The 288,358-nt window shown below is 39.7% G+C and overlaps 4 protein-coding genes and 2 long non-coding RNA genes across 12 annotated transcripts in view; 1 reads left to right on the forward strand and 5 right to left on the reverse strand.

Annotated features, from left to right (window-relative positions):
- Nucleotides 1-876, reverse strand: part of PGAP4 (post-GPI attachment to proteins GalNAc transferase 4) — a 25,529-nt gene extending 24,653 nt beyond the window's left edge. The window contains exon 1 of one of the 4 annotated variants that reach the window (XR_010841903.1): nucleotides 607-755. The gene's annotated coding sequence lies outside the window, so the exon portion shown is untranslated. Of the gene's footprint in view, nucleotides 1-197 lie in introns of all 4 variants that reach the window. The other 3 variants (XM_067041095.1, XM_059072849.2, XM_067041096.1) reach the window with 3 other exon arrangements.
- Nucleotides 877-5,819: 4,943 nt separating this feature from the next.
- LOC136794750 (uncharacterized) lies at nucleotides 5,820-18,369 on the reverse strand. The gene is made up of 4 exons (XR_010841905.1): nucleotides 18,328-18,369; nucleotides 17,001-17,045; nucleotides 6,124-6,236; nucleotides 5,820-5,976 (listed from the first exon to the last, which is right to left on the reverse strand). It is a non-coding gene; the product is annotated as an uncharacterized lncRNA (long non-coding RNA).
- A 5,521-nt stretch (nucleotides 18,370-23,890) lies between these two features.
- Nucleotides 23,891-36,803, reverse strand: LOC136794749 (uncharacterized). Its single transcript, XR_010841904.1, has 4 exons — nucleotides 36,417-36,803; nucleotides 35,680-35,881; nucleotides 31,250-31,337; nucleotides 23,891-26,306 (listed from the first exon to the last, which is right to left on the reverse strand). It is a non-coding gene; the product is annotated as an uncharacterized lncRNA (long non-coding RNA).
- A 25-nt stretch (nucleotides 36,804-36,828) lies between these two features.
- Nucleotides 36,829-61,493, forward strand: RNF20 (ring finger protein 20). 2 transcript variants are annotated; one of them, XM_067041097.1, is made up of 20 exons: nucleotides 36,829-36,923; nucleotides 38,089-38,243; nucleotides 43,659-43,826; nucleotides 43,947-44,094; nucleotides 44,247-44,429; nucleotides 48,009-48,127; nucleotides 50,345-50,491; nucleotides 50,666-50,743; nucleotides 50,951-51,070; nucleotides 52,199-52,378; nucleotides 53,334-53,469; nucleotides 53,793-53,914; nucleotides 54,036-54,406; nucleotides 55,645-55,762; nucleotides 56,354-56,503; nucleotides 58,060-58,272; nucleotides 58,823-58,948; nucleotides 59,116-59,256; nucleotides 60,008-60,109; nucleotides 60,363-61,493. In XM_067041097.1, exons 2-20 carry the CDS (start codon nucleotides 38,115-38,117, stop codon nucleotides 60,537-60,539), a joined length of 2,928 nt encoding a protein of 975 aa, XP_066897198.1. In that variant the 5' UTR covers nucleotides 36,829-36,923; nucleotides 38,089-38,114; the 3' UTR covers nucleotides 60,540-61,493. The 2 variants fall into 2 exon arrangements, with proteins under 2 accessions (XP_066897198.1, XP_058928820.1); XM_059072837.2 differs by having other exon boundaries at nucleotides 36,916-37,015.
- A 4,211-nt stretch (nucleotides 61,494-65,704) lies between these two features.
- Nucleotides 65,705-226,780, reverse strand: GRIN3A (glutamate ionotropic receptor NMDA type subunit 3A). Of its 3 annotated transcripts, XM_059072835.2 has the most exons (9): nucleotides 225,379-226,780; nucleotides 172,784-173,388; nucleotides 156,082-157,129; nucleotides 117,517-117,662; nucleotides 113,329-113,444; nucleotides 104,106-104,257; nucleotides 76,231-76,395; nucleotides 74,806-74,882; nucleotides 65,705-70,307 (listed from the first exon to the last, which is right to left on the reverse strand). In XM_059072835.2, the coding sequence occupies exons 1-9, from the start codon at nucleotides 226,075-226,077 to the stop codon at nucleotides 69,968-69,970; spliced, it is 3,348 nt and encodes a 1,115-aa protein (XP_058928818.1). In that variant the 5' UTR covers nucleotides 226,078-226,780; the 3' UTR covers nucleotides 65,705-69,967. The 3 variants fall into 3 exon arrangements, with proteins under 3 accessions (XP_058928818.1, XP_066897200.1, XP_066897199.1); XM_067041099.1 differs by lacking the exons at nucleotides 65,705-70,307; nucleotides 74,806-74,882; nucleotides 76,231-76,395 and adding an exon at nucleotides 77,009-77,268; XM_067041098.1 differs by lacking the exons at nucleotides 65,705-70,307; nucleotides 74,806-74,882; nucleotides 76,231-76,395 and adding an exon at nucleotides 90,009-91,068.
- Nucleotides 86,541-87,056, reverse strand: PPP3R2 (protein phosphatase 3 regulatory subunit B, beta). The gene is given in 4 exon segments (XM_059072871.1): nucleotides 86,541-86,647; nucleotides 86,650-86,751; nucleotides 86,754-87,029; nucleotides 87,032-87,056. Coding segments are annotated over 4 exon segments (510 nt in total).
- Nucleotides 226,781-288,358: the final 61,578 nt, after the last annotated feature.

Consider the following 288,358-nt stretch of genomic DNA (forward strand, 5'->3'; position numbering starts at 1 on the left):
TGCCCGGTTGCCCTTCCTCGGTCTCGGGGCTGTGAGGTCGCCCGCAGAAACCGAACGCCGCAGCAGCGCGTGTGTCGGCGCGCGGGGCTGACCCTAGGGGCCGACGGGCGGCAGAGGCAGCCACGAGCGGGCGGCCATTAGGCGATCCTCCCTTAGGCTGATCGGCCGGACCACGCTGGGCAGGAGCTGGGTCTTACCTGGACTCGCACACGCCCGGCTCCCGCCTTTCTGTCAGCCTCGCGGCGCCACGGAAACGGACGAGGGGTAGGGAAGCAAGCTCGCTGCGACACTCAGTCATCCCTGCGCAGATCCCGGCCCTGGCCGCGCGGGGGACGCCCTTTTGGGGTCCCCGCAGTCCTCCGGCAGAAAGCAGCCACCGCCACGAGCGGGGCCGCAGCGAAGCCCGCCCGCCCAGAGAACACCGCCGGGGTCGCAGGCCCTCCCAGGCTATGCCAGACCCTGCAATTGCTCTCCGCGTACCAGCTGCAACCTAATTCGTACCAGCAACCCTAATTCTTTTTCCCTCGCTCTGGAGACATCTCCGGGGTGGGCGCTCCAGTCATGATGCCAAGGGGGCTGAGCAGATCGTGCGCAGCGGAAACCTACCCGGTGGGGGCGGTCAGCTCCGTCCTCTGAGCACGCTGAAGGCCGCTGCTGGTGTCGCCTCGGCTATCTGGCTCATGCCCATGGAGGAGCCATCGCCGGACCCTGAGGCCTCGGAGGAGCGGGCGCAGCCGGGTGCGCGCGGAAGCCTCACCTCCTGCGGCGCAGCTCCGGCGCGGAGTCCCCTCGCTCTGGCAGGCCATGTGACCTGAGAGCTGGGGAGCGACTGCAGCCCCCAGAAGCCAGCTTTGGGGAAAAAGAACGGCAAAAGGCGCCAACTGATGGTTAGAAAGGGAAAAGCAGGCTCAGGGCAAAGGAAGTTGAAATGCTGGAAGGATTAGGTATCTGCAGTGTTCACAGCCCCAGCTGGCCATTAAGCGTGTTCTCTTAATTGTGGGAGGAGATTTGGGGTTTTCTTTTTTTAAATGTGCATTCTTATTTTTTTATTATTTATTTAACATCTTTATTGGAGTATAATTGCTTTACAATGGTGTGTTAGTTTCTGCTTTGTAACATAGTGAATCAGCTATACATATACATATATCCCCATATCTCCTCCCTCTTGCGTCTCCCTCCCTCCCACCCTCCCTATCCCACCCCTCTAGGTGGTCACAAAGCACCGAGCTGATCTCCCTGTGCTATGCGGCTGCTTCCCACTAGCTTTCTATTTTACACTTGGTAGTGTATATATGTCAGTGCTACTCTCTCACTTCATCCCAGCTTACCCTTCCCCCTCCCCGTGTCCTCAGGTCCATTAGGCGATTTGTTTTTGCCAATAATAAAAATAACAGCGGACACCACTTCCACCCCTAATCCCCACTGTACCCTGTGTTATGCTAGATACTGTATGAAAATTCCTCTCACTTTACTCCTGTACATTAGAGACTGTCATCCCCAATTTGTAAATGAGGAAAAAATATTTGAGAAGGTAATTTGCCAAGTACAATACTCCAAAAGCCAGAATTTATAAACAAACAAACAGAAAGGTTTGCTCTAATCAAATTACCTAGCCAGGCATGGGAATTAGGTCTGTGGCTCTTTCCACTCACCTGTCAGTCTCTCCCAGGAGTGGCTTTGGTGGTTCATTGGAGTCCAAAGCACGCTCAACACTTAATTTTAACAGATAGATAGTCATACTTATCTTACAGATGGAAAAATTGAGGTTTAGCCAAAGGAATTATCTTGTTCAAGTGACAGAGCTGGTCAGCCTAGCTTAATACTTAATAATGGTTATTTGCTGGCACTGTGCAAAACACATAATTCACATTATTTTAGTGCTTACAACACTCTTATAGAAGCTACTATTTTCATTCCAAGTTAAGAAAACAGGCTTAGAGGAATTATGAGTTTGTATAAGGTTACACAGCTAGTAAGTGGCAGAGTTTGGATTTAAATTTAGGTCTTTTTTTTTTTTTTTTTTTTTTTGGTGGTATGCGGGCCTCTCACTGTTGTGGCCTCTCCCATTGCGGAGCACAGGCTTCGGACGCACAGGCTCAGCGGCCATGGCTCACGGGCCCAGCCGCTCCATGGCATGTGGGATCTTCCCAGACCGGGGCATGAACCCGTGTCCCCTGCATCGGCAGGCGGATTCTCAACCACTGCGCCACCAGGGAAGCCCCAAATCTAGGTCTTTTTGTCTACGGATGCTTCAAGTCTCCAAAACCATTCTTCCCCTACACTATGCAGCTTCTTGCTCCTTCCATTACTTTTAGATTTTGCCAGAGAGGAGTGGAGTTCCTAACTTTTATCCAGAGGCTCAGGACATAGTAACAGCATCTAGCCTAGTACTGAGCTCATTTGCCAAGGCATCTTCTGGATGACGTGCACAGCACTTAATAAATTGAAGTATTTGTCAGTCAGTGGCTGGCTTTCTGTGTATAGGGCCCAGGCTGTACTATTATGGATTCTGATGCTTTTCCTGAAGAGCACCAGACATAATTTCTAGAGGCAGATCAGAGTTGGGTATATTTGACTCATAACAAAAGCCAAAGTTCTTACAATGGCCAGCAAGGTCCTGCAGGATGTGGCTGCTGGCTCCTGTCTGGCTTCCTATCCAACCACCCTCCCCTTCTGCCCTCTAACTACACTGGCCCTGCTGTTCCTCTAATGCATCAAACACATTCTCACCTTAGGGCCTTTGTATTTGCTGTTCCCCCTGCTTAAAACATTCTTCCTCTAGATTTCCATGTGGCTTGCTCCCTTGTTGTCCTTGATCATCTTGCATATCCCTATATTCCCACCCCAGCACTCCCATCCCTTGTACTCCTCCCTTTATTCTTCTCCACAATGAATGACAAATGAATGATTATGAACTCCTGGTTCTACCCTTTAATTCTAACATATTGCACAGAACATCTAGGAGAGAAAACTGTGCAAAAGTAGAAGAGAATCATAAAGGACATATCTGAAAAGTGGCTGTAATTACTAATGAAGGGCTTTCATGCATTGAGAGAGATCATTGTTGAGCTTCACCTCTCAAAAATCATTTATTTCCTAGGCCACAGTGGTTTAATAAAAGATCCTATACATAACTAGGTGATAGCTGAGCAAGATAACTTAGTGTTTACTGTGAAGGCATTAAGTATTCACTAAGTATATCATAAATGCTAATTTAAATGGTAGTTGAAGATGTGATCTATCATAATTTGTAACTTTTATTTCATTCACATATCATGAATGAAATGACCAAAAATCTAGGCACTTCTTAAAAGAGCAGTGAGGTCTCAAGCCAACTCCATATCCAAATGAGTACTGCAGAATATCCTCCCCTCCTCCCCAAAGGGGAAGTGCACAGATAGACCTAGGAGAAGATTTAAGAGCCTGACTAAAGTTTTGTTGAGTAAAGAATGTTTGTTAGTGTCATCTGAGAAAAAAGAGGCAGGCTATAAAACAAAGAAACCTGTTTTTCAGGGATCTTAGGATCATAATTTGGGTAGCACAGATTCCAGCAGTAACCAGAACAGTGTCCCATCTGGGGAACAAAAAGCAAGGGTTTTTAAAGGAAAATGGAGAATGTATATATATTTTTTTCTATTACGATTTATTGGCTTGTCAATGATGTCTCATTTGTTATTAGTTAAGGCACATTTTTGGACAATTCTTAGGGATTCCTTTCTGAGCAAATAATTTTTTTTTTTTCCAGCAGGGTAAGCACAATTCACAGTCTAACAAAATGGAGTCCTAAAGTACAAAGTGGAGTTATTACTGACAACTCCTTCCACATTTCTCCCTTTGGCTCATGATTTTTCCTGACAAAATGTCAACAGAGCACCATTAGTCACTCACGGCCAGAGTGGTTTGATTACCTGCTCTGGTTCCATCTAGTCCATCAGTTGGTGGGGGGAGGGTCTTGTGAAGGCATTATCAATAATTTCTTCCAAATCTTCTGATTCATAAAGTCGGTCTCAGTGAAGAACATCTAACATAGCCATCTGTGCAAACATAAACTGGGTAGTTAAGCAAGTTACAACAGAGGTTATAATTTTTAGCACGCATTTGGTTAATATAACAATGCATATTATTAAGATAAACAATAATAATCCAGTTTGTAATACTGTTCTTAACCATGACCCTATTCCTGATGGTAACCAACTAAAGAGATCTAGATAATCCTCAGGTTTGGGTGTGTATCCTATTTCAGCCAGCAGATTGATATTACCTTTAGTTCTTGTGTTACTTTGCCAGACTGACTGATATAAAGCAACATTCTTCCCCTAGTAATGCACAGGTGCCTCCTGTTGAACTGTCAAGATATTAAGTGCCCTTCTATTTCGTAGGACAACTTCTGCCAGGCTATCAATTTGAGTTTCATGATATTCAAATGCTTAGACAGAAGCATTGAAGGGGTTGGTCATAACTTTAGATAACTGTGTATTGCTTTTTCTACCCCAAACCAAGGGAGGAAGCCCCTGGCAAAAGCATGACCAAACCCTTTCTGTCTACAATTGGGTTATTAGTTGGCATATATTTGAAATTATAACCTTCTCAGCTTCTCCGAGATCTTTTTAACTGATATGAGAAAGGCCTTAAGTTTGGTATGTGAGGAGTAGAGGGAAGGGTCTTTCTAACAGTGACGTCAAGGGCAAGAGCAATGATTCTGCAACACGCTTTCCATTTAGTAGGAAAAGTTGAGTAAATACTTGTGCTACACACACAAAATACCCAGAACCTTCTAGGGACAAAAAATAAGTAGGTTCTTGAACTGAAATTATTTTATCAGTTTCAAAAGAAGAAATTTCATGGTCAAAAAAATTCATCTTCACTGAGTACACGATAACCTGGTTGACTGGAATTGTGTAAGTGGCTGTAAGAACACCTTATATTTCTATATGCCTGAAGTAATAAATGAGTTTATTATGGATCAAAATTTTGCCTAAGATTTGGGGAGTCTCCAGAGAAGAGGTAGGTGGAATTAAATTCCCACCATTTTCCAGATTTCTGATAAATTCCCCACTTTGTCCTATTAAGGGGGAGTACCTCAGTGTCCCAATATCCAGTTCTGTTATAGATTTCATTGCCCTACCACAAGGATTCATTGTGAGAAGTTACATTGTAGTCATGTAGACTCCAAGGAGGAGTGAACTCAGGATCATCTGAATCATACGAATGTATAGTCACAGGCATGCAATGGAAGGTAACATGTTTTACCAGTACCATTTATATTTTCAAAACATAGGGAAGTATTATGAGTCAACATCCAGATTCGAGTAAGAAGTATTCCTTTATGAGCAGGGGAAACCCAATGGAAAGTAGTAATATCTGGGACATGTCTCCCAGAGGGAAGGTGATGAGTGCTTGCTTTCAAAGATACCAAAACAGAACCCTACATTTTTGTTTGTTAGAGCCTTCCATTCCCCTGAGGACAGAGGTCAATCCACTAATTCTGGAGCATCATGAGTGTGGTTTGCTCTAGCACAAATCCAACAGTCAATAAGATTTGCAAAATCAGAAAGTTTCTTCAGGGTAGAAACAAAAGAGTGCAGTAAGGCATCATCATCAGCAATGAGGGTCACAGAGAAGATAAAAGGCCAAACCAAGAGTTAAAATTATTCCTAATAACAAAAGTCATTATAAGGAGAATCTAAAGAGGGGTGGTTCAGTATGTTGGCCAGTATATGAGTACCAGGAAAAAACAAACAGTCAACAAGCAACACATTCAAACTGCAGGGCAATATAAAGGCAGCAAGTTCCTCTGATTTCATGGGGTTTTACCAACAACTGAGAATTCCTATTGTGTGTAGTAAGGCAAAAACCATTAGAATACCTATTAAGATAAACAGCAGTCCAAATACTTCAATCCAACAATTCTTCATGTCCAGTTTTCCAAAGAATTTGTGAGATGCTCTTTAAATTAATATCAAGCATAAGCCTTCACTATGTGCAAGGAGGTCCATAAGAAAGAATAGAAGAATACAGGTTATAAATGGTAATGTGTTTATAATATATAGAAAATTATCCTAGTAGAATAATTAGAAAGGCAATAGCAAATCAAAAAATTGTTCTGTGGAAAAAAATACAGACCTGGTCCAGTGTTGGGAAAGATATTCATTCAGATGTCATCTTCTTCAATTCCAGGTCAACTTGAGTTTAAAATTTCCACTTGGTTCCATTGTCCACTGGGGGACAGGAGCCTTCTTTAAATGAGAAACATGGGTCAACACCCTTATGTTTAGCAGCACATAGATACTTGAGATAGATTTCAAATTCATTAAAACAATGGGCAGAGATTGTGCTCTAGAGAGGCTAAAAATTTCTACATATTTAGCATTGTGTTTTAATAATACCATTTGTCCTCTCAACCAACCCAGAACAGAGGGTGATAAGCACAACTGAAATAGACCAAGTATCACAGACTGCACTAAGAATTTGACCAGTGAAATGGGTTCCTCTATCACTAGGTAATTCCAATGGAATTCTTCACGTGGGAATTATTTTTTCCAATAGAATTTTGGCCATGGCAAGAGCACTAGCCCTTTGACAAGAAAAGCTTCCACCCAATGAGAATACATATAAACCATTACCAAAACAGTTACAACCTTGTGAAGGAGGTAATTGAATAAAATCTAATTGCCATAACTTGAAAGAGCCTTTGGGTAAAGGGAAATGGCCCATTGATGTGTGTACAAGCTTGCCTGGATTATGTTTTGGGCAAACAAGACACCTTTGAAATAACCCAGAGGCAACTCTGGGAGAAGGGTTCCAAAAATATTGTCATCCCCAATCTAACATTTTGTCTGTACCTCAATGTATCATTTTGTGTGTCAATTTTAATATTATTTGTTTCTTGTGTGACATTGAATAGGGCCAGACGATGTCTAGCCTATTCCATAACTTAGACTCAGGATTATAGGTGCATTTAGCATCTTTCCATTTTTGCTTTTCTTTAGCAGTAGCATGCTGTTCCCATATCTAATTACCTCCTTCAAATCTCTAGTGTCATTCACAATGGGGGAAATCATAAGTAAACAAGAAGAGTTTGGGAGAGCAGTTCTTTTAGCTGCCTCATAGGTCTGATGGTTTCCCTGACCTTCATCAATATCAAACTTTAAATGACCAGGCACCTTAATAATTGCTAATTGTTTTGGCAGTAAGATGGCATCTAACAAGGCAATAACATAGGAGCTACTTAGGAGAATTAATGATTGAAAGGATGTGAACATGTAGTGACAAAAATAGCAGTTGAGCTAGGAGAATTAGTAAGAATGTAAACAGTTAATCAGCCATATGGCAATCTTTAGTTCCTCCCTGAAGTACCTAGATATCAGTAGCTGATTGCACATTTCCTGAGTTGTTTTACAGATGTTAAAACCTCCACCAAATGGAGGAAGTTAACTACTTGATGACCATGAGCACATAGTCCCCAGACCTACTGGAGCCTGAGGATTGATAATGTTAACCCCTGTGACACTGCCCAGTTACTTCACCATCAATAAATCAGAGAATTTTGCACAAGCTGATCACACACCCTGTGACTTCCCTCCTTCACCTTGCCTTTAAAAATGTTTACCTGAAACCCATCAGGGAGTTCAGGTTTATTTGAGTATTGGCTGCCCTGGACTCCCTGTGTGGTGTCTACAAAAAATGTTGCACTTTCCTTCACCACAACCTGGTGTCAGTAGATTGGCTTTACTTCATGTGAGTGAGCGGATCCAAGTTTGGTTTGGTAACACAGGGACAGTGGGGACCTGTGGATGAGAAGAAACTACCACAGTCTTGGCTGCTGTCTTGCCCGTAGTGCTGTCCTCTTGACCCCTATACTAGGCAGTATTGGCTGCACCAGGGCTTTCTGCCCTCCTCACTGACCTCCTGGGGTCAACAGTAGCATTCTCCATAGTCACTTTCAGTTTGGTAAAGGAAAGTGGTCAGCCCCATGTGCCAAGAGGCAAGACCAGGAAAAGGCCCAGATAATGAGGACCACCTGACAGAACAGAAAGAGGATGCTCAATCCGAATTCAGGAAAGGACACCAGGGATGCCCGAGTGGGAAAAGGTCTTACGGTAGGTACTTGACCAGTGACTTGACCTCTTCTGGTCAGTGCCAGTTTCTCCTGTAAGCTGTTTGCAAGACCAGAAACCCCACTATCAGGATGCCCTGTGAGCTGCTGGCGAGAAAGGAAACACTCACCACCCAACCTCTCTTTCCCCAACTGCTTGTGAAGCGAACCTTGGATTCCTTATCGACCAAGATTCTAGGCCTCTCCTCCCAGTACCAGCACAGAATGCCAGTTGCCCCAGAGATCTGGTAAGTACCCCGTGGGAATCCCTCCTGCTTTAAGCCCTCACTCAGAAGTCCAAAAACTCCTCCTTTTTCAGCTGAAAGGAGGAAAGAGACCCCCGCCTCAGACAGCTGTGCCACTCTCTAACAGACCAAGCTGGTCAGGAACTAAGATGGCTAAGCTGCTCTGGCCCAGAGGCAGTCTTACCACCTGTGAGATAGTCCAACTGAGGAGGGACTTACTGTCTCAAGCATGGATCATTATAAATTCAAGGAGGACCCTCAGTTATATCAGAATCCATGCCAATTTGACACCTCCTGTTTTGGTCTTTTGAGGAATCCATGAACAGTTTGGTACTGGTTCCAAGTTTCCTGAACCATAAACCTTATTTGGGTCAAATATGGTGGTATTTGTCTGCCAACAAATCACTCCAACTGCCCCACCCCCCCGCACCGTGGGTAGTTGAAAACAAATCCAAAACAGGACAGCTAAGGTATAACGAACAAAACATCCACCATACTAAACCATAGCCCATTAGGGTATACCCTACAGAACTGGAAGTCTTTTGTGTATCACTCCCTGACCCCAAAACATTTAATCTTCCTATGTAATACAGCCTGGCCCCAATATTGGCTGAGTGATGGGGAAAGTTGGCCTGTCAATGGGTCTCTATATTACAACACCATTTTACAGTTGCACCTGCTATGCCAGAGACAAAAGAAATGGGATGGACTTCCCCGGTGGTCCATCAGTTAAGCCTCCATGCTTCCACTGCAGGAGGCACGGGTTTGATCCCTGGTCTGGGAAGCTCTGCATGTCACGCAATGTGGCCAAAAAACAGAAGAAAATAAATGGGATGAAATTCCCTATGTCCAGTTTTTAAATAGCCTTATATCAGAACAAAAGCTTTCAAAGGGGATGTGGGCTCTCCTCCACTGAGGTAATACCAGTTCTTGACCCTCCCCCTGAGGGCCTTCTTGATCTCTTCCGTACCCTCCTCCAGTATGTATACAACATTCTCAATGACAGCCCTACTAAGGAGGCCTCTGACAAAAATACTGTAACCACTCTGAACCACCTAGCCAATAAAGGATGTAAAGTGCTCCCCCAAAAAGGCTCATATATCACAAACTAGTATGACCCACCTAGGCTTCTTTCTCACAGAAGGTCAGAGAAGCCTACGCCAGGAAAGGAAAGAAGCCATTTGAAGCCTCACCCCTTCTAAAACTAGAAGACAGCTTAGGGGTTTTCCTGGGGATGGCCAGGTTTTGCTGCATCTGGATCCCTAACTATGCTCTAATAGTTAGGCCTCTCCATGAAAAGTTGAAAGGAAAGAATGATGATCTTTTTGAATGGAATTCAGAACGCAAAGGAGTCTTTCAAGAATTGAAAAAGCAATTACTTCAGGCCCTTACCTGTCCCTTTCAGATTTAGCTAAGTCTTTGACCTCTACATTAATGAGAGAAGGGGAATCGGCCTTGGGGTATTAGTTCAAAAACTGGGACCCCTTATTCGGGTGGTTGCTTATTTCTCTAAACAATTAGATCAAAATGTTAAGGGATGGCCTCCTTGCCTACAGGCAGTAGCAGTTACTAGAGCCTTGTTAAAGGTGGTTGAAAAGTTAACATCTGGTCAGCCAATCACCATATGGACTTCATACCAGTTTCAGGGTTTAGTAAGTTTGAAGGAAACAGAATACCTATCTCCCAGAAGGTCGATTCAAGTTCAGGCTATGTTTTTACACAACCCAGTGGCTACCATAAAAATCTGTTACACACTAAATGCTTCCACCCTGCTATGCACAGAAATGGGGCCCCTGGAGCATGATTGTATAGAAATCATAGAGATGATCTTTTCCATTCATCCTGACCTAGGAAGTGAGCCTCTCCCAAAAGCCGAAAAGGAACGGTTCACAGATGGGAGCAGTTTTATGAGGGAGGGAAAAGGGCTGGTGGGATATGCAGTGACCTCCCACACCTAAGTCATAGAAGCAAGAAGCCTACCCCCAGGGACTTCTGTCCAAAAGGCAGAGCTGATAGCCCTCACCCAAGCCTTAGAGCTCAGGACAGAGAAGACTTTAAATAGTTTACACAGACTCTTGGTATGTGTATGCCATCCTACACACACATGGGGCTATTTGGAAGGAAAGAATTGTGCTTATTGTGGAGAATAAGCAGGTGAAACATGGCTTAAACATATTGAGACTCCTAGGAGCATTGCAGCTTCCAAAAAAAGTGACACTGATTCACTGTAGGGGTCACCAAAAGGGGATGCAGAGGTAATAAAGGGAAAGAGTAGGCAGAGGCAACTGCCAAAAGGATGGCCCTAGAACTACTAACTTGGCAACTACCCCTCCTACGTAAGAGGCCAGATCCATCCAATTACTCCCCAGTCTTTACAAAGGAAGAATTAGACACAGCCCCCAAATGGGGCTTCAGTAGAGATCTAGGAGGCCCTGGGTGGCTAGTTAATGACCATGGGCAATACTTCTTTCCCCAAACTGCAGCTTGTCAAGCCATCAGGGAGACTCATCAAGAAACTCACTATGGAAGGGAATTCCTATATAATTGGTTTGTTGGGGTCATGATAACTCCTGGCATGAAAAATACAATTGGGCAGATAGTTGAGACATGCCTCACTTGCACAATGAACAACCCCCAAACCAGACCTCCCAGAGACCCCTGGATAAGGCCAATTCAGACCAGAGGGACATATCCTGGAGAAGACTGGCAGATTTATTTCACTGTCATGCCAAGAGTACCAGGCAACTTCAGCTATCTTTTGGTGCTAGCAAGACACATTTTCCGGGTGGAAAGAAGCATTCTCTGCTAGGACTGAAACCACAGCTGAGTTGGCTAAGGCATTACTAAAAGAAATAATCCCCAGGTTTGGGCTCCTAGGATCCCTACAAAGTGACAATGGTCCAGCATTTGTGTCTCAAGTGACAAAGGGAATAACAAGTGCCCTGGGCATAAAATGGATCTTGCACTCAGCCTGGAGACCCCAATCACCAGGGAAAGTCGAGAGATCCAATAAGACCTTGAAATGGGCCTTAGCCAAGCTATGTTAGGAAACTTAAGAAAATTCGATTAAGTTGCTTCCGATTGCCCTGCTCGGCATGCAGTCAGCCCCAAGGGATAAGTTAAAGTTAAGTTCATTTGAACTCATGTATGGTAGACCCAAGACTGAGAGAAGGGACCCTTAACCCTCTTGAAATGGAACAACTCAAGCATGCCTCCAGGTAGGAGAAAACATGAAAGCTGTCATGGAACATGGTAACCAAATGCTGCCCACACCCACCGAATTGGCCCTCCACCCGCTGAAGCCAGGAGACTGGGTGCACCTAAAAACCTGAAAAACCAGTAGCTTGCAAGGTCAGTTCACTCCTAAGGGGAATGGACCCCACCTGGTGATCCTAAACACCCACTCTGTCCTGAAGTAGCAGAGGATCACTCTGTGGGGACATGACACTCAAGTGTAGAGGGTCCCTGAGCCCCAACCTCCAGAGAGGCAACCTGGGGCAACAGATCCCCTTGACTATTTGAGAGTGAACCTCTCTGACCTGAAGCTTCTCTTTCAAAAAACTACAAAAGTGTAACCAGAGAGATTCAGGCCATGGCAGTGAGCCTGCACATCAGGGCACACTTTTGCCTACAGGCAAAAGACCTAGATACCTTCATGTTTAGGAAAATATGACATGTGACGATTATCCTCTTGCTAATATTTGGGCCATATATGTTAAATTGTCTGGTGTTCTTTGTCTCCAAAAGGTTAGACAAAAGGGGGTTGCTCAGGGATACGAATGCTTAGGGCTGAGGCCTGGTGACAATCAAATACATCTAAAGGTGGCTGGGGAAAAGTTCTGCTCCTCTCCCCTGGGTTATAACTACATCCCAATCCAACAGGAAGCAGTTACAGAAGACAGACCTGCGCCTCTCAGCGGCCCTCAAGAATGAGGAGAGGAACTAGAGGTGGAGGCAGGATTTGTTATCAGCAAAGCCCATTAACAATTCCCAGGAAGTAAAAATAGAATCTGGGTAATTAAATAAAATCTAACCTTTTTTTTCTTTTCCTTTGTGCTTAGTCTAGTTTCACTTGCTCATAAGGTGCTGCGTGTAGAGGCCTCACACCCAGCACTTCACACCACAGTTCCTAGTGAGAAATGGCTGCCCAACACTTCAGCTCAGGACCATGTGCAGAAGCTGCACACGACACTCAATTCAAGATGGCAGCGGCGGGTCATGTGCAGAGATGCTCCTCGCGCTGTGATGTGGAGCGTGAGCAGAGCAGCTTCACCGGACAGGTGAGGACTCCACTTCCGCCCCACTGTTGGGAACCCGGTAAAGAAGCTCTGTCCATGGCTTGTGGAGATGGGGGAGAGTGCGTGCTCTAGAGCACAAGCTCACACCCTCCATTCTTTGATCAGATTCAAGCTTTCCTTGGTCTTGTTCAACTGCCGGCCGGAGAACACCTGTTGGGACCTGACTCAAAGGGGTCAGTAACAAAATCTCCTAAGATGTGCATCTACCAGCAGAAAGATGTTGAGTGTGTGAAAGTTTAAAAGAGTTTCTACTGACTACTGTACATAAAATAGATAAGTGGCAAGGATTTAATGTGTAGCACAGGGAACTTTATTCATTATCTTGTAATAACCTACAATGGAAAATCATCTGAAAAAAAAAAATATATATATAACTGAATCAATTTGGTGTACACCTTTAACTAATACAATATTGTAACTCAACTATACTTCAATATTTTAAAAAGTGCTTCTACTGAATGTGGCACGTAGATTCTTAAAGGGGAACCCATGGCAATTTCTTTGGTTGCTTTGAGTTGGAGGGCAGTAGCAGAGAAAGCTTGTAAACAAAGAGGGAGTTCTCTAGCAACAGGGTCTAGTTGGCTATAGTACCCAATTGGTCTTCTATTGTCCCCCTATTAATGGACTAGGATGCCCAAGGCATTTCCTTCTCATTCAAGGTATTTCCTTCTCTTCCCTTCCCGAAAAGGGAAGGGGAGAGAATAGTTGAAATATTTTAAGGTGGGGCTGTTATTATTAATTCATGTTTTCCAGCCTGGAAGGCAGATTCAGATATTCCTGGCCAGATGATTGGATGAGGTTCATTTTCCTTTAACAGGGCAGATAAATACTGAGCATAAAAGGAAAACTTTGGAATACAGTTTCTGCAATATCCTGAGAAGACTTCTGGTTTCAGGGAGAAGGACATGAATGATTCCCAGGATCTTGTTAGGTTCCAGCATTAACTAACCCCTGAGGTGTGATTAGATGTCCTAAATATTTAACCTGGGTTTTAACAAATTAAAGGTTTTCCTTAGAGACTTTATGTCCACTTAGGGCTAACTGAGTCAAGAGGAAAAGACTGTCTTGAATGTATTGTTCCTCAGAGGAGGAGCAAAGGAGATTATCAGCATTTTGTAACAGGTAGATCCTTGAGGGAAAACTACATCATCCAAATCCTGCTTAAGTACTTGGGAGAAATAGGATGGACTTTCAGTATAGTCTTGGGGCTTAACAGTCCAGGTATGTTGTCAGCCTTCCCAAGAAAAGGCAAAAAGGTATTGACTTTCTGAGGCAACAGGGATGCTAATAAAGGCATTACATAAATCTATAACAGTAAAGAAGGCTCTATCTGTAGTAATGGAATTAAAGATTGTGTATGGATTACGCACAGTAGGGTGTCATGGAATAACAACGTTGTTGATAGCTCTGTCTCGAACAGACATCCATGCTTGCCCATTTGGCTTACGAACAGGAAGGACTGGAGTGTTACAGGGGTTAGTTAGTACATGGGATAATCAGGCCCTTGGAAATGTATGCCTTTACTATGGGATGAATTCCTTGAAGGGCCTCTACTCTTAGAGGATATTGCTTAATATTAGCTAAGAGTTTGGAGGCATCAACCTGAATTTTAATGCATGGAGTTGAATGAATGAGACCAATATCATTAAAAGATTGTGACCCCAAATTAGGAGGAACAGATTCTAACAATTTACTATTGGTTTTCTTGGCTATTACAGCACTGGAATTCTAAATTCTAGTTGTTGTGTAGATGAATTATGAAAAAGGTTCAGTACCTCAAGACTAATCTGGCCCTTAGGGAAAAGGAGATATCGGTCTTGAATTTTTCTAAAGATCTCACCTTATCAAATGTACTGGGGGACTTCCCTGGTGGTCCAATGGCTAAGACTCTGTGCTCTCAATGGGGGCCTGGGTTCAATCCCTGGCCAGGGAACTAGATCTCACGTGCTGCAACTAAGAGTTTGCATGCTGCAACTAAGAGTTCACATGCTGCAACTAAAGATCCTGCACACCACAACTAAAGATCCCGCACACCACAACTAAAGATCCCGAATGCCACAGTGAAGGTCGAAGATCCCGTGGGCTACAACTAAGCCCTGGTGCAGTCAAAATAAATAAATAAATAAATATTTTTAAAACAATGTACTGGGACAGAAGGTACAAGGAGAAATTGAAGTAAACCTTATAAGAGGGCTATGTCAAAGGATAAAGAGAGACCTGCATACTTCCATAACCTGATTAGAAACGCCCACCATTTTAATTTTTTTAGTACTCTGAGGAAGAAGTACTGGCAGTGTCATTATATAAGTGAGTCCTGTTGTTGCATTTGTCACTAGTCATAGGCAGAAACATTTTCTTTTCATAAGTATAGGAAAATTTAAACCTTTAATTTATTAAAACTGTTACTTTAGCAAAACACTATAAACAGTTCGTTAAAGACATATTGCAGACTGTGTCCCAAGAAGTGCCTACAACTTATCTGAACATGCTTGATTTCCTTCTTTGCCCACATCCGGAAGTATCTCCAATTGCTCATCACCCTCAACGTGGAAATGGTGCCATGGTAACTTCTAACCAGCACTTAATCTTGTGATTCTTCCCATTTCACAAAAGAGATAATACCAAAAAGCAGAGATCCTCTGGGTAAATCTAAAAGTAGACATTCTAATCTATTTTTATTTAAGTAAAACTTTGATTAGCCAGAACTAACATTTTGAATCTATGAATAGTCAGAGCACTTACTCCACTCACCTGACTTTTGGACAGCAGGGCATAGATAGATACTAATAGATATTACTCATTTGGTAATAGTCTCCTATTCTATCTCAGGCTCTTTAGTCTTTGGCTTCTAAACACACCTCCCAAAGGGCTACTGGTGTGTTTTCTAAAAACATAAACCAAATCAGGTTTTTCTCCAGCTTAAAACACTCCATCTAGCCAAAGAGTCATTTGGATTACATTTAAGGCCATTAATAACCTGGCCTCTGCCAATAGCTCCTGCCCAGGCAGGACTGCCTCTCTGGAAAATCAGTTCCACGTGGCCATGGAGCTATCTTCTCACACACCAGTTACTGATAATAGATATTTTTGAAAAGAGTGAGTGAATAAGCAAATGAAGGAATCCTTTATAAGTAGGTCTGGATAATGCCCGTGTGTATTGCCATTTGAGGTAGCTTTGATCAGGTGGGGACTGCAGTTGATTTTTGATATCTGCATGCAGTAGTTGCTTAAAGAAACACAATTTGGTACTATTGCTGCAAGTCTGATTTTAAATTGCGCTTATTTTTACTGCCTAATGTTCTTGTAGGTTCAATCTAATTTATTTTAGACCTAGAGTTCACAAGTGATAATTTTTTCAAGTTTCTAGGGGGATGCCAAATTAAGCCTTTATTTGATTGGCATACTTTTTTACATTTCATATTTAAATATGATATACATATCACCACATTTTTAAAACCTGAGATTGTTTTCTTTTATGGTTGCTGTAAGTATTGTTATGATAATGAGTTATTTAGTTTTAATTTTGGAGGGGATGGGTTTTCTGCTTAGAAAGAATTACCTACAGTTACATGTATTGAAAATTAAGTCAAAATATTAATGTTGGGGCTTCCCTGGTGGCGCAGTGGTTGGGAGTCCGCCTGCCGATGCGGGGGGCACGGGTTCGTGCCCCGGTCCAGGAGGATCCCGCGTGCCGCGGAGCGGCTGGGCCCGTGAGCCATGGCCACTGGGCCTGCGCGTCCGGAGCCTGTGCTCCGCAACGGGAGAGGCCACGACAGTGAGAGGCCCGCGTACCACAAAAAAAAAAAAAAAAAATTAATGTTGAAATTTTTATTTTTTTAACAAACAACTCTTTATTGAAGTATAGTTGATGATTTACAATGTTTTGTTAGTTTTATTAATGTTGAAAAATTTGAAACCTACCTTTTTTAAACCTAACTATAATTTATAAATGTTTTTCTATTTATAAATCTAATAGTTATATATGCAAATAAGCAGGTTCTTAAAAAATAATTTCAATTACACTTGTACATTTAAATATATTTTATTTTGTTAACATGTTTTGAATACCTGACAGTAAACTCAGCACTTTCATAAGCAAAACCTTACTAAGCATTTAAACAACTTTTGAACACTGAATACATTTCTGTAGAGAATACCTCTCAACATCTTGTAAACTTCAATGTATTTTCCACATTGAGTCAAATTCTTCCACATCTTTTAACTTAAAATTATAAGACTAACTAACTAATTATAAGACTAACTCAGATTTTCCTGAATTAAATGAAAGTAGTAATACTATGCACTTAATGTATTTTGTCTATACTTAATTATAAATCTTCCCAGAGCTGAAAAGTCACTTACCTAACTAAGAAGAGTTGTTTTGCCCTCTCAGGGAAGCTGAAGATGCTGGGTCAAAAATTCAGAAATAGAGATCAGAAGCATATCAGAGGTTGAGGACTGAGACATATTACAGTCACTATGCTGCTCTTTTTATTGGGGACTCTTATGTCCATGCCTCTCAGCAATAATTTTAGTTTCTTGATTTGTGTTGGTAACTAACTTCCATCACCCTGATTGTATTAAGCCTCTGCTGCAGCGAATGGAATCTATATTCCTCTCATGTTTTTGTCAAGCTCTTGTCAACAACTTCAGAGTCATTTTAAAAATAGGTTATACCTGATTGCTCTGTTTTTCTGTCTTAAAGTTTAGTCATTTTACAAAGAACTCATGCTCATTGTGAAAAATTACAAATATAATCAAGTAAAAATCAAAATTTCCTAAAAGTAAAAATCAAAACCTAAGTCAGATTAAACAATTATTAATATCTTTATTTCCTTCTCTCCATCTCTCTTATTCTGTGTGTGTTTGTGTGTGTGTGTGTAAGACAGGACACTTTTGGCTCTTTGATGCTGGCAATGACATCACTGCAATTTCCCACTGATGGGTGTTTGCATCCATTGAAATACTGGGGCTTTTATTCTTTAACTAGAGGAGAATAGAGTTCAGTTTTGTTTGGGGCAGGGTGAAAAGAGATAAAGGAAAACTAAAGGGAATAGGATGATGTGTGTCTCATCTTACCCACTGAGCTGGTTTTGGGACACTCTGATTAGAGTCAGAAATGGAACAAACTGTAGTTAGGTCAGGTCTGCACCATCTCCCTCATCATCACTTTGCAGTAATGTGGGCATATATAACATCTCCTGTTGGTAACTTAATTTCCAAAATAGGGGACACTTCGATTGGGACTAAGATTCTGCTTTGGGGAGAGATGGCTCAGAGGTATCATATTTGGTTATATGTATAAATGTGATGCCACTTTAAATTCATTCAATTCTCCAACCAACGCTTTGAGTGCTGTATTAGTTTCCTATTGCTGTTGTAACAAATTACCACAAACTTAAAAGACAAAAATATCATCTTATAATTCTGAAGGTCAGAAGTCTGAACTAAGGCTTATGGACTAAAATCAAGATGTCAGCAGAGTTGGTTCCTTCTGGAGGCTTTAGGGAAGAATCCATTTGTTTATATTTTCCAGATGGATTCTAGAGGCTGCCCACATTCTTGGCTTATGGCCCCACACCACATCAACTTTTCTTCCCCTTCCTCCATCATCCCATCACTATCTTCCTCCTTTAACCTTTCTTCCTCCCTCTTATTAAGGACCCTTGTAATTACTTTTAGGGCTTACCTCGATAATCCAGGATAATCTTTGTGTCTTAGTCCATTTGGGCTGCTGTAACAAAATGTCATAGACTGGATGGCTTATACTAAACATACTAAAAGAGATTAGAGATGTTAATAATATGAAACAAGGACAGGAAAATGTAAAACAAGAATAAAGGAGAAATATTAGGTATGAATAATAGGTGAAATAGCAGAATAAAGTCAAGGAAAAAAATTAGTAATGAGAAGGACCAGATTGAGGAATTTTCCCAGAAAGAAGTGGGAAAGGACAATATAAAAGAAAATCTGAGAGATATGGAGGATAGAAATAGGAGTTCCAGAAAGAGGGAAAAAAACAACAGAGGAGAAAATATTGAAAAAATAAAAGATAAAACTTTGATATCATAAAAAGGTGAAATGTTAAAGAGAGGTAAAAAACCCACAATTAGACACATTTTAGTAATATTTAAAATATGGAAGGTGAAGAAAAATGTTAAAAGTTTACAGAGGAGAACAGATCAAATACAAAGGAACAAATATCAGATTGTGAATAGATTTTACAACAGTAATCATGGATGCAATATGACAATGGAATAGGGCTTCAAATTATTAAAAGTAGAAAATTTAGAATCCAGAAAATTTTATATCCACAAGCTGTTATTCAAATATGGGGGTTTGACAAAAATGTTCTCAAGTATAATCAGTCCTCACTTTGCACAGTAGCGCAGGACTAAAAATGATTGTGTAAGCTGAAACCATACAAAGCCATTTTATTTTTATTTATTTATTTATTTAACATCTTTATTTGAGTATAACTGTTTTACAATAGTGTGTTAGTTTCTCCTTTACAACAAAGTGAATCAGTTATACATATACATATGTTCCCATATCTCTTCCCTTTTGCATCACCCTCCCTCCCACCCTCCCTATCCCACCCCTCTAGGTGGTCACAAAGCACAGAGGTGATCTCCCTGTGCTATGCAGCAGCTTCCCACTAGCTATCTAATTTACATTTGGTAGTGTGTATACCCTGCCACTCTCTCACTTCGTCACAGCTTATCCTTCCCCCTCCCCATATCCTCAAGTCCATGCTCTAGTAGGTCTGTGTTTTATTCCCATCCTACCACTAATCTCTTCATGACATTTTTTCCCTTAGATTCCACATATATGTGTTAGCATACGGTATTTGTTTTTCTCCTTCTGACTTACTTCACTCTGTATGACAGACTCCAGGTCTAGCCACCTCATTACAAATAACTCAGTTTCATTTCTTTTTATGGCTGAGTAATATTCCATTGTATATATGTGCCACATCTTCTTTATCCATTCATCCGATGATGGACACTTAGGTTGCTTCCATGTCCTGGCTATTGTAAATAAAGCTGCAATGAACATTTTGGTACATGACTCTTTTTGAATTATGGTTTTCTCAGGGTATATGCATAGTAGTGGGATTGCAGGGTCGTATGGTAGTTCTATTTGTAGTTTTTTAAGGAACCTCCATAATGTTCTCCATAGTGGCTATACCAATTCACATTCCCACCAGCAGTGCAAGAGTGTTCCCTCTTCTCCACACCCTCTCCAGCATTTATTGTTTCTAGATTTTTTGATGATGGCCATTCTGACCAGTGTGAGATGATATCTCATTGTAGTTTTGATTTGCATTTCTCTAATGATTAATGATGAGCATTCTTTCACGTGTTTGTTGGCAATCTGTATATCTTCTTTGGAGAAATGTCTATTTAGTTCTTCTGCCCATTTTTGGATTGGGTTGTTTGTTTTTTTGTTATTGAGCTGCATGAGTTGCTTATAAATTTTGGATATTAATCCTTTGTCAGTTGCTTCATTTGCAAATATTTTCTCTCATTCTGAGGGTTGTGTTTTGGTCTTGTTTATGGTATCCTTTGCTGTGCAAAAGCTTTTAAGTTTGATTAGATCCCATTTGTTTATTTTTGTTTTTACTTCCATTTCTCTAGGAGATGGGTCAAAAAGGATCTTGCTGTGATTTATGTCATGGAGTGTTCTGCCTATGTTTTCCTCTAAGAGTTTGATACTGTCTGGCCTTACTTTTAGGTCTTTAACCCATTTTGAGTTTATTTTTGTGTGTGGTGTTAGGGATTGTTCTAATTTCATACTTTTACATGTAGCTGTCCAGTTTTCCCAGCACCACTTATTGAAGAGGCTGTCTTTTCTCCACTGTATATCCTTCCCTCCTTTATCAAAGATAAGGTGACCATATGTTTGTGGGTTTAACTCTGGGCTTTCTATCCTGTTCCATTGATCTATTTTTCTGTTTTAGTGCCAGTATCATACTGTCTTGATTACTGTAGCCTTGTAGTATAGTCTGAAGTCAGGGAGCCTGATTCCTCCAGCTCCATTTTTCGTTCTCAAGATTGCTTTGGCTATTTGGGGTCTTTTGTGTTTCCATACAAATTGTGAAATTTTTTGTTCTAGTTCTGTAAAAAATGCCAGTGGTAATTTGATAGGGATTGCCTTGAATCTGTAGATTGCTTTGGGTAGTAGAGTCATTTTCACAATGTTGATTCTTCCAATCCAAGAACATGGTATATTTCTCCACCTATTTGTATCATCTTTAATTTCTTTCATCAGTGTCTTATAGTTTTCTGCATACAAGCCTTTTGTCTCCTTAGGTAGGTTTATTCCTAGATATTTTATTCTTTTTGTTGAAATGGTAAATGGGAGTGTTTACTTAATTTCAGTTTCAGATTTTTCATCATTAGTGTATAAGAATGCCAGAGATTTCTGTGCATTAATTTTGTATCCTGCTACTTTACCAAATTCATTGATTAGCTCTAGCAGTTTTCTGGTAGCATCTTTAGGATTCTCTATGTATAGTATCATATTATCTGCAAACAGTGACAGCTTTACTTCTTCTTTTCCTATTTGGATTCCTTTTATTTCTTTTTTTTTTCTCTGATTGCTATGGCTAGAACTTCCAAAACTAGGTTGAATAAGAGTGGTGAGATTGGGCAACCTTGTCTTGTTCCTGACCTTAGTGGAAATGGTTTCAGTTTTTCACCATTGAGGATGATGTAGGCTGTGGGTTTGTCATATATGGCCTTTATTATGCTGAGGAAAGTTCCCTCTATGCCTACTTTCTGCAGGGTTTTTAATCATAAATGGGTGTTGAATTTTGTGAAAAGCTTTCTCTGCATCTATTGAGATGATCATATGGTTTTTCTCCTTCAGTTTGTTGATATGGTGTATCACGTTGATTGATTTGCGTATATTGAAGAATCCTTGCATTCCTGGAATAAACGCAATTGATCATGGTGTATGATCCTTTTAATGTGCTGTTGGATTCTGTTTGCTAGTATTTTGTTGAGGATTTTTGCATCTACGTTCATCAGTGATATTGGCCTGTAGTTTTCTTTCTTTGTGACGTCTTTGTCTGGTTTTGGTATCAGGGTGATGGTGGCCTCATAGAATGAGTTTGGGAGTGTTCCTCCCTCTGCTATCTTTTGGAAGAGTTTGAGAAGGATAGGTGTTAGCTCGTCTCTAAATGTTTGATAGAATTCACCTGTGAAGCCATCTGGTCCTGGGCTTTTGTTTGTTAGGAGATTTTTAACCACAATTTCAATTTCAGTGCTTGTGATTGGTCAGTTCATATTTTCTATTTCTTCCTGGTTCAGTCTCGGCAGCTTGTGCATTTCTAAGAATTTGTCCATTTCTTTCAGGTTGTCCATTTTATTGCATACAGTTGCTTGTAGTAATCTCTAGTAATCTTTTGTATTTCTGCAGTGTCAGTTGTTACATCTCCTCTTTCATTTCTAATTCTATTGATTTGAGTCTTCTCCCTTTTTTCCTTGATGAGTCTGGCTAATGGTTTATCAATTTTATTTATCTTCTCAAAGAACCAGCTTTTACTTTTATTGATCTTTGCTATCGTTTCCTTCATTTCTTTTTCATTTATTTCTGATCTGATCTTTATGATTTCTTTCCTTCTGCTAAATTTGGGGGTTTTTTTGTTCTTCTTTCTCTAATTGCTTTAGGTGCAAAGTTAGGTTGTTTATTCGAGATGTTTCCTATTTCTTAAGGTATGATTGTATTGCTATAAACCTCCCTCTTAGAACTGCTTTTGCTGTATCCCATAGGTTTTGGGTCATCGTGTCTCCATTGTCATTTGTTTCTAAGTATTTTTTGATTTCCTCTTTGATTTCTTCATTGATCACTTCGTTATTAAGTAGCATAATGTTTAGCCTCCACGTGTTTGTATTTTTTACAGATTTTTTCCTGTAATTGATATCTAGTCTCATAGCGTTGTGGTCCGAAAACATACTTGATACGATTTCAATTTTCTTAAATTTGCCAAGGCTAGATTTGTGACCCAAGATATGATCTCTCCTGGAGAATGTTCCATGAGCACTTGAGAAAAATGTGTCTTCTGTTGTTTTTGGATGGAATGTCCTATAAATATCCATTAGGTCCATCTTGTGTAATGTATCATTTAAAGCTTGTGTTTCCTTATTTATTTTCATTTTGGATGATCTGTCCATTGGTGACAGTGGGGTGTTAAAGTCCCCTACTATGATTGTGTTACTGTCGATTTCCCCTTTTATGGCTGTTAGTATTTGCCTTATGTATTGAGGTGCTCCTATGTTGGGTGCATATATACTTATAATTGTTATATCTTCTTCATGGATCAATCCCTTGATCATTATGTAGTGTCCTTCTTTGTCTCTTGTAATAGTTTTTATTTTAAAGTCTATTTTGTCTGATATGAGAATTGCTACTCCAGCTTTCTTCTGATTTCCATTTGCATGGAATATCTTTTTCCATCCCCTTACTTTCAGTCTGTGTGTCCCTAGGTCTGAAGTGGGTCTCTTGTAGACAGCATATATATGGGTTTTGTTTTTGTATCCATTCAGCCAGTCTGTGTCTTTTGGTGGGAGCATTTAATCCATTTACATTTAAGGTAATTATCGATATCTGTGTTCCTATTACCATTTACTTAATTGTTTCAGGTTGTTCTTGTAGGTCTTTTCCTTCTCTTGTGTTTCTTGCCTAGAGAAGGTCCTTTAGCATTTGTTGTAAAGCTGGTTTGGTGGTGCTGAACTCTCTCAGCTTTTGCTTGTCTGTAAAGGTTTTAATTTCTCCCTCAAATCTGAATGAGATCCTTGCTGGGTAGAGTAATCTTAGTTGTAGGTTTTTTTTCCTTCATCACTTTAAGTATGTCCTGCCACTGCCTTCTGGCTTGTAGAGTTTCTGCTGAAAGATCAGATGTTAACCTTATGGGGATTCCCTTGTGTGTTATTTGTTGTTTTTCCCTTGCTGCTTTTAATATGTTTTCTTTGTATTTAATTTTTGACAGTTTGATTATTATGTGTCTTGGCATGTTTATCCTTGGGTTTATCCTGTATGGGACTCTCTGTGCTTCCTGGACTTGACTATTTCCTTTCCTATATTAGGGAAGTTTTCAACTATAATCTCTTCAAATATTTTCTCAGTCCCTTTCTTTTTCTCTTCTTCTTCTGGGACCCCTATAATTCGAATGTTGGTGTGTTTAATGTTGTCCCAGAGGTCTCTGAGACTGTCCTCAGTTCTTTTCATTCTTTTTTCTTTGTTCTGCTCTGCAGTAGTTATTTCCACTATTTTATCTTCCAGGTCACTTATCCGTCCTTCTGCCTCAGTTATTCTGCTATTGATCTCATCTAGAGTATTTTTCATTTCATTTATTGTGTTGCTCATCGTTGCTTGCTTCCTTTTTATTTCTTCTAGGTCCTTGTTAACTGTTTCTTGCAATTTGTCTGTTCTATTTCCAAGATTTTGAATCATCTTTACTCTCATTACTCTGAATTCTTTTTCAGGTAGACTGCCTGTTACCTCTTCATTTGTTAGGTCTGGTGTGTTTTTATCTTGCTCCTTCATCTGTTGTGTGTTTTTCTGTCTTCTCATTTTGCTTATCTTACTGTGTTTGGGGTCTCCTTTTTGCAGGCTGCAGGTTCGTAGTTCCCGCTGTTTTTGGTGGCTGTCCCCAGTGGCTGAGGTTGGTTCAGTGGGTTGAGTAGGTTTCCTGGTTGGGGGGACTAGTGCCTCTGTTCTGGTGGATGAGGCTGGATCTTGTCTTTCTGGTGGGCAGGTCCATGTCTGGTGGTGTGTTTGGGGATGTTGGTAGCCTTATTATGATTTAGGCAGCCTCTCTGCTAATGGATGGGGCTGTAGACCTGTCTTTCTCTTTGTTGGGCATAGGGTGTCTAGCACTGTTCGTTGCTGGTCCTTGAGTGAAGCTGGGTCTTGGTGTTGAGATGGAGATTTCTGAGAGATTTTCGGCATTTGATATTGCGTGTAGCTGGGAGGTCTCTTGTGGTCTAGTGTCCTGAGGTTGGTTCTCCCGCCTCAGAGACACAGCCTTGACACCTGGCTGCAGTGCCTAGAGACTTTAATCCACACGGCTCAAAATGAAAGGGAGAAAAAATAGAAAGGAGAGAAAGGAAGGAAGGAAGGAAGGAAGGAAGGAAGGAAGGAAGGAGAAGAGGAAGGAAGAGAGGAAGGGAGGAAGAAAGGAAGGAAGGAAGGGAGGAAGGAGGGAAGTAGGGAAGAAAGGAGGGAAGAAAGGAAGAAACAAAGGGAGAAGACAAAATAAAGTAGGATAAAATACAGTTATTAAAATAAAAAATAATTATTAAGAAGAAAAATTTCTATTAAAATAAACCAAAAAATGGGTTGGTCTAACCCTAGGACAAATGGTGAAAACAAAGCTATACAGACAAAATCTCACACAGCAGCACACACATACACACGCACAAAAGAAAAAAAAGGGGAAAATAATAGTATATCTTGCTCCCAAAGTCCACCTCCTCAACTTGGGATATTTCGCTGTCTATTCAGGTTTTCCACAGATGCAGGGCACTTCAAGTTGACTGTGGAGCTTTAATCCCCTGCTTTTGAGGCTGCTGGGAGAGACCTCCCCCTCTCCTCTTTGTTCGCACAGCTCCTGGGGTTCAGCTTTGGACTTGGCCCCGCCTCTGCGTGTAGGTCGTCCGAGGGTGTCTGCCCTTCGCTCAGACAGGACAGGGTTAAAGGAGCAGCTGATTCGGGCGCTCTGGCACAGGCCGGGGGGAGGGAGGGGCACGGTTGCGGGGCGAGCCTGCGGTGGCAGAGGCCCGCATGACGCTGCACCGGCCCGAGGTGCACCGCGTGTTTTCCCGGGGAAGCTGTCCCTGGATCACGGGGCCCTGGCAGTGGCGGGCTGCACGGGCTCCCGGGAGGGGCGGTGTGGAGAGTGGCCTGTGCTCGCACACAGGCCTCTTGGTGGGGGCAGCAGCAACCTTAGCGTCCCACACCCGTCTCTGCTGTCTGCTCCGACAGCTGCGGCTCGCACCCGTTTCTGGAGCTCCTTTACGCGGTGCCCTTAATGCCCTCTCCTCGCGCCCCAGGAAGCAAAGAGGGAAGAAAAGGTCTCTTGCCTCTTCGGCAGCTCCAGACTTCAACCGGACTCCCTCCCGGCTAGCCGTGGTGCACTAACCCCTTCAGGCTGTTTTCACTCTGCGAACTCCAGACCTTTCCCTGGGATCCGACTGAAGCCCGAGGATCAGCTCCCAGCCCTGCCCGCCCCGGCGGGTGAGCAGACAAGCCTCTCGGGCTGGTGAGTGCTGGTCAGCACCGATCCTCTGCGGAATCTCTCCGCTTTGTTCTCTGCACCCTGTTGCTGCGCTCTCCTCCGCAGCTCCGAAGCCTCCCCCCTCCGCCACCCGCAGTCTCTGCCCGCAAAGGGGCTTCTAGTGTGTAGGAACATTTCCTCCTTCTCGGCTCCCTCCCACTGATGCAGGTCCCGTCCCTATTCTTTGTCTCTGTTTATTTTTTTTCTTTTGCCCTACCCAGGTACGTGGGAGTTTCTTGCCTTTTGGGAGGTCTGAGGTCTTCTGCCAGCGTTCGGTGGGTGTTCTATAGGAGATGTTCCACGAGTAGATGTATTTCTGATGTGTCTGTGAGGAGGAAGGTGATCCCCGCGTCTTACTCTTCCGCCATCTTCTCGCCTCCCCCCTACAAAGTCATTTTAATAATTAATCAGAAAATTGTGATTGTTCTATGACCTTAAAATTTTTTGCCAAAATGTTAAAAACTCTCTTAATGTTGGTTATAAATATATGGGGAAAGGAAAAAAATAGTCAAGCTAATATTTATTTAGTACATTATAATTTAAACCTTAGAAACATTGAGAATTAAATGTTGTTTGTTTGTAAAAAAGCATTGAGAGTATTTTGAAGAGTGCTTGCCTTCTTTTTTTCCATATAAATTATGAGGTATAGCTTGCCTCTTAATAAAGGAGTTAATCTATGTTTAACTCTTCATTGACCACTTTGAGAGTCTGTTTTTCTTTGCACAAATTCTTGACGGCTTTGAACTTTGAAAAGGCTTGTCTCATCAACATATAATATTTGGTGATCATCATAACCACCTGTGTGTCCTGATTTCCCCCCAAATACTAACTCTAATCCTAAACAAAACTGAAGGTTCTTCACGGCCTTACAGCACAACCTTACAGCTTCCTGGAAAGTCAGTTACAGACATGTAAACTTAAGCAAATAAGGAATACCATAATTTTCCAGCAACCAACACAGCAGAAAACAATCTACTTATTCATGGTTTATAAACTTAGCTGTAACTACTGAGAGCTGAGCTTCTTTACCACCTTCAGTTTGGGAGAAAAGTCTCCTTTTCTGGAACAGTTTGTTTCTTGTTCAATAAAATATTCACAGCAAGTTAAGCTCTCTGAATTTTCTTTTGACAGAAGCAATAAATAGGATGGGGGACACCATACGGTTAGTGTAAGTTGCTGCTGAGGTCCTAGTTTTGTTTTGGGAGGTTTGGTATCCAGCCCAGCGACTGCCACATGAACAGTGTTTCTCAGGACTTACCTTGGACCCCTTTGGAAGCTCTTAAATTAATAAGCAGGGAGGCCATTAGACTGAGGTGGCTCTAATGTCATGGCGCCTACATCAGCAAATCAAAATATAAGCCTGTAAATGCCTCAAGGTTACAAAATCAAAACACTATAAAAATTTTTTCACAAGCCCATTTTGTTGGAGTGCTCCTAATGTTCTCATTAGGCACTGCCTAATTCCAGTCAATTTTTCCTCGAATAAACTCTTAAAATTTTTAGTAGGCCTCAATTTCTTTTAACAAAGTATAAACCAGACTCTATTCAGCTTCAGAGGGAATGCATTTTAACAATGGCAATAATGCCCTCTCTTTAAATAGCTAGGTTTGTGTTTGCTACTCAGTCTATGTATTAAATCCTTTTTCATATTTATTCATATGTAAATAGTTGGTGAATTGAAATATTTGATTTAGAAAATGGAGTGAATGGGAGATAAGTGGAGATTGAAAGTGGAGACAACTAGTGCTGAGTCCTAATTTCTTATAAAAATGAATGCTACACATATATTCCTGTAACCTGCTTACCCCATTCAATAATACATCGTAAGTTTATTTCATGTTAAGAAATACAGGTCCATATCACAATTTTAATGCCTATCAGAATTCTATATTATGGATATACCATAATGTATTTAGATTGATTCTAAAATTTTTTAAATTATAAATAATGCTATGATAAACATTTTTGTACTCATATTTAAACAATTATTTGATCTTATTTTCTTGAGAATACAGATCTTCTTCCTCAACTTACAGTGGGATTACATCTTCACAAATCCATCGTAAGTTGAAAATATCTTAAGTTGAAAATGTATTAAATACATGTAACTTACCTAATATCATAGCTTAGCCTAGCCTACCTTAAACACACTCAGAACACTTACGTTAGCCTACAGCTGGGAAAAATTATCTAACACAAAATCTATTTTATAATAGACTGTTGAATATCTCATGTAATGTATTGAATACTGTACTGAAAGTGAGAAACAGAACGTTTGAATGGGAACAGAATGATTGTAAATGTATTGGCTGTTTAGCCTTGTGATCACGTGGCTGACTGGAAGCTGTGGCTCTCTCCCACTGCCCAGCAATACAAGAGTACAGATGTATATCACTAGCCCAGGAAAAGATCAAAATCTAAAATTCTAAGTACACTTTCCACTGAATGTGTGTTGCTTTCACATGATCGCAAAGTCAAGAACATGTAAGTTGAAGGACCGTAAGTTGGAGACCATCTGTATACAACTAGAATTACATATTTTAATTGTTGGATCATTGGGTATGACATATTATAAACTTTTAGCACAAACTGACAGATTGGCGCTCATTTTAAAAGTAGCACAGTCTACACACAAATAAAAACAATACAAAACAAGATGTTCAGTACTTCAGGTATTTTAGCATTAACAGCTTGAGACCCCACATGTCTTTGCTATTAGTCTAAATATTAAGGTCATATTTCAAACAAGGTGATCTAATTAGGCTTGATCATCATTCAGCTGTAAGTGTCCACATATGTAAGTATTAGATTAATGAAAATAAGCACAAGCCAAAAAGAGAGATCCTATATAGTCTTAGGGGATATAGTTTTCAAAGTTAACTGAGCATTTAAAATGTCAGTGAAGTGTCAAAATATACTCCATGCTTTGGACATGTTCAAGTAACAGTATCTTTATAAATATACTTTAAAAATGCCTATTATCCTGGCATCCAGTTCCTCTTAAAGCCTTATTCAATTACAAGCTGCAAATGAATCCAGCTTCTAGGCTAGTGCATAAATTATAATTTGAGGTATCAACTGACAGAAAAACACACAACATAAGAGTTGTGAGTTTCAGTTTTATTCAGGGAACTTACTGAGGACTATAGCCTGGGAAACAGACTCTCAGATAGTTCTGAGGTACTGCTCTGAAGGGGTAGGGGAGGACCCAGTATATATATATGAATTTTTTGGCTAAGAAATACATGTAGTTAAGCACATATCTTTGTAAAAGATTACTGCTAATCACAAAGAAAAGATATCTCAAGTTAATGAATTTAGTGCTTTTCTGTGTATGGGAAGATGCAATAATCTGGGATCCTTGAAATTCTTCCTCAGATACGTATCTTAACTATCTAGGGACCCATTCCAAAGCACAAAATGCTTCATCCTGTTTTTCCATCTTGATTCCCTTCAGGGTGCACTGTTGGGCAACTTCAGTGAGTTTTAACTTAACCCTTTGTATAACTGGATGGTAAGTGACACCCTTTGTTCTTTCTTTGTTCACAGAGGTTTTAGTTCAATAAGTAAGGCATAACAACTTAATCCATATGAAGGGGAAAGGTTACCTACCAGACTATGCTTGGGAGGAAGAAGAGGGAAGGGATATCACCTGAACTCTCTCCCACCTGTTCCAAATAAGATCATGTGTCTCCTGCTTTATAAATGTCTCCAACAGGAAATATTATTATCATCATCCCACAGTAAAGATCAAGCAAAATGCAAATGTGAATGAGTCACTTGTGACAGGTAATACATCAGCTTAAATTCACAATAGTCAGTATGTGTATGTGCAAGGTCAGAGTGTTTCCTGAGGTTCTGAGAAGGAGAAGAGAGAAGAGAGTTGGCTGAGGTATCACAGAGGTGATGGGAGTAGGAACACAGCTTTGAGGACTTTACAAGAGCTGGGATGCTGGAGGGAAACTTGGCTGACTTCACAACTCTGTAGTAACTGTAACGGAGTTAGTCATCAGTGCTGTCAGCCTTATTCTTCCTCTGAGGTGGAGAAGGAGTGCCAATAAGTCAAGATTCTAAACATCCATGGGGTCCTGGACATATATTGATACTACTACTATAAGATCTCCTTTCAGCTAAGTTTGGCCACATGACTTCAAGCCCCAGAAATTCGTAACTGAATATATCCAAATGAATGTAACATCTTAATACATGTAGTTTGTTAGAATCAATGAATATTTAAACTGATATACTATGCCAGTTATATTGATATCAATTCTCCTTTATTGATCTCAGAATAATTTAAAAGATAGAGAATGAAAGACTAGAAATAAGTAATAATCATGAACCATACAAGACGTATATATACAATTAAATAATAAATAGGGCTTCCCTGGTGGTGCAGTGGTTGAGAGTCCGCCTGCTGATGCAGGGGACATGGGTTCGTGCCCCAGTCCGGGAAGATCCCACATGCTGCAGAGCGGCTAGGCCCGTGAGCCATGGCCGCTGAGCCTGCGCGTCCGGAGCCTGTGCTCTGCAACAGGAGAGGCCACAACAGTGAGAGGCCCGAGTACCGAAAAAAAAAAAAAATAATAATAATAATAATAATAATAAATAGTATTTTTCAAACTTAAGTAATGTACAGATTCCTGTCTAAAGGAAAATAAACTTCTCATGGACCACCTAATGCTTACGTAAATTATTTTTATTATAATGTTTGGTAAAAATATATCAACATAATCTTGGTATAAATGCCTTATGCTTAAGCTATAAAACCAAAACATGTTTACAAATTCAATATAAATAAAGTCAAATAAGCTTCACTTGAACAACACTTGATGTGACACTTGATATCGTTTTGCTGAAATTAAGATCCTACCCAAAATGTGAATATGGTATGATATAGATTCTTTGGCGTTCAATGATTCATCTCATAACTCTTGACTGTGCATTGGGGAAGATGCCTGACCTCTGTCCATGTGGATTCTCTTGAGACTCCTATAAACTCCAAGGGTGGGGACAGGGAGTTGTGCCTGGAAACCTGACTGCCCCAAATTTGTTCCCAGAGGGGTTGAACTGAACAAGCAAGCACAATTATCCTGGGCTGGCATAATGATTATTGCATTATAAAAAAAATTTTGGGGGGGTGGTGAGAACATTTAAGTTCTACTCCTTTAGTAAATTTTAATTATAAATATGGTTTAATTTTTTTCATGAAAATGAGAGCATACTATTCATATTGTCATGGTGTTTCATATTAGCACTATAAATTTAGATATATTTTCCACTGTGAAGCTGTATCATTATTTAGCCAGCCATTCTTGATACGTACCGTAAAAATAATACATCTAATCCTGCTTGTTTTCATTCACAAAGTAGACTTCTGATTATCTATAAATGTGGCTTCATGCACACACCAGCTACAAGAAGAGAAATTAATAGCCAGAGAATGAAAATTCTTGTCTTGTTGAAATAATTAACAAAAGGGCATTTTTGTTAGAACATTACATAGAAGTTTGGATAATGAGTGTTTTCTTTACTCCCTGATCACCTTTGGGGGTCCTAAAACTCTAATCAGTTTTGTGTTTGCCCCAGAATAGGAAATAAGGTGACTTCACCTACATACCACCTGGAGAGATATCTTTATGTTAACCAGCCAGCCTTCCTTAGGGGATGCCTCCTTCTTGCATTGCATTTCAAGTTTTAACACTACCTTCATTGTCAGATCTGGTGAGTTTCGGCAGCAAGAGTCTGGGACATGATCTGGAAAGTCTTAATCAAAGGAATAGAGATTTGAATTGGGCCTTAAAAGACAGATATGGGGGGCTTCCCTGGTGGCGCAGTGGTTGAGAATCCACCTGCTGATGCAGGGGATTTGGGTTCGTGCCCTCGTCCAGGAAGATCCCACATGCCGCGGAGCGGCTGGGCCCGTGAGCCATGGCCGCTGAGCCTGCGCGTCCGGAGCCTGTGCTCCGCAATGGGAGAGGCCACAACAGTGAGAGGCCCGCGTACCACAAAAAAAGACAGATATGATTTAGATGGGTGACCCAGATGGGGCATAGTGATTAATAAATGAGGGTCACATCACACAAGCAAATTCAGCCGTCAACTTCTGAAAGACAGTATGTAAGGTGATTGGCATGGACTCAAAACAAACATGGTGGGAAAATACATGTGGTGGGGAAAAGAAACATGAGGAAGGGAATCTTCAGTATCATCATTCTCTTCAAAACATAATAAGATAAGAAAAGGGATAAAAGGAGTATACATATTGAAAAGGAAGTAAGACAACTATTATTATTTGCAGATTATATGGTTGTTCTCCACCCAAAAAAAGGAAAAGGAACCCAAGAGAATCAACAAGAGAGTTTTGTAAGATAATAAGTCAAAAGCTATATATGTGTATAAATATGCGTGTATACATATGTATATATATATATGCATACACACACATATACATGTATAATATAGCACTGTCCTATACAGCACTTATAAACAATTGGAAAATATAATTTGAAAAGTCTTATTCTCAATAGTAGCAAAACCTGTGGACTACCTAGATATAAACCTAATAAGTAATGTGAAAGAGTTATAAGAAGAAAACCATGAAATTTTACTGAAACATAAAGGAAGACTTGAGAAAATGGAGAGATATGATATGTTCCTGGTTGAGAAGAATAAATATTAGAAAATTTCATTTCTCCCTAAATTAGTCTGTAAATGTAATGCATTATATCAAAATCTCAATGGAATTTTTTTGGTAAACTTTACAGATGGTTTTGATTCCCTGCTCCTGCCATAGGCCCCATCTCCAAATACCATCACATCGGGGGACACATATGAGTTTGAGGGATGCACAATTCAGTCCATAGCACTGGGTTATTGGAAGTGTTGGGAAATGGGCTCTTCTTCCATTTTTATCTCTGCAGGAATAAAAAGAGCCATACTTTCATAGTAAAATACAATAATCTCCATACAAACCATCATCTGAAGGGATCAAGGAAGTACCTATATGCTAGGAGTTAGACCACTTTTCAGCAAAGACACCAAACTTTCTTTTGCAGAAGTCAAGTGGAAGCCCCCGACTTCTGTGTCTCTTAGCAAGACTAAAGTGACATTCTTTCAACTCTCATAGCTCTAGGACCTCCAGCACTGATTACCCCTATCCTTTGCTCAACCAGTGGATGCCATGGTGTGCTGCCAACATCTTCCCCACCCCCCATTAGAACTGAAGAACTCATTTTCCCCAGGTGCTGGGAATGTTGGACGTTGACAGCAGTAAGTTGAGTTCCCCTCCAGAGTTTGCCCTTGGCTGAAGGAAGCCACCTTGTTCAAGCTCCTGCCCCCAGGCCACCCAATATCCACATCCAATGACTGACTGATGTAGGGGTACAAAAGCCTGGCCTCCTTGCCTCAATTCAGGGCAACTCTGAAAGGCTTTCCCAGCTTTAGAGCTACCCATCCAACCAGTAGAGGCCTTTGTTGTGACAGCAACACAGTCCAACTTCTCCTTCTCCCCAGTCCTGCTTCCTTTACTTCCCTTAGGTATTAAACCTCTTGCACACAAATCTCCATCTCAGAGTCTATTTCCTGAAGACTCAGATAAGGAACAATCTCTTGTTCCTATTTGGCTTTGCCCATGGCCTTTATGTATCTATCCTTCCTTCAACCCTCTGCATTCTTTGAAATTCTTTCTGAGTGCCTTCTGGAATTCCTGATCAATCAGCAAAAATCTTTATACGAAGGTTTGAGACAGACAATTTTCTTTCAGTCCCTTGGATGTTAGAAGAGTTATATCTAGTTTACTCTTTTGGGGAGGGGTAATAGGCACCCAACCTTGAAAGTTCCTGGGCTTTGTCTCCTGCACCACCTTGCCCTTCAAGGTCATGAAAACCTAAGTTCATATTTGCCCAGTGTGACAAACAGTGTGCTGCTGGGAATGAAAATTCCAAAACTCACCTTTGAAATTATGCTCTGTACCCCCACCCTGATGTAAGTACAGTACTCTCTGCAAGCAAAGTTTTACAAGAGGAACTGGGGGTGGAAGCATGTTGCCTGCTGCCACCTGGTGGCAGAACTGTATATTTAACGAAGACAGGCAGCAAGTCTGAAACTTGGGTCCTTTGAGAAATATTCATCAACTAGGAAAAATCACTTGAAATCTTTATGACTCTGTTTGCTCCTTTAAAAAAAGACCATTACCATATTACTTAAATTATAATGTTGTTGATACAAGCAATTAGAACTTTCGAAGACAAGTTGTATAAAATAGCAAGTATTCTTATAGCACAGCAAACATTCTGCCATTTAGTAGTGAGGGCCAAAATTATTTTTCCAGGGTTATTCTTTTTTTCTCTTGATTACGATTGTGAACATGTGGTAGATGATCAGAAATTGGAAACATGGTCAATGAAAGAGGTCTCTGCCATCCTCCATTTCATCTATTCCATATTCCCAAATCTCTAGGGTTAGGCTATCTCTTTGGATCAGGACAGGCTATTGGGAAGGTGTCAGATGACTGTGGCTTTCGGAAAAGATAGATCTCACCAGTAGCTGGAGAATCTGGTTATCTACATGGTGAGAATTGAAAGGTTCTGTAAAGGTTTGCTTTCTTCTCAATACCTTCTCTAGCACTCTGAAGTGTGGGTGGAGTAAGGGTGCCCTAGCTGAGTTGATCTGGTGCCACTTCCCTGTTAAAAAAGAAATGACAGGCCCAAAATGTGCTAAAGGAAGACTTAATACCTGACCTTACTGCAGTTACAACCTTCTCCAAGAATGTAATCCTAAATGGTCAGTGTGGAATTTTCCCGTCAGCACCACTGAGGTAACCCTTTCCATCCTCCAAAAGGAGGATGAGGTAACCTGGCACATAGATCCCCTTCATCCCATATTAATAGATTATCTAAGCCTGAAATAATCTTTATGTTTTGTTTTGTTTTTGACTTCCTTGTCTTACCCTTAAAAACCTCTCCCTTTCTATAGCCTTTCAGAGCTCCCCTCTACTTGCTAAGTGGGATGCTGCCCAATTCATGAATCGTTCAATAAAGCTAATTAGATCTTTAATATTTACTCAGAGTTTTGTTATTTAACATCCCTGAGATTCTCTTTCATCTCTGTGTTGGTTTCATTATCAAGCCAGGTAGCAAGAAGGCTCCAACAGTTTCAGGCCTCACAAGAAATTCAGAAGATAAGTAAACTGCTTCAGTCCTAGTATTCCAAGCAATTCACCCTGATTAAACTATCCACTGTTTAGACTAGGACTTTGGCTTGGGGAATGGGACTTACTATTTAAATTAAGACAATCCTTGGAGATGGAAGTGAAGTCAGCTTCCTTCAAGACATATAGAATGAAGGGGTCTAAATGGATATAAATAATCATATGAATAAAATCCTGGTTGTGTTCTATTAAGAAGGTGAGAGGGGAAATGGATGCTGAGTAGGCAATCAACAACGTTCACTTAGTATCAGGGATTGACTTAGCACGCACAGGTGATAATGTTCAATGAAATTCAACTAGTGTCAGGGAATCGATAATGAATAGTGGTGATCACGGCAAACAGGAATAAAAGAACAACCCAATTCTAGGCAATGTGGCCATGCAAGAATATAAACCCAGTGTTACTAGATCTTCAACATTTTCAAGAGAAGTTGGTAACCTGGATTTTTATGTAAAATATCTTGTTTTAAATGTTGGCAACTAAGTCAGTTTTTGTTTTTAACCATAAAAGGCAGCCGATACCGTCCAAAATAAGCAAAGCATACCTGTTGGCCACATACAGCCTGTGAACCTCAAGTTTACAAACGTTGGGCTAGAATCACTGCTTGCCATTCAGTGGCTCTGTGGATGCAAGGCTTGCCGAGAGCAGAGCAGAGCAGCCAAAGGACGGAAGTCAGAGTGTCATTATTTCATACAACGCTTTTCCGTGGTGGGTCCCCAAACACGGTTCTCAGGCTTCTGCTTCACCTAACAAAACGTGAAGTCCATTTAGAGCCAGTTACTTCTTTCTAGGCTAGGCAAAGTGTGATAATACCAGGAACCGTGAACACTTGTATCCCATTGTTTATGTTCTGACGTTATTAGGTAGTTTTTCATAGCTCTGCGAGGCATACAGCTTTTTATCGAGACATTAGATTGATTACCTTCCTATCATTAAAACACATTTAGTTTAATTGAGCGGGAAATAGTTTGTTATTAACTATAAAAATCAATGCTTAATTAGCTTAAAATAGGCTAGTGTTGAGATCAGAAACTTATTGATTTACGTGTATCTTTTCCCTGGTCAATTTCTGCTTCAAAAGAAGCACAAAAGCAATTGTCAATCCCGTTTGCACATCAGAATCTCATGCGGGTGCGGGGGGGTTGGCGAAATGCTTTTTTAAAAAGTGTGGATGCTCAGGCCCTACCCTAGAGGGAACAGAACTCCCCGAGTGACTCTAATGTGTAGACAGAGCTTTTATACATTTCCCTGTAAGAGAAGTCTACAAGCTCCGAAACCTACCGAATCTCTTGGGTTTTCTCCAGAACCCTTCACTTCAGCAAGAAGGGGCTAGAAGTAATATTTTCCCCAGGTGTCTGAAAACTAGTTCTTTCCCCTGGAGATTGACGGGGCCATCAGCCAATCGGAGGTCTAAGGAGAACCAATTGAGTCTCGGTAGAACCAATAATAGGCAACCAAAAAAAGGCACTTTAAATAAACAGGCACTTCATCTCAGTAGAAAAAGCAGGTCACAGTAGCAATGGCCAACAAGCGGAAAAAAGCAAGGTCACCCCCTCCGGCGTCAGCGAGGCCTCGGGACACGCGGAGACCTGAACTGCAGCCTGGTCTCCAAGTGTTCCTAGAAAGACGGCGCTTACTTCTGTGCCGGGGCGCCCTGGAAGTGCGTCACTTCCGCCCGGTTGGGTCTTGTGGTCCCCTGCGCCAAGTTGAAGCGACTTCCTCTTTTCTTTCCCTTCTTCCTCTCCTTGGCCCCGCCTCCCGGAAGCCTCGCTTGGTCTTCGCTTGCAGGTAAGGGGTGAGAGGTTGGGAGTGCTGCGCGGACCTTGGTGAATAACTGCCCAGAGTTCCGCTCCCGGGTGGCGCAAGTTGGAAGAACTCGGGTTAGATCTCTGACAAGGGTGGGACGGGACTCTGCAGGCAACGGGATCTCCACCCTCTCCCGCTCCCAGGCCTCCCTCTCCGGGGCCTGCAGTTGGCCCATCCGGAGGCTGGGGTCCTTGGCCCCTCTCGAGTAGGATTGAGGCCCTTGTCCTGCTCCTTTCTCTCCAGGCGAGGTCCCACTCGGGTTGCTGCCACCGATACCCTCCTCCTGGAGCTTGAGTTGGAAGCAGAGTAGTGTGTAGTCTCGTTGATGGCAGGGCTATTTCCTAAAGTTGCAAAGTGCTTTAGCATCTATTCCGTCTCCTTTGAGCTCCGAAACCTTGGGAGGCAAGTAGGGCGGACAGAATATCTGTTCGCTTGCATTGTGCATATGGAGAACTCACTCTTCCAAGGCAGCATGGTTCCCTAAAAGTTAGAACTGGGATTCACACCCAGGTCTAGCTTCCACAGGGTTGCACAAATTCGTGGGGAGAGTGTTTGGAAATAGAGAAGAAACTGCAAATATATAAAGGAGAGCTGGCATTTCTGAGTGCATACTTCATGCTAGGCATATGCTGAGTTATTTCTGTACTTACTTATTTCCTATAAGGAGTATAGGAAGCTTATATTGTTGTTGTTTCTGGTTTAGGAACTTGAGGCTCAGAGATGATAAATGACTTGTCCAGTATTAATAATTTAGTAGACATCTCCCAGGTCTCTTTCAGCTCTCTGATTCTCCCAACACTATAGAATTAACTTCTCTTCTAATCAAACTGAACTTTTCAGATGTTCACATTTCAGGAAATGAGATTCTTGAAATTTTTCTTGGTCTCTTCACCCTTTGCCCATTGTCTTATTTCTTAGCAGCATCCTATTTAGAAATTTGTAGTTCCATAAATTCAGCTGTGACTCTTACTCCACAATTTTTCTCTTTCCAAGAGGAACTTAAGGATCCTGTTGCTGAGTGTGGAATTAATGGATCCAGGTTAAAGGATTGGCCAGAAAAACTGCTAGTTTTTACATCATCGATGGACCCTCTTTAGTTCTCTTTGCAAAACTTACCTAAGTTTCTGTCTTTTTTTTTTCTCTCCAGGAAAACAGCTATCATCTTGTGCCAAGATGTCGGGAATTGGAAATAAAAGAGCAGCTGTAGAGCCTGGCACATCTATGCCTCCGGAGAAGAAGACAGCTGTTGAAGACTCAGGGACCACGGTGGAAACAATTAAGCTCGGGGGTGTCTCTTCAACGGTATGTGGAAACAATGCTGTGAGATCTTCTTCTGTCAGTGGCAACCTGAAAGTAATAATTTATGGAAGCCTTCTGGAGTAAGGGAAATTGATTTGAAAAGAAGAGGGAAATAAAACAGCCAGAAGTAGGTGAAATGATGCATTGCTCATTTCTGAAGAAGAAATATAATGACATTTGATCTTTATTTTTAAAGGTATGTTTATATTCTCTGAAGAGTCTGGTCCCTGATACAGCATTGAGGTATTTAGCATTATAGGTATTTAGCAGTGAGGGAGCTATACACTGATTTTTCATTCACTGAAAACTTAGGTGCCAGGTACTAAGAAGCAATGTAGCAAAATCACTGAGAGAGTTTCTTCTTATTTCCTTGTCTGTAAAATGTAATTATAGGACCTAACTCACTGGGTTTTTGAGAGGATGATATGAAAGTGTTCCTGTTAAGGAATATTACCTTTAACATGGTAATGTACTATTAATAGTTTTTATTGGGCTAGATATTGTGGCTATAATGGTGAATAAAATAGATATTGTCCTTGCTGTTATGGAGTTGACAGTTTTATTAGACTGTTATACAGCAACAGCTTATAGTAATGTTATATGTCCATTAGACATCAGAAGCTCACTATAATAGGTCAGGAGTCTGTATTTTGGAACTCAGCCATGGTGGTATGGTGTAAAAATGCTTCACATTTGTATAGCCTACAAAACCACATCTACTCTTCAAAATTGAGGATCAGAGAGAATAATAGGAACATTCAGAGTAAACTATTGATAAGTATCATTTCTGAAGTTGTCTGGGGTTTATCAGCCTCCTGTTGCCAGGAGATGATTTTTGTCTTGGTACTGTCTCACGTCATGTATCCCAAGGACATTTATTCATCAATAATAAATATTTGTTGAGAATCTGTTATTTGCCAGACACTGTGCTTTACCCTAAGGACAGCCCCTGGACTTCAGTTTGTAGGTTGGCACTGAGAAGGGAACAGACTGTCATAATAGAGTGGGAAATGTGCTCTTCACAGTGATAACCACATGTGCTAAGGGAAGCACCGAACACACGTCCCATTTTGGACTTTATTCAGAAGGCCATGAGGAGCTGCTGGAAGGTTTTAAGCAGGGGAGTAACATGCTCTGACTTAGGTTTGGAGAATAGACTGTAGGGGAGCAAGGATTGTAAGCAGGAGTTCAGTTAGCAGAATTGTTCACCCATTCCTTCTCCCTCTCCTCCCTCCCACTGTCCCTCTCTAAGGGTGGGGAGCTGGGGCATGTATCCACTGGTCCCGGCCCCAGTTGGTTGAAGGTTGGCCTTGAAGGCAATAACTCCTCCTTTGCACTTTGAGGTTGCTGTAGTAAACAAACTGAGATTGTGGAGCAAAAAACTGACACTGCAAGGTATGCTTGAAGTGGGACACTGGTAGGGTGACTGGAGCTGTCCACCGGAGGTGTGCTGAAGCCTGGAAGGCTGACAGATCGTGGCATGGGGCGCAAAAGTGTCTGCTACATGTAGGAGGCTGTTGGCGTAATCTTGAGGGATCACGGTGGCTTGGGCCACTGTGGAGGTAGTGTCAACAAGATTTGCTCATGGATTGGGTGAAGTATATGAGAGGAAGGAGGCACGATGACCCCAGGATTTTGGAAGTATGGAGTTTTCACTAACTGAGCTAGGGAGGGTTATGAGAGGAGCAGATTTCTGGGAGCTGTGGGGGATGAATCATGAGTTTGAAACGAGGTATTTATTAGACCTGTGAGTGGATAGGTAGTTGGATGAGGTGATCTGCAGTCTGTGAAGAGATCTGGGCTAAAGCTGTACATTTGATAATTATTATTTTATTTTTTATTTTTTTTGCGGTACGTGGGCCTCTCACTGCTGTGGCATCTCCCGTTGTGGAGCACAGGCTCCGGACACGCAGGCTCAGCGGCCATGGTTCACCGGCCCAGCCGCTCTGCAGCATGTGGGATCTTCCTGGACCGGGGCACGAACCCGTGTCCCCTGCATTGGCAGGCGGACTCTCAACCACTGCGCCACCAGCGAAGCCCAATAATCATTATTTTTTAAATGATATTTAAATCCATGAGACTATAGGCTTTCCCATAAGGAATGAGCATAGATAAAGAAGTCTGAGAACAGGGCCCTGGAGCACTGCAACCCTTCACGTCAAGGAGATGAGAAGAGACTAATTGAAGAGAGACCATTGAAGTAGGAGGAGAATAAGAGAGAGTGGGGTCCCAGAAGTCAAAAGAAGAAAGTGTTTCAAGAAGGAGTTGATCAGGTGCTCCTGATGGGTGGAGCAAGGGGAGAACTGAGACTTTAGATTTAGCCATAGAAATTTCACTGGAGACTTGACAAGAACTGTGTTGGTGGAGTGGCGGCAATGGCAGCCTGACTGCAGTGAACTTAAGAGAATATGAGAGGAGGGGAATTAGGGAAAAGAGGGCAGACATGTTGCTTTGGAGGAGTATTGATGTAAAGTAGAACAAAGAAAATGGGGCCTTAGCCAGAGGGAAATGTGGGGTTGAGGGAAGGTTTTCTTAATTTGTTTTTTAAAGTAGGAGATATTACAGCATTTTTATTTATGGATGAAATGATTTGCTAGAGAGGATAAAGTTGTTGATGTAGCAGGAAAAGAAAACAGTTACTGGTGTGATGTTCTTGAATAGAAGAAAGAATGTAATATGATGCACAAGTGGGAGAATGGGTCTTAACTATGAGAGGGACGGTTTATCGACAAGAAGGAAGGCAAGGGATGTGGGTTCAGATGTAAGCAGGGCAGTAGTGAGCGTTGTGGGAGATGGATGTGGACATGCTCTTCTGATTGCTTCTGTTTTTTTCTCAGTGAAATCAGAAGCAAGACTCATCCTGAGAGTGAGGATGGGGGAGGAAGTTTTGGAGGTGCGAAGAGACAGGAGAAGGTAGGAATTAGTCATCTTGAAGAGAGAATGGACTAAAGAGAGGGAGTAGGGCTGCTGGGCAGCACTGAGGACCTCCCTGAGTCTGTGAGCATGAGTTTAAAGTGAGGCCAGTCAGCGTGGTGCTTTATTTTTTCTAGTCACATTTAGCTTCATGGATGTAGGTGGAGAGTTGGATGTTACCAGGATTGGGGTTTTTAGCAGACAAATATGGAGCAGGGGAGGAGAAGGTTATAAAACAGTGTGACTGGTCATGGAATTTAAGTTTGGTAAGGAAGTCAGGAAGTGAGAGGAGTGAAAGACACAGGTACAGGATGAAGGTATAGGACCAGGGGATTGTATAATAGATCCTGGAGGAGTTGAAGAATTGTTGGAGTTGATAAACTAGAGAGAGTGAGCTGGAAAAGCAGGTGGTAATTGTAGAGAATGGGTTGTTTGAAATTGAGTTTATAGAGAACATCCAGGTACAGCTAAGCAAGAATAGGAATAACTGGGAGTTTGGTGACTGAGGGAGGTAAAGGACAAGATCATTGGAGGAGAGGAGGTCAGGATACAGGATCTGAGATACAGGAACGATCATCTATATGGGAATTGAAATCAGTAAGAAGTACAACATGAGTGGTATTGGAGAGAGTGATGACAAGCCGGGTGCTAAATCTTCAGGAAATGTGGGGAAGTGACCTGGGCATTTGTAGGTGAGTGCAGCAAGGCATGGTGGCAGGTGGTCCAGACCAATGGCATGAGCTGCAAACTTAGGAGGATTTAGGGAGCAAAGTGGATAATGGCTTAGTGGCAGTGGAGAACAAGGAGGACACCCACCTGCCTCCAGGCACAGGGCTTCAAAGTGTGTGGGAGAGAAACAGCCATCACTGGAGAAGCCTGCAGGGAAACTGTTCTTATCCAGGTTTCAGGTGGAGCAAAGAAGGGGAAGGTGATGCTCAGAAAAGAGGTTAAAGATATAGTTTATTAATAGTATTCATAAACTGGTACAGTTGGGAAGCTGTTGACTGGTCTGGTGTATCAAGACTGTTTAACCAAATGGAAGAGAGAAAATAAAAGTGAAACAAGAAATTGGTGCTCTAATAAATGGTTCTTACTTTAAAATATTCATTAATTTCTAAGTAAAGTAAAACTGTAATCCTTTCGACATGCTGTTTCTTTGTCTGAGGTTCTCCCGCCCTCCCTGCCACCCCTCATCCCCCCACCAGCTTTTCTTAGAGAGAGGTTAAAGATACTGAGAGGGGTACACAATTACTGATGGAGTGACGGTTTTGCAGAAACTGAAGAGAATGGGATCCTCAGCACAAGCTGAGGTTTTAAGAATATGGGCATAAGTTGGTAAATTGTGTGGATGGGTTTAGGAGATGGGAAATTGAAGAACTTTCCATCTGATGGTTTCTGTTTTCTCTTTAAAACGGAGGCCAAGTCACCTGCTTGGTGTGATGTGAGAGGAGACAGGGTTTGGTAGTTTGACGTTGCCTCTGTAGAATAGGAGCTAGATCACTTGATCCAGAAATAAACATTTCCGGACAAATGATAAGATCTCCTCAAGTTAGAATTCATTTTATAAAGGCACCAGTCTCCCTGGTTTAATGACCTTATCTAGAAATCTCAGCATACTGGGTATAGGAATGGAATAGTCTAATACATGGATTAATTCAGATTGGGGTTTGTTTGCAGAGGTAGAATAAAAAGATTAAAGGCAGAGAACTTGAGGAGCCTGATAGGCAGGAGTTTGAAGGAATGTATTATAGGGTATAGTCTAGGTATAGAAGATAGTGGAGACAGAGGAGAAAGGAGAAAATTCAAAATTTTGGAGATCCAGATGAAGACTGGTATATTGAGATAAGAGCATGAGCTATCTGGAAAGATGGTTTTATTCAAAGAATGGAAAGTTGGAATTTAAGATTTCAGATGTGACACAGTTCCAGATAATGACAAAAGTCTAGGATGTGGCTTTTGAAATGTCTGGCTGAAGCACAGTGAAGGAAGTAATCATTGGAGTTAAGGAATTCAAAATGCTAACAGTGTAGATCCTAGAGGATTTGATGGTTTGTCCACACAAGTACATGTCCACATGTATATTGAAGTCACCAGATGTGTTGACGGGGACTGGGATACAGAAGGACCTGGTTGTCAAAGTCTTGAATAAATGACGGGCAGTGGTTAGGAGATAGCTGACTGATTGGGGTAGAGAGTGATCTAGCTGGGGGGTGGAGCCTCACAGTAGCAGTATTTTGTGGAGGTACATGTGACTAGGACAGTGAGCTGGGTGAAGTCAAGGTTCTAGTGTATTTGTGTGTGTCATTCTTTCCTCCCATCATCACAGACCTTTACCTTTATTTATTTCTTCTCCTACTTCTTATCCCATTATTTGCTGTAAGATTTTATTAATAAATAGCTTTATTCATAGGAACTAAGTAATGCACATATTAGCCCCTGTTGAGTTTAACCACTGATTTGTCTAATTTCTTTATGGAGATTAATAAGACTGGTTTCCTGGGGCAGGAGGAGTTAGACATTCGAACACTGCAAGCCAAAAATCGCAAACTGGCAGAAATGCTAGATCAACGGCAAGCCATTGAAGATGAACTCCGTGAGCACATTGAAAAACTGGAACGAAGACAGGCCACCGATGATGCCTCACTGTTGATCGTCAACCGGTACTGGAGTCAGGTAGCTAGCTTGTTAATGTACTCAGGTTTTTATCTGAGCATTGTAGTTCTCCTTAGCAGTCTCTTTATTTCCGAAGTTGTTTCCTTTTGTATTTTCGTAACTGTACCTTCCCTCCTCCAGTTTGATGAAAACATCCGTATCATCCTTAAACGTTATGATCTGGAGCAGGGTTTGGGAGACCTACTCACAGAAAGAAAAGCCCTTGTTGTGCCTGAGCCGGAACCAGACTCTGATAGCAATCAGGAACGGAAAGATGACCGAGAGAGAGGTGAGTGTGGGTGGCGGATTTGACACTTCCTGCTTTCTGGGTGTTTGAAGTAGAGCTTTGCTTTGAGGCTCTCCATTTGAGGGGAAAAAATAGATTTTGATATTTCCAGTTTTATAATTTTAGGGGCTTCTTTTTTCCCCCTGTGTCCTCAGGGGAAGGGCAAGAGCCAGCTTTCTCTTTCCTTGCTACTCTGGCCAGCAGTTCCAGTGAAGAGATGGAATCTCAGCTGCAGGAGCGCGTGGAGTCCTCCCGCCGAGCTGTGTCCCAGATTGTGACTGTCTATGATAAACTGCAAGAAAAAGTGGAGCTCTTATCACGGAAGCTGAACAGTGGAGGTGAGGCAAAAACCAGGAGACTGGAAGCAGAGGGGGAGAAATTGGAACTCACCTTTGTATGCTAGTTTGTAGTTTTCAGACTTACATATTTATTTTTAATTAAATTTCTTGGAGTCAGTTTTCATATGTCCTTGTTTTTTTGTTTTTCTGTTATCTCTAATGTTTTCAAAAAGAGTTGACTCAGGCTTTAGAATTGTTAGATTTCAGTGTTTAAAAAGATAAAACAAAATATTATAGGGATGGAAAAGTGTCTATTTGAAATAAAAGTATTATTTTATGTTACTAATTAGATTTAATGCAAAAACATATTTGTTCAGTGTAGTTAAGTATTTGTGTAGTTAGATTGAATCTTTTTTTTTTAAATCAATTTATTTTTGGCTGTGTTGGGTCTTCGTTGCTGCACGCGGGCTTTCTCTAGTTGCGGCGAGCGGGGGCTACTCTTCATTGTGGTACGCGGACTTCTCATTGTGGTGGCTTCTCTTGTTGCAGAGCACAGGCTCTGGATGCCCGGGCTTTAGTAGCTGTGGCACGCAGGCTAAGTAGTTGTGATGCATGGGCTCTAGAGCGCAGGCTCAGTTGTGGTGCATGGGCTTAGTTGCTCTGCGGCATGTGGGATCTTCCCGGACCAGGGCTCGAACCCACATCCCCTGCATTGGCAGGCGGATTCTTAACCACTGCGCCACCAGGGAAGTCCAGGTTGCATCTTCTTAAGTGCCCTGATTTCATGCTTTAAATAATAATCCTGGTCTAGTTGTAATATCTTAATTTCTCTGATTGTCATTAAGATGTTTAACCTTTCATTTCTGAAAGAAATATGTCGAATGTAGTGGAGATTGAACCATTGGCTGGGAAAATAAGAATTTTCTTACTCTGTAATTTTGTTTTTTAAGATACTTGGGCTAAATTATCAATAGAATTAAAAGAAGAGGCATATTAAAGACGTGAATATTTTGTGGGCAGACGTTTCCTTTGCTTTTCCAATAGAGTGTTTCTGTATTTCTGTATTTTATTATTTGGATAACAGATACTTGTTTTAAGATATACAAATCAGAAATCACATAAAGTACAGTACACAAGTCCTTCCATCTTACTTTCCAAAGACAGCCATTGTAAACAATATTATTTGTGTCCTCCCAGACTTTTGTGTTCATATATTACATCTATTTGTGTGTTCCCAGCTAAGCTATGTCTTTTGGTGCAGTGCCTTGCCTCACTCTTCTTTGTTTCTCCATTTTCTAGCACTGTTTCTGGTGTCTAGTGGGTGCTTACATAATGGTGAATGAGTGGCTATAAATCTTCCCTGTCACCTAATGTAAACCGAGCTGTGTTACTTCTTTCTCCCTTGGCTCCACTTGAATAGTTAGAAGGTATTATTAAACGTTAGTAATATGCCACACGGATATACCATATGCATCATGGTTTATACCATATGCATTATGGTTTATACAATTTGCATGGTATACCAGATAATATGCTATATGCAGAGGCTATGTCGTTATGAAACTTGATTTTCTAAATGAATATCAAGTAAAGGAATTGCTGTATTTAAAAAGGAACTGGGCTTCCCTGGTGGCGCAGTGGTTGAGAGTCCGCCTGCCGATGCAGGGGACACGGGTTCGTGTCCCGGTCCGGGAAGATCCCACATGCCGCGGAGCGGCTGGGCCCGTGAGCCATGGCCGCTGAACCTGTGCATCCGGAGCCTGTGCTCCGCAAAGGGAGAGGCCACAATAGTGAGGCCCTCATACCGCAAAAAAAAAAAAGGAACTAAAATGAGTAACGCATTCAACAGTACTTTAAAATTATTCTTTTTGATGGCATGCATTTTAAGGTAGGATTTAAGTTAAAAAATAAAAACATTCATTACAAGTTACAAACTGCTAAGCTATTATTTATAACATAAAAGGCAATTGCCATTGATAAGCTGAACATTCTAAGAGATAAAGGTGTATAAAGTATGAATTGTAGCATCAACTGTAACTTTTGGCAGTTCATTTTTTTCCTCATGTTTATTTGGTCCTTGATTCAAAAGAATTACATTTATCAGCTTGTTTGTTGGTTCACTAAATATTTATTGAGCTCTTATTGTATTCTGGGCCTTATTCTCAATATTTTAAGATATTAAGAGGACTAAAATTCAGCCACTAGTTCTTAGCTTGGGTTATGAATCAGAATCACTTTGAGAGTTTTCGGAGCATACTCTTTTTTGGCCCTGCCCATGTTTATTCTTATTTAGTAGGTATAGGATGGGTCCTAGGTATCTAATTTTAGAGGTTCCACAAGTGATTCTGATGGGTAATCTTGGTTGAGAACCATGAAAGCCACCGCATGACCAACCTGCATTATGTTTCTAAGAGTGGTGGCAATTTTACTTCCTGATAACTGTCTCTAGGGGCAGTATATAACCCGAGAGTATGTGGTTTCATTTACTAACATTCGGATTTCAGCTATAGTATTTGTGACTCTGATTTTAAACATACTAATTTGGTATGGTAAGTTATGTAGATTTACTAACTTCTTTGTAAATAATACTGCACACTTTGGTTTTGTTTGTTTGTTTTGTTTTTTTAACATCTTTATTGGAGTATAATTGCTTTACAATGGTGTGTTAGTTTCTGCTTTATAACAAAGTGAATCAGTTATACATATACATATATCCCCATATCTCTTCCCTCTCGCGTCTCCCTCCCTCCCACCCTCCCTATCCCACCCCTCTAGGTGGTCACAAAGCACCGAGCTGATCTCCCTGTGCTATGCAGCTGCTTCCCACTAGCTATCTATTTTAAGTTTGGTAGTATATATATGTCCATGCCACTCTCTCACTTTGTCCCAGCTTACCCTTCCCCCTCCCCATATCCTCAAGTCCATTCTCTAGTAGGTCTGTGTCTTTATTCCCGTCTTGCCCCTAGGTTCTTCATGCCTTTTTTTTTTTTTTTTTACGCTTTGGGTTTTGAGCCTCAGGAGTGCCTCTGGCATAGTATACCACAATATGATAAGTAATTCTATGCTCTTGTCTTTATTCTTCATGATTTTGTAGGTGCTCATTTGAACAAGGAAATTACTGCTTCCTGCCCTGCACTTCCCTTCTCTCCCAACAGAGAGATGCTTCATGTTGGTGTTAGTCAATAATAGGAATTTGTGATAGCCTTAGAAAATAGAATTTTATTGCTATTAAGTCTGATATTGATTAGAGATACTTCTGTCTTGTCTACAATTCTAAAATGCAGTTGTTTTGGGTGATTGTGCCTTATCTGAATAAAGTTAAAGGACCTCTCCTTTTCTTTTCTCAAGGCATTTTAATTTTATAGAAAGGGATGGGCGTTAAGTGACCTTGCCTCCGTGTCTACCTCTACAGAAGCACAAAGTTGACTTATTTCCTTAAGCAAGTGCTTTAATGAAGGACTAAGTCCTCTAAGCAAGCCTGGGTTCTTAATCTGTCATGTGAAGATGATAAAAACCAGCCTACTTCTTGAAGTTTTCAGGAAAGTAAAGTGAGATAGCACATTAATGCTTTGGTGGGATACACAGTTGTAAAATCTGACACTATAGATGCTAAACTAAAGTGCAGTTCTTCTCCCTCAGATAATCTGATAGTGGAGGAAGCAGTGCAGGAGCTGAATTCCTTCCTTGCACAAGAGGACTTGAGGCTACAAGAATTGACAGACCTCCTTCAGGAGAAGCATTGCACCATGTCTCAGGAGGTACTTGACCAGAAAGGAGATGGCAGTTTCCAGTGGCCTGTGGCAGACATTGACTCAGAATACTAAGTGCTTCAAACATCGTCTTACTCTAGAAAGCCTGGTTTTATACTGAAGAGCATACAGGGCAGGTTAAAGCAACCAGCTCTGAGAAATCAAAATCCGAGTAAAGGTTAAGGAAAGGAAATAATTGAACGTTTTCCCTTGACTCTGCCTCTGTTTAAGTGGACATTTTAGGATCTTAGTTTTTAGGAAGAATTACCATCATGGAGATTTGCAAAACAACACACCAAACCCCCAAATATTAAATTACTCCAAATATAAAAGACCATGTACAATGTTACTGAGGAATAGGTTGGTAGAAATTTATCTGAGAATGGAGCAGTAGGAAATACTGCATTTATGATGACCTACGAACTTGAAGAATGTGGGTTTTCAATCCAAACTTGGACACAAATAGTGCCCTGACCAAACTATGTCAAGATTTGGGTGTTTGTTTATTGTATAAAATGATTGAGACAATGTGGTGATAAGCCTTCTGCTGAAATTTGACCTACCTTAGTTTGACCACCCAACTCTTATGCTTATTGGTAAGTTAATAGTTAACGGTTTACTTAGTGCCTAGCACTTAAGTATTTTACGAACATTATCTCTCATGGTCAAATAACTCTCATCTTACTGCTAAGGAAACAAATTCAAAGAAATTGGTGACTGGTCTGAGGGCACGCAGCCAGAAAGTGATTGAACTGTGATTTGGATGTAGGTCTGTTTAACTTCAAAGCCTATGTTCTTCATTATGCCCTCTTTCCTAAACTCCAGTGCCAAGGTGCATGCTGGGCTGGTTGCCTGGGAATCCTTTTGGAAGGTTTATTAATACTTCTCATCAACCTTCAAAGGGGTTAGAGTATAGTGGTGCTTATAAAGAAATTGGAGTGTAGTAAAAAAATCAGTATAACTTTTTGTCTTGTTTTAAGGCATAAGCTAGGTGCTACCAAGGTGAAAAGGTCTTCCTTTACCAGCCCTTTCCCAAATCTCATTTAGCATTACTAAGCTGGAGAGACATGTTACTCTGCTCAGCTGAGCTGATATCCAAGATGGCTCTCATGGCTGGTTGTTTTGTTTTCTCGGTTTTATTGGCCATGGCACGTGGCTTGTGGGATCTCAGTTCCTTGACCAGGGATTGAACCTGGGCCACGGGAGTGAAAGCACTGAATCCTAACCACTGGGCCACTAGGGAACTCCCAACTCATGGGTGGCTGTTGATGCTGCCTGTCAGCTAAGAGCTCGTCTTAGTTGTCCACTGGAGTGTCGCCTCTCCAGCGTGGAAGTTTCAGGGTAGTTGGACTTCTTAACATGGCAGCTGACTTCTTCCAGAGAATGAGTGTTTCAAGAATATCAGGCAGAACCTGCATGGCCTTTCAGACATAGCCTTGAAGTTATGTAGCATTATTTCCACTGGGTCACCAAAGTTGACCCAGATTTAAGAGGAGGGGACAGTGACCTCACCTTTTGTTGGGAGAACTGTCAAAGAATTTGGGGGCCATATTTAAAAACCAACACAAAAGATATGTGTAGATTAATGTGAACATGTAACAGTTTTATAATTAGAGTATTAAATAGCATTAGCTGTGTATATCTCCTAAATAAGCAGAAAACAACATAGATTTTTGAGTCCTTATAGCATCTGATTCTAGATTGCCCTGGACTCAGCTTGAAAAAGAGAATGGAAGTTTTCCTTCCATTCTCTTTGGATTATCATTTGTTGGAATATGGGAAGGGAAAGTAGAGGGTAAAGATAGCTGTCTTTTCTAAATAAAAATTTGAATTTTTATCTCCTAAAATATTTGTCTGGTAAAATCAAGGATGTTATCTTTTGTCTCTTAAAAAACATATTTTTTAATGGGTTTGTGGTCTATATAGGGAAATGGTGCTTCTCAGAGGTAGAAAAATTATTGAATCTTAAGTAGTCTTTTCTTTGTGAGAGTTCTTATAGACTTGTACAGTTTTCATGATTGTGACTTACCCAGAACTGTTAAACCTGTGATTTCAGTTTTATACTCATGTGTTGGGAAGAGGGTGAAGTAGCTTTTACTTAAATCTTTTCTTTAATGACCCATAAGCAAGGGTTAATTTTGTGGGATTTGGGATATAAGGCATTCCTTTTCTAACTTGGTCTTTTTTTTTGCTGTATTTTTCTGAACACCTTTGTTTGGGATGTAGTTCGCCAAGTTGCAGAGTAAAGTGGAGACAGCCGAGTCACGAGTATCTGTCCTGGAGTCCATGATTGATGACCTGCAGTGGGATATTGACAAAATTCGAAAGAGGGAACAGCGACTCAATCGACACTTAGTAGAAGTCCTAGAACGGGCAAGTGCTGTTTTATTCGTAGGTTGAAGACTAGAATCCTTTTAAGGAGTCTACTCAGAAAGGATGGACTTGGGTAGTAGCACTTGGAGAAAAAATGGACTTCTTTGAAAGTACTTTGGTTATCAGCCTAAAATTTCAGGGTCTCTCACTAAAGAATCTTTGTCTTCTCCATAGGTGAATTCAAAAGGTTATAAAGTATACGGTGCAGGGAGCAGTCTCTATGGCGGCACAATCACTATCAATGCCCGGAAGGTAAAGTCACGACTCCCTGAGGGTGTGTTTTTTTGACCTGGTGTCAGGTATTGTGTTAGGTACTTAGGATTGTGTTCCCAAGTTCACAAGTGACAACGTGGGCTTTTGCTAGAAGAGTGGATCGGTGGAGCTGGAAGCTTAGGAATGGGAATGATTTAGAAATCCCTCTTCTTGACTCGCATTTTGCTATTTCCTCCTTTTCTCCAGTTTGAGGAAATGAACGCAGAGCTTGAGGAGAACAAAGAGTTGGCTCAGAACCGTCACTGTGAGCTGGATAAACTTCAGCAAGACTTTGAGGAGGTCACTACACAAAATGAAAAGCTGAAGGTAGGAGACACAACTCTGAGGGGCAGTAAAATGAAACGTTTTGCTGATCAACTCACGTGTGTTGTGAACCGTCATAATTTATTACGGAAAAGAAAAATGTAAGTTCTGTTGCTATATCCATTTATTTAGTTATATATATATATATATTTAATATTGGTACCCTGCCTTTTCTGAAAAGGATTTAAAGCAACCTACAAAAATACATTGGCTGAGTCGAAGTGCACTAACTTAAGAATTGTTGAGAAAAATTGAGGAGTAGGGTGAACTAGGGTGAGGATCCAAAGTGGGCTTTAAAAATGGGGCTTGTATATAAGATACATGCAAGAAGCATGTAGCTACAGTACGTAGGCCACTCCCATGTCAGTAATTGCCAAATGTGGGCCACAGAATTTGCCTCCGCAGTTTCTAACTGCCAAAACAGAGAAAGAAACATGGTCAGTGATCCTTTTGGTTTTCAAACCTGCCCATTAGAATTTTCTCTCCCTGGTTCCTGGGGGGAAGAACGTAGATTCCGAAAGTCTTCCCACCCCTCTTTCAGTCACAACCACCCATCTTTTATAATTTGATTTGTTTCTAGGTAAATATATGAATAAAGATGTTTGAACAAAAAAAAAAAAAAAAAAAAAAAAGAACAAAAACAACCTGAGTTGAATCAGTTGAAGTGTTTGGGTAATTAAAGTAAACAGTTACTTAGGAGAAACATAAGTATTTTTGATATAATAACAAAAATATTTTTCTCTGTGACTGTCAATAAAGAGAACAAGTTAGTGGCTAGGGTCCTCAACTGTGTTCTTAAAATAAGTATCCTGACAAATTTCATAGTACTCTTCTCTGTCCCTAGATCTGACAGATTTCACAGGGCTCTTCTAGTGTCCTTGGATCTAGGTTGACACATCATGTAAAACATGTATCAATTAGAACAGTCCTTGGGTGGAAGAATACAGGTACCAGGTACCACCTCTTGGAGGGTCTAATTTAAGTTATGATAGATTTTATGTAACTAGAGGAATAGGTAGATAGATTTCATAAAGTTTGTCTCAATTGCACAAGACATCAGAGAGTTTAAGATTTTATTTCCAGGCTAGCCTCCTAGATTCTGCTTCTGACTTTACTTTGGGCCCTCCTAAGGTGGAATTGCGGAGTGCTGTGGAGGAAGTGGTCAAGGAGACTCCAGAATATCGCTGCATGCAGTCACAGTTCTCTGTCCTGTACAATGAGAGCCTGCAGTTGAAAGCCCACTTGGATGAGGCTCGGACCCTGCTTCATGGCACCAGGGGGACCCACCAACGCCAAGTTGAGCTCATTGAGGTAACAGCCTAGCTTTGTCTTCTGTATATAAGCTTTCTCCCTCATAAATTTTATAATTTTACTCTCTTATGCTCAATCTTTTATTCATTCAGCAAACATTTATAGAGTGTCTGTAGGTCTTTACTCCGCTAGATGGTGGGCATCCTGCCATCAGAGATCTTACAGTCTAGTGGGGAGAACAGAATCCAGTAGAATGCAGTGCGCTGCAATAGAGCATATCCAAAAGGTGCAGTGTTAAAGGAGACAGAACATCTGATTTGACTGTGGAGCCGTCCTGATTCCACTTGCCAAAGTGCACTATGACTCTTAAGGATAAATACAAGTTTACTGGTAGATAAAAATAGTAGAAGGGCATTCCCAGCAGTGAGAACAGCAGATGTAAAAAAAAATAGTTTATGGAGTCTTATGTGCATGGGGGAGAATAGTGTATAGAAGCTGTATCACTGCTTACAAGCCATTATATCATATAATGGCATATGTAAATAATTTTTTTAAGGCAGAAACTTTCATTCATGTGTTCACTTCTGTATTTTCCATTGCCTTTAAGGTTATGTTTATAGTAGCTTGTCTTTTACTGTATGTCTGCCAAAAAGTCGAGTATATCATACTTTACTGTTTATATACTGTTTTATTCTTTAGTTCTCCAACCAAATTGTAATACTCTCAGAGTTAGGAGCCATTTCCTATATTTCTTGAGTCTCCTGCTAGTTCTCAGCTCAGTGTTTTGCAGCTGTCTGGTGCTCATCAAGTATTGATTGAACTGGAACTTTTCAGAGTAATCCCTCTTTTCTTGATATTTTTTCTTTTTCTTCTTAGATCCTTATAGATCAAGGATCTATATACATAGATAAGGATCTTGATCCTTATAGATCAAATTTAGGAAACAGTAATAGAATATGATGACGTGTCCACATTTTGATAAGAATTTTTGATTGGTTCCCTTTTCTGTGTGTAGCGAGATGAGGTTAGTCTTCATAAGAAGCTGAGGACCGAAGTGATCCAGCTAGAAGATACACTGGCCCAGGTCCGCAAGGAGTATGAGATGCTGAGGATAGAATTTGAGCAGACCCTTGCTGCCAATGAACAAGCAGGTACAGTTGCTCTGGCTCCACCCTGTAGTTCGTCTGCTGCACATGCCTTCCTTGAAAGACACAGCGCAGTCACCAGGGTTTGTTAGGGAGCTCAGAAGTCCTAAAGAACCTTAATTCAAATCCTGTCATTCATTTTGGTTTACAGCCTGGGCGCTTGTTTTTTAACTCAGATTGGCCAGTTTTGTTTTCATCTTCTGAGAAGGAATCTTCCTTTTGTCAATTCTCCCTGTTTCTCAGAGGTCCCTCATGTGTTCTACACTTTCTCTCCTTGTGCCTTTGCCCCTGTCACAGTTCTTCCTGACATTGCTATTGCTGTATTTAAGGCCCCATAAACCGGGAGATGCGCCACCTCATCAGTAGCCTCCAGAATCACAATCACCAGCTGAAAGGGGAGGTCCTAAGGTATAAGCGGAAACTGAGAGAAGCCCAGTCTGACCTGAACAAGGTAACCAGGAGAAGGAGAATAAGTATTATTTTCTGTGAAGTTTGCAAAGCTGTCTTGGGGTGAGGAGAGTGGTGTGGTCACCATAAGTGTGGGTGCTGCTTTCCTTTCTCCGCCCTCCCAGACACGGCTGCGCAGCGGAAGTGCCCTCCTGCAGTCTCAGTCCAGTACTGAGGACCCTAAGGATGAGCCTGCAGAGCTAAAACAAGATCCTGAGGACTTGTCTGCCCCGTCCACCGCATCGAAGGCATCTCAGGAGGAAGTCAACGAAATTAAGTCCAAACGCGATGAGGAAGAGCGAGAACGAGAAAGGAGGGAGAAAGAGAGGGAGCGAGAAAGAGAGCGGGAGAAGGAAAAGGAGAGAGAACGAGAGAAACAGAAACTAAAAGAGTCAGAAAAAGAGAGAGATTCTGCTAAGGATAAAGAGAAAGGGAAACATGATGATGGAAGGAAAAAGGAAGCAGAAATTATCAAACAATTGAAGATTGAACTCAAGTAAGAGCAATGTTTAGAGTAACTTTTCTGACTCAAAAGCTAAGGTTAGGACATCGTGCGTGAAATGTTTGAATGATGGCGTGGCTTATTCAATAATTGTAATGTATCAGGTGTAACTAAATGTACAATTAATGTGGTCTCAATTCTTGATCAAGTATACAACTTCAGTGGCCTGTGTGGCTATTGTATAGTCTGGTTCAGTGATCAGGTCTCAGTAAACCCCATTGTTGTAGCCTTATTCTTCATGAATCCAAATTAAGGAAAAGGATGTCACGATTGAGGTAACACTCATGAGAGTTATTGGAAATAAATACTGCTGTTTACTAGATTTGGGCAAATTGTTGGCATTAATTATAATTTAAATTATAGTAGGTAGAATATGTATCGCTATAACTTGAACAATATTGATCTCTTTGCCTGACAGTTAAGTAGTCTGTGTATATATCAGATCATTTTAAGAGATTTCTAGGAGGTTTACTCCTACAGGCATTGAAACGGTAAGACAGACCTTTAAGTCAAGAAACACTGCCATAATCTCACATATGGCCACTTCTCATCCTGCTCAGCCGTATCTTTTCTGATAGAACTGGTTCCTTCTTGCTCCCCATTGGTCATGGTTGAGCCTTTATTGATGTTTGGATTTAAGGGACTGCTGTGCTCAAAACATTTGAACTTCTTTGGTATATAAAAAGATAGTTAAGAGATTTGAAAATTTAGTTAAGATAAAGTTTTAGCCTTTAGCTGACGGTTAATCACTCAATTGTCAAACCTAGGATTAGCAGCATATTTTAAACTTGGAATTTTCTCCCGTTTTTTCTCTCTTCCTCTTGCTCTCCTTAAGGCAATTTTTTTTCCCCTCCAAGTGTGGTATCAGAATCATTTGGGTGACTTACTTAAAATACATTCCTGGACTCCATTCCAGACCTACAGAGTCTCAGTTTCTAAGAGTGGTGCCCCAGAACTTTGCCTATTTAACAAGTGCCATACGTGTTTATTTTATAACTATGTTGGAGAAGTTGATCTGACGGGAGAAATGAGTCTTTTATACAACTTTTCTATACTTTCTGAGTGTATCTAGAAATCTCTTGATAGTTTGTGCAAAAGTTTTGTCTTTTAGATGTCTTATATAAAGTGTAAAATAGAACTGTTGTAAAATATTTTGCGTAATTCAAAATTCCCTTGCTCTGATGCCCTTTGTTTTCTCATTTCACCATTCCCCTCTACCACCCTCATCATAGGAAGGCACAGGAGAGCCAAAAGGAGATGAAACTATTGCTAGATATGTACCGCTCTGCCCCAAAGGAACAGAGAGACAAGGTTCAGCTAATGGCAGCTGAGAAGAAGTCTAAGGGAGAGGTAATCTAATCTGCCATTACCTGTCATTCTGGTCAAAATCTTCCATTTGTGGGATTTTCCTTCACACTTCTGAAGGCTGTAGTTTCTTTAAAGTTAGAATTTAAGACTTAGCAACATTGTCTTCCCTTTCAAAGACCATCTAATATAGAGACTTCCAGATTTTCCACTAGGTGGTAAGGTATATCAGAATTACGGGGAATAGGAGTAACCTTTTCAAACTTTTTGTTCCCCTTTGTGCCATGTAAATCATTGTCATACTGATTTTCTTTTTCTGGTTACTTTTGGGAAGAATGCCTTATTCTTTTAAAATTGGGAACCTAGGAAAAAAAAAAGGGTGAGAACTATTCTGAAGAAAAGTACATTTGCACTCCTCAAAAATGCTGCTTGCAGAAGCGTGTGATGTTGGAATGGAGTGAGGTTAAAGCAGGATTGTGCTGTGGTGCACTAGTGTATCAGTTATCTCCTTCCATAATCCTATAAAGGTTCTTTTGGTGTTATGGGCCCTCCATCTGTGCACAGTATTAATTGATTTTTGAAATTGTATTATAGCTGTTTTGTTTTTCTTTTTGTGTGATTTCTTTCCTCCTATAGTTGGAAGATTTAAGGCAAAGACTCAAAGATCTGGAGGATAAGGAGAAAAAAGAGAACAAGAAAATGGCTGATGAAGATGCCCTGAGGAAGATCCGGGCAGTAGAGGAGCAGATAGAATACCTGCAGAAGAAGCTGGCCATGGCCAAGCAGGTGGGTATACTTTCTTTATTTAATGAGCTTTTTAAGTAAATTTTACTTGATAAGTAAGTTATTGACAGTGAAATTTGCCCTGTCATTCCAGTCTTTTTTTTTTTTTGGTTACTATTTTTTTCTCCTATATGTTTGTTTTTACATTGAAGTCTCTCATCCTTCAGTTACTTTGTTTTGTGTATTTGTGAGGAAGGAAATTTACTTCTATTTTCAAATGGATAGCCAGTTATTCAAAAACTGTTTCTTGAGGGATGTATCGTTTCTCTGCTGATCTGCAATCAGGGAATGTAATGAATATAAAATTTTATAAAAAGATATAAAATTTTATACACATTATGATTGTAAATACATGAAACCAAGAAAAACATGTTCCCCAAATAGGTTATAAATAAATAACCAATATGTCGACTGTAGTGGTTTCTGGATCATAGAACTATAGAGACTTGTCCCCTTCTCATAAGGAACATATATTTCTTTATTTTTAAGTCCCAATGAATTTTATTAACTTTTGATAATAAAGATACCAAAAATGGTTGGAAAAACCATATAGGTACGTAAAGAAACCAAAGTACACATGGGTATTTAATATGTGCAAAAGATATAGTTTTAAATCAGCAAGAAAAAGGAAGACAATTAAATGTGGTGGGCAAAAACAAAATAATTTTGGAAAAAAGTTGGAGATATATTTGAACACTCTACACTAAGATAATTTCCAAATGGAACATATGTATAATTTTAAAGAAATCCATAAAAGAACCAGAAGAAAACAGATATATTTCTTTTTAAATTTGAAGTGGAGAAGACCTTTCTAACTATTAATAAAAGTCTAAAAAATATGAAAGATAAGATTGATAATTTTGACTTATGAAAAACACCACACAAAACTTCTACATGGCAGCAAAGCCAAAGGGTAAATGAGAAACCTGGAAAAAATATTTCTAACTCTTATCATGAAAGGGCTTATCTTTCTGATATATATTTAAAAATCCCCCAAAAATGATAGGGAAGAAAACTCAAAAGCCCAGTAGAAGAATAGACAAAAGATGTTAATAATTCATAGAAAGACAAATGTCTCTTAAATGTATGAAAAGATGCTCAGTGTAATTTATAATAAGACAAATGTAAATTAAAACTATTTTGACATTCGCTTTTTCACCTATCAGATTGTTATGAAACAGATGTTTTCAGAGTTGAAAAGTCTGTAGATTCAAGTCAGTATGATAATTGTGGAAAAGTATGAGAAAATGTGAGGTTTTATGATAGAAATTTTCTTAACCAACTCCTACTTGATCAGTTTGCTAGATTATGGTGTGTATAATTTTAGTCTGCTTCAGCTGACCTCAAATATGGATCAGTTAATGAGCATCAGACCAACAATCAATGCCAATGGCTTCAGATTCCTAGGGCTAACCTAGTGACAAAACTAATCTTCTTAAAACTGTCTTCTCTGTCACTAGGTTATTTCCATAACAACAGTAGGAAAGTTTAGTTACTGTGTGCATTTCTTTGGAGTTAGAAGATTCTATTAAAATGAAGGTTCTTCTTTCTTATTTTAGGAAGAAGAAGCTCTCCTCTCTGAGATGGATGTCACAGGCCAGGCCTTTGAAGACATGCAGGAGCAGAATATCCGTTTGATGCAGCAGTTGAGGGAGAAGGATGATGCAAATTTCAAGCTCATGTCAGAACGTATCAAGTCCAATCAGATCCATAAGCTGCTGAAAGAAGAGAAGGAGGAGCTGGCAGACCAGGTTTTGACTCTGAAGACTCAGGTAACTAGAATGAAAAGAGCTTTCCAGAATCCTGTTGAAATAGGGTGCTTTCTACATGAAGATACAAGTAAAAAAATGATTATTGTGGCACTTTTTGTAATAGGAAAAACTCCCCCAAACTAATGTACGTGATTAGGGTGTACTGGTAGATAAATTATACATCCCTACAGAGGAGTACAGTGCAGCTGTTTAAACAAAAGTGGATCTGCTAATAAGGAAAAATGTTTAAATATATCATTAAGGGATTCATCTATTTATCCCGTTTGTGTTAAAAATGTGTATATCTTTGTGTGCACGTGCTGTTTATCTTAAAAATTTCTGGAAGGCTGCATGAGAAGCTGTAAGAGTGGTTACCTGATTACATCTGAACATTGGGATGAGTGAATTATCATAGTCTTGCATGTAATTTGAAGGGTTCATGGATAAAATCAGTAATAGTTCGAGTTTTCTAAAAGATTCTCTTTTGTGGGCCTGTGGATTAACAGAGCCTAGTCAGGTTTTTGGTTTTTTCCTTCCTGTTTGTGTTAAAATGTGATTTCCTTCTTCTAAGGTTGATGCCCAGTTACAGGTAGTGAGGAAACTGGAAGAGAAGGAGCATCTGTTACAAAGCAACATTGGCACAGGGGAGAAGGAGCTGGGTCTTAGGACCCAAGCCTTAGAGATGAATAAACGCAAGGTATGATCAATTACTCTGTGGTCTAAAGTGACAGTTAGTCTTCAGAGGAACAAATAAGTTTAACACTGATGAAATTACGGGTTCACTTTATTCCTTGGGCTTGGTAACATTTTGTCTCACTGGAAATAAGTGGTGATAAGTTAATGTTGTTCATACATCCTTCATAGGCAATGGAGGCAGCCCAGCTTGCAGATGACCTCAAAGCACAGTTGGAGTTGGCTCAGAAGAAGCTACATGATTTTCAGGATGAGATTGTGGAGAACAGTGTCACCAAAGAAAAAGATATGTTCAATTTCAAACGGGCCCAGGTCAGTTGTTTTTTCTTCACTTTTTGCCTTTTAGGTATTTTCTGAGCTCTAAGATGACCTATGTTATAAAAGAGTCATTGATCTATCGTATCAGTATGTCATTTCCTATTTAACTGTAAGTTCCTTGAGTGAAGAGATGGAGTCTGTTTTCTTCACTGAAAACTATCCCCAAAGCCTGTCATGGTGCCTGCCACCTAATGGGCATGAAACAAATACTTATTTATTTAAATGAATGAGTTCGTGAAATCGTAAAGAAGTAGCAGCAAAAAAAAACACTAGAGAATTTTAAAGTTCTTCTTTAAATTCTTCTACAATTTTTCTATTTTTTGCACGCCAACTGTTTCTCATGATGCCTTTCTATACTTATCTATAAATCTGTAAATTTTGATCCAATCTGTCTTCAGCTTAAAAACTAATTGCCTTAAAATAAGAATAAGGTGGCCTGTCAAGTTTTCATCTTTTTTCTTTTTTAAAAATTTAATCCCTTTAAACTTAGACTGGAGTTTCGCAGAACTGAACTGACAGTAGTTAGATGCAACTGAAGTTTGGTGATATGATTATGGTTGCCTGTTCCGAAAAAAAAGAAAATAACTTGTCATTTGCAATTCTCTACATTCCTAAAATATAGTTAGGCATGAAAGGACAGAAAGTCTTTTCTTTCTGCAACAGAAAGTTCAGGTTGGAGCAATTAATTTTTCTCAAAAATGACAGATCTGGGGGAGTATGTAATGGGTATGCTATCCCACCACAGGAGGACATCTCTAGACTTCGAAGGAAGCTGGAGACCACAAAGAAACCAGACAATGTACCCAAATGTGATGAGATCCTGATGGAGGAGATTAAGGATTACAAGGTTTGAAAAACTGCCTCAGTAATTTGTGTGTGTTTTTTTGTTTTGGCCTACAGTGGCCTACTAACAGATTAGGATAATAAATACTGAACCTCTTTACTTGAAGGTAACAGAGAATGGTTTATTATGTGTGTGGGGGGGGGGGGGGCGGTGCTATTACTGTCTTAGTGCTTAGTGGATTTTTTGCTTATATATAAGAGCCATTTGGGTCATAAACCTTTATGGTTGCTCTGACTCTGATCTCTTTTTTTTCTAGGCACGCCTTACCTGTCCTTGTTGCAACATGCGTAAAAAGGATGCTGTACTCACCAAGTGTTTTCATGTTTTCTGCTTTGAGTGTGTGAAGACCCGCTATGACACTCGCCAGCGCAAATGTCCCAAGTGTAATGCTGCTTTTGGTGCCAATGATTTCCATCGCATCTACATTGGTTAATCCAAGCCAAGAGAAGAAGAGGGGCAGGATGGTCAGGGACTTAGTCATTAACCACCAGACCTCTACCTCTTCTCTCCTTGACTGTCACCCACAGGGCAGTTTGTCCATCAACCAATCCCCTTCCCTTCACAGACGTTATGTCCAGGTTCTCCTCACTAATACCTAGGTGACTTCGGGAGGAAAGGACTGGTAATGCAAGTCTTGGGTTTTAGAATGAATTAGAAACAACTTTTATTTGTCTTCCCTACCAGCTTTGTGTATTTCCTGCTTTTAGACTTTTCAACATCTTCAGGCTTACTGTATAATCTTGGATTGTCCGTTCCTCCTGAAGAAGTCAAAATGGTATTTTTGACACAGAGAAAGAAACAAAGAAGAGTAGAGACACATGGCTACTTGCAGTGGGCGGTGATCTTTTAGAAATAAGCTGCCTGCAGGCATAAACAGTACTTGATTTGGGCAGTAAACTTTTTGTAAACTTGGATTATAAAATGGTATCATCATGCTACTTATTCCTGGATAGTTTGAAGCCTTAATGAAATTTATGTCCAGGATGATTCAATCCATTTCCTGTTCACTAGCTAAGTAATTTGTTAAGGTCAGCTGGCCTTCTTGTTACAGTTATTTAAGTTTTGAATGTCGTACTCATTGATGCCTTTAAATTTCTCGAGACCAGAATAATTTCAAATACTATAGCCCCTTTTATCTTATAACGAAATCAAGATTGGAGAGGATGGGGCACAGGGCTGAGATGGTGAAGAGATCTTCTGGGTACTCTGGGATCTCGATACAAGGAGGCCTTGGTGAGCTATGAATTACTCTTATCTGCCTCTCCACAGGGGTTGTCGTGACTCCTGTTTTCCAAAAGATTCTCTGTAATATTTCTCCACAAGCTTCAATTTATATACTCCACAAGCTTATACTCCACAAGCTTCAATTAAAGCAGGATTCAGTTTGCTTTTGTGTTCACGTTTTCCTTTGAAATTTTTCTATTTGTCCGTATTAGTTGATTTTATACCTGCTGTTTTAGAATTGAATTCTCTCTCTCTTTTTTTCTTTTTTTTTTTTTTTTTTTTTTTTTTTGCGGTACGTGGGCCTCTCACTGCTGTGGCCTCTCCCATTGCGGAGCACAGGCTCCGGACGCGCAGGCTCAGTGGCAGTGGCTCACGGGCCCAGCCGCTCCGCGACACATGGGATCTTCCCAGGGGGCACGGACCCGTGTCCCCTGCATCGGCAGGCGGACTCTCAACCACTGCGCCACCAGGGAAGCCCTAGAATTGAATTCTCTTGAACAGAAATAATCAACTTAGATTAAGGGGCTAGCTCTGTTTAAAGTATTTATTTCTCTGATTAATTGAAGCACTTTTCTCCCAGTTGTTTTATTGAATCTGTTCTGGGGAGAGATTATGCCTAAAATATAATGGTTTGTTTGACTATTTAGTTCTCTCTCATAGTTCGCTATGGGGGTAAGAGATTGTGATTTGTTTTCCAAAGGGTATCAGACTGCCTGGCACTTTAGTTTTAGAGTTCTTGAAGTATAAGATTTATAGTAACCAGAAAACCAGAGGTTTTCTATATCTCTGGTAAGGGGTTGTGTAGAATGGATCCCTTCTTGATCAGTACCTGTCCTAGAAGATGGGTAAGGACAAATTGCGTGTCCTTTTGTGGTCACTACCTGTAATTAGAAGGACTTGGAATGGGTTCTACAGAGTCATGTGGAATGGGTTAATGAGTCTAACTGAGAAACCTTACAGTGTCATCAAAGAGGTCATGGGCCTCTCGATCCTCCCACCCCCCTACCCAACACACACACAGAGCCATCCGTAAGGGGGTCTGGCCCTGCTTCAGGATTCACGGTGCCTTTGCATTCATTAATAGGGCACTTTCCCCTTACTGTTCTCTTCTTATAAGGCAAGCATGAGCATAAGTTTGTTGTGAGGGCAAACAGACTATTTGGGCAGCTAGTGGTTTGGGTTTGGATATTAATTGTTTATGACACTTGGCTAGGAAAGCCAGCTGCCCAGCATCAGGGGACCCTGGAGCCTGTGGAATGTTGTGGAAGAAACCAGGAGTCCAATGGGAAGCTGGGTTTAGGGGAAGTTCCTCTAGCTGGAGAGAGCAGGGAGCCCCTAGTCCCAACTAGCTTCAGGTCCAGGCAATACAGGAGGAGCTCTTAAAGTCATTTTTAGATAACGACCAAAAACGGTGGTGACTTGGTGCACTCCGGCTTCTCATTAGAGAAGAGGTCAATGAATGGGCTTTAGGAATACCCACAAATGGTATACGAAATTTTGTTTGTGTGTGCTTACATTAGTCATAGCTTTTGTCAGATCCTTAAAGAATCAAAATTTCTTAAAGGAATTTTGAAACTTAACAAATACCAAAAAAGTTAAGAATCACTGCCCTAGATCCATGAGAGATTTTTTTGAGGATTTCTTTAAAGTAATGCCTATAAATGCCAGTTTCAAAGATTATTGTAGAAGTACTAGAGTCTCTCTTTCTCTCTCTCTTTTTTTAAACATTTCAGGTCTTGTTGAGATGGTCTCTTATTCTTTTTTCTTTAGTTGTTACCTTGGAAATTATCTTGGCAATTTGGACGAAAATCAGGGTTGATGTGCTCTAAGGCATATATCTTAACTGCATGGCTTAGCTTTTACCTTCTTACCTACTCTAGGGATCTTTTTCAAAGGTCTTTGGCTGTTTCTGCTAGCGATTGCATTCTCATATGAATTTACAGTGGGATTTCTTGGTTTGTTCTTTTTTTAAAAATATATATTTATTTATTTATTTGGCTGTGTCGGGTCTTAGTTGTGGCATGAGGGTTCTTGGTTGCAGCATGCATGTGGGATCTAGTTCCCTGACCAGGAATGAAACCCGGGTCCCCTGCATTGGGAGCATGGAGTCTTATCCACTGCACCACAGGGAAGTCCCTAGGACTATGTTTTATTCCCTTGTTTAATGAGAGTTCCCATAACATTTTGTTCTGGCGTAGAATTGAACCAAAAGGATCTTAGATTTCTTCTTGCTCACCCAACCCGTTTATGCATTTGTGGAGTGCTTATTGTGATTCCAGGCACTATGCTAAATGTATTTCTCACGAAGTCAGACTTGGGGGAGTATGGCCCAGCTGCTTAGCAAGTTGCTTCAGCTCTCTTTGTTTCAGATTCTTTATCTATAAAATAATAACTAGTTTGTAGGATTGTTTTGAGGGTGAAATGAGACAATATATACAAAACGTTTAGCCCAGTGCTCGGCACCTAGTAAATGCTCAAGACAGCATTTTGCAAATAAAGAAATTGTGAGGTCAATTTTTCTTTCTTTTACATTTTCTTTCTGTTTCTAGGAAAAACAAGACTGACATTTTCTTTGGAATCTAGGCCGTGTGCGTTTATCTGTGTCTGTCTGTCTCTAAGTCCACCTGTCCCTGTTAAATGATGCCATGGCCAAGTCATTCCAGAACATCAAAAGGTGAACTTCATTTGCTCACTGCCCTACAAACAAATGCATATGAATGACAGCCAGGTCCACCTAGTGGTGAGGATCCCAATCTTTTCACAAATCCGTTTTCAGCTTAAAATCCTTGAATGGTTCCTATAGTCTCTGGGATGCAAATGCAACTTAGCACAGTGATCTTGCCTCTGCTTTTCTCTTTCCGGGCCTGATAGCTTGCTACCCACCTTGTGCTTTATGTTTCTGTCATATTGAACTATTTGATGTTCCTACGTGCCTTGATTGCCATAGTTTCCCAACTCCAGAACTGCACGTGCTGGTTTTTTTTTTAAACTGGGATGCCTATTACCCTCCACTCGATTTCTCCACTGCACATTACACACACACACACACACACACACACACACACACACACACACACACACACACACACAGGAAAAAGTGTCTTCTTTGCTCCCGTAGTACCCGATGTGCATTACTTTATCAGAGTACACGCCACATTGTGTTCCCAGTTTGTGTCTCCCCACTAGACTGAGCTCCAAGGGATCAGAATCTGCTTTATGTCTTTCTATCTCCAGCAGCCAACCCAATGCCTGGCTCAGAGTAAGCATCTAAAAAATGAATGACTGAATGATGCACAACAGACTTGGGTAAGTTGGTGGTTAAACTAGTTATATAGTAGGTCTATATTTTTTTAGAATTTGATTTGGGTATATGCCAAAAGATTGTGTGGGAAGAATGCATCCATCCAGCTAGCAGATTCCTGACAGCAAGTTTGCCAGCAGCTAATCGCAAAATGCCTGAGACTGCAGGACTGCTGAGTGATTTGCAGCTGTGTTTGCACCAGTTCTTGGTTAGACTAGAAAGCAAAGAGATGCCTGAAACAGTATTTCTGTGCTACTCAAGGGCTACAGTGTGGAGTTCAGTGGACCATGGCAGGTGCAGTTACCACGTGAGCTTTCTGTGGAGCTGGGGACCAGGCTGAGGCATGGGCAGGAGGCAGAATGGCAGAAAGACTAGAGAGGGGGAGGGTTAGAGGAAGAAGGGGAAGTTATAAAGAAATAATCAGTATTCTGACAACATAGTATGGTTGTTCTGGAATTGCACTGCTTGCGTATGACTCTCTGCCACTATTCTTATTAGCTGTGGGACTGTGGTCAGCTCACATAATTCCCTGACCCTTAGTCTTTCCATCTATAAACTAGAGGTCCAGTTTATCTACTCTAGACTAGGTCTAGAGTACCATTCTCACGGAATTTTAATGGAGATTAAATGAGATCACAGTTACTAAAATAGATGCTCAATAAATGTCAGCTATTATATATAGTATTATCAGTTTACAGGTTGTGAAAAGGACAGATGAGAAGGTCCCTGAGGTTAAAGACCATGACCATCTTATGATGGTCTCCAGCACTTGGCACATAAATATAAATTCTTTAACAAATGTTTGTTGAATTACTAAATGAGGGTGGTTGGAGCAGAGTTTTTTAGAGATCTCTTAATAGTGTGGCTTTTCCTAGAATGTCTCAGACGAAGCTATTTCAGTTTACCTGCATGATGCCAGGGCTCTGAGTTTGCTCAGCACATTTTGTGTCGCTTTGGACTATACCAAAGAAATAAGCATAAGTCACAGCATCGCTGGGTCTCCTGTTAGGAAGGGGCTGGTATCATGTCAACATTTGAGTCCCCAAAGACAATGCCAGCAGTACATCTGGAAGTGAAGTTTTTATCTCAACATTTATTCCACAGTCATAGAAACTGAAAATGGAAAAGACCTGAGGACATCTAGTCCATCCATGTGGTTGTACAAGAAAAGTGGCTGGAGCAAAACAGCCTGTTCACCTCATGCTCACAAGACAGCATTTCAGTTCTTCCTGGAGCAGAGCGACTGCAAACACATTAAAGTGAAGACACAATGCAAACACTCTTTACAGACCTTAAGAAGATACTTATGTTATTTTCATAAAACGATTAGGAACTAAGCTTAAAGAATGAGGGAATCCTGGATTAGATGGGTGTGGGTGGGTGAAGAAAGGAGTAAGTAAACAGTGCAGAGTGAAGTGGTTTTGATGACTAGAAAGCAGTTCCTTCTGAAGACTGGATGGATTTTCTGGTTTTCCTTTCAAATATATGAGTTGGGAGGAAGAGAGGCTAGTAGTTTCTTTCCCCTTAAGTCTTTATCCATTCCGAGGAAGTGGTCACTAGCTCCAAGGCTCTAACAGACCCAGCACCATCACTGCGAAGTCTGTTGCCCAGATGACACAGCTCTGTCCTGCTCAGCAGCTGCTCCACTTACAGCTTATCTGGTCGGCACAGAAGCAGCAGCTCCCATATAAGGTTTGTGCAACAGCAAGATCTGTGGATAATGGAGAGTCACCTCCAGGCACCTTAAAGACCTCGACTGATTGGGTCCCTGTGGCTGCCTCACTTGTGTGTCCCAGTCATTCTTCCAACTTGTCTTCAATTGTTGGAGGGATCCCCCTGCTCCTCCACCTTGGGCATCCACACCCTGGGGCCCTTATTTTCATTATTTACATGAACCAATAGCCCTATCTGTTCCAACTTGTCCAGTCCTACTTTATTATATGTTTCCTATGCCAGGAATTCCCCCTTGGAAAACAGGGTTGGGGGTGTGATAGTGGACTTGCCGTGCACCTGATTTTCTAGCATCAGAGCTTGGGAAAAAATGGACGTCTTGGGCTTCCCTGGTGGCTCAGTGGTTAAGAATCCGCCTGCCAATGCAGGGGACATGGGTTCGAGCCCTGGTCCGGGAAGATCCCACATGCCGCGGAGCAACTAAGCCCGTGCGCCATAACTACTGAGCCTGCGCTCTAGAGCCCGCGAGACACAAATACTGAGCCCACGAGCCACAACTACTGAAGTCCGTGCGCCTACAGCCCGTGCTCCACAACAAGAGAAGCCACCACAATGACAAACCAGCGCACCGCAATGAAGAGTAGCCCCCGCTCGCCGCAACTAGAGAAAGCCCGCGCACAGCAACGAAGACCCAACACAGCCAAAAAAAAAAAAAAAAAAAATGGAGGTCTTCCTGATCTCATGGAAGAGAAGCCCACAATAGGAGGCAAGGTAGCATCCCTTATCTCTTTCTCCTTTACCAGAAAACCACCCTCCACCTGAAGACTTCTGATCCTTGTGTTTCTTGAGCCTGAGGGGAGTTGAGAGAACAGAGGTGGAGCACAACAGGAAGGAAGGTTTTCAAAGGACCCACCATTTCATGAAATCTTTTTACAAAACACAACACACTGTTTCAAAAATTGCAAAACACTGTTCAATTACCATTCCTACTTAACATGAAGACTGCATCATTTCAGCACAAGCGATTATGCTTTGTTTTTTTTTGTCCAGAACACGGAGGCATTTCAAGTAATGCTGACGGCAGTATGCCTGCTTCAGCTCCTGCTGCTCCTGGCCACATCCTGGCCGCAGTTTTGGCCAAGTAGTTCCTCAGAAGATATTCGAGGAGCCATGCCCTGGTCATCTACTTTTTTGTGGATAGGCAGGGTGGTCTGGCATGTTATCACCACTGCTCAGAATGCCTCAGTAGAGAAGCTTAAGGTAAACCTGATATACAAAAGTCCAAACTTACAAAACAAATACATTAAGGGATAATTAATTGCATTACAAAAGGATTCTTTACAAAAGAATTCACCTCTGACTTCCATTAAATAGCCAACTTCTCAAGTACAGTCAGAATCTGAGCTGCGTTATAAAAAATGTCCAGGTACAACATTAGGAGCATGGCTGTTACGTGAGCTGAGGTACACCTATACATCAGCCTTCCAGGCTGCGCAGAGGTTAGGGGTGCAGAGCATGATGGCAGAGTCTCTAGAGCATCCTTAGCTGTTGCAGATGGGCAGGGATGGCTAAGGGGCATAATCTTCCAAAGGCAGTTGCAAACCTGCTTTTGTGTCTGGGGTGAGAACATGGGAGGATGGGCATTTCAAAGCAGAGCTGTCGTTTCTGTTTCCAGGGATCACTGTTCCCTCATTGTTGAACTGTTTCATCTGTGAGGTTGGTGAAGTCTAACTTTAGAACCCGTCCACCTCCCTCATCAGAATCTCTAAGGCTATATCCACCCCAGGGTTTTCTCAGACAGCTAATTGCTAGAGTGTTATCTAATTGCAGCTTCAAGTGTTATATTTCCTTGGGGGACTGGGCAGCTCTTGGTGGAAATGCAGGGACTGCATCCAAAAGTAGGGGAAGAGATTTTGTAATTGAGGAGGCTTCCCGATTATCTGCAGCTTACAGAGCACAGTGCTTGGCACAGTGCTGAGAACTCTTTGTAGGCCTTCAAACTGATTGGGGTGGAGCAAAGGTGATAAGCAACTGAGAAGATAAAGCAATTAATTGATAGACAAGGAAGTCTAGTCCTACATGGTGTCCTGGGGTGGGCGTGGCTGTGAGGACACCAGATGTGTGCTGAAACCTTTTGAGAAACTCTCACAAAGGCTCTTCTCAATTCTCCCCATGCCTGGAGCAGCCAAATTTCTAGAACAATGTTTCTTGAAGAGTAATTTTTAGACCACATGTCAGCCACCTAGGAGTGTTGGTAACAGGTTTCTCAGCCCACATCCACCCCCTTTCCCATCTCATCCTTTGGGAGAAAAGCCGTAGCAGTCAGCATCCTGATGAGTTCCTAGGTGACTGAGAACTGAAGTTCTATAGTTCACGTATTCCTTTCCCTTTCTGCGTGTCCAAGCCTTTGCACACTGGAACAAGGATGCCTAGGCAGAGGGGAAACAGCTTACTCATATCAGTCTCTTGGGGGCATTAGATGGGGTTTGGGGGAGAGTCAGAGGAGCCAGTGCCTGTTCACAGTTTCTCACAGATGAGGGGATGTGAGGCTGCAAGACCGACTTGCTAGTGATCCATATAGACATGAAAAGCACAGGGCACATTCCTGAATGTTTAAGCTTGTGGCGTTCACAGGCTTGAAGTTCACTTCTGGGATTCCTATAGCTAAGACACAGGTGACTGCTGATCTGAAAATAGCCAAATGTATGGCTTGCAGAACATCTTCCCTTAACTCACAGTGCCAGCTCATATGTCCTGTGTAGGCAATTAGCAGGAATATTCCAGTTTCATCCTAAGGTCGCATCCTTGCCTTGCTTCTCTCTCTTTCCTTCATGAAAGGCACACACTATAGTGGAGATGCTTGATTAGATTAGAAGTATGGGCCTTTTCATTGCTTAGCCAAATTGCTTTTCTGGCCCAGAGCTTTTGTTTGAAAAGCATGGTATACATTTTAATGCCTCTTCTGCCTGTGCTCTCCGCTCACCACACCCCTGTTCCCTTTCATAGTGGCATGTAAACCTGTTCCTACTAAACGTTAGTCAGCATGATGTTGGAAATCCAGGACCCTTTCAGAAACATGGCTCTTGCCTGATCCAATCAATCCTTGGACTGCTGTGATGTGAATGAGTTCAGTTAATTTTTCTAAGTACCCACCTTCCTGTCATAAGTTTCTCTAGCTCTTCCCTGGCTCCCCATTCAAACTGTAGGAACAAATCTACACTGGAGAATTATATCAAAAGTCACAACCCTGAATAATTCTGCTCTATACTAAGATTAAAACCAACAACCCAGTAAGACACAGGTATGAGTAACAATTTTATCTCCTGTTGATAGTGCAGAGAAAGGGCTAAAAACCAGAAATGTTACTGTGGCGCCAGGTGAAAAGATTAACAGGAGCTGGGGTTGTCTGGTTATTCACAGATCCCTCACATGGTGTTTACTTCTGACTAATGTAAGATTCCTGCTCTGAAAAATACTCCTACCCTGGAGACCTAGGAATGAGCTTGCTTGCTGCTTTGCAGGCTAGGGAGAGCAGACTTGACCTCTAAGAAGACCCAGACCTCAGCTTCCCCCCACCTTGGTCAGTAGTTACAAAAGAGCATTACAAAGTGTCTTAAGGTCTCAGAGGAAGGCCAGGAACTGACACAAGAGAGCAGCGTGGCCACTTAGGGCTCACAAGTCCGATTTGTCCTTTGGTACTCTTCCAGCTCTGTTTTCCTGCTCACAGCCAGCTGCAGCTCTTGCTGGATCACCTGAATCTGCTTCTCCAGCTCTGAGAGCTCCTGCATCACTGAGTTCTGAGCCCCATTTAGGGAGTCTGCTTTCCCATTGGTGGTCAGCGAGGCAGGAAGCTCTCTTCTTCTTGGTGGGAGAGGGATGTCTTGGTGGGTCCGGAGGCTCAACTGGTTTTGTCCCCCCTCATCACTGAAGATGTATTTTCGTCGATTGTCATGACTCAGATTGGACGTATTCCACACAGTGAGCTGACAGGGTCCCACATTGGATCTAGGAAACCAAGAGACACTTTAGATTGACTTTCTACTCTGCAGCTCTCCCCATCTTTTAACTACTTCCTTGTGAGTAATATGGAACTGGGTACGCAGGTAGAGATGTAGTCACAAAACCATGGACAGACTGCCTGCTGGAGTGTCAGGGGAATAAAAGGAGCCAACGCAATTCTTTTCAACTGAAGTTCAATGTTTCATCAAGTCTCATGCTGTCCTGAAACTGGAATGGGTGTTTCACCTGGAGGGCTGATGGACCAGGGTATGGCACATTCTTTTATGAAGAACCTTAGATGCTTTTCTATTCTCTTCCTGCCAGTGAGGCTCAGAAAGCCTCACTGACTTGAAACAGCCTATGGCTATGAAGATGATGCTTTGGTAGAAATGAGATTCTGTTTATTCAGCTGTTGGACTCTAAGCATGGTCCTGCTGGTAGATACTCTAATATGACTCATCCTTAAGCCCCGCAGGACAACCCTGATGTTTACTAGTTGAGTTTGAGGAGCATAAAAGCATACAAGCTGCAGGTTTCAGCCCAAAGTGTCCCATTGTAGGGATGACTTTGTGAGTTGAGAATGACAGCTGAGGTCTGAAGCTTAAAAAAAAAAAGACCCAAGAAAGCCCCAAGTTCTTGCTGGAATAATGAAAGTCAAATAGAAATAAATTCATAATCCTCTTTCAGGCTCGTGTCGAGCCACCTACCACTATCCCTGAGATGGCTGTAGACAGCAAAAGAGTTATTGTTGACCAGGCCCAGGAAGAGGGAGTCTGGTTTCTGAAATACGCTTTGACAGATGCATTGAGAAGAGCTTCTTGCTATAAGAACAGATTAGAGCCCTAAGCACATGGCTGCTAATTTCTTCTAGCCTTGTTGAAGGAGAAGGAGGAGGAGGAGGAGGAGGAGGAGGAGGAGGAGGAGGAGGAGGAGGAGGATTATAACTACTTTAGCAATCTACCACAGGGCAAAACAAAATAGAAACACTCTATTAAGTCCCTGTGTCTTTGTTCCCATCCATGTAACTGATTCAAGACTTTATTCCTGGACTCTTACTAACCAGGAGGAGAAGGGAAGGACCTGCAGGGGAGGGGAAAAGGGAGAGATAATTAAGTGTTGATTCAGTTACATGGATAAGAACAAAAACCCAAGGACTTAACTAGGGTGATCCTGTTTCATTTTGCCCTGTGGTAGATTGCAAAAGTGGTCATAATCCTTCGTTCTTCCTTTCATCCATATCCCTCTGCAGTGTGACTTAGCAACTCACCCTTATCAAGGGGGATTCCAGGGGAAAGTCTTCTTTCCCTCCCCCTTGAATTTGGCCAGGTCTCATGACTTGTTCTGGACAATAGAAAGTGGCAGAAGTGGCAGGTGGTGGTTCCAAGTCTTGCACACTTCCACTGCCTCTCTCAGAACCCTGCTGCTACAGTGGAACCAGTCCAGACTAGTCTGTTGGTTGATAACAGACCATTGGAGAGAGTCCCCAGTCTTCCCGGTTGACAGCTGAGGCCATCCTAGACCACCCAGCCCTCTGCTTCTCCCTCCTTTCCCCAAGCTGGCTGTAGACACAGGAGCAAATGTGACCACTATCAGCCAAGTTTGGCCCAAATCAGTAGCCTGCACAGCTGACACATAGATTCATAAGCAACTCACTGTTGTTTAAAACATTATGAGCTGAGATGATTTCTCACACAGCAAAAACTGATTGATACATGCTCCGAGCCATTAAAACACACAAACACATTCCAAACCACTGCGCAGTTCTTTAACATTTCTCATGGTTTAAGTCCCATGTAAATGAGCAGGGAGCACCACAGCCCAGCTTTCCTGTGTCCTGGGCTGGGTAAAAGTTCTATAATGAGCTCACTTACAGCTCCATTGTCTTTACACTGGGTCAAAGGTGTGCTTATAATTTTCCTTCTAGCCTTACAGTTCCCTTTAATTCTTCCTTCAAATCTTTTACTATTGAGTTTGAATAATTTCAAAACAATCTTGTTTGTGGCATGTGTTGTTTGTATATATATGGTTTACAATTTTTGTATATCTTGAGGTGAGAGGAAAGAGAAAAGAGGAGGTGTGTTGGAAACCCAGTGGAGTGAAGGACAGACCAAAATTTACATGAAATCACATGTTGAATAAACTAAGGACTATATATATAGTCTTTTGCAATATCTACTTTTTTCCTCTGCTTTAAATAAAAAAGGAGCAAAATCTTTTCATACCATGGCCCATAATTTCCCCAGGCCTTTCCTCAAACCCGTATGTTAGTAATTCATTCATTGATCTATTATTTTATTCACTCAATAAATATGAAACATTGGGGAGGGATGTCAAGTTGCAGCAGATAAAGGTATTTGCATAGATATTCTTCCAAAGAAAAAAGAGGGAGAGAGTTTTTGAGCCAATGGACCTAACTCTAGGATCATGGAATGATTCATAGTGGGGAAAACCTGGGAGTTAGGCATCAACACATTTTCCTGGAATGTCCAGGCAACCTCAGAAATGAGGCAAATAGAAATAGCCAGTCTGGTTTTCTCCAGAGCTTTGTACATATATCTGGGAATATAATAGAGAAGAATAAGCAAAAGCTGGCTTCCATGACATACTCTAGGTGGTAGCATCACAAGTGCACTGATGATTGACGTGCGGCTCTGAGCCACCTATGAATGCAAGATGATAGGTGCTGAATGCCAGATATGGTGTCTAATTGGAAGAAATGAACGTGTTATATTGTTGGCCTCTACAGTGTTTTGATTGTGGTTTGCAAGCTTTCCTCAGCCTTAGAGTGTAAGGCAACCGGTGAGTTAACTGAATTTAACACTAAAAAGCTTTCACAGGACAATTTTGTAACACTGAGGTTCAATACTCCACTAGACCATTCAGAAGAGATGTGACAGCTGTGAGCCCTCAAACACTCACTGCGTTTGAAAGGTTATAGGTGGGTGTTGGGTTGTAGGGAGGTACCACAGGAAACATGGACCCAATAAGCCATGAGGGTGTGTTGCCTTACTCCTTCTCGAAATAAGGGATTTCAGAAGGGAATCTGCCAACAAAAATGGCGAAGCTGAGTGAAAGACGCATTTGGTTCTGAATTTATGTGAGAGAAATGTGAATAGGAGTCATCTCACAGTTAGAAATGGGATTGCTGGCAGTTCCCTGTTTCTATTATGGCTGGAAAACAAATGCTTTGTTATTATGCGATGGTGTCTTTGCTGCTATGTCTTCTTGTGTTCCTCTCTCGTTAAAAATTTATGTTAATAGTAATTATAGAAAAAAAATATATGTAACACAACATAGAACAGCTGTGACTGATTCGTCTGCAGCTTGTTGCTGATGGGGCCGCAGTGTGATATAGGAACACCACAGACCCTGAGGGAGTGGGGGGGTGTGCTCGCTGCCTGGAAAGAGAGGCTTTAAGAGATAACGGAAATGATTCTGACCAGCTTGATGCAAATTGCAGAGAAGGGGATTGAAGCAGTCCCCGAGGAGGTAAAAACAATGAAAAAGAATCATGTTTTCCACCCCCTTTTCCTTATCCTCTATTGTGAATAAGAAGTGCGTCAGGTTTTAAAATTACCCAGAAAGCCGAGCTTGGAGCTGAGGATATGCCATAGATGACAGAGCTGCTTGGAGGAAATGCTGTAAACCGAGGCCTCTGGACATAAGAAAGAACCAGGAGGCTGCCTGAGGCAGCATGAAACAGAGGCCAGCCAGGTACTAGACCCAAATACTTCTAACATCTTTAGCCACCGTGAATGAGGCAATGGTCTTCCACAGGCTGGATGTGGGGGAGGTGCAGAGTTTCAATTTTCAAATGTCAACTATGCATTTAATGCTTGTTACTTCCTATTCATGAGATGCTCTTTTCTGGGGACTTTGTAGTAACAGTGCTGGGAAATGGGTTAAACAGAACACGTCTGTTGCATATTTCAAATATTCCTAGGGGTGCTGGAAAGGAGTGGGGAGTGGAAACATGCCAAAAGGGCAATATTGCATGAAATTGCCTGGGGTACTTATGAATTAAGTCTAACTTGTATTTTGTACACAATAATAGCTAAAATAGCTTTGTTTTCAGGGCTTTAGATGTGTTATCTCATTGAATTCTTATAGCATCTCTAGAAAGTAGGTACTCTATCTCATTTTCATGAATGAGGAAATTGGGGCATAGAGAGGTTAAATAAAGGACTTGCTCAAGACCACACATATTGTAAGTGTCAGAGTCAGTATTTGGATCCAGATGCTTGACCTTAGAGATCACACCAGCACTTAAACCACAACATATATTGCCTCTACTGCATTTCAGTGTCCATCTGTGTACAGATATGTTTTTATTTTGTCTGTTCTACTTCTATTTGAGACCACGTATTTTTACTGATGGTGTTTATCAACAACTTGGTCCTGATTTGATTCATTATACATAATTTCCCTTTTGAGCATGAAGTCTCAGTTACATCTCTAAACTTTTAACAAACATAAATGACACCTGGAACAGGCCTCTTCTTACCTCTTTTCCACACGCTTAGTCTTGAAACGCTGCCTCTTTTCCTCTGCGAATGATGTATTTAGTGCTCTGTGTAATCTCTGGCAGAAAGAACAGATTCACACACAGAGACTGTTAGAAACACACAACAAGGGGACAAAGTACCCCATGAGATTTTACCTCTTCACTACAAACCTAGGCCTCTTTAAACAACTTAACAATGATGCTGGAAAAAAGATCAATATTCAGTCCCAAATCTCAAGAGTGCAAAAATTCTAATTATAAGTTATTATTCTACCTGGAGGAAAGAAAAGTAATTTGATGGGAAGCTTAGAAATACTCTGAGTTGTAAAAAGGTATGTGATATAAAGAAGAGTTATCATAAGCAACACGTGGCAAAAGGCCTGGTACAATCGCTAAAGGTGAGTCAAAAACTTAAGTGTGACTTCTTAACAGCCAAAACAAAAGAAGGTAAGAACTCCTGATTAATTAAATTAATCATGCTAACATACAATGGAGAGGATCAGTTGTCTGCAGAGTCCTCCTTAGGAGACCAAATAGGTCCTAGGATGAAAGTAGGAACAACAAGGTTCACATGTAACCAAACCAATGATAGTGACCTATCTAGAAAAAAAGTACTGTGTTAACAAAGCAGCGAGTCAGCATAACAATGCAGGGGGCAAAGGTGGCAGAACTGGCAGCCTCACTACTGAGAGGCTGCGATGCACTGGGAAGTAGGAGGGAGTCCGTCGGAGGTCAGGATGGCTCCTCCGGCCTCGCTCCACACCTCACTCAGGGGGGAACTGCTGCCTTTGCTAGAGCTCCTTCATCAGTAAGAAGCCTTCGGAGTACGTTTTGGCTCTCAGTGCCAGTTTCCATCAGGGTGAGATGTGCAAAGGAATATGCTTGAATGGTGGTCTGCCTGACATTTTCAGTTCTCTCTGTAAGTGAGTGTGTAGGTGTCTGGATTACATGAAGGAACTTTGATCCTATGAGCTTGGCCTTGGCACCAGTGGACTTCAAAGCTCTGAACCATTGAAATGCAGTGAGAACAGGAGCTGGTAGTTTCATCTAAAGGGAAATGGACTTCAAGCTCATTTAATGGGTTTCAATTTTGGCAAGAAAAGAGTCTATAGGAAACAAATCTTTCACACCATCGCTTCAGACTGTCACTAAGAGAAGCCAGGTGAAAAGCGATGCTATTGCTTCCACTGTGAACAACAGTGGAGGGTTATATGAAAGGCATGAGCATTATGGGATAGCTTAATTTAAGGGGCAAGTGAATTAATGGGATAGAGGGAACTCCATCTTGTACATTGAGAGTGTCTACACAACCCTGGTTCTCTTGGTAACCTGTCATTTGTCAGTCTGACTTGGGGCCCTGGATTCTCCCATTACTGGGAATTCTGACGTTTAGGAATATTGGAGGAAGATGCCTGTGGCACTCACCTGACTGGTGTGGAGCCAGTATTGCAGCCTAGATTTGTTCTTGATGCGTGGGAGCAGCAGCCTGTACACTATGTGCTCACCAATGGTGGTCAAGATGGAGAGACCAAATCCAATGCACAGCAGCACAAAGAGTCCAGAGAAGTGTTTGATGCCCATTTGCAAAGTCTGTGGCAGAACAGGAAAGGAAAGGCCATGAATGTGATGCTCCATCTGGTCCCACGATTGTTCACTCTTAGATGCAGATTCTTTTTTGCTGGACCCAAGGAAAGCTGGAGACTGTTCCTCTGCGTGCTCCGCAGACATCACTAAACTACACTGTGAAGGGAATCCATCCAGGACTGAGGGCTGCTGCAGGGCACAATTCCTGGGGTGCTACTCACATACAGTCCTACTGTATGAATGGTTTCTGGAGTCGTGCAGAGGCCCTGCGTCTGGACTACCCTATGGTCTCAAGAGAGATACAGAGAGATAGACATCGAGAGAGACTGAAAATTGAAACAATTTAATATATCAAAACATTAAATAGTTTTCAAGGAAAGAACCTCTCTCAGGGACAGAGAATGAGTAGATTTAAGGGGAAAAGATGATGGGTTCAATAATTTTGACATTTAGATCTGCCAGGGAACATGGAGATCATCTAGTTGAATGTCCTCATTTTAAAGATGAGGAACCTGGGCCAGAGAAGTGAAGGAAATTGAGCCAGGTCACAAAATTAGACAGCCACAGAGGAGAAAGAGAAGGGACCTATTTGTTGATTGCTTACTTTTTTTTTTTTTTTGCACCGAGATAGATATGATAACTGCAATTTATAGTTGAGGAAACTGAAGTTCCTGCAGCATTTAAGTGACAAAGCTGGTCTATAAGTCAATGTTTGTTTAGCTCCAAAACCTGGGCTCTTTCTACTCTACAACAAAAGAGCAGCAACAGCCATAAATATAATAACTTTAACACTTGTGACAGGCACTTTGCTAAATGATTTACACGAAGTCCTTATGAAATACGTATCATCCAGTCATTGACATCGATGACCAGTCAGTCCTGCAGAAAGAAAGACATTTGATACCTTGAGTGCCTACTATGTGCCAGGCACACTCCCAAGTACCGGGGGGTGAAGATAGGAGGGTTATGTCCCTGCCTTCAATCAGCTCGAATCTAGGGAGGAAGCAAACATTTATACCCCATGATAAATTGATCCACGCCTCCTGGGTTTTGCAGAGAAGCTGGCTCATGAGATAAGACTTAAAGTAAGGGAGGTAGAATGTGGAGGCTCCAGTGGGAAAGTAGCACTCTAAGCTGAGGGAAGCAGAAACAAAGAATGTAACAAAGACATGAACTTCCAGCACAGTGATCTGGGGGCTTGTGAAATAGAGAGCTGTGTTCAGGGGTAGGGTGCAGAAGGCCTGTGTCCTGAGGGAGAAACAGGCCGGCACTAGGCAAGCCTAGATTAAGCACCTTACCCAAGATCATACAAGCCAATGCTAAGGAGCCTAGGTGTCATTCCTTTGCTGGAGGTTTTTGGTCACCATCATCATTGACAATTATTTAGCACTTAATATGTGGAAGGCACAGTTCTGAGCTCTTTATCAATGTAGGAACTTGCTTAATGTTCCTAAGGACCTATGAGAGAGGTACTGTTACTACCTCCATTTTACAGGTGAGGAAACTTAGGAAGAAAAGAATTAAGTGACTTGTCCAAGGTCACATAAGTAGTAAAGGTCAGAGCTGGAGTTCACACCCAGGTAGTCTGGCTCCAGAGCCTACACTCTTAATCACCTCATTTGACTGACATGAGCGATCCTCTCATCCTCCTGATGGGTCTTCCTTTCTTTCATTCTCCCCACCTCTACCCCCAGTCCTGGAGAAGCAGCCATTCGGGATGGCTCAGACATGGCTAGACCTCCGTTGTACGCCAGGAAGGCTATCTGGGGACCCAGACTCAGAGGCAGAGTTTGGAGATTTCAGTCTTTGGGGGAGCCTGGGTCATGGAATCTCTTTTCCTCCATGACACTACTTCTGGCAGTGGCTCTGGACCAAAGATGGGTGCTAGGATCCCTGAAGAAGTAAAGACTAGAGGTGAGCAGGGGCATAGTGTATGCACCAGGTTTAGGAGACTGAGACACAGGCAGGAAAACTAGCAGACACCTGAGAATGAAGGAGGAAGCCCAGCCTTAGGGAACAAGAAATGCTGGTCTAGGAAATGTGAGAGGTGTATCAGACCCTGAAGGCTACTCGGGTACGAGGGCTTTTCCTGGGACATCTCTGTACAAGTGGTGACCAACCTGACCTCCAGAAAGTACACACAAATGTGTTTGAAAACCTCCATTGGCCTGGGCCTGTTGTAATGTGTACAGGATACGGCTATTACAGAAGGATTCAATTGCTACTGCTGTGGATGAAGAACGAACTGGGGGAATTAATTTTGGACTTTAACACTAACAGCATCTAACACTCAGCAAAACACTAAACAGACTGTTTTTGCTTTCTTATAAGGTGCTGCCAAGATGAAGAAGAAAAATGTAACTTACAGTGAATCATCCTGCTTTTAAAAGCATGGTGTTCCCTCTGTTTCTTTGTGCATAACAGTAATTAGTCTCATTTTCCTCGTATTATCCCAATAACATAGAGGCTGTATTCAGTTTATTTTATACATCTCTTTCTTTAAATTTCTGTTGTTTACATCCACATGCTAATAGACTAATAGAAGTACTTGCTGTGTTTTAGTTGGACAACTGTGTGCCAGACACCATATATGCATATTATGATCTTATAATAATAACATTGTAAGTTAAGTATTATTATCCCTATTTTACATTTGAGGAAACTGAGGCTCATTAACTACCATACGCAAGATCATACAAGCTAATAAATGGGGAAGCCAGGCTATGGATCCAGGATTGTCTGATGCCAAAGCCCGCACTGCCTTCAAGCGAACACCATTCACAGGTACCCCTTGCTGTCTGAACTCTTACTATTCTCTGTTACAACTTGCAAAAAATTTTATTCAGAACTCACCATCTGAATAGAAAATCCACTATAATCTGCCTTTGGGCACCAATGAAAATGTTTATACTGTGTCTGGGTCTCAGTGATAAGATGTACCGCTGTGGTTGTAATTCAGCTGTCCTTCCCCTAGGACCTCACTACTTCAATGTGCTATGCATTACATATGTGCATCGGCCCCACGTTATCAAGTGAAAACTTTTTGTCTGATAGAGTGGAACTTGCTCAACTTGACATTTATCATTGGTCAGAAGAAGAAGAAGAGGAGCAATGAATATTCAATGTCAATCTTTAAAATAAATTTAAGTGATGCAGACAAAATAATGACTGCAGGTGCAAGTGACAGGAGTAGAAACATCACATTCAGAAATGCAATCACAGCCCAGTCTCATGTTGTCAAGAGCTGTATTAATGAAAGCAAAGAAATGCAAACAGACATAAGTTTTTTATCTTCTTCATCCCATTACTTTATCCCATTTGATAGCTAACAGCCACACACTTCTGCAGTCTCAAGAGCCAAGGAGAGAAGACTGTCCCAGGATTTAGCCACAGGCAAATCTCAGGCATTTATGGCTTCACTTAGTCCTTCACAGGCTCACCCTAGCCCATCCAATCTCACTCCATTAACTCTTTAATCAATATGTAACCACTCAAAATATTATCTTGCTTGCTTATTTTATTTTGCTAAATGTTATTTATACTTGTTATATTTCTTTAACATTTTATTGTATTATTCATTTACATTAATATATATCCACTGTACTGTGGTGGGAAAGCATACTCTGTATTATGCACACATGAATAACCACTGATTAAGCATTAAAGAACTGGTGTTTTAAATGCTTCATATTATGCAGAAATCATTGGTGGATTGTCATATATAACAATCCATGCATTGTGCATTAGATTTTAAACACTAATAAATGTCTTAGAATGTTTTAGTGATATTTAGGGAAACTGGTTGGGCTTTTTGGATGAGGTGGGAATGCTTTATTGTTCATCTCTTACAAGATAATGGAAAGGACTCCTACCATCTGGAAATTTACCAGCCAACGTATTTCCAGGAACAGACTAGATTCAGATAAAGGGTGATACCTGTACTATCAAAGGTTCTGATTGATCTCTGCCTAGATCATCAGTGACATGTAGAGGCTAAGACCACCAATTTTGTTGCGCTAAACCCTCCTTTGCATCTTGCTCAGATGTGGACCCTTGAACATCTGACAGCTGGTTAGATAACTGACTAGGTTCTGAAAACTCCAGCAAGAAATGCAGATAAAGTATTTCAGTCATCATTTGCCTCAGATGTTACTGGTTACATCTTATGATCTACGCCTCCCTAGCCCCCACTCCACATCTCCCACTACACAGCAGCTACCCATTTTCTCTGGTCCTCTAAAGAGTGTAATCATTGCTTTCAATTCCTCTCTTAGACACTTGGAAGCAGGATGAGGAGCAAGCAAATGCTCCTCATTGTTTCTAATTTTGAAGACCTGATTTCCTTTTTTTTTTTTGACACCCCACTATTTTGCCCAGAAGAGAAAGTAGCTCAATAAAATTTGGCAGACTTGTTGTGTCTGTACATATAGCCCTTTGTCTGGGAGGGAGGAGGGCCACAGAAGATGGAGACCTCCACCTGCATGAGGTGTGGGCTCCAGAGGTACCAAGGACAGCTACTGTGGGAGAGAGTTTGCCTGGCTGGAGACAATGGGGTAAGATTGTGCAATGTAATCGTGTGGGATTTCTAAAAAATTGTAACAACAATCATGAAAAGGGATAAAGAAGATATTCACTCATAGAATCTAAAACTTTCTCATGAATGAAGACTGAAGGCTAAAGATTACATTTAACCAAAGAAACAAAAAATGATTTGCAAAATCCAGGGAGACACTGCATGAGTGAAGTTAACAGTGCTCACACATTTGGATAAGAAAATAATCTAGATGGACAGTAAAATTAGGGTCTGCAGGAACTTCCCATCGCATCCCTGGTCCTGGGGGCTGTGGCAACTCTGTCTCTTCTAACCTGGAATCTGTTTAACAGCTCCTCAACATGGCACAGCCCAGGTTGCTGAGGAGATGCCCCTTTCTGTTCTTTGAGCTCCCAGAGCCCCCGCCACTTCTAGGTTTGGGGAACCATCTTTTAGCTTTGGACCTGCTGCTCAATGTGCTACATTATCTCCACTGTGCGGTCTTTTGAAAAGTCTTAATTTATTAATATAATAACTCAGAAAAATATTTCTAAAAATTAAATTTGAGGTGATTACCATTATCCTTTTACTATATACTTTCAATTCTTCATTTTCTCCTCTGAACTACAACCATATGCACATATATTTTCCAGAGTTGTAAACTCTTATATGTTAATATAACAATTATGCTTTTTAAAAAACTTAATCTAAAAATTTATGGATTTATACAGTTATTTTATTTATTAATTTTAATAGCTTAATATTATCAGTAACTATTATTTTATCATAATTGACTTTACTCCCAAACTGTCAGGTATTTAATATTACTTATTATATATATATAATAAATATTGCCACAATAAAAAATCTTTTGCATATAGCATTTAAAAATCATTTTTGATCCTTTCTTTGAGATATATATTGCAATGGGTGGGATTACCAGGTAAGATCATATAACCGTTCCGATGCCTTGTGATGTGTGAAATGGTCCTCAAGAGTGTGAAAACCATTCCCAATGATTCCCAAGATGCCCCACTGCACAGGATGCTCACATCCTCTCCAACCCTGTTTTGCAACTAATCATTTTTTCCTGTTTTACGTATTCTGATTTGTATTTATTCACTTTTTCTGGCTACTTTTTCATGTTTGTTTTTCCTGTTGCCCCAGGTATGTATTATATATTTATATGATTTGCCAATTATGCATTTCAGAAAAGGCATGGATTTTTACTGAAAAAAGCTATTAACCCCTTTCCTAACACATTACATATGTGTCTCAATTTTTAAGTTTTCCTGTTAGCTTTGTTTTGTTAGATTTTATTATACAGGTTTATATGGCTCTATTTGTTTTGATTATTGGAAACTCTTCTTGTTGTTCAGTCATTAGAAATAGCAGTCGTTGGGATGTTTTATGACCAATTGCTTTATTTCTGAAAAATAATGAACACTTCAGTCCATCCTGAGCTTTTTTAACAAGAGTGGAACATATTGCTTTCTCTTTATTGAGACTTTTGATTTCAATGCTGCAGAGGTACCTTAGCCAGTAAAGGGCCACTCCCTCCCGGGGTGGTCTGCATTCCTTTATGCTAATTTTGATTTTTACTTAAAATCCTATTTAAAAAAAAAATATTGGCAACATGCACACACACATACACAAAACATTGTGAGAACAAACACCATGTAAAATTAACAACAAAACAATTTATTTGTGTGTCAGATTTAGTCTAAGAGCTGTCAGATTGTATCCTTTATCTACACAGCTTTGATTGCTGCTCATGTCCTTTCAGTGTTATGGTTTTTCACTATGAATCAGCTAGTGCTTTAAAGCTGACACATGGTTTGTTGCTATTTACACAGTCACCAGCCAGTGGAAGAGCTAGGGCAGCCAGTACGAAAGGAGAGAGGTCCAGTTCCGATTCTCAGTCTAGCGAGCTGACTCCTTTATCATGATGCCACCTTGTCTTAAAAAACATCCAAGCCTCTCCCTTTTCAAGGCATGCAAAATAGATAAAACACAGTAGCCAGACTGTGTTTTAAAAATTAAAAATTAAAAAAAATTTTTTTAATTCCTGAAGCTTTTTCCTTGAGAATTCCTCTAAAGCAAGATAGATTTAGAGAATAAACCAACTATGCTAAGGCCATATTTTTTCCTACGTTTCAGAAAAAAAAGAAGTGTCTAGTGGTTTGGGGATTGCAACATATGGTAGAGAGTAGACACAATCCATTAATATACGATTCACAACAACGTAGTGTTACTGATGTCTACAGCCTCAAAACATATTGGTTGCTGTTACCAGCTTAATCTAAATACTGTCACTTATTTCTCAAGATGAGATGGAGGTGGATGATGATGTAAGACTGCCTTGCCTAATACTTTTAATTTAAAATTTTTTGCACTGGATAGAACCAAAGAGGTAGAAGCTGCTTGCTCCTTTACAAGAAATTCACCTTTTTGTAAAAACTGAGGCTTGGTTTGATTATATTAATAAGACTATCAGGAATAATTTGAGGCAGGTAAATACAAAAACCATAAAAATAGGAAGCTGTGGGGTGAGGTGAAAAAAGCTCAACATTTGGGGTCACAGAGCCTGGTTCAAGTCCTCACTTTGCCACTTAGCAGCTGGGATATCTTGGAGAAGATTCTAGATCTCTCCATAGCATCATCTGTAAAACTGAGATGAGAGCACCCACCCCACAGTGTTGTTATGATGATTAAATGATATAACAAATGTAACAGGACCTGGAACAGCTGTTCAATATGCATTAACTACTATTATTACCCCAAGGAACTGTACAGGACTAGATTTGTTGGCAACTGGCAATTAACAAAGAGAAGAATCAAAGCATTCTAATTTGGAAGTAAATGTGATCTCTCTTCGTACATATTCATACAGTCAGATCTTTCTAGTTGCTGACGCTAGAAACAGGCTCACAGTTCAAGGTCACTGCCACAAAGCCTTGGGTAACTATATTAGGTAGACTGATCAAGCAATTAGCTTGTGAATTCCAGCCACTCTAGAAGCTGAAATAGTTTTCCTCCTCTTGTTAAATTTGAACATGTAATCCAACATGTTTCAAACTCTCAATCCTAATTTTAAATTTCCATATCTTAACGTGCACACTGCAGAGTATACAAATAATGTCTCTCTTTCAGAAATCCTCTTCTCTGGCATTACACAAGCTCACTTTTCTCATGCAGGGTTTCCTCCACAAAGTCTAATAGGTTGGGCTAGAATGAGAGTCTCACTCTTTTAAATTTTCTCCAATCAAGACATCTGTTATCCCCTCTGCAAACGCAGGGGTGGGGAGGATCTTGACATTATTTCCATTGTTTCCTTTCTGGATTAGGATCACACAAATGTGCAGCTAATCTGAGAGTGGGTGTGGCTAAGTACTAAGTAAGCGTTCACAAGGAACCAAGAGGCCTCCTTCTCCCTTATATACTGATCTAGTAGAAGAGGACGAAAGGGAGAAGGGAAGGACATGAGTAGCGTGAAAGTGTTGTGCTCTAGCACTTTACATGTTTAATCTTCTTGAATCCTCAAAATAACCTGGGGATGGATCTTCATTTTAATTAGGAGAAATGACACAAAGAGTTTAAGTAACATGCTCGTGCTTGCACAACTAATAAGAAGTGACTGTGATAAAAACCCAGTTCTAACTGCATCCAAACCCAGTCTGAGTCTTTGAACTGTGTTACCCTGAAATGGGGGTAAGACTCATATAACTACAGGATTGGGATCATTTACTGATCATTAATACATTTTTTTTAGGACTGTGCAGGAAGTTAAGGGGCTGGATACCTATTCTTTGTGGTTCATAAGTAATTTCTTAAATAAAAAGTAGGGCAGGGTGCCTTGGTAGATGGGTGCTCTGACAGTAATTCAATTTGTGGATTTACTTGTCCCACTTTTGGGATTTTTTTTTTTGCGGGGGGATGGGGGCAGGGAAGACTAGCTACCAGCCTCTTCGAAATATAAGGATAATAAATCTTGAAACAGATCTCTTTTGGCTGGAGAAAAATCACCTGGGTTTTGTCCCTTGGCCATGTACGTGTAGGGAGAGTACGTCTCATTGTCCTGGTATTTTGAGAGCCTTAAGCACCTTCTACAGGGATTGGACCACTGTGAGAAACAGGCCTGATGTGAAGTGGCAGATGTTGGGAACAGTCCTGTCCCAGCTCTTCTGAGGACAGCTTGTTCTCCGGGATCTGACAGTAGTAAGTGAGACCACAGAGAGCTGGTAACATCTAGGGTGCAGGCAGCAGTGTATTTACTGGTACACTGGCTCTCCAAAACAAGCAGAAGCAAAACAACTAAAACTTTTTGCTTGTTTCTGTGGGGTGCTTACTACTCTCACTATGGCTGATTTCAAGCGATCGACATGACATCACTGAACACGGGGTTGGGGAGGGATGTGCACACTTTGACTCTCACCCAGTATGAATAGGCTCCAGCACACCCCTTGGCTGCAGGTTTATTAGGGTGTGAGGGACTCTGGGCTGACTGTTACATTAGAGAAAAGGCTTCCCACCATGAGAGAGCTCTTGCCTTCCCTGCCAGGCCCAGGTCTGATTTTAAAAATTAAGCTTTGTTAGCATAGACAGCGTCCACCCCTGCTGCAGAGGTGTACCTGCTCATCTCTGCATCTTTTGAGTGCCAGGAGCAACACCGCTTCAGCATCCTGGGGAGAGTCCACTGCAGCTGGAATCTTCACTGCCTCTGCTTGTGGGAAGAATGACTCTGAATGTGGCCTATTCTCTCCAGCTGGAGTGAGGCTGAGTATTGGAGGTGAGAGAGCTTCCTACGAAGTTCTCTGCCCTGTTTGAGTGGAAGCCCCATTAACTGAACTTAATACTGCAGTGGGCAGCCAACCCTGAAAACTCACCTTCACTGAGACTGATAGCTAGACTGGGCATTTAGTCTAGTCTTAGCATTTCTGACAAGAGCCCTGAGTTTCTGCTCTGAACAGAAACTGTTCAGGAGCTGGAGCAATGAGACAGGAGGAGCCCAGCTGGATTCCTAACCCTCAAGACATGCTCCGGGATTTCTGGATGTACCATGGGGACTGGGCTGCGGCTTTCAAAAGGGAAAGATGAGTTTTCGTGGCCCAGAGAGAGGTGATTAAAAGATGCTCAGCCAAGAGGAATATATTCATCCCTGTTGCTACAAGAAGTAGATAACGATCTGTCAAAAGATGCCTGAACACCACAAGTAAATGAAAATAGTTCACCTAACACCTTTTTGGGATTTTCCCCCACATATGAAACCATGAGAAGTAAAGGAAAAGATGTATATTTTCTTATTTTTGAACTTTAAAAGTTCTTCTTCACTCTCTACAGTTTGGCCTCTGAATCAAAACAAAGAAGGAAATGCGTTCAGAAAAGCCATTTCCTTTTCTTCCTCTCCCCCACCACCATGCTACTTCATTATGTTCTCCCTGACTTAGGGTGTTCCCAGGAGAATAAATAACACTGAGGGGGGCAAGAGGTTGGTGTTAGAAGATGTTGCTTCACGAAGAGAAATACTTCCCAGCAGGTCAGAGAGACGGTTGCTGGGCCTCTTGAGCTGATCTTTGAGAAGAAACAAAACGTCGTTGTTGGGTGGTGCTTTTATAAAAGCTCACACAATTGTCAGCAACTTCTTGTGGCTCTCCAGGCTTCCGACCGACCGCAGCACTGAATTCCTGGAAGGATATATTTTCCCATCGCGATCCTTGCCCAGGACATGATGGTTTTGTCCACGAGCTGCTGTAACTGCCAGCCTTTCAGGTTGTCCCCCACCATCATCGTCAGCACCTGGAAGAGCGCCCCGTTGGAAGTGCAGCCGTCTTGTCCATGTCGTAGATGCTGAAAGCAAACCTCAGCTTCTGCTCCTTGTCCCCCTTGACACTGAACAGGGAGGTCCCCAGGATGAATTCCCCGAAGTCCACCTCTCTATTGCCGTCTGTGTCGAAGACGTCTGTCACTCGCGGCACCCATGGGTTCTCCTGCAGCTCCGGCAGGGACATGAACTCCTCCACGCTCAGAGCGCCCGAACTGTCCGAGTCCAGCTCCTGAAACCGCTTGCCCAGCCGTTTAATTTCGTCTTCGTCAAAGTGGGGGCACATTTTGCTGGATAACTGGACTCATTTCCCATTGGGGGGCAAGACTGCTGATAGGGTCGGGGGAGGGAGCAGGGGAGGTGGGCGCACGCAGGGCTGGAGAAGGACTGTTACGCTGCCAGGTGGGGTGGGGGGGCTGGGGGGGCTGGGGGGGCGGGCTCGTGGGACCTCTCCCCCCGCACCGTCTCCTCTCACCCTTCCCTACCCGTTCGCAGGACCAGGCAAGAAAATGCGCAGCTCTGGGAGCCAGGCGGGGGAGAAGAGGGGGTGGGACCGGGGAGTTCGCAGGGGGGAAGATAGGAAGATAAGTAGGAGAGGGGAGCTGGGGGAATGCCCGGGACAGGCTCAGAGCAGGGATACCGGCTTTCTTCCTTCTCTCGGTACTTTAACCCTTATCTCTCTTGCTATTTTTAAAAACCTTCTTGTGCCAGTTTTCCTTCTTTCCTTGGAAATTAAACTCCAAGGGGGCGGGGCCGCAGCTGTATTAATCACCGCGGTATCCCCAGCATAGTGTCTGAAATGCAGTATGTGCTTAATATATGTTGAATGAATGTGTAAACTGCAAGCAGGGGCTCTTGATGCTTATTTGCAGGCCTAGTGTAAGGACTAGATGAGATAATACATCAAAGTGTTGATGTCATGAATACATCAATAGCTGACCGTTGAATAACATGGGTTTCAACCGTGTGCGTCCACTTATATGCAGATACTTTTCAATAGTAAATACTACAGTACTACGAGGTCAGCAGATGGTTGAATCCTCTGAGACAGAACCGGGGATACTGAGAAAGGATACCCAGGGCTGACTATAAATTATACAAGGATTTTCCACTGAGCAGAGGGTTGACACCCCTAACCCCCTGGCATTGTTCAAGGGTCAACAGTTTTTCCTAAATTCTCTGGGAGGGAAAGCCAGGATTGACATCCTTCTGGTACAGTGGCCAATGACATTTTTCAGAACATGGGGTTCAGGGTCTTTGTAAGAGACCACCCAGATATTACACAAAATTTCTCACATGGATCATCTACAGGCAGTAACACATTCTTGAGGAATATACACAATGCTGAATTCAGGGCCCTTTTCAAGAAGACACAGATCCCAAGACCATAGCCTCTGTCACCCCATTACAATACTTCAACTCCATCCTCTCATACCCAGTCCTTATCTTTGTTGGGCTAGTGCCTGGCAGCTGTCCTGCAGACCACTTTGGGGAATGGCTGTAATGTGTCCTGAGCAGCCTCTGCCATATTTTGAGAGTAAAAGTGGTCCCTAGGCTGTCTCACTCTTTCCCTCGTTGCTTCAGGTGGATTTGTCCGTTTTTGTTGAAGATGAATCTCACCCCTGCCTCCCATATTCCTTCTTCCTTTAGGAAGACATCAGTTACTCCAAATGCATACGAAGTACATTTGGTTCAAGAACAATGCAGCTCTGAGGGACTTGGGGGACTCCCATGACACTAAATCAAACTGAAGGGGCCAAACCCTCTCTCATTTAAAAAAAGGCCGCCACCTTTTCTGTGCTTTAGTTCAGCCAAAATATCAGCCTATAGGTAACCATGCTGAAACTGGCACAGCAAAGCCATGGAATACCTTACCATTAGATCTACACAGTTTAAAAGAAAAGGAAAGGTTCAGAGGCTAAAACATTTGATGACTGAATTATTATCCTGACTGAATTAACTAGATCTTAAAGAAGCATGGTAGGGTGGAAAGAATTTAGAATAGTATAATAGGGGCGGGGCGGCGGCTGTTAGCGCGAGACCGAGATGGTTAGCGCGAGACCTCGAGACCTCGAGACCGAGAGACCATTAGTTTTCTGCGGTTAGAGGTCTCTTTCTGGAGACAGTCAGCCGGGCTGTGGTCCCTATGACAGAGAGTGCGGTGAGAGGCGGATCGCGGTCTTCTCTCAGGGGCTCTCCCTTCCAGGCCCTCTGGCCTCGGGCTGGTGGGTGAGCCGGGGGGGCCCGGGGACAGGCTGAGAGCTGTGTCCTGCAGAGCTCCAGAGCCCTCGCCATGGCCCCCTACTGGCCGGGCGCAGGCCTTGAGGCAGCAGCGAACCTCTGCCCCATCCCCACCTCCGCCACGTAGTGACGGCAGCAGTCACCGTGGGTCACCGTGGGTCACCGTCCGTGGGACCCGGCCCTCGTCTGGGGGGTTTGAGAAGCCTGAGGGCTGGCTGGGTCCTGGGCGCCTGGCTACCTCAGTGATGACGGCTGCGCAGGATCTGGGGACCTGGCCCTGAGGGTGCTGCCAGCTGAGCTCTGCCTCTTCAGTGGGGCTGGGCACTGGCGGGAGGACCCAGACTGAGTACTGGACTAACGCTCCCGGGCAGGGTAACCGGCCCCCGCAGGGACCCCTTCCTCTTAGCCAGGGCCTGGGCCTCAGAGGGCGAAAGTCGAGCCTTGGGACCTTGAACAAGTAAAATGAGGGGTAATGATGTCGCTTTGCTTACAGAATTTGTTAAGTGTTAAGAGCCGCAAGGAGGTATGGAGACAGATCTAAATGCCTTCCCTTCCCTTTCTTGTCAGAACAGAGAATGACATTTGTTTTGGTGAGGTTTACAGGAACATCATGACCTCAAGAACAAAGGATCTGACACCAAGAAGTCTGCGTCAACTAACCACGCCGCTCCCTCACCTTTCCTATAAAAGGGCTTTGCTGAAAGCTTTCTGGGAGTTCGGCGTTTTCAAGGTATGAGCCACCCGTCTCCTTGCATGGCCCTGTAATCAACCTTTCTCTGTTCCAAACTCGATGTCTTGGGATTGTTTGGCCTCACTGCCCATGGGGCACACGGACTTGCATTCTGTAACAATAGGGCAATCAAATCTTAACTGTCCACTTAACAGCAGTAAACAACTTGGAGAATTTGCTTAATGTCAGTTTTCCCCATCTGTAAAATGGGGCTAATAATATATTTTAAACAGTTGTATGAGGACTAAAGCTGTTACTAGCCAATATGATAAATCATCATTATTGTTGTTATTATTACTAATTTTATTACTATTTACCCTGCTGGTGGAGATGAAGGCTTAAAGAAAGAATACTTGGCAGCCTGGGCACTTAAGTGTATGTGCATTCATTTAATGAACACTCCTTGTGTACCGTGTACAATATGCCAATCGCTGCTCTAAGCCCTTTGCCAGCATTAACTTCAGCTCCTCCAGGGCACTGTTCTTTGGGGGCTGATGGCAGATTTTCCATCGCAGGCTTGAGGAATGCAGTGACGGACCTCACTTGTACTCTTATGGAGTCCTCATGATTTTCTCCTGAGTAATGCCTTGATAGTTGTCCTTTAGGAAGGAGTCATCAGTGTGGAAACTCTTAAGTGTCTTCCTCTATACGGTGTGTTATTAGGAGGTAGCGAGGGGCAGTGGTGAGAGCATAGGAATTAAATAGACCAGGTTCCAGTCCCTGCTGTGCCCCATGAGCTGTGAGCTCTTAGAGGAGCTGTTACTGTCCCAGCCTCAGTGTCCTCATCTGTAAAGTGGTGATAATAATCACCTGCTTTGTATATTCTAAGAGTGAGGTGAGGGATTGCATATAGAAATATTATGTAGAAGGAGAAATATCGTCCCAAGAGTTAACTAATTTCATGGTGAAACAGACATTACCAGGAATATGGTACCACTTCTTTGAAATAAAATGGTGCATAATCAGAATTGCTTTACTCCTGCCTTGTAGAGTAGGTAATGTGATGCTGGATCTGAAATTTTAGTCAGTGTGAAGTCGAGTTCCCCATTGTTCCACATTTTATAAGCTTTGTAGTTCAGCATTATTATGGGACTCAATGCCATTGTTTGTTTTCTCCAGCCAGTATTCTTAGTCATTTCCATGGAAAACACTATTTGTCACTCTTTCCATTTATCACTGTAGGGGGATTTGGATTGCTGGACATTCACTGCAGGAAGCACATTAAAAGGACTGGCTGATTGTTTTGGAAAAAATCAGGATCCTGACACCACTTCCATTTCAGTAAGCCATTTTTTTTTTTCCTCAGGAGTTTTCAGGAAAAGGACTGTGAGGGGTTACATGCAAATACAACTGACACTGTAAAATAAAATAGAAACAGAAGTAATGAGAACTGAGGCTCATATAAAGCTTCATCTTCCAAGTTACTCAGCAGAACAAATTTCTGAGTAATTCACACAGTCCCTCTGGGAGCTTTACAGTTGGAAGCTCTCACCTTTCTGTGATTTTGCTGGGCACCATCTTTAACATCTGTTTGTATTGAGGTAGCCACTGTGTAGACTGTGGAACCACATCGCCGTGAGTTTAAAAGCATTCATGAGCATCAGAGTTCTCACCTGCAGCTCAGAAATACTATAATGGTGTCATATAATGTTATTATAGGTTTAAGTGGGATAACATCTAAAAATTAAGAAAAAAACCACAACACTAAAAGAGCACACCAGCGCACATTAGGGGCTCAAGAAATTTTATACCTTGTCTCCTTACTTTTCCCTTTCCTACTCCTTTATTTGCTTTCTCCAAAGCAGAAATTTGACTCTGGCTCTATGTGTTTTCCTTGGATGTGACAAACCTTGTTTGAAGTTTAAATCCATTTAACAAATATTTCAACAACATGGATGGACCTAGAAGGTATTATGCTAAGTGAAATAAGTCAGAGCGAGAAAGACAAATACAGTTTTCACTTATATGTGGAATCTAAAAAATAAAACGAATGAATATTATAATACAGAAACTGACTCACAGACACAGAGAACAAACTAGTTGGCTCCCGTTGAGGAGAGGGGTCGGGGGAGGGTCAAGGGAAGATAAGGGGATTTAGAGGTACTACTAGGTATAAAATTAGTAAGATTTAAGGATGTAATGTACAGCGCAGGGAAAATATGGGTAATATTTTATAATATCTTTATATGGAGTATGATCTATAAAAATAGTGAATCCCTATATTGTACACCTGAAACTAATATTGCAAGTCAACTCTACTTCAATAATAAAACAATCCATTTAACACATATATATTGAGCACCTACTATGTGCCAGCCAGGCCCTGTGCCAGGTAATGGAATTTTCTGTGGTGAACAAGACACAGTCCCTTGACAAATCTACAGTTTAGTAAGTGGTATGGCTTTAAGGATGTATCACTATTTGCTCAGTCTTTTATGTTTATCATGTATATTCAAAAGGATCAAGGGTTATATGCTTGATTTTCTTTTGTAATTCTGGGATGGTGTTTAATGTGAGCTTTGGAATATATGGTTTTTCAATCATAGTTTTGATATTTAACAACTGTGATCTTGGGCAGAGTTACTTATCTGAGCCACTGTTTGCTCATGTGTAAAACAAGGATACAATTGCTAACTTATAGCATCATTTTCAGAATTAAATGAGATAAAATGCATAAAGTATTAGACTCAGTGCCTAGCACATAGTAGGTACAAATATGGTAGATATTACAATTATTGCCTACTGGAGACTTGTCTAGAAAATTCTAATTCTAGTAGATTGTTTGTATATATACACATGCAAATATACTCAAGTACTCATTTGTTTTCTACACAAATATCTGTTGAGCATCTGCAATATGAGAGGCATATGGTAGTGACCTAAGGCAGATACTTTCCCAGCTGTCTCTGTCCTCATGGAGCTTACCGTTTGTAGGGAAGATTCACGTGAACCAAATTATCATGCCCATAAATGTACAGGGGCACCTGTGGTGAGTGTCACAGATGAGAAGTAACACAATAGGAATTTAATCTTAAGCTAGTCAGAAAGATTAACAGAACTTTAATTGGGGAAGTGATGATTGAGCTGAAATCTCAGGGAGAAGTTAACTGGTTGTTTAGGCAGGGATGCGTGTTCCAGGAAGAAGGACTTCCATGTGCAGAGGCACCGGAACAGGAAGAGCATATCAAGTAGGACAAACTTAAAGGCCAGTGTGGCCAGAACAGGAAGGTCAAGGGAGAGCATGGTATTAGATCAAGTGAAGAGATGATCTGACTATGCCTTAGACACTGAAGAAAGGGCAACATTTATTCAATCATTCCTTTACAGGGCATCATTTATCCAACTATGTTTTGACATATAAAGCATTGAGGGCATTCAGAGATGGTCCCTACTCAGAAAGCTTACCTACTGCTGAATGAACTGAGGCATTAGGGATTGTGATTAATTACCACACAAGATGGAAAAAGAAAGATGTCATCAGAGAGGTAAGGGCAAAGAGCTATAAGAATTCAGAGAACTGAGAAATTGTTGAGAACTTCCTAGAATTCTTGCTGGGGACAAATGGAGGAAGATTTTTTTTCCCAAGAAGTATTGTTTGATCCTGATGAAGAAAAGGGTGACAAATACCATAATCATAGAAGTGGGAAAGGGAGTAGGCATAGATACCAGCAACTAGTTTAATGCGGCTGAAATACTTGAGCAAAATATGAGAAGGTTAGCTGGAAGGAAACAGATCAAGGGGAGTTTTGAATGTTTGGCTGAAGACACTTGGTTTCCATATGACAGGGAAAGCACAGATGAGTGACCAAATCAGAATTTTATTCTAAAAAGATCAATCTGGCATTGTTAAGGGTGAGCTGAACAGGGGGAGTGCCTGGCAGTTGGGAGAGTGGCCAGCAAACAATGACAACTATGCATGTTTGTCTGGAATATGAGAGCCTGAGCTAGGATGAAAGAGGCACTAGAGGTGAAAGGTGAGGTGTATTCATTTGCTAGGGCTGCCATGACAAGTACCAGAAACTGGATGGTGCTTTCAACAGAAATTTATTGTCTCCTAGTTCTGGAAACTAGAAATTTGAAATCAGGATGTTGGCAGGGCCACATTCCCTCTGAAACCTGTAGAGGAATCCTTCCTTGCTTATTCCTAGTTTCTGATAGTTTGCCAGCAATCTTTGGTGTTCCTTGGCTTGAAGCTGCATAAATCCATACTCTGCCTTCGTGGTCACATGGTGTTCTCCCTGTGTGTCTGTCTTTGCATGCTAGTTGTCTTCCTATAGGGACACCAGTCATGTTAGATTAGGGACTCTCTCTACTACAGTGTGACTATTTAATCTCATCTTTGATGACCCTATTTTCAAACCAGGCCCTATTCTGAGGTACCAAGGCATTAGCTCCTTGGGACTTAAACCTATCTTTTTTTGGGGTACAATTAGACCCATAACACTAAGCCCGGTGTCTTACTGGACAGAAGGACAGAGGGAGGAAACAAAGGTGAGACTCCAAATGTGACTGCACTGGCTTCCCTGGCTGACCAGCCCTGGGCTTGGATGTTGCGGGAAGCCACCTCTACTGTGTGATGAAGGGCTCACACGGTGTGTGTAAGGGCTCCAGGGCTCCCTGCCCCGCACCCCCTGACGATACTGGCTTCTTATCCAACTCCCACAGCCACATGGGAGGAAGTGTCTTCAGAGGAAATGTCGGGGCAATTTCTCACATTCTTAGACTTGGTTAATACCATCTGTGAGATACAAAAAAGATGGTTTTCTGATATTTTGTGACACTTCACATTATAGCCACTAGGTGATGATCTTCACACATTTCCTTTTATTTATTTATTTATTTATTTTTTCAAGCTGGAATCTTTAGAGCCTGGAGAGTTCACTGTTTAGCACTGGGAATAATTAGGGAGGAGTCCCATTTCATGTGATTCTCCCACAGATTTCAGTGTATGGAAATCTAAAAAAGTGGAAGGAAGACTGTCTTTCACAATAGTCCTAATCAGTCTGAGCACTGTTCACACCTTTTAGTTGCATAGTAAATAACATTTCATAAATATTCACGAGTTCATTGAATTCAACCAGGGGAAAAACAAGGACTGTTAACAGTATGCGATCATGGGTATAACGGATGCTCAAGCATCTCTGGTATATAAAAGAGGAGACCCTTATTCCATGTTATCTGTTTAATTGCTCATTAGCATGGTTAAGGCGAGACACTTGCTGGAATTAGTTTTCACTGTATCAGAATTAAAACTTCTGTCATTTATAGTAACCAGAGAGCAACAGAGAAGCAGCCCTAGCTTTGTGATGATATGGGGTGAGGAGAAAACAAGACTAGAGAATTGTAGGTCTCCAGTTTGTGCACCCAGCAACCGGACTTTGAAATACCATTGACCACATTTAAAGAAAGTAGTTACTGTTGTTTCTGTAAAGATCTGTTTTAAGTTCAGGCTAATGGTTTGTATAAGCCACCTTCATGTTTTCCCACGAACCTAGAAGCTGAGTTGGAGAAAAGGAATAACATGATACTGTAAATGCTGGTTAAGCCAGCACATTGCAAAACAGAAAATTCCAGAATCATGTATTTCACAAGTCCTCCCCCCAAAAGTCTTCAGTTCTAGAACATGTAATAATATAAAAGAACATTTATGTTGGAATTATAAGGTGCTTCTGCTTTTTTGGAGATGGGCCCAGGAGTAATCTTTTGCATGTGTTTATTATTTATCAAATATTTTTTCTTCTATGTGCATAGCTCTATACTCAGGGAAGGAGAGAGGAACATTTGCTAAGCTAGGTGTTCTCCATAAACTATCTCATTAAATACATTTTATTACTTACAAGCAGACTCTATTATTATTCCCAGTTTTGGGGTGAGGATGTGAAGTTTGAGAAGTTTCACAGCTTGCACAGACACAGTGATGGAGCCAGGAGTCAAACCCTAGGATGTCCACTTCCAGAACTGAAATTCTTTCCATTATTCCAGACTGCCTTCCATACTAGAAAGGATGTCCCTGCCCTCATGGAGATAATGGTGGGCTCCAAGGCAGAACACAGGAAAAGTCAAAGACCTATAATTTATTCCTGGGTCTAGCTGTGGCTGCATAACAAGTGGGCCAGGGAAGGTGGCCACCTGTAATTTTAGAATCCCTGAGGAGGGCAACACTAAAAGCACGTGGAGTCCTGTGCATCCAGGGTGGTTTGGTGCAGTGTCTCTGGAGGGTGGGGCCAAATTGCATTGCTTTTAATTTCGTGCCTTGATGTCTTGCTCACGCTCTGACCAGAGGGTTCTTCACTCTACAGGGGCTTCCCTCCTCCAGAAAGCATTCTCTGATTCCTTCTTGCTTTTCTGTGAGTGAACCATGGGCTTGCCTGTGTCACTGTTCCACCTTGCATCTTCTTCTACTGCTGCCCCTGTGGGGTGTGGTCTAGGGCAGCGGTCCCCAACCCCCAGGCCACAGACTGGTACTGGTACCGGTCCGTGGCCTGTTAGGAACCGAGGTGCACAGCAGGTGGTGAGCGGCAGGCGAGCCAGCAAAGCTTCATCTGCCGCTCCCCATCGCTCCCCATTGCTCACATTATCACCAGAACCCCCCCCCCGACACCCAGTCTGTGGAAAAACTGTCTTCCACGAAACCAGTCCCTGGTGACAAAAAGGTTGGGGACCGCTTGTCCAGGGGGTTTCTTCACAAGTCTGTCTCTACCTGCCTGTGAGCTCTGTATTCATCTCTGCGTCAGCTGCACCTGGCTTGGAGCTGGCACACAGGGATTCAAGACATGTTTGCTGACAGATGAATGAATGAATGAATGAGTGAATTTGTTCTGGTAGCGGAGTAAGAGAAGGTGAGGCCTTTCTGAGACTGGGCTGCCTTTCTTCATGCACAGTTCCACTCCACATCATAAAAGGACATAGGTACAGCTTTGTGTTTCTTCAGGTTTCCAGAAAGCACTACCTGGATAGGTTCCATCTGACCTTATGCTTGGCTTAAATACTAAACTTAATTACTTAGGCTAGTCCAAGGGAGGCACTCAGCTGTCAAGGTGGTTCTTGAATTACACAGGTTTTCAATTTAAAGCAATCTACAGTCATTAACTCTCCCTGCCTCACCATAACTTTCATCAGGTTGAAGAGCAGACAGTGACATTTTAAATTGAAAAAGGAAGGAGTAGAGATGAGAAAGGTGCAGGAGGCTGTTGAGATGTGACCTAGTTGTCAAGAGCAAAAAAGGACTGCATTAAGACTCCCCCCTCCCCCACTCCCATACCATTCCGTCTGGGTCTTTAAAAATAAACTGCAAAGAAAATTGACAGGCATTGAAGCTTCTTGATGGGACTGTGTGATCTCTTCAGATTTCAGTGTATAGTTGACTAACCCATTACTCTTCCCCACAAAAAATTAACAAAGGGAAGAATGGGTCTGCCGTGAGAAAGCTCCATTTTCTCAGTGAACAGATATTAATAGGTTTCACACTAGATGCACGTTTTGGTGGTCTGGGGGCAGTGGTCAGGGATGGAGAGCCCACACTGGAGGCCAGTCAGTTCATTGTCCTCCGCTGTGTCCCAGGATCCAGATCTTCAGCTAGTTAGGTTGGGATCCCTCTAAACACACCTGCTTGAGACCCACAGCATTCTCTTAAGCTGGACATGCTGCTCGGCTCAATCTTAAGGGCAGGAAACAGGCTTCAGAGAACTTAAGTCATTTGCTGAAGGTCACTCAGTTGGTTCATGGCAGAGTCAGGACAAATATGATAACTACCATTTATTCAGCACCTACCACATGTCAGACACTTTTATGTACATTATCTCTGTTCCTTACACCAAGCCGAATCATCAAATATTCTTCTCTCCATTTTGCATAGGAGGAAACTCAGAGAGGTTAAGTAATTTGTGTTCATGATGTTTTGATGTACCTTTTACATGTGGATATTTTGACACCGTGGTTGTTTTTGCATTTGCACCTCTACTGTGGTCCTAAAGATAGACCATTTACACTTCAGCTTAAAAAAATTACCTAATAACGAGCTTCACAAACATCTTCACTCCACCCCTGTTCCATGGCCTCATCCCTTACTGGATGAAGTTCAGGAATGGGGGATGCCAAGGATGGGTAAGATTAAGAATGAATTAAAGGTCAGGTTGGTGTTGGGTGCCAGGAATGGGGTGAGGTCAAGGACTGATTAAGCTCAGGGATGGGGTGAGGGTCAAGTTGAAGGTGAGGTCATGGGTGGAATGGGGCAGAGTTTCTTAATGTGCACTTTCCTTAATAATAAAAAAACACTGAAATGATTAGTGATTTATTTTAAGACTATTTCAACATTTCCTTTTCCTTTTCCCTGCCCTATGTAATCGAGGTCTCTGGATTCCTGAAATAGAGCTCTCTCCAGTGCAGTGTTCCACTTCTTGCTTAGTAAGTATTTGTTTCCCTAAATACTCAGTGACAACACAAGGAGACCCATGGATTCAGAGGCAGAAAAACCTTGTAAAAACCCAGGAAGATATGGATTCAACTGAGGCTCACAGAGATTCAGTAACTTTCCCGAGGACATAAAACTGCCTCCTCACAGTAATGATGGAGCAAGGGTGACTCCCAAGACTAAGGTCATTCCAGTGGTCTGGTTGCCCTTCTCCCTTCTTCCTGATCAGTGCAAGGCATGATCTCCCTCCCTGCAGGTTGGACCTCTGCAGTTGCAGAAGCTGCACATTCATAGATGGTCAGGCTGCCAGCGCTTTCCTTCAGCTGGCCCCATCCCCACCTTCATCTGCCATGAGGGACTGTTCTGGACATTCTTTTGCCCTTCCAGATCCACTTTCCACCTCTTCCCATCCTGCTTTGTGCCCTGGGGAGGTTCTATATGGACCACATTCACAGGCTTCCTTGGCTTAAGGCAGTGGTGGAAGATTGGAGGGCCAGAGGAGACTAAGGTCAGGTATTTACTTCCTGGCTCTCTCTCAGCCAGGTCACTGTGGCATGGCTATGTCCCTAACCAAAGGCTGAAGATCCTATTAGAATGCCCTCTCCTGTGCCTCCCTGGGTTCTAGGAGTGGCTCTCTCCATTTTTCCCTTTGAGCTAAGGTGTGGTAATGGCTCCTTCACTTTACTTGCCCTGAGAGATTGCACTATTTCTGTTGGTTTCCTTAAACCATACCTCTGCCAAGAGTTTCTTGAAAACTCTCCTTAGACTGAGTATGCTATCCATTCCCTGCCCAAACTGTTTCCTCTTCCTTCTTGACTATTCCCAGTTGGTTAAAAGGCACATTATTCAACCCAATATTTAAAGGAGACTTTCAAAAAGAGGTATCATCATATATCTGAATAATTCCTTGAAGAGTTTTGGGAGTTTCCTAAGCTGTGATCTGCTGCCTTCCTTTTCCTGGTTTGTAAATAACAGATTTCACAAAACTGTTGCCCTGGAACTCTTAAATTCAGTCAGTGACTCAAAAAAAAAAATTACATTTTTTTGCTGAGTCAGAGGGAAATGAAGGCAATGTAAAGCCTGCGATACGTGTTCCCCTGTGGAATCGACCCACGAGTCCAGTGTGGGCAGAGGCACAGCTATACTAGGAGGATCGTGAAGAAACATCTGAGGTCAGTTTAAAATTCCTCTCTGAAAATTGCTGGAGTCTGGCCTACAGAATTGGACCTGCAGTTTCCTAGGTGACTCTGGGAGCAGATAAAGCCCTACAATTTAAAAAAAAATGAGTTTATCCTCCAGAGAGATTGCAGCTAGACAGCTCTGGTGTTGCCAAGAGATGGGAGGTGAATAGATCAAGGTTCTGACAGGGGACCAAGTATTAATGTCCAACTGTGAGAAACAGGTGGAAAAAAGCATCTTTCATGTCATGTTACTAGGTGACCATATATTATTCATTAGGCAAATGAGGATTTTTTTTTCAGGGTGAAATTGTTTAATTACTTTGTGACAACATACATGGACTAGGACTGTACCTGGAAACTGGGAGGTCAGAGGAAAGTCTTTCTCAAGAGCACCTGTTGGGAGAGGTACCCTCCAGAACATACCTGCTTCTGCCGTGCTGTGCTCTGTACCCTTCCCCCTGGGGAGAACAAAGGAGGAGGGATGTGTTCATTAAACTACCATTTTATTAACTCTTCACAAGAAGTTACTGAAAAGATGAAGAAGCTGAGACTGAGGTGGGTTAGTGATTTTTCCCAAGTCAAGTGGATGGTGGAGGCAGGCTTCAAATATGGCTTCTCTGATTTCAAATCCAGTCCTACTTTCTTCACACTAATAGCCCAGCAAAGTATGACATTTGAGGCAAAAGGGATGGCAAGCAAAGTAATGACAAGCATGCTTCCTTCTTCTGACCTTTTCTGGGAGAAAGCTAAACAGCAGGTAGAGACTCATGGATTGAGTGATAGAAAATCCAGCAGGCACAGGGCCTTCACAGAGGAGACTAAGCTCAGCCAATGAGCTGAAGATGGGTTTCATTTAATTACATTGTACCTTTACATTCTGTGAGGGTGACATCCTGAAATTCTGTCTTAGGTTGTTCAAGACAAACATCCCAGTCAGTGCGCAAGGATATGCACTCCGTTTAAATGCACACAGGTGAGCAACATTGCAAAGCAAATTGTTACTGCACAGACCAGAATATGCAGTAGTGCAGGCCACCATCACTGAGAAGTGCTCCATACATGTTCTTAACATTCCCTGAAGCTGGGGGTAGCACCCACATCTCTACACACACATGGATGTTATCATAATCTTTATTTCTGTCTCTGAAGTTCCAATTAAGGGTACACCTCTCTTCCATTCTCCTCATTCCTACCTCTCGTCCCCTTCCAAATTCAGCTGACCTGGAAAATGGGCCCAGGGTTGTCTAAACAACCATAACTTGATCCTGATATCAGCCTCTTATCCAGTTGCTTCCAGCTCACTACATCCAGAATTTTCCAAATACCTCTCCCCTGAATTTGCCCCATTAAAAACCAGGGTTGAAATAAGATATGGTGTGTTTTGCACATATCATCTGAACAGTTTATGGCTTTTGCTGATTATTTGTTTGTTTTTCAAAATCTGCCTCCTTTTTTGTCCACACTTAATTTGGTTTTGTTTGAAATTACTGATAAATCCATACAGCCCTGGAACAGTTGAAGCCTCATCATCCTTAAGGATATAAGTTACTTTGTGGTTATCATATTTGGGTATAGGCTCAGTATTTTATAAGCATTAATTATCTGCCTTAATTTTCACCACAATCCTATAAAGTAGACATTATCACCCCCATTTGCAGAAGCTGAGGCTCAGAATGGACAAGTAACATGTCTTGTATCACACAGGTGGTGGCGTTCAAACCTAGAACTGTTTCCAAAGCCCATACTTTCAACCATTATACTATACTGTAAATATATTAAATATTCTTATCTCAGGATGATGTAAAGGAAAGACCGTAATCACTGTATCAAAGGTGGGAGGACTCTTGCATATGATTAAATCCAAATACCTCATTGTAATGATGACTAGAAGTGGGTAGGATGGGAGAGAGTGTAGAAGAGGTGGTTGGTTGCCTATTTAGCATTCATTCTCCTGTCTCCTTCCTAAGGGAACCCTGCTTTTGTTTCATTTCATTTAGAGAACCCCATTCTCTACGGGGCCATGTATTTCAAGGGAAGCTGCCCCTGGAGCAGCTAATAAGTCCTGGAGGATGAGTCATGACTGGCTAATCTATCATGGTGATCTCATTCCCCTCACCACGGATAGGCTTTAGACATGGACAGATGACATAATTTTGGCCAATGAATATGAGGAAATCTACCAGAGAATTTCTGGGAAGGTTTCCTTACTTCTAAATAAAGCTGCAGAAAGATACCTGAAGATATCTGTGAACCCCAGGAAGTTCTCCTGATGGAAGGAGAGGAAGTATTAATATTTCTATTCATTACTATGTCAGGTTTTTTACTCGGTCTCTCCATAAATGATCTCTTATTCTCAGAACAAAATGACAAGGCAGGTTTTATCATATCCATTCATGGATGAAGAAATTCAGACTTAAGAGCAGTTAAGTCACTCAGTTGTTAATTGGTAGAGCCAGGATGCAAGTCCAGCAATGTATGGCTTCAAATTTATCATGCTTTGTGTTAGATATTTTCACACTAGAATCAATAGATTTATGTTAGTGCTTGTTAGTCTCCAAAAGTATGTTCCCCTGTATGTGCCCAGGTGGAGTTAGGTTCTGAGCCTGAAGAGCCCTGCACCCTCAGAGGCTTGCCCTGGGAGTCAGTCCATCCAGCTGATGTCTTGGTCTGATGGTCCTCTGAAATGGCACAGCCTAGAGGTATGCTTGTGATCAGGGAGGTGCCAGTCATTCTGTATTGCTGGCTTTGGGGGCATGACGGGGAGGCTCCCTTCGTCTTGTCTAATGTCTTGCTGTCAACTTTGAATCACTTGGAGATTTTGGCTTGAGCTATCCATGGTCACAACAAATGGTAGGAAACACGAAATGATTGTTGCTTTCTTGGCACAGTTTAAGCAATTGGTTTGTTAATTTTCTTGGCTGAATTAATTCAGCTGACCAGTGTAAGCCCAATTTTATTTCTTTTAGGAAAAGCCATGAAACTATCTCCAAAAAAATATAAAAATGTTTGCCTTACAGGGTTGTAGTGAGAACCAATGAGTTAATGTCCCTAATACAGTTTTTGTCATGTGGTAAGAAATAGAGCATGCTAGTTCCCTAATTCCTTATTTTCCTCTTTGCTTCCTTTAAATCTTTGCTCAATGACCATCTTCTAAATAAGATATAATATGAGATTATAAAGGGAGATATGATTCAGATTGCATCAGGGACTATGGGCATACTCTGAAGAAGGGAGATTTCAGCTGGGAGTTTATAATGAGAAGGCATTAGCTAGGTAAATGTCAGGGGATGGGGAGAGAAAGAGTATCTGGGAAGGAGGATGCAACAGCATATGCCAAGATCCCAAGGCAGGAAAGCCACTGGTGTATCTCCATCTGGAATGACCATTGTGGTGGGGTGTAATGAGCCAGGAGGAAAGTTGCATGAGATGAGGCTGAAGAAATAGGCAGGGTCAAGTCCCGCAGGGCATTGCAGGCCAGGTTCAGCATTTCACATTGTTCCCTAATTAACATGGGAAGCCATCGCAGGCTTTTAAGTAGGAGAGTGATCTGCCATGTGGAAAACAAATTGGAGAACGGCAGGCATGAAAACAGAGAGACCAGTTAGGAGACTTTTGCAGTGGTCCAGGTGAGGGATGATGGCTTGGACTAGAGTGATGACAGTGGAGATGACAATAAATGGGCATATTTGAGATATTTTATAGAGGAAAAGAAATGGCTTGTTGATGGATGCAGAAGGTGAGATGTGGGAGGCATTAAGGATCCCTGCCAGTTTCTGGAATGAGATACTCGATGGGCAGAGGTGCCATTATCCAAGATGTGACGCTCGGGGAGAAAAGCAGATTTAGGAGAGAAGAGCAGGGTTCGGTTCTGACAAGTAAAATGTCAGATGCCTGTAAGATATTCAAGTGGAAATGTCAAACAGGAAGGTAGATATATGGTTCTGGAGCCCAGAAGAAGAGTTGGTGTTGAAATACAAATGTGAAAGTTGTTGGCGAAGAGAGTCTATTTGGAGTCATTATTGTTGGCTTTAGATTTTTTTTTTTTTTATGTCAGACAGACCTCGTACTGCTTTATTTGGCTTCTCTTTTAAATACTGGAGCCTGTGGCTCTTGTTACACCTTTTAGTCTCCTATCTTAATCATCCAATTTCTGGCTCACTTTGCAGGTTTCTTTCTAATTACATCATAAAGGCAGAGCATTGCAATAAAAAGATGTAGATTCTGACTGTTTGTGTGCCTTGGGCAAATCACTTAGGATCTCTGGATATTAGTTTTCCATCACGAAAAGAAGGGAATTGGTTTAAAAAAAATCTAGGATTTTCAGTTTAAAAAATCTAGGATTGTCTAAGAATTACCAGTTATAAGTTAATATCTATTTCTCTAAGCAGGATTCATCACTGGACCACTGGGAAGTTAGATCTTGAGAATATTTTGAAGTCCACATTGTGACCAGCAATTAACAGTTAAACCAAACACTGTTAATGTCAATCTCAGATACTATTGCTGTAATGCAGAACCGCATTTCTTCTGCACTTGTGGATATAGCGTATAGGCAAAAAATAGAAATTCAGACATTTACTCATCAAAATAGTATCACAGTTAAATCCAAGACAAACTTGTCTTATGGAAAATTCCTATTGAATAGGCATCCTTCAAGTGAAATTAGGAGTAATCTAAATACCATGGTGAGTCTTAGGAGATGTAATAGCCTGGATTATTGGCCACATATGACAGCATTTCCTCATATTTTTCAAGGTGAAGCTGTACAAAAGCATCAACATTATCAGCAGTTTTTCCCTTACCTCAGTGACAGCGAAACTTCTCTTGCCACAGGGAACCACCTTGTACCACTTGTCATGTAGCATATCCATAAACCCATGTGACTTGTATTGACTGATTAGCTCGGATATATTGGAGGTCAAAGGAGAGTTGGGAGGGAGACCAATGCCGTATCCTAGGAGAAAATATAATCTCAGATGAGTGTTTCACCTGAGAGGTTCCTGAGATGTTGCCACCATGCTTGCATGATATTGCTGTCAGGCCTGGTAACGAGGGCATAGTGAGCTTTCACCATCTTTCCTTCAAAGGACTCAAAAATGTCCAAGGTATACGGGGAGGGGGAAGGGTAAGCTGGGACGAAGTGAGAGGGTGGCATGGACATATATACACTACCAAACGTAAAATAGATAGCTAGTGGAAAGCAGCCTCATAGCACAGGGAGATCAGCTCGGTGCTTTGTGACCACCTAGAGGGGTGGGATAGGGAGGGTTGGAGGGAGATGTAAGAGGGAGGAGATATGGGGATATATGTATACCTATAGCTGATTCATTTTGTGATACAGCAGAAACTAATACACCATTGTAAAGCAATTATACTCCAATAAGGATGTTAAAAAAATGTCCAAGGTATGATTTACCTTGGATCTGCTACCTCTCTGAGTAAAAGAGATGAGTCTGGAAAGGAGAGGAATGAGTTGTGTACTGTGTACTGGGGCACATTGTATTCCAAGGCTTTCTGCCTTTCCCTTCAAGATATTCTTTAGAAGCCATCTTTGAAGTCTTTACCAGGGCTAGGATTATATCTACTTCTCCCAGAACCCCTCCCCTGGACCTTAAATACACAAAATTAGATGAATTACAATCCCTGGTTTATGAAATACTCTTATCATTGGTCATGCATGACTCTCTTTTACTTTTATTTTATTTTTTAATAATAGAATGAGAACCATGTGAATGTACAATGTAGCATAAGTACTAAAACATAAACAAAAACTTGTTGTCAAAAAAGGGAGTCTGATAAAACCAAGTGTTGGTACAAATGTAGATCAATAAAATCACTTATTCGTTGCTTGTGGGAATGCAAATTGATGTACCCGCTTTGGAAAACCGTTTGCTATTACTTTGTATAGTTGAAGATTTATAAGCTCTAAGACAAGCAACTTTAAATACATTCCTAAAGAACTCCTCTATAACCACACCAGGAGATAAGTACAAGAATGTTCTTAGAGGCATTGTTCATAATAGCAAAAATTGGAAACAACCCAAATGTTGACAAGAGAATGGGTAAATAAATCGTGGAATGTTGACACAATGGAATATTGTATAGTGTGAAACATAGGAACTAGAATGACATGGAATAATATGGATGACTCTTAGCAACACTGAATGAAAAAGATCAATCCCAGAAGATTATAGCCTGAATCCATTGTGTAAATGTAAAAACATTCAAAACAAAAGTGTATTTTTTTTTTTTTTTTGGTACGCGGGACTCACTGTTGTGGCCTCTCCCATTATGGAGCACAGGCTCCAGACGTGCAGGCTCAGCTGCCATGGCTCACGGGCCTAGCCGCTCCGCGACACGTGGGATCTTCCCAGACCAGGGCACGAACCCATGTCCCCTGCATTGGCAGGCGGACTCTCAACCACTGCGCCACCAGGGAAGCCCAAAACACTGTATTTTTAAGAATTCATATGTATGTGATAAAAGTATATTCAGAAAAAAATCAAGGAATTGATAAACCAAATATCTGTGACAATGGTTATTCAAGGCAAGAAAGGAAGGCAAAAGGATGAAGGATGAGCATAAAGAAGAAGTAATTGTTGTCAGAGTTTTATTAATTAGCTTGGACTCTGTATCCTCACTTAGTATGGGGCTTTACTTGCTTTCCAAACTGTTAATCTCTTTGAAGAGCCATGTGAAAGAGCTAATTACCTACATTTTGTCTGTAACTATTGGATAGCATAGTCGAAAAAAGATGTATTGCCCTCAAGATGATTGAGGAAGACAAACTGAAACTATAGCTAGCTCCTTTTTTCACATATAAAGACCAAAAGGCTGTCAAGAATCCAAAGATACTTCATGGAAACATGATTCCATCTTATAATTTATTTCCAAGGACATTAGTTTTTGTTCTTTTTTAAAAATTGCAGATACACAAATCCTTTTTTAAAAAATATAGGCCTTGAGGTTTGTGTATAACTAATAAAAGAGAGGAAATAAGTAATACAGAAAAAATTTTTGCGTTTTAAAGAGCTATATGTTTTTTTCCCCCTGGTAATTTTGTTCCTTAACAATGGCGAGTCAAGGAAATGATGACAATGTCAAGAGCATTTTTAGAATTTTCCATTCAAAGAGCTATTTTGAGTGCCTATTTTGTGCCTAGTAGTTTTGGTTTGAAAGGCAAGACTGACAATAAAAGACTTTACACAGGCAGTCTGTTCTTCTGCTGATTCTACCATGAAATAACATTTTTTTAAAGTAATGGGTAACTATAAGGAAGTAACAGATTTTCTTTAGAAACTTTTATTATAATGAATGCTATTGACAAATTCAGTTGCACAGATTTTCATTCAGTACCTATATACATGTCAGGCACAATACTAGTCATGTGTATGATAATATTTGCTGACTAATTCACACATTTATTCATTCACTCATTCATCCATTCAATGAATATTTATGAGTGAATAGGCACTGTGTTAAGTGGTTGGGATTTAGCAGTGAGCAAGGTAAATATGGTCCCTGCTGTCATGGAGTGTACACTGTCTTAGGGAGACAGATATTAAACAATGCACTGCATAATGATTATTTCATTACAACTGAGACATCCCAGCTTGTACCAGCTTGAGGGAGAAGAACTGGGACTTATACAAACAAATAGTAGAAGATCTTGGAACTATCTGGTGGGTTTAATATCTGAGACAGATATTAAACAATGCACTGCATAATGATTATTTCATTACAACTGAGACATCCCAGCTTGTACCAGCTTGAGGGAGAAGAACTGGGACTTATACAAACAAATAGTAGAAGATCTTGGAACTATCTGGTGGGTATGGGTTGATGGTCAGGATCATTAGGCCAGGTTTGCTGAATATTTTATATTTTTTCCCCTGGAGGCAATAATTTTCAACAACAACAATTTTTAATATTTATAGAGGGCTTACTACACACCAACTACTACTCTATAATAAACATTTTACATGTCTTACCCCACTTTGTAGATCATGCACTAGTCTAAGATTGCATACTGGAGTGTGGCATACAGGTCAGTTAAATCACTCTGGGATTCTAATAATAAGAACTAGAACATACTGAGCCCTACTGTGTGCCAGATACCATTCCACATGTGTCTAACCCCTATGTGAACCCATGCAGAATAGAGACTTTAAGATTGAATAAATATACAGCCCAAGTTCACACAACTCATAGATGGCAAAGCTAGCATTTGAAATTAGGTCTGTTTGAGTCTAAAACCAATGCTCCCTCCACTGTATCCATTATAGCATGTGACCAAGGCAAAGGAATACTTGACCTATTCCTCCCCTTCAAACAGGCCCTATCACTACAATCATATTGATATATGTTACAGGTAATGCAGTAAAAAACTACAATCATCTAAACTGGTGGTTTGAATCCAACAGACACAAACATATATTATTCATGGGCAGATTTTGTCATAAACTTTTCAATAAGTTTTGTAAATATAGTGTAAGTACAGCCCCAATTGGTATATGATTGTACATAAATGAGGAAATTAACTAGCCAGGACCCTCCCTGACTATATTGTTTCTCCTAAAAATCCCCTTAAAGCCAGTAATTCCAGCACAGGTTACTGTAATCATGGCAGAATTGTTTTCATTTTTCATTTGATAAGCATTTATTACATTCATCTATTCATTAATTCCACAAATAAGGGTTGAATGCTATTCTGTCCCAGACACTCTGCCAAGTGCTATGGAATTTACCAAGTTAAATTAGACACCAAGTCTGTCCATATGAAGCTCATGGTGGCACGGGGGAGATGAGGCATACATAAATAACTACACAGCATGGTAGGATGTTATAGGACTTTTCTTGAGAAAAAAAGAGAGGTCAGTCATAAATTCAATAAACATAAAATATAATGACAAAGATGCAACGAAGAGGATGAAGAAAACTCTGTTGTTAGGAGGAGAGAGATTACTACCAGATGAAAGGATGAGAGAAGGCATCTTGGAGTGATTCTTGATAGTGGTATTTTGGATAGATGAGACCAAAATGCATGATAAGAAAGTTTAAAAATTGGAAATTAATATTTATGATAAATTTACATTTTCTAAGAATAGAATTTTGGCACTACAACAAAAGTATAAAAATTGCCTTAGGGAAAAAGCTATGTTGAAGTTGCAGAGACATTTATTAAAAATTGCTACATAGGAGATAATAAATATTAAATCACTCCATTCCGTCATGTCAAGGTTAATTTGTAATTGACCGCTAAAAATAGATTCCTGTTCTTTAAAATTTTCTATGTTAATGCATATATTAAATATTGATATTTTAATACTTATTGGCATAAATAATAATAATTATTATCTAATTAAAACAAACTATGCATATGGAACAAGGGGAGAAACAGGAAAACAAAGTTATGTGGCAATTAGAAGAGGTACGTGTTAAAAGACATAAAAATCAATTTTATTCAGAAACATAAAATAATAAAACCATTTTTGTCCTCTTTATCAGCTGCTTTTCAAATTTGATTGTGTTCATTGGTCAAAGAATTCTTATTTTTAAATTGCTGACTCAACTTAGAAGCCTGAGTTGCTTTCATTATCATTAGAAACGTGGCTTTGCAGTAAAGACGAGGTTGACTATTTTGTGGTTGATAGATGAAGCAAAATGGAATCCTTCAACCCTAGAGATGACGGCTTCAGGCACCCTTGAAATTGGATACAGCTTAATAGCCCAAGAGAAGAATTTTCAGAATAGAATTCTGATCTTTTCCCCATGGATAAATCAGCTTTACTCAGCTAAGAGTGGTGGAAATATACTTTGGCTAGCAAATGTATAGTTAGAAATTCATAGACTTCAAAAATCTTCCTGAAATGTGGTTGGAAAATAGATATTTTAAAATAAGATCTTAGATAGGGTTAAAAAGACTTCAGGAAGAAAAATTAATTTCATTTTACGGTCTGGCCTTGGAATACCATATATAGCTACTGCAGGGCAGTGGTTGAGAACATATCAGAATTGTCCTAACCTTAAAGGAGACTTTAAAAATGGGTTTCCCTTACCCCCAGCACATCAAAGTGGAGAGAGAAGTATGTGTGAGAAGCTGAGATATATGAACGCTATCTATCCTAGGATAATTTATAATGAATTGGTCTCAATCTATTAATTCAATATAATGAATAATAATAATAATTTATTGGGCACTTACTGTGTGCTTGTACATGCTTAACATATATTATTTTACTTACTCTTCACGACAACTCTGTCATAGATGTACTATTCACAAACCCATAATGCAGATGAGGAAGCTAAAGAACAGATTAAGTGACTTGCCCAATGTAGCATAGTTAGTAACAGAAACTCTATTCTAACCCAAGTACTCAGACTCCAGAGTTAGTGCTCCAAGCACTGTATTAAATAATTAGTGGAAAGCAAGTAACAGAACAAACTCAAAAATGCGCAAAGTCTTCAGCAGAAAGGTCACAAATCAGTACTGTGCAGTTCCATTACTCTTTCTTCTCATTTGACCTTTACTGTCAGCTAACTCCAATGCATAAATTTGGGACATGAATTCATTTATCTCAACACTTTCTTTTTTTCCAGAGCACACAATATGTCTTTTTGTCCCTGGTGTATGGTTTTTAATATGACCAGAGATTTTCCATATGCTCTTGAATTCTTAATAGTTTTGGTTTTGCTGCACTGAAGACTTATGAAAAGGTTTCAAACTCAATGTGGACTATTATCTTTCATTTGTCCCACTTGACCTTTAAGCCTTAAATAAATGCAGAATGGTGAAGTTGGGAGGGGTATTCAGTAGTCACACCAAATTGGTATAATGTCGTTACTACAGAGAGTGAATGTACATTCAGCATGAAGGAGTCAATGGACTCCGTTTTCTTTCCTAAGTTCCCAAAGTCATTTAAGCACTTTGGAAAGTGTATGCAGACCTTCAGGGTGCTTTTGATTACCTACAATAAGTGAATTAGGTACTTATTTCAAATACAACCTAATGAGTTATATAATACGTAATACATCATTTATTACATAGCTGTTATATGCTTTGCATTATACTAGGTCCTATGACAGGATACAGATAGACATGTGAAACATTCCTATAAGCTAAATGGGTAAAAATTGTTCATAAATTGCTTTTATGATATATTTATGCCTATGAAGTCTAATTAATTAATAATAAAGTCCACATTTTCATAAGTTCACAAATCCTAAATGTTGCTAAAGGAAAGCATATATTTCTAAAAAATTTCATGAAGAGAGAAATATTCCATAAAAATCTATGAGATTAACTTTTTTGTTAAAAGCAGCAATCAAGACTTTTACTAGTATCTCTGTCATGTTGTTGTTAACTTATGTGTCCTCCCTTTGTGTTTTACAAAGTCCTGCTTTTAGGTTGTAAACTTGTTCACAGAGGCAGTATTGAATTAAAATTTCTGATTTGCACCTCACCCAGAATAAACCTGCAATGGTTTTTTTAGAATAAGCCAACAATGATGAGACCGTTGTCTGTATTCAAATCTGTAGTCTCTCTGCTCTCTTGCAGAGAGAGCACTTCCTTGCACCATTTTGTATTTATCCCCTTTGAAAACAACATGGTATCTGGAGATGATGGGAACTGAAAGACACCAAGTCTCAGGAGCACAGATGGAAATGTAAACAGGAAACCAGTGGGGAGTTAATTGTGTGGCATCTGGCACTGGGGTCTAGCAGAGGCAAACAAGCCATCTCACCACTGCCTTTTGACAAGATAGAGTTGCCCCCTAAGACAAAGGTGGAAAATAGAGTCCTTCATTCTTTTGCCCACTACAAATAATTCATTGTTAACAGCTGCTAATGGCAAAAGGGACCTCAATTACCCAGTGCATCTAGGACAGAAAAAAAAAGTAACATCTCTTCCATATCCCTAGATGCCACAAAAAATGGGAATTTTCCCATTGTTACATCAAAATGAGGTTATATAATGAATGTTCTTTGGTTTTCTAGTTTTTCTTTGGCTTTTCATTTCTTTTTGTGCCCTGCTACATCAGACTGTCATTTTTTTTTAACATCTTTATTGGCGTAAATTGCTTTACAATGGTGTGTTAGTTTCTGCTTTATAACAAAGTAAATCAGTTTTACATATACATTTGTTCCCATATCTCCTCCCTCTTGCATCTCCCTCCCCCACCCTCCCTATCCCACCCCTCTAGGTGGTCACAAAGCACCGAGCTGATCTCCCTGTGCTATGCGGCTGCTTTCCACTAGCTATCTATTTTATGTTTGGTAGTGTATATATGTCCACTCTCTCACTTTGTCACAGCTTACCCTTCCCCCTCCCCGTGTCCTCAAGTCCATTCTCTAGTAGGTCTGTGTCTTTATTCCCGTCTTACCCCTAGGTTCTTCATGACCTTTTTTTTTCTTCTTAGATTCCATATATATGTGTTAGCATACGGTATTGGTATTTGTTTTTCTCTTTCTGACTTACTTCACTCTGTATGACAAACTCTAGGTCCATCCACCTCACTACCAATAACTCAATTTCATTTCTTTTTATGGCTGAGTAATATTCCATTGTATATATGTGCCACATCTTCTTTATCCATTCATCTGTTGATGGACACTTAGGTTGCTTCCATGTCCTGCCTATTGTAAAGAGAGCTGCAATGAACATTTTGGTACATGACTCTTTTTGAATTATGGTTTTCTCAGGGTATATGCCCAGTAGTGGGATTGCTGGGTTGTATGGTAATTTTTTTAAACATCTTTATTGGAGTATAATTGCTTTACAATGGTGTATTAGTTTCTGCTTTATAACATAGTGAATCAGCTATACATATACATATATCCCCATATCTCCTCTCTCTTGTGTCAGACTGTCATCTTAATAGAAGATGCCTACCACTAAATCTCTCTCTTCCTGAGTTCTATTCCTGGTTCAGGTGGAGGTAGCTTTGCCTGGAGAGGGGATTGATTTCTCTTAGGAGAAACCTCGAAGAAACAGCATCAGCTGTTACATTCTCATTCATCACAAAAACAAAGACTGAAGTAAAAAATTTGCTGATGTGTTTAGGGGAGACAGGGACCAACTGTGGTTGGGGAATTGGAATCTGAATAGTCTCGATAATACTAGTTTACATACAGGAAAGTATAGTTTTCTGGAAATAGGACTTGGGCACCCCCGTGGGATTGTTTCAATCAAAGTGCTTTCTGACAAGTGAGTATGGCTTGTTTTGGGAGCCAGCATGTACTGTCAGAGGAGGGAAGCTGGGAACTGGGAGATGGTTCAAACTACCAGCTCCATATATCAACTGTTGTCCAGAATGCAAGGAGCTACTGACAAAGCAATCTTTCTTTGGTTCTGAAGTTTGATCGATTGGTTGACCAAATTGAAAGCAAAAATTTGCTGCCAGTGGGAAGAAAGACAAACTCAAGGTCCCAAACAAGGTTTTGTTTAGGACTCTTAGAGGTTACTAAACCACAAAAGTTGATTTTTTTCTACTTATTTTTCAACTATTGGAAACATTTATCTAAGGACCATGAGATTTGGATTCTAATTCCAGTATTATCATCTAATTGTGTGATTATGAGAAAGTGATAAAATGTCTCTGGGTTTTCTTGTGGATGAAACTGAGTAGACTGGATTAAATCAACACTGGGGTCCTTCCAGTTAGCAATCATTCTAGTTTTAGCATCAGATTCATTACAGGATTTGGACATTAGAAAATACAGATTAAATTAAAACTGGACTCCCTATTTATTACACTGTCACCACTCCCAGATATCTAAAGCAACATTGTTTGGATAACAATGGCGTTTTGGTTGTTCTTTTTCTAACAATTGGATATGTTTGTGGAGTAGGTAGAAAATAAATACCTAACTTCAGCAGCTTAATAGCTGAGTGCTTAAGAGCTGAAAATGAAAACAAGGGAAGATGAATAGCTGTTTGCCTCTGACACTGGCATTTGTGACTTGCTAGGTTGACAAACTGAGCACATTCCGAGTAAAACTGAATCAAGAATGACTGATTAATACCTTCCATGGCAAATGGCTTCCCCACAGTTAGAAGTTTGCAGTCAGCATCTACTGACACTTCATAATCCAGAAGGGCTTTGTCCATGATGAAGGCATCTAGTTTCTCAGGATCATTCCTATGTTTAAGACAAAGAAAAGAAAAGTGAAAAATGATTCATTAATAGACAGGAAACACTAAGGCTGACAGCTGGCTTTTGTTTAGGGAACAGAAACCTGGACAATAAGGGCAGTACAAGCTGGGCAGCTGCTGACTCTGCCTTGCTGACATCTCACTGACCCGCAGAGAATAGACCAGGGGAAACAGACACTCTTATAGGAGAGCATGACATCTTTCCAGTGGATTCATCTACCAGTTTCTTTCATTACTTCTAAATCCAACAACAAAACCAGAGTGACTGTGAATTGAACGGGAAGGTAAATAGTCAAGGTTCATTTCTCTTACAATAACTGAATGACTTGTTTGTGTAAGTACTGTATTTATTGTTCTCCATACATTTTACTCCTTATAATAACCTTGAGGGGGGTGGTAGTATCCCATTTTAACAGATGGAAAAATTCAGGCTCAAAGAGTCAAAGTAACTTAATCCAGTCTACATAGCCAGTAAGTGTTGGAGCTGGGGGTCTCATTAATCAGTGTGTGAAAATTCTTAATTCTTTCTGTCATGATCACTATCATATTTTTCAGAGATCAGGCATTATTTCATATTTTGGAGTACATATTAAGGAAGTGCAAATAAGAGATCCAGCACTCTTGGGGGGAAAAGGGAGTTCAGGTCTCTTTAAAGTCCATAGGCTGATGTTCAATAAATGGAATGGGAAGCATATGTAATAGATCTTTGTAATCTGATTTATTAACATATCTCCAGAGATTCATGTTTCACTCCCATCCCAGGAGGCAGTTCAGGCAAAAATCATTTAAAGGCAGTTGTTTCTGGACTATATCAGTGAGTCAGCTGTGGGCTGGGCTTAAGGTGCCAACAGACAGCCTTGTGCATCCTTCATGTGTTCTCCCCAGTCTTTGGACGTAGGCACAGAGATGGTCCCAAGGAAGGCTGTCAGCACTGGATGAGCTCCACTTACAAAGGTGGCAAGGGAGGATGAGTTTCAAAGGGAAATGTTTAAGGTGTATGCAATGACTCTTGTTTTCAGCTACCTCAAACTGTTTTTTCAAAGATATAGGACATAAATCCATTTAATAAAGGCTTTCTGACCCTCAGTGCTGTCCAAGCAGCTTGGTAAAGAGAACAACTCTTCTCTATCCCATCTGGGTCCAGTCATTCCTCTCTTAGAGCCAAAAATGAGGCTGTTGGAATTCAATACATAGGAGTAGCCTCTAAACTCAGAGGAGAACATGGCTAGGGCCCATCAAAAATCTAAAAGAGAAAGACACCCTTAGACATCTCTAAGATTCACCATTGAGCAGCAAGTACCTTTTTGATGGCTTTGTCTGAACCACACATGGACACACATTAAGTAGGTCAACATCCCTTCTTGGTGCCAATGACCATTGCTTCCTCTCTCTACTCTTTTAGGAGGTAAAATAGCCACTTAAAAATAAATCCCTTTTTCAGGGATATTGAATTTAAGTTACAGTGAGGCCTATGTTTAACTTTAGCCAAAATGAAAAGCATCTCCCAGGTCCAGAGCTGTGGGAAGCTTATAAAAGGGCTGGGGATAAGAACTGTCTCCTGGAAGCTGAAGATGAGGAACATTAATGGAATCCTGGCAGTAAGATAAAAATCAAGCTGAAAGTTGCTTCTCCAGTCAAATCTTGACTCTTACAGTGCCAGAATGTACCTTGTGAGCTACACAGGAACAAGTTACCATTTACTAATACTCTGCAAATTATTTGTGGCAGCAACAACGATACAAAAAATTAGGCCTCAGTTTTTCTAAGCAGTATTTCCTGAGGTCCATCTCAGTGGTATCCCTAAATAACTCCTCATGATTTTGAATTGCAAAGTGAAGTTATCTATGGCAGGTCTGTATTGCATAGCAAGGCAAGAAGTAATTAGCTCACAGACTACCATGGGGCCTTGAGTCACTGGTGAGGAGGTGGCAGTGTTTGATCCCCAGGTATAAGGACCTTCTAGACTGGTTGTTGAATCATCCTTATAGTTGGCATGGCCATGGCCTACACTTGTTTCTCCCATTATAAAATCATGCTGTCTTTTTGAGCATTCATTTAATAACACATATACCACAAAAACCAGTCAGATATAAACATACTAAAAGTAATTAATACTTTACTAGGGATTAATTTATTGGAATACTGTTAACTCAGAAAGCAGGGCCCTAAGTGAGTAGGATGAAGCCCAGGGGAATTCTGATGGGAGAGGGGAGGGACAGGTTTAACCCAGGAACCTGTCTTTATAGGCGACTCCAAGGGTTGTGCTTACAGGTCAGGGCACTGGGATGTCAGGGGGTAAGTTGAAGACTGGTTGTTTGGAGTGGTGGCTAAGAGCATAGGCTTTATCTGGGCCAAAAGTGGAGAGAGAAGCCCAGAGAGAAGAAGGCAGAGGGCATTGATGATAAGCTCTGTTCCAATTTCACCTCAATCTATGAGTCACCTGGGGAGCTTTTTAAAATGCAGATTCTGGGACAGGGCCTGAAAGTTTGCATTTCTCACATGCAGCCAAATGCTATCTGGTACACGGATGCTGCTGAAACATCTGTTTTTTGAACACCAAGGACCTACTTTCCAGTTTTGGTTTCCAGACCAGCCTGCAGCAGTGGTTGAATTCTAGAGACCTGGTTCTAGTCCTGACCCTGCCGCTTGCTAGCTGTATTTCCATGGACAAGTTGCTTCTTTTGGAACTCAGCTCCTTCATCTGTGCCTGTTTTCCTACCTAACAATTTATTCTCCTCAGGCTAGAGGAGGGCCAACTCTGAGCACTTGGGCCTTCTAGGTGAAGCCTCCAGAATAAATGAATACCCTGAGTGGAATGGAACTGGAGACTGCAGCAGTGGTTTATCTCACCCTTTCACACTGCCGTAAGGGCCCAGTTTGTCAGCCTTTACTAACTAGCGGGGAGCCATCGCTGTCTCCCTGACATCTTATTCTTTTTCTCAGCCATGAATTTCCCTAAAGGAGAGGATAAAGAGGAGGGGCTGGGAGGCAAAGGAACACTAAACTCCGTGTCAGAGAGGGACTCTAATGTTTTAATGTTCTTGTGAAATTGAAAGTGCCATTTCATAGTGCTTCAACACTATATATAACTCTGCAAATCTGAGAACACAAGGCTTCCTTTCTAGACTCTAGCTTAGTCCATAAAATTGTTTTAGGGGATGATTACTAGAGCTCTTGAGAAACACAGAGCCCCTATGTCCCATAAAATTCTTTATTTCCCTTTCTTAAAAAAAATTTGAGGTGCCAAGTCTTGTTGTCCTTTGGGGAGATTATTGTGTTTGACAATAGAGAAACCAGTTTCCTGGTGCTGCACAATTTTAGGGACTGGAGTTTGAATGTATGTCATTGTCCTGAGACCATCAGGCAGGAGGGAGAGGACTGCTTGCCTGCATGCTGTGGTGCTTATCAGGAGCCATTCATCCCCTTCTCCCAGGCAGACTAGATGAGCAGACCCATAACTGCACCAACCTCTTTTGCATTCAGCTTCACTGAATTACAGGCTCTGATAATCTGCCATGGTAATGTGATTGCTCTTGATTGCTTCTCATAAATGCCGATGAGAAGGATGCAGGCATGGGAATCATTGCCTTTTATCTTATTTTCTTTTTACAGGAAAGCTCTAAGATAAAGTCCACTTCCTTGTGATAAGAGGAGACAGTCCACATGCTTAGAGATTCACTGTGAAGGAAAGGGTTGCTTTGGGGCACTTTATCCTCTGGCCACATTCCCTGAGTGTTTGATCATTTCAGCACCATTGTTTTCCCAAGTGATGTCAAACCAACATTTACTTCCCCCACCATCTGCTACACTAATGACTGCACTGGCACTTTGATCAAAGCTATGGCCAACTTGGGACTGTGCAGGAACTAGTAAACTAGGTCACATAGTTAAATGCACACTTATTCCATACTGCCTCCTGGATCTCACATGGTGTGAGATATTACTGAACACACAATGGATATATTTAGCTATCATTTTAAAAAACCGACAAACACTACATCAATAGCAAGAATTATTCTTCATTGAGAACTTTTTGGGTGCAAGAGGTTGACACTCACTTCAGATACTCCACTCCATTGGATGTGACTGGTACATTGTATCTTCTCATATACTCATGCATCTCTGGGAAGCTTTGCCTCACATAATCTTCAGCACTGCTTTCCCGGACAGTTCCAAAGCGGAAACCTTGAGAGGGATGATGTAGCTATGAGGCAGAAAAAGAAGTGTCTTTAATATAAATTATTCTTAAAGTTGTTTTCAAAATTTTCTTTTCCATAATTCTTTGGAATCTAATAATGACTTAGGATTTTTCAAATGCACACAGTCATAAACAAATTTCCATGTGCCATGTGTACATGCAAGCTTTTCATACAAGCTTTTTTCATACAAGCTTTCACATAAGTAACTGTTCTATCTTCACATAAATAATTGTTCTGTCTTCAGAAGCAAACAGATGAAAACAACAAGCACAAAGTACAAAACAGCTTTCTCCTTTATATTGAGAACCTGTCAGAATTCTTTAGAAACTATAAAACAGTGTGTAGAATCAAACTTGGTATTAAAAATTGCTTATCAGACAAAGCATAAAGTTAAGATAATAAATTAAAGATTGTGCCTTTCCTTGGTTAGAACTACACAAAGGCCAAGTTAAAACCTTGCATCCTGAGATTGAAATATACATGACCCCAAAGAGTGAATACATCTTTTTTTATGTTTATTGGTCTTTATGCTACAGTATATTTTAAGTTTTTTGAGTTTGTTTTTGGTGTAATTACAAAATGATCTCTTTCCTTTAAGTAACTATGTTACCAGTCATGCTGCATATTTGCTCAAATGGAATGGTATGTAAGACAGTTAGGAGCAACAGAGGAGGAGGGTAGCAGGAATAGATCCAGTAATAGCACAGTTCTCCAGAATGTAAGACCTCACAGTGAGGAGGGGCAGTGTACTGGGAGTCCTGTAGAAGCTTTCTGTCACTAAGGATAATAAGAATACAGCACATGAGGCAGTATATAGTTCATGGAAGTTGTACAGAAGTGTTAATATAGAATCTAGACTTATTTAAAATATAAGAATAAACTGGGATTGGGCTGTATTATGAAAATAGTCAAATGTACTGTAGTAAGCAGTATATTAGAGATTATACTTCTCCACAATTGTTATGTTAAAGTTCTTTAACTTTTTTGTTCTGCTTTGTGTTAACGTATTTGATATCATTGGTTCTGACTGAAGCCCTGGGGACAGGAATTCACTGATGGGCTTCATGAAGTTTATAAGTCTTCTGAAATTCTAGGCAACATTTTATATAAATATGTGTTTGTAATTTTCTTCTATAAGGAAGATAGTACGGAGTTTCATAATTTTTTAAATAATTAGGTTTTCAAGTTGTTTATAGCCCCTACAGGTTAAGAAATCACTGAATTTGATAATAAATAACTTATATTTGAAGATTAATTAGTTTTGACACACACCAAAGGTCTAACAATATGGCAATAGTTAAATAAATTATATGCTACATCCTTATAGAATATTATCTAATGTATAAATCATGTTTGTGAAGCATATTTAATAAAACAAAGCAAATGCTCATATGACAAATTGAGAAAAAACTTTTGTATGGTCTAATCAAAATTAAATATGTATATAATTATTTTAAATGTTGTGACACCCCCCCCCAGATATCATATATGTACACGTACACACACACACACACACACACACACACACGTCTTGGAAAAAATATATCAAGATATTAACAATGGTTGTTCCATTGATGGTGAAACTACAGGTGTATTTATTTATAGATTGTTTATAGAAACATGCCTCATGTTTATAAGTTAAAAAAACCTTTACAATCAGTGAAATAAATCACTCATTAATTTATTCAATATTTGGGGGGGGCAACTTTGTATAATTTTCAAAGTTACTGGGCCCATAAAGGTAAATACCTGCAATCATTGCCACAAAGGGACTCACCACCTGGTTTGTGGTATTTCTTTGGATATCCCACTATTGAGCAGGTGATATGGCAAACCCTTGTGTTCCATACACTTAACAAATTCTAATGTTTTATGCCAGCATAACCTTAATGAGGCACCAATAATAATAATAGCTAACATTTATTGAATATTATGTGCCAAATATGATGTTTACCTGCATTATCTTGATTAATCCTCATAAAAATTTTATGAAGAGGGCTCTATTAATACTTCCTCTTTAAAGATTAATCAACTGAAGCTCAGAGAAATATAGTGTGTAATAAGTAAGGGTAAGTGATAAAAGTAATAAGATCACACAGCTATAAGTAGAAGGGACTGGATTAGAACCCATGTCTGTTTGACTTCAAAGCCCACGCCGTTACTGACCACATCACCCTGCCTTCCAACTCATGGCAGCAAAAGGAGAGAAGATGTTTATTAGAATGAACTCACTAGTCTTTTAAAATATTCTCCTTAAGCCTTAGGCCTAGGCTGCTCTCACAAAAGCAAACTGCAGCCCTATGGCTTGAGCAAGGCAAATTTATCAGCATTCTGTTTGTCCAACACCTATTCATTTTTTAAGGCCTAGAACAAGACTCTCGGTATGAAGTCTTTGGCCTTATCTAGCTTCACCCTCCTATCCAGGAAGAACAAAAACAAAAATAATTTACTGCTTATTTATCTGTGCTGATACAGCACCTTGAATATACAGAATATGTAGGCTAGGTACTTGTTTAGCCATCTTTCACACTTTTCATGCCTATCTCCTTTGAGCCTCCCAAGAAACTTATGAGGTATTTCTATTATCTTCCTTTTATAGCTAAAGAAACTAAAGACTAGAAAGTTTGTTATTTGCCCAAGGTCATAGAGCTAGTAAACGTTGGATCTGGAATTTGAACCCAGATAGTCTGATGGAAAATAGTGAGCTCTGAACACCATGAACAGAGCTTCTGACACTATGTCATACTGACTCTGGGTCTGGTCATTACAAAACTTGCTACTTATGTGACAGGCAGTGAGCTAAGGGCTTTGCACATTTTGAATTCTCACAATAATTCTGCAAGATAGATGTTATTTTCTTATTTTACATATTAAGATGCTGAGGTTCGGGCAAATTAATAATCAAATTCTCATAGCTAGCCATTAGCAAGATTCAGCTTATTCTTTTCCCTAATATGCGGACCAGGTTTAATTCATCTGTGGACCACAGTTACCTATTATGATGCTTGGCACCCGATAAGGGCTCTATACATGTTTGTCAAATCAATTAATTTTACCACTATTCTTCTATCCTCTCTTCACCCATTTAACTTCTATGCATCCTTCTATTCTTAGCTCAGTAATCACGTCCGTAACTTGCTGTCTAGGCCAGATGCTCCTTTCCTAAGCCCTCATAGCACGTATAGCTTTCTTTTGTGGAACTTATTACAGTTGCACTTTTAAAATTTAATTGTGTAATAGTTTAATGTCTAGACTTTCAGCTTCTTCACTGGACTGGAAGTCTATGTAAAACATTTAATTAACTGTTGTATTCCAATGACTTTCACCATGTAGTTGCTCAATAGTATGCTTGATGAATGAATGACAGATTCTTTGAACCCACAGGGAGATGAGAGCTTTGTCATCCCACTAAGCACAAAAGGGACTAATGATATAGCTTACAACTCAAGCTTTTGAAACGAACCTTCCTTTTAAGGTAAAAGGGTCTTAGGTCAGTAATTAGAATACGTTTGTCTTACACATGAAAATAATCCTTTTTATAAGTCAATTTTCTCACATTATGCTGTGACACTATCTTTATGGCCCATGAATTATTTCTAGGCAAACTCCAGACCTCTTTTCTTTGCTGAGTGCATCAATACAGCACTCCTTCCCAAGATACTGGAGGGAGTTGTGAACCAGCAGATCAAAGCTCTGAATTCCAGAGGACTAGCTAGCCCTTTGTGTTATCTCCTTTTCATGTTTTCCCGCTGCCTTTTGCCCATGGGCTCCCACATCTCCCTGACATGGCTCTCATGCCTGTGAAGAAACAGTTTTGAGAATGGAAAGTTCCTTCAACATTAACATAAATAACTAGGTTCTATGGGAGGAAGAATTTTGTTAGTCTGACAGGAACCCCACTGTAACCTGGAGATGTATTACAAACACTGCTGCCACTTCTCCAGTCCATGCCACCATTGTTTCTGCCCTCTGCACATTCCCTCTCTTCCCCTCCAATCCAGTCAGGGTAATCTTCTTAGAGCCCAAAACTGATCATGGCACTCACTTGCTTAATACCTATCAATGGCTCCCCATGGCTCTTGGGATGAAGTCGAAATTCCTCATGTGGCCTCAGCATGATCCTTCTCCTGCCTTCTTCTCTCCAGCCTCTTCTCCCCACTCGCCTCTAAGCTTTAGCCAGTTCTCTCAGTTCTTCCAACATATACTTTTTGCTTGACCAGAGCTCTTGCCCATAGCCTTCATTCTGCCTGGGATGCTCTATCTCCTCAACCCTAACTTCCCTTTGTGTAGCTAACTCTAAAATGTCACTTCCTGGAGAAGGGTAGAAGGAAGGGATAGTTAAGGAGTTTGGGATTGACAGGTACACACAGCTATACTTAATAAGGATAACCAGCAAGGACCTACTGTACAGCACAGGGAGCTCAGCTTAATGTCATATGGCAGCCTGGATGGGAGGGAAGTCTGGGGAAGAATGGATACATGTATATGTATAACTGAGTCACTTTGCTGTGCACCTGAAACTATCACAACATTGTTAATTGACTATACTCCAACATAAAATAAAAAGTTAAAAAAAATAAAAAATAAAATGTCACTTCCTCAGAGAAGACTTCACTGGCCCCTAAACTAGATTAGGCCACCTGTAACACCCTCCCATTGTACCCTGAAATTTCATATTGCATTAATAACATTTGGGATTATTTGTTCAATGTCTGCTTTTCCTGCTAGCTTATAAGTTTCCATGAGGGTTGGGCCTATGCCTGTCTCATTCGTGTAGTCATAAGTCCTCAACAAATGTTAGCTGCTATTACTCTCATCATCATCATCATCATCATCATCATCATCATTATGCAGCAAACACAGTGCTTGGTACAGAGCAGATGTTTGATAAGTATTGGTGTAATAAGTCTTCATTATTAACACAAATTCTCTTAGGTTAGATACATTACAAATTAGATACTTTTGTCACACTTCATGTTGTCTTTCTTTCCTTTTAAACATTAAATTTTTTCCTTTAATTCTTACCTTAATTCTGTCAAAACAGTATGTTCTTTTTTATTTCTATGTGTGAGTTCCAATAAAAAAAAAGCCTGAGCTATTGAGCAGTCACAGAATAATAGAATCAGAAAAGGGATCTAAGAAGCTATTGATGCAACTGGATGGACTAGCATAGTCTGCCCTTTGTGTCCATGTGGTGTGTAATTCAAAGAGCCAAGGATGTCAGAAAGCCTGCATCCAGGAGGGAGGATAAAAGTATCCAAAGAACTAAAGCAGTTGAGCTGCATTACAAGCATCACCAGGAAGTTCCAGAGAGAGAAAAATTTCTTTAAAGTTTCAGCTAAATATTTCACCAGCTCTTTCAATTCTGTTTATATTTGTGTCAGCCTCTTCAGGCCTTGCAGAAATATCTAAGGTTAAACCATGTATTTGTATGTGAATTGTTCAGTGTTAATGGAATACTGAACTCTACCCAGAGCATCTGTGTGTAGAATAATCAGATAGACATTTTGCAGAAAGCAGAGAAGTGACTCAAAACAAGATGGAAGCAAACTCTAGAAATAATCAAGCTGCTCTGTCCATGGTAGATATGATGATTTAGATTCAAAAACAATCTCAATATTATTTTCATTTAAGCTCTACATTTGTATTTATCTGAGATTGTTACTTAAGTATGAGTGGAATGTAGTCACTAGATCTGGTAAAATGTCCTTTGGAGGTGGGTGGAAAAGGCCATTCTTAATTTCATCAGTGGAATGGGATATACTAGGTACTGGGACCATAGTTCCTCCCCGTGCCAATATAATGTCCAGTTAAAACCTATGGACTGTATAATAGAGGGTGGTCTCAGAGTTCAGAGGGGCTTTAAAAGTCATCTACTCTGTTCACTGATGCTTGAATCTTTGATAGCAAAGCTAAATATATTACTTGGAATTTCTTCAAAATGTAGATTCTGACTCATTAGGTCTAGGTTGGAGCCTGAGAATCTGCATTTGTAACAAGCTCCCAGGTGATGCTGATACCTTGGTTCATGGACCAGATGTTAAGTAGCAAGGCTTTACTTATAACGTCACTATTATTGGCCTGTTAAGTCTCCGCTTGAATATCTTCAGTGACAAGGAAATCCCTTCTCTTGAAGCATATCTTCTGTATAGGAAGGATGCCTTTGTGTTCCACCCAACAAATCTATCTATTTGAATATGTAATAATAATGATAATAATTAAAAAATAACAGCTAATATCATTTTTGGTTATTGTGGGTGTTCTGTTCATAAAAGGTTAAAACAAGCTTGATGGATAGGCCAAGCTCCCTAAAACAAGCACATTCATCCTTGAATCCCTGGGGGTCCAATACTTGTGTTCAGTACCTAGCTGTCTTGGTAGTGGCCGTAGGAGAACTGAGCCCTCCCTGCTCCTTCCTCCCCTTGCTGGCATACCACATCTTCACACACATGTCTGCTGCCACACTGGCCATCTTAAAGCTTCTTTTTTCCACTCTGCTTGGGTTACAAGTGGGGGCTAGGGACTGAACTTGAAGAGAGGTATCAAAGTCAGGGAGGCTGTAAAAATAAGGATTCCAGACTACAGGAAAGATGAGTAGCTGCAGGAGATGCTAGAGATCATTTAGTCCATTCATTTATACATATATATATATTGAATTTATTAAGAACTTTCCATGTGTCAAGCATTGTTCTAAAACTTTAACATGGATTGTATATATTAAGCTTCATAGCAACCCTATGAGGTATTTATTATCGTTTCCAACTTTCACATAAGAAGTAAGGTATGTGTTTAAATAACTTGCCCAAGATTGCTCAGCCAATATAGGAAGGTTCTGAACTTAGTCGGACTGCAGAGACTTTGTATGTAAACATTCCACTCTACTACTTCCTGATCTATATGATAAGGAGACTTACGCTCTGATGAAAAAGGTGAACAAGAGACTTGCTCCAGGTCACACAAATAATGCAAAGGTGAGCTTGAAAAACCTGAACTCAGGCCCAGGTAGAATCCTGTTGAATGTATAATCCCCTCCCCAAATGAGTATGGCTGATAAAAAAAATTGTTCTTTGTTTCTTCTTTATAGTAAGCTATGTTCAACAACACTTTCCCATCTACTATTTATGAAACCACAAGTTTCCAGTCTTTATGTCCTTCTCTAAAAAATAGTTTCCTGAGTTAAATTTGCTGAGCAACATCCATAAATGGCACTGTGGTACTCATTTACTAGGCCTTTGGAAGTCCTTGGTATTTCTCTGTCTCATGTATAGTCATACAAAGGTAGGGTCTATTATCATGGTCTTTGTAGTGTCTAAAAGCTAGATATTATAGGATTTCTAGAGGGGAATTATCACTATTCTGCTACAAATGTTCAATCTCTGTCTTTGTTGACTGTTCCCTTTCTTTGATGAAATTCACTTTGTTTTGCTTCTTTCTGACCCTGGTCTAATGTGTCATTCTATTCATCTGGAGCAGGCTACCCTTTTCAGTTCACTGAGACCATTCCAATTTGTTCAAAATCCCCTCCAAATCCCATTTTATGCTGTGTGATCTTTTGGAGCTATGTCCATTTCTCCCTCATATGCCAGATTAATTATTTCACTACGGGTACTGTAACACTACTGGTGTTTCCAAATACAGAGACATAGAATAATAATAATTGCATTGGTGGTGATGATGATGATGTAGCTCACCCTGTGCCAGGCATTGTTTAAATACTTTGGACCTCTTAACTTTTATAATCCTTACAACAATCACATGAGGTTGATCCTATCATTATATCCATTTTATAGGTGAGCAGCCTGAGGCACAGAGCAACTAACTAACTTGTCTAAGCTTATGGAGCCAGTAAATGACAGAACTGGGCAGCCTGTGTGGCTCCATTATTTATGCTCTTGACTACCATTATACATAGCACAAAAGTTTTTGGCTTTACCAGCTATTCCCTTAATTGCTGTGAGACTCAGTTCCCTTATATGTAAAGCGGCTAACTGAAAGAGTTCAGCCATTGTACATGTAGCCCAACAGCCAATGGGGGAGCTTAATTAGTCCCTAACAACTTCTTAATACTAGTAGCTATCTGTTGTGTTGATTACATGCATGGCCCTCCATAGTCATAATCTCATTTCAGCCTTCCTATATCTCTATGAGATAGGTTCTGTTAATAGCTCTAGTTCATGGTTGTGGGCAAGTTCAGAAAGTTGAAATAACTTTCCCCAGGCTCTTCAGCCCATGCTGTTGTTATACCTACTTATCAGCTGACTACAGAACCCAGCTACAGGTAAAATTATTGTCTTAATGGGATTTTCAAAGGTAATTATGATCACAGTGCAATTACTTTAGAACCATAATTCCTCTAAAGATGTAATTCCACTGTGACAGAATTGAAGTTTGAACCACGTCAGCTGAGGCCAGAACCGACACCTCTTACAGAAAATGGGAGGATTCCATTCAGCTCATGGCATCAGAACAGCCCTGTCTTTATGTAATTGACTTGCTGTCCAGCCAAACTTCAAGGTGAAAAATGACCTGTGGACTGTGGAACTCAAACTTCTCACTTGAGTCATTGCACATCACCATCAGTACTGTACCCTGCAGACTGAGCAGGCAGTAAGGTGCTTGCTGAACCTAGACTCAGCAATTCTGGGCTGATTAAATGCAAATGAATGAAAACAGCTATAAATTTACCTGCAGTCTAGTGATGTAAGCTTTTTGGCACAACTCTACCCAAATCCTTATGGCACAGGGACTTGTTTTAATGCCAGTTTTTATTTAATTATATAACAGAATAATTAAATATTAAAGTATGTCCAATTGGGCCTTCATTCAGGGTGAGCTGGATGCAAATGTACAGTAGGAGGTTTAGCCTAAAGGTCAGTAATCCCACAGCATCGACCCCAGGAAACCAGCTTCTTAGAGATCCGCTAAAGCAAAGCACCAAACAAGCAGAAAGACAAACTACTGAATAACAGAAAGAAGAGAAATGCTTTCCCCTTGCTTTAATTTTCCCTTAGACTAGCCCTTGGTGGTGACTTGGGCTGTATTTAATAATTTTGTTTGCCATGGCTGAAGAGTCAATCTATCTTTGCTCTAGAGTGCTCAGGGAATCAGTGATTGAGCCATTATGATGGAGGGGCCCGCAAAGATTCAAGCATCTATCCTGAATATATGCATCCAGGAGAAGATATCTCCTCACTCCCCCTCCTCCAGGGCAGCCTGCCTGTAGCCTTGCTGCCAGCTTTTCCATTTCAGACCATCTCCCAGTTTACGAGTGAGCTGGTGTTTGCTTATCTTTCTCTTCTGTTCAGCACACTTGCTCCTGTTAAATGAATCACAAGAGCAGCACAACTAAAGTAGCATTTTTGCTTTGTGAGCCAAGCACCAGCGGGTAGCAGTCAGCTGAGTTAAAGAGGCATTTTCTTTCTCCTCCTTTTGCAAATTTCAGAAAATTTTCATGCAGCAATAAAAATTACATGCAATGATTCATTTAGTTTGCGGTTGAGAAAAATGAGGACCAGCAAGATTAAGCAATTTGACCAAGATTAGATAGCTAAGTGGGACTATGTCATATACACATTTAATAGATTGAACTTGTGTGCTGCCTCTAGAATTTAACCTGAATGCAAGTTCTAAATTCCACTATCTTGAGTAATTCTCACAAACAAACTAAGAGCATGAATTGAGGAGTTTATAATTCATATGCAGAAACTGGCCTGATGCAAACTGAAAAAGCAGGTCCAGGAACTTTTTCTAGTGTCTAGACAGTAGCAGTAAATGCTTTTAAGTGTTTGATGAATGAATATGCCCAGAGTGGAAAGAAAAAACAGTTTGCTCAGAACCAAAGATTTATGGTATTAATTAACCTACACTGAGTTTAAAAAGATAAGTTAAATGTGTCTCATCAGTTTAGAAGTAATTGTAAGTGGAAGCTATTTGATTATTTTAAGATCATCTGTTAACATCAGTGTACATTAAAAAGTAGTAAAACATTTTTTAACTACAAATATTGATTTATAAAATTTGGTCACTTACTGAACTCTGAATTAACTCTTCCTCTTTTTTTGGGTTCATATTCTGAAGCATAATTTTCAGATAAGTGGGCTTATCTGAAAAAATAAACCATTTCTTCTGAGAACTATAGAATGTTAGACCCAAGGTGATCTTAGAACCATTTAATTCATAATCCTTAATTGGCAGATGAAGAAATAGAGTTGATCAGGGTTAAATGACTTGCCCAAGGTCAAAGACTTGATTATGGCAAAGTGGGACCAGAACCTAGATTCTTGGACTTTTGAAATAACATGAGTCATATTAATAAAAATAAAGCGTGACTAAATAGGTAATATTTAAGGATGAAAATTGAACAGAAAGAACCTTGAATATCCAGATCAATGTTTAAGCTGTTGAAATGGAAATTATAGAAAAACTTAACTAGTTTCACTTTATGAAAAAAAATTCATTTACTTAATGCCACAACAGAACATGAATCTATTCTCGCTGTAAATTGCAAACAGAAGTTTTATAGCATAGAACATTATAGTAGCTGTTTTTCCTTCCTGATTCTACAGCCTCCTCCAGAAGTAGCCATTGCTGATATTTTAGTTGTCATCATGCATATTCTTGAGCTTACCTCACTCTCTAAGGGGCAGAATTTGGTATTCAGATGTCCTTTTCTGATTACAGCCTGGAAAATGTTCTAACTTGTTTGAGACTACTGTTTTAACAAACATGAAATAGGAGTTTAAGCCTAAATATGGAGTTAGCTGGCATGCAAGCCACAAACAGAGTGACCCCAATCTCTTAGGTTTCTATAGTAAGTTTTTTTTTGTATTTGTCTATTTATTTTCAGCTTAAGAACTTCAAAAAAGCCTTCCATACATTTCCTCCCAACAATCCTGTGTGTCAGGAGGAAGGAATTGTTGTGTTCTCCATTATAGAATAGGAAACCAAACTCTGGAGAGATTTAAGTGGGTGCAGTCTATTGATTGTATTAATGGCTCCAATTCTTCTCCCCTCTTTGATTCACTTCCTTTGCCATTTCACCGTGAGTGCCCTCCCTCTTGGACTCTGGTCCCGAGCAGGTGACTTACTTTGTTCATTGGAATGTTAGCAGACATGATGTTAGAACAGTCTCAGAAAAGTGCTTGTACCTTTCTGCTTGTGCTATAACCCTCTGCTGCCACCACGCGAAGGACACGCCTGGTTTGCCTGTTGGATGATGAGACATGTGGAATAGAGCCAGGTCACCCCAGCAAATATTAAAGCCACCCCAGATCAGTCCACAGCTACCTGCCCCCAGATACATAAGTAAGCCTGTACTAGGTCAGCCAAACCTTGCAAACTGTGAGCTATATAAATTTTTTTGTTGTATGCCACTGATGTTTATGGCTGCTTGTTATGTGGTATTACTGTAGTAACATGAAATTGATACAGTGGTAATAACTATAAATGAGAATCCAGAAATTTAACTAAGACTCTGCCTCTAAGCCTGATGCTCATGTCATTTGCCCCAATTTTGCCTTTTTGCACTTACACATGCTATTACCTTTGCATGGAATTCGTATTTCTGTTCCTCCTTTTCTTCCTTTGAAATCCAGATTAGGTACCATCTCTTTTCAGAAGCCTTCTCTGATCTTCCCAAGAAAGAGTTAACTATCCTTGTAGGTGCCACCTCTTCCTTTTGCATATTTTTTTAATTTCATTAATCACATTGCAGAGCAATTAGTTGTTTATTTGCATGTATTTCTGAAGGGAATATGATTTTCTTTGAACTCTTCTAGAAATCATCATATTACCCTCATTAATATTTTTAGAATTATATAATTGATAGAAGAACATGATAGAAGAAAGGAATAATTTCTTGCTGAATGATTTTAAGCATATTTCTGATTTGGTTTTGCCTGCTATCTAAGTTAGGATCCCTAGGTCAGGTGAAGGTTCAAGAACAAATAATCCATTAATTCAGCACAAATATATTATATATACTGTGTACCATTACCATGAGTAACATAGGACAGGTCTCTACTCCAATGGAAAAAAACAATTAACAAAAGGCAAACTAGATAATTACAGATAGTGTCACATTAAAGAAAGAAAGAAAAAGAATAGTATGATGAGATAGAAATTCAGATGAGGTGGTCAGGGATATTAACATCCTCACTTGGTACTTAATGGTGAACACGCCTCCTTTCCTGGTTTTACTGCAGCGTTTAATCTTAACTTGATTATACATTTTCTGAGAACAAAAATTGGATGTAATGTTCTTTACATCTTACATAGACTCTAGGCACAGAGAATAGCTTGCTGGCTGATTTATTAAATTCATTGTGTGTGTGTATGTGTGTGTGTGTGTGTGTGTGTGTGTGTGTGTGTTTGTGTGGTGTCTTCCCTTCAGATTTTGAAATTTATGCAACTTGCTTGGAGGGTTATTATAAGTCTGTAAGTTCTACAAATAAATTTCATATTCCTTGGTAATACTTCTGGGCTTCTGAGATTTCCCATTTGGAAATGGTCATAGGCTTTATTTTGAAGATGTATGTCAAAGCATAAATCCTGAATGCCATGACTGTTGGCTGTAATTCTTCCTGGAGAAGTCAAGGATGCAGTTGTTCTTGGCCTAATGTTAGAGGTATGAGAAAAATAGCTAGAGTGGATCCTCAGCCCTTATATTAGATATAATCCGTTCTTCTTCATTCGTCTGGTCATCTGGGATTATGGTCATCTACAACTCTGGAGAATTTAGATTTAACAAATAATTACAGAGCACTGATACTGGCCAGCCACTGTTTTCAGAAATTTTATATACATTATCTCATCATTGCATAAAGACAGGGCTATGAGTAGGTATTATTTTCAAGTCTATTTCTTAGGTGACGAATCTGAGGCTTGGAGTTTAAATATACTTGCCCAGGATCACAAAGCCCAGTTATTTCCCAGAGACAAGATTCAAATGCAAGTTTTCTGACTTGAAACAGGATTTAGAGGTCTTTCATTTTTGTCAGCAAATATTTATCAAGTACCAGGCTCTGTATACAAAAATGATCAAAATAGCATGCGGCAGTTTCCATGAGATGCTTTTATGTCACCCCATAAACCTCCGAATAAGAGAGGGAGAAGAGAAAAGGAAAGAGTGGGTTTGAGGGGTTCTGTCTAATTCTGTCAATTTAGAAGAGCAATTTTTGCATTGAATTCCCTGGAGAGCCAGCAATTCCCAATATTCTGTTCCCACGGAAGACACAGTCCCCTAGGGATAGAACTGACCGCCAATGGGTTGATCAGGGATCCCAGGCAGTAAGCCTTGTGTCATGCCCCGTGACTGTGGTTTACGTGCTTTTTCCAACCTCCTTGGACCAGGCGACACCTGGGACAAACTGGCTTTCATATTTTCCTTCAAAGCAAACTGGTGAAGTAAACTTTTCTTTTATGAGGCTTGGTTTTCTATCAGCATTTAGTTTTTATGTATTCAGACTTTCCTCTAATATGCATAATTGCTGAAAGAAAAAGGCTGTAGAACAGCCATGAATTATGGCTTTTAGGGGAATGAACATTGCAGTTAATGTTGCAAGACAGCTTCCATTATAATCCTGTTTTCACATCCTTATGATTTTTTAGGGGCGATTAAGGGGAGGTAGAACTTTCCTTTGAGCTAAAATTTTCCATGGTTTGACTCAGCCCAAGGTGATTTTCAAAAATGAAACATTTGCACAAATGCCTCCATTTATTTCTTGAGTTATTGTATTTAGAAAATGCTGTTGTATGGAAATGCTGTATGTATTAATGCATAAAATATTCCAAATATGAATGGCTATTAAAACTTCAGTCATCACATGCCACTTGTCTCAGGAATGACATCTGAGTACAACTGTAAAAGAATTATAATTCCCAAAGGCTAGATTCTCTGTATAACCATATTATAGCATTTAGTGCAAAAATGGTTAAAATATTTCATTAATTTCAGAGTTTCACTGTAGTGCTTGGGTAGCACACAGCTTTTCACAGTGGAAATAAATATTTAGGTTACTTTTACTACTTTCAAATTTATAATGAACTCTAAAGTGACAAAATACATTTAAAAATAATTTCTATACTTTTAAAATTTATTTATTTATTTTTAAATTTATTATTATTATTATTTGCTGTACGCGGGCCTCTCACTGTTGTGGCCTCTCCTGTTGCGGAGCACAGGCTCCAGACGCGCAGGCTCAGTGGCCATGGCTCATGGGCCCAGCCGCTCCGTGGCATGTGGGATCCTCCCGGACCAGGGCACGAACCTATATCCCCTGCATCGGCAGGCGGACTCGCAACCACTGCGCCACCACAGAGGCCCAATTTCTATACTTTTTGAACTATATTAATCGTGGTTTTTTTTCTTTTTTTTTTTTTTTTGTGGTACGCGGGCCTCTCACTGTCGTGGCCTCTCCCGTTGCAGAGCACAGGCTCCGAAAGCTCAGGGTCAGCGGCCATGGCTCACGGGCCCAGCCGCTCCGCGGCATGTGGGATCTTCCCAGACCGGGGCACGAACCCGTGACCCCTGCATCGGCAGGCGGACTCTCAACCACTGCACCACCATGGAAGCCCTAATCGTGGTTTTAATTCTTTAGCCTAGATCTGTTTTAAGTGTGTCTCTTGTAAATGACACAGTATTGAGACAAAAAAAAATGAAACCAACTTTTGGGGATCAGAATTACTAATAATTATCATAAAACCAAAACCAATTCTTCCTATGTCGGAGAGTATCGATTTAGAACTTGGGGCACATATGTAGTCAGTGTTTTGTTCTATTGGTTTGTGTCTCTAACTTGTTTTTCCCTTCCACCTATTATTGGTATAGTTTGATATTCTGAAATATAATCTTTTTTGTGACTATTTTTTGTTTTATGTGTATGACTTTAGATAATTTATTTATGTTTTACCTATGCTAAAATACTGGCAATGTACCTAGTCACTAAGCTAAGAAAATATTAGGTATATTGTAAAGTTTGATAGAAATGAAAATTGTATTATCACTTAAAATAATAATACAATTAACTGTTTGCAATGATATTGAAATATTGTTGAGAACTGTCTTGTAGCTCTTTCTCGGCTTTTCCACTTGGTGACGATCTTTACATTCTTATCCAGAATGAATGACATCTTCATTAGGTAAATATTTCACACTGAATAACCTCTTGGTCTCTTTTAGAATTTTGTACCTTTATTCTATTCAATACAATATTTTATGAGCTTTTCATCCTGATTAGTTACCCTTTGAATATTATCTCTATAGTCTTTAAATCTTATTCTTTTCTTTTGTGACTGGAGACCAGGCATTTTATAGAAAATGGCGGGCTTCCCTGGTGGCGCAGTGGTTGAGAGTCCGCCTGCTGATGCAGGGGACGCGGGTTCGTGCCCCGGTCCGGGAGGATCCCACGTGCCGCGGAGCGGCTGGGCCCGTGAGCCATGGCCGCTGAGCCTGCGCGTCCGGAGCCTGTGCTCCGCAACGGGAGAGGCCACAACAGTGAGAGGCCCGCCTAGCACAAAAAAAAAAAAAAAAAAAAAAGAAAATGGCTAGGTGTTTTCTCATTGCAGATTCTGTTCTGGTACATACACACACACATATATGCATCCATACACACATATATAAAATATACATATATCATAGACTGTACTATATATACTATGTTTCTCATTATATATACATATATAATATGCAAATATTATACACAATATATTATGACATATACACATACAATATATAAGCATATAACATATATTATAACAAGATATATATATCATATATTAGCATATGGAATATACATATACATAAGAAATATGTATACACATATATATTATATACTATATATCATGTTATATTTGTGTATACATATTTCTTATGTATATGTGTATTATATATATAATATAAATGCATACTTCTTGCTAATGTCTAGGCTACATTATTTTCTGATTCTTTCCCCCTTTTTCCTGTAGCATATCCACACAGCCATTCTCATCATCTGGGAGGAGGTTAGATTTCTGTGTTCTCCTTTCAAGGTCTCTTTTTTCTCTCTCACTCTCATTATCTGTTTAAGAATGAGCTTTCCTCTCCTCTTATCCTTCATAGTTCTGTTTCATCATTCAGAGTTCATTTAGCTCTATGTTTACTTCCTCAAGGAGGCCTTATCTGTTTGTGTCTCCTGCTCCCCCCACCCCCAAGTTGGTAAGCTTCCTGTGATATACTGGCATAGCACTCTGTTCATCATCATAACGCTTGTCTCATAATTATGGTCATTTATGTCTGATTCCCCTGCTAGAATGAAAGTTCTCCAAGGGGAGGCTTTGGGATTTGATTTGTCTGCTGTTGTAACCCCAGGCCTTATCTCAGTGGCAGACACAGGGTGACATACATATTTATGGAATGGATGGATGAATGAATTGCCTGCCTGCCATTCTCATTTTAAAAAATAATTTCTATATTTAAAGTCATTAGTCAGTATGACGAGGCATTTAATATAGTTTTTCCTATAATTGCTACAGAGGACAGGCTAGTTATGGTACTCAATGGCTGAAAGCATTTCAACAACTTTTGCCCATGGGGAACTATAATTTCACCTTATGATATCATAAACCACTCAAGGATTTCATGTAGTTACCAGAACCTTGGGGTAAAATTATAACCCTGAAAGCCCTTGCTGCCTATTAGTCATTTGGTACATGACACAAAGCAAAATATATTCTGCATTCTCGGACTTCAGTTTGGCTCTTAGTATATTGGCTGCTCGATTTTATATTTGACCTGCAAAATATTCAGCTCCCTGAAAGCATAATCCATCTAAAAATCTAAGGTAATTCACAAGTACTATATGTACCTCAAGCAGTAATTAAGTGAACATATTATGAATTTCTTATTTGTTCTGATAATTATTTTTCTCAAATTACATTCCTGAAATGCTGAGCAGAGCTTTGGGAGCTGTGAGCATTCCTACCCTTGCATGCTTAAGAAGTTTTTTTGTAAAAATTAATTAATTTTTGGCTGCGTTGGGTTTTCATTGCTGCACATGGGCTTCCTCTAGCTGTGGCGAGTGTGGGTTACTTTTCGTTGTGGTGCGCAGGCTTTGCACTGCGGGGTGGCTTCTCTTGTTGCGGAGCACGGGCTCTAGGCGCGTGAGCTTCAGTAGCTGTGGAGCACGGGCTTAGTTACTCTGTGGCATGTGGGATCTTCCCGGACCAGGGCTCGAATCTGTGTCCGCTGCACTGGCAGGCGGATTCTCAACCACTATGCCACCAAGGAAGCCCTTAAGAAGTTTTTGAACATAGCTTAATAGGAGGCAGCACGTTGTGCTGAAAATTGTGATAGATCTGAAATGAGGAAACTTTGGTTCAGGTAGCAGCTTGAACTTTCAAAAAATCACTTAACTTCTCCGAGCCTCAGTCTTCTCTGTTATTAAATGTCTTTTCTGCCTCCCAAAGATGTAAGGGATAAATTGAGGTGCTGAAGTGAAAGCGTTTGGGAAGCAATGGAGAGCTTTAAAAATCATTTGTATCATTATTATTTGTCATAGTAGTGAAGCAAAATAGTCATTTTCTAAAACCATGTAAAAATGAAAAGAAAATCACTGGATCAGGCTAAAAGCTTGTATTTCCTATATGTAATACTTTCTCTTCTTTCAGCACTCAATTGTAGATAAGAACTAGTGAAGGCCTGTGCCGATGGCAACCTTATGTGAGTACACGGGCATCTCCTTTCATTCCTTCAGGCTAGCTGGAAACAATGATTTGTCCAGTGATTTACAAGATGTGAAAAGCAGGGTGAGAAATGGGTTAATAATGGTTCAAAGAAGAAGCTGATAAGCTGGTTGCTGTCTCCACAGAGGAAAGAACGAGCATGAAAAGGCTCACAAAGCAACACAAGGAAGAGCTTCTTGGCAGTGAGGGTCAACCAGTGACAGATGAGGGGTACTTTTCCGAAACTCTTTAGAAGATGGACTTTTGTGCTTCTGGTTTGGCTGGAAGGTGCAGAAGCAGCATAGGTCAGTTTGACCTATGGGGAAGGGAGAATTCTGGGTGGACCATGAAGAACAAAACTGTTATGGATCCATTATCCAAGATGTCTACCAGCTGGGCTAAAATTAAGGCTGTGGCTCTGAGTCAAAGCATTGCCCCAGTGCTGAGAGAGGACCAGAGCTAAACAGGATAGCAGTATGAAAGTGACTGAAACCTTAAACTTGTTAATAGGCAAGGCACCACTTATAAGATGGAGGTAAAGTTTAGTCCTGGAACAGGTCATGATTCAAGGGTAAAGGGCCAGGAGCAAAGTGACCTGATGCTCGCTCATGTGAGAACTGACCTACAGAGATGCTTCTTCAATCTTTTAAAAGACATTTATCTATTTATCCAATTTTTTCTTCCAGCTTTATTAAGATATAATTGACAGACAGAACTGTATAAGTTTAAGGTGTATAGCATGATGATTTGACTTACGTATATCGTGAAATGATTACCACAATAAGTTTAGTGACCATCCATCATCTCATGGAGATGCAACATTAAATCCTTCTCCAATTTTATTGTACAAATGAAACACCTAGGGATCTTGTTAAAAATGCAGATTTTGATTTAGTAGGCATGGAGTAGGGCTGAGATTCTACATTTCTAACAAGCTCCTGGAGATGCCAAAACTATTGGTACTTGGACCACACTTCTGAGGAGAAATGATTTAGATAGCACAACTTAAATTCTCCCTGAATGAAATGATTAGTTCCTGAACCTGGTTGGGGGAAAGATAAGAAAGAGGGCTGTGCCTGAACATGAGGGAGAAGTGACCTCAGCTGTGAGAAGTAGAGATAGAGAGAACTGATCTTGGCAGGAAGCTATGCTGGCTGCCTTTTCCTTTGGTCTGTTCCACAAACCTGATGGTTGGTGTCTTCTCCCTAAAATTCATCTAACTGTGCAGTGGTACATATGTTCCTTGCTCTATGTAAGCAGAATTATCTAATCTAAATTAATCCATATAAGAAACCAAGAGAAGTCTCTACCCTCCTTCAGGGAACAGGTCTTTTCTCAAAATATATGCAGAATATATAGGGGCCTTTTGGAGGAAATTTTCTTAATACAAAGAAATGGCTGATGGGAGACTTTCAGGACCTCTGGCAGGAAGAAAGGTTTGAGGTGCCTCTGATATCATTATTTCTAGGGGTGAGCAACCCTTTTACATGAGTGCCAATTCAGTAAAACTAAAAATGTTAGTAGAATGTTTTTACTATCTTATTTTATATAAATATTTTGTATAATCTACTTTTTTTTACTTGATGATATATAATATATCTAGCTCATTATTTTTTGTTAACGGCATCATTATGTATCAACCTCCTCTTAATGACTATGAATTATGTCTAGCCTTTAATAGTATAAACAATAGCTTGATGAATAGAGACTGATTTAGTCTCTTTGAACAAAATTTATGTGACCTGAGCAGTGCTGAAGGTGGAGTGGAGTACCAGTTTGAGGGATTTAACAGGGGGAAGATTAATTAGCACCAGAGTTCATAATCAGACACTACAGCTTCATTTGGAGCTTTCCAACTGCAGGCTAAGAGGAGAACTTAGGTGACCATTTCATAGGAAGCAGAGGCAGGGGAGCAGGGCAGCATCTGAGACTGTGACCTTATGCCACAGTGGTGGTAGATGGAAGACACTCTGCAGATAAATAGCTGCTTCTTCTTAGTGTATGAAGTACCCAGAAGGGCATAGTCTTGCTGCAACACTTCTCTGGGTAGGGTTGTAATGATGCTGATTGTGAGGGTGGGATGGGAGTTAATCCTTCCTGGATCTGTGTCTCTCTCACTTTGTCATCACATACTGAGTCACATACCATACTGTGTGTGCACAAATTCAAATGTCACAGCCTCAGCAGCTGTCTCTGCCCTTGAATCATCTTTGCACATGAACAGCTTTCCCAGACTAAGTCCAGGGGTGGGGAAAGGGCTGGTTGGAGTAAATCAGGTTGGGGAGGACATTCTTACTGCATGTATAAATGAACACTGAATGGGAATAATTCACAGTCAGATATTATTGGAAATGAATCCTGCCTGTACCATTTATTAGCTATATGACCTTGGATAACTTACCTAATTTCTTTTAGCCCTGTTTCCTCATTTGTATGGATGCAGTAAAGTTTAAATGAGAAAAATCCATGTAAAGCAATTAGCATAGTCCCTGGAACATAGCGGGAGTCCAATAAATATTATATTATTTATTGATGATATTTTCAGTTCCTATTCCTGATGTTATGTCTGTGGTCTTATTATGAAGCTAAGTAGTTCATATATGACCCTCAGGATGCTGATTGATCATCATTTTAAACACGTAAAGCACAGGAAATGCACATATTTATATACCTATTTTCACTTACATTCTTATTTGCAGTAAGATTCACTTCCATTAATTCTATGTCTTTAGATCATGCATGAGAAAAAAGCCTAGTTCAAATATAACTTAATAAACATTGATAGGTTCCGTTTTGGTTGGCACTGTTAAAGTTTTACTGTCTTTTGGCATTTTTTAGGCAGCAGCTTTTTGATAAAATGTGATGGTAAGTGCACTTCCAAGTTTGAAAAATATGAATGGATTCTGACAAAATGTCTGTCTGAACTTCAGCTATGCATAACATCATCTATATTATATGTATATATATGATATATATAGTGCAACTGAATCTATATTATATATTATATAATAATATATTATTATATTATATTATATATATATACACATACACACACAATGCAATCAAATTGGCTGGAGCAGGCTTATATGCAGTTGCAACTGGGAAAAATGAGCCCCAGCTGGCTGAATATCCCAGACTGAGTTCATAATAGAAATGAACTCACACTGACTTGCCACTGGATACACTGGGGGTTAGATCACATAGCTTCTGATGTGATAAAGAGTCAAAATGTCAAGCTGAAACTAAATCATAAAAATCCAGCATTCACCTTAATTCACATTATTAATGGAACTAAAATATGTATTTTAGACATAAAATGAGTCCCTTTGGGGGTTGCCACATAGATACTTATGGAGGATGAAAATGAGATTTTTCACAGGGCAAACCATCAAACTTAGCATCAAACATCTATCTATTCAATATCAGGACTTTGCCTTTTGTATCACAGTACCTCACCCCCTACCAGGGCTCTCTATCTATCCATTCCATAACATTGAGTATGGAATGGTCTGAATGCTTTGAATGATTGTGGGACCAAGCAGTGAGGTGTGGTCAAGATGAGTCCAGCAGGATGGAGACAGAGGGTGGGAGAACCTCTTACGTGCAGTTGAAGGGTGTAGCCAGGTGATTTCCACATTATGTCCGGCAGTGACCTGGAGTAATTGTTCTTTCTAATTACAAATGTGTGTGTCCATTTAAACTGTTTTAATTTTTATATAATATAAATGTATGTGTGTGAACATACATACAGTCCATAGACATGTATACAGATAATTGTTTATAACTACAAAATATGTATGTGAATATTTACAGATATCCTAGGACATATTCATTGATTTAGAAAGTATCTATGTATAAAGACAGTGCTTGCGAAGTAGATTAATAATGTAAACAAAGTTATAGGCCAATTTTCCCCTAATTTAAGGAAAGGGTTTGCAAAAATTTGGCATGTTTTCTGTTTGTATTCAAATGAAGGAAGTGATGTTTGACATTCATTAAAGAAAACCCAGCAGGGTGTCTAATTGAAAAAATTTTGCTGCAGTTAGTATGAATTACTGTATCTATTTGAAAGTAATAAAGCTGCAGTTATTTTAAAAATTCTATAAAGATGCCATCTCAAAATTATTTTGGTAGTAGGTAAGGAAATAAACAGATTGCATGCTCATTTGTTCAGTTTTCCATTTATCAGTCTGAATTAGCAAAGTCTTATTTTTTTTTTAAAGTTCCTTCAATTAAAGAATATTCAGGAAGGGAAGAGAAATATCCATTTTTCAAAACTCCTACTAAGTGTCATGTACTGTGTATCTGATCCTTACTGGACCATTAAATATTTCTGACCTAACTCCACAATCTGTTGCCAGGGACCCAGAACCACCTAGGCTGTGGCAGCATTAATCTGTCTCATGTTCCCATTCAAGGATCCTATATCTCTGACCCCTGGCTCCACAATGGGCATCATGGTCTTAGGTTTTCTTTGCTTTGATAATCTGCTTATATCAATCTCATGGCTCAAACACTATGGGTCACTCTTGGATTTGAAACTCACTTGGGTATACTCTCTAGCTGAAAGTGAGAGGTGCTCCTGCCCTCTGCCTCTTTCCTACTGGACACATGCTGGTCACTGCTTGGGCTCTTGGCCAAGTCCATTATCTGAATGAGTGGTTGACATATGCTTAGGCTCTAGGAATACAGGTGCGTAAGATAGATCTGATTCCTACTGTCATGGAGTTTATAATCTAGTGGTGGATGGAATAAGAACTTCAGACAGATATTCTACATCCATTATCTCCTGTAATCCTCTCAAATGAGGATACAGAGGCCATGGCAAGTAACCTGCCAAACTCCACACAAACATACATCAAATTTAGATCTGTCCAACACCAGGATTTTGCTCTTTGTATCACAGTACATTGTCCCTTACTGGAGGGGCTTTATTCATTCCATAGCATCTAGTATGAGAACGTTTTTGTATGATCTTATCAAAAGCATTTGATCGATTACAAAGTAATCCCTGCATAGTGCTATAGCCCTATTCCTATGATGCTGCCATTTTTCATTCATTCATTCATTCATTATTTATTTATTTGTGGTACGCGGGCCTCTCCCTGTTGTGACCTCTCCCGTTGCGGAGCACAGGCTCCGGACGCGCAGGCTCAGCGGCCATGGCTCACGGGCCCAGCCGCTCCGCAGCACACGGGATCCTCCTGGACCTGGGCACGAACCCACGCCCCCTGCATCGGCAGGCGGACTCTCAACCACTGCACCACCAGGGAAGCCCGATTTTTTGACATTTCAAAAGCTCTTCAAAATCATCTCTACTAGATGCATTTTTATAGCACATAGGAACATTGTGTAATGCATTAACTGCTGTTGCTGGACATTTACGTGGTTTCCAAGTTTTTGCTATTTTGAGAAAGGCTGCAGTGAATCTTTGCAATAACCTGTTATCTAACAAGTTATTTTCTTTGGACAGATTCCTAGAAGTGGAAGTCAAGGGTGAAAGGGCATGAACCCTTTTAAGGCTCTTGATATAAATGGCCAAATTGATTTATGAACATATTGTAACAACTTACAACAGCAGTGTATGCTGGTGCTAGTCTTAATGTGCTTCCATCAAGATTTAGAACTATCAATAGAAGACGCCTATTTTGATAGGTAAAAACATCATTTCATTACTGTTTCAATTAGCGTTTCTTTGATTACAAGTAAGATTTAATATTTTAAAAAATTATTGGTCAATTTTGTTTCTTTTCTGAATTGCTGTTAATATTCTTTATTTATTACTTGATTTTAACATTACTTTTTGTATACATTCCTCTCTTCCTGGAAAGATTTAAGGCAGCTTAATGGTCACATAAAATACAAGATAGCATAAATTAAAATAGGGTGAAGTAGAAAAAGAAACTATATGAAGCCAGGAATGTTGTTTAAAATACATACCACAATGACAATAAATCTGCTATTAGTGCACAAGAATTTTGCCTCCAAGCTCTGTAGAACTGAGCTCAAAAAGACAATCTTGCCATTTATCCAGTTCACACTGGCTATGAAAGAGAGAGAGCGAGCGAGAGAGAGAGAACTAATTGTTCAAGATAAATATAATTAATATTGGTATTAAAATCTGACAAGACTTTTAACTATTTTTATTATTATTTTGTGCCCCCTAGTTGTCAGACACTATGCAAGTTGCTTTACTTGGATTATCTTAATTTCTATGACTATTTAATGGGGGCAGGTACTTTATTAATGTCATTTACAACAGTGCTTGGCATATAGGAATGGTCAGTGAGTATTAGCTTTTTCTCTTATTATTACTAATATTATTTCAATATTTAGAACAAAAAATCCCTTGAATCTTCTTTTAAAATTATATATATATGTGTATAAATTTTTTAGAAGATTCGGCAACAATCAAACAAACGGACAAAAAAATCCCTTGGGAGTTTGATTGGAATTGCTTTACACCTATAAACTAATCAAGGAAAAATTCGACATCTTTAAATATAATAGTCTTTCAGTTTGGTAATATGGCAGTTTGTTTGGAATTTATTAAAATAGCTTTATTAAGATATAATTCACATGCCATACAATCCACCCATTTATGATTCAGTGGTTTTATTATATTCACAAGGTATGTTCAACAATCAGCACATTGTTTTCTTTTAATGCAATTCTTACAGAGGACAATTCCCTGATCTATTATGAATTTTTGTTGCTAGAGTGATTGGGATGTTTCTCCTGTTATGTTTTCTATCTAGAAGTAAAGGGAGCCGGTGGGAAGTGCCGCTCCACTCAAACTGCAGCATTTCTTACATTTTTCTTCTTTTGAGAAATTTTCTCTCTAGAATGTCTGGTAATAAAACCCTTCTAGTTTATTGCTTGTCATATTCTTGTTCCCCTTTTCTTGCATTTCCAATCTTGTAGCACATAATAGTGGGTCACGACTATACCCTCTCCCTCCAGTCTTGGGGCTTCTGCACGGTCTGCCATGTCACCCTGAGATGCTCTTATCCTGACATGCTCTAACACCCCACCCAACTCCTCTTTTCTCATTTCCCTCCTTCAGATCTCAGCCAGACTTTCTCTCCTCAGGGTGGCGGTCGGGGAGGGGCTTCTCCGATTCTCCATTCAGATCAGGTCTCCTGCGAGGCTCTCAGATTCTGCTGTATTTCCCTTCACAGTAACTAACCACGGTTTAAATCATTACCTGATTTATGTGTTCCCTTGATTAATATCTTTCTTCCCCACTAAAGTCCATGTTGCAAGGACAGTGTCTGTTTTGCTGACTATTAAATTCCCAGCCACCTAGTATGGTGCCTGGAAACAAAAGTTGCTGTTATTGGATGAATTAAAGGGAGAACAAATAAATGGTGTAGTTTAGTTTTCTTCCCTCTCACCTCAAAACTCCATTTTCAATGTCTTGTTTGACCTAGAGTTCTGGCACCCCTCCTTTCTTTAAGGCCAGATTTTATTATATGAATTCATATGTTTTATTGGGCAGCCACATGCTGTTATATGAAGATCAATGAAGGTGGTTTTTATTATTTGGGGAAATGCTTATCATTTCATACTAGGGCTTTGTGAGTGTCCTTTAATATTTCTTATTAAAGTTTTCTCTTGCCTTCATAGGCAGGACTGTTTAATTTTTAATATTTACTTGAATGTTCACCAGGACTCTTTCTAAAGCAGCACCATCATTTGCCTGTACAAAAAATGACATTAGTCTCCTAAACCTCTAAGGAGGTGACTTTTTTTTATATGTTAGAGACACGGGGCTAAAAGGGGCATTTTATATGAGAAGCTGGAAAAAAAACAACTAGAAAGTGCATTAAAATCAGCAAATAGTTCATTTTAACTGCTCATGTATCCTTTCAACTGGGTCAATTCAACTCTGTGAGGGGAGGCAGGGCTTTATTTTTCAGTGTACCTTATGATTTATGAAGTGATTTTATCTCTTATACCTCAGCAGATTGTATGTCAATGGCTAGAATGTTCTAAGAATGCCCAGGTCTACTCCTTAGACCATAGACACAGATGAAGAGCTCACTGGATAAAAATAATGCTGCAGGTTTTATCCACCCAAAAGGCTAAGAGTAAATGACTCTGGGTGATGAGGCAATGGGTGCTGTCTACATCTGTCTACATTACCCTATTTTCTGCATTGCCTATAGTGAGTAGTGCTAGTTTTATTCCAGAGACATACCCATATAAGCTCTATTAAATATATTACTCACAAATTCTTGCTTTCATGGTCTCATGCTTCAAGAGCCCACCCACTTTGAAACATGGAGCTTGCTTCCCAGAATTGTTGGTGGGAGGCTGTGAGAAGTTACATATATTACTTTTAGTGTAAAGTAAATTATTCTGGCAAAATAGTTTAGTTAAGTGAGGATAAAACTATCCTCTTGAATTTCATTTGTACAGCAGGCCATTCCCTCTCCCTTGGGGTTATCTGTAGGAGCAGCCAGCAACAAGATTATTTCTTCCCTCTGACACCCTGTCAGAAAAAAAAAAGCATTCCAACTTGCCTTGGCTGCTGTAACATATAGTGAATCATAAACTGGTCTGTCCTGCACAGCCTTTTGCCTTTAATTTTATTTCTGATTCAAAGTGGTTGTTTGAAGCCAGTGAATCTCAACTCTGAAAGGGTGAAAAATGTTCACACTCTTGGGCTTCCCTGGTGGCGCAGTGGTTGAGAGTCTGCCTGCCGATGCAGGGGACATGGGTTCGTGCCCCGGTCTGGGAGGATTCCGCATGCCGCGGAGCGGCTGGGCCTGTGAGCCATGGCCGCTGAGCCTGCGCATCCGGAGCCTGCGCTCCGCAACAGGAGAGGCCACAACAGTGAGAGGCCCGCATACCGCAAAATGTTCACACTCTTAACGCTTAACAGTTTTATTAATTGTGTTAAATGTATAGCCAGCATGTGAAACAATTATGTCCAAGAAGAAAAATGGAGCTATTACAGCCATCGTAAGTTATCTAATATCATGGTTACAGATGCGTATAAGCCATGACTCAATTTTCTGATGGATTGGGTATAAATACAGATCATAAATCTTACTTTTTAAGTCAATAGGTTTTCCATCCAAACACATGTCCCATAGGAATATTTTAGAAGTATTTTTTTTAGATTCCAAGACTGATATCAAAAAACTATAGCCAAATTTTTGGTCTAGAAATAGATACTATTTACATGAAAATAAGAAAACACTATTTCTATAATTTAAAATATTTTATGTAACAGACAAGTAGTTTTAAGGAAACAGTAGATGGAACTCTTGGGGATCTCTTTTTTAGGTTGGGGCTGCTTAGATGGCCTCTAAGAGCTGAAGACATCAATTCCTAGGAGCACATTTCTTTTTTTTTTCTTTTATTAACATATTTATTGGAGTATAATTGTTTACATTGTTGTGTTAGTTTCTGCTGTATAACAAAGTGAATCAGCTATACCTATACATATATCCCCATATCTCCTCCCTCTTGCATTTCCCTCCCACCCTCCATATCCCACCACTCTAGGTGGTCACAAAGCACGGAGCTCATCTCCCTGTGCTATGCAGCTGCTTCCCACTAGCTATCTATTTTACATTTGGTAGTGTATATATGTCTATGCCACTCTCTCACTTCCTCCCAGCTTACCCTTCCCCCTCCCCGTGTCCTCAAGTCCATTCTCTGTGTCTGTATCTTTATTCCTGTCCTGCCTGTAGGTTCTTCAGGACCATTTCTTTTCTTTTTTTAGATTCCATATATATGTGTTAGCATATGGTATTTGTTTTTCTCTTTCTGACTTACTTCACTCTGTATGACAGACTCTATATCCATCCATGTCACTACCAGTAACTCAATTTTGTTTCTTTTTCTGGCTGAGGGATATTCCATTGTATATATGTGCCACCTCTTCTTTATGCATTCATCTGTTGATGGACACTTAGGTTGCTTCCATGTCCTGGCTATTGTAAATAGAGCTGCAGTGAACATTGTGGTACATGCCTCTTTTTGAATTATGGTTTTCTCAGGGTATATGCCCAGTAGTGGGTTTGCTGGATGATATGGTAGTTCTATTTTTAGTTTTTTAAGGAACCTCCATATTGTTCTCCAGAGTGGCTGTATCAATTTACATTCCCACCAACAGTCCAAGAGTGTTCCCTTTTCTCCACACCCTCTCCAGCATTTATTGTTTGTAGATTTTTGGGTGATGGCCATTCTGACTGGAGTGAGGTGATACCTCATTGTAGTTTTGATGTGCATTTCTCTAATGATTAGTAAGGTTGAGCATTCTTTCATGTGTCTGTTGGCAATCTGTATATCTTTAGAGAAATATCTGTTTAGGACTTCTGCCCATTTTTGGATTGGGTTTGTTTTTTGGATATTGAGCTGCATGAGCTGCTTGTAAATTTTGTAGATGAATCCTTTGTCAGTTGCTTCATTTGCAAATATTTTCTCCCATTCTGAAGGTTTTTTCGTCTTGTTTATGGTTTCCTTTGCTGTGCAAAAGCTTTTAAGTTTCATTAGGTCCCATTTGTTTATTTTTGATTTTATTTCCATTTCTCTAGGAGGTGGGTCAAAAAGGATCTTGCTGTGATTTATGACGTGGAGTGTTCTGCCTATTTTTTCCTCTAAGCGTTTGATAGTTTCTGGCCTTACATTTAGGTCTTTAATGCATTTTGAATTTATTGTATGGTGTTAGGGAGTGTTCAAATTTAATTCTTTTACATATAGCTGTTCAGTTTTCCCAGCACCACTTATTGAAGAGGCTGCCTTTTCTCCATTGTATATTCTTTCCTCCTTTATCAAAGATAAGGTGACCATATGTGTGTGGGTTTATCTTTGGGCTTTCTGTTCTGTTCCATTGATCCATATTTCTGTTTTTGTGCCAGTACCATAATGTCTTGATTACTGTAGCTTTGTAGTATAGTCTGAAGTCAGGGAGCCTGATTCCTCCAGCTCCATTTTTCGTTCTCAAGATTGCTTTGGCTATTTGGGGTCTTTTGTGTTTCCATGCAAATTGTGAAATTTTTTGTTCTAGTTCTGTGAAAAATGCCATTGGTAGTTTGATAGGGATTGCATTGAATCTGTAGATTGTTTTGCATAATAGAGTCATTTTCACAATGTTGATTCTTCCAATCCAAGAACATGGTATATCTCTCCATCTGTTTGTATCATCTTTAATTTCTTTTATCAGTGTCTTATAGATTTCTGCATACAGGTCTTTTGTCTCCTTAGTTAGGTTTATTCCTGGGTATTTTATTCTTTTTGTTGCACTGGTAAGTGGGACTGTTTCCTTAATTTCTCTTTCAGATTTTTCATCATTAGTGTATAGGAATGCAAGAGATTTCTGTGCATTAATTTTGTATCCTGCTACTTTACCAAATTCATTGATTAGCTCTAGTAGTTTTCTGGTAGCATCCTTAGGATTCTCTATGTATAGTATCATGTCATCTGCAAACAGTGACAGTTTTACTTCTTTTCCAATTTGGATTCCTTTTATTTCTTTTTCTTCTCTGATTGCTGTGGCTAAACTTCCAAAATTATGTTGAATAATAGTGGTGAGAGTGGGCAACCTTGTGTTCTTCCTGCTCTTAGTGGAAATGGTTTCAGTTTTTCACCATTGAGAACGGTGTTGGCTGTGGGTTTGTCATATATGGCCTTTATTATGTTGAGGTAAGTTCCATCTATGCCTACTTTCTGGAGGGTTTTTTTTTTTTTTCATAAATGGGTGTTGAATTTTGTCAAAAGCTTTTTCTGCGTCTCTTGAGATGATCATATGTTTTTTATCCTTCAGTTTGTTAATATGGTGTATGACATTGATTGATTTGCGCATATTGAAGAATCCTTGCATTCCTGGAATAAACCCCACTTGATCATGGTGTATGATCCTTTTAATGTGTTGTTGGATTCTGTTTGCTAGTATTTTGTTGAGGATTTTCACATCTATGTTCATCAGTGATATTGGCTTGTAGTTTTCTTTCTTTGTGACATCTTTGTCTGGTTTTGCTATCAGGGTGATGGTGGCCTCGTAGAATGAGTTTGGGAGTGTTCCTCCCTCTGCTATATTTTGGAAGAGTTTGATTAGAATAGGTGTTAGCTCTTCTCTAAATGTTTGATAGAATTCACCTGTGAAGCCATCTGGTCCTGGGCTTTTGTTTGTTGGAAGATTTTTAATCACAGTTTCAATTTCAGTGCTTGTGATTGGTCTGTTTATTATTTCTGTTTCTTCCTGGTTCAGTCTTGGAAGGTTGTGCTTTTCTAAGAATTTGTCCGTTTCTTCCAGGTTGTGCATTTTATTGGCATATAGTTGCTTGTAGTAATCTCTCATGATCCTTTGTATTTCTGCAGTGTCAGTTATTACTTCTCCTTTTTCATTTCTAATTCTGTTGATTTGAGTCTTCTCCCTTTTTTCTTGATGATTCTGGCTAATGGATTATGAATTTTGTTTATCTTCTCAAAGAACCAGCTTTTACTTTTATTGATCTTTGCTATTTCCTTTATTTCTTTTTCATTTATTTCTGATCTGGTCTTTATGATTTCTTTCCTTCTACTAACTTTGGGGTTCTTTTGTTCTTCTTTCTCTAATTGTTTTAGGTTTAAGGTTAGGTTGATTATTTGAGATTTTTCTTTTTTCTTGAAGCAGGATTGTATTGCTATAAACGTCCCTCTTAGAATTGCTTTTGCTGCATCCAGTAGGTTTTGGGCCGTCGCGTTTTCATTGTCATTTGTCTAGGTATTTTTTGATTTCCCCTTTGATTTCTTCAGTGATCTCTTGGTTATTTAGTTGTGTATTGTTTAGCCTGCATGTGTTTGTATTTTTTACAGATTTTTTTCCTGTAATTGATATCTAGTCTCATAGCATTGTGGTCGGAAAAGGTACTTGATATGATTTCAATTTTCTGAAATTTACTGAGGCTTGACTTGTGACCCAAGATATGATCTATCCTGAAGAATGTTCCATGAGCACTTGAGAAAAAAGTGTATTCTGTTGTTTTTGGATGGAATGTCCTATAAATATCAATTAAGTCCATATTGTTTAATGTGTCATTTAAAGCTTGTGTTTCCTTATTTATTTTCATTTTGGATGATCTGTCCAATGGTGATAGTGGGGTGTTAACGTCTCCTACTATGATTGTGTTACTGTCGATTTCCCCTTTTATGGCTGTTAGCATTTGCCTTAAGTATTGAGGTGTTCCTATGTTGGGTGCATAAATATTTACAATAGTTATATTTTCTTCTTGGATTGTTCCCTCGATCAATACATAGTGTACTTCTTTGTCTCTTGTAATATCTTTATTTTAAAGTCTATTTTGTCTGATATGAGAATTGCTACTCCAGCTTTCTTTTGATTTCCATTCGCATGGAATATCTTTTTCCGTCCCCTCACTTTCAGTCTCTATGTGTCCCTAAGTCTGAAGTGGGTCACTTGTAGACAGCGTATATATGGGTCTTGTTTCTGTATCCATTCACCCAGTCTATGTCTTTTGTTTGAAGCATTTAATCCTTTTGCATTTAAGGTAGCTATCAATATGTATGTTCCTATTACCATTTTCTTAATTGTTTTGGGTTTGTTATTGTAGGTCTTTTTCTTCTCTGATGTTTCCTGCCTAAAGAAGTTCCTTTAGCATTTGTTGTAAAGCTGGTTTGGTGGTGCTGAATTCTCTTAGCTTTTGCTTGTCTGTAAAGGTTTTGATTTCTCTGTTGAATCTGAACGAGACCCTTGCTGGGTAGAGTAGACTTGATTGTAGTTTTTTCCCTTTCATCACTTTAAATATGTCCTGCCAACTCTTCTGGCTTGCAGAGTTTCTGCTGAAAGATCAGCTGTTAACCTTATGCGGATTCCCTTGTATATTATTTGTTGTTTTTCCTTTGCTGCTTTTAATATTTTTTCTTTGTATTGAATTTTTGATAGTTTGATTAATATGTGTCTTGGTGTGTTTCTCCTTGGATTTATCCTGTATGGGACTCTGTTTCCTGCACTTGATCGACTATTTCCTTTCCCATATTAGGGAAGTTTTCAAATATAATCTCTTCAATATTTTCTCAGTCCCTTTCTTTTTCTCTTCCTCTTATGGGACCCCTATAATTTGAATGTTGGTGCATTTAATGTTGTCCCAGAGGTCTCTGAGACTGTCCTCAATTCTTTTCATTCTTTTTTCTTTATTCTGCTCTGCAGTAGTTATTTCCAATATTTTATCTTCCAGGTCACTTATCCATTCTTCTGCCTCAGTTATTCTGCTGTTGGTTCCTTCTAGAGAATTTTAAATTTCATTTATTGTGTTGTTCATCATTGTTTGTTTGCTTTTTACTTCCTCTAGTTCCTTGTTAAACGTTTCTTGTGTTTTCTCCATTCTGTTTCCAAGATTTTGGATCATCTTTACTATCATTACTCCGAATTTTTTTTTTCAGGTAGACTGCCTATTTCCTCTTCATTTATTTGGTCTTGTTGGTTTTTACCTTGCTCCTTCAACTGCTCTGTATTTCTCTGTCTTCTCATTTTGCTTAACTTACTGTGTTTGGGGTCTCCTTTTTGCAGGCTACAGGTTCATAGTTCCTGTTGTTTTTGGTGTCTGCCCTCAGTGGGTAAGGTTGGTTCAGTGGGTTGTGTAGGCATCCTGGTGGAGGGGACTGGTGCCTGTGTTCTGGTGGGTAGGGCTGGATCTTCTCTTTCTGGTGGGCAGGACCGTGTCTGGTGGTGTGTTTTGGACTTTCTGTGAACTTATGATTTTAGGCAGACTCTCTGGTAATGGGTGGGGTTGTGTTCCTGTCTTGCTGGTTGTTTCACATGGGGTGTCCATCACTGGAGCTTGCTGTTCGTTGAGTGGAGCTGCGTCTTAGTGTTGAGATGGAGATCTCTGGCAGAGCTCTCGCCAATTGATATTACATGGCCTGGGAGGTCTCTGGTGGTCCAATGTCCTGAACTCGGCTCTCCCACCTCCGAGGCTTAGGCCTGACACCTGGCAGGAGTACCAAGACCATGTCAGCCACATGGCTCAGAAGAAAAGGGAGAAAAAAATAAAATAAAATAAAATGGAATAAAATAAAATAAGGTTATTAAAATAAAATAAAAATTATTAAACTAAAAAATAAAAAAAGTAATTAAAAAAAAGAGAGCAACAAAACCAATAAACAAATCCACCAATGATAACAAGCTCTAAAAACTAAACTAAGATAAACATATAAACTAGAAACTAGTCAGTCGCATACAGCAAACCCAAAGTCTACAGTTGCTCCCAAAGTCCACCGCCTCAATTTTGGGATGATTTGTTATCTATTCATGAATTCCACAGATGCAGGGTACATCAAGTTGACTGTGGAGGTTTAATCTGCTGCTTCTGAGGCTGCATGGAGAATTTCCCTTTCTCTTCTTTGTTCACACAGCTCCTGGAGTTCAGCTTTGGATTTGGCCCTGCCTCTGCATGTAAGTTGCCCTGTGGTGTCTTTTCTTCACCCAGACAGGAGGGGGTTAAATGAGAGGCTGATTAGAGGGCTCTGGCTCACTCAGGCTGGTGGGGGGGCGGGAGGGGTATGGAACGTGGGGCGAGCCTGTGGCGGCAGAGTCCAGTGTGATGTTGCCAACAGCCTGAGGCATGCCGTGTGTTCTCCTGGGAAAGTTGTTCCTGGATCACAGGACCCTGGCAGTGGCAGGCTGCACAGGCTCCCGGGAGGGGAGGTGTGGGTAGTGACCTGTGCTTGCACACAGGCTTCTTGGTGGCTGCAGCAGCAGCCTTAGCATTTTCATGCCTGTCTCTGGTGTCTGTGCTGATAGCTGCAACTCATGCCCATCTCAGGAGCTTGTTTAGGTGGTGTTCTGCCTTCTTTGTGCAGACTAGGCTCTGAATCCCCTGTCCTCACACACCGCGAAACAATGGTCTCTTGACTCTTAGGCAGTTCCAGACTTTTTCCCGGACTCCCTCCCGGCTAGCTGTGGCACGCTAGCCCCCTTCGGGCTGTGTTCATGCAGCTAACCCCAGTCCTCTTCCTGGGATCTGACCTCTAAAGCCTGAACCTCAGCTTCCAGCCCCCACCCACCCCAGGGGGTGAGCAGAGTAGTGTCTCAGGCTGGTGAGTGCTGGTCGGCACCGATCCTATGTGCAGGAATCTCTCTGCTTTGCCCTCTGCACCCCTGTTGCTGCGCTCTCCTCTCTGGCTCTAAAGCTCCCCTTGCCAGCCCCCTGTCTCCACCAGTGAAGGGGCTTCCTAGTGTGTGGAAACTTTTCCTCTTTCACAGCTCTCTCCCAGTGGTGCAGGTCTCGTCCCTATTCTTTTGTCTCTGTTTTTTTATTTTTTCTTTTGCCCTACCCAGGTACTTGGGGAGTTTCTTGCCTTTTGGGAAGTCTGAGGTCTTCTGCCAGCATTCAGTAGGTATTCTGTAGGAGTTGTTCCACATGTAGATGTATTTTTGATGTATTTGTGGGGAGGAAGGTGATCTCCACGTCTTACTCCTCTGCCATCTTGAAGGTCCTCCAGGAGCACATTTCTTAATAAAATTCTTCTAGGAAAGTCTGGGAGTTGTTATTCTCAAAGTTTTCAGGCACACAACAGGAAGACATGGGGAGATTATCCCTAGATAACTAAGGAAGAGTTAGAGAAGGGAAAGAGGCAAGTGTTCAAGTGCATTAATATGGAGGCACAGGGAAATTTGCCTGGGGTGAATTAAATGAGCTGTGGGAAAATGGAATGAAAATGGCAGCATAGTACAGTGGGACCTGTCTTGATACCCAGTAGGTGAGGGGGATGAAAAGATATGAAAATAAATGAGACAGACTGTGAGTAAGGGGCAGAAGAATTTTCAGAGTGTGACCAACACTCCATATAAATCACCTCTCATTCAGCTTTAGGAGATTTTTACCTTACATGGAAAAACAAATATCCTAAGAGAACCACAGGAGATCTGTGACTTCTATGTAAATACCTTTTCACTCCTCAGCTAAAATGCTATGAAAATGGAATCTTGAAAAATACCGGAAAAAAGCAAACCACATAAACCCAGTTTCATGAGACATTGAAAGACACACACACGCTAATTCTCATGGTTTGTACTGATCAGCCTTTGTCCTATTTGATAACTGCCTTGGCAGATGGGATAATGTCACTCTTCATCTCAAAAAGTTAAAATTCAATCTACAGAGAGGCATTCAAGGGCCTGCATGACTTTTCTTCAAGATACTTTTATCACCTCCCCTTCTACACCTCACCTCGCCACAAACCCATATTCCAACTTTATGCCTGCTGCTTCACCTCAGACCGTAATTTTTCTCCCTACTGCCTTCTCCCTTGGGGATCTCATACTCCCCCAGGGCTTCAATACGCAGTGTCACCTCTAGCTTCAATGTCACTCCTGAACTCTGCCTCCATGTTTCCCAATGCCTGGTGGATTTCACCTGGATGTCCAATACAGCTTTTAAAATGCCCAGTATGAAACTGACCTGATCATCATATTTTCTAGCTCTTAAACTGCCTTTTCTGCTTCCTTGAATGGTACCATCCCCTCAGACACTCGGGCCTGCAACTTTGAAGATGTGACTCTTTGCTGCCTCTCATATCCAATTAATTGCCAAGTCCTACTGACCTGGTCACCGCAATGTTTCTTGACTCTTTCTTCTTTTTATCAGTGACAGTAGCTATAACTTCAACTCTGTCCACTGTCTTTCTCTTCTAATTGTGTTTACATGCTGCTGCCAAAAAAACCATCCTAAATGGATTCTGCTCCTCTGTGCTATTCCATTGTTCAAAAACGTCAATGGATCTCTAGTGTCAAGTATTCACTTTCCTTAGCCTGATGTCAAAGATCCTGTGATATCTCAACCGAACTTACTTTTCAGACTTGGATCTTCTCTTTCCTTTCATGCTGTGGCTAAAGTGAACTCTTCAAGATATCTGACTGTGCCTTATACTTTTCATCTCCAAGTAGTTCATTCTGTTCTTTTGCTTGGAATGTCCATTCTTCTCTCCTTGACACACATGTCCAAATTCCAAGTCTTCTTCAAGAATAAGCACACATTTTGTCTTATTAATTAAGTCTTCCCTTGAAGGTGATCACACTTTCCTTGAACTTTGACATATTTATTTGCTTCTAAACTTTGGCATGTTTATAACTTTATTTTTTGTAGTTCTACTTTTAGTTTTTTGAGGACCTCCGGACTGTTTTCATAGTGGCTGTACGAATTTTCAATCCTACCAACACTTAAAACTTTCTAAGTTATTTCTCCTTGTGTTTTTATCTTTTTTATCTTTTCTCTCCTACTTATTTACTTCTGAATTTCTCCACATCATTTAGTGTAAAAAAAGGATAGAGTCACTCAAAGAATTGAGCATTGGTAGGAGAGGAAAGAGCTCATGTGAGTGAGTGGAATATACTTAAGAATGAATGCTGAGTGACTGAAAGGGTATGGAAAGTATTTTGATCATACCTCTCCATGGGAAGGTGTGGACATTATGTCATCTGCATAATACCATACATCTGAATGAAAACTGAACAATTCTGCCACCAACATTATTTGCCAAAAGCCCAGATGTCGAGTATTGCTTAATCAAGTAATCTGGGTGTCTTTATATGAAAAAAAGAAGTGAGAGACTTTAATATAGAAAGAACATTAGGAAAGAGAAATACATTTTTGGGAACCTTAGTGGATCTTCATTTATTTTATCTAAAATTGAAAATGTTTTAGATTTAGGCTTGTCCGACTTCATTAAGACCTTACTAGATGTAACACAAAGTTGACATTGTCCATTTCCTCTCACTCTGTCTTGTTGGCTGGGTTATAAAAATGTCACCTTTTTATTCTGGTGGAGTTGAGGTTGGAATGATTGTTTCTTTTTGCTTAAAAAAACTTACTACTGTGTATGGTTTATCTTTATGCTTTCTTTCTAATCTCTAAAATAATCATTACTTTAGGTTTCTCATGTGTAACATCCATAACAATTTTGGTAATCTTTGGTTCTGATTAATGAAACTCTAGTCAGTATTGTGTTCACCTTTTTACATATGATAATGGTCTGGAATCTTCACAACAACAGGCATATATATTAGATTGTTTCTTATAGTAGATTGGATTGAATGGTTTCAAAGTCGAGTTTGTAATTTAAGCATCACATTGCAAGATTCTTGCAAGAAAATTTGAGTAAGCTTCTATTAAGATGGTGAATCTTTGGGAGATCTATAGGCCTCTTGGGGCAAAGAATAAATAGAGGCTGCTAATACCAGTGCAGTGTGAATGCTGAAGCACCACCAAAATCTCTCTTCAGGGTAACACATGTATTTATACTACAGAACTTATTTATATTCACTAAACTCCAGCTGATAACCTAAAGTACAGAGTGCACAATAAGAAGTGATGCAATTCATTGCCTAGTCAATGACCCATTGTTTGTTGAATCTTTTCATAAGGTTCACGTCACTTACGAGGAGGTTTTCAGTATATGGGTCAAATTTCTCATGTTCATTTGTTTGCAAAACAGACCATATCCTAATCCAAACCATTTATGAGAATTTTCTAAAGCTGCCACCAGCCTTCTGGGCCACTCCATCATTTAACAAAGACAGTTGTAAATGTCCTATTTGTTCATGCTCTGTGCAATTGATTTTAAATGTTTGATAAAAATATGTAGTAAATGGTTCAGTACCATGAGATTTGATGTGAAAAGGGATATTTGAAAAGGCATGGTGAATGTTTCAGTTTGAAATGCTCAGCTTAGCTCAAGTTGCTTTAAACACAGTGTGTCCTGGGGATGCCCACTGAATTGCAGCTTTCTCCAGTCTCTCCTAGATGGGTCTTACACATTGGAATACACTTCTGCTCTGGAGCTGCATTCTGTTCCCCATTGGGACTGTAGTACTCCCTGGAGTCCTAACTGCTTTGAGCCCTGACAACCCCCTCCTCTCTACTCCCACCAGTTTGGACCAAGTTCTCCATACTCCCAGTCACGAAAGTGGTCTTGTTTCAATCCAGAGAGAACATAGACATGGCTGTCCTTACTCAGGTATCACCACTGCTTTACCTGCTTACCTGAACTTCACCCCCTTCCTCCCTTCTACCCTTACAGTCAGATGTCTAGGATATTAAAGGCGGCCTAAAATAGATACAATTTTCTTGAACGTTCTTGGATGTTGTAATGTGACTGCTGGCACACTCCTCCAAGCACAAGGCGATCAGTTTTCCTTACTCTATAAGGATACCCTGTTCCTAGCTAACCTTGCCACCTCAGTTAGCTCAGTACTCCTTGTCTATACCCATTGAGTTTTCCAGCATCCGACTTTGGGTGCTTATGATAAAATGTTAGTTCTTTCCATTTTACAATTTTTCATGGTGAAAAAAAGTTTCTTTACAATTTAAAATATGGACCTTACTATTTATTTCCATTAATTCCCAAGAGAAGTAATTAATCAATTTTGAAGTTTACTTTGGGTGAAAATACTTTGTAAGACTATTCCCTGATAGCTATTCTTCCAGATGGTTAACTAACAAAGGAAAAACTGCACAAATAGATGTTTCTACCAGAAGGACTTTCTCTGGAACAAACATCTCTTAAAAACATCCCTCACTGTTTTGTTTCATTTAATAAAACAATGAAATATTTAGTGCAACCAGGCAACAGGCTTTTTTGGACTAGGCTCTATGAATGGTTCAGAGAATATTCTTCTGTTAGATGAAAGAATATAGACATACCACAGCATAAAATATAATATATGGAGTTAAAATTGACAATAAGGAAATTTAGAGTTAAAAGAACTATTACCTTAGGGTCATGTATTCCAGAAAGCTCTTCATAGATCTTCTCACCTACCATGACAGCAGCCAAATTCGCTGTGTATGTAGAAAGACAAAACATACAGAAAATGGCCCAAAGGTTCATCAGAAACCTTCCAGTCCAGCATTTTGGGGGTTTGATGGCTGCTGTTCTACCAAACAAGAGGGCATAACAGACATTCAAGGCTGAAGAGAAGGAGAAAACTTTACTTCTATTCCGCCCCTTGGGAGTCATACCAAAGGGGCTCTTCCATTCATAGAGAGTGAGGAAGATGGCAGTGATGTGCAGAGCCACAAAAATCCCCAGCCACATTGTCCAATGGAGTGGCCACATGAAGGCTCCAATGGGAGCTGTTGTGTCTCGGGGCCTCACTAAGATGCCCAAGCTGGTTGAGAAGAAAGGACTGGTGAAATCTATCACCTGGCTTCGTGCAGTATTGATGCTGAAGGAAGTGACTGCCATGTGGGCTGACCCACTGAGGAGTTCACCCACCAGCCCAGTCCAGTGCCCATTTTTCCAGGCTCCATATTTGCCATCCCCAACAATATAGAGATCAAAGTCAAAGTTCATGTCTTCTGCTAGCTTTTCCAGCAGATCAATGCAATATCCATAGCAGCACTTCTTGAATTTGATGGGCACTGTATCATTACTGCTATGAAGGCTGCTAAAAAGGCTGTCCAATATGGAAGAATCATTAGTCATGGGGTCTAGACAGAGTTGGCCAGCAGGGCACAAGCCTTCATCATCTACCTCCCGTGTGAAGACAAATGGATGCTCGATCAAAGTAACCACTCGTAAGTGTAGCTTACTTGGGTGTTGGAAGTGGGTTTTGTGCCTCTGGGCTTGCTCTGGCCATATTCCATAGTCCATGATAATCTTCCCCTGCTGCCAGCTGCCCAAGCGTATCCACATTGGCTTTCCCAGGGGGTCATGTTGCAGATTCCAGATAAAAAAGTTGTTTTCTGAGCTGATGATAGTGGAACCTTTTACTTTGATGGAACCACTGAGGCCTCTGAAAGTGGTGTTGGCTAGAAACCTGGCAAAGAGGAGCAAAGGCAAAAAGTGAGGAAGAGAGGTGAGGCCAAAGTCCGGAAGCAGAGCTCATCTTTTCTTCTCTGTCTTAATAAGAAGAAACTCTATTTTTTTTCAAAAGTCACTGCCTGTAATTACTTTAGGAATTAATAAGCTGGACTCTTTCTAGGACAAGAGTCCTATTTCATTGAGCAAATGAGATCTCACCCTCAGGTTCTAACACCTGGGCTGGGTGCTTGACTTGTGGTCTTACTCCAAATCTTTATTCCTAGTTAAGGAATGTGTTAATTGTTTTCTGTTGTAGATGGTTAATTATATATTCTCACAAATTTCCAAGCTATGAAGGTTCTCAGCATCTTTAACATGTTTTATTTCTACTGCTCACCACATTCAGTTGCAAATAAATCAGCTCAATAAATATATTATCTTTGGTGCAAGGAATAAGTTATAATACACATGTATATACTTTTATAATTGCTTAAAATTATATTCATAGTTCTAGAAAATAGCCAAATCTTGTTATCAGTGTTTCTTCTTTTAGTGTGGAAACAACATGTCTGTCCCCATGAGGCCAGTCTAAGCTGCATGTTGGATACCATCCATGGAATAAAGAAAAAGATGATAAATAGACTTGCAGTTCCCAGGACAGACTTAGGCTAACTTCCCTCTAAGTCATTAGAGAAAAACAATTGGCTCTGGCTGTAGAGAGAGCTTCTGCCAGAAGTCAAAGAAAGGAAAATTACCAACTGAATGATATACTGATTCCTAACCCTGGGAACCAGGGCACTGTCAGTATATGTTCTGCTATGGACAAGGCAGGGAAATGCTTTGTCCGTCTCTGTCTTTCTTGAGTTTGGGAAGATAAGACAATAAGAGGTAACATATGAGCTCGAGGCACCTCTGTACTCTTAATTATGGCCTTGTATCAGAATAAAAGCCCACACTTTGACATCAAACACACCTGTGTTAGAATATTGGCCCACCCACCTTCTAGTATTGTTCTTGGGCACAAATTTACTGAACTCTAAGCTTCAGTTTTGTCATCAGCAAAATGGGGGAGGTAATTACATTTTTATTTTTAAATTATTTCTACTGCAAGGGTTAGAAATAATGCATGTGAAGTATATACCACACCTTTTGACATAGAACAGATGTTCCAGATATGGTAACTATTATTTAATGTCATTAAAATTTTTTCAATCAAGGCTGTCCCAGGTCACTTTTCCTAGTCTTTTAGAACTTTTCTAGTTGGAGGCACAAAGTACTGCATTATGATAAACTCATAGAGGGTACTCAAGACTTATTTCAAATTAAAAGAAATTAAATTGAAATGTGGACTGTAACATAGAAGATTTTTATGAGGAGTTGGATGATACAGAATGTGTTTCTTCGTGAAACACATTCATCCATTGTCTGCCACAAACATTACTCTGTAATTTATAAATGCAAATACCAGTAGTAAGAAGTTGTGCTGCCACAGAAGAAACATAGAAAAATCAGAAAATGTGAAGAATATACTAATTTTCAATAGATATAAATGTAAATCACATTTGAAGATGCTACTGTCACTAAATGCAATGAAACTGCTCATTTTGGTAGATTGCGTATAATAGTAATTATTCATGTTAGCTCTCCCCAGTGGGACTCTACCACTTAAAATGAATTCTATTTAGCAACAAGTAATGAAGTCTCAGTTATCTTAGACTTTCAGTTTTCTGCTTCTTTAGGGAAGTAGGGAACCAAATCATTAAAATATACAAATATACAGATTAATCAACTGATAATTACCTAGGTACTATAATAGAAGGGTGACTACAACTGTGTTTCTGATGAGCAATTTACTGTTAGATTTGTTAAGACACACACACACACACACACACACACACACACACACACACACACACACTGACATAGCCTAGGGAATAAAACAGTTATTAGTAAATAGGTTAATTTTATTTGGTCAATTTAGTGATCAGGAAAGTAAAGTTAAAGTTGTAGAAAGAGAAGCCCTTCATTATTTTAAGAATAGTTGGGGCTTAATGATTATAGACTTTTAACTGGATGGACCTACAAAGGACTACCACTGAGTAAATATATACTTAAATCATCTCAGAAAAGCGGTCTTCAGGAATCTTTTAGAGATTATATAACTCCCTCATTCCAGTAAAACCTATTCCTCATTATCGAGGTTAAATAGCGTTTGATATGGCCATGACTAAGGAACAATGCTCAGTTGTCTTTGAGGCACTCATCTATCACAGAAAGACATATCAATCAGGATCTAAATGTCTTTCATTTTCCCAGATTGGAAAATCCAGTGCTTGTTTCACTATGCAGTTGGCACCAAGAAATTGGGTCTCAGAGAATCCCCATTAATGATGGATTATTTCTATTTTATTTTCAGTTTTACAGAGAGGATACATTAAAATAATCTCATTAATAGCTTTAGTTATTGTCACCTTCACTGTGTATTCTTTGTAATGGAATGACAATGAATAGCCAAGTTTGAATATTCACTATGTTAGTTAAAAGATTACAGTGTTGAAATCTTGCTTTTGCTTGAAGTGATTTCTACCATGTACCTTTTTATCTTGCCCTGGACTCTTCTTGGATGAACAAGAAAAAGGAAAATCAGGAATAATTTTATTGGCAAGATAAACTGATACAAATACCAGGCACTGTTCTTAGTATGAGTTATAGAGATGAAAGAGACACTCATTGTTCTCAAGGAGCTCAAAGTCTAGTGATGGGGAGAAAGAAAAGCAAACAGGCAATTCTAAACCAGTGTAATAAGCATCCTGATGGAGGTAGAATTGGGTGCCATTGGAACAGAAAGCAAGGGCACTCACACTCTAGGGGTGACAAGGAAGGCTTCTGAGAGGAGCAGGTGCGAGAGCTGAGTCTTGAAGAAGGAATTACAGTTAACCAGGAAGAGAAGCTGGGGCTTGATGCTGTCAACACAGGGAGATCCATGTGCAAAAGCCAGAGACAGAGACAGCAAGCTGCATGATGGTAAGTGGTGAGAAGTAAGGCTGGAGATGAGGGTGGGAAATGAGTTACAAAAGGACTGAGGCCACGATGAAGCTAATGGAGAGCCATCGAGTGAATTTTTCTGGGGAGGAACAGGATCATCAGATTTGATTTTAGAAAGATTTTGTTTTCCTGCTAGCTATATCGGAAATGGTTTGGAAGGAGAAGGTGGCTGAGCACAGTTTCAGCTGTGAGGAATAATGCTCCTTTCCGCATCTTGCTTCCGCTCTTCCTCTATCTCTGCCTGTTTCACAAGGGCCATAAGGTGACAAGGGCTAGGGTAATAACAGAAGTGGAGAAGATGGCAAATCAAGAGGTACATAGTTTCAGAAAGAAAAGTAGTGATTTTGAGAGGGTCAAATGCACATGACTGCATTTAATTTACAAACTGTATTAAGAATGTGTAAAACTCGGCTTGATGCAAGGTCATATAAATAAGACCTGGAGTATTTAAGTTGATTATCAGCTAAATGTAAGCCCACAGAGTACTGTGGGAAAAAAAAAAGAGAAAAGCAATCTTAAATTCTTTTAATAGTAATTTAGAGCCTGGGTCACAGGGACCAGTAATAATACCACTACATTCTGTGCTGATCATACTACCACTCCAGCCTAGCTATGAATTCTCAATAAATCTTCCAGTTCAAATATGATGAGGAGAGGTAGGAGGTGAAAAATTTAACAAGGGGTGGTAAGTATAACAATCTGATTGGAGAGCAGAGTAGAAACATATTCAAGTTGCACCTGAACTCTAGAGGCTTTGCATGTCCATTTTATGAGACTGGATTTTATTTAACAGGAAAAGGGGAGCCATGAAGATTTCGAAGTAGAGTAATGATGTAACCATAAGTCTGCATTGGTAATACTGCTCTGGCAACAGGTACAATGTGTCCATAGGAAGGAAGAGATAGTGACCAGGAGACCACTTAGAAGACTAGTACAATAGCTCTATCATGGTATGATAAGGGTCTGAATCACACTCCATGAGTGAGAATCTGGTTTAGCACTGTGCCTTGTGCATAGTGAGTGTTTAACAAAACAGTTCAGGTATACATCTTTCTTATCAGCAGATCTCCCAAGATACCACTCTGCTTGAAAGAATAAAGGTCATTGGTTAATCTGCATGGAGGTAACTTATTACTTCAGTAAAATTCCCAATTATGTCACTAATTAAGAATATGTGTTGATTTGAATAGGAACTGAGATAAAATCTGAACTTTTCAAATTATGTAAAAAATGTTTTTGAGACAGTTCACAAATATAAGCAAGATCAGTGTTTAATGTATTTAATATATTTTAGAAGCCACATTTGCACACAAAACTTGACTTACTAATTAAAAGATTTTCTTATTCATTAAAATAAATGAACAAAGATCTTAACAAAACATCACCCAATCAGGGCTTCCCTGGTGGTGCAGTGGTTGAGAGTCCCCCTGCCAATGCAGGGGACGCGGGTTCGTGCCCCGGTCCGGGAAGATCCCACATGCTGCGGAGCAGCTGGGCCCGTGAGCCATGGCCACTGAGCCTGCGCGTCCGGAGCCTGTGCTCCGCAACGGGAGAGGCCACAACAGTGAGAGGCCCGTGTACCGCAAAACAACAACAACAACAAAACCCATCACCCAATCAATCATTTATTCATTCCATAATACTCACTTTTGCCAGGCACTATTCCAGATTCTGGGGGATATAGTAGTGAACAAAAGAGACAAAAATCTATGTAGCTTTTAGTCTATCGAGGGGACAGAATAAATATGATAACTCGGGAATATGAATGGGATGTTAGTGCTAAGTGCAAAGGAGAAAAATAAAGCAGAATAAGGAGATAAGATGTGACAGGGTTGGTGGCAGTTGGGTGGAATTTTAGATTAGAGAGGCCAGGAGAAGGTGATACTTGAGTAAAGAGCTGAAGAAAGGGAAGGAGCTGACCAAGAGGATATCTGGGTAAAGAGCATTCCCTGTATAGGGAGCAAGGAGTCCAGTGTCTTTGAGTGTGACTGTACCTGATATGTTTGAGAAATAGCTAAGGGAGGGAAGGGCAGGAGAGTTAAAGATGAGGTCAGAAAAAACTTATGGGGAGTGGGAGGTGGGGAAAACAGGATTTTGTAGGTCACTGTAAGGACTTTGTTTCTTCTCTACGTGAGATGGAAAGCCACTGGTAGGTTCTGAGCAGAGAAGTGATAAAATATGACCTACATTTTATTTTATTATATTTTTGTTTTTGGTTTTTTTTTGTGGTACTCGGGCCTCTCACTGTTGTGGTGTCTCCCATTGCGGAGCATAGGGTCCGGACGTGCAGGCTCAGCGGCCATGGCTCACGGGCCCAGCCGCTCCGCGGCATATGGGATCTTCCTGGACCGGGGCACGAACTGCGTCCTCTGCATCGGCAGATGGATTCTCAGCCACTGAGCCACCAGGGAAGCCCTGACCTACATTTTAACAGGCTCGTCTCAGTGTTGTGTTGAGAATGGACTACAGAGAGACAAGAGCAGAAGCAGAAAGACCAGTTAGGAGGCTGTTTCAAATACCAGACAAAAGTTGATGATGGTTTAGACTGAGGTAGTAGCAGTGGAAGTGAGAAGAATTAGTTGGATCTTGATAAATTTTGAAGCTGCAACTGACAGGATTTGCTGATGGCTCATATAGTTGCTAGGAAAAGGAAACATAAAGATGACACCAAAGTTTTTTTTTTTTTTTTTTTTTTTTTTTTGTGGTACGCAGGCTTCTCACTGTTGTGGCCTCTCCCATTGCGGAGCTCAGGCTCCGGATGCACAGGCTCAGCGGCCATGGCTCACGGGCCCAGCCGCTCTGCGGCATGTGGGATCTTCCCGGACCGGGGCACGAACCCGCGTCCCCTGCATCGGCAGGCGGATTCTCAACCACTGCGCCACCAGGGAAGCCCGACACCAAAGTTTTTGCCCTGAGCAATTGGAAGGATGGAGTTGCCATTAACTAAGATAAAGAAAACTGTAGAAGAATCAGGTTGTGAGGTGGGTGAGAACCACCAGGAGTACAGTTTTGCTAATGTTAACTTTGAGATAATTCATAGATATCTAAATGGAGTTGTCAAGTAGGTAGGTGGTGATCTTCCAGAGTTCAGGAAGTAGATCTGGACTGGAGGTACAATATGGGAGCCAAAAGTCTGTATATGGTATTTAAGGAGATCACAGTGGTAATTGTAGATGAGAAGAAGTTCAAGGAATGAGTCCAGGGCACTTCAACATTTGGAGGTGGTGCAGGTGAGGAAGAACTAGCAAAGGAAACTGAGAAGTAACCAGAGACATAAAGTGGGCTGTGTTGTGTTCTAGAAGCCAAGTAAAAAAGATTTTTCAAGGAGGGGACACTGATCAGCTGTGTCAGTGCTTCTGACAGCTCAAATGGAATGAGGACTGAGAAATGACCGTTCACTTTAGAAACATGTAGGCCACTGGTGACTTCATGAGAGTAATTTCAGTGAAGTATTGGAGCCTAATGTTTCAAGGGAAAATGAAAAGAGAAACTGGAGATAACTCTTTAGAGAGTTATGCTATAAAGAGGAGAAAAATGGAATAGTGGTGGAGAGGAAAAAATTAAGTACATATATAAATATAAGTATATATATATGTGCAGGCTTTTATGATGATGGGAATGATCTAGTAAAAATAGAAAAATTGTTGATGTAGGATAGAAGAGAGAGAATTCCTGGGACAGTTCCCTTGAGGGGCAAAAGAGATTGTGCTCTAAGGTGCAAGAGGGAATGATGCTCTTTCCTGTGACAAAAGAGGAGTATGGACATGAGAGAAGGCAGAAAGAATACAGGGTCCAGAGGCAAGTAGGTGGGTGGATATGGACAAGAGAGCTTGTGGAAGTTCTCTCTTGATTGCTTTAACTCATTTAGGGCATTTAAAAAGTAAATTATAGAGCTCATTATACTCTCCCCCTTATAATTCATTTGAGAGAAGGTTTATTGTATTACTCTCAAAATGAGACCGAAGGCACTCTTAAAAATGCAGATAGCAAATAACTTTCATAAGAAATGTATTAGATCAGTTCCAACTAAAATGTTTAGTGTTTTGTTTTCCCACTTGAGTTTGCAAGAGTAAGTTGTAAAACTACCTGGGCCTACCACTTTCTAAAAAATTGTAATTTTTCAGTCACTTTTTCAATCTCTTCTATTAAACTTTCTATTTCTCTGGGTCCATCATGGCAAATGATATCCTCCTAAGAATTTGTTGCTATAGAACTGTAAATAATATCATTTATACTAATCTTAGGATTTCTTCTAATTAATTAACTTGGGTTTTGTTAATTCCTTCTTTCTAGATCTCCTCCCACCTCTCTCTTTTCTGGGTTTTTGGAAGATGAGATATTTGTGTTCATATATTCTTTAATAATAGAATGTTAACTGCAGTATTTACCTTAATTTATTGGCTTAATTACATATTCATGTATTATTTTTACTTTTTAAAAACTTGCTCTAAAATTTACTAGTTAAATAAAAATCTCCTACTGTAAATAATGTTGCCATTTTCTTAAAGATTTTAAGACCTGTTGCCCCTGATTTTTCTTCTTATTCAGCATATAAAGTTTTACTAATCTTATGTTTTTATATTCATTATACATTTGTTATCTTTTCTTGTCTTGAACTAGTTCTATCATAATCCTTGTTTCCAGTCTTCATTTTGGAGACGTATGAATCTACTTTTGTGTTGTCTAAATGCATCATCATCCTTATGTGTCTTCTTCCATGCCCAGTTGTTTATAAGTCATATATTTATTTCTACTTTGATCTTTTTTTCATGCATCAGCTTGTCTCTTTGCATGTCTATTTCTCTCATTTGTTTTTCATTTCTTTTAAAATTGCCCTCTTATCTTTGCTTTTTCCCCCTGTTATAGTTGCCTTCCATTAACCATTATCTGTATCTGGGAATATCTGTTTTGCTCTATAAATCCTTAAAATTTATTTTTCCCTTTGGGGAAAATTGTATCTCCAGTCCAGACTTCCTTCCTGAACTCTGGAAGATCACCACCTACCTACTTGACAACTCCATTTGGATATCTATGAATTATCTCAAAGTTAACATTAGCAAAATTGAATTCCTGGTGGTTCTCACCCACCTCACAACCTGATTCTTCTACAGTTTTCTTTATCTTAATTAATGGCAACTCCATCCTTCCAATTGCTCAGGGCAAAAACTTTGGTGTCATCCTTATATTTCCTTTTCCTAGCAACCACCTAATTGCGGCCAATTAACTCCATCTTTGACTTTTTAGACTGTAAGATCCTCAATAGCATGGATTTTGACATTCTCCACATTCTGAGAGCAGTCTCTTCTGTACAGTTGCTGTGAGGAATGAACAAATCCTCCCTTTCCTACTGCTCTGCTTCATAACACTGCAGGTTGTGCAGCTGAGACTTCAGCGTTCATCTAAGCATCTATCACACTGAGTCATCTTTGGATCTTAGGCACAACACGGTAACTGGACAGGATAACTGCTCAGTGATGTTTGTGGGATAAACGCAATTAAACACATGTTTTCTGCTCAAATCAGACATGGGTCTCTTCAAGAGCACTTCCTCACATTGCCAGAAGAATGGGACTCAATCAGCCAGGAAGTATTGATATTGTATTTGCAATTTATAGATTATTCAGAGCATTAAAATTCTAATACATTTCTCCCCAAACAATGGAGAGTATCAAAAATAGAAATTAGTTCTGTGGGAAACCTCTCTAATGATAAGGAATTTAATAGGAATTGGAAATCTCTAAATTTCAATCTTTAAAGCAGAGGGCCCCACATTGTAACCATTGACTATATCCTGTTTTAAAAGCTCATCTTTTAAAATAGATTTCCATCAGCTAATGAGCAAACAGCAATTTAATAACATATTAAATGTACATACGTACACCCATGGACCATTGGGATCTGTTTTGCCAATAAGTGAAACTATAGAGTGGAAGGAGAGCTCTTGTCCTTCTTGACTTTTTTCCCAAGAGAAGAAAAATACCAATACTAATCTTTGTGATTGAGTCATGTTTGAATATACTTCTTGGGCTGTGTGTGTGATGTGATGGGATCACTAAGTCAAAAAATCAGACACATAGACATAATGCTCTATTTTTCTGCTTTCATGTGGCACAACTGGCAAGCTGGTACTTCTTTTCTTTCTGTGTTTTTCTCCCACAGTAGTTAGATCTGTTCCATATTCTTAGGTTGTTTTCCTTTCCTTTCCTTTTTTGATATAAACCTTGACTTCTCTCCACAGTTATGGCCTGTTGCCCATCCCTTGGATGGCTCCTCTTGCTTTGTGTAATATCCAACCTTAATTCCTTCTAGCTCTCTAGATCTGGCTCCAGCACTAGTTCAGGTGCTGATATCCCTTCCCTTAGCATAGCCCTGTCAATGGGACACTGTGTAGTATTTGCCACTGGAGGTTGAAGTGGCCCTGGGATAGATCTAGAATTCAGAGTACCTCTTTTTTTGACATATTTCCAAATTTTATAGTAGATGCATACAAAGTAAAAAGTATTCAACAAAGAATATAATCACAATTTCCACTCAGGCAAATAGAAGCTTGGAAGTTCTCCTAATGTGGGAAATTTCCACAGTTTAAAACCTGCTGGAAGCTAGATTAAGCAAATTTAAGCTGTATTTTTCAAAACAGCATCCTGAGGGAATACACATCTTTTACTGTTCCTTGTTTGAGGCCCCCATGACTTAGAGAAGATTTTCGACACAGCTCTTGGCATGACTTAAGTGACATAGAGGGATGGGCAAATTCAAAGGATTTAGCCAAATTAGTCCAGTGACAGGAGTTCTTACTGGAAACATAGACCTTAACTGTTGTCCTTAAGATTCATGACACAAAAGCATGTGTTTTCTAGAAGTACTGACTCTGTGGTAGCCTTGCAGAGAAAGTTAACTTAGGAGTAACAGCTGGACACACTAGGTCACCCCACAGCAATGGGTTCTCCTTGGGGACCCAAGGAACCAGTGTTAACATCATCCAACCCCTGGCTTTCAGGTTCAATGCAACCGCATTTCTTTTGAGTACATGTTGAAACACACAGGCTAACTAGTTTGGCTCAGTAGAGGTCTTTAGGACAAGAACACTTATACATGGGTAATCACACCTCCTGATTTATATAGCTTTTGGCTGAAAGAATATGAATGACAAAGTAATGGGATCCCAATTAAGGAAAGTTTATATTAATTCTGGAAGAGCCTGGAACTTGGATTTAGACAGTTTAAACCTTCCCCTATAAAGTACTAACTGAGTGACCTTAGGCATACCACTTAACTTTTCAAGGTAGGAATCCTTATAATTAAGGAAATTAAATTTTCTAGAGATTAAACAACTTTGGAAGGGCCACAATGCCAGTAAATTATTGTAAAGGTGAATGGGAATACCCCAGATTAGAATTATATCATGCCACCTCAAGTTCTCCTGGAACTCTTCTAGTATCCAGCAATGAGACAAGGAACATCATCAATTTATACCTTGGGACTTTTGAATGGGTATTTGTTTTAGTCTTTTTATTCTGAAGCTTCCTAGTACCTCATAATACATGGCACATATATGTTCTAGATAATACATGCAGAATCAATCAATAAATCAACATTTACTATTAATGAAAGGCCAGTGAATCTTGGTATTGCTTGACCATGTAAGCATAAAGATGAACATAGCCTGGAGGGGAAAGAGTCTCTCTAGCACACTGAACCATTTTTCAAGGACAACTGAGGAGCGGGCCTAACAATGCCAGCTAATGCCAGAGGATAATCACTAGTAGAATGGCTGTTGTCTCAGTGAGGAATGATAACCAAACTGCTAGGTCAAAAAAAATGGATAAAAAATATGGATAAGTAGAGGAGCATATTGTCTCTCGCTGAAAGAACAAAAGAAGGGGGTTGTAAGCTTCCTGGGAGCAGGGCCCCTGTTTTCTATTCTTTGTGTCTCTAGCATTAGCCAAGGTCCTAGCCTAATATTAGTAAGCTTCAACATATGTTTGTGGATGAATAAGTGAATTAATCACTGCCCACTTGATACAGAACTGAATTGCAGAAGCTATTCCAAGAAGAAAGGCAAGATTCCATAGCCTGCTGAGAAGCTAGAATAACTATCAGGACTATGATTAATTAGCTAAAGGGTCAGGGACTTCTTAGGCCAAGGGGAACAAGGTGTCTATCGATGTCTAGAATCTTGGAATTATTAAAGGAAGGATAACAGCCTTTGACCAGTCTATGAATAACTCAAGGGGCTCTTCCTCCAGAAACGTAGATTCATTACCACCCAGGACCTTCAGATAAGCATGGGCAAATCCTAACCCTAAGAACAGCAGGGAAGTCCTCAAACTCCTATTCATTTTCAACAGAGTCTGGTGTTTAGAATGAGGTAAGGGATTAAATGTGGGCAAAGCTAAAACACATTTGGAGAAATAAAAACAATTTTTTATATCTTAATGGTTTTTAAAAAATTAGTCACAAGGATTTTATGCTGTATTACTTTATTTGGTTAATTTGTTACAGGATTATGATTTTATAAATATGTCATGCCTAATGTTCTGCCATTCAAGTGACATCCAGAATGCATATAAAATGCATACTCCTTAGCTTGGCATAAAAGCTCTGTGTGGCATGCTATCAAGTTAACAACTTTTCCAGTCATGTCAGATTCTCTTCATGTGCAATGTACACACCAGCTGTATTAAATTTCTTTCAGATCTTGGTAAATTTGCATATGCCATTTCCTGTGCCTGTGAGGAAATGTTTGCTCCAAACCAGAAAACTCCTATTCATTTATCAAGATCCAATTCCAGTATTTCTTCCTCATCATCAGCTCTCTGAGAAGAGTTAATTATTTCCTCCTCTGTGTATTTGAACATATTTCTATTTTTAAGAATAATGTATCCCTTTGTTTTATAACCATTTACTTACTTTTCAACCTCATGCACTAGGCTGTCAGCTCCAAAATGGCAAGATGCAACTCTTCATTTTGTCTGCCTCACCCTAGTTCAACAAATAGTCACTGACTGCACAGAAACACCTTTGCACGTGTATTTGCGAAGTTATTGCCAAATAATATATCAGATGTCATTGCTTCAAAGTAATTAACATTTAATAAAACAACTTGCAAATAAATTGTTAAATATCACAGTATGAACTTGGCCCCCAAGTGGTTTTGTCTACATTTAGTTATGATGGATGTTTGCTCTGGCATGTGGGGATCCAGGAGGAATTAAATCCTTTTTACCTGTTATTACGTCTATGTAGTCTGCCATGAGAAATGATTTTTTTCTAGTCTAAAGGCCTATGCTGAAAAAGCCACGTTTTTGGTGATTTCATTAACATTCTAAAATGTTAACAATTCTGTCAGCCTAAACTGAAAATGACTGTGTGAGAAATGAAAGCTTGCATAACTCTGACACTCGATATTCATGGCTCATTATCCTCACGACTTTCATTATGCAGTGAGGAAGTAGGGTCAGCCTCACAAAATTTAGGAATAATTAAGAAAATTACTATATGGAGATGTGACTTATGGACTGAGAATAACGAACTTTCTAAAAAGACTGTATTCAACAAAATAAATAAGGATGGTGAAAAATCCACAGATGTTTTATAGCTTAAGGCACCTTTTCAGTTATTCATTATAAAGACTCCTTGAAGGCTTTTGCTCACTTCCCTTGACCCTTTCCTGAACACTTTGAAACTTTCTCTTTGACGGTATTCCTCAGGGAGTTTAAGAAGTCCTAGGCGTATTTCCTGAAGTTCTTTAAGTTCATTCTCAAACACATCCACAGAGATGAAAATATTGTTGCTGACCTGTATACACTGTGGATTGCTTCCAGGCTCCAAACCTCACACTCTTCTTTCACAACTTTCAAAGTTTGTGGAATAATCATGTGGAAATAGCCACAAGGGCAGAGAGGTTATCTGCTAACCTAACATTCTATCAAAAAAAAAAAAAAAAAAAAAAAAAAAAAAAGGAAACGAAAACCGGATGGTATCTAGGTACGTTAAAAAAACTCTGTTTTCAATTTAGACAAAATTTTATTTATCTGTTAACCACCCATTATTCTTCTAGAGCAACAGATGGTGTAGGATGTAAATATAATATGAAATTTCCTTTTCTTTCTATGTTAATTTCAATAAATGTCTAATAAGTAGCTGCTATATGCCAGGCATTAAACTAAGTTCAATAGTGTCTCCACTTTACAGAATTTATATTTTAGTTCAGAAGTCAGACACATAGACAAATAATGATGATGGAATAGACTAAGTACCATCATATAATTTCATGTACAAAGTGCCATGGGATCTTTATAGAAGGAGGCACATAACTTTAATACAAATTAAATTTTGAGGAGCCAGAAAGATCAGTTTGATCTTGATAAAATAAACCCCTAAAGTATATACAACCCAAGTCAACCAATATTTCTCTCTGTAACTTCTAAATATTTTTAGGATCCAAACAGAATTATTTTTCTTGTGCTCTCCATTTTATTTTATTTTATTTTATTTTTTATTTTTTGTGGTACGCGGACCTTTCACTGTTGTGGCCTCTCCCGTTGCGGAGCACAGGCTCCGGACGCGCAGGCTCAGCGGCCATGACCCCAGCCGCTCCGCGGCATGTGGGATCTTCCCGGACCAGGGCACGAACCCGCGTCCCCTGCATTGGCAGGCGGACTGTCAACCACTGCGCCACCAGGGAAGCCCTCTCCATTTTATATGAGACAGAAAGACATTAAAAATTTTAATATAGTTTTCACAAGTGATTTTTCCTGTCTATTGTTTAAGATTGTCCTTCCAAAATAATAACTATTTGAAATTATAACTAAAGGCTTTACTTATATTTTTGTTATGAAAGAGGATGTTTCTTACCCCAGATAAAATCCTGAGCCTCAGTGAACTGCTAGTTGAAAAACAGTAGATTAGGACTTCCCTGGTGGCGCAGTGGTTAAGAGTCTGCCTGCCAGTGCAGTGCAAGGAACACGGGTTCGAGCCCTGGTCTGGGAAGATCCCACATGCGGCGGAGCAACTGAGCCCGTGTGCCACAACTACTGAGCCCGCGTGCCACAATTCTGAAGCCGGCGCACCCTAGAACCTGTGCTCCACAACAAGAGAAGCCATCACAATGAGAAGCCCGCACACCACAACAAAGATCAGCCCCTGCTCGCCACAACTAGAGAAAGCCCATGCACAGCTACGAAGACCCAATGCAGCCAAAAAAATAAAGATTAAAAAAAAAAACAGATTAGTTCTGGATAGTGGCTATAAAATAAAACATGCATAGACCTTATTTTTTTTCATAGACTTTAATCTTGAGGAAATTCAAATACATTATGGAAAAAATGGAAAGTTCAGTTGATGATAGGACATCTAATTTTATCATTTATAGATTCCTAATAAGTGAATTTTTGAGATATTTTATTTTATTAACAACATTCTTTAAGGAGTGTGTAGGCTGTGCTTAAACTCTGACATGTATATGGCATTTAGCATGTTGCTTTGCACATAGTAGGTGCTCAATCCATACATGTGAAATTAAATGTAAAATACTTGGCACCTTCTGATCTTTCCTCAAATGTTCATGTCTTTTAAAAGGCAAGACACCATGAGGTTACCTTGTGCTCCTCAACACAGTCAGATGTCCCTGTTCCAAGAGGACTTCCTAAAATGGGGCTAGACTATAGCGAAGCCCTCATCTCTGAAACAGCAATAATTCTCTGATTTGGCCTCTCTGACCATAGGTGGTCCTTTTCAGGAAAAAATCTAGGCCCCTGTAAAATATCCTTTAAGGATTTCTCCTTTTTCCAGGGATCATGAAAACCATGTCTATAGGATGAATTATTCTTTAACTTAAACAGGATTTTTCATTCTAGATTCTGAACCAGATTGAGGAACTGGAAAAGAAAGGTAGCTAATTTTAAAAAGTATATATATATAAAACATAAAATATATATGTATACATTTTACTCTTGTGGAACTCTTAGTTCTATCTATCTATTTACTTAGCTATCATCTACCATCTACCTATTACAACTCCTCCATGGATAGTAGGATCTACTGTTATATCTTTTTTACATAAATGGGTATAGGACATAGGAAACTAAGGCTCAGAGAAGTTAAATCACTTGACCAAGTCATGCAAAGCTAAAATTCAAGCATAGGGAGTTTGGCTCCAGGGTCTATGTCTTTAGTGACTTCTCTATTCTGCCTTATTCATCATAGCCTGGGAGTAAAGTCTATCTCCAGTGTGACTAATTTTTTTCTCTGTATAGATTTAGAGAGATTTGTCCAAGTCTGTTGATACAGGAACGAGTGAGCAGGGATGGAAACATTTGTTGTGCATCTACTATGAGCTGAGCAGTGTTAGGTACTTTTCGTATAGAATTTTGTGGTGTCTTTATTATAATATATCAAGCTATTTAATATTATCTTAGTTTACTTATGAGAAAACTGAGGCTCAGAGTTTTTAAATAGCTTGCCAAGAACACATAGCTAGTATGGGACTAAGCCAGGATTTAAAAGTGGGACTGAGGAGTCCCCACTATATGCCATGTGCTTTCTGCAAATGGGGTAGATAGGGAGATTTTACTTCCTATCACAGTCCTATGACTGGGGATGTAAACCAGGTCTTGCATCCTACCTTGATAAATATTGTCCTGAAGTGAGATTTGCCGTTTCCACATCCATGCAGTTCATCGTGCTGGGAAGGAGAGCAAGTTCTGGCTGGATCATGGTGGCTGTGGCTACAGCTCTTGCAACCAGTTCCATGGCATCTTGTACATAGTACTCAAAGACAGACTGTGTTGTTTTTCCATGAGCAATGAGCCCTAAGGGCAGACCTTCTGTCCTCAGTTGCTCAACATTCTGGGAATCCCCCAGCACCCAATGAAGCTCAGGGGGTGCTACCCCAAACTGGGTGGTAATTTCGAAAATCCGCCGGATACTTTCCATGTCGCAGCCAAACATCACCATTGTGGGTGTACTGTTCTTAATGCTCTCAAGCTGGACCTGCAGGAAGCTCAAGAGGTCCTCAGTGGAGGAGAGGTTGATGGTGATGTTGATGATAGAGCCCAGGTGGAACTTGGAATTATTCTGGGTAAGGACGAGGAAGTCGGTGATGTTCCAGTCTTCCTGGCACAGCAACAAGCTAAAATTGTACCAGTTGTTCATGGTCAGGATTGAGACAGTGACATCAGCATCAGAACTTAATGAATTTTCTAAACTCAGTTGGAGGTGAAGGGGATTCTGTATTTAAAGATATGAAAAAGAAGAATTAGAAAGTAATGGCCAAAGATTATAATATAGGGTACTTTTGCTTTCTTATGAGGCTTCATCTTTTATTTTTCCCTACAATATTCAAGTGCCTCTGGGATAAAATTCCCATAATTTTGAAAGCTATGTTTTCTGTCTAATGGAATTGATTCCTTACAACTGATTTCCTTATAATTTTTGCTCAAAGTACCAGAGGGCAGATGATTCTTGGTGTAAATGTCAGGGGTGGCACAACTATACATTTAGTCTTAAATTTTTATCAGGCTTGTCTACTTCCTACAGACAGTCTCCTTTAGGCATCCCATTTCTAACTATCCCTCTTCTTAACTCATTTGTTCAATTTTCCTGTCAGGTGAAATAATTTAAAGAAATTACTTTTGCTTTCCTTTAAAACTACTAGTAGAAAAATCTTAAAACAGTGCAGGTGCTTGTATTAAGGATGGTGTGGGAAAAGGATGCATCATAGTTTCCCAAACTTCTAGCCCCTGAGGAAGGCACATTTAATATATGTGGTGCTATATTTGAATGTTTATGTTCCCCAAAATTCATATGTTGAAATCCTAATCCCCAGTGTGATGGTATCAGGTGATGGGGCCTTTGGGAAGTAATTGGGTCATGAGGGCAGAACCCTCATGAATGAGATTAATGTCCGAGAGGCTCAAAAGAATTCCCTTACCCCTTCCACAATATGAGGACACAGTGAGAAGCTGGCAGTCTGCCACCATGCTGGGACCCTGATTTCGAACTTCTGGCCTCCAGAATTGTGAGAAATGAAATTCTGTTGTTTACAAGCTACCCAGTCTGTGTTACAGCAGCCTAAATACACTAATACATATGGAATAATTAACAATATACTTATAAAAATTAAATACATAGTCTAATATTGAAGGGTTGATTGCATTTCTGTATCTACTGAGACTGGATTCTTGCTGTGAAAGGTGAAATGTGTGCCATTTAAACACATTTATGTAAATTCCACCACAATTTCATCTACTTATAGAACTCACCAACTCAATGAAAGGAAAGTATCTTATTTGAAAAATCACAAACTGTTAATCATATAGGTGAAGTGGAAATAGTCCTCTAATGAATGAATCTGTTAATTGTTCTGAGAGCAGACATTTGACGTATTTACCCTTTAACACTGACATCCTGAGGATGGTTAGCACAATGCTTTACACAAGGTAGTGTACAATAGACACAGTCCAAATTGACTAAATATGGTCCCATTTTGGAACTATTAGACTATTGAACTATTTTTGAGAACTTGCCAAAGGAAAGAAGTGTGGCCTTCCTTTATCCACCAAAAAGTGTATAACAAGAAACAGAGTTTGAGCTGAACTTTGAATTCTTTGAAGCGTTAAAAGGATTCTGATATGTGTAGAGTAAGGAGTGAGGATTCCAAAGGAATATATGGGAGAAAAACTATTACCAAAGGCCGTAAATGAGAGTAATCATAATGGTAAGTAGGAGGGAGTCTTAAAATTTATTTTGATAACTTTTGTCCTTCTAAATTAAGCTTTTGAGCAGGACTTGTAATGATAAAACCAGAGCTTTTGGAGGATCATCTGTGGGTAGCATTCAAAAGGGAGAGGGAAAATAAGCCTTCTAGGATTTCGATTAGGTGCTAAGGATTTAAACTGGAAGCTAGTGTTGGTAATGATAGGAAGTGTGATTAAAAAAAAAGGTTTTTTTTTTTTTTTTTTTTTGGTATGCGGGCCTCTCACTGCTGTGGCCTCTCCCGTTGCGGAGCACAGGCTCCGGACGCGCAGGCCTAGCGGCCATGGCTCACGGGCCCAGTCGCTCCGCGGCATGTGGGATCTTCCCGGACCAGGGCACGAACCCGTGTCCCCTGCATCGGCAGGCGGATTCTCAACCACTGCGCCACCAGGGAAGCCCCAAAAAAAGGTTTTTTTTAAATTAAAATTTAGTGACAAGTTCAGATGTAAGAAGCAAAAGGAGAAGGGTGTCAAAAAAACCAGGAGGTAGGTAGTTCCTGTTTCTAGGCTTGATGCCATATAAGATAAAGGACCAGAAGCTTCATTTCCTCACTCTTACTACTGATGAATGTAAATTGCTCCAGAGAGTTCTTTCTGTCCTCCTCTTTTAACTTTCTTCCTTTCCTTCTTCCTTTTTATATCCTCATGTGCCTTAACCCCCTTCCAGAATCAATGAGCAATGGAAGGCAAGCTATACATTTAGCTGGCAGGAACAAATTATTCCCAACTGTTTTCTTGGCCTCAGTTCCCTATTCTGTTGCCAGTTTTCTTTCTAAGACATGAATATGACCATATCATTCTTCTGCACTATAACCTCTGAATCACCCGTAGGACAAATTTCAAACTTCACCTCTAACACTCCAAACGTGTACCCCAAGACAGGCCATAGTGGACAATTTATTTTTCTTGTGTCAGAGTGAGCATTTTCACATCTACACAAATTTGATATGCTGAATTCTCCACCTGTGAATGTACTTGCCTATATTCATATTCATCCTTCAGAACTCAACTCTTGCACGCAGATTTCCAGAAACTAGCTTACGTTCCACTTACTACTGTTTCTGCTGCTGAGCTTTTTTTCCCACAGTATTTTTGCCCTTTTGATTTCCTGCAATGGTGAACTGGGTTTTTGTTTGACTGCCCCTCTGACTGTTGCCCAAGCAGAATGCATCGTCTCATGGCTGTTTCAGGGTGTCATTTTGTTCATCCCTCTGTTACAGCATGCTTCATACCGTAAGTTAGTTATTTGGTTAAGTGTTTACCTCTCACACTAGACTGGAAGCTTCTTTAGGATAAGGACCATATCTCAATCATCTCTTCTAACACAGTTATTAGTTAACCAGAGATAGTATTTATCAACTGGAATTTTCTTTTGTCCATCCTGGGCTATGATCATAATCTTGTCACTGAAAGACTGAGAAGAAAACCATTTCCAGTAGAGCTGCACGACCCAATATTTTGCCCCCACTGGGGATAAAGGCCCATCTATCCACTTCCTACAGAGAGATTCATTAAATCAGTATGTGAGGATCATGTTCTAATGGAGGCAGAGATGAAAATGTTCTCCTCTTGCTAAATAGGGAAGTAAAATTAGCTAATCACATTGAGCATTCAGCACCAGAGAGACAAATGCATTTGGCATGAGAGAGTGACAGAGGAGTAAAATGAAAGCCCCTCCCCGTGGATTATGTGATCCATATAATCACACTCATCCATCCCTACAAACAATTCTAGTAAGAAAGTCTAGATGTGGAAGTTAATCCTTACACGAATTTAAGGAACACAATTCTTCAAATAAATATTTATTAAATAATAGTTTAGAAACATCTAGTGATATTGTATTTATCTGGCAGCCTCAGAAGCAAAATCTCCTAATTTCTCTCCATATAATAATCAAGGGAAAGGTGCGTGTGCGTGTGTGTGCATCGCACACACACACAGATATGAAAACTTATAACAAAAAATTCAAGCCTAATAGTAAAACTTTCATCAAAATCTGGGACAAAAATTAAACAAGACCTATCAAATGAAACTGAGAATCAAAATCTGTGTCTGACAGATAGTTTGCTGTTTGCAGAAGAACAACCCATGGCCTGAAGGAAGGTATAATTAAAAAAAAAATTTCTACATTGTTTATCTCCTAAATCAGAGATCCAATAACAAAACAACTTGAGTCCGGAAGCCTTTCTCAACCATGCTGACAGTAAAAACTGCTTCATAAGTGCATTCAATTTATATAAGTTAAAATATACAGGCTTAGGAGGAGGTAGGGGGAGAGAAAAATGAATTTAAGTAGTACTGATAATTCTAATTATCCTAAGTGAGTGTATTCTTTGTTACCTATGACTATTATATATAGGTATTATGTATTGTAATAAATACATGTTATTGCACACCATTATATACATAAAATCATATATGCCAAATTAAATAGGTAATTTTAAAAAACTGAAGTATAGTTAATGTACAACATTATGTTAATTTCAGGTGTGCAACAGTGATATGACATTCAAATATATTATGAAATGGTCACCATCGTAAGTCTGGTAACCATCTGTCACCATTCAAAATTATTACATTATTATTGACTACTATATTCCTTAAGCTGTCTAATACTTCCTCATAAGTTATTTATTTTATAACTGGTAGTTTGTATCTTTTAGTCTCTTTCACCTATTTCATCCAACCTCCGCCCCAACCTCTGGCATCCACCAGTTTGTTCTCTTTATCTATGTCTGTTTCTGCTTTGTTTTTGTTTGTTGATTCGTTTTGTTTTTTAGATTCCACACATAAGTGAAACCATGTGGTACTTGTTTTTCTCTGTCTGACTTACTTCACTTAGCGTAATACCCTCTAGACCCATCCATGTTGTCACAAGTGGCAAGATTTCATCTTTTTTATGGCTGAGTAATATTCCAGTGTGTGTGTGTGTGTGTGTGTGTGTGTGTGTGTGTGTGTGTGTGTGTATCACACATCTGCTTTATCCACTCATCTTTTGATGGACACTTAGGTTGTTTCTATGTTTTTGCTAACTTAAGGAATTCTCTAATGTAATTTTCCTATACTTTGAATTGAGTCTTTATTTCTAAGTAAGATAACACACCACTCCACTCCATTGAGTTTTAGGGTTTTATTCCCATCATAATCTGCTTCTACATTATTTGGGGGCTGACATTCCCAAAAGTATGGGCCAGAAGTGTGGATGGGAAATGGCCATGTTGAAATGCACTCATGGAATGAAATCTCAACAAGTCAAGTGCAGAGCTGGAAGGAGAGAGGAGTTGCCAAGACAGCAGTGCAGTTGCCAGTGGCAGAGAATTGCAGAAGTGTCAGAGGTTTATTCAATTGTGTAAGGGAAGATTGCTTTAGCTGTTATGGAACACAGTGGATTTCCAACTAGTAAAAGATTAAAATTCCACAGAAACAAAAGCCAGGCAAGAAGGGTAAGAAAAATTGGAAAAGTAAAAAGATAGAGGGGCTGTGCCTTAAGAGATATTAGAACACAACAGAAAATGCAATTTTTATATAACCATAATAATTAAAACAGGTAAGTATTAACAAAAGGATTAACAGGTAAATAAATAGAACAGATGTTAATGCACATTAAGAAGTACATTGATTTAATATACTATATTAATATATTGAATACTATACACTGAAAATTATAAAGGAATATAGAAGAAACATATGAATTTAGGAGTTGAGCAAATAGATTATTGGGGAAAATAAATATCATTTAAAGTCCTAGTTCTACCATATATTAAAAATAAATTCCAGGCCATTTAAGAGTTAAAAGTACAATGTCAAATCATTAAAAGTTAGAGCAAATAGGTAAATGTGTCTGAAATCACAATGATAAAGAGAAATACATTAAACTAAATATTACAATATGCTTTATTTCCAGCATTAAACACCTCTCATAAACAAACAAAAAAATAAAGGAACATGAGAAACAAAAGAATATTTGCAACATATTTGACAGAGTTAATGGTCACAAAATGTAAAGAACATTTACTAATCAATCAGGAAATAGAACCCTTGACTGAGCATTCATTCAATCAAGAAAATTAATTTTAAGCTCCTACTGTGAGCCATACTCTCTGTAAAAAATTTCCTGTTGTCTATACAGTGGGTGAGAGATAGACAATTTACAGATAAGTAGACAAATAAACATTTAATATAATTATTAATTATGGAAATTACTGTAAATGAAACTAATAGGGTGTAGCAAGACTAGGAAAGGGGAAAGAGTATCCCAGGAAAAGTGTAATAATTATGATCAGTAGGGTAGGTGGATGCACGTATTTGCACTGTATAAGCACTCTCTAACTGGGACTTTAGAAAAAATAAGGGATGTGTATAAAAATGATTAATCACTATATATAGATGTAAACACAAATATTGATTTTTTAAAAAATACACATTTAACTAAAAATATAGTTTCATTTTGACCGTCCATTCCTCTTTGACTAGGTACAATCTTCCTAGTCCCAGGTAAATGGTTGGAGCCACTACCTGCTTCTACATTCCCTCTGCTTGATTCTTTTTTTTTTTTTTTTTTTTTTTTTTTTGTGCTACGCGGGCCTCCCACTGTTGTGGCCTCTCCCGTTGCGGAGCACAGGCTCCGGACGCGCAGGCTCAGCGGCCATGGCTCACGGGCCCAGCCGCTCCGCGGCATATGGGATCTTCCCGGACCGGGGCACGAACCCGTGTCCCCTGCATCGGCAGGCGGACTCTCAACCACTGCGCCACCAGGGAAGCCCTGCTTGATTCTTTTTTAAAAAGAAAAATTATTTATGTATTTATTCTTGGCTGCGTTGGGTCTTCGTTGCTGCGCGCGGGCTTTCTCTAGTTGCGGTGAGCGGGGCCTACTCTTCGTTACGGTGCGCAGGCTTCTTATTGCGGTGGCTTCTCTTGTTGCGGAGTACAGGCTCTAGCTGCACAGGCTTCAGTAGTTGCAGCATGCAGGCTCAGTAGTTGTGGCTTGTGGGCCCTGGAGTGCAGGCTCAGTAGCTGTGGCGCAGGGGCTTAGTTGCTCCGCGGCATGTGGGATCTTCCCGGACCAGGGCTCGAACCCGTGTCCCCTGCCTTGGCAGGTGGGTTCTTAACCACTGCACCACCAGGGAAGTCCCCTCTGCTTGATTCTTTACCCTCCCCTTTTGCAGTGTCTTCAATGTTCTTGCTCAAATCCTAAACTGTCCCTTCTGGCTGGACCACTGTCTTCAGTCAGCTGAGCTTTTCTCTCCTTTTGTGGGACAGTTAAGTATTGTGCTTAGGACTTAGTAGTCCTAGCAACCTATCCTTAGCTTCTGGCTCCATCATTTACAAGCCACGTGGGTTTCAACAAGTCACTCAGTGTCTCTGAGTCATAAATTTCTCATCTCCAAAACGAGGAAAATACTACCTCCTACCTTACAGGTTCATTTAGAGAATTAAATGTGAGAATGTGATAATGCATGGAAAGTAACTGGCCCAGAGTGAAGGCCCAGTAAGTAATAGTTGTTACAATTTTCTTAGAGTTAAGTCATTGTGTTGGACATGCCTGCTAAAGTGACTGCAATACAATTTTTTTCTTTGCTATTATTGCTCTTTTTCCTTTCTCCTTTCTATTTTCACCCAATGGTCCCTGCAATAAATATCTTTTACAAATACCAATTATACCATCTCCTTAGCAGGAAAAGAGCAACTCCATCTCAGGATGGGAGCCGCTATTTATTTGGAAGACATCATATTCACAGCAGAGCACACACCCCCCCATAAAAAATCCCCAAAGCAAAAAACTTCTTTCTTTGGTAACTAGCTCCAGTGTGACATCACGAGTTAAGGAATTTTGGGCGCCAGTTGCTGGAGATCCCCCATCAATCTTTGTTCTTCCCAAGAGCACAGATTCAGCTATTTTGGGGATCAGTAAAAGTTTCAAAATCAGGATTCATTGCAGCAACGAGCTTGTCAGATGCTTTGAGATATTCCCTGACGGAAGTAAAGAGGTAATGAGGTTGGGTTTGCTTTAAGAGAGGAGAAAAGATGAAATTCTCTCAGCTCTTTCCTGGGCAAGCAAACCCATTTAGTTTTGACTTCTAGGCCAAAGCTCAGAAAGCTCAAGTGAGCATAATATTTCCACTACTTTTAATGGAGATGAAATTCCCTTCTATTCCTAAGTCTGCTGATTGCTAAAGGTGTTCAAGGGGCTCAGAACCGCTTCCTACACTGCTATCGCTTCTCCTCAGCCAAGGAGGCTGCAGGTTTGCTGTTTCTCATTACTGCACAGCTCATTTGACCTATATTATATAGAAGTCTTTTTCTTTCTGAAAATTAAAGCTTATTCCTTTAGAAGCCCAGGCTTTTAAATAAATTAACTGTTTTTGTGGTTGCATTAGGGATTCAGGCAAACATAAGGCATAGTCCCTGCCCAGAAATTGTAATCTAATAATAATAATAATACAGATGAAAAGCTAATACCTACCAATGGCCCTAGTGCTTTTTGCATATTGTCTTATTTTATCCTCACAATGACCTCATGAGGTGATTACGATGATTAGCCTCCTTTAACAGATGACAAAAATGAGGCTCAGAAAGAGTGAGTGATTTCCCCAAGGTTGCACAGCTACTGAGAAATAGAGCCTGGGTCCAAAATCCAAGTTTGTAAGACTTGAAAGCCTGTGCTTTGGGCCAGTACTCTGTACTGCTCCCTCCATTTGGTAAGAATAAAATGTGCTTTAGAGTCTTGACATCTGTAGATTTAAAATTTATAGCTCCAGTTATTTGCAAGTAATCCTAAAAGCCCATGGAATCAAGTCCCTTTTAAGATGTGTCATGGTATGGGTTAGAATGACATGCCCTGTGCAGCTGGCACACGGGAGCCAGTGAGGGAGGCCAAGCCTGCTGCTCAGCATGCACACGGCTTCTCAGCCGTTTTCTTCCCTCATCCTCCCATTTGTAGCAACTCTTGTGAAACAAGACTTGTGTTTCTTCAATAATGACAATTTAACAAAGAAAGCCAGTGGTATAATTAATGACATCAGTTTTGTGTTTGGTAAAATAAGAAAGTTTGGAGAAGGTCACTTAAGTTTTCCATTTAGATTCTACTGAACTTCATGGACGAAACTATAATCTACAGTGGTGTTTGACTGTTGTAATGTATGGGAGTGTCAACAACGATCTTAGGATATATCCCTCAGGATTTTTGAGTGATATATGAAGCAATGTAAGAGTAGTAGAATACAATGAATGCTTCAGAAGGCAGGATTATGGATACATGGTACAGTTGGCATTATCCTGCCAATCATGCTGGGTGTGGTCTATTTCACTGCAGCAGTTTGAGGAAAGCTAGTCTTCCCTCCTGGAAATAGAGCAGACACCAGTAGACTGGCTCAGTTTTAGGAGGAAGTGTTGGAACAAATACACTGTCTTCAACAACAACTGGCTGATGGATTCATCCAACAAAGCAAGTGTTGAAAGGCTATTATATGTCAGGCCATGGGTACAGAGATGCATGTCTTCAGGCAGAGGAATGAGCAGACACATGCATGCAGTAGGTACTATTTGAACCAGCTCAATCCTTTTTCACCTTAGGCCAATTTCCAGAAAGAGAAGTCAGGGGCATAGCAGGTCAGCTTGTGGCAATCACTCAAGCTTCCTGTGCTGGGCTTTCGATCACGTATTTTTTCCCATTCTAGATCCATCTAATTATCGATACTCAACTCTTTCATCTGTGTTCCACCCACTTCTATCTTTTGTTGTGGATGGTTATACTTTGTTTCTGTCACCTGACCTTTGGTAATCTTGAAAGCTTTTAGTTGCCACTCACTCTCTGAGTTCTGTCCTCTCAGCCCATGCATACAAGATATACCCTGCCCAGGTACAATTTCTTGGGCTTAAAACTGTCACCAGTATACTTGGGGAGGGGGAGCACTTTGTTTAGAAGGATGTGGCTACAGAAGACATGTAGTCATATGGTGCTCAAGAGAGCAGTCAGTACAGGCAAAATGGCCCAGTGTAGGAAAAGGTGAACTAGGGACAGGGAGTCACTGAAAATGTGGCCCTTTGACATCAGGAAAGACTAGTAGCAGGCAACAAGGTCCAAAATCTTGGTTTGGGGTTCAGTAGGTCACTGCAATTCCCAGGGGAGCCCAGAGGAGAGAGCACTTTGGCTCTTTTTGGAGTAACTCAGATCTTTGTTTGAACTGTGGCTCTGCCATTTACCAGTTCTGTGTGATAGACTTTATGAAAATCACTTAGCCTCGTGGAGCTTCATTGTACTTTTCTGTGCAATGAAAATGATACCACCTACCTTGCAAAGTTTGTGAGTATTAAATAACATAATATATATAAAGCATCAGCACACAGTAAACAGTAAGAGGTAGCTTATAATAATGATTCTGTTGCTGATGGGGTTAGGAATATTATACTAAGAGAACTGAAGTATAAGGGCTAGACTGGTGGTACATTCAGCTTATTTAATAAATAGTTGAGTATCTGTTTTGTGCCAGTCATTGGGTACTGACTGGGACTACAGTAGCAAATAAGGCCAAAGTTGTCTTTTCTTTTATGGACTTTAAAGTCTAGAGGGTACTATTATCAGCACCAAGACACAAACTGAGGATTAATTTAGACATAAAGCAGCAGGCCAGTGACAAGAAATAGGGCCCAAAGTTTGAGCCAGACTGAAAGGAATGGTGATTTGGTTTTTCAGTTTTAGATTATGAGGCAAATATCTTCACACCCTTCTTTCCTGAATTTCAGACAAGTCCTGGGTACTGGGGCAAGACCAAGTTTACAGGTGAAGGTCATGGATGACATGGAAGGGAGGAGGAGGCTAGAAGAAGGCAGGATCTGACAATTAAGGAGGTGTCCTCACATGCCCGACATGTAGTAAGTATCTGGTAAATGTTAGCCTTATTATTATCATTGGTGTTGTTAACAAAATTAGTCCACTTACTTGGGCTGGAACAATTGATCCTTCCCTCATGGCTCAGAGCATTCTGATGTCAGCACCAGTCACCGTACCTGACTGCGGGACCATGATGTGCTCAGGGGCCATGGAGCCAGCTGCTTTCCATGTTGACTGAACTAAGTAGGGCTGAGCTTATGGAAATGCTGGAGCTCTTGAGCCTCTCTCGAAAGTATATTTTTTCTCTTTCCTGCCATGGCGTAGGGTTACCTACTATCCCCTTTTGTTTTGTCAGTTTGCCAACTTGCATCAATTCCTTGCAGCCTCTTTTTAATATACTTTGAGCTAGAAAGGGTATAACTCTCATGTCACTATTTTGTCTCAAATAAGAGTAAAATACATCAAGACCATCTTATAAGCAAATATTAAGGAGGCTATGGACTGGATTTGATATCAGGACTGTTCTGGGGAACTTGACTTCCACTTCTTTAACTGTGACAAGAGAATAATAATAGTCAACCAACTACCTCAGGACAGTGTGGAGACCACATGATGATATGCATGTGAAAGTGATTTATGAAGTAGAAAGCACTGTTACAATAGGGGACACGATGCATTTGCATGTCTGTTTTCTGGACAGTAGGGGGTTGGCAGGATCAATAAGCTGGATAGAGGTAAAGGAGGTATTTCTAGAGTAGAATATTCAAGTTAGATATAATTTTCAAATTCTATGCCAACTTTTTCATCTTCATATTACAGAGGATAACATTATTTGTTACACTTCAGAAACTTTTGGAATAAAGATGTTGGTTTAAGACTGATTTTAATTCCTATTTCCACGCTCAGGTTTTTGTCAAATTAAGTAGTATTTGAGCAAACCTCCACATTTACATGTATCAGCAGGGCAGATGATTTATAAGATAATTAAAATTTATTGAAGTATTCAAACTATTGTTATAGACACTCTCTCGGTGACAAACTGCAGCATATTTTCTTATAATGGGAACTGTTGAAATGTGCACCAGATAAACTGTCTAGTATGCAAGTTAAATTTCCTATGGAAATTTGATTATTTTCTGTCAACGCAGCTTGAAACTATTAATAAGAGATGGCTTATGTCACATGCTAATTTGCTTTATTATACTAAGAGTGAAAAGTCAGCTAAATGTTGATTATTTCTATTAACTGACACCACAGTTGACATAAACTTTTTTCTCAATTCCGTAAGCCATTTTTTAAATTGATACAAGTACATGTTTTGTACATTTAAAGCATGGTTCAACTAATTGTGATGTAACATGGCTTTCATATATTCTGGTTTAGCATTCCAGATTAATTTTTATAATATCATAAAATTTATAAAATCAATTTAGTCACATAATGGCTTCTTATTTCATTTGACAATTTTGAAAAATTAGATGGACTCACATTCATTGCTTGCTACCTGACATTGACCAGTTTAATACTAGAAATAGTATTAGCATGACCTTAAATAGTATCTAAGTAAATTTCCATCTTACCACCTTATTTCAAAACTTGTGATCTATTCATTATGATTAAGCTTTGCTGCAATACATTTTATTTCACTTGCATTAATAGGCACACATTGGCATAGTTAATTCTTTGTACCTTTTAAATCCTGGTTCAAAGTAAGAGCGCATTAGAAATATTGAATTTAGTTTCAAAGTCTCTGGTCACAGAGGCAGTACTTTCTCATGAATTAGAGAAAGTAGAATTAGAGCCTTCAAACTCTTAAAGCTTCTATAAGCAGTTCTGGTGACTTCAGGTCCAGAATGATGAATCCTGAGTGAACAGACCTATGTTTATTCAGGATGGTCTATGTGAGCATTGTCACTTATTATGAAATGAAAAATGAACTATTTGGTTAATTTTCAAACTTAAGATTTGGATTGCATCTGGCCCTGTTGTGAACTCACTTGTCACATCATTGCCTGTATCCATTCAAGCCCAGTGATAATCAGATAAGGCAGAAATATTAAGTTTGAAGGTCCACCAAAAGCTAATTAGTGCACTTATGATTTTATCATTTGGTTTATAAGGGACCTTAAAGCTCACTTAATTCAAACCCCTGCACACTTTATAGAATGCCATGTATTAAGGTGCAAGATTGAGTTAAAGGTCTTTCTCGTTCTATTTGGAAAGTTGATAATTTGTTTAATTGAGTAGTCTGTTTTCCTTACAGTCTTTTGTGAATATGACTAAATTTTTAATATTTATGAATATATCTACTTGTGTTTAATTTTATTTGAAAGGAAAGATTCAGGCTCAGCCCAAACTTGCACACTCTAATATCTCTCTGCAGTCCTTAAACCACAAATAATTGCTCTTTATAAAAGAGGTATAAAGAGTATACTGATTTATGAATTCACTAATTTTTCTTCTCCACTGTGACAAACATATACAATCACATCATGTCTTGAAAGGGAAACATTAATCGCTAACATATCTAGTGCTAAAAAGAATTAAATCAAATAAAATGGATTTTCTGGGTTTCCATCCAACTTACTATATGAACTCTGGAATGATCTCTTTCTGGAATTACTTACTGTCCATATATATTCATTCTGTTAGCATTATTTAGCCTCTATTGGCATTATTATTATTTTTTAAACTCTTGCTTATCACACCAAAGGCCTTTAGGCTTTAAAATGAGAAGAACCACCAAAGATCATCATTATGTTTTCTAAGTCAGTCCAGAGAACATAGACCCACAAAGAGATCAGGGACCTTGAGAGGTCTTTACTGTTTCCAGAATAAAAGAGAATTGATAACACAGCCTTTGTAACCCAGTCCAGTTGTAACCCAGTCCAGCATCTCAAAGTGCTAAATTCACAAAGTTGATGATTTTCTCTCTCCCTCTGCCTGTGTCCTGGGTGATCCTGGAGAGTCCTGATATCCTATTTCTTGCCTCCCTTTCCAGATTATGCAAGATCCATCAGAGCTGATTGTTACATCTCTGTTTTCTAGCCTTCATCCTTATCTCCTTTGAAGCACAACAGGGGTGGTACTGTTTATTCAATTGTCTAAATATATCTTAGTTTCCTTTGATCTTGGAAGCCACTTCAAAAACCTTGGAATTCCCAGCTCTCTTGCCTCTACATCCATGGATCATTTTCTCTGCCCAGAACACTCTTTACCTCTCTTTTTGTTTTCTTTCTTTCTTTCTTTTTTTTTTTTTTTTTTGCGGTACGCGGGCCTCTCACTGTTGTGGCCTCTCCCGTTGCGGAGCACAGGGTCCGGATGTGCAGGCTTAGCGGCCATGGCTCACGGGCCCAGCCGCTCAGCGGCATGTGGGATCTTCCCGGACCGGGGCACGAACCTGTGTCCCCTCCATCGGCAGGCGGACTCTCAACCACTGCGCCACCAGGGAAGCCCTTTACCTCTCTTTTTGCATCACTAACTCCCAGTCATCTTTCTTTTTTTTTTTTTTTTTTTTTCCAGTCATCTTTCAAGGCTGTGCTCAGGTTTCTCTTCTCTGGTTAAACATTGTTACTTGCTTCACCCTCAAGTTGTATTACTTGCCTGTCTTTTATCTGCAGTCCCACCATATTTTGTACATTTGCCTCTCATTTATTACATGGCATAATCATTAGTTTACTCCTCTCTCTCCTTCCCTGGAATATTTGGGGGTTAGAGATGTTCCCTCATATAGTGAAATCCTGAGTTACATTGCCCAGAAAATAAGAGACTCACAGAGAAGTGTTGGTTGAATGAATAAATGGTGATATGTAAGTTTAGATTTAGAGGAGAAGTCTGACCTTTAGCTGAGATGTGTGTCTATTTTTTATGTCATTTTCCTTCCTGTTTGACTAATATGGTGTCTCTCTAGAGCCAAGAATGATTATTATCTGCTTTCCCATAAAATCCTATCCTTCCAGATGACACAAATCTTCTCTGATGTCAATCAGAAAAGTGGCACCTGAATGCCAAGAGGATTGACAGAATTGCTCAAATGCATATTCGCCCCAGGCACTGTTTAGAAATACAAGTGAATCATGATATGCTCAAACTCAGTGTGTGTCAGTCATTTTCTTTACACTAAAGACAGTTGTGGAGAAATATTTATTGTGCTTTATAAATTATTCGTAATTGAATTTGTTTAAATGCTCAACAGTGATGCATTTAAAACATGATTCAATATTCAAAAGTATCAATACTGAGGCAACCTTTCAGTTACCTGTTATCTAGAGTGAGGTACCATTATAGAACTGGAGAAATGACTTTGAAATCTCTGTGACCAACCTATGGTGGGATTCTAACAAAGTAACTGGAAATGACAATAAATAAAAACTATGTTACGGGAAAGAAGAGGACAAAGAAAGATGACAGAAGTCTTATCAGTATTTTAAACCTTAAAATAACACACCTATTATTACTACGAATGACAAAGTATCTTGGAGTTTGCATAAAAGAGAAAGTAATTAAGCTTCTACTTGAGTTCAGAGACACAACTTGGCGTGGAGGATGGGAGAGGGGAACATGGACACCTGAACTACAGTATGAACTCTCCCCTCTCCTCGCCCTGCGTTAGTCTACTTTGCCACTTACTGTAGATGGTGGAAGTATGAAGATGCTTACTCTTCCTCAAGAAAATAAAGTGTAGATTGTTATTAGTTGAAATAAGGTGGGTCCAGAACTGGTACATGTAGTGTCTGGCAATTTTCTTTTTTCTTTTTTTTTTTTTTTAATTTATTTTTGGCTGTGTGGGGTCTTTGTTGCTGCACGCAGGCTTTCCCTAGTTGCAGCAAGCGGGGGCTACTCTTCATTGTAGTGCGCGGGCTTCTCATTGCGGTGGCTTCTCTTGCTGCGGAGCACGGGCTCTAGGCATGTGGGCTTCAGTAGTTGTGGCACACGGGCTTCAGTAATTGTGGCTTGCGGGCTCTAGAGTGCAGGCTCAGTAGTTGTGGCACACAGGCTTAGTTTCTCCGCGGCATGTGGGATCTTCCCAGACCAGGGCTCGAACCCATGTCCCCTGCATTGGCAGGCAGATTCTCAACCACTGCACCACCAGGGAAGTCCTGGCAATTTTCAATTAGAGAAATGATGGGGAATTTTTTCTTCTCTCTCACCTCCCTAATGACCTTGTTCTGGAATTTGCTTCAGCAGTTTCTCTCTCTCCCCTGGGATCTCCCATAAGCTTACAAATATCCTCAATATCATCCACTTTCCTACTCCAGCTACTATTCTAGCTATTACTCCTTTTCTGCAGCACAAATCTGAAGATGTAGCAATACTTAAAATTACTTATTCCTCATTTTTCATTTTTCTCACCTAATCAGGCTTTTGAATTCACCACCACAACTTTTATTGAAGCAGACAATGACCAAATACTACTGAAGTGAAAGGATGATTTTCATTGTATAGGTGACTCACCTCTAAATACCATACAACACAGTTTTTCACTCCTTCTTGAAACACTTCATTCTCTAGGCTTCTCAATTCCATAGATGGGCCTTGTTTTCCTCTTACCTCACCAGTTTATCAGTCTATCATTTTTCTAAATTTGATGCCCCTGGCTCTGCCCTTGCCTCCTGTTTTCTTATCTATGCTACAGCCTACTAAGTTTAAGTACCATGTATACCCTTTATTCTCTAACCTGGACCTTGTGTATTTGACTGCCTTCTTGATATCTCTTTTTGGATTCCTGTTAGGCATCTGAAACCTAACAAGTCCAAAGAGATTCATTGTGTTCTTTCCTCTTACCCCCACTCCACCCCTGCCAAATCCACTTCCTTGCAAGCCCTCCCCACGTACCATCATCCACATTGACTGCTCCGACCAAAAACTAACAAGTCTTCATATCCCTCATTAATCCATCAGTAAGTCTCATTCACTCCAAAATATATCTCAAATTCAATCACCTTCATCATCTCACTGTTTCTTTTTTTTTTTTTTTAAGATATCTGCACTCCCATTTTTTTTAAAAGATACATTTATTTATTTATTTATTTATGGCTGTGTTGGGTCTTTGTTGCTATGTGCAGGCTTCCTCTAGTTGAAGAGAGTGGGGGCTACTCTTCATTGTGGTGCGTAGGCTTCTCATTGCAGTAGCTTCTCTTGTTGTGGAGCACGGGCTCTAGGGTGGGCAGGCTTCAGTAGTTGTGGCACACAGGCTGTAGAGCACAGGCTCAATAGTTGTGGTGCATGGGTTTAGTTGCTCCACAGCACGTGGGATCCTCCCAGACCAGGGCTCAAACCCGTGTCCCCTGCATTGGCAGGCAGATTCTCAACCACTGCGCCACCAGGGAAGTCCTGGCAATTTTCAATTAGAGAAATGATGGGGAATTTTTTCTTCTCTCTCACCTCCCTAATGACCTTGTTCTGGAATTTGCTTCAGCAGTTTCTCTCTCTCCCCTGGGATCTCCCATAAGCTTACAAATATCCTCAATATCATCCACTTTCCTACTCCAGCTACTATTCTAGCTATTACTCCTTTTCTGCAGCACAAATCTGAAGATGTAGCAATACTTAAAATTACTTATTCCTCATTTTTCATTTTTCTCACCTAATCAGGCTTTTGAATTCACCACCACAACTTTTATTGAAGCAGACAATGACCAAATACTACTGAAGTGAAAGGATGATTTTCATTGTATAGGTGACTCACCTCTAAATACCATACAACACAGTTTTTCACTCCTTCTTGAAACACTTCATTCTCTAGGCTTCTCAATTCCATAGATGGGCCTTGTTTTCCTCTTACCTCACCAGTTTATCAGTCTATCATTTTTCTAAATTTGATGCCCCTGGCTCTGCCCTTGCCTCCTGTTTTCTTATCTATGCTATAGCCTACTAAGTTTAAGTACCATGTATACCCTTTATTCTCTAACCTGGACCTTGTGTATTTGACTGCCTTCTTGATATCTCTTTTTGGATTCCTGTTAGGCATCTGAAACCTAACAAGTCCAAAGAGATTCACTGTGTTCTTTCCTCTTACCCCCACTCCACCCCTGCCAAATCCACTTCCTTGCAAGCCCTCCCCACGTACCATCATCCACATTGACTGCTTCGACCAAAAACTAACAAGTCTTCATATCCCTCATTAATCCATCAGTAAGTCTTATTCACTCCAAAATATATCTCAAATTCAATCACCTTCATCATCTCACTGTTTCTTTTTTTTTTTTTAAGGTATCTGCACTCCCATTTTTTTTAAAAGATACATTTATTTATTTATTTATTTATGGCTGTGTTGGGTCTTTGTTGCTATGTGCAGGCTTCCTCTAGTTGAAGAGAGTGGGGGCTACTCTTCATTGTGGTGCATGGGCTACTCTTCATTGTGGTGCGTAGGCTTCTCATTGCAGTAGCTTCTCTTGTTGTGGAGCACGGGCTCTAGGGTGGGCAGGCTTCAGTAGTTGTGGCACACAGGCTCTAGAGCACAGGCTCAATAGTTGTGGTGCACGGGTTTAGTTGCTCCACAGCACGTGGGATCCTCCCAGACCAGGGCTCAAACCCGTGTCCCCTGCATTGGCAGGCAAATTCTTAACCACTGCACCACCAGGGAAGTCCCCATCTCACGATTTCTAGAGCACGCCTCCCTCCCCTCTGTCACCTACGCTATGTGACAGCCTCCTCATTTAGTCTCCCTGCGTCTACCACTGCTGGTCCAGCAATCAGTTCTATACATAGCAGGCAAAATGATCTTTTTAAAAAATCTAAAATCTAAAATCATTCCTTTGCTTATAACACTTTAATAATTTCCCACTGCAACTAAAGCAAAATGTAAGCTCTTTACCCAGTGCCCTAAATGATCAGGCTCTGCCTATTTCTCTAAATTCCCCACTCTACCTGTGTGGTCTCAAAGCCCTTATACTCAAACCTTGTATTTGGTGTTCCTTCTTATTTTATGCAAAGTGGAATACTGTTCCCCCATATGGCTGATTCTTTCTCAACACTGAGGCCTCAGCTCAAATTTCTGGGCTTTCTATCTAACATGAGCAGCCTCCCCACTGCATCACCCTCCTATCATTTTCTTCACAGAACATGATTTTATCTTCTTCAATAACAGAAATTATTGGGACTTCCCTGGTGGCATAGTGGTTAAGAATCAGCCTGTCAGTTTAAGGGACACAGGTTCCATCTCTGGTCCGGGAAGATCCCACATGCCGTGGAGTAACTAAGCCCATGCACCACAACTACTGAGCCCGCCTGCCACAACTACTGAAGTCCGCATGCCTAGAACCTGTGCTCCGCAACAAGAGAAGCCATTGCAATGAGAAGCCTGTGCACCACAATGAAGAGCAGACCCCGCTGGAGGCAACTAGAGAAAGCCTGCATGCAGCAACGAAGACCCAATGTAGCTAAAAATAAATAAATAAATAAATAAATTTAAAAAACAAATTAAAACTGAACTTTCTACCAAAAACTTCAAAAGCTCATTTTTTGAGCAATAAGGCGTATCCTAGAAGTTGTCCCAGTAGAATAATTTTGGGGCAGTTGATCTATAGAAATCTGTCTTCTTTGCTACCTGTCTCCATCTACGCCTCCATGGTGCTCCCTTTGCCTTTATTTCTCCCTCTGTCTCTGTCTTGATCTTAATCTCTATCTTGGTCTCTAAATTTCTTTCTCTAAACATTTGTCTCCTTTGTGGCCCTATCTCTAGCTTTCCCTCTTGTTTAAACACAAGCAAAAGGCTTCCTTTAAAAGGAACATAATAATGGCAAGTGACTGTATTTACTGAGCATTAGAAACCATTATCATATTCAAACAGCCTGCTGTTTTTTGGCTATTGTCTTTGAAAGATGAGATATTTTAGCTGTTATTTAAAAACCTCATTATGGCACAGCTCTTTACTGCAAAATTGGCTATCTGTGGATCAAATCATGTTTCCTAAAATATTCTCAGATGGTATTTCTTGACAGAATAGGGCTAGTCCATTCAATAAATTAATGTAATGTTACAGAGAGTCTCAATTTAATTCTTTGGTGTCTGAAGTCATATTCACTTTCAGAGTAACTCATGTTTTTAGGCAATATACTTTAAGTATATTTTTATTTGTTGAAAATATTTGTTGAATTGCTACGATATGGCAGGCACTGTAATACATATTGGAAGCGTGATGGGAATGAACAAAACAGACATGTCATCTGTCTCTATGGAGCTCAGAGTCTTAAGGGGGAGGTGGATATTAATAAAATAATACATTAATAAAATAAAAAATAATAGTAGGTAACAGTTATTGGATGAATGTTTACTATGTGCCAGTTAGTGTTTTAAGTGTCTTACAACTATTAACTCATTTAATCCTTACAACAATTCTGCGATGTAGGAACTACTAACATGCCCGTTTTATAGAGGAAGAAACTAAGATCACATATCTGGTAAGAAACCAAGATGGAATTCACAATCAGTCTCTAGAAGCCATACTTTTAATCATTACATTTTCCTGCCTGGAGAGACTTGCTGGAAAAAAAATGAAAGGCAAGAATCATTCCAAGTAAATTCATAATTATAATGATAAGTTCTATGAACCTAAAGTGAACAGTATAAAGAGAGTACAGTCCAGAGTGACCTAGTCTAGGGAATCAGGGAAGATTTTCTTAGGGAAGAGAGTGGGAGGGTTTAATTAATTTACATTTCATTCCCTCCAGCCCTATTCTGTCCTACCAGATACTACAAGAACCTTCTTTTCAAAGGAATTGAGAAGCTCCTCACTGACAATTTGGTAGTTAATTCATTCTCCGACCTTTCCACTTCCTGAAATATAATCAATCTTGGCTGTTGCTTAACATAGTGCAAAGTCACAACAAATGAATAGAGGTCAGATACACGTAAAAACACCCTGCGTGGCAATGGGGTCTGTCTCAGGATGAATGTGACACCTTCAGTAATAACCCTAACAAGTGAACAATATTAACCTCAATTCTTTTGTGACCCATTCTAGCCACTTGTAGATAAAGCTATAATCAGGAGAGGAATTATTTAAGAGCATCATAATCAGATTATGCAATTAAGGTCCTGGAAGGACTGACACTATTGCACTTAATTTATGACACTATAGTAAATCATTTCAGGGAAATGGCGCCTCTCCTTTTTTGTGTGTGTGGTACGCGGGCTTCTCACTGCTGTGGCCTCTCCCGTTGCGGAGCACAGGCTCTGGACACACAGACTCAGCGGCCATGGCTCACGAACCCAGCTGCTCCGCGGCATGTGGGATCTTCCCGGACCGGGGCAAGAACCCGTGTCCCCTGCATCGGCAGGCGGACTCTCAAGCACTGCGCCACCAGGGAAGCCCGTGCCTCTCCTTTTAACACAGGTCATTAGGAAAACAGTCCTCACCGTCCATGTGACAGAACACTAGAATGTGCTGCCAGAGGAGGTCATCGTAGGTTCTTTTTAAGCAGCAGCTCATTTAATTCCCATATAGGCCAGGAGGCTTCAATTTGTTTCTTGGGTACAGATTTCATTCTTCACCCCAGCACTTATCTAAAAATGTAGAACGTTGCACACAAGGGAGACCAAGAGAAAGAATGAAGATGAATGTGTTGCCAAATGACAAAGTTTTATAGTCTCTCAAATCCAAGAGGATTGATCTCTTTATTTTTTTCACTTGCAGATGAAACTTACGGATTTCAGAAAAGAAGTCACAGACGTGTAATGAGGTGGTGAGACTTAATCAGCAAATGAGAAGCAGGTAACATCCCAACAGCAATTCAACAGCCGCTGAAATTTGCAAAATATGCTAGTATCTCCCAAGAGAGTAAACAATCATGATGTTGAAATGTCAACTGTGGAAATAGTATGTTAAAAATGCAGTGCAAAATTTCCCAGCAGTATATTTTGTCTTATGAAGTGTAGCCTTATGCACAATAGTCCATAAGTAGCCCCAGTGTTGTAGCTACATCAGCAGAAATCTCTTTACTTCTCTGTCCATGGCAATCACTAGTGAACGCAACTGGGGACACACTGCCTAGCTTAATTTATTATCACCAGTTAATTGTCTATGTCTAATAAGGTTAAACGATGAAATTCAAATCCAAATCCTGTATCACCCATTTGACTGCTCTTCTTGAAGGCTAGTTTATTGTCTGATCCTGCATATCTTTGGCACAGTCAAGAAAGGCCTCCCGGTGATGCTTTCCTCATATGTCTTTTAAAATATATCAGATGGGCAGCTCCTCAGAAATAAGAAATGGATATAGATGGGAGTCATATTACTTAAAAAGTAAACAAATTATTAATGCACTTATCTTTCTAGTTTAAGCAAACACTGCTTTTGTTTTGATTTAACTTTTTACAATTGCTCCCAGTACTAATAGAGACATTTCTAACTCTACACAATATGCCTACAGTTTTCAGGTAATATCAAGGCAATTGTTTTCATTCTTAACTGTGGCATCCTAAGAATTTGGGATTAGCAGACAGTGAATTTTGACTCCCTTCTTGGAACGTTAGGGTAATGTTCTACTCTTTTATATGCTTAATGTTTCTGCCAAAGAGGAGAGTGAAAAGGAGCACGAAGTCAGAAGTTACTCACTATGCTTTTGATAATTCTTTGGCAAGGCTTTCCCTTTAATGTTAACCAATTAATTGCATCTCCCCGATCATTAGGTGAAGAAAAGATGGAGTCCCTCAATGAAAAAGACTGGGGTAGGGGGCGGTGCTCAGAGGTGCTGCATGTGTAATAGACAGGAAGAGAATGAGAACAATCCTACTGTTTGGAGGAAGAGCCTAAAATGAGTTTGCTGATGAGAGTAAAATATTTGTCATTCTAAAGGGTCCTGAGGCCATGTCAGTGATTGAGTGCTAATAGTCGAAAGGTCACTAAGTGACTAATGCAATCCCATTTTAGGACTTGAATAGCTAATTGGATTTTATGATTTTTGGGGATTTAACATTATTTATTATGGGCAATGGGTTGTGTCCAGGGGTGGGAAGATCAGCATCATATGCCTTTTAAATACCTCTTCAAACAAGATAATGTGGTTTTTTTTTTTAATAGGTAGAGCCAATTCAAGCATATTTTGCTCCAGCAGGCACTAGAGGACTACATGATAGTATTGCTAAGCCAAAGTGGGAGTAGAATGCTCTGTACAAAAGGGAGAGATGGGGTACTGTGGCTTAGCCCCCAGTGAGCTGAAGGTCATAGATATTAATGTGGCCTGGGAATTATCTGTATGATATCTACCATGACAAGTTTCTATTTATATAATTATAATTAATAATGAATAAGTCATTTTGGTTTAGAGACCCAGAATTAAATTTATCATCTGTTCAAGACATAAATCTTCAGAAAGAATGGGATAATGATTTGTCTTATGCATTTCTATGGCTAGCCTGACATTTTTATACCAGATGAGTGAGGATGTAGCTCCAAAGTTATAAGGTCTACACTAATGTCTCCCAGATGTTTATCAAAAGTCCTCAAAGTAAATATACAGACTCTCACATAAAATTTCACAGTAAATTCCCCAATATATGCATATATCTTAGGACGTATTTTATGAATCTCACATAATAGCAGAAAGCTCAGGATTAAATTTTTGACTGTTATAAATGTTTTCAGAAAGCTCTGAAACGGATTCAAAATGATCATAACACACAGGCAATTTCAAAATTCTCCCATGACCCTTGGCAATGGACTTACTCTTTTAACGGCATGTTCATATTTTCCCAGCCATAACCTGTATCCTGATTCTTTAATTTTTTTTTCTCTTTTGAAATTGATTTTTCCTAGGAAGATGGGTTGCTTAACATTTCTAGAGGTTGGACATGAGTAAGGGAAGTTAATGGTAAGTATGTTAATATGTATTCAAGGTCAGATAGGTCTCAGAAAAATCAAATAATCTTTTGCAGAAAAACACAAGAGCCAGTATTTGTCCATCTCAGCAGCTTCCAATGATAATAAATAACATTTTAAGATGCCAAAAAGGGTTATCTAAAGGCAGTTTTAAATAACATACCATTTATTGAAACAGAGTACAGCTACCTGCTTATAGAATCTTTGGTAGAATATCCCTGGTGTTTTGAGGCAGCAGAACCTGGTGATTATTAAAGTCTCAAGAGAGGAGCCAGGACCTTTGGATTCTGAAGTTGGTGCCAGAGCAGCTCATACACTCACTATCTAAGTTCTCAGAAGGAGAATCTCTGAATCTGTAGTGATTTAGAAAACAGAGGACTGAACTTAAGATCAGAAAAATTCATTTTAATACTTGCTTGGTAAATAGTACACCTGAGGCTCAGTTTCTTTAAAACTTCATTTGTAATTTGATGGATTAATATCTTCCTCTTAGAGTTGTAGGGTGTTGTGTGAGATTATGTGAACTAAAATGATTTTGTAAATTGTAAAAGACTCATCAAATGAGAGTGATTGTTTTTATTATACAGATACAAAAAAAAAGGCTCATGCCTTGTCCCCAAAACCTAAAGGGAATGAGACACTCTGTCATACCCTTACACTATACTTATTCCTTCTTCAGTTATAAAAGTCTGTTGGAGAATGTAGGAATGGTGTTTTTATGCTATCAATATGATGGTGTAAAAGGCCTTTCAAAAAGTATTGTTTGATATGCCAAACAAATTTATTGTATATACAACCTGTCTCTTTTAGTTACTATTATTCTTCTAAATTCTTTTTCATGGAAATCTTTTGTTTTAGAGAACTCTTGAGTTTACCTCAGTAATTTGGAAGGCTGGAAGAAGGAACTAAAGTGCTGGCAGTAACAGTCCAGTCTTTAAAAACCAGAGAATTATTTATAGGTAAATGATAATTGAGAGTCTGAGAAGAGTAGGGGTGGGCGAGTGGAAACTAGGGAGCTAAGATTATTATTATTATTATTATTATTTTAACATCTTTATTTGAGTATAACTGTTTTACAATAGTGTGTTAGTTTCTCCTTTACAACAAAGTGAATCAGTTATACATATACATATGTTCCCATATCTCTTCCCTCTTGCATCACCCTCCCTCCCACCTTCCCTATCCCACCCTTCTAGGTGGTCACAAAGTACAGAGGTGAACTCCCTGTGCTATGCAGCAGCTTCCCACTAGCTATCTACTTTACATTTGGTACTGTGTATATGTCCCTGCCACTCTCTCACATCGTCACCGCTTACCCTTCCCCCTCCCCATATCCTCAAGTCCATGCTCTAGTAGGTCTGTGTTTTATTCCCGTCCTACCACTAATCTCTTCATGACATTTTTTTTCTTAGATTCCATATATATGTGTTAGCATATGGTATTTGTTTTTCTCCTTCTGACTTACTTCACTCTGTATGACAGATTCCAGGTCTATCCACCTCATTACAAATAACTCAGTTTCATTTCTTTTTATGGCTGAGTAATATTCCATTGTATATATGTGCCACATCTTCTTTATCCATTCATCTGTCGATGGACACTTAGGTTGCTTCCATGTCCTGGCTATCGTAAATAGAGCTGCAATAAACATTTTGGTACGTGACTCTTTTTGAATTATGGTTTTCTCAGGGTATATGCCTAGTAGTGGGATTGCGGGGTCATATGGTAGTTCTATTTGTAGTTTTTTAAGGAACCTCCATACTGTTCTCCATAGTGGCTGTATCAATTTACATTCCCACCAGCAGTGCAAGAGTGTTCCCTTTTCTCCACACCCTCTCCAGCATTTATTGTTTCTAGAGTTTTTGATGATGGCCAATCTGACCGGTGTGAGATGATATCTCATTGTAGTTTTGATTTGCATTTCTCTAATGATTAATGAGGTTGAGCATTCTTTCATGTGTTTGTTGGCAATCTGTATATCTTCTTTGGAGAATGTCTATTTAGTTCTTCTGCCCATTTTTGGATTGGGTTGTTTGTTTTTTTGTTATGAGCTGCCTGAGTTGCTTATAAATTTTGGAAATTAGTCCTTTGTCAGTTGCTTCATTTGCAAATATTTTCTAACATTCTGAGGGTTGTTTTTTGGTGTTGTTTATGGTATCCTTTGCTGTGCAAAAGCTTTTAAGTTTCATTAGGTCCCATTTGTTTATTTTTGTTTTTATTTCCATTTCTCTAGGAGATGGGTCAAAAAGGATCTTGCTGTGATTTATGTCCTAGAGTGTTCTGCCTATGTTTTCCTCTAAGAGTTTGATAGTGTCTGGCCTTACATTTAGGTCTTTAACCCATTTTGAGTTTATTTTTGTGTGTGGTGTTAGGGAGTGTTCTAATTTCATACTTTTACAGGTAGCTGTCCAGTTTTCCCAGCACCACTTACTGAAGAGGCTGTCTTTTCTCCACTCTATATCATTCCCTCCTTTATCAAAGATAAGGTGACCAAATGTGTGTGGGTTTATCTCTGGGCTTTCTATCCTGTTCCATTGATCTATATTTCTGTTTTTGTGCCAATACCTTACTGTCTTGATTACTGTAGGCTTGTAGTATAGTCTGAAGTCAGGGAGCCTGATTCCTCCAGCTCCATTTTTCATTCTCAAGATTGCTTTGGCTATTTGGGGTCTTTTGTGTTTCCATACAAATTGTGAAATTTTTTGTTCTAGTTCTGTAAAAAATGCCAGTGGTAATTTGATAGGGATTGCCTTGAATCTTTAGATTGCTTTGGGTAGTAGAGTCATTTTCACAATGTTGATTCTTCCAATCCAAGAACATGGTATATTTCTCCACCTATTTGTATCATCTTTAATTTCTTTCATCAGTGTCTTATAGTTTTCTGCATACAAGCCTTTTGTCTCCTTAGGTAGGTTTATTCCTAGATATTTTATTCTTTTTGTTGCAATGGTAAATGGGAGTGTTTACTTAATTTCAGTTTCAGATTTTTCATCATTAGTGTATAAGAATGCCAGAGATTTCTGTGCATTAATTTTGTATCCTGCTACTTTACCAAATTCATTGAGTAGCTCTAGTAGTTTTCTGGTAGCATCCTTAGGATTCTCTATGTATAGTATCATGTCATTTGCAAACAGTGACAGCTTTGCTTCTTCTTTTCCTATTTGGATTCCTTTAATTTCTTTTTCTTCTCTGATTGCTGTGGCTAGAACTTCCAAAACTATGTTGAATAAGAGTGGTGAGAGTGGGCAACCTTGTCTTGTTCCTGATCTTAGTGGAAATGGTTTCAGTTTTTCACCATTGAGAATGATGCTGGCTGTGGGTTTGTCATATATGGCCTTTATTATGTTGAGGAAAGTTCCCTCTATGCCTACTTTCTGCAGGGTTTTTATCATAAATGGGTATTGAATTTTGTCAAAAGCTTTTTCTGCATCTATTGAGATGATCATATGGTTTTTCTCCTTCAGTTTGATGATATGGTGTATCACGTTGATTGATTTGCATATATTGAAGAATCCTTGCATTCCTGGAATAAACCCCACTTGATCATGGTGTATGATCCTTTTAATGTGCTGTTGGATTCTGTTTGCTAGTATTTTGTTGAGGATTTTCACATCTATGTTCATCAGTGATATTGGCTTGTAGTTTTCTTTTTTTGTGACATCTTTGTCTGGTTTTGGTCTCAGGGTGATGGTGGCCTCATAGAATGAGTTTGGGAGTGTTCCTCCCTCTGCTATCTTTTGGAAGAGTTTGAGAAGGATAGGTGTTAGCTCTTCTCTAAATGTTTGATAGAATTCGCCTGTGAAGCCATGTGGTCGTGGGCTTTTGTTTGCTGGAAGATTTTAAATCACAGTTTCAATGTCAGTGCTTGTGATTGGTCTGTTCATATTTTCTATTTCTTCCTGGTTCAGTCTCGGCAGGTTGTGCATTTCTAAGAATTTGTCCATTTCTTCCAGGTTGTCCATTTTATTGGCATACAGTTGCTTGTAGTAATCTCTAGTAATCTTTTGTATTTCTGCAGTGTCAGTTGTTACATCTCCTCTTTCATTTCTAATTCTATTGATTTGAGTCTTCTCCCTTTTTTTCTTGATGAGTCTGGCTAATTGTTTATCAATTTTGTTTATCTTCTCAAAGAACCAGCTTTTAGTTTTTGCTCTTTGCTATTGTTTCCTTCATTTCTTTTTCATTTATTTCTGATCTGATCTTTATGATTTCTTTCCTTCTGCTAAATTTGGGGGTTTTTTGTTCTTCCTTCTCTAATTGCTTTAGGTGCAAAGTTAGGTTGTTTATTCGAGATGTTTCCTGTTTCTTAAGGTATGACTGTATTGCTATAAACTTCCCTCTTAGAACTGCTTTTGCTGTATCCCATAGGTTTTGGGTCGTCGTGTCTCCATTGTCATTTGTTTCTAAGTACTTTTTGATTTCTTCATTGATCACTTCGTTATTAAGTAGTGTATTGTTTAGCGTCCATATGTTTGTATTTTTTACAGATCTTTTCCTGTAATTGATATCTAGTCTCATAGCGTTGTGGTCAGAAAAGATACTTGATATGATTTCAATTTTCTTAAATTTGCCAAGGCTAGATTTGTGACCCAAGATATGATCTATCCTGGAGAATGTTCCATGAGCACTTGAGAAAAATGTGTATTCTGTTGTTTTTGGATGGAATGTCCTATAAATATCAATTAAGTCCATCTTGTTTAATGTATCCTTTAAAGCTTGTGTTTCCTTATTTATTTTCATTTTGGATGATCTGTCCATTGGTGACAGTGGGGTGTTAAAGTCCCCTACTATGATTGTGTTACTGTCGATTTCCCCTTTTATGGCTGTTAGTATTTGCCTTATGTATTGAGGTGCTTCTATGTTGGGTGCATAAATATTTGCAATTGTTATATCTTCTTCATGGATCAATCCCTTGATCATTATGTAGTGTCCTTCTTTGTCTCTTGTAATAGTTTTTATTTTAAAGTCTATTTTGTCTGATATGAGAATTGCTACTCCAGCTTTCTTCTGATTTCCATTTGCGTGGAATATCTTTTTCCATCCCCTCACTTTCAGTCTGTAAGTGTCCCTAGGTCTGAAGTGGGTCTCTTGTAGACAGCATATATATGGGTCCTCTTTTTGTATCCATTCTGCCAGTCTGTGTCTTTTGGTGGGAGCATTTAATCCATTTACATTTAAGGTAATTATTGATATGTGTGTTCCTATTACCATTTACTTAATTGTTTCGGGTTGTTCTTGTAGGTCTTTTCCTTGTGTTTCTTGCTTAGAGAAGTTCCTTTAGCATTTGTTGTAAAGCTGGTTTGGTGGTGCTGAACTCTCTCAGCTTTTGCTTGTCTGTAAAGGTTTTAATTTCTCCCTCAAATCTGAATGAGATCCTTGCTGGGTAGAGTAATCTTGGTTGTAGGTTTTTTTCCTTCATCACTTTAAATATGTCCTGCCACTCCCTTCTGGCTTGTAGAGTTTCTGCTGAAAGATCAGATGTTAACCTTATGGGGATTCCCTTGTGTGTTATTTGTTGTTTTTCCCTTGCTGCTTTTAATATGTTTTCTTTGTATTTAATTTTTGACAGTTTGATTATTATGTGTCTCGGCGTGTTTATCCTTGGGTTTATCCTGTATGGGACTCTCTGTGCTTCCTGGACTTGATTGACTATTTCCTTTCCTATATTAGGGAAGTTTTCAACTATAATCTCTTCAAATATTTTCTCAGTCCCTTTCTTTTTCTCTTCTTCTTCTGGGACCCCTATAATTCGAATGTTGGTGCGTTTAATGTTGTCCCTGAGGTCTCTGAGACTGTCCTCAGTTCTTTTAATTCCTTTTTCTTTATTCTGCTCTGCAGTAGTTATTTCCACTATTTTATCTTCCAGGTCACTTATCCGTCCTTCTGCCTCAGTTATTCTGCTATTAATCCCATCTAGAGTATTTTTCATTTCATTTATTATGTTGCTCATCATTACTTGCTTCCTCTTTATTTCTTCTAGGTACTTGTTAACTGTTTCTTGCAATTTGTCTATTCTATTTCCAAGATTTTGAATCATCTTTACTATCATTATTCTGAATTCTTTTTCAGGTAGACTGGCTATTACCTCTTCATTTGTTAGGTCTGGTGTGTTTTTCTCTTGCTCCTTCATCTGCTGTGTGTTTTTCTGTCTTCTCATTTTGCTTACCTTACTGTGTTTGGGGTCTCCTTTTTGCAGGCTGCAGGTTCGTAGTTCCCTCTGTTTTTGGTGGCTATCCCCAGTGGCTGAGGTTGGTTCAGTGGGTTGAGCAGGTTTCCTGGTTGGGGGGAGTAGTGCCTCTGTTCTGGTGGATGAGGCTGGATCTTGTCTTTCTGGTGGGCAGGTCCCCATCTGGTGGTGTGTATGGGGATGTTGGTAGCCTTATTATGATTTTAGGCAGCCTCTCTGCTAATGGATGGGGCTGTAGACCTGTCTTTCTCTTTGTTGGGCATAGGGTGTCCAGCACTGTTCGTTGCTTGTCCTTGAGTGAAGCTGGGTCTTGGTTTTGAGATGGAGATCTCTGGGAGATTTTCGCCATTTGATATTACGTGGAGCTGGGAGGTCTCTCGTGGACCAGTGTCCTGAGGTTGGTTCTCCCACCTCAGAGACACTGCCTTGACACCTGGCTGGAGTGCCAAGAGCCTTTTGGGAGGTCTGAGGTCTTCTGCCAGCATTCCGTTGGTGTTCTATAGGAGAAGTTCCACGTGTAGGTGTATTTCTGATGTATCTGTGAGGAGGAAGGTGATCCCCACATCTTACTCTTCTGCCATCTTCTCGCTCCCCCCTTTTTCAGTTTTTCCAAGAAGCAGCACTGTTTGACCCTGTGCTGGAGGCCTGGCTGTCTTCAGTGCCGAGGTTCAGGAACCCAACGTCTGCTCCCTGTGCTCGCGCCACCACGGCCGCCTCAGCCCCTCATGCAGCGAAGCCGAACCCCGGGAGCTAAGATTATTAAGGACCTAAGTCCCAATTATGAAAAAATCTCAGATGACAGATAATAGTGATTTTGTATTGAATCAAATTCTCTATGTCAGAGAATTCTTATTATTTTTTTGAGCATCAAGCATAAATATAAATTAAGACAAAAGTTCATTTATTGTTGCATGGAGAATGCCCATATATGTGCAAATGCTAGTAATCTTTTGCCGTTATCAGTGCATATATTAAGTCTTGACATATGACCAATGTTCCAAGTCTATTCTCAACAGTAATAATTTATTACCTAAAAAGAGAGCTGAACTAGTGTAGAGGTCTGTAGTTGGCTGATACTTTCCAATTTCTACCGTGTTCCACAGATCTATATTGTAACTCAGAGATTTATATTTATGGCAAAATTGTATCGTCAGTTTAATCAAGTTGCTTTCTTAATGGAGAGGCTACTGAAGAGAGTCAACCTCTGGTGATGAGGTACCCGAGGGAGGAATTTTGCTAAACGATTACAGTGACGTTATGCGGCATAAAGTCAACTGGCACCTAGGCATTGTCCCAGGCAATCTGAAAGACAAAGTAGATGGCCAAAGCAAATAATTCACATTAATGTATTTTTCTTTAAACTCTATACTATCTGATTCAACTATCTGTTTAGTTCAGATGAATTGGAAAATTGCCCAGTCTCCACAGTTCTCAGCACTCAGGTACACATGCCTAACATACTATGGTAAATGTTGTGAAATAATAATTTTACTGATAATAAAACAGTATCAAACAATGTTGAACAAGGAGACATTAATCACTCACAAATACATCTCAGAGTTAAAAGATATCATAGCATCAATGGCATCCACTATAGACCTAGTCAGAGCTGTGTAGAGGCTTTGGAGCTACAAAGAATGAATATGATTCCTGACTGTGCCTCTTACTAGATGAGTGACCTTAAGCAAGTAAGGTCCTTAAGTAAGTGACCTTAAGTAAGTACTCCCTAATCTCTTTGCTAATAATGTAAGAAGAAAAATATTAGCTATGTGAGAAGATCTGGTGAGAATTAAGTATGATAATGCATGATGCCTAGCACATAGTAATGGTGCATTGAATGCTACCAATCATTACTACTATTTCTTTGAAATCTGAGTGACACACTGTGTCTATTGTCTGTCAGCTCCAAATCCACCTTCCTCTTCTTTGCTTTGGGATGCTGGAGCTAGTGTACTACAAATCACATTTCTGTTTTGCCAGGGGATTCTGGGAGGCTCTGCCAATAGAGGCCACTAGAGGGAGACTGCAGAGCTGGAGAAGAGAAGGGACTTGCTTCTTGTGGGTTTTCTGCCTGCTCCAGTTTCCATTGCTTCAATCGAAGCAATGCTTCTTCATTCTTTCAACAGTTTCTTTCCAGGGCAGAAGCTAAATCCAGTGCAGCTTTTCTGGCACTTGCAGAACCACTTTATCTTGCACACTCAGAGATACCACCACCAACCAGCCAGTTATAGTTCTGTATCTGAGCCCTGATGGGCCCTCCTTAGAGCTCAGAGGCACTATCACTAGTTGAGCAGCACCCCTTTTTCTCAGATGTCCAAGTTTTATCTTCACAGGGCTTTCCTCTAAGCTTTGAAGTATTAGTATTTCTAGCCTCTTCCTATTGTTTCCTCAGATGCAGGGATAGTAACCCCTTTAAGGATTTGCTGTCTTCACACCACAGAGTTTTCTTATTATCTTTACAGTTACCAGACTGACAACTTTGTACCTAGTTAATTATTTATTGTATTAAATTTCCTCTCTTCAAATAAGTGGTATGGTTTCTACTTCCTGAGTAGCCCTCACTGACACACTCAATATCTGACAGTTTATTTAATCATTTGGACAGCTTAGAAAGATCTCGGTTTTGAGAGGGGGTCCTTTTTAACCACACAGAACAACTTTTTGAATTTCACCAGCTTATCCAGTATCGACATGTTTCAAATAAGGTTACTGCTCCAAAGTTACATAACTAGGTAGAAGTAATGAGGTAGACAAGGCAGCCAGTAGGAAATGGCATGAAGGCATGGATAGAAATGAAATGATTGATTGCTTGTTCAAAGCAAAACTACAGTGATGAATCAGCATTCTAGAACTTATCCATGAAATTCCAATAAAATTCAGGAACTGGTCTGATGCAATATTCCTCAACTTCCTATTAAAATATCAAATAAGACATAAAAATATGAAAGCTCACAATTCTAAAAGCTTCTATTAACAATCAACTTATTGCTAGAATGGAAAGATGTATCACAAACTGCAAGCTAGTGGAACCAGAAGAAAAAAATATGAAATTGATATTGTATCTGAAAATAATAGCTAATATTTCTTGAATACTTAATATATACCAGGCATTTCTTAATACGTTTTTATAAGTTATTTCATTTAATCTTCCTTAAAACTCAGTAAGATAGATCCTACTATCTCTATCTTATAAATGAGGAAATTAAGGCATAGAGAGGTTAAGTGATTTACCTGGTTACCTTTAGCTAGTCAATGGCAGGGATGGGATTAAAACTCAGCTAATCTGGGTCTCCTGGTTTTTAACTCCTATAATGATTATCACCTCTTTCCTTCTATCACTTAGCTCAATTAGAAGAGTCACCAAGGCCCCTCCATTGCATGAGTTCTGCTTTTTGAGGTAGTCAGAATGACATTCAATTACTTTCCTTCTCTGATTAGTATTTTTATTCCTGAATCTAGATAAAGGAGAAATTGCATATCCAAGAGGAGTGTGTATGGGAGAGGTTTAATGCCCACAAGCAAAGCACCATAGAAGGTAGCAGGATAAGAAATTACTCTAGAAACATGCAAAACCAACTGCTATGGTGGTTTTTTGTTTTTGTTTTTTTCATGTAATTCATTGGTTCAGATCAATGATTCTCAACAAAGAGGGCACATTGGAAACACCTGGGAAATTTTTTACATACACAACCCTATGTCTCTCAAGATTTTGAGCCAAGAGGTCTAGAATGGAGCCTAGGTGTGTACTTTGAAAAGGTTGCCTAGGTTGAGGAACTGATTGTCACTGAGTGACACATTGTGTCTATTGTCTCTCAGCTCCAAACCCACCTTCCTCTTCTTTGCTTTGGGATGTTGGAGCTAGTGTACTACGGATTATCTGAAAGTGACTCAGTAAATTCGCTGATTCATAGAAGCAGATTCCAGCTTGGTTCAGCAGAGTCATGCCACATGCTTGATGACTGCTAAAGACTGAGGTTTGGTTTAGGCAATAGGCACAGTAACATCCTGTCTAGATTTATTTATTAGAAGGGGATTTAGTCAGAACAAAAGTGAATTCAACGTAAGGCAATTAGCAATCTAAGTAGTCTGTTTGATGGCAGACAGAGGGTATAGATAGATTTCTTATTGTTCTAGGATAAGAACTCATTCCACCCAATTTAAAAACAAACAAACAAACTATGGGCCCTGTAAGTATGCTGTAGAACAGACAAAGGAAAGGAAAGGCATAATTTGAAAATACTTTATTTTAGAAACCAAAGGAAAATTAGAGAAAAGAAAAAACCCACCAAAACTCCTGATTTTTAAACATTAAGATGGATAACATGACTCTATGAAACATGAGTAATTCACAAGAGGAGAAATGCTGAGATGAACAATAATAGAATGGAATGAAAAAGAATAAATGTTAAATGGAAGGAAACAGGGAAATGAAGAATCCAATAACGGATTTCAAATATGCTTTGGAAGCATAAAAGGCATGATAGCTCTTGCAAAGCACTGAATTACTGACATGGAAGACAAAATTTAGAAAACTTTTCAGGATACATAACAAAAGGATCAAGAACTGTAAATAATGGAAAGGATGGGGAAGGTGACTGTGCATCTAAGTTTGTACTCATTCAGTTCCAGTTTTATGTCCACTGTCCTATGTAATTATTAACCACTCCCTCCTTTTTCACTTTCAAAATTGTCCTGGTTTGAATATAAAATATTTGATCACCTAACTATGGGGGAGAAACCTCAGAATTATGGTGTACCTAAGAAAGAAGCCATATACACAGGAACAGAAGGACTATTCAAAGACATATCTGCAGAAAAATTTTCTGTTTTTTTTTAAATCTTAATTCGATGGACCAATGGACTTATTCTTCACAAAATCAATAAAAACAAACTGTGCTTAGACACATATCTGGTAAAAATGTTTTAATACAAGTGTCAAGCATTTAGGAAGAAAGAAAAGAAAAAAAGAGAAAGAAAAGATGGGTTTCTCATTACTGCTACATTAGATGCTCAAAGACAATAAAATGATACTTAACTGAATCTGTTTGAGAAAGAATTTTATGCTGTGTCAGTTTTCTTTTATCTGTAAGAAAAATAACAAAGCCATGCTGGGATATATAAAGGTGTAGAAAATAAAAATTCGCCATTCATATATCCCATGTGAAAAAGATCCCTGGAAATACTCCAATTAACTAGCGCTTATTTTCCCTTTCTAGGAATTTATGCTAAGGTAATAATCTACAAGTGGACAAAGAATCTATGAACAAAGATCTCTATTGTGGAACACTTTATTCCACAATAATTGTCAATTTTTTCACAAAAATTGTAAAAAACTTAAATGTCAACATTCTAGGCATATTCAAAAGCTTGGGATAATATGCAGTTAATAAAATAATGGTGGCAGTGGGTTTCCCATGAGTTGGAAAACACTAGCAACATCACATCAAATAACAGAATCTGAATAGAAATTCTCCATTTTATAACAAATACTAGGAGAAATATTTCAGCAAGTTAAGAGTGATTGTTGGGCTTCCCTGGTGGCGCAGTGGTTGAGAGTCTGCCTGCCGATGCAGGGGACACGGGTTCGTGTCCCGGTCCGGGAAGATCCCACGTGCCGCGGAGCGGCTAGGCCCGTGAGCCATGGCCGCTGAGCCAGCGCGTCTGGAGCCTGTGCTCCGCAACGGGAGAAGCCACAACAGTGAGAGGCCTGCCTACCGCAAAAAAAAAAAAAAAAAAAAAATGATTGTTTCTGGATAGTGAAATTAAGAACTTTTTTCTAAGCTTTCATATTTTTCTTATTTTTAATTAGAAAAAGGTAAACAAAACAGAAATATGATTTGAAGTCCGTGGTGACTTATAAAAGATTCATGACATGATGGAAGTGAGCAAGGCAGAATACAAAATTGACTGTACATTTATAATTTCAGAAGTTCATTCATTCATCCCTTAAACAATATTTGAATGACTACTATGTGCAAAGCACTATAATAGGCCCTTAGATTATAATGGCAAGTAAAACAGAAAACACTAACCTCAGAGAGATAAAAACATGTATACAAGAGGACAAACATTGAAAGGAAATGTGTGTTATGATAGATGGTAAAATTATTAGTTTCTTAAATTGTAAAGACAGTTTTCAGCATCACCATTGTATTGTTTTTTGTATAAAAATAATTATTTTTAAAAGTCAATGAATAAGAGTATAATTAATAAAGTAAATAAATATGTATATATAAATAAGTATATAAGTAAATGTATATATGAATATATAAATGCTTATGTAATATACATAAGTAATATGCACATATTAAGTACATATATGTATGTATGTAAATATATGTGTATTTATATAAATACTTACATAAATATAAGTAAATATGTATACATAATAAAATAAAGTAAAAGCAACCTTCTTAACCACTCTGGCCCAGAGTTCTATCAGCTTTTTTAGAATTATCCACAAGAATTCCTCAGACCATTTGCTTAGCAACTTCCTTTGCACAGGATTTAGAATCACTGAACCCACAGTAGAGGAAAGAATGCCAGTGATGAGATGCAAGGACATTTTTGTATTTTGAAATGACATTTCTTATGAGTCCCTCTTATGAGGGACTTGAATCACTTTGTCATCACTATCTCATTAACTGTCTCATCATAGAAAAGTTATCAGTTTTCTTTAAGAAAACCCCACAAAATCAAGGGAGTTTGTCAGATTTTTGCCATAAGCTTGCTTTTCTTTAGTGCCTGTTGAATTTTAGTGTATGGGAACAGAGGTTTAGGGAAATGGAAAAAAAAGGAACTAGCATATTTTTTAAAAAGTTGAGTACCTACTATATATCATATGATGTTGCTAATCCATTTGAGATAAATTATTCTACTTAATCAGTACCTCCAACACTATGAGTAGTTACCATCATCTCATTATCTCTATTTTATGAGTAAGGTTTCTAAGATTCATTTATGGGTACACCTGGAATAGATTACATTCATTATCTTTTAGTACCTCCTTTTCCCTCTTGTTCTCTTGCTTCACATGAAGGTGGCCACCCCTTCGTTACAACAGGTATGTATTCTAGTTTTTCCTAACTGCACCTTAAAGCTGCTGTGCTTATGGTTACAGGCTTATGTCACCTCCTGTTGCTTAGCCAGTCACTGAGGCATTTCTGGTTAATACTTGCCTACTCAAATGCATTAACATTTCTAATCCAGAAGGCTGATCCTCAAACTCTAGTAGTCCTGCAGGTTATTTTTTAAAACATCAGTTACTTAATTTACTTGATGTATATGTATATCAAATCATCACGTTCTGTGCTTTAAATATCTTACAATTTTATTTGTCAAATATACCTCAGTAAAGCTAAAAAAAGGTGAGTTAGTTGTCAACATTTAAGGACAATTTTACATTAAAAAAAATCCACACTCTGGCTTCCTTTGAACATTCAGAATATTTGGCAACATCCCATGGGTAACAGCTGGTTGGAGGTGAGTGGTGGCCAGCTGTCTCCTTCAGAAAGGCTAGGCACCCTTCAGTTACCTAAAATTTTTACTACTCCCTACTGAATTATTTGGGACTGTTTTTCACATTTCCATTACCATCCTGGCTCCTATATGGCATCTGAGTTTGAGACCTCTGCCCCAGCTCATAGATTCTCAAACTGTATTATGCATATATAGAAATCACGTGGGGGAGTTTCTTAAAAAAAAAAAAAGCAGATATCAGCCCACGGCATATAACTTAGTGGAATTCAGTGAGTCTAGAATCTAGGCTTTAAAGAAATTACCTACTTGTGATTTTGTTTCAGGTGGTACCCAGTCACAGTCTGAACATTAGGGGAGACTCTTAGGATAATGTGGTTGCCAAAATATACTCGGAATCACCTGTGGACACAATCACCAGCGAAGTTGTTTGGTCACGGATGGCCACCACTCCAGGGGCTGAAAGCCTAAGGAATTACACTTATTGACAGAAAAACAGTGAGTACAATGGAAAGCTAGGAATAGAACTGGCTAACCTTAGCCAGATCTGAATTCTTGTCTGATTCCCTGATATTTTGTTTGGTAAGAGATGACAGGATAAAATACAATTCCAGGCCTTTTTTCACTAATGATTATTTCCAGTAACTTTACTTTTCATCAACTCTGACTTTCTCTAATTTTACATGTCAAGAATTTTTGGCCACGCAATATAGTGACATTGGCTGGGGGAAGGGGGTGAGAATTTGGGAAAGCAGTGACTCAAAGCCAGGAGAACGATATCACTTTTATCTGGGGACAATGAAAAATTTAATAGGGTAGTAGAAACACTTTCTACTTCTTACAAAATCAATTTCCTCAAGACCTTACTCTTCCAGCTTTGTTCTACATAACACAGTAAATTCTGGGTGGTCGTGAACTCTATCCACCCAGTGAACGAGAATTTTTTTTCGTAAAGTGGGACATTTCTTAGGTTCACATCACCCCCACATTGAAAGATCAGGACTTTTACACAGGTGTTACTTAGTTCCGTTACACTGGAAAGGATGGAAACGGACCATTGATTCAGTCTGATCAATAGTCACTGAGCATCTCTTATAAGCCTCCCACTGTGCTGGAAGCTTAGGGTTCAATTTAGTGGAGGAGAGAGACACATATGTCAACAAATAATTACACGGCTGTGCAACAGATCTAGAGAAGAAGAATGCTTATGGTAGAAATGACACAGAAGTTAAAGTGATAAATTGGGGTAGGGATAGGGTGGGCAGCGGACTGCACAGGTGATATGTAAGCAAAGTTTTGAATGTTGAATAGGAGTTTCAGGCAGACACCGGGGAAAGGACATTCCAGGCAGTGAGAGCAGCATGTGCACATGGGCATTGTTGAGTGGAGTGCATGGGGTGAGGGTTAGTATCTCGAAGATACGAGAAGAATTAAGCCAGGTTCAGGTGATGAAAGGTCTTGAATACCACACAAAAGCTGCTTAGAATTCATCCTATAGGTTAGAGCTTTGCAGAGTGTCGGGGGGTTCCTGAGAGGATTTTACATTGCTTGGGGGGCTTGACGTTAAAAAACTCTGAATTGCATAGTGAGAAAGTTAATCCCTTTTCAATTAAATGTTTAATCCTTCTGCTAAATCAAGGAGAAAGCCTCAGTTTGGTGTCAGTACGTCTTTAACACTTCTCTAACACCTGGAAAAGTTCCCTTTTAAAAACAAACTCAGGCAATTCTACCTAGCCAGAATTATTTTGTTTTCATTGTGTACTTATTTTCACAGTTAACTTCTATTTATGGCAAGGGGTACTGGTTTTTCATTAGTGTCATGATAAAAAGATCTTTAAAAATAAATTTAAATAAAACAATTAATTTAAAAATAGCAATAGGTGATCAGAGATACAGCAGAAATTATGAGGACATGAATGCCTAAAGTTTGGGAAACAATGTTGTTGTTTTTAGGAAGTAGGGAAAGGGTTCAAGCAGCTAGCAAACTACTCTTCTGACAGCAGCTTGGAGAATATAATGGAGGATCCAAGAATGGAGGCAGAGAAGTCAAGAATGGAGGTGATTGAACTACTGGCAGACGTGGTGTGGCCAAGGTTAGCCTGTTGGTTTATTCCCGATCTTTCCTAGGGTTACATCATCACATGAGGGGGATCCTAAGCATTCTCCTGGCCTGAGCTGCAGCTATTTCTTGATGAAGATGCAAAGATCTTTAAGTGGCTGCTGCCCAGCAAGTGTTAAAGGCAGACTTGAAATAAAGGTCAGAATGAGATTTAATTATTTTCCAGTATTGTAACCTATGATGGACTATTATTTAGAAATTGATGCAATCTCAAAACTCTTAACTAATGGATTTTTATGAATATAAGCAGGCAATCTTAGCTTTAGTACTTGATTCCCAAAGTGTCTCATTCTAATCTGTGTCCTGGCTGTGGGTCTCCTATCCTGTTAGCTCCTCAAACTCTCTCAGTCCCTCTCAGGTCTAAGACAGGTGGCAGACTATGCAGGCAGTTAGGGTGAGCACTTTTTTAGTCCGTTTGGGAAGTGGGAAACCCTGCTCCTCTTTCCTCCCTCTCCAGCTGCCACTGACCATTTAGGAGTTACAGTACGACCACTCCAGTTCAATGCAGGGAGATAGAACATGGGTGGGCTGTTCCTACTGCCAAATAAGTACCCAGGAAGATGTGCCCTGGCCTTCTCAAACTGGAATTAGAATCATTTTCCCAAAGAAAAAGATGTTTCAATAAAAATGCTTCTCATCTGTTTTTAAAATTTGAATGTACAAAGTGTTTTTATGTATATTAACTCACTGAAACCCTTTTTTTTTTTTTTTTTGCTGTACACGGGCCTCTCACTGTTGTGGCCTCTCCCGTTGCAGAGCACAGGCTGCGGACACGCAGGCTCGGCGGCCGTGGCTCACGGGTCCAGCCGCTCCGCGGCATGTGGGATCTTCCCGGACCGGGGCACGAACCCGTGTCCCCTGCATCAGCAGAAGGACTCTCAACCACTGTGCCACCAGGGAAGCCCCCAATTCTTTAAAATAGCATGGTAGGTGCTCAATAAATACCTGTTTAATGAGTACTATTTATAATGGAAGAAATTGAAGCTCAGAGAGGTTTCCAAAGCCATTCAGATGGTTCTGGAGCTATAACTTGAAGACAGGTCTTCTGGTTCTCCTCCTCACTCCACATCCACTTGATCTCAAACAAGAAGAGTCTTGTTACAGATAGTGTTTGGTGTCTACAGAACTATAAAAATCAGAGTTCTGCTCTATTATGATAAAACAGGCTCTTGTAACCTGGCCTGAGGTCTTAACAGCCACAGATAACATTGTTTCAATGGAAAAATCAATTCTGTATTAGAGATTAATTCATCTGCAAATCACGACAACTTGGTGCATATCTTTCTATATAGATGTATAACAGAGAAATGCTTTTTAATATAATGATTTACATTTATTGATTTTTTAAAAAAGAAATCACACACACATTTTAATTCCTAGAGATCTTATGCTTTCTGGGCACCTATATCTCAATAGAATGTCACGAATTGGAAAGAATTATCTGCACATGTTTGTGGAAGGCCTTGAGGACCAGGTTCTATAAGATTGCTGATAGTTATTGACCTGTGTTTCCCTGGCTTTAGGGGAGTCATGTCAGAATCTTGGGATTTGGGGATGGAATGCTTTTTTGAACTATATGCAAAAAAGCTAGAGAATCTGATATATTCCTTTAAGTCTGGTGGATCCTGCTCCAATTTTGTGAATTCCTCTTGTAGTGATTGTTATTAAGGTATGGGTTTCATCCATCAGGAGTGTTGATGAGTGGAAAAAGAATGATAATATTGCCATAGTAAAGTGTGTTTTGAGCAGTGGGGAGGCATTAGACTCAGTGCAGTATACTTTATGTTTGCTGAATGAAAGAAAGAATGAATAAATGAATGAAAGTTGCTTTGCTTTAAGAAGATTTATCTAGCAGTAGTGTGCAGAATGGTTTGGAGGAAAGGAACTGGAGATATTAGGGGCTATTCAAGAGTATGGGTGGGGGGAGCTAATGTCCTGTGAAAATAAGAAGGAAGAATAAGGACATGCAAAACATGCTGAGGAAGACAACAGAACCAGACGCCAAGAAAAGGGAGAAGTCAAAGATGCTATGAGAAATCTCTTTATAGGTGGGAGGGGACACCATCTCAGGATGTCTTTAAATATTTTGAGTTTAAGGTGAGAATGAGAGATATAACTGGAGATTCCAGTTAGAAATTCCTGGTGTTGCCATATGCAAAGAGACAAAATCAAGAGCCTAAACCTTGGGAAATGCCCATATGTAGGAGTGTAATAAAGCTCATTATTGCCTCACTATTTATACTTCCTTCTTTGAAATTGTTTGAACTTGTTAGCAAATAGTGTTATGGATTCAACAAATATTTATCGCTATGCTCATTGCTACCTCAGGGTGTTTGCACTTTTGTTCTCTTTGCTTGTAATGCTTTTCCCTCAGAAATTTGCATGGCTCACTCCTTACTTCAATCTCTGGTCAAATGTCACCTCTTCAGGCAGGACTTTGTGACTAACCATCATCATTCTTTAATCCTTTACCCTGATTTATTTTCTCCATTGTACTTGCCTTTACTTAATAATACCATATTATATATATATTTGTTTGTATGTCTTATTGTCTGCCTCCCTGACTAGAATATAAGTTCTTTAAGAGCAAGGGCTTTGCTATTTTATTTCTTGCTGTATTCTAAGCTTTATATTGAGCACTTAACTCGGGAGGCTGGTCACTGTTGTTTGGAGTAAGGGAGGACATATAACTTGGCATGGAGGGGAAACCATTCTATGTGGGTTGAGCCAATCAGGTGTCTGGAGAATGTTGGCTATGAGATTTAAGGAACACAGTCAGATGATTTGATTAGAGTTATAAAGTCATACAGAGTTCAGGCTAAGTCCTGTCGTGGTAAATTAGAACCACGTCCATGCAGAAGTTATAGCAGGGCAGAGGAAGAAGCTGCTGTCCAGACGGGAGGATGGAGCAGATGAGAAGTGAGAGCCAAGAGAAGAGCTTTCGGGCCCCAGAGGAAGGGAAGAAAAGAGTAGCTGCCCAACACTCCCCAGTGGTGCAGTCCAGCTTCTCCTCAAGCAGTTCCACTCCTTTTCATTTTCCTGTAGTTTTTCAGCACAAACCCCTTGTTTTTGAGCTCCATGGAGTGAATTTTCTGTTCCTTCAAACTCCAAGCCCCAGACAGCAGTAAAACTGTCCAACAGAATTTGTGTGAAGATGGAAAATGTATATCTGTGCTGTCAAATATAGGAACCACTACCTGCATGTAGCCACTGAGCACTTGAAATGGGTTTAGAGTGCCTAAGAAACTGACTTTTAAATTTTATATCATTTTCAAACACTTAAAATTAAGTATTCATATAGGGCTAGTAGCTATCAATATTGGACAGCCCAGCACTATGGTTATTACTACAAAAGGTCAAATACAAGAAGCACAATCAGTAAAAGACAATGAAAGGGCCGAAAATAAAAGAAAAAAGGAAACCATAATGGTGTCACAGAACTCAAGTAGAGGGTGTTCCACAGCACCAAAAACTAAGGAGGATGAGTCTGGTAAAGTCCCATTAGTAGCAGTGTTATTTATCCTTTCACAGTAACTTCCTGGTCCAAAGAACAGGGGTTGGTTCAACAAATCATGAAACAACTCATTCAAACTGTCTAGCCATTAAAAAAAACAGAAAAATCATTAATGATGTGGGAAGATGTTTATAATACATAAGTTAAACAATTTCATAAAATATCATGATCCCAATTTTATAACACATACATATGTCTAGATCTCTGGGCTGTGGGTTTATGGGTGATTTAAATTTTATTCTTTGGCATTTTATTAACTTTAAGAATTATCTACAAAGAACATAATTTTTAATAATCAGAAACAAAGGAACAAATGATATGCTTAACACAATAAAATGGCTACATCTTTTCAAGCTGTATCATAAACCAGAGTGATAGTAAATACAGCTGCTAAAAATAATTATCTATCCTACATTTCTAAAGTTAGTCATTCACATTTTCCTCCCAACCTCTCTAGACACACACTCTGAGATATCTTACTTTAAGGTTTATAACTGCAATTATGGTGACAGAACAGCAGAGATTGTTGTATCTACTTAGAAGGCAGAAGAAGATCTTTTCTTAGATGGACTAACCTAGATTTCCCATAGTCAAAAGACCAAGAAATGGACTAAACGCTGCTTGGAGTCCTTTCCTGCCTTGAGAGGTTGGATTCTTAGGATGCTCTAACTTAAAGCTATATTTCAGAGACCACTAGATGGCGCCCTGTGCCTGCAACCAGGTGAAGGCCCATAGGATTAATTCAGGCTTGCATTTATCATTCATTTTCAGGTATACACCGAAGAATTTCCTTATGTGTATAACACACTGTGTGACGTGACTCAGATTAACTCCTTGTATAGCATTAAAACAATAACAGTGCTCTATATGAACCTATTAAATGCACAACACATAGAAGCAAATGCTTTGTTTAATGGAATCCCTGTTTAAGTTCATCTGGTTGGGACTGAACAAATAGAATTCCACAACTGAGCCAGATTGTAATTCCATTAGATAAAGACATGCTGAGCATCTAACTTCGTTTATGGAAATAAAAATTTTTATTTTTAAACTGGAGAGTATTCACCCAACTTTTGTTTGGCTTTGAGTTGAGGCTTTCAATAGAAAAATACACCAATTGATTGTATGCAGGTTGTGCAGCCATCAAAGTGCTTAATACTGAAAGTTCAATTAATGACCACCCCTAACTGAGAAGTAGTGACAACCCATGTCTAAGTCATTCCTAAGAATGCTGCTGAAAGATCCAGACAGAGCCATTGTCTGGAACTGTACAGGCTTGGCACTTGCAATGAAAATATAAAGCTAGACTCAAATACAAAGGAAAATACCACCTTTTAATACAGAAATACCATCAATTCAGAATGTCCATGCTTCAAAAGCCATGTCAACTCTGACTTTTCAGAAAAAAAAAAAAAAAAAAAGATGAATTCCTTTCTTCTGTTCTTTGATGCCATCATCCAATTGGAGTGACAATAAGGCTTTTTTTACTTGGACCCAAGTGTTTCTAAAAATTTTAAACCATTATCCTTGAGAGAATAAAATATATCAAAATGTTACTCAAGGTTATATGAGGACACCCATGGGGTAGTAGCGCATATGCATTACTTTTATAATCAGAAAAGCGATACACATTTTAAAAGTCCCTGAAAATTGTACGCATCAAACAATTTTGTTATAGTCAGGATTCAACCAAACACAGTCTGCCTTATGGATATCCTTTTTAATAATCCTTAGTATATAACAGTGCTACTGTCTAAACTTTGATCTAATAAATGCCACAAGTCAGTTCCATTAGTATGGATAAAGCCTGCATGAAAAAAGGGAAACTTCTGAACATTCAATCCACGTCAGGTGAGACTCTCCCCTTTCTAACAACCCCTTTCTCCCCTTCTCCCCCAAGAAGTCTAGACCGTCAACTGGGTCATATTTCTCCTGTTCCTTAAGTTTAGTTCCTAGAAGCCTCTTATGAGAAATCAGGGTAGTAGATAAGACTTGTGAATTCCTCACTAATACCGACAGATAGAAATAGAACACTACTCTTTACCTCTGACGTAACTGGTCCAAAGATCCAATCATTTAGAATCCATGCAAAAAAAGCAACTAGTTGAAACTGGACCTCAAGTTCACTTCATTGCTGACCAAATTTACACATACCTAACCTGAGGTGCACATCAGTGAGTTGGAATTCTAAGTGGGGTTTCAAAACAGCAGAATCTTTTTTTTTTTTTTTTTTTCCTTAGGCTTCGTCCACTGGAACCAGATCTCTTAAGCCTAAATACCATATACATACTGAAAATGCATGTCGAAGTACTCTGGAGAGAGCAAGCTAGAATATTTGAGTTCTCATTCTAATTATTTTAGTTGTTTTAGTAAGCTACGTCAACACTATGTGCTAAAAGAATGATCATTAGAATAAGAATACACAGTGCTCTAGGTACTGTGCTTAGAATTTTGCATACATGATATCATCCTCACTGTAACTTTATGAGACAGTCATATTTTGTGAATCAAAAATTGAGGCATAGAGACATCAGGCATGTTTTCTCAAGGAAGGATGTCTAGAAAGTTGTAGAGCTAAGATTCAAACATAGGTCTGTGCTTCTCAAAAACCTATTCTCTTCACCCCTACTTTGTATTTCTTCCATCTATATGTTATTATTGTCTGATTTGTAAAATAAATACTGTCTTGCTCACTTCACAAAATAATTGTGAGGATAAAATTGAAATATAGATGTGAGAGGATAAATTTAAACATATACTACAATTAATTTGTTCCTCAAGTCTATACTTTCATAAGAAGTATTAAAAGCACTGGTGAGGAAATGTGAAGGTAACTTGTCTTTTTTTCTCTTTATTATTTTTAATTGTGTAGGTAATACATACTTACTTTTAGAAAAATATCAATAGAAGCAAGCACAGGGGAAAATGTGGACTTCTACCATTCAGTTACAATCACATTTAACATTTTTATAAATAAAATTCTAGACTTTATATTTTACAGATGGTTACACTTTACATACAATGTATACTTTTTTATCTCTCTGTGTCAACAAATATTTTCATTTTGAATGGGTATGCAGTGTTCCACTGTAAAGATATTGATATATCATGATTCATTTAATTAAACTTTTTAAAAAAATATTTGGTAACAACTTTTTACTCTGAAATAAACACACTTGGTATCAATACTTTATTAAAAAGTATTTGTTAAATAATAAATTAAGAAATACATCTGTTTCTCAAGAAAGCTGACAATGAATGTGTCTTGTACAGCTTATCAAAATTTGGTATTCATCATGGAGGACTTTGAACTATCACTTACGACATGTAAGCCAGAAAACAAAAATTTGTTTAAGAAGTATTGACCTCTACTTCATAATTTTAAAGTCATTGTCAGCACACTGTGCACTAATATAATGGTTTAATTGGTACAGCAGCAGATGCTACATTTACATATCATGCTGTAAAGAATGATTTTTCATTTAGATCAAGTGGTTCGTCTTCCAAGTTAATCTTGTACTATTTTTATTCCACTATTTTTTGTGCATATAAGAAAGATGAAGACAAAGTTAATATGTAATAAACTTCTATTATTGGATATTTAGTGTGAAATATGCTTTAAACCATGGAACCTAGTAGATCTCTCTTTCATTATCTTTCATTTTTCTGCAATAATTCAAAAGCAGTGATGGATCCAGTCTGTTCTTGGATTGTAGGCTGACAAATACACTAAATTCAGAAGGAGCTTTTAGTCTATTTTCCTCTTGGTGACATCTCACTTCCTACAATGCATAACTCTTTTAGTCGTTTTATGTTGTCTATACATTATTTACCTCACAGGACTGTTAAAAGGATGCTTGCTGTAAGCGCATTTGTGAAGGAGCCTTGAAAAGCATACATGCTACAAAAATATATATGGCTGGGTTTTTTCCTAAATCTGTCTCAAATGAAAAGCAATGAGGCATAATTCAGCCTCACTAAAAGAGAATTCATCCTGCTTAATTCTTTACCACTTGAACCCTTGAAGGCTCATCTCTATACAGACAGACCGTCCCTGGCCAAGCAGATATTAGCTTTTCAGGGTCAGAGTTTACTCCAGCTGACACAATACCAGCCCAGGTAAGCAGGATCAACCGACTCCCTCAGTACAGGAGAAACACAGTCTCCCCTGAAAGTGTCTGACTCCTTCACAGTCAGCAGATCTGAAAGTCTAGCTGAGGTGTTAGGTTGAGGGAAGGTGGCTGGCTTACTCCTTGTTTACCTTTTCTCCATTGCTCTCTTCTCCCACCATCCCATACAGGAAAGATCCGAGAAAGAAATGAGTGGCTTAAAGATTGCCATTAGTTTGTTATTCATGCATTTACTCAGAAAGCAATGTGGCAGATGCTGAGTTGTTCTTTCTTCCTTCTTGCCTAGTTTTAGAGATTCCGCATTCCCATTTCTAGCATTGTACTGTTTCTCTACTCTTTTGTGTATGTGAATGGGAGTAGCTAGAGTAGGCAGGAGAAAAGACAATGAGATTCTCATCTCTGCATTTAGTGGTGCCACTAAAGTGTACAATACCTTGCTATGAGAGCTCCACATATTTGCCTAGGGCAATGATACTCAAAGTAGCTGGTTTGCAAACTGTTGTCTATCCAAGATGAGATAAGGAGCTTGTGCCAGTATGAACCAAATATGAACCAACACACTGCTTTCTTCATTAAGAAAGACTTGCCAAGAAAATAATGTCAGATGAGCCGAACAGTGGGCTTAGTGGTATGGTAGGCGGAGTTGGGGTAGAGAGGTTAGACTGTGTGTCCGTAGTCTCATGAGGAATTTACTATAATTTCTCCTATAGGAGAAATGAGAGAGACCAACATTTCTGAAAAACCTTGGGCATCTTATTGAAGCTTCTATGGCAATACCTAAGGCTCTAGAAACTGCATTGATGATGTGCATTTATAAAGATTTGCCATTGGTATAGAAACAGTACCTATGGCATGTCTTCTAATCCTAGGCAAGGGTGCAAGCTAGTTAGGAACATAGTTCTTTTCGGGGGTGGGTGCTAAACCCACTTACTTTTTTTTTAAGAGAAATAAAATGAGGGAGTGGGTAGAGAGTAAGGTGGAAGATGAAGACATGTTACACTGTGAATCACATTCTGTTTTGATTAGTAGCAACTAATGGAGAATTAGTGGTGAATTAGGACTAGGATGATTCTTATCAGATCAAAACCAACACCTCTCTACTGGTTATTTAGCTAACACTATAAATTTTTCCAAAGTACTTCACTTTCTTATTTGATTCATACAACAACTCTGTCAGATTGGTAAAGTAACCTTCTTTTGATTGACAAGCCTAGATGCTCACAGATAGAGTCACTAAGATTCCATGGCCAGTAAGAGGCAGAGAGGTACACTGAGTCCTTTTTTGAGTACTATTTAATATACCTTCCATTATGTCATGCTCGTTTAACCAACATGACTGGAATTTGACTGGAGGTATTCATGAAATAAAATCTAGTGGCACAAAATCCAAGGTGATTTCTGCCACACCAGAAGATAAAACATTAAGGAATTAGACACCAAAATTGGTTTTCAGTTGATTCAACCATAAATAAGTTAACTCCAAGATGTAATAGCCAAGGAGATCAAGACCCAAGATTCTCTATGAATATTCTATGGCAGGTGCAAAGAAAAGGGGTGAGACAGATTAATTGCCCAATGAATGGTGTGTGCTAGTCTCTTCTGCTCTATTTATCTAGAAAAATAAGTAAGCGTTGTAGACAAAATTCCCAGAATGGAAATAAAAACTTCCAAATTAATCCCAGGTCTCTGTTTTTCAAGAGGAACCTGTAAAAGATCGCTGCTAAGAAAAGTTTTGCATCACTTGACACTTAATTTGATATCATTTATCTTCAAGTCAGTAACAATTAGGTGCTACTATCAGCCATTCATCATGAATTGCAGAAGAATACATTTCCCCCAGAGGAGAGAGAACAGTGCCTCGAATAGAGAAAGTCAAGGAAAACCACCACAGTGGAGAGCAGATGTTTTAAAAATAAATGTCCTTTACTTGTCCCCTCATGAGGCAAGTAAGTTATATTGTGATATCATTGCTTTGTCCCTTATACCATACAAAAGTGGCACCATGCTAGTGAAATTCTAATAAACAGAATTCAGTACTTAGCCCTGTATTATAAAAATGGACCATACAAAACACTTATATTTCCATGGGAATAAACATATGCTAATTAGTTAGCATATATGGCTCACGAGACGGGCACATGGTACATTCAACAAGAGAAGAAAATAGTGTGGTCACCTTTTAGTTGCATGGGTTTGAATCTAAGCCAATTATATTACTCCATTAACTCTGCCTAATGAAACCAATATGGAATTAACATGAGATACACATTTTAGAAAGAAATGTGTATCTGTCACTACCTCAGTAGGTAAATTTGAGGTATTAACTTTGGAGAAACAATACAAACTCTCAGAAGAAAAAGTAGTAGGGGGAGTGAAGAGAAAGAACTGTAGGAGCTGAATGTTACTTAAATGTAAATGTTAACTGCATCCATGTGCAGAATCATTATTTGAAGGTCATGGGAACAGAATTTAGTTAGCCTCAAGTGGAGGTTTGGGTGTGAAAAAGTCAGAACTTTGGGGGTAGAAGCATGCTTTGACTCCATCCTGTATGTACTGTTGTATTAAGCTTTTATTATGTAGTGATAATACACATATGGTTTCCAAAAGTGGGTAGCTAACTATCTTATTTTAATGGATTTCCCTGATTGAAGGAAGTTGGTTCCTTCCAAGCTAATGAACCTATGTGTTTATGTTTTGAATAAAGAGTATACTGAAATAAAACGACTATGCTACTCTCAGGGGTTTGATCATATCAGTGGTATGTCTTTCCATTCAGGAGTTGTGGCAGGATGCTATCAAAACCATTATTTACTAATCAGAGGTTTCATATGAAAGAAATCAGTAGCTCAAAAGAAAGTGGGCAAAAACATTTTGCTGCTCCTGCTCTAAAAGCAATTCTGATTTGTCTGATTGTGTGGACAAGTCCACTCTCTTCTAGAATCCTTTAATCGTGCACTGGCACAGTCAACAAATCAGGTCACTGGGCATAGATTCTAATAAGGACAGTGGCTAAATTAAGTCCATTTGATTTAATGTGTAAAATGACTTCATCATTCTCTTATATCTAGAAAGTTTTAAAAAAAATCACATCATTGTATTAGAGAAAGGTCTACTTTTCAGAAGCCAGGGGGAAGATCAGTTATTATTTTTGCTGAAAGCAGATGGTGGTCATATCCTAAAATTACATGTTACAGTGACTTGACATTCAGCTGGACATTTTAAATATAGGACATTATAGAATGACATTTAAATTATATACTAAAAGTAAGACAGGTTAGATATGTTTGAATTTAAAACACAAAGATAAATGAAAGAAAGTGTCCTCAGTTGGCCAAACTAGATCTGAGTTAATAAAATAATCCCTCCCTTTCAAGATGTGTGCCATGAAAGTAACAATGACAACAGTGATTTAAAATACACTTCTGAATTGAAATACAGAAGTAAATGTGCTTGACATAGTATTTATTTTATTGTCAGCTTGCAAGGGTTGTCACTGGAGGACTCTTCGTCCTCCAGTGGTCCTAAAGTTTTGAAATTTACTTACTCTAGATGCTTCTTCACAGTTTCTCTGGTCTCCAAGTTGTAGTGTGCTGTATACTACAAAAATTCATCATGAAGCACAGACAATTTCACTTCTAAGGAACATTAATTTGGGGGAAAATTCTTGCTATTTAAGACTCTTGCCAAACAATCTACAAATGGAAAGGAGTCGACAATGTGAACATTATTGGCATGTATGAAGTATTAGGTAATAAAGAAGCAATGATGAGAAGCAAGTGATGCTGACTCTTGCATTTGTTAGATCTTATTCTGCATATCTATTAATAATGATACACCTTATGGATGCAATTTCATGTTTATAACACTCTGGGCATTGGCAGCATTGTGCACCTGTGTTTTCCATGCCTTCCCATCTGCTGCCTACAGTCATTCAGATTCAGGTGATGGAAATATTTCAGATAAAAGTTAATTAGCCTGCACTCTGCAGATCAAATCTCTACAGTTCAGCATTAAATAGAAATCTTCTGGGCAACTGCTGAAACTAGCCTGAGGCTGCCTTTCCTAAAATTAAAAATATAAGATTCATTTTTCTAGAAAAAGAAACCTTTAGTACTCTCTTTATATTTTACACATAGATTTGATCAAACTTTTCACATATATTTGCTTACTCATTTTATTTTTTTTATCTCTGTATGTATATTGAAAGTGGAAGAGAGATTAGAAATATTTTTTTCCAGCTACAGTGATAGAATGAAAATGATATAGAGTTAGAAATTCTCCCGAGTCTGGACTCTATTATTAGTACACCAACCAATGTTGATCAAGTCTCAGAACTTTCCTCAGTTTCTCAGTTTTTAAAATGGGACCAACACCAACTACCTATTTGTTTCATAAATATTTTGTGCAAGACTCAATAATGCTTGATATTTTACTAAAAAATAATGCACAAAATGCAGAAAACTCCTATTGCTAAAAGGACCCCACCTTCTCTGTAAATATTTATCTTATTAATTGTCAACAGTTAATTTCTCAAATAGCTTCCTTTATTGAAACTATATATATATATATTTTTTAACCCATAGGAAACTAAATCATTATAGTCTTCTTTACTTCTAGATAATTGGAGCAGAAATGGGCTGAGCACAACTAAATATAGCTAGTCTTTGAACCCACATCACATAGAGAAAGAGTAGGGACAAAGAAACAATCCCAAATGAGTCCTCCCATCCATTTTTACGGTATCAGATAATATTTCTAATGCCTTTCAATACCCAAGACTAAATAACCACTCTACCTATTGCTTCTGTACTAATTGCAGATTTCCTGTTTACTCATAGGAATTCAGAGGGAGGTGTTTTCTTCTTTACACCGTCGCCTAAAGCTCAGGGACATCGTCTAAAGAAGACAGAAGGGGCAGGTGCTCTTTCCGACAGGTGCTTTTAGAGTTCCTCAGGGGAGTGAAAGACTGGCAGTCTGGGATCTTCTATGCCCATTTCCCGCGCTAGTCAGTAGAACCTCGAGTGCTCTCCACGCTCCTGAACTTCGGCTTCTATTCAATACTTCCATAGGGTATCCACTAGATTTCTCCCAACTGGTCAAAACGTGAAGATTTTTTCGCATATTCTCCCACTTCCTTACTTCCATCTGCTACTCTACCTCTCATTTTATTTCCACCTGCGCTTTAAAATGTTTTATTTTACTTCGACTGAGATCCTTCTACCTATAACCTACGGATATGGTCCGATCCTTAAACAATATCAGAGTCGCAAAGCCCCACGACCCTCAGGTCTTCATCCGCGTTCTCCTCCTCCGCCCTCCCTCCGCCCCCGCTACCGTCCCGGCCTCCAGCGGTGCCCATGTCCACTGCACGCGCCAGACTCCTCTCACCTGACTCTCCCGCGGAAACTCGTGGCGCACGATGCTGATAACTGGAATGTGCAGGACGGAGCTGACCAAGTCGAGCTCCATCATCTCGCCCAGGCCCTGAGGGAAGGCGAGCAGCGCCGATACCCCTTGCACCACCACGGTGTGACACACGCTCTGCAGAAAGGAGAAAGGGTCACTGCTCCACGGCGAGCTAGGGGAGGAGAAGGGCAAGAGCGGCAGATCGCCCAGGCCCGCCTCGATGGCCATCACTACTTCCAAAGACAGGTTGTAGGGCAGCAGCCCTTCCACTCGGTTCAGGTTGTCCACGGCGAAGAGAAGGGCATCCCGAGGCCACAGGGTCTCGGCCCGGTCGCCCTCCCCGGGCTTCCGTACGCTCGGCGGCCCCCGACCATACAGGGTGCTCCCCAACCAGCGTGCGCCCGGCGAGGGCGCCGGGGGCCGCCAAGTCCCTGGCTCAGGTTCATCTCGCTGGGCGCCTGTCCGGCTGCCGTCCGGGGCGCGGCTGGCCGTGCGGGGGGCCGTGGTCCAGGGCTGCAAGTGCACCGCGCCCACCCTCACCGCGTGTCCGATGCGCTTGAGGATCTGGCAGGGTTGCGGGTGCGAGGAGGAGCCGGGCACCCCGGCCAGCACCAGTGCGCAGGGCGGTGGCAGCAGCAGACAGACCCTGCTCAGCAGCCACCACAAACTCAGTCTCCTCATTACTGAGACCCGCAGGGAGAAAGCGCGCCCCCTCCTGACCCCGGCTCTCCCCCGGGCAGCCGCCGCCTAAGGTCTCCGCCCCCAGGTTCCGCTGGCAGCTCACTCCGCGCGGCGAAGCTGTCCTAGGAGCTGAAGCGGACTCCGGGCCATCCAAGTTGGAGCCTAGCGCGCCCTAGGCAGTCTGGGGACCTGCTCCCAAGTCCCTCCGCCTCGCATCCTCTGCCCGCCCTGTCCCTGCGCTGAGCGGGCGGGCGGCGCTGGTCACCCGCGGCTTGGGCGCTTGATCCCCGCCCGCCCCATCCGCAGGGCGGCTCGGGCACTGCGTCCGGCCCCGCGGGGAAGCAGGACTGAGAAGCGGCTGGGATTCCTAGGGGGCAACGGTGACCGAGGAGGCAAGGTTCTCACTTGGATTCTTGTCTCGCCCAGGCGAGACCCACTTATTTCCTTGGGGTCGCGCAGGAGAAGGCGTTCACGCCCGGGGTGCGGTAAAGCAGCCAAATCCTCCTTGCTCTACCGTCTGCCACCCTCTCGCGGGCTCCCCCAGCGCTGGCTTCATTTTTCTTCTTCCCTCGCTACTTCCTCTCTTCCTTTCTTTCGTCCTCTTTCCGCCCAGTCGCCGCCGCCGCTGGCTTCCCCAGAGGAGCGACGCGACTGGCCAGCAAAGGGTGGTTCTGCTGGGAGCGCAAAGTTCTCCCCGCCTCAGCCGGCGCCTCTCTGCTGCTGAGCCCTGGCGCCAGCCTGTCGCTTGGCTGTGCTAGACGCCCACTGTTGGTGAGATTCCCGGGTGGCGCTTCCCGCGCCCCTGGCAAGTTCTCTCCCCTCCAAGGCTAGGGGTCATAGTTTGCGAAATTCCTTGAGACCTAAGAGGGAGAATTCTGGATTCGGAGTTGCGCCCGAGGAATCTGAAATCCAGTAGGTTGAAAGAGGCCGTGATTTTAAGAAGCTTCTCTTCGATGGCTTGCTTTAACGGTTTTTCTAGCTGAGGGTATTAAAGCAAGAATCATATACACGTTGAATCTCGGCTTCCTGCTCTCTGGCTCATGGGCCTTTGCCATTTTTTAAGGATCCCAGTGCTCTGGGGTTCTCAAAATTATAACAGTGAATTCGAAGCAATTATTTGATCAAGAAATTAAAGAGATTTAAAAATACTTTGAAAGTATATTTTCAAGCACAGTCAACAGCAGTTTGTAGTTTAGACCAAGCGTCCTCCAGATCACTGTTACTAGTAAGTGCTTTCATTTGTGTGGTAATACAATGAGGTCAGTGAGTTATGATTTGATCTTTTCCTCCATGAGCTGAACGATCTGGAGTTAGAAGGAAGGAGAGGGTTAAGGGTAGGCCTGTGGTTTCCACACATACAGTACATTTATTTTATTTTATGTCACAGTTTCATTTAGAAGGAGAGTAGGAGAGAGATCCATGGGGCAGAGCAAGCACCTGGGATCAGGAGTTCTGAATTTCAATAGCACTTCCAGAGAACCATGACCTTGGCGATTTATTTTACCTGACCGAGACCTACTGTTTGGATCCGGTAAATTGTTATGCAAATACAGCTAGCTTTTAGCTCTGGAGAGCTGTTTTGATTCATGAGCTACAGTTTCCATCTTGCTTTAAATCCTTGGGATGAAGAGGCTCTAGGTAAATAAAATTCCCAAGAAGCTTGCAAAGTGAATGTTGTTTTCCTCAGCACAGATCTTGAAAAGTCATCTCAGAGCTAACCTTACCCGACATTCTAATTAGCTCTTGCAAGACTGAGATGCTGGAGAAAAGACTCCCATGAGGCAAAAGTGGAAATCACAGTAGAGTCTGAACCGGAAGGGAAGGATTCTTCCTGAGGCCATAGAGAGGCTCTCATGCGTGGACGCTGGACCTTTCCTCTTGCTCCAGATGATTCCACTGATTGGGATCTGAATAAGAAAACTATCGAATTTTGTGGTCCTTGCCTTACAGGAAGACTGGGAATCAATTAATTGTGTAGTAAGGAGGTGTGTTTGTCTGTCTATGAGTATGTGTGCATGGAGGAATATGACATTCCACATTATGACCATGCCCTCGAGTGATTATCTGAGTACCTGGCATTACATGTATGTTCAAGCCAGATTCCCAGGAGAGTAGTCAGTGATGAAGAACAGTTGGATCTCATCTGTTAATGGCATTCGAGAGCCGCTGTGTTACTAACCCTTTCCAGTCAGGCCCTAACAAGGGTCCTACTGCCCCGTGTCCTTGGAGCCAACAGAACAGACCAAGTTCAGTTTAGAAGCAAAGTAAAGTTTTTTTCTTTGATCAGAGAACAGAGAGGTGCAGGCTCGCACCCCAGAGAACGTACTTTCCCTGACAGGCTACAGGTGGGGCTACTTTATAGGGATCTCGTCAGTGGGGAGGGGCAGAGTCCTCACCGTGCGGGCACAGCTGTGCTGCTTACGTCCCAGGCAGAGCACGCAGGGTCTCTGGGCGTGGCCCGCTGCCGCCATATTGAATAGAGTATCCCGCGTGGTTTCTGCACGCCGCTCCCGAGCAGAGGCGTCAATGCAGCGGTTCCTCCCAGGCAGCTCTGGTCTGAAGTGCTGAGTGTGAGGCCTCTGCACTGGCACCCCATGAGTAAGTGAAACGGGACTAAGCGCCAAGGAAAGAAAGGTTAGACTTTATTTTATTACCCGGGTTCCGTTTTTACTTCCCGGGAATTGTTAATGGGTTCTGCTGGTTCCCGTTGTGTGTTCTTTAGGCCTCTCACGAGTCCTGGACTACCTGGGGGGAATGCCTCCACTGGTTGTTCATAGAATAGAGGATGATTCCCACAGTTCTGAGGAAGTGCTGCCCTGGCTCATGATAAAACTATAGCTAAATCTTTCAAATACTGTTTGAATGGTGAAGAGCAGCCCTTCTTGTGCTTCCTCTTGTTTCTTTCTGGGTTTTTCAGTTATGCTACCCTGATTTCCTTCCCATTTCCTCATGCTGCTTGGTTCTCTTTTTCCATATCACTGTAATCTGAACATCTCTGACATGATTCTTTTTTTCTTTTTCGGTACACGGGCCTCTCTCTGTTGTGGCCTCTCCCGCTGCGGAGCACAGGCTCCGGACGCGCAGGCTCAGCGGCCATGGCTCACGGGCCCAGCCGCTCCGCGCGCGGCATGTGGGATCTTCCCGGACCGGGGCACGAACCTGTGTCCCCTGCATTGGCAGGCGGACTGTCAACCACTGCTGCGCCACCAGGGACTCCCTCTGACATGATTCTTTTCTCTCCTTTCCCCACATCTTCCTTTTTCTTTCCCCTTTTTCACGCTTCAGTGGTCATAATTTTGAAAGCTTTTTAAAGATTCAGTCATCAGTTCAGTGACCATTTATGAAACTCCTGCTATGTGCAGGCATTGCTGTAGAACTGTCCAGGGGAATAGATGAATAAACTCTAGTTCAGAGAAGTTGAGGATATTTTTTTTTCCTCCACAAAGTCACATAGTTAGTGAGTGAACAAAATGCTAACATCGAGCTTATGTTTTAGTGGGAGAGACAGACAATAAAACATACAAGTAAGTAAATGTAGGATGTGTTAGTTGATACTAAGGGGAAAAATAAAGCAGCAAAAAAGAAGTATTATGGAGGAGACTGGGTAGTAATTTTAGGTAGGGGAGCCAGGGTAAACCCCTCTGAGAAGATTACTTTTGAATAAAGACCTAAAGGGAGGTGAGGAAGTGATTCATATGAATACTTACAGCAAGAATTTCCGAGCAGAGGCAACAATAGCAAGTGCAAAGGCCCTGAGGTGGGAGTGTTTTCAGTATGTTTGAAGAGTAGTGACGGGTCCAGAGTTGCTGGAGCAACATGACCCAGTGCAAGAATGACAGCTGGTGAGGTCAGACAGGCAATGAGGAGGCGGCAGACAAAGTAAGCCAATCATTAACTTTGACTTCTACTCTGAAAGGGATGAGAAGGCACTGGGAAGGAGAGAGTTAAGAAGAACTTATGGACTTACGTTTTACCAGGACCACTCTAGCTGCTCTGTTGATAAGTAGAGGAAAGATGGGCTAGGATGGAAGTGAGGAGACCAGGTATGATGCAGTTGCAGTAATCCAGGAGAGATAATATTACCGTCAAATCATAAATCAACTTTATTGCATTAGTGTTATGATTCCCATTCTATAGAATAGAAAATCATATCTGAGGAAAGTTGAGTTATTTGCACAAAGTCATCACATAGTTGGTGAGTGGCAGTGTGGATTAGAAATTTTAAGTTCATCCCAGCTGCATTATTGGTAGTAAGAATCAGACAAGTGTCGAAATTGGCTCACCCAGAGAAGATGAAGCTCTTTTTATTACCAGATTTGAGATGACAACTACTAATCTAAGAACCCACGTTGGAGAGTCAAATAAACAAAAACAAATCCAAATGTTCACAATTTAAAATGTGCTTTTGTGCACATTTGTGTTTTCTGGTACCCAGCATGGGTAGACTGAAAGTTGTGATATTCGGAGGTAGCCCAGGAAAGGCTACAGTGGAGGATGCTGTGTGAGTCAAGAACTTGGATGCTGTTCTCATCTGTTTCCCTATGGTTGTGACATTTAACCTCCTGGAGTTCAAGCTTTCCCCTGTGTACTGGGGTTGTGGTGACAGCTCTTGGTAGTTGTCTGTATGGCAGTACGTGGGATCCTGTGAAACCTTTCAAGTTCCACGGGAAGAGGAAGCTTCTTGTAGGGCTATCAGTACTGTCACATTTATAAAGGTTTGGAAAACTCTTTTTTTTTTTTTTTTTTTTGCCTATACCCTGACATATTTCAGGTTCTACCCATATCTAGCTTTGTTTTTGTAGATGGCAACAATATTAAATGGCATGTTTCTATCTGGGTCTGTCTTTTATGCAATAGTAACTGTGTAGGTTTTTAAAATCAATATTCAGATGAAAAGTGTGCTCACCTTTAACTAATAACACGCATGAGCCCAATGGTGCCCTCTCCCACGTCAACTTCTCTGTCTCTATTGCGAGAGACTTCGTGGTTATAAGAAGTTTTCTGGGTAGAAACAAACAAACCAAAAAATATGTGGAGTTGGTAGAGGAGCCATGATAGCAGAATTTGAGGAGGGAATGAATCTAGAGAATCTAGAAAAAAAAAACAAGTCAGTTTAGAGGAGCAGACCCTGAGGGCTCATCTATATAAAGCTTAATTATTCTTTTCTTGTTCCCCTAGTTAAAAAAAAAAAAAAAAAAAGACTATCTCGACTTGAAACCTTGTAACATTATCCTATATTCTACTAATTAGGCATTGATTTTGGCAATAGTCATCCTCTTCTAAAACTGCAAATAACTCTCATGATTATGGGACTATCTATCACACATTAGTGTAAATTATTTTACCCCAATTGTTGTAAAATTAATATCGTGTTGGAATTTTGGTGGGGGGGGAAAGGAATTCATTTTGTATTATAAGGGAATTTGGGGATATAGAAAAGAACCAGTGGGATTTCACTAAAGAAGTTTTGGGCAATCTGAGGGACTGGAAACAGGAGAAAAGGAGTATTAGGAACTAAGAAAATGGGGTGATGAAAAGGAAGCAAAAAATTATTAGTCCATCTTGACTATTTCAAATAGTGCTTAAGCTTTGCCCTTATACTGGAAAAATAAAGAGAAATGGCTTCTCTTTTGTACCACATGATCACCTATACCTGAGAAACCAAATTCAGTGCAAAGTTATTACCAACATATAAATTAGGAACTGCCAATACTTGTCTTTCAGCTGTGACTAAGAACACAGCTGTGGTGTCTTCAGACTAGTTGTTGTCAGGGCAGTAAGTTATCAGCTGTGACAAGAGCGTGGCCTTTTCAGCATCCACCAGGATCATTAGCTGAGTGTTTGGATCTCCTGATTCTTGTCGTAAACAACGCACCACAGGGAACTCAAATAGGACTCGGAGAGGCCAATATGGCAGTCTCCCTCCATCTCTCTCTTTTATTCTAATCTATCCAATTTAGTGTTTATCCAAATGAGCTATAGAATAAAACTTGGCCCATTACCGATTGTGACATTTTTAAAGGACCTTTTCTTGCCCAGTTTGTAGCATGAATTTTATAACTGTAGCCAAAAGAATTTGGGAATTTTCTAAAGGCTATTTGCCTTTCTAGATCTCATGACTTACATCTGTGGAAAGCATTTTGTTTTTTAAAAAATAGTTTTTGTTTCTTTAGAAAGAGATTTTAAGGGAGGTTTTCAGAACATGCACAGGAATTGGTAAATCTTCATTATTCTAGAGCTTATTACCTTGAGTGTCTTTTTCATGTCAGGCACTTTGTATACATGATATGCTAACTTTTTATAGATGATGAAACTGTTGCTTGGTGAGGTTGAGTCATTTGCAAAGGACTGGGAGGCAAACCTAGATTTGATTCTCTGACTCCAAAGTCCATGGAGCTCTTTTAAATTCCACTTCAGCCCTGGCTGGCTCTTGAACCATTATCTAACTACTGTATAGGGATGAACATAATCACAGAGCTACTTGATTATCACTTGTCAGAGTATATAAATGAAAACTCTAAAAGTTTTAATATTGAAGGTCTTAGGGAATGGTTTTCTCACTGTTTAATAATGCACATAAATAGGCATGAATCATAATTTTCTATTCTCATATTGGGCCACAAAATATCCAGGAGATATATTATCTATTTCAGTTGTGAAATGACACCTACCATGGCTGCAGTTGCGATGTCATTGGAAATATTATCTCATAACTCATTATCCTTCTTAGGATCTCTGTTCAGCAACCACATAGTCAGGATATCAAGAAATATTTCAATATGTAAAAGTTTAGGTGATTTGGGATGGTGCTTCTGGAACATTCTTGGGAAAAGTTTCGTTCAAGGGCAACCTTTATTCTTCATAAGGAAGACCAGAGTCTTTTCTTCATAGACTGTGACAAGAATTCTATCCTGATCAAAAGATTGAAGAGTTTGCTTGGAATAAGCTAGCTCACTCAAAAATGAGTTTGGATGTACTTTATATTGTGATGTGTGAGTTTTGGCTAAACAGAGTTATCCTTTGTGCCGTTTCCAAGTGCTACAATTGATGCAGACAGAAAAGAAAAAGATCTTATGATTTTGCTGAAGGATAACCTCCTGGGAACTGAACCTCTCTTTGAAATGAGAGCTAGTCATCTAGAAATTGTTAGTGAAAGAGGAATTACCTCTTCCTGAATTTGAAATCCCCTCAAAAAAACACTGTACCTTTTTCTTCTGGGGGTGCCATAATTGGGTTAAAAAAATCAATTGCTCCCCTCCCCAACAGTTCTATCACTGCAGTATACACTATGGAGGGCAGACTGAGAAAGACTGAGACAGTAGCAGCAGTGATTAGCTTATGATCACATGGGATTCTACCAAGAGCTCAATGGGAAAACATCCCGTCCATTAAAGATGCTGGTATAATGAAACTGATTAGGATGAAGCAGGATGAAAATAATAACTACTGTATTCTGGAATGGGATGACATTTCTTTTATTTTGAAGAACTCAATGCATTTTTGCAAAATTAAAAAAAAATTACTAAAGTAAGAAGAGGGTAGACATATTAATATATTTATGTAGTTTTAAATCAATTATAAATAGCTGATGCCTGCAGCAGAGAGTCTATAAATGAATAGCCCAAGGTTCCACAGCAGAATTAAAATCCCATTTCTTTTATAGCAGTAAAAATGGGAGGCAGAATTTACTACTCTGACCACAGATCGGGGAGCTGGTGCTGTGTAGTCTGGTGTTTCTCCTCTGATCTACTCTCGAGCAAAGAGACCCCTATTTGGTTCTGATATTTGATGCCATTAAGGTGAGGGCTGAGCTTTTCTGGTAATGAAAACACTTGCAGCTCATTTATTTATAATGGCCATATCTGCCTTAATCTTCATTTGTTTTTTTAGCTGAGAGGTTTGCAGTTTTCTCCAGCCTTAGTATGGCTTCTTCCTGAAGTCCTTCATCTGGTTGGTGGCTCAGTCATGTTTCTGTGGAGTTTTGAAAATGGTCTTCAGCAAAAGCAATCTTCCTTTGCTATTGTACCAGCTATTCAATCTTCCTTTTTAAGACTCCCTGCTAGCTCCCTGCTGCTTTCTAAATCAAGCTGTGATTTTCCTGGTTTATCAGCCTCAACATCATGGGGTTTAAATTTGCTATTAGAGACTTTTTTTTTTTTTTTTAAACTGGTATCTTCTCCAGTGCTGAAATATATCATCTTCACTCCAGAAGTGGGTAGCCTGGCAGCATCCACAGTTAGTGGTGCACGCATCTGTGTGTGTATGGGATACAATATGTATGTATATGGGATATAATCTCCCATTGTCTATAGCTTTTTTGCTTTTGCATCCATAATTTTCAAGTGACTACAGTATCTGTAGGTTGCCTGTATATTATTCTGTTCTCATTCTGTAATGCCAGCAAGTCTTTATCTACATAGTCAGGGGCTGTGGTTTAAAGAAATGAAACTAGCTAATGCAATCTTTGACTATATTTTTCACAAGGTCAGAAAATATGATGATAATGAAATTACACTGAATCCTATGAGTATATTAGGAAAGTCTTTAGTAATGTATTCATATATAATGTATTATAAAATGTGTGTATAATAAAAATATAATTTAGCAGTAGGTACAAGTTGAATTATTAATCTCCATTCTCTATTCCCCTGTATTAGTAACATGGCCTCATGCTAGGTGGAATATATATCCCTAGTCCTTGATTTGGGGCTTGGCTAACCCATTGCTTTGACCAATGGAATTTTAGTGGATATGATGCAAACAAAGGCTTGATATGTGCTTGCACAGTTGGACTTGTTTTCTTGAGCTCCCACTTTTCACCCAAAGAAAAATATTCTTTGGATAGCTGCTGGTCCAAAGACCATGAGAGGTATGTAGAACAGACCTGGACCCAACTGCAGCTTGAAGCCAAGTCCAAATGACTTCAGCCTGGATCAGCTGAATTCCAGTGAACAACTATCTGGTGAGTGAGAAATAAGTGCTATGCTTTAATGCTGAGATTGTTTTGTTATCTGTTATGCAGCAAAGTGACATACACATGTATAAATCTGTGGGAAAAATTAATTAGATGCATTGTGTTCACTTTCAGGAGAAACATGCCAAAGATAAACCAGAGATTTATAGGTTAAGAAAAAACTCTGAAACATCTCCATAGTATATCCTGGGATTAGCCCACATTCAGTCCAAGCTCTTACATTTATTGGGTTGGCCAAAAAGTTCATTTGGATTTTTTCCTAAGATGTTACAGAAAAAAAAGAATGAAATTTTTGGCCAATTCAGTGCTTCTGTAACCTCACACTGTGAATATTCACACTTTTTTCATGACCCAACACAATGAAGATATTGAACCATCGTGAAATTGAACATATTCAGCAAGTACTTACGAAAAACAATTACATAAATTCATATAGTGCCTAGAATAAGCATTATCAAGGTTAAAATGAATACATCTAGTCACAAAATAATCTTAACATATACTTTATTTGCACTTTTCAAATAGCATGAAGAGAGATACATACAGTGTAGTAATATTAAAAAATGTTTTTATCTTTCCCATTCATTTTCTTTATTCATTGCAACTTTTTCACATTTCTTTAATTTTAAATTGTCCTTAAAATCTCCTTTTCCCTGTTTGAAGATTTTCTCAGCCATAGACTGTTTTCTCCTTCCTGGTTTTGCATAACAAACCCTGACAGAACTGAGCCCAATCCAGCTGTCAGGAGACTGAGGACTTCAAGCCAGAATCTTCTTTAGTGCCCAGAGTTAGGATAAAGGCTGGGAACACTCATAATTTAATAACTGTTGACACATCACTTGTGGAAACGAAATCAGCTCTGTGTTAGGGATATGATAAATGTTTGGTGTAGAATGCAGACACAAGTGAAAAGGTCCCTGTTTTGGTGTTAGAGAATTTTGTCATTCTAACAAAGCATTAAAAAGATATGAGAAATAAAGCTTGAAATGGAAGATACTTCCTGAATTGCTAGTGAGTTCTTTGTAAGAATATCACACATAAAGGAATCAACAGAAAAATGTTAGACAACAGAAAATACAATATATGCCAGAAATCAGAAAGTGGGCCTAATAGGATAAAATAAAGCCTAAATATATTATTAATACACATATATACATATAAATATTGTTTTAAATTTGATATAGTAAATATAGGGGTTCCCAAATTTTATGGTCTCCAAATCTGTGGCATTTTGGGTTGTAAAAGTGCCACTTTACTTTCTATAGTTAAAATTTAATATAGCTTTCAAATCTCCATACCTACTGATAGTGAAAAACAAAATAGGCCAACTTAAGGATATTCAGTCTGTTTGATTTAACACAATCCCTTAGGGTTCTTTCTCTCCCATTCTCCCTTCTTCCCTTTCCTTGGGTGGAAGTGGACTTATGAATTGTCCTGGTGTTCAGTGAGGGGAGTTAGCTTTGTGGGCAGCTGCCTCTCTGTTGTGACTTACACTGGCATCTCCTGATGTGGTCTTGCATCTTCTTTTGAAGCCTTAAGCAACATTCCTTCTGTGTCCTCCTTGTTCTAACTCCAGGATTCTTTGAGCCATTGGCTTTTCAGCCACTTCTACGCATCTCTTAAGCAGCTATGAGAATTTTCTGAAGCTTGTCCATACAACTCTGGGCAGTGTGGAACATGGGGAGGCTGCCCTCAGGCCTCTATCTAGGTGCTACCCTCAGCTACTGTTCAGATGCTTAAGGGCTTCTCTACAAAGCTTCCAAACCCATAAGTTATGCTCCAAGTTCCTAGGGAATAGTTCTTCCTTCTGTGGGATCCTCTTAACCTATTTGGGGTTCATATAATCAATCTTTCTCCCCCTTAAGGATTTCAACCCCGTATTGGTTTTCTCTTGGTGATAATAACAAATCACATATTTAGCTGCTTAAATTAACACACATATTATCTCACAGTTTTTGTGGGTCTGGAGTCCAGGCACGACTTACCTGGGTCCTGTTCTTAGGGTCTCACCAGGCTGCAAGCCAGGTGTTGGCCAGGCTGTGTTCTCATCTGAAGGCTCAACTGGGAAAGACTCTACTTTCAACTCATTCAGGCTGTTGGCAGAATTCAGTTCCTTGGTGCTATAGGACTGAGAGCCCTGGTATTTGATTGGCTATCAGCTGTTGGCTGCCCTCAGATCCTAGAGACCACCAGTAATTCCTAGAAGCTGCTCGCCATTCCTTTCCATTTGGGCTCCTCCAAATTGGCAGCTTATTTTCTCAAGCCCTCAAGGAGAGACTCAGCTAAGATAATCTTATGTAAACATAATCAAAGGAATGATATCCCATTACCGTTACCATAAAACATAACCTAATCATGGGATTGACATCCTGTTAACTTTCCATATTCTGTTGGTTAGAATCAAGTCACAGGTCTTTCCTTTACTCAAGGGTAGGGATTATTTAAGGGAGTGGACATAAGGAGGTGGGGATTATGGGGACCACCCTGAAGTTTGTTCATCACAGACCCCAAAATGAGGTAGAGAGCTGGGTACCTTCAGAGGCCCACTGCAGAAAAGTTGTAATCACATCCCCTCTACTTCTCCTTTTCCTCTCAGCTGGTAATGTTTGTATTTCTTCAACTAACTCTTACATCATCATGTACACTTTTCTAATCTATCTATGGGTAAAATTTATGACCTAAGGGTTGGTCTCTAGATCTTTCAAGTTTTTAGAATTCCAAAACAAAACCAAAAATTTTCTCTCTCAAGCCTGGCACTTGAAAATGTGGGCTTTAAGAATGATCCTCTATGCTATAATTTTGCAAAAATCTACTTGGGAGCTAAAGAGCCAAAATATGATTCTATCTTTTCTCTTTCTTCCTTAAATTATGCAATAAACCTCTTTTCTCTCTCTAGCTTTAATGATAGGATAGATGCAAAATTAAAAACAAATTAATTATCAAGAAGGAAAAATAGGTCAGGTGATATTACAAAATATAATTCTTGTCCATAGGCATGAAAACAGTGTGGAATGCTATTATTAAATGACTGCTTTTTGAAAGCTTGCATATCAACATTGAGAAAGCTCACTTTTTACCTAATATAATTCAGTTGGATTAAAGAGCTGAGTATAATCACATAGGAAAGCTAAAATATATAGATCAGAGTACTTAAGTCTACATTGTTGATGCTTTGAAGAAATAAGAATATTCCTATTATGATAATAAAATCAAGCTATCAACATATATGGAGGGCTGCATACATTTTTGATAAAATGATCTGGTATATGGAAATTAATACCAAAAAATGAAGAAGAAAAATAAGGAAGAAAGGAAGAAAAACTAAAAGTTGTAAATAGAAAGATATTTTGCAGTACAATTGAAACACTGTAGAAACCTGGAAATCAAAATAAATATTTAACAAGAGAGGAATGATTAAGTTATTTATGGCATATTAATTCTATGTTATTTCATTCAGTCAGTAAAAATGATGAACCTGAAAATTTTACCTTTTGGTAAATCACCTACAAATATGAAAAAAAACCCTGAGTATGTATTGCATATACTTTGCTTACAAATCTGTATACAGACTCTACATGTTACCAAACAAAAGTTCCTGTGCCTGATGCTCAGTGAGGCCAAACAAACCAAAAAGTCGGAGTTTGGAGCAGAGAAAGGTTTATTGCAGGGCCAAGCAAGGAGAATGGGTGACTCATGCTCAGAAAAACCTGAACTCCCCAATAGTTTTTTGGGGAGAAGTTTTTATAGGGAAAATTTGAGGTGAGGGCTGCAGGGCATGTGACTTTCTTCTGATTGGCTTGGGGATGAGGTAACAGGGCAGTGCTCCTGGCATCTTGTGCTCAGTCTGAAGTTGCCATCCTCCACCTGGCTGGGGGCCTTAGTTCTGCAGAAGAACTCAAGATACTGTTATGTATATTCCTTGAGGAGGAACCAGGACCCTGCCCCAAGGCTGCACTATTGTTTCTTGATTGCTCCTCCCTTGTCTCTGTATTCCCTCCCTTCCCTAATTAGGAACTGTTTGAATCTGCCCTTTGGAACTCAGAGAAGGTTAAGGAGGCTGAATGAAGCCTATTTCCTACAAACAAGAAATGGGGGACACTGAAAGGATTTGTACCAGGGAGGACCCCACAGGGTTCTGCTCCATTTCATACACATTGATAGAAATTGGAGAATGTTAGAAAAATATTAATATAACGTAATGGTTATTATTTCTTTTAAATTAGTAGTGCCTCCAAAAATAAACTCAAAATGGATTAAGGACCTAAATGTAAGGTCAGACACTATAAAACTCTTAGAGGAAAACATAGGAAGAACACTCTGACATAAATCACAGCAAGATCCTTTTTGACCCACCTCCTAGACAAATGGAAATAAAAACAAAAATAAACAAATGGGACTTAATGAAACTTCAAAGCTTTTGCACAGCGAAGGAAACCATAAACAAGATGACAAGACAACCCTCAGAATGGGAGAAAATATTTGCAAATGAAGCAACTGACAAAGGATTAATCTCCAAAATTCACAAGCAGCTCATGCAGCTCAATATCAAAAAAACAAACAACCCAATCCAAAAATGGGCAGAAATCTAAATAGACATTTCTCCAAAGAAGATATACAGATTGCCAACAAAAACATGAAAGGATGCTCAACATCACTAATCATTAGAGAAATGCAAATCAAAACTACAAAGAGGTATCACCTCACAGTCAGAATGGGCATCATCAAAAAGTCTACAACAGTAAATGCTGGAGAGGGTGTGGAGAAAAGGGAACCCTCTTGGACGGTTGGTGGGAATGTCAATTGATACAGCCACTGTGGAGAACAGTATGGAGGTTCCTTAAAAAACTAAAAACAGAACTACCATATGACCCTGCAATCCCACTACTGGGTATATACCCTGAGAAAACCATAATTCCAAAAGAATCATGTACCACAATGTTAATTACAGCTCTATTTACAATAGCCAGGACATGGAAGCAACCTAAGTGTCCATCGACAGATGAATGGATAAAGAAGGTGTGGCACATATATACAATGGAATATTATTCAGCCATAAAAGGAAAAGAAATTGAGTTATTTGTAGTGAGGTGGATGGACCTAGAGTCTGTCATACAGAGTGAAGGAAGTCAGAAAAAGAAAAACAAATACTGTATGCTAACACACATATATGGAATCTAAAAAAAAAAAAAAAAAGTTCCGATCAACCTAGGGGCAGGACAGGAATAAAGACACAGACATAGAGAATGGACTTGAGGACATGGGGAGGGGGAAGGGTAAGCTGGGACAAAGTGAGAGAGTGACACTGACATATATGCACTACCAAATGTAAAATAGATAGCTAGTGGGAAGCAGCCACATCACACGGGGAGAGCAGCTCGGTGCTTTGTGACCACCTAGAGGGGTGGGATAGGGAGGGTGGGAGGGAGACGCAAGAGGGAGGGGATGTGGGGATATATGTATATGTATAGCTGATTCACTTTGTTATACAGCAGAAACTAACACACCATTGTAAAGCAATTATACTCCAATAAGGATGTTTAAAAAAAATTAGTACCTCATTTACATATTTTAAAGTGAAAAAGTAATATGCAAATTCAAGTTATAACTAATCTAGCAAGTGTTTACCCAGTTACCTCTCATATTTTTTTTTTTTTTTTTTTTTTTTTTTTTTGCGGTATGCGGGCCTCTCACTGTTGTGGCCTCTCCCGTTGCGGAGCACAGGCTCCGGACACGCAGGCCTAGCGGCCATGGCTCACGAGCTTAGTTGCTCCGCGGCATGTGGGATCTTCCCGGACCAGGGCACGAACCCGTGTCTCCTGCATCGGCAGGCGGACTCTCAACCACTGCGCCACCAGGGAAGCCCACCTCTCATATTTGAAACATGTTTAGGAGCCAGAAAAATAAGCAAAAACATATCCCAAGAGCCAAAAAAGAAAAAAAAAATTTTGGGAATGCTGATGCTCCTAAGTTCACACATTTCATTTATAGAAAAACACTTCCAACTGTTGCTCAGAGCATTCAAGCCAGCCTTATTCCTATATCACAGCAGATTTGAAGAGATGGTCAGAAGACAGGAAACAAACCTCAGAAAATTAATAATAATAAAATCCATACAATATCTTGTACTATTTATAAAATGCATCCACATACATTGTTTCATTTGATTCATACAAAACTTTTGAGATACTATTTTTAGAGTGTGTCCAATTTACAGAAGAGGACATTGAGACTTAAGTAGTTAAGTGTGTTTGCCCAAGATGGTGAAGCGTGACATCTGACTGTCTTCCAACTTCTCAGCATAGTGGGTTCTGGATCAGTCAGACTTGTTTTGCCTCCTGGCTTACTAGCTTTGTGACAATTCTTAGCCTCAGTTTCTTTATTTATAAAATGGGGAAAACATGTATTGGGCTGTTGTGCTAATTAAATGAGAAAATGCAGGTAGAGTGCTTGGCCTAGAGTCTAGCTAGTAATATGGAAAGTTTTAAATGCCTTCACTAAACATGTACTTCAAGTTAAAACAGAAGTTGGAATAAATTGAAGAGACAGATTACTATCTATTCACTTTGGAATTTGACATTATTTTAAGGCAAAATGGCTTCACTGGCCACATTTGTACGATTGTTGGTTCTTTTAGAATATCCTTGTTACTCTGAATCTTTATCATTCTCTTAGCTTCCATGGTTTTCAGTCTAATCACAAAATTAAAAAGTTAGGAACACTGTGCTTTTTCAAATGCAGGTAACAATTTTCCTTCCAGAAAATCTTAATGACTGGAAATACGTAGAATTCTACCTGATGCTACTTTATATCGTGGATTTTTAGAAGGAATACAAGGCCCTGAAAAAATGGACATCAAAAGCTTCCATCATAAGAAAAGATTTCTGTGACCTGTAGAAACTTGAGTCAAGTGGTACTCCTTTGAAATGAGCTTGAGGCATCATGTTATTCTTTCTCATGCTGTCTTTTGACTTCATGAAGTACTTAATATAATTTTTTTAAAGTCCTTCTGGCCAGATTAATTGGTATTTTCTAGATTATCTTGCACCCATAAAAGGGCCAATCAAGGAAATAGTTTTGGTGCTGGTAATTTTTTCACACACACACAGCACACAAGCACACACACACGCATACCACACATCCTTGGCCTCGACTGTATTGACTGCCCTGTGTCGAATTTCTGTCATGTCCTTGTTTTAATAGGTAAACCTTTGAACCCAGGGAAAGAGGCCCGATTGTGTGTATAAAAAGATAATAGGATCTACTCTTTCTTGGGTCATATATATGCACTTAACTCTTTGTTACCTCTCCAAAATTGCTTATGGTACCAAATAGGTGTGCAATAAGTAGTGGCAAATTTAGACTTTCCTACTTCCAGCAGACCAGGTACTAGATGAATTAACCATATTTTACTTGCCTTCTAGCAGTCAGAAGAAGAGATGTATCACATACTGGGGTAAATGAATGAATGGCAGGGGTCACTGAAGGTTTCAGCTCTGGTCCTCTTTCCCACCCTCCACGACTCGTCCGCAAGAATGCAAAAGTGATTCATAAACACTTCTGAAGAACAACACAATAGAACAACAACAAAACAAAAATCCTGATTCACAAACAAACAAGACAGAGAAGCACCTGGTAGAAGCTACTGGGGTTAGGACCTACAGATGGAGACAATCTTTCTAAAATGCCAGTCTGTGTCCTCCCTTTTGTGATACATTTGAGCTTATGACTGTGGCCAACTAGACTAAGCCACAGCTGGGATCAAATCTTAGATTGAAATGTTCTAATACATGTTTCTTTGTGTTAAGGTGACAACTGATGGGGAATATTACTGGTGATTTTAGAAAATTCATAAAGAGAAAGTTAACCAAGTGTTGTGTAGAGGGAAAGGAATGGATTGAATATCAGCAAGAGGACCTAGCATCTGAGTAGGAAAGAAGGCTCAAATTTTTAATGGAGAAACCTTTCTGAACTTCTGAATTGTCACTCTGGCACACACCGTGCACTCAGTATTAACTGTAATTATTACTGACTGAAAACAAATTCTATATACCATAAAAAAACCTACAAAAACAACTTTGAAAAGCGTAGGGTTTTAGTATATAGGCAAGTTGTATTAGTCTTCGAAAGCATCTCTGCATTTTAATAGAGTACAGTAGACAGCTGTTTATTCTCTTTCAATTAGATTGAATCATCACAAACCTGTACACTTGGATTGCATTAGTTTATTCATTTGAAGAACTGCATGTAATGAATTTTATTTAATATTATGCACTTGTCTTTTTTTAAAAAAAACTTTAGAATTTATTCTTATTCATTTATTTTTGGCTGCATTGGGTCTTTGTTGTGCACGGGCTTTCTCTAGTTGCGGCGAGCGGGGGCTACTCTTCATTGCTGTGTGTGGGCTTCTCATTGCGGTGGCTTCTCTTGTTGCAGAGCACGGGCTCTAGACGCGTGAGCTTCAGTAGTTGTGGCACGTGGGCTCAATAGTTGTGGCTTACAGGCTCTAGAGTGCAGGCTCAGTCATTGTGGTGCGTGGGCTTAGTTGCTCCGCGGCATGTGGGATGTTCCTGGACCAGAGCTCGAACCCTTGTCCCCTGCATTGACAGGAGGATTCTTAACCACTGTGCCACCAGGGAAATACCACAGTTGTCTTTTATTTTAATTGCTATGACAAGATTTGCTAAGCATTTTCTGGAAATAAGGTTGAAAATTTTCTCTACTACCTAACTTAGTTGTCCTTATATAAAATTCTCTGAGTAATTCTTTTAGAAATAATTTATAGAAAAATCTTGGTTTCCCTTTAAGAACTGTGATACTCCTTCCTTTCTAGAAATGAGAAATATGATGTGTTCTAATACCTCTTTCACTGTCTTTACCAGGAAGCTCAGTAGTACCAACTTAGAAATTTAGCTAAAGCAAGCATATTGACATTTTTTTAGCCTTTTAAAATACCAGTTTCTTGATTTTTGTGTTTTATATCATTTATATTCCACTATTACATTTCATGCTCTTTTTTTTTGGTGGCCTGTTGTCTCAAATCCTTTGTGGAAAATAATCACAATTATTTGTGATCAAAATTTAACCATGCAATCAATCAATTCCACCAAGTTCTGTGTATTTTGTTTGAATTAAGAGAGAAGTGTGCAAATGATGCATTTAAAATGGACACATTATGCATTTATCTAAATTTATTAAATTTGACAAGGGAAATACTCAGCCAAAAGGCAAACAAAGAACTTCTAGACGTTAGACCCTTAGGATTGAAAGGACTTTGGAGGTCACCTAGTTACACCTTCAATCTCTTAGCTTTTGCATTCCTGTTGACATGATTTTCTGAGGATTTTGTAAAGCTCAGTGTACAATTCTTCCATTTTAAAATCTTGTGATAAATAAGCATTTAAAAAATACACTGAAATTAAGGTAGGATTGTTCAATAATGATAATGTACATCACAGCATATCAAATAATTTTAACTAAAAGTGAAAGTATTTTGATCTCTTTTATTTTCCTCATAATTTATACATTTATAAATATCCTAAGGCTCATTCAAACCACTTGTTTCTGAATTATTTCTATTCATCTAAATGCTAGTAAGAGTTATCTTCTATCTAAAAATAACATCTAATTTGTGCCTTTGTAAACTTTTCTAAGCTTGAAAAAAAAGAGAAAGCAATTTATTTCATTATTATTTAAATTTGGGTGTGAGCTGAAAATGTAGTAAGTTTTAAAAATGTAGAAACTTAGTAAATAGTTAATCTCAAACACAAGGATCTGTATACCCTTAGCTGTAAAGAATAACAAAAGTGAATTGTAGTTTCAGTCAGTAACCTACATCCCACCTCACCCAACACTGTCAAGTTGCAGACAATATGGAAAGATTGTTTAGGAGCCCTGGAAAATCTAACTGAGAAACTGGGGACATCTGAATCATAAAAGTAGCTGCCAAAAAAAAAAGAAAAAACAAACCTGCTAGCTATGGTTGGTTTTGTGTAGGAATGGGCAGTCATCACAGCTGGGTTTGCTGGACCGTGTTGAGAGAAGAGGTTCCCACTAGTTGTTGTGGAAGTATCCTGCCCATAGAATCATCCACTTTCCTGATTCAGTGAGCCTCTTGCGATGCTTTGTCTTGTGGAAACATTTCCTTCTAAAAAAAGAACTTGAGTCATGTGCAAATGGTTTTGACGTTCCCTTTCCCTGAAAAGGAAAAGGAGAAAAGCTTCACTCATTTACTTTGGGTAGACTTCAAGTACTCCTTTGGGTGCCTAGAGAAGACTTCTTTAGAGGTGAGAACCCCATCTTAGTGTGTTTGGACTGCTTATAACAAAATACCACAGGCTCAGTAGCTTGTGAAACTTATTTCTCACAGTTCTAGACTGGAAGTGTGATTTCAGGGTGCCAGCATGGTCTTCTGGGTTGCATACTTCTCCTCGTATCCTCACATGGCAGAAGGGGCTAGGAAGCTCTGTGGGCTCTCTTTTATAGAAGCACTAATCCTGTTTCTGAGGCCTTCACCTTCATGACCTAATCACTTCCCAAAAGCTTCTCCTACTGATACCATCTCATTTGGGGCTTAGGATTTCAGCGTATGAATTTGGGGGTGGGGACACATTCAGACCATAGCAAACCTTTTGCAAAATGTCCCTTGTTTCCTCCAATTTAAATTTATACCAGTACCAAAAATAGGCTGAGGGCTTTCCAAATGGAAGACCATGGGCGTTTCTTCATGGGCAAATGCCGCATTTCCTTTGAGGATTGCAGTCTTGGGATGACAGCTTGTGTTTGCTCTTTTCTTCCTCTGATGTTTGTGCTTTGTTAGTATCACTTCAGCACATCACATGTTCAGTTAGCCAATTAGTGTAAAATTATTGTCATATGTGGAAGTGTTTGGATACAGATAAAAACACACAGGCTTTTTATTTTCGAAATAATGTCCATACAAGGTCACTCAAATATTAATATTCCAACCAGACTTGATCAACTGTCAGGTGAGACAGTATCACTTGCCAGAGCATGCAAGTGACCCACACAATTCTTCTGCTAGAATTCAATGTGGATCATGATGTTTTTATACTCAGGCATTGAAAAATCATGAACGTCTTTTTCCTTATTTTTTTTTCCTGATGAATTCTATTAACCTATGCATAATTTGCACGGAGAAGCTCTAGTCAGAAAAGCTCAATTCAGGCAACGCAGAGTATATTAAAGTGCAGCCTTACTTGGATTCCATCATGGAATAATCTGAGATGGAGATTTTGTTTTTACAGTAAAATTTAGGGAAGCTGTAAGATTATTACCAATTTTCTGTTAATGACTTGAATTTTTAAGTTACAAATATGACAGCTGATCTTTGTGCATAAGTCATACCGAGACTATGTTGAGGATGATGCCTCAATTTAGGCACCAAATTTAAGAAACAAATAGAAGGACATTTAAAATTGGATACAATTTAAGATGTCCTGGGCAACTCTAATTTTGGCATGTTTTAATGTTTTTATTTATTTTCATTATGCTTGATTAATTGACCCCATACTTGTTAAGTACTTTTATATATTTTTATCATTGGTTTTTCAATGAAAAAGATTATGACAGATTCAACATGGAAACAGGAGGGTAGAGAAAGCTATGTATCAAGAAAGGTGTTTGGGCAAGAATGTAACAGTCAAGGAAAGATTATGCCAGAAACAGAGTGGGCCCATCATGGGTAAGTCTCACTCTTCATGGTCTGTAAGAGATCTAGGATACAGTTCTCTGTGAAAAACCAAGTACTTGTAGAGCATCTTGTGGCTTCAGGTAGCTGTGAGGCATTGTGGAGTCTTCTCTTGAAGTCCCAGGCCAGATTCTCCAGAAACATGAAGAGTTGGATATAGGAAGTTTACTGGAGAATGTGCTTGGGAACAGCACCTGTGGGGGGTGAGGAATTGGGCAGAGAGAGAAGGTGATGTAGTTGCAGCAGAGTCCTCAATAGACCCACAGGGAGCCCTGGAGCAGGGCTGGCCTCTCAGAGCTGTCCCAAATTGAGGCAAGGGTACAGGGCCTTTGCTCTGTCTCCTCCGACCTCCTCCGACCTTCCCTTATCAACCAAGCATTGGAAGAGGGCTGCCTCAAGAGGGTGTGAATCTTGGGTGGGGTTGCTCCCTTTATTACTGGGCATTTGCCAAAGACTGTCTTGGTCATGAGCTATCAGCTATCAGTACTCCTGGTAGCTGGGATAATGAGGTCTCTGTTCTGAAGGGGGATTATGGTGGCCTGACCACAGCAGTCTTTGTGATTACCAGGCCCTGTTGAATGTAGAGCATACAATGATTATATTACTGTTGTTATTATTAGTGATCAAAGCTAACATTTATTGAGACCTCTTAATGCATTGGGTACTGTGCCTAATGCTTTGTGAGGCTGGTCACTTTAAGCATGACCTCATTGTAAGGCAATATAGAGCAGTGGTTACAAACACAAGTTCTGGAGTCAAAGTGTTTGGGTAAAATGCCAGCTTGGCGTTCTGCTTTTTTACCTGTGCAACCCAGGACAAGATACTTAAACTTATAGATGCTATCTCCCAGAGCACCTTGAAATATTAAAATAATGAGCTTAATTATATAAAGCATTTAGAACAGTGCCGTCATATAATTTATACTTAAAAAATGTTAGTTATAAGTATTGTTTTTCCCACTTTACAGATGAGGAAACTGAGGCTTGGAGACGTTAGGTAAATGCTGAGGCACATGAACTCAGGTAATTTGACTACTGAGTCCATTCTCTTACCTTTATTGAGCACTTTCTGTAATAAAGTGCTAAGTATATGTGATAGGTAGAGGTCCAGGAAATCTAATAAATTGTGTTTTCCATGCCTTTTGGATAAGAGGGTCCAACTCTGTGAAGATTAACTCCATAAAATAATATGAGAAAATAATCATTTATTTGTTTATCCATTCATTATACAACAGATTTTTTTTTGAGTTGGGCCATAGTGTTTCAGCTGTTCTGCTGGACTCTGGGATTAAAGTGGTTAGCAAGACTCATTGTTCCTCCCCTTGAGGACTTATGATCAAATCAGAATAGCATGCTAAATTTTATGAAAGATAAGTATAAGTTATGTGGATATGAGAGGAAGAGCGAGTTTCAGATTTAGTTAATACTTAAGAACCTACTACATTTATGGCAAAAACTGCCACTGTCATACTCATAACCTGCAAGAATCACTAATGATCACCCTATTTCCGCCTGACCCTTTATGTGGCCTCACAGCATGTAGTACAAGCACATTACGTGTGCTCAAAAGGAAAATAAAAAAGTGAAATTTTCGTAGTACTGGTGAGCCATTTCATTCAACGGCTATATGCCCTGGAGAGAGCATGAAATGGGAAACATTACTTTGCTATTCAGTCAGTTGGCTTCAATTTCCATTTATTTTCTATGATATGAACACTTTATCGAGCTGGGCATGATTCTCATGTTAAAGACACTTACTTTTCAAAAATACAGCCTCTAAACATAAACTAACTATTTAATCTATGCTGAATTGAAGAAACAACAATCTGTTCCAATCCTGAAGGAAAAATTTCTGGTGTTGAATTTATTGGTCTCCAGTGAAGTATAAAATATGATCATGTATGGTAGGCATGATCTGTGATTACAAGGATTTTTAGTCATAGTTTTGATTATATGCAATTTTTGCCATGTATATTGACTTTAGAACCTAACCGTTGAATATGATGTGACTTCATATAGTATTGTCCTTAAGTAAATGGATCCTGCAACCAGGTAAACTTGGGTTCAAATCACAGTTCCCACATGACATTTGTGATATTGGGGAATTCAATTAACTTCTCATGCTTCATTTTCCTCCTCTGTAAAATGGGGATAATCTAACAGCATAGGATTGTTAGGAGAATTAAATGAGAATATATGTAAAACCCTCAGCACAGTTTATTGAGCAATAAGTGGCATTATTTTAAAAAATCCTTGTGAAAGGTAGAACTCTAGAAAGTCAGAGTTGGCACAATAGCTAAAAGTTATTTTTGTGCTGATATGCGTATTAGGGACCAATAAAACATGGAAGAAAGTAGTGTATAAAACAGTGATTAAGTTTAATTTTGGAGTTAGTGCTGAACTTGAAACTCCACTTACTACACTTATAAGCTTTGTAACTTTGGGCAAATTATTTGACTTCTCTAAGCTGCTCATCTGTAAAATGATGCAACTAAGGATTCCAAACTCACAGCGTTGTTTTGAGAATTAAATGAAATGATCCATATGAGGCACTTAGCTGAGTTCTGGCACATAGTATGCCCTCAAAGGTGTTAGCTATTATTATGGGAAATTTTCATACACGGTAGCTTTTTAACTCTCACGGTTTTTTATTTTACAAATGCAAGAAGGGAAGTTCAGTGATTTGTCTAGCTAGTAAGTGGTGACGCTGTCTCAGTCATGGATCTTTTGACTCCAAGTTCAGGGCCTTTCCCACAGCCTGCTTCTGGTCCCTCCTCATACTCCCTTTCCCCTCACCCCCAGCCCCACACCTTGTCCTAACCTCCCCAACAAAACATGGGTAAGATGCTGTTGCAGTTTATGCTTCTGATGTAATTGTAATGGAATTGCACAGACCTGATACTCAAAATGGATTCTAAAACTAAAATTAAACTCCTGGAAAATCCCAGCAAGGTTTCAATAACATACAACTGTGTCAAACTGTGGAAGGCCACAATACCTGAATGAATCTCCAGAAATAATTCAGAGGATATGTCAAGTTTAAATATTCAGACAGAATTTTAAGAAGAAAACTAAAGATAACTTTCCGTAAATACAAAGTACAGGTTAGAAGGGGCAGAAGAGCATGAAAGTAAACTTTTCATTGTGATGGTTTTAGTTTAGGAAGGATTCATGATAAATGCACTTCATGGTTTAGAAAATCAAATACAATCTCTTGTTGCCTCATTAAAGTCCATTTTTTTTGGTAGTTACAGAAGCCTTTCAATATTTACATCTTTAAAATCCATTTTAGTGTTCACATTTATCAACTGGGAGTGCAGCGTTTTCTTGAGCGGAAGAAACAAATTAATGCTGGATGTCTACTGCTTCAATACCTAATAAAATTGACCCATGTCTTTGAACCCTGGAATCTAGTGTGATGAGCAGGTCCTTGGCATCATATTCAGAGACATTAGGGTGCCTGCTGCATATCGTGTCTGTGGCATAAAGGAACATTATACGAATTCAAGGCCACGGTGGTTTTAGTCTAGTCAATCTGGATCACAGTGATTCTCCACTTCATTTAGATGTTGAATCCTTCTATCTTTTGCATTTAAGCCTGCCTAACATCCACTAACTCAAAAGTGAGGTGTGTAGTTTCAACAAGATTGACAAAGTTGTCCCACTTCCTCTTCTGTTTTTCTATTGCTGCCTGTTCTCATTCTGACTCAACTCCTGTTCAGTTCCTGGCACCAGACCGAGTCTCTCCACCTCTTTACATTGTGTCTGAGGAGCTCCTGACTTCCTTGTCACCCTCAGAGATTTTGACTTCTACATTCTACTACTTTGAATATCCTCTGTTAGGATACCCTGCCCTAGTTTGCTTTCCTGCTCCTAACTTATTTACCTACCTACACTCTAGGAAGATAATACAACCCAAACAGCTGGTTGGCGGCATCAGGCAGACTTCTTTAGATACTTGCCCCAATCTTGGGGGATTTCATAATTATCACCACCCCATCCCCCAACTCACATGATAAATCCATATATATTATTTACAATTCTTGAATTGCTTTGTATACCACCATTTCTTGCATAAACTCTGCTCAACTGCACACATGTGGTATTATTTTCACACTTTTCCTCCTGGAAATTATAATAATAACTAATGTTTACATAGCACTAACTGTATGCCAGGTACTATTCCAAGCACTTTATACACATCAAACTTAATTAATCCTCAAACAACTCTGTTGGGTAGGCAATATTATCTGCATTTTACATATGAGATAACTGAGCTGCAAAGAAGTTAAGTAATTAATCAAAGGTTACCTGAAATATTACTAAGTGAAACTTATACAGTGTTCTAACTGTGTTAGTACATTAAGTCTACTCAGTCACTGACAGTATTGATTCTTTAACCCCAAGTGGGATGCAATAAAAAAAAAAGTGGGTTCTGGGTTACAATATTCAGTTACAATGTAAGATACATTTGTCTATAGAGTTTCTCATTTCCCCATTGCAGTACCATCCTTCTCCTCAAAGCCCAGTTCTTTTAATTGTCTTATTAGGAGAAAATCCTAATAGAGCAGTGACCAACCTTTTTAGCAGCAGTGACCGGTTTCGTGGAAGACAATTTTTCCACGGATGGGGGAGGGGGGTGATTCAGGTGGTAATGCGAGTGACGGGGAGTGATGGGGAGTGGCAGATCACTTGTGTGCCGCTCACCTCCTGCTGTGCAGCCCAGTTCCTAACAGGCTGAGGACCAGTACTGGTGTGCGGTCCAGGAGCTGGGGACCCCTGTAATAGAGAATGTATAGTAAAAAGTAATGTGACTCAGAAGAAGAAATGTAAATGCTCCATAAACATATGAAAAGATGCTGAACATTACTAATAATCAGGAAAATGCTAATAAAAACAATAAAGTATTTTCACCTAACACATTGGCGAAGTTTTAATCATGATACTTACAAAGTTGTGGGAAGTCCCATTTATGCTGTGCTGCTGGATGTACACATTGGTATAGCCTTTTTTGGATGGCAATTTGGCAGCATTTTATAGACTTAAATATGTATAATCTTCAAGACAGCAATTCCACTTTTAGGCATCTGTCTTAGAGAACTATTCAGACGTGGACAAAATAAGTAGAAGGATGTACACCATAGCGTTATTAGTAAAAGCAAAATCCACAAATTGATAATAAGGTAAATAAATTGTGGTACTTGTATTCATAGAACATCATGTATGTAGCAGTTCCAAAAAATCACGTAAATATTGGGTTGACCAAAAGGTTTGTTCGTTTTTTTCTGTAAGATGGCTCTAGTAGCACTTAGTTATCTTTAACTTCATTCAATACAATTTTGTTAGATTGTATGTGACAGATGTCATATCAGCGTGCATTTTTAAAAAAGACATCAAAATTGGTGAATCTTTGAGTAGTCATTTAAATATTGATGATGGAAGAAAAAAAGCAACATTTTTGGCATATTATGCTTTATTATTTCAAGAAAGGTAAAAATGCAACCAAAATGCAAAAAAAAAAAAAATTTGTGCAGTGTATGGAGAAGGTGCTATGACTGATCGAACGTCTCAGAAGTGGTTTGTGAAGTTTCATGCTGGAGATTTCTCACTGGACGATGCTTCACGATTGGGTAGACCAGTTGAAGTTGATAACGATCAAATCAAGACATTGATTGAGAACATTAACGTTATACCACGTGGGAGATAGCCAACATACTCAAAATTTCCAAATCAAGTGCTGAAAATCATTTGCACCAGCTTGGTTATGTTAATCACTTTGATGTTTCGGTTCCACATAAGTTAAGCGAAAAAAAACCTTCTTGACCATATTTCTGCATGGGATTCTCAAATGTAGTGAAAACGTTCCGTTTTTAAAACAAATTGTGATGGGCGATGAAAAGTGGATACCGTACAACAATGTGGAACGGAAGAGATCTTGGGGCAGATGAAATGAACCACCACAACCACACCAAAGGCTGGTCTTCATCCAGAAGAGGTGATGTTGTGTATATGGTGGGATAGGAAGGGAGTTCTCTATTATGAACTCCTTCCGGAAATCCAAACGACTAATTCCAACAAGTATTGCTCCCAGTTAGACCAACTGAAAGCAGCACTCTATGAAAAGAGTTCAGAATTACTCAACAGAAAACACAAAATCTTCCATTATGATAATGCAAGACCGCATGTTTCTTTGATGACCAGGCAAAAACTGTCACAGCTTAGCTGGGAAGTTCTGATTCATCCACCGTATTCACCAGACATTGCACCTTCGGATTTTTATTTATTTAGGTCTTTACAAAATTCTCTTAATGGAAAAAATTTCAATTCCCTGGAAGACTATAAAAGGCACCTGGAACAGTTCTTTGCTCAAAATGATAAAAAGTTTTGGGAAGATGGAATTAGGAATTTGCCTGAAAAATGGCAGAAGGTAGTGGAACAAAAGGGTGAATATATTGTTCAATAAAGTTCTTCGTGGAAATGAAAAATGTGTCTTTTATTTTTACTTAAAAACGGAAGCACTTTTTGGCTAACCCAATATATATGTACTGACATCTGAAAAGCTCCAAGATACATTACTATGCAAAAAGGCAATTTTTATTTTTATTTTATGTATTTATGTATTTATTTATTTATTTTGGCTGCGTTGGGTCTTCCTTGCTGCGTGCAGGCTTTCTCTATTTGCAGCAAGCGGGGGCTACTCTTTATTGCGGTGCGCGGGCTTCTCATTGCGGTGGCTTCTCTAGAGCCTCGCAGAGCAAGGGCTCTAGACGTGAGGGCTTCAGTAGTTGCAGCACGTGGGCTCAGTAGTTGCTGTGCGTGGGCTCTAGGGAACTTGGGCTTTAGTAGTTGTGGCTCGTGGACTCTAGAGTGCAGGCTTAGTAGTTGTGGTGCATGGGCTTATTTGCTCTGTGACATGTGGGATCTTCCTGGACCAGGGATTGGACCCGTGTCCCCTGCATTGGCAGGTGGATTCTTAACCACTGCGCCACCAGGGAAGTCCCAAAAAGGCAATTTTTAGAAAAATAAAGGTACCTGTTAATCTCAGAAAGACAAAATTACACACCTCTATATGAACATGTATACCATATGCGTATAAACCAAATAGAGTAACAGCTATATTGGGGAAAGCTATCTGGAAAGTGGACATACTATTGTTTGAAGTTTTTATATATATACACACAAATATGTTCATGGCTTTCTTTTTGTGTGTACATTTAAAGAAAACAAATAAATGTATGTCTTTTTACAAAGAGTTTGTGTCTACCATACTGTTCCCCCCTGTTTTATTTGCTTTTTTGAAGAGGACTGCAGAAGAGAACTCTTCTTTGATCATTTTCTATCTACTCGTAAGAGGCTATCCTATGATCAAGGCAGGTTAACATTAAAAGTTTCCTAGTGTTTGTATATCACCTCCAAGGCAAAGTGGACTTAAATGACAGGAGGATAGCAACAATCATTTAGCATAATTCATTAGAATTTCCCAAGGTCCAAACCCCACTGTTCTTATTTATATTACTCAGTTGCCCAATATTGCAGCCTAACTTGACCCTCTAAATGTTGGGTTTATTCTTTTCCCTTTATGTGACTAGCTCATCTGGATGCCAAATAGGCTTAACCCTTGGATTTCAGATGTTCCAATGATATCTTTGTTTTTTGAATTGAAAAAAATTTTTATTTTATTTGTTTCTTTTCCATTGTGATTTATTACAGGATATCAAATACAGTTCCCTGTGCTGTACAGTAGGACCTTATTGTTTACATTATATATAGTGGTTTGTATCTAATCCCAAACTCCTAAGTTATCCCTCCCCCAACACCTCTCCCCTTTGGTAACCATAAATTAGTTTTCTATGTCTGTGAGTCTGTTTTTGTTTCATAAATAAGTTCATGCATGTCATATTTTAGACTCCACATATAAGTGATATCATATATTTGTCTTTCTCTGTCTGACTTACTTAGTGTGATAATCTCTAGGTCCATCCATGTTGCTGCAAATGACATTGTTTCATTCTTTTTTATGGCTGAGTAGTATTCCATTGTGTGTATATACCATATCTTCTTTATCCATTCATCTATCAATGGACATTTAGGTTGCTTCCATGTCTTGGCTATTGTAAATAGTGCTGTTATGGACATTGGGGTGCATGTATCATTTTGAATTATAGTTTTCTATGGATATATGCCCAGGAGTGGGATTGCAGGATCATATGATAACTCTATTTTTAGCTTTTTAATGAACCTCCATACTGTTTTCTATAGGGGCTGTACCAATTTACATTCACACCAGCAGTGTAGGGGGGCGGTTCCCTTTTCTCCACACCCTCTCCAGCATTTGTTAATGATGGCCATTCTGACTGGTATAAGGTGGTACCTCATTGTAGTTTTGATTTGCATTTCTCTAATAATTAGTGATGTTGAGCATTTTTTCATGTGCTTATTGGACATCTCTATGTCTTCTTTGGAAAAGTGTCTATTGAGATCTTCCACCATTTTTTGATTGGGTTGCTTTTTGTTATTGAGTTGTATGAGCTATTTGAAAATTAAGCTCTTGTTGATCACATTGTTTGCAAATGTTTTCTCCTGGTCTTAGATTGTCTTTTTGTTTTGTTTATGTTTTCCTTTGCTGTGAAAAACCTTATAAGTTTGATTAGGTCCCATTTGTTTATTTTTGCTTCAATTTCTATTGCCTTGGGAGACTGATCTAAGAAAACATTGGTATAATTTATGTCAGAGAATGTTTTGCCTATGTTCTCTTCTAGGAGTTTTATGGTGTCATATGTTGTATTTAAGTCTTTAAGCCATTTTGAGTTTATTTTTGTGTATGATGTGATGGTGTTGTTCTAACTTCATTAATTTACATGCAGCTGTCCAGCTTTCTCATCACTGCTTGCTGAAGAGACTGTCTTTTCTCCATTGTATATTCTTGCCTCCTTTGTTGAAGATTAATTGACCATAGGTGTGTGGGTTTATTTCTGAGCTCACTATTCTGTTCCATTGATCCATATGTCTGGTTTTGTGCCAGTGCCTCACTGTTTTGATTACTGTAGCTTTGTAGTATTGTGTGAAGTCTGGGAGGGTTATGCCTCCAGTTTTTATTTATTTATTTATTTATTTATTTTTTCGCCTCCAGTTTTGTTCTTTTTCCTCAGTATTGCTTTGGGAATTCTGGGTCTTTTATGTTTCCATATACATTTTAGGATTTTTTTTTCTAGTTCTGTGAAAAATGTCATGGGTAATTTGATAAGGATTCCATTAAATCTGTAGATTGCTTTGGGTAGTATGGCCATTTTAATAATATTAATTCTTCCAATCCAAGTGCATGGGATATCTTGCCATTTCTTTGAATCACCTTCAATTTCCTTTATCAGTGTTTTACAGTTCTGAGCATATAAGTCTTTCTCCTCCATGGTTAGGTTTCTTCCTAAGTATTTTATTTTATTTGGATGTGATTTTAAAAGGGATTTTTTTTTTTTTTTTAACTTTCCGTTTCTGATATTTCATTGTTAGAGTAAAGAAATGCAACAGATTTCTGTATGTTAATCTTGTGTCCTGGTACCTTGCTGAATTTGTTTATCAGTTGTAGTAGTTTTTATGTGGAGTGTTTAAGGTTTTCTATAGTCTCATGTCACCTGCATATAATGACAATTTTACCTCTTCCCTTCCAATTTAGATACCTTTTATTTCTTGTCTGACTGCTATGGCTAGGACTTCCAATACTATGTTGAATAGAAGTGGTGAGAGTGGGCATCCTTGTCTTGTTCTGGATTTTAGTGGAAAGGCTTTCATCTTTTCACCATTGAGTATTATGTTGGCTATGGGTTTGTCATAAATAGCTTTTAGGTTGAGATAAGTTCCCTCTGTACCCACTTTTGTAAGAGTTTTTATCATGAATGGATGTTGAATTTTATCAAATGCCCACCCCAGCCACAGGAGCACCAGTGTTCCATTCAGATGTACTTCAGGCACTGAGTTTACAAACCAGCTGTGGCAAGTAAATCCGTGGATCTCACAGTTGCTGGGACACTCAGATTTCAGCCGTGCTCCCAAAGTTGCTTGGTCTCTGAAGATCTGCTCAGGTTTTAGCCCCACCTCTGCATGTGGGCAACCCGCCAGTGCTTGCATGCTACCAGAACTTGTAGAGGCAGAGCCATACTCACTGGGAGTGCACCTAGAATGAGGCTGCTATGGCAGACTGTGCCTCTCCCTTCAAGTGCACAGGTTAACAGTGGGACTTCAATGGCATACCCAGGCTCCTTCCTGCGCACAACCCTGGTTGCGGCCTGGAGCACACTCCAGCCCCTTCAGGCTGTCTCCACGCAGCCAATCCCAGTCTTCTCCCTGGTCTGTCCTCTGAAGCCCAAGTTTCAGCACCCAGCCCTGAAGCACACCAGCAGATGTATGTCTTGGGCTGGAGAGTGCAAGGAAGTGGCTAGGACCCTCTGTGCTATTCTCTCTCTGTTCTGGCTGCTGCAAACCATCTGCTGCGCTTTCCTCTGAGCCATTGATGCTCCCTTTCTATCCTGGCTGATCTCGCTGCCAGTGCAGCAGCTTCCCAGTGTGAGGGAACTTTTCCTCTTTCACAGCTCCTTCCCAGGGGTACAGAGCCCATCCAGATGTCTTTTTTTTTTCTTTCATCCTACCTGGTTACATGGTGATCTTTCTTGTAATTATAGCTTTATGAGATCTGCCAGCATTCAGCAGATATTCTATGAGAATTGTTCTACGTGTAGGTGTATTTTTGATGTATTTGTGGGAGGAGGTGAGCTCCACATCCTTCTGTTCCACCATCTTGATCTGCCCCTTCCCCCCGATGATATCTTTGATAGCTCTCAATACTTTTTCTAATGAACCCACTGATAGTGTCTCTGATTGCCCATAATCTTGTGCTTCCAACCTCTGGCAAAACCATGATCCTAAAATGGACTAGGCAGGCTTCTGAATATTGTGGACCTCCAAAGGCTACTATGAAGTACTTCAGCTCCTTGAAACTAGGAGACATGGGAGGTCAATATGTAAGAAGCAACCATTGTACTTTGGTCCCCTTTCTAAGAGGCAAAGTAGGGATAATGTGAGTTGTGCTTCTCAGGCCACAGGCCCGAAGTTTCCTGGGAAAAAACTATGAATACAGTGAGAGTGATGCCAGAGACTGGATGAGGGAACTACAAGAAACATGTGTGGTAATTAAAAATAAGGACATAGGATATAGTTGCTAAAGTGACCTTGTTCTGCTAAATGATGCATGTTTTTCTCAGACTCAGTGTGGTCATGGCACACTACTTATAGACATTGCTTAGATTCCTTCATTCATGCTCCATTAAGCTCTTCATTGTGGTCTCTTTCTCCCGCACCGCCCCCTACCTGCTGCCTGTCTTTTCTCAATATGATGGACAGTGTTTGTCTTTGGTGATAGCAGGGTTGTTGTGCTGAAGGCATCTTAGACCTATTATCCTGCTTTTTATTTCTATAGGCAACCAACAGTCTGCCCAGGTGCTCCTGAGGATCTAGTATAATGGAAGCAAAGGGACAAGGTGATGGCAACATGTTGTTAGGCTTGGTGTAAAAGGAGAAGGAAGAGCACTGGCTATAATAGGAGCCAAACTGCAACCTTTGTAGACTCTATGCTTTCTCTTTACACTCAGGAGTATTTTGAAATCTCTCAGCTTTCTTAACTATCCTAAAGAAATAGAAGAGAACAGTTATCATCTATTCCTGAGTCAGAGCCTTAGTGAGAGAATAGTACAATCTCCAAAGACTGGTGTAATGGTGGCTGCAGGAATCCAAAGGTGAAATTCAAGAGGGAAAGGCAGAACCTAAGGAGAACCTAGTTGTAATCTCTTGGTCCTATTTGGAGGTATATTCTAAGGTTCTGGGCCTAGTTTAGGAGAGGGTTTCAGTTATCTTTAGCAATAGTAATTTCCTCGCCATTGGGGGTGTTCACACAGAGGTAGGATGACTGCTCCTCAGGCTTGACATTGAGAAGATTAAGGAAGCAGGTAAAATAGAAACTGTAGATGATACCACAGAAAACTGGCAGTCTTAGGATTTAGAGTTATTGAATTCTTGGTATTAGTCAAACATCATATGGAGTCATGAAATAATAGCATAGTTTATTTTGAATTTTTGGCAAAAGAAATGCAATAGTCTATCTTTAATTTGGGTAATTGATCCTAGGATAATCATTTAAGTGATTAAACTGATACTCTAAAAGCTCATGAACAAATTCAGTAGAGGCACACATTTATTTGTATGGTATTCTACCTAATTGTGAAGATCTTATTCTTATAAAAGTTATTTTTTAAATCAACGTACATGCACATATCCAATGAAGACATTCTTTGTACTTCTCAGAATCAGTAATTTAAGAACAAATATGTAGAAAATGTCTTCACGTTATTTGTCTATATGATCTTTAAAATAACCAAAAGTGTTTAAACCAGGACATTCACCATACTTGTTTTTCTGTCTACAGTCACTAAACTATTTTTTTTTCCTCATTTTGATTAGTAAGGTTTGGCCCAACACCCAAGTCTCTGAGTACACATGTTAACATGATTTGGAGGCAATAGAGTGCTTAGAAACGGTAGTGATTTGTGTTGTTAAAACAGATTTTTAAAGTAATAACAACTCTTGAACTTAAGCTCCACTCTGGCAAAGGCGTGATTAAAAAGAAAGCATTTGCAGTTTTCAAATCAACTTATTATTTGTGCTCTAAGAACAATGAAAAGAAGCACTCAGAATAACCAACCATCTTCCAAACTTAATGAAATGCAATGAGAGTGAAACACAGTTATGCAATGTATCACATTCCTGGAAATTTAAACACAATGAACAATCATTGTTCTCACAAAATATAACTCCTTTGATCATTCCCTCTTTGTCCTTATTGTTTCTGTCATACATTTACAGGGTCATTTTTCAAAGACAATGAGAAGAATAAAAATGATTTTTTAGCCCCCACTTGGAGACACCCCATTTTAGCCCTGATTCAATTGCAATGCGAGTCAAATAATTTGCTCTTTGTACATAATTTACATGCAGCTTTTTAATGTGATGTGTAAAGTGTCTAAATGCTTGGCTTGGCTCTTCACTGTAATGGAATATTTGCAGTTCAGAGACAGAGTAGTAATAACAATAATAATAGCAGCTAACATTTATTGAATGCTTCCTATATGCCTATTACTTCCATTTATAGAATATATATGTACATATATATGTGTGTGTATATATATACACATATATATTTATTTATTCTAGCAACTGACTCTTTGGTACTGGCCTCTCTAAGTTGGCAAAGGCTTTCTTCCTGAGAATTCCTCCTCTTATTTCCAGACTGGGTCCCATAAGGTTGAACTTATTAAACATGTACTCACCCTCTGGTAGGTGATAGGCACTTGCATTATCTACTGAGAGGCATGAGAGTAACAGTTGCACATTGTGATTTATAAGAAATATATATTTAATCTTCATCCCCTTTTTCTGTCACAAAGCTCCTAAAACCCTTGGAATTTCCTAAGTGGAGAGATCAAAAAGGTATGTTTTGTTATGCTATGAGGCAACTTTTGGAACCTATGGAGGGATGGGGGCTGGTTGCCAGGAGAACCAATTATGTGATTGGAGGGTTAAAACGTTTGTTCCCACACTCCTGATCTCTAGAGAGGAGAGGACTGTAGATTGAATCAGCTGTCAATGGCCAATGATTTAGTCAGTCATGTCTATGAAATGAAGCCTCCATCAAAACCCAAAAGGACTGGGTTCAGAGTTCTTCCAGATTGGTGGACACATAGAGATCTTGGGGAGAATGGTGCCCTTTCCCCATACCTTGCCCTATGCTTCTCTTCCATCTAGCTGTTCCTGAGTTATATCCTTTTTTAATAAACCAGTGATCTGGGCTTGTAACTGGCCTCTGAAGTCGGTAGTGGGGGTAGGGGGATGGGTGGGTGGGGGGAGTCTTGTGGAACTGAACCCTTAACTGTGAAATTTGATGATATCTTCCAGTAGATAATGTCAGAATTGAGTTGAATTATTGGAAAACCAATGGTGTTCAGAAAATGGCTTTTTGGTATGTAGAACTACCACCCCCAAAGTGGAATTGGGTCCCAGAACCTAAAGACATATGGTCACTGCCTGCCATAAATGCCTACTTAGGTGCTGTATATTAAGGAGGACATACAAGCTGTTATATGTTTAATACTGTTTAGAGGTATAGCTCTTTAGTTGACTGTCTTTCTGGTTAAACAATAAGCTCCTTGAGTTTAGAGACCATTCTAAGCGGTCTAGTGTTGCATATCCAATTCCTAGCATAGTGCCTGGCTCAAAAATTGTTGGCTGAGTTAATGGTCTAGTGGAGGAGATAGATATATACACAGATAATATGATAAATGATATAGCAATAAGAAGTGAGGTCATGATGAAAGTAGAGATTGAGATCAGAAGTATTATCCTTCTCCTTTAATATATTATAGCACTATGGTGGATTTCTATTGTTATATCTTTAATTTGATAATGACAGTAATAGTATATTAGGTATAGTAATACCTGAATCACAGTATATGGCTTTTAACTTTTTTAGGTGATTTCACAACCTGACAAAATATATTTTCTCTCATTCTTTAGATATGCCTTTTCATTTTTTTGGTTATTTCTTTTGCTGTGCAAAGTGTTTTAGTTTGATGTAGTCTCACTTATTCTTTTATAATCACGCCATATTTTTGGAGTAGGTAAAAGTGTCATTGCCCTCATTTTGCAAATGAGGAAATTGAGGTAAAAAGGGTTTTAACAGATGCTGTGTTTTCTAAGCAGCGTTGCTATAGATATAACCTATCCTGAATAGACAACCCATTGGCTAGTCATATTTTAAAACATTTGTTTATTTTTCCAGCTTTTTGAGATATAATTGACATGTACATTGTGCAAATTCAAGGTCTACAGTGTGTTGATTTTATATACTTATGTATTGTGAAGTGATTACCACAGTATGGTTAGTTAACACCTCCATCACCTCACATAATTACTCTTCCTTTTTTATTATGAGAACACAAAATTTATTGTCTTAGCAACTTTCAAATATATAATATGGTATTGTTAACTATAGCCACCGTGTTCTACATTAGATCCCAAGAACTTATTCATCTTATATCCAGAAGTTTGTACACCTCTGACCAACATTTCCCCATTTCTCCCACCCCTCAGCCTCTGGAAACTACCGTTCTATTCTCTGTTTCTATGAGTTTGGCTTTTTTAGCTTCCACATATAAGTGAGATCATACAGTATTTGTCTTTATCTGACTTATTTCAGTAGCATAATGCCCTCAAAGTCCATCTGTATTGTTGCAAATGGCAGAATTTCCTTCTTTTTTGTGGCTAATATTCCATTCCATTGTATACACACAGACACACAGACACACAGACACACAGACACACACACACACACACCCTACATTTTCTTTATCCATTCATCCATGGATGGATATTTGGGTGTTTTCATATCTTGGCTATTGTAAATAATGCTGCAATAAACATTGGAGTGCAGATGTCTTTTTGATATAGTGATTTCATTTCCTTCAGTTAAATACTCAGAAGTATTGCTGAATCATATGGTAGTTCTATTTTTAAGTTTTTGAGGAACCTCCATACTGTTTTCCAAAGTAGCTGTATCAGTATAGATTCCTACCAACAGTGCACAGGGATTCCCTTTTCTCCACATCCTCACTAACACTTTTTTTTTTTTTTTTTTCCAGTATGTGGGCCTCTCACTGCTGTGACCTCTCCTGTTGTGGAGCACAGGCTCTGGATGAGCAGGCTCAGCGGCCATGGCTCACAGGCCCAGCTGCTCTGTGGCATGTGGGATCCTTCTGGACCGGGGCACGAACCCGTGTCCCCTGCATCGGCAGGTGGACTGTCAACCACTGTGCCACCAGGGAAGCCCATTTCTTATCTTTTTGATGGAAGTCATTCTAACAGGTATGAATTGATATCTCATTGTGGTTTTGATTTGCATTTCCCTGATGATTAGTGATACTGAACATTTTCTTTCATGTACCTGTTGGACATTTGCATGTCTTTTTTAGAAAACTTTGTCTATTCAGTTCTTCTGTGCATTTTTAATTGGATTTTTTTTTTTTTTTTACTATTCAGTTGTATGAGTTCCCTGTAGTTTTTGGATATTAACCCCTTATTAGATATATGATTTGCAAATATTTTCTCCTGTTCTGTAGATTGCTGTTTCATTTTGTTGATCGTTTCTTCTGCTGTGCAGAGCTTTTTAGTTTGATGCAGTACCACTTACTAATTTTTCCTTTTATTTCTTGTGCTTTTGGTGTCATATCCAGAAAACTGTTGCAAAGACTGATGTCAAGGAGTTTTTCCCTATGTTTTCTTCTAGGAGTTTTATGGTTTCAGGTCTTATTTTTAAGACTTTAATCCATTTCAAGTTAATTCATGTGAGTGGTGTAATATAGAGGTCCAATTTGTGGATAAGGTCCTCCCTTATCCACAGCTTCATTTTCCATGAATGAATTGTTGTTTTTGTAACCCTACAGCATAGGAGAATATTGTTTAACTATAGTGCCAAGGTTTGATAATCAGCTCAAAGGTATTGCCAGTGCCAGGCTGACCCCAGGCCCAGCAAAACTGTCTACCTTGATGGGAGTCCAGTATAAGACTCAGCCAAGGAGTAAAATGGCAGTGACCCATTATTCACACCAGGATATAATGTTGGAGTTGTGACCATGGGGATGTGAGCAGAGTGAGTATAGCAGAAAAGTCATGCTACCAGTCAGTGAATCTCTGCTTTGAGGCCTCCTCGTTCTTCCAGGCTGAGAACAGCAATGGCTTCTAACCCTAGGGCAAGACTGAGATAGTTGCTAGGATCTACATAGATCCAGTTGTAACTCTGCAGTCTCATCTCCTCCGTCTTTGCCCTTACTCGTTAAATTTTCTAGCCACATTGGCCTTTTTCAGTTTCTTAAGTGTTCTCATTTTTTCCGCTGACGCCCTTACTTTCTCCTCATTAGTAATGTCTACTCATTCGTCCGGTTTTGGGTTATTTGTCCCTTCCTCTTAATGCCATCCTTGACTAATAATTTTAAATACTCTAAAGTAATTCTGTACCATCCCTCTACTTTATCTCAGAACAATTTGTAGTTTTTCCTCAGGGCACTTAACAAAATTTATAATTATATATTTACTTGCATGTTTATATGTTAAATGTATGTTTTCCCCACTAGACTTATACCTCACAAGGGCAGGGCCTATGTTTGCCTTAGTAACTTCTATATCCCGAACACCTGGTACAGAATTAGACTTCAATAACATCTGATAAATGAATAAGTAAATACATGAGAGTATTGAGCCAAGTGATTGCTTTCCTTCAATACAAGAATCATTATTGTTACCTAATGATAATTTTCTTCTTACTCTAAAACTGCCTTTTATTTTTAGTGATTTTTAGTCTCTCTGAATGCCCTTTTTTAAAAAAGCATCTAATCAAGGAAATTTCTTTTCTCAGGTGAATTTCTTGGTGTTATGTGACTGACATATATTGAGTGATACTATTAATGACAGTCTTAAATAGTTGCCTTTTAAATAGTTTTTTGAAAAGCTTTCCAAAGAAAGTCACAGCACACACAATGTCATTTGTAAATGATGTCACCCTTTCCTTAAAAAATTCTGCATTTTTTATTTCAGTTGGAAATATGAGTATCATGACATTTTTCTTCTTTTAGAATGAGAGTTTAATCCTGATAGCCTAGTTTTAGCTGGCCTTGTAGAATTTAGCATGTCAAAAACAATCTTATCTGTTTTCAATATCAGATTCTAAAGCAAATTCACAGTTGGATCTAGCAGAAGGGAAGGCAGGGATGTCAAAGAAACAGATGTTGGCATTGTAAAAGCAGATGCTCTGTGCTTAATTTTACATGCCCAAAATTTCTATTATTAAAATTCAACATCTGTCTTTTTACTCAACTCTCAGCCAGGTTGAAAGTAAGCCCTAGTACTCAATTATAGGTATTCTGTGACTCAGAACGTTATACTTTTGAAAATCAAGCCAATAAACCAGATGAGAACCTCTTCCAATATTAGAAGGCCTTCCAGTGATGCATGCAAGTAGCTTCCGACATGAAAAGTTTTTTTATATGATTTGCATCTAATTTCTGCCCTCTGAACACTCCCTTGTCCCTTGAAGAACCTGGCAGTGACAGGGATACTGGTGTAAGACTACCCATTAGAAGGAAGACGAAAAGGAACTGAAATCTGAGCCCAGGAGTGTTCCTAGAGAGACTTTTGATCAGTAATGAAGGGAGGCTTATCTAAGCCTGGGCTTTGAAATCCTGCATCCTTGATAAGGTCAAAGATACAGAGCTGGCTGCCCCAGAAACCTAATTAAAGCCCTGCCTCTCTGAGAGAAATTAAGCATCAGCAGGAAGGAAGGCACCAGCAGCTGTCAGCAGGCCATTTCTTCAAGGACAACCACACCCTGACAGTATTTTAAAAGTGTTTCCCTCATCTGCTCTGTGAACTCCTAAAACTCAGTCCTTTCATCTCTGATTTGACAGCTGGCCTTGAACAACTTAGTGAGTCTGTGCTGCTTTTCCCATGCAGGAACCTGCATTCATGCACAGGCCTTCTCATTTGTGGCAACTCAAAGTTGCAGTGATTGGACAGTGAGTCTATGGATGGCCCATTCATTAGGAGGGAGGTGAAGGGGAAGCATCATATTAAACAAGGAATCTGAGTTTCCAGGGTCATGCATTTCTAAATTAGACAGTTGGAGTTTCAGTGCAGCTTTTCACTTGGCTTTTAAGGGAGAGGGTTGGAGAATCTGTTTAACCCCACAGAAACTGGATGGCAGAAGGGCAGTTAGGCACTCAACATGTGGTGATCTGTTTTCAGACATTCTGAAGTCTTGGAGGAAAGTGTGTAACACCTTGTAGGTTTTCATAATACTTCCCACCGTGGGTCCTGTAAGTCCAGTGCAATTCCCATCAGGAAATGCCAGGAGGAAATTTCTTTTCACCTGTGGATTTGGCATCTAGATATTGATGCCTGTAAGAAGGATTTGGGTTTGACAGTGACTAGGGGATGAGAAAATCCACAAGGGAGTTTTCTGAGCATGAAAGAGAGAAATAAAAAACTTGTTAGGAAAGGCAGAGAAAAAATATATTTCCACTACAAGAAACCATCAAATATATACTTCACTTCTGGTTGAAGACTGAATTTGAAACTTGGGAAGCACGAAATTGATAAATATGCAAGATTCTGAGGTACTTGAAAGAAATTCACTTGGTAATGACAGTAGTGGGGAAGCATGTCTCTCAGGACCATTGAGAGGGTCTAATAAGAAATCTGTAGCTCTCCAGGATAGTGTCTGTTACATAATGCTGAGATCAGCATTAAAAGCAATAAATAAAAACAAACATAAAATATTGTACAGCCATTTCTTTTAGCACTTGATATTTTAAAGCTCCCCTTTTGACTCTTATATGCTGAGTGTTAGGATAGGTTTGCTCTAGCATGCTGGCTTTTGACTTTGACCTCTCTGAATGTGCAACTGATTCTTTCATCCAGCTTCAACTTGAGGAGCTGGAGTAAATTGAGACAGAGTGACAGTACCAGTATTTTCTCGAGTATATAAAGAAACATAACACAGACACCAGAAGTGTGCATTGTTTTCTGATCCTTCCAAAGGATTGTGGACTCTGACAGCTTGCTCTGATTCCCTCTGATGCAAGGAGTACTCAGATCTTCCTGGGTGAATGAGAGAAAGCTTCACACAGCTGCTGTTTTGGCTGAGATCTAAAGGCTGAGTAAAAGTTTGCTGAAGGTGTAAAATAGAGAGGCATAGGCAAGCGTGGTATGACCCTATACCTATAAATTCCGCTCCTATATTTGGTTCCTGTAATTCACTTTTTATCCAGTGGCCGAAGTATTCTTTTTGAAACATAAAAATCCGGTTACATCACTCCGCTGCCTGGTACACTCTTTTGGCTTCACAATGCCAATCCTCTTATTTCTCCTGATCCATTCTCCCCCTGCCCATGACTTTTCAGACACACTGGACTTCTGTTTCTTGAACCTGTCAACACCTTTCTCCTCAGTCTTTACCCTTGTTCCCTCTGCTAGAAAGTTCTCTCTCCAGATTTTCAAAAGTTGGTTTCTTATTATTCAAGCCTGTCCTGAACACCTTCCCAATCTAGCTACTCCTATAATATTTTTCTGTTACATTGTATTCATAGCATTTATCCCTTTCTGAATTTATTAATTTTGCTACTTACTGTTTCAGTAAAGAGAACATAGTACCATGAGACTAGGGACATATCATATAGCTTCAGTAAATTTGTTAAGACAGAATTGTCATAGGTGGTAGGTGCTCCACAAATGCTTATTGAATGGATGAATGAAGAATGAAAGAATGAATATTTTTGTAAAGTTGAAAAGCAGTGAGTGTCAGAAAATAAAGCTTAAGAGGTAGATAGACACCTGACAATTAAGGCTGAATGCTGTGTTAGGAACTTTAAACTTTATTCTGGAAGAGTATAAAAGGCATTGAATAATTTTGAGAAGGAGGTTAGTATCAGAATGGATTTGAAGGATGTGAAAGGATGGATCGATGAAGAAGGCTGGTAATAAGGAGATGACTTAGACATGTGTTCCAATACCCTTCGAAGGAAGGGTGGTAGAGGGAGGAAGTGTGTCATGGTGATCAGTTATGTAAGCTGTGAGGTCACACTGCATGGGTTTGAATAATGGCTGCCTATTTTTTCTTCTGTGAAATCATGGCAGATTACTCATAGCCTCTGAACCATTTATGAAAATGTGCCTTTCAGATCTTTGACTGCAGGGAGAGAAACAGCCTCAGCTGCTGCACTCTGAAATCGATCACTGCATTCCCACCGAGGCCATATTTCCCTGGGCTGCTGCTGGCTAGTGACTGAGCATGCTGGGGGCACTAAGGCAGGTCCTTTCCTGGGAGCTGTGGGACCCCTCTGAACAGTGAATTTACTTTGAGGGCTCCCCGTCTGCCTTTCAAAACTTTTTAAGGACTGCACTGTGGTCTAAGCAGTTCTGACTCAACCTTTCTTCCCTCCCTCCTTCATTCACATAAGTTAGATCTGCATCTTGGTTAGATTCCTCTCGCAGCCTCCTCTGGCTTCCATCTACTTTCCCCTCACTTGTGTACTCCCCAGTAAGTATCTTGCTAATCCTGCCTTGATGCCTGCTTCTTGAAGACTTGAACTGACACACTTTTAGTCTTAATTCCCTGCTGTTGTTGTTTTTGTTATTTGAAAGGCAATTTTAGAGAGAATAGATAGAGCTTGGTGATTGCCTGGATGTTTGTAATAAAGCAGAAGGAAGAGTGTACTCCCAGGTTTTTGATCACGTGATCTTAAGAAACTGAGGCAAAGGGGTTCTTGCACAAATAAGGAATACAGGAACTATGTTTGAGGAAAAAGGGAAGAAAAATGGGTTTTGTTTGGACATATTACTCTTGAGACCCCTCTAAGACATCTTGAATAAATGCCTGGTTGGTCATTTGATCCATGGATCTGGAGCTCAGAAAATTTGGGCTAGAGATTATGAGGTAAGTATCACCAAGGTATGAGTACAAGCCATGGGAATGGACGAGACTGCACAGGAAGAGCAGGAGAGTTGAGAGAGCTTCCAGGAACAGCAATTCTTAGTGTGCAACGGAGGAGGAATTGGCAAAGGACAGAGAACAGACAGTTGATTATAAAGCTGCAATTAAGTTCAAGAATAGAAATATAGATTAATGCAATAACAGAAAACTCAGGAAATGGCCTTGCTTTACATAATATTTTTTTATGTGACAATACGGTGGAATTGGAAAGATTGTAGGAATCTAGGAAAATATTCAAATTCATACCTAACATCATAAACCTAAGTATATGCATAAGTAGATAAAGTAAGTCAAACAAAAAATATTCAGATTATCATATACCCAATTTTGATTAGAGTTGATAGAATTACTGAATTTTGGAGAGTAACACTTTTCTATGTATCACATGAAAAAATATCAGATTCAATTAAATAAACATTTAAAATATTTGTAAAATTAAAATAAATGTAACCAAAGCAAAAATGGAAATCAACAAATTTAGAAATATTTAGAAAATTTACAAATCTTAAAAAAGTTTACATTTTAAAAAATATTAGGACATTTAGAAATTTTAGTAAAATGAGAGACAAAAGGATTCATACCAATAATATTCTATAAAATATGAAAAGTTCAATAAATAAATTGGCAAAAGACATAAAAAAAGATACAACTATAAGCAAGCATATTGAAGATTTCTACCTCATTAGGGATAAAACATATGGATGAGCGTTCAACCTCTTTATCCAGGTATAAAATTTAAAAATTAAAATAAAAATGTTTGGAGGTACAGTTTTACACCTATGAAAATAACAAAATGAAAAATAACTTGCCAATTATTATATTGAATAGATTCCTTTATTTCATTTCTCATATTTTATCAGTCATTAAATGTATTTACTAATTTAGCAAATATTAAATAGCACCAAGTGCTAGATACTGCTCTAGGGACTAAGGATAAATGGTGGTTAAGATAAGGTCTTCCTTAATATCACTCATTAGAACATCCTCTCCTTTTTCTCTCATTAGTATTGCCTTAAGGGTTTATTCATCCTTTTTTTCTTGCTTATGGTGGTGATATTCTGAATCTACTGGGTCCACATGTTTTTCAATCAGTTTTTTACCTTGCTACCAGAGTGATATTTTTAAAATATATTTTTGTGAACTTCATTATACATGTCAAAGAGTATATAAAATATGAAGCTTAGATTTGATTTGAATTTGCATTTTATTATTACTAGTGAAGAAGAACATCTTTTCATCTGATTAGGGGCCACTCATGTTTTCTTTTCTATGAAATGCTTATTCAAGTCTTTTCCCCCATTCTTTTTTTTTTTTTTTTTTTTTGCGGTACGTGGGCCTCTCACTGCTGTGGCCTCTCCCATTGCAGAGCACAGGCTCCGGACGCACAGGCCCAGCGGCCATGGCTTACAGGCCCAGCTGCTCCACGGCATGTGGGATCTTTCCGGACCGGGGCACGAACCCGTGTCCCCTGCATTGGCAGGCGGACTCTCAACCACTGCGCCACCTGGGAAGCCCTTCCTTCCTTCTTTTGGCCAATTTAATTGTCTTTTTCATAATGATTTGAAGGTTTTTATGATTTATACTTACTAATACTTTGATACTTGTGTGTGTGTGTAAACCCTCCTGCCCCAAACACATAAGTACGTTTCTTTCTCCCTGATTAGCAGTCCTTAATTTTAATTTTAACGTGGTCAAATTTACCAATCTTTTCCTTAATGGTTGTTTGTGCTTTTTGAGTCTTTTTATGAGATATTTCCTAGTATACATTTATAAAGATATTTTCCTAGATTGTTTCACAATATTTTATGAGTTTACTTTTCACCTTTATTTTTACTTCTCTGGGAATTGATTTTCATCTATGGTGTGTGGTAGAGATACATTTTCATTTTTTTCCACATGGATAAGCAGTTGTTCTAATACCATTTATTAAATAGTCTAGACTTTTCCTACTGCTCTATCATACTATCTTTGTGATAAATCAGTTTCAATACACATGTGGGTCTGTTTTGGTGCTCCATATTCCCTTGGTCTATTTCATTAGCCCTTAAAATGCACCAAACTGACTTAATACCCATAGCTTTAAAATAAAGTATTGGTAGTAAGTAGGGCAAATCCTCCAACCTAGCTTTCTTCTATAGGAATATTTTGTGTAATTTGGCTCTTTGCTCTTTCACATGAATTTTAGAATAGCTTGCCAAGTTCCAAGAAAAAAATATCCTGTTGAGATTCTGACTGGAATTACATTGAGTCTATAGATTAAGTTAAGAGAATCGACAGTTTTATGATTTTGAATCTTTCTATCTAAGAACATGGTTTGTCACTCTATTTGGGTTGTATTTAATAGCTTTTAATAAAGTTTTATAGTTCTATCTATAAAGGTCCTGCACATCTTTTGTTAGATTTATTCCTAGCAACCTTATATTTTAGCTGCTATAATAAGTGGTTATATTTTATTTATTTATTTATTTTTTTGCGGTACGCGGGCCTCTCGCTGTTGTGGCCTTTCCCGTTGCGGAGCACAGGCTGCGGATGCGCAGGCTCAGTGGCCGTGACTCACGGGCCCAGCTGCTCCGCGGCATGTGGGATCTTCCCGGACCGGGGCACCAACCCGTGTCCCTTGCATCGGCAGGCGGATTCTCAACCACTGCGCCACCAGGGAAGCCCAGTGGTTATATTTTTAAAGGTACATTTTCAAACAGTTGTCAATGTCTAGAAATGCAATTGTTTTTTGTGTGTTGATTTTATATTCAGCAACATTGTTAAAATCTTTTAGAATTTCCAAACATCTGTCTGTAGTTACTTTTTAGGGTTTCTACAGAGCCAATTATAGCATTTCCAAATATTAGCAATTTGGTTTATTCATTTGTTATCCTTATAACTTTCATTTATTTCCCCCTAAGCCCTGCATTAAAGAATTTCTAATACAATGCTGCATAGAATTAATGATAGTAGATTTTTTTTTTATTTTACAGTATAGGGAATGCTTTCAACATTTCACCATTGTGTTCTAAGTTTAAAGTAGGTTTTGGTAGTTACCCTTGATCAGGTTAAGGAATATTATTTCTAGCCTTGTCTTCTATGTTTTTTAATATCATGAAAGGATAATACATTTTATCAAAAATGATTCTCTCATCTATTGAGATTATCTTATTATTTTTCTGCTTTAATATATTCATGGTGCATTATATTTTTTGATTTCTAATTTAAAACTAACTCACAGTGTTGAATATAATAAACCAATTTGGTCACAGTTTAATCCTTTCAAAGCATTATTGGATTTGGTTTAATAAAGTTTAAAATTATTATTTTTTGTCTATATTCATGGATGAAATTGACTATTATTTAATCTTCTGGTTCTGTCTTTGTTAGTTTATAATAGCCTCATAAAGTGAATTGGGAGAATTTCCTCTTTGTTGTTTTTTTTCTTTTTTTTTAAAAATAGATCTTTATTGGAGTATAATTGCTTCACAATGTTGTGTTAGTTTCTGTGGTACACCAAAGTGAATCAGCCATATGCATACATATGTCCCCATATCCCCTCTCTTTGTTTTTTTTTATTCAAACAGAAAGTCACAAAAATTATAATCATCCTCATCAGTTCACTCAGTCCCATGTAATTAATTTTTTTAAATCTTGGTCTTTTTTTAGCACTTTTATTAATTCATCAGTTTTCCATTAGAGTTCTGAAAATACTTATTCATTCAGTTCAGCAGTATAGTCAGTTACCAGAAACCTGTACTTGTCAGAGTCTTTTCCATGAATTCCTTGAAGATGAAACCCTTTTTTTTTTTTTTTTTTTCTTTTTTTCTTTTTTTGCGGGACGCGGGCCTCTCCCGTTGTGGAGCACAGGCTCCGGACACGCAGGACCAGCGGCCATGGCTCACGGGCCCAGCTGCTCCACGGCATGTGGGATCTTCCCGGACCGGGGCACGAATTTGTGTCCCCTGCATTGGCAGGCGGACTCTCAACCACTGCGCCACCAGGGAAGCCCGAAACCCTTTTATAGGAACATTTTTGCAAAAACATCAGACTACACCCAGAACTGTCATTAAATGACAAAAGACTTAACAATGACCACGGTTAAAGATTTGATGAAAGTTCATAATAATGCAATTGACAAAGAAATTTAGTCATTTCTGAGATATATATATTAAAGTAATAATTAGAATTATGATTTATAACATTATACCAGAACATATAAGACGTTTGGGAATTTCATGTAATGTCTGAAACATTTATATTAACATATTTCCATACAAATAACCCAAAGAAAGTTTAGTATTAGTTTTAAAAAAATTTTTAAATTTATTTTTTTATACAGCAGGTTCTTATTAGTCATCAGTTTTATGCACATCAGTGTATACATGTCAATCCCAATTGCCCAGTTCAGCACACCACCATCTCCACCCCCCCGCAGCTTTCCCCCCTTGGTGTCCATACGTTTGTTCTCTACATCTGTGTCTCAACTTACGCCCTTAAAACCAGTTCTGTACCATTTTTCTAGGTTCCACATACATGTGTTAATATTCGATATTTCTTTTTCTCTTTCTGACTTACTTCACTCTGTATCACAGTCTCTAGATCCATCCACATCTCAACAAATGACTCAATTTCGTTCCTTTTTATGGCTGAGTAATATTCCATTGTGTCTGTGTACCACACCTTCTTTATCCATTCGTCTGTCAATGGGCATTTAGGTCGCTTCCATGACCTGGCTATTGTAAATAGTGCTGCAATGAATATTGCAGTGCATGTGTCTTTGAATTATGGTTTTCTCTAGGTATATGCCCAGTGGTGGGATTGCTGGGTCATATGGTAATTCTATTTTTAGTTTTTTAAGGAACCTCCATACTGTTCTCCATAATGGCTGTATCAATTTACATTCCAATCAGCAGTACGAGAGGGTTCCCTTTTCTCCACACCCTCTCCAGCATTTGTTGTTTGTAGATTTTCTGATGATTCCCATTCTAACTGGTGTGAGGTGATACCTCACTGTAGTTTTGATTTGCATTTCTCTAATAATTAGTAATGTTGAGCAGCTTTTCATGTGCTTCTTGGCCATCTGTATGTCTTCTTTGGAGAAATGTCTATTTAGGTCTTCTGCACATTTTTGGATTGGGTTGTTTGTTGCTTTAATATTGAACTGTGTGAGCTGTTTATATATTTTGGAGATTAACCCTTTGTTCGTTGATTTGTTTGTAAATATTTTCTCCCATTCTGAGGGTTGTCTTTTCGTCATTCTTATGGTTTCCTTTGCTGTGCAAAAGCTTTGAAGTTTCATTAGGTGCCATTTGTTTATTTTTGTTTTTATTTCCATTTCTCTAAGAGGTGGGTCAAAAAGGATCTTGCTGTGATTTATGTCATAGAGCCTTCTGCTGATGTTTTCCTCTAAGAGTTTTATAGTGTCTGGCCTTACATTTAGGTCTTTAATCTATTTTGAGCTTATTTTTGTATATGGTGTTAAGGGGGTGTTTTAATTTTGTTCTTTAACATGTAGCTGTCCAGTTTTCCCAGCATCACTTATTGAAGAGGCTGTCTTTTTTCCATTGTATATCTTTGCCTCCTTTGTCATAGATTAGTTGACCATATGTGTGTGGGTTTATCTCTGGGCTTTCTATCTTGTTCCATTGATCTATTTTTCTGTTTTTGTGCCAGTACCATATTGTCTTGATTACTGTAGCTTTGTAATGTACTCTGAAGTCAGGGAGCCTGATTCCTCCGGCTCTGTTGTTTTCCCTCAAGACTGCTTTGGGTCTTCGGGGTCCTTTGCGTCTCCATACAAATTTAAAGATTTTTTGTTCTAGTTCTGTAAAAAATGCCATTGGTAATTTGATAGGGATTGCATTGAATCTGTAGATTGCTTTGGGTAGTATAGTCATTTTAACAATATTGATTCTTCCAAGCCAAGAACTTGGTATATCTCTTGATCTGTTGGTATCATCTTTAATTTCTTTCATCAGTGTCTTACAGTTTTCTGCATACAGGTCTTTGTCTCCCTAGGTAGGTTTATTGCTAGATATTTTATTCTTTTTGTTGCAGTGGTAAATGGGAGTGTTTCCTTAATTTCTCTTTCAGATTTTTCTTCATTAGTGTATAGAAATGCAAGAGATTTCTGGGTATTAATTTTTGTATCCTGAAACTTTATGAAATTCATTGATTAACTCTACTAGTTTTCTGGTGGCATTTTTAGGATTCTCTATGTATACTATCATGTCATCTGCAAACAGTGACAGTTTTACTTCTTTTCCAATTTATATTCCTTTTATTTCTTTTTCTTCTCTGATCGCTGAGGCTAGGACTTCCAAAACTATGTTGATTAATAGTGGTGAGAGTGGGCATCCTTGTCTTGATCCTGATCCTAGAGGAAATGCTTTCAGTTTTTCACCGAGAATGATGTTTGCTGTGGGTTTGTCATATATCATCTTTTATTATGTTGAAGCAGGTTCCCCCTATGCCCACTTTCTGGAGAGTTTTTTTTATCATAAGTGGGTGTTTAATTTTGTCAAAAGCTTTTTCTGCATCTATTGAGATGACCATATGGTTTTTATTCTTCAGTTTTTTAATATGGTGTATCACACTGATTTATTTGCATATAGTGGAGAATCCTTGCATCCCTGGGATAAATCCCACTTGATCATGGTGTATGATCCTTTTAATGTGTTGTTGGATTCTGTTTGCTAGTATTTTGTTGAGGATTTTTGCATCTATATTCATCAGTGATATTGGTCTGTAATTTTCTTTTTATGTAGTATCTTTGTCTGGTTTTGGTATCAGGGTGATGGTGACCTCAAATAATGAGTTTGGGAATGTTCCTTCCTCTGCAGTTTTTTGGAAGAGTTTGCGAAGGATAGGTGTTACCTCTTCTCTAAGTGTTTGGTAGAATTCACCTGTGAAGCCATCTGGTCCTGGACTTTTGCTTGTTGGAAGATTTTTAATCACCATTTCAATTTCATTACTTGTGATTGGTCTGTTCATATTTTCTGTTTCTTCCTGGATCAGTCACGGAAGGTTATACCTTTTAAGAATTGGTGCCTCTCTTCCAGGTTGTCCATTTTATTGGCATAGAGTTGCTTGTAGTAGTCTCGTAGGATGTTTTGTGTTTCTGCAGTGTCTGTTGTAACTTCTCCTTTTTCATTTCTAATTTTATTGATTTGAGTCCTCTCCCTCTTTTTCTTGATGAGTCTGGCTAATGGTTTATCAATTTTGTTTATCTTCTCAAAAAACCAGCTTTTAGTTGTATTGATCTTTGCTATTGTTTTCTTTGTTTCTATTTCATTTATTTCTGCTCTGATCTTTATGATTTCTTTCCTTCTGCTAACTTCGGATTTTGTTTGTTCTTCTTTCTCTAGTTCCTTTAGGTGTAAGGTTCTATTGTTTATTTGAGATTTTTCTTGTTTCTTGAGGTAGGCTTGTATAGCTATAAACTTCCCTCTTAGACCTGCGTTTGCTGCATCCCATAGGTTTTGGATTGTCGCGTTTTCATTGTCATTTTTCTCTACCTATTTTTTGATTTCCTCTTTGATTTCTTCAGTGATCTCTTGGTTACTTAGTAACATACTGTTTAGCCTCCATGTGTTGGTGTTTTTTATGTTTTTTTCCCCTGTAATTGATTTCTAATATCATAGCGTTGTGGTCAGAAAAGATGCTTGATATGATTTCAGTTTTCTTAAATTTACTGAGGGTTGATTTGTGACCCAAGATGTGATCTATCCTGGAGAATGTTCCATGCGCACTTGAGAAGAAAGTGTAATCTGCCGTTTTTGGATGGAATGTCCTCTGAATAGCAACTAAATCTATCTGGTCTATTCTGTCATTTAAAGCTTCTGTTTCCCTATTTATTTTCATTTTGGATGATCTGTCCATTGGTGTAAGTGAGGTGTTAAAGTCCCCCACTATTATTGTGTTACTGTCGATTTCCTCTTTTATAGCTGTCAGCAGTTTTCTTATGTATTGAGGTGCTCCTATGTTGGGTGCATATATACTTATAATTGTTATATCTTCTTCTTGGATTAATCCCTTGATCATCATGTAGTGTCTTTCCTTTCTTTTTGTAACATTCTTTATTTTAAAGTCTATTTTATCTTATATGAGTATTGCTACTCCAGCTTTCTTCTGATTTCCATTTGCATGGGATATCTTTTTCCATCCCCTCACTTTCAGTCTGTATGTGTCCCGAGGTCTGAAGTGGGTTTCTTGTAGACAGCTTATAGATGGGTGTTGTTTTTGTATCCATTCAGCAAGCCTGTGTCTTTTGGTTGGAGTATTTAATCCATTCACGTTTAAGGTAATTATCAATATGTATGTTGTATGTATGTATGTATGTTGTATGTATGTATGTTGTATGTATGACCATTTTCTTAATTGTTTTGGGTTTGTTTTTGTAGGTCCTTTTCTTCTCTTGTGTTTCCCACTTAGAGAAGTTCCTTTAGCATTTGTTGTAGAGCTGGTTTGGTGGTGCTGAATTCTCTTAGCTTTTGCTTGTCTGTAAATCTTTTGATTTCTCCATCGAATCTGAATGAGATCCTTGCTGGGTAGAGTAATCTTGGTTGTAGGTTGTTTCCTTTCATCACTTTAAGTATACCATGCCAGTCCCTTCTGGCTTCTAGAGTCTCTGCTGAGAAATCAGCTGTTAATCTTATGGGAGTTCCCTTGTATGTTATTTGTCATTTTTTCCCTTGCTGCTTTCAATAATTTTTCTTTGTCTTTAATTTTTGCCAATTTGATTTCTATGTGTCTGCCATGTTTTTCCTTGGGTTTATCCTGTATGGGACTCGCTGCGCTTCCTGGACTTGGGTGGCTCTTTCCTTTCCCATGTTAGGGAAGTTTTTGACTATAATCTCTTCAAATATTTTCTCTAGTCCTTTCTCTCTCTCTCCTCCTTCTGGGACCCCTATAATGTGAATGTTGTTGCGTTCAATGTTGTCCCAGAGGTCTCTTAGGCTGTCTTCATTTCTTTTCATTCTTTTTTCTTTATTCTGTTCTGCAGCAGTGAATTCCACCATTCTGTCTTCCTGGTCACTTATCTGTTCTTCTGCCTCAGTTATTCTGCTATTTATTCCTTCTAGTGTAGTTTTCATTTCAGTGATTGTATTGTTCATCTCTGTTTGTTCTGTAATTCTTCTAGGTCTTTGTTAAATATTTCTTGCATCTTCTCGATCTTTGCCTGCATTCTTTTTCCGAGGTCCTGGATCATCTTCACTATCATTATTCTGAATTTTTTTTCTGGAAGGTTGCCTATCTCCACTTCATTTAATTGTTTTTCTGGGATTTTATCTTGTTCCTTCATCTGATACATAGCCCTCTTCCTTTTCATCTTGTCTATCTTTCTGTGAATGTTGTTTTTGTTTCACAGGCTGCAGGATTGTAGTTCTTGCTTCTGCTGTGTGCCCTGTGGTGGATGAGGCTATCTAAGAGTCTTGTGCAAGCTTCCTGATGGGAGGGACTGGTGGTGGGTAGAGCTGACTGTTGCTCTGGTGGGCATAGCTCAGTAAAACTTAAATCCGCATGACTGCTGATGGGTGGGGCTGGGTTCCCTCCCTTTTGGTTGTTTGGCCTGAGGCAACCCAACACTGGAGCCTACCTGGGCTCTTTGATGGGGCTAATGACAGACTCTGGGAGGGCTCTCGCCAAGGAGTACTTCCCAGAACTTCTGCTGCCAGTGTCTTTGTCCCCACGGTGAGCCACAGCCACCCCCTGCCCCTGCAGGAGACCCTCCAACACTAGCAGGTAAATCTGGTTCAGTCTCCCCTGGGGTCACTGCTCCTTCCCCTGGGTCCTGATGTGCACACTGCTTTGTGTGTGCCCTCCAAGAGTGGAGTCTCTATTTCCCCCAGTCCTGTCAAAGTCCTGCAGTCAAATCCCAATAGACTTCAAAGTCTGATTCTTTAGGAATTCCTCCTCACGTTGCTGGACCCGCAGGTTGGGAAAACTGATATAGGGCTCAGAACCTTCACTCCAGTGAGTGGACTTCTGTCATATAAGTGTTCTCCAGTCTGTGAGTCACCCACCCACCAGTTATGGGATTTGATTTTACTGTGATTGTGCCCCTCCTACCATCTCATTGTGGCTTCTCCTTTGTCTTTGGATGTGGGGTATCTTTTTTGGTGAGTTCCAGTGTCTTCCTGTCGATGATTGTCCAGCAGCTAGTTGTGATTCTGGTGTTCTCACAAGAGGGAGTGAGAGCACGTCCTTCTAGTCTGCCATCTTGGTTCTACCCCTCTTTCTTTTTATTCTCTGGATGAATTTGTATAAGATTGGAATACCTGTCTTTGGATGTTTGGTAGAAGTTACCTACATTTCTATCTGATCTTCTTATTTTCTTGATAAGAAGATTTAAGCAGGTTCAGTTTCTTTAATTGATATAGGTGTATTGGGTTGTTCTTTTTCTTCTGGAAACAGTCTTGATATGTTATATTTTTTAGGAATTTGTTCATTTATATGTTTTAAAAACAATTGTTCATAATGCCTAATCTGTTTAGTCTCTGCTACATCTGTGGTTTATCTCCTTTTTCATTACTAGAATTTTCACTGTGTTTTCTCCTACACGCTCTGATTGTCTCTTCATTAATGTTGCTTTTCTCTTTTTATTTATCTTTATTAAAAAACCCAACATTTTGCTCTGTTGATCTCTTTATTTCATGTTTGGTTGCCGTTTCATTATTTTCTGATCTAACCTTTATTTCTTTTCTATGCTAGCTTTGGCTTTATTTTGATGATCTTTCCCTAATGTGTTACTGTGTATTCTTAGATCATTGATTTTGACGTTTTTTTCCTAATGAAAGCAATTAAGGCTTCATATTTCTAAGTACTACCTAGCTGCATTCAACAAGCTATAGTAGGTCATATTTTCATTGTTCATTTGTAAATACTTTCAGATTTCCATTATGACTTCTTCTTTGATCTATGAGTCATTTAGAGGAATGCTTTTAAATTTCCATGACTGTGTAAGACTGAATAGCCATATTTTTATAGTTGATTTTTAAAATTTATTTCATTGGGTTCAGCAAACATGTCTGATTCTCCAAATTTATTGAATTTTATTTATACCTGTGGCTTAGTAGTTGGTCATTCTTCATAAATATTTTTACTGTGATTGAAAAGATGTGAAGCTTGCAACTCTTGGTTGAATCCTGTGTATATGTCTGCGAGAGCAAGTTTCTTTATTTTGCCATTCACATCTACATCTTTGCTAGTTGTTGTCTTCTTTCTCTTCCATTGGTTGAGGAACACAATAAAGTTTCCCACCATGCTTAGATAAATGGCTTATTTTAGGGCTGGGCAAGGAAAATATGACATGAACCTGGAGCATCTTATAGTGCCAGAGAGTAAGGAAGTACTCAGAAAAACAGGAGGATGGGACCGTGTTAACAGGACACAGGAGCCAACCTGAAAGAGCTCCCAAAGGCCAAAACCAGAACATTTTGAGCAAAAAAGTAGATAATGTGGTATTGTATTATAACCAAAAGTATAAAATCCATCTGTGTGAGTATAAACTAATACAAATAAATGATTGAAATAAGTAAACAGCATAAGTAACCTTATGATGTGCCAAGCACAGATACGGACATTGGAGATGTGTCAATAAAAAAAAATAGACAAAAGTTTGTGCCTTGCTTGTGCTTATTTTATGGTACAAGGAGAAAGACGATTTTAAAAATAAGTAAATTTCATAGACTCTTGGGAGGTGAAAGCTTCTAGGTTGATAAATATAACAGGGAAGAGGGAAGGGAGTGCTGTTGCAGTTTTAAGTACATGAGACATCATGCAAAGGTGACTTTTGAGCAGACACAAGGAGTGGAAGAGTTATGTAAACATCTAGGGTAAGGGTGTTTCAGCTATAGAAAACAGAAAATAGAAAGGCTTTGAGGCAGGAGCATGCCTGGGTATTCAGGGACTAGCAAGTAGGTTGTAGGTGGAGTAGAATGACCAAAGAAAAGAGTAGAAGGAGATGAGATCAAAGAAGTGTATTAATTTCCTAGGGCTGCCATAATAAAGTACCACAAAGTTATTTTTTCATCCAGTTTTTATTGAGCTATAATTGACATACAGCACTGTGTATGTTAAAGGTATATAGCATAATGATTTGACTCACATACATTATGAAATTATCGCAGTAAGTTTAGTGAACATCCATCATCTCATGTGGATACAAAATTAAAGAAATAGAAAACAGTTGTTTTGTGTGTGTGATGAGAACTCAGGACTTACTCTTAACAACTTTCAAATATAGCATTCAGCAGTGTTAACTATATTTATCATGCTGTACATTACATCCCTAGTACTTATCTTATAACTGTGGAAGGGCTTTTGACTGCCTTCATCTAATTCCCCTGCCCCTCACTTCCCCTGTTTCTGGTAACCACAAATCTGATCTCTTTTTTGAGTCTGTTTGTTTTTGAAGTATAACTGATCTACAATACTATGTTAGTTCCTGTTATGCAACTCAGTGATTTTTTTCTATACATTGCAAAATGATCACCACGGTAAGTGTAGTTTTGATATGTCACCATACAAAAATATTACTTAGTTATTGACTATATTTCCCACCCTGTACATTTCATTACTTGTGACTCCTTTGTTTTGCAGCTGGAAGTTTGTAACTCTTAGTCTCCCTAATCTATTTCTTTCCTCTCCCCAACCTCCTCTCCTTTGGCAACCACTTATTTGTTCTCTTTATCTTTGCCTCTGCTTCTGTTTTGTTATGTTTGTTCATTTGTTTTGTTTTTTACATTCCAGATATAAATGAAATCAAACAGTGTTTGTCTCTCTCTGACTCATTTCACTTAGCATAATGCCCCCTAGGTCCATAAAGAGCATGTTGTCTTTTTTATGGTTGAGTAATATTCCGTTATATCTATGTATGTAGATAAAGATATATATCTCACATCATCTTTATTCATTCATCTATTGATAGGCACTTAAGTGGCTTCCATATCTTGGATGTCTGTTTCCTGTCTCAGGTTAGACACATTTTCAGCTATTAGGTCTTCAAATATGTTCTCTAGCCCTTCCTCTCTCTTCTCCTTCTGAGACCCCTATATTGCAAATATTAGTATGATTGATGTTGTCCTAGAAGTCTCTAAACTGTCCTCATTTCCTTTTATTCTTTTTTTTCTGTAAAGCTTCAGTGATTTCCACTACTCTGTCTTCCAGCTCACTTATCTTTTCCTCTGTATCATCTAATCTACTTTTGATTCCTTCTAGTATATTTTTAATTTTAGTTATTGTATTCTTCAGCTCTGGTTTTTCTTTATGTCTTCCAACTCTTTGTTAAATACTTCTCATGGTGTTCATCCATTCTTTTCCTCTGTTCTTTGATCATTTCCTTTAACTCTTTATCAGGTAACTTTCCTATCTCCACTTCACTTAGTTCTTCTGCAGTATTATCTTGTTCCTTTGTTTGGAATATATTCCTCTGTTGCCTTATTTTGCCCAATTTGCTGTTTTTATGTCTATGTATTTGATAGGTTGGTTATGCTTTCTGACTTTGGAAAAGTGATCTTTTATAGGGGATGTCCTGTGCATCAGTGCACTCCTCCCTTGTTACCGGAGCTATATGCTCTAGGGTACACTCTGGGCTGTGTGAGTCCTGTTATGGCAGGCTGACTACTGTGGGCTATCTGGTGGGCATGGCTGGCCCCCAGTCCCGTTAGATGGTTGGCAGGCCCTGCCTTGTGTGGAGGCTGCCAGCTGCTGGTGAGTGAGACCAGATCACAAGGTTGCTCGCTGTGGGGCCCCCAGTGGCCCCAGGGCTAGTGCTGGCCACTGATGACCAGAGCCACATTCTGGAGTGGGTGGCTGTTGGCGTGGGGGTCCCAGGTCCCCCCAGATGTCAGACAGCTGGTGGGTGGGGCAAGTTCCTAACATGGCTGGCTGCAGGGTTTGGGGTGTCCCAAAGTTGGTGTTGGCCAGCTTATGAGTGGGGCTGGATCCTGGGGCAGCTGGCTGAGGGGGTCCACAATGTCTCAAAGTGGTATAGACCTGCTGGTGGTTGGGTCCAGGCCCCAGGGGGTCCTGGGACTAGTGCTGGCTCACTGGTGGGCTGAGCCAGGTTCCTGGGTCTTTGGCTACAGGTTCCTTGGGAGCCCTGGAGCTGGTGTTGGCCCTCTGGTGGGTGGGACCAGTTTCTAACATGGCTGGCTGTGTCATCCAGCATGTCCCAAACCTGGTGTTGGCCTGCTGGTGGGTGGGGCTGAACCCAAGATGGCTGCCTGAGGGGCTGTGGTCATCCTGAGGCTGGTGTCTGCCTGCTGGTGGGTGGGATTGGGGCCTAGGGGATCCTGGGGCTGGTGCCCACCCACTGGTATGTGAGGTCAGTTCCTGGGGCTGGTGCCTACCACTGATGGGTGAGGCTGGTCCTGTGGCTAGTACCGGCCCACTGGTCATTGGAGCTGGGTCCTGGGCCTCTGGCTGCAGGGTCCTGGATGTCTTGGTGTTAGTGCCAGCACACTGATGTGCAGGGCTGTGTCCTGGGGCATCTGTGGGCTCAGGAGTTCTTAGGCAGCAGGCCTCCTGGTGAGTGGGGCTGTGTCTCTGCTCAGCTATCTGCTTGGCCTGAAGTGTCCCAATACTGGTGCTGATAGGCTGGTGGGTGGGACTGGATTCCTGTGCTGATAAGCTAGAGGGAGGATTCCAAAATGGTGCTTGTCAGCCCCAGTGTCCACATAGTAGAAGGAGCTCTACCAGATGGCTGTCATTAATGTCTGTATCCCCAGGCCCAGACCCAGTTGTCTTCTGCCTCTCTGGGACACTCTTCAAGATCAGCAGATGGGCCTGACCTAGGTGCCTTTCAAACGACTACTGCCCTGGACCCCAGAGTGTGTAAGATTTTGTGTGTGCCACTTAAGAGCAGAGTCTCTATTTCCCACAGCCCTCTGGGCCTCCTAAAAGTAAGCCATGCTGGCCTTGGAAGCCACACATTCTGGGCTCCTCTTCCCAGTGCATGATCGTGGGCTAGGGAGCCCAATATGGGGCTCAGACCACTGGCTCCTGGGGGAAGAGCCTCTTGCAATTGTAATTACCCTCCCCTTTGTGGGTCACCTACTCAGGGTTTGTGTCTTGACTATACCGCTTCTCCACCCCTCCTACCCACCTCATTGTGGTCCCTTCTTTACATCTTTAGTTGTAGATCTTTTCTGCTAGTCTTCCAGTTTTTCTCATCAATAGTTTTGTCTGTAAATAGTTGTTATTTTGGTACACTCATGGGAGGCAGTGAGCTCAGGGTCTTCCTACTCCACCATCTTGGCTACTCCCCACCCATCACAAAGTTATTTTAAGGGTGGCTTAAATCAACATAAATTTATTCTCTCATAGTTCTGGAGGTTTGAAGTCTGAAATATAGGTGTTGGTAGGTTGATTCCTTCTGGGGATTCTGAGGGAGAATTTGTTTCATGTCTCTCTCCTAGCTTCTGGTGGTTGCTGGCAATTCTTGGCATTCCTTACTTTGGAGATGCATGGCTCCAATCTTTGTCTTCATGGCATTCTCTCTCCACCATCCCCTACCCCTTGTGTGTCCATGTCTTTGTTTTCTTTTTCCTCTTCTTTTAAGGATATCAGTCATTGATTAGGGCCCAGTAAAATCTCATCTTAACTAATTACATCTGCAAAGACTCTATTTCCAAATAAGGTCAGAGTCTCAGGTTCTAAATGAACATGATTGGAGGGAGAATACTATACAACCCACTCTAAGAAATAACACGGGCTGAAATCATTTAGGTCTCTGTAGACTATAGTAACATGTTTGGCTTTTACTCTGAGGGAGATGGGAAGCCGTATGAGGGTTTTGAACCCAGAAGTGACATGACCTGTTTTAAAAGGGTTATTCTGGCTGCTGCATTTAAAACAGACAGTAAGGGGCAGTGTGAGATGAGGGGAGACTAGCTGGGAAGCTATTGCCTCCTATTCTTACTGAAATAATTCAGATGCCAAAAGATCGTGTTTTGGATTAGAGTGAGACCAAGGAAATGGAAAGTGGTTATCTTCTGGATGTTTTGAAAGTAGAGCCAACAGGATATTCTGATGGATTGGAGGTTGCATGGGAGAAAAAGAGAGGAGTAAAGATTACTCAAGATGTTTTACCTCAGCCACTGGAAGAAAGTAGTTGCCATTGAATGGAGATAAGAAAGACTGGGGCGGGACAAGTTTAGGGGAAATATTGGATGATTCATTTCTGATATAATTTCAGAAGCCAATTAGATAGGGAAATGAATATGTCAATTAGATAACTGACTATGTAAGTCTCAGTGAGTGCAGGGAAAAAGACTTGGAAAGAGACATAAAACTGAGAGTCATCAATATATAGATGGTATTTAAATCTATGAGATTGAATGAACTCACAAAAAGAGTGAAGATAGCAAAGAGATAAGGCCCAAAGACTGAATCTTAGGCCCTTTCAACAAGATCAGAAATAATAGAAGAGGGAGCTGTTGGCGAGGGAATACGGAAATCAAGCGAGTGCGGTGTCTTGTTATCCAAGTGAAGAAAGTGTTTCAAGGAGGAGGGAATTATCAACTCCCACAAATGCTGGGAGGAACATGAGGGAGACCAAACACTAAACATTAAATTAGCAATGGAGAGGCCATTAGTGACCTTAATAAAAGCACATTTAGTAGACTGGTGGTCATGGATGCCAGCTAGGAAAGCCATGAGAAAACAGGAGAAGAGGAATTGAATGGAGTGGAGAACTTGGTGTGACATTTTGCTATAGAGCATTGGTTACCAACTGGGGCAGTTGTTCTTAGGGGAAATTTGGTCATGTCTGGCGACATATTTTAGCTGTCACAACTGGGGCCGGGGGTGCTACTGGCAACTAAATGACAGGGGACAAGAATGCTGCTAAACATCTTGCAGTGCATAGGATATCCTTCACGGATGCATCCAGACCATTCTCCATTCTTCCTCACAAAAACTTAGCTTTGAAACTATTGTCACCTCTCTTTCATACCCACTCTCTTTATGTTATAGTTATCTAACATCCTCTAGGTAATTACCTTTCATTTTTAGAAACTTTAAAAACTTGATTCACTCTCACCCCTTGAACAATTCCCATCTTAATTCTTATTGATTTCAATATCCACATGGAAAATCCAGCAGTTCCCCAGTTCCTTGAATTACCTGCCTTTTGGTGAGCTCATTCTCCAGTTCATCACTTCTACAGTCTTCTCAGCCAGGGTCTTTGTTGTTGCCGGTCACTACAAGTCCTCCATAAACTATTACGAGCAGGCTACTTTCTGACCCCTGCCTCCTATCTTCCCAGGCTATTCACTGTTCTGGTTCCATTCATGTGATTTCATGGGGTCCTAAAATTTATTTTCTATCACATTTTAATTGTTTTTCACGCACTTCATGTTCTCACTTTTCTCTTTACCTTTACTTTTCTCTTTACCGAATCATTATCATTACTCCATTCCATACAACTTTTTCTTCCTTATTTTTATCTCAATTCCATTTTTTTCACTTTGCTAAAACCTAGTCTTCTCTTCCTACTACTTTCCTGTACTTCTGAAGCTGAATTGTCTCACTTAAATTTCGTGACCACAACCTCAAGAAGATTATTAGTGTTTCTAGCAATCATTCTATCTTTTTTTCCTACTTTATTTACTCTTCTGACAATTATTCCATAATTTCTCAAACCCCTAGATTTCCCCACCAACCTCCACCTTACTCTTCATTGATGACTTGTTCTCTATTTCATGGAGAATTAGTTCTCAGAATAGAACTTCTGGGACTTCCCTGGTGGTCCAGTGGTTAAGACTCCATGCTCCCAATGCAAGGGGCCTGGGTTTGATCCCTGGTCAGGGAACTAGATCCTGCATGCCACAACTAAAAGCCCACATGCTGCCACTAAAAAAGATCCCACGTGTCACAACTAATACCTGGCACAGCAAAATAAATAAATAAATAAATATTTAAAAGAAAAAAAGAATAGAACTTTTTCAAGCTTCCTCTGCCGCATCTACCCACCCACCAACATTTATACTCATATCCTTGGCTTTCCCCTCTGGTACTAAAACTGAATTTTCTGAACCCCTCAGTTTAAGGCCAACCATTTGGACACTTCATTCCATTTATCTTCAATTTCTAATTGTTTTATAGTTTCCCTTTTAGAGGAGTTTTCATTTCGTGTCTATTTGTAGATTTAAAAAAATCTTCAGAGTTATTATACTTATATTGGATCTATGGATGATATCTTTCAGTAATTCTGGAAAAAAATTTCTGTTATCTCTTGGATCCATAGAAACTATGGGTAATATCCATTATGCAGACATCCTGGAATTTTTTTTGGATAATTATTAGAATTTATCCCTTTGTCCTCCACCGTCACTTAATGGCACTTTAATACTTTTTTCTCTACAGCATTCTAGGCAATTTCTTAAAATCTGCCTTACTGTTCACTAATTTACTCCTTGCCTGTTTTCTAATCTTCTGCATAATTCTTCACTTAGTTTTAAATATCAGTTTGTTAATATGTTTATTTCTTTTAGAGAAGCACAATGGCCAGCCTCCTGCGTATTTTAAAGTTCTAGACACCCAAAAGTCTGTATTTTTCACCAGGGTATCCTAGTGACTTGTTGCTTGCTTTTCCTTCTTACGTGTTCACACTGATCCTAACTTTACCAGATTCCCTTACTTTCTTGTCAGCTCATTCAATTATTTAAAACATTTCTTCCCCCCACCCCACCCGCTTTCAAATTTTAGCAAGCGTTTTCACATATTAGTTTCTGAATGTTTTCAGCATCTCTGTTCTACCCTACTGACAGAAATGGAAGTCCCATAAATTCTTTCCAACAATTAATTTTTAACAGACACCCCCCTGCCCCCGATTCAATGATAGAAAAGAAATACTAATACAGTGAGGCATGGTGTTGCAGGCTAGGGCCAAGAGGCCAAATCAAGTCCACTGCCTCTTTTTTGAGAGGCCTATGAACTAAGAATAATTTTAACATTTTACAAGAGTGAAAAACAAGAATAGTATTTTGTGACATGTGAAAATTACATGAGATTCGAATTTCAGTATCCATAAATAAAGTTTTATTGTAGTACATTTAAGCCCATTTGCTTATGTGTTGTCTATTGCTGATTTAACACTACAGTGGCAGAGTTGTGACAGATAGAGCATGGCCCTGAAAGCCTAAAATATTTACTCTTTAGCCTTTTACAGAAAAATTTTTATAGACCTCTGCTGTAAAGTAACGCCTTTCATGTTTACCTAATACAGGGAGCTGAGAGATAGAATTGCTACGAAAGGGAGAGTTCCTTTGTGATCTATGAGTGTAGGTGTTTATTTACTCCAAGTTTTTTCTCGTTCAAATGCTCCTCAGATTCTCTTTGACACTTTGGCACTGATGATCAATATTTTCATGATACAAATCACATTATTTTTCATGCTCTACTCTCCTTGATATATGTTACTGTGATTACTTTTGCCATACGGTAACAAATAGAGCTTGGGAATTTCTAACTAGGTTGCTTCTCCCATTTACACTTGCCATTTTTAAAAACAGAAAATGTGCAAGTTCCATGTAGTGTAGGTGTTTTCCATTTACTCTGCAGAAGCATGTTACATGAGGAGGAAATAAAATCTACAAATGATATGCATTAAAGCAGCTTCCTTTATTTCTGGGAGTTAAGAACATTTTGTCAAATAACTTAAAATAACCTTGCTCTTTTGGTAGAAATTGCACTTCCAGCAGCCGATAGTAAAGCTGTTATCTGGAGAAGGGAATGATCTGTACAGTTATTGTGAAACATTCCCGATCATCAGCCATGTTACAAATGTGCCCGAGATCATCTTCCGTAGTATATTTTTAAATCTTTCACTCAGCCTAATGAGATTTCTAAGTTAATCTGTGTGGAGAAACTTAAATTAGGGAAATTAAGTAACCTATTTCTTTCCCACACGTTTTGAGTTTCCATTAAAAAATAATAGTAGTAATTTAATAAGATATTTGTAGTATAGAGAAGAG

Source organism: Kogia breviceps, chromosome 8 (assembly GCF_026419965.1).
Source record: "Kogia breviceps isolate mKogBre1 chromosome 8, mKogBre1 haplotype 1, whole genome shotgun sequence".
Lineage (NCBI taxonomy): Eukaryota > Metazoa > Chordata > Mammalia > Artiodactyla > Physeteridae > Kogia > Kogia breviceps.

Coding starts and splice junctions, on each gene's coding strand:
- RNF20 (XM_067041097.1), top strand. CDS start 38,115: ATGTCGGGAATTGGAAATAAAAGAGCAGCTGTAGAGCCTGGCACATCT. Junction 43,827..43,946: donor TCAACCGGTACTGGAGTCAG/GTAGCTAGCTTG, acceptor TCCCTCCTCCAG/TTTGATGAAAACATCCGTAT. Junction 44,095..44,246: donor GAAAGATGACCGAGAGAGAG/GTGAGTGTGGGT, acceptor CTGTGTCCTCAG/GGGAAGGGCAAGAGCCAGCT.
- GRIN3A (XM_059072835.2), bottom strand. CDS start 226,077: ATGAGGAGACTGAGTTTGTGGTGGCTGCTGAGCAGGGTCTGTCTGCTG. Junction 157,130..172,783: donor TCAGGACAATATTTATCAAG/GTAGGATGCAAG, acceptor CCTCTTTGCCAG/GTTTCTAGCCAACACCACTT. Junction 113,445..117,516: donor AATGGAGTGGAGTATCTGAA/GTGAGTGTCAAC, acceptor TCTTAAACATAG/GAATGATCCTGAGAAACTAG.